This window comes from Pyricularia grisea (genome assembly GCF_004355905.1).
Source record: "Pyricularia grisea strain NI907 chromosome Unknown Pyricularia_grisea_NI907_Scaffold_8, whole genome shotgun sequence".
NCBI classification, from domain to species: domain Eukaryota; kingdom Fungi; phylum Ascomycota; class Sordariomycetes; order Magnaporthales; family Pyriculariaceae; genus Pyricularia; species Pyricularia grisea.
In genome coordinates this window covers 1,535,381-1,812,980 of record NW_022156721.1, presented here as the reverse complement: position 1 = coordinate 1,812,980, position 277,600 = coordinate 1,535,381, and the positions used below count along the sequence as shown (strand labels likewise).

Below are 277,600 nucleotides of genomic sequence, written 5' to 3'. Positions count from 1 at the left end.
CAGCCTGGCTACACGCAATGGCCTGCACTACGCTAAACAGCGCCGTACCCAACGTGGAGATGCCTTCTTCCTGCAAGATCTTGGCTGCGTTGAGTCCCGGCCCTGTGCTGGGAATTTTGATGCAGAATCGGTCACGTGGAACACCGGCGCGTGTGAACTCGGCGCCATATAGCCGGGCGTGGGCGAGGGTGGCAGCCATGTCGTATGCCTTTGCCGGTGAGGTTTGGAGGAGCACGCGGCCACTGATGAGGTCTAGGTTCTTTTTGCACATGAGGACTGCCTGGCGAGTGAATTTGGGTGGTTAGACTGGCTATATGGGGTTTTTGGTGTTTGAAGGCTGGTTTGCTCACGATCCTGGTGTAAATGGCCAGCCACTCTGATCCCTTCATCTCTGTGGCGACTTGGACGATAAGATCCTTGTTGGATTCCTGTGCAAGTGCGACATCCACGAAGGCTTGGTTGCTGGTTTGATCGTGGGGCTTGATGGGCATGGAGCGGATGAAGTCGGCGTCCATGTCGTCGACGTCGACATCAACTAGTTGACACGCAGTAGGTCAGCAAACTTCAAGTGCTACGGAGAATCAATACAACTTTCGGGATATTTAGCGACTTACGCATCTCTTCTAGCCTTTCGAGGCATGACTTTGCCGTCGCTGTCGCCATCATCTTGGGGTTTCACGCTCGTGTCGTTCGTTGGTGAAAGAAGAAAGGAAGCAGGTGAATACCTCGAAAACAATCAAAGCCGACACTCTACGAGAGCTGTCACAAAAACAAGTTCCACTATGATCTTGTGAACAAAGAAAAAAAATGTTATGTAGGTCGGAGATCCGTGAGGGGGCTGACATTTCGAGGGCGGGGGCGAAGCGCGAAGGCGGAATGCCCCTTTCGGGAAGCTGCGGGGTGTGCACCGTTGTCTAGAATTCCTTAGCTGCCCCGACATCGGAAACATCGAGTACCGTCGCCGAGAAGTTTGTGGTTGGGTGCTGTGGCAAAACGATGCAAGATAACCGCCTGGAAGACAGCGTTCCGGTAATTGTGGTAAAAACAAAAAAAAAAAAAAAAAAAAAAAAAAAAAACAGTGCACAAATTTGCCAAGAACCGTCAAGAAATTCTCAGTTTTTGTATTTCTGGTTGTTTTGATGTACAACGAGTAGTGCTAGCGCTTTAACAGAATATGAGAATCGTAAAAGTGCAAAAGGGGTGCACAGGGTCAGATGAAATACATTAATACGTCGCCCGAAAGAACAACTGATTGACTGTGTGGCCAACTTGTAGCGGTCGCCATTGTTGGTTTGAGCGTAGCCCTCGTCCTCGCGAGAGTATTCCTTGGCGAGTAACTCAGATAACTGCGAACGATGCAAAGCGATGTAACCAAAGTTGCCTTGTGGCTTAAGACAGGTTGGAACATTGAAGAAATAGAAGTGGACGCATAGCATTCGTCAAACTCTTTTACTTCTGGATAAGCAACTACTTTGTCACTTTTCCCATAGCAAGTCCCATTTGGTGATGGAAGCAAGTAGCCGCATTGAGGGGACAAGATATATTGAATCAAAAGAGGAATAACCGGCCGAGGTAAAACAATGACTGTAAATCTCTGGATTTTATTACTCTTCTCAATGCCTTGACTGCACGGCTTTGTTCTTTGTTGGCGACTGGTCAGCGTATATGCCTACCTGAATAACATTTGAACAAGCTCAAGACCCATGTACTCACTCCATTGTTCGATTGACTGACCAATTCGGAGCGAGGGAGGTAATGCTCCCGACAGAGCGCCACTAAAGATATTCCGGCAAAGGGATATGCCCTAAGGCGACATCTGCATGCCGTTGTGTCACTTATTGATCAGCCCGAGGCGGATCCTGACAGGCGTTTTGGGTAGTACCCGGTAAGGCCGCTGTCCATCACTATCGATGTCACCATGGACACTCTGAAAGACATTCTAGACTCGGCCAAAAAACGCTCAAAAGCAACTCGTCGAGGGGGATTTGGACCGTTACGCCATAATAACCAACATCGACGTGGCCAGTGGCGTGTTCACCGCCGGGCCTGCCATACCGCGCCTCGAAGCCCTGCCAGCGACGCCCATGCAGCTGCAGCACACCAGACTGGAAGCACGCATAGCGCTCGTCTGCAGTCGGGTTTTCCCATGGAAAACTGGCGGATGGCGTGGGATCCATTTTCGGTGGTCGATCGGCGGGCGAAGGAGCAACACACCGTGATGATGAGGGCATGGGATGGTGAGCATAGCCCGGTGCCGACAGCATTGGATTTCATGCAACGTGGCAGATATGGGCTGTTGAATTACACAAAAATTGCCCTCTCTGGCCCCCAAGGGCCCACACTGCTATTGACCCACACATTCAGGCTGCGATCAGGCTGGGTTCAGTTGTGATCAATCTCGTTCAATTACGATCAATCAATTAACCCAAAAGGGCCTAAAACTGTGGCGGTACGATAAAGATTTCTTTAGTGATGCAACTTTTGGCGAAAGAACACTTTTGGTCCAACAAGGCCCGAAATGGGACTTTTAGGTCCACAAATTTACCAAACCAAGGCCCAAATCAATTCCCGCGCCATTTGAAATAAAACCCAATTTCCGTCCTAAGCCCAATTTTATTCCTTCTCGTTTCCGAATGTTTTCCCAGTTTTACATCTCTCACACAAAGAAACAACCAAACTTTTTCGCCACTTATATTTTACACCCGTCTCTTTTCTACAGCCTGCCCAAGGCAAATGCCTTATTTTACGTATATCTGAGATAACATCCATCAAAATGGGTAAAAAAAGGACGGCGGAAGACAGAAAAAAACAAACTAAGAAAAACGGCTTCAACTTCGACGATAAAAACGTTAACGATAAACCTGTCCCACGATTTGTTCTGGAATATACCGAAAAAATGTGCAATATACAGGTAAAGCTTTAGCAGGAATAAATCACATTTTCGTCGCCTATAAGCAGCAATCGCTGACATTTTAAAGGTACCAACAAAAATGCCCGGATACCAATCATAGCGATTTGAAAATTTTGAAGAGATTTGCCGAATTTATAGCCAGCTGTACTTCGGGGATTCTTAACCCGGAAGGCAAAACTACTATTTAGACTGTACGCAATCACTTCCGTCGCTTTATATCAGGCTGGAATCGCAACAACCCTAAATTATTAATTACGAAAGATCATACAAATTCCATTACCAATGTAAATCTCCGAATCTTTTATTACTGGGTAAAACATTTATATTTATTTAAAACAGTATATTAAAGGGCCGCTAAAAAAAAAGATCGGGTTATCAGACTTTAAAAGACCGAAAACGTACATAACAATCGAAAATTTTATATATATGGAAAGACAGCTTTGGCAGAGTAATGGGCATAAATACGTTTACGATAGATATCGTATTTTGATTAATACCAAACTAAAATGTCATATGTTTACTTCAGCTAGAGTGGGTAAGATAAGTGAGAGTTTTAATCGAACGGGCACTGGGAATGGGCTGTTTTATAAAATGCGTAAATACCATGCCCACCCGCTCCAAATGCAAGCTAACATTTATACGCCCAACAATATACGGAAATGTTAGTCGTATGGAAGAATGGAAAGCCAAAGCTGCGTTACAGTCTTAAACGGGAGTTTGCGAAAGGGATGCACGATAAGGAAGATCAACGGTAAGTAAACTATACTCCATAAAAACAGTACGGCGATTCTTTTCTCCTCAAAATTACTGGGGTATGCCACAATTATTCTCCTAATCATGAAATTATTAAAAAACAAACCAACGCATATTTTATATAAACATTTACCCGGCCAGCCTTTCATTTTAAGCCCGATCGTCTTTCTGCTGGCCATATTCCTCGCACGAGGAGCTTTCAAAAGTTATAATAATATTCAACAGATTTTGGACGTGAAACCACCATCTGATTAAAGATATTGGGTTTTGGATTGGGCAGATCATATTAAAAATCTCCCAGTGTTTCCAACAATAACTGCAAAGGGTATAACCCAGAAGATTTAAACGGCTGGTACGTTTACCAATTAGATCAGGGGTCTATTAATACGTACAAAAATGGAACGACCCGTAACACCATATGGAATCCGCCGAAAATGCCTAATCCAAACTACAAATAAAAATTTCGGCTTTTAGTTTTACAATGCTTTGCTAACAAAACCCTAAATAACGGTTACTCCAAAAATAAATTAATAAAGTTTGCTGCCCATACAAACCAAATAACATTAACCAGGGACTATTTAAGCTCCATTACGCATGTGGATGGTTAAGGAAGTTTTTTTAAGATGCCCCTGCGGAGCGATCAAGCCGAAAACTTCCGTTTAATAACTGTCAAAAGAAATCCAAATCTTTTTTTCTCTTTGCCTGTAAAGGTATAAGATGAATTAAAACAGCGACCTAATTATATTATCATTTCCGAGCAGCTTAAAAATTTAGCTTCCAAAACGGATGTTTAAAACAAAAAAGACAAAAACCGACTTATTTTACGCAAACGCAAATTTAAAAAAGCGGAGCTGGACAAAGTTCGCAATTCCCAATCCCGGGTACACCCAAAAAATCGCGAAAAGCTAAAAAGGCATTATATAAACTAAAACCGTTCCCGGTTTGGGCGCCTGAGACATATAATGCTGGAACGCAGACGTCTTTCTAACGCACTATTTCAAATAGCTAATTTAAAAAGCGAGATTAGAATTTCGGCCATAAAAGATCTTTATGGTCTTTTAAAAAACGATTGCCAAATTGCGTATCAGCCATTTCTGCGGCCAATTAATGGCAAATGCCCCAGAAAGGAATACAACGTCGAAATCGACTCGTAAATAAAAATAAAATTCGATCCGATTAAAATGCTACTTACGTATTTATTTATTAAGATTAATGCCGATAATAAATGGGATCATATTTTCAAATGCGTTAAAGCATAGCAACAAAAAAAGCACAAATTCGTTAAATTTTGCTTTATATGCAATCAAATAGTCGGAAAATCCGAACGATGGGAAATTCATTGTTAGGAATACGTTAGGAAATGTGAAATCCGTACACGATATAACTTCGTAAAATTCCGCCGAGCCATCGCCTACGCTGGTAACTGTATAATATGCCTACATAACGAACAACTGCCTGCTGTAAAACGGCTTTACGGGTTCATAAAACAGTCGAGCTGGAAAAAACACATTCACGAATGTTTCTTTTCTTACATAAACAAATTTGGTTCCCAAACGGAGCTCCATTATCCAAATCCTTTTTACTTAATAAAGTACGACTTAACAAAGGACTTATAGTATCACCTACAGGACGCCCACAGCTATCCCTCTCCAAAAGCTAATTGCCGGTTAAAAACTGAAAAGGATCCATTTATGAGGGATTATGCGGCGCCAAATCCTTACCAGCCAAAACGTCGTCGAATTCGTAAAATTAACACCGATATAATTAAGGAAAACCCTTTTAAAACTTAATTTAAAACGATTTGCACCACGCCGTCTACTCTTAACATTCTTTCAACAAATTGCGATTTTTTTAATGCGAGCACCCCTATACCCCCAATTTCCGAAAATAATTCACATTACGCGGTAAATATATCGAATTAAACCCCAATTATTCCTTCGATATAAACTAATTTGCATCCAACAAAAAGGCAAAACAAAAATTTCTGTAACTGGAAACAAACGCCCTTACTACTTTCGCAAAGTTTAATAGTATTTTTGGGAATTTCAAAATTGTCAATACCGGATTAAATATTAACTCCATCACTTTTATGGAAGAAATAGGGTACTCGTCAAACAATAATAGTATATCGTACCTCGATCCTTTTTCAAATTTTAAGATTTGCGAGCCTGTTAAGATTTTCGGATTCGCTGTAGAATTGGCGGATCCAGATCTTTTTGGGGTGACGACGAGCCATAACCTATTTCCAGATAAGGTACTTTTGCAAACAAAGAGCCAGCCAATTGCAATCGATGAAGAACAAGACATATGGGAGGCCGAGAAACTGCTTGCAAAACGTCGTTGTGGCCGGGAGATTCAATATCTTGTCAAGTGGAAAGGTTTCCCAGATGATGACAATACTTGGGAACCAACGAAGAACATTTTTGACAAGCATCTCATCAAGAGCTTCAGATTGCCGCGCCAGGACCAAAAAGGCTTTCGAAAACCAAGGCAACGGAATGGGTGAAACGACTAATACAGCGCTCGCGAGGAACTGAGTTGTTCGGGAGCTTCAATCCAAATGTGATAGCTGAGCTTTTTTGGGAGCAATCTCAACCATGGGCTAAGTTCGCCGAGTCCCACATCGACCTCGTTAGCTACATTTGCGAGCAGTTTTATGATGTTCTCCTCAAGAAGAGGGGAGCTAAGGATGTTGCTTCTCGAATATGGTGAGTATGCCGCAAAGTTCTTGCTCGATTTCTGAATATCAATGCGCTAATGCGCCTGAACTAGGTCTTTCAAGGTCAGGGAGCGTCTTGAACAGCGCAAAGTGAAAGCCCGAGAGGAGTTGAGGATGTTGATCGAGGACTTGAAAGGCTTTCCTATCAACTACAACCACTACTATACGGACAACCTCCACAGGACCGGTGAAGATAAGCTACGAACGCGGCTTAATGCTATGAATCCTGCCCTACTTGAACATCGCTCCAGCATAAACTGCAGCCGAGGCGCACATTACGACAAATTCGATTTAGAATTAATCATTGGGACTTTATCCAAAGCCACCAGGGAGTTTAATGTCGATATGGAGAAATTTAGCTGCGAGGAGGCCCTGGACTGTTTGCACGCGATTTACAAGGTATTTTTTTCCTCCATATTTACTCGTAATGGTTTTAAAAAATATGCGAATTATAAGAAACTGTTGCTGAATTTTGCGACGTAAAAAGGTCCAGCTGAAGGTTTTTGTTGCCAACGTTATTAATTAGGTAATCGAGCGCCACATGTTTCGCGATTTTAAACACGTTTTTTCCCTTTTAGTCGTGGCAATTATAAACGATACCGAAATTAAGTCCGTTGCCTTCGAGAGTTCTGTAATATATCACCAGCGTAAATTTTTGGTAAACCGCATATCAAAGTTTGAAGAGAGCCGTATCATTTTTCGAAATGCGGTGGGAATATTGTAAATTATTTTAGGTTGGAAACGTTATTTTTATTTTCCTTTGCCGCAAAATGAGAAGCTTGGTTGGATTGTGAGATAGTCCGAGCTTTGAATTGGAGATACAGATGGTATTTGGCTTGTATTTTTTTTTTTTTTTTTTTTTTTTTTTTTTTTTTTTTTGAATGTGCCTATTAAAATCCCATTTTACGTTTATACCTCACCTTTCCCTGTTTATGCCAATTACCAAAAAGCTGGAAAAAAAGTCGGATTAGTTATTGGACCGTTTTAACCACTTTAAATAGCATTTTTGGAGAGCCCGAGTAAGCGCCTAGCAGATGGTTATGTATACGTATGTGTTTAAACATGGCCAAAAGCTCCCAGTTTCCGTGCTAAGGGCTTTGGGCGTTAGTAACGAAATGCAGCCCGACAATTTGCGGTATTATATTGGTTTAAAGGATGCATTTACAATTGGTTAACGTAGGCTTTGTATCGAAAAGTAGGCAATCGCATGCCTGCTGTTTTGGCAGAAGGCCTTTATTTTTGTTTGCGCGGTTTGTTGCCCAATCGCAGGGTTAATTTTGCCAATAATTTTATCGGGGGTTTTCCGTCCCGCCCACCTTTTTGGCAACCTAAACAAAGCTTTTCTTCTCGACGCTGCTTACTAAACAAAACGCCAGACACCCCTTCGTAGTGTTTTTATAACTTTACGAAAATGGTATTGTATAGATTTGCCACCCGTAATTTAAGTGTTATTACGCAGCCCTTTTATAAAGGAATTTATCCGATTGGTTGGTTATATCGCATAAACGCAGCCCAACCAACTGGCCTGCTTTTTGTAATGTTGTGTTAATCCGTTTATAATTTGCGCTGCCAAAGTGGGGTTACGAATGCCCAAAAAATTATTTACGCTATTACAAAATTAGCCAATCGGGTTGCGTATTTGCTTACCGCCGCGAAAAACCGATGGAGGGCTCCTGCATTTGGCCATTCGACAATTGTAGTAAATACCTATCAAAAAAGTTTGCACTACCCGAGTGATGATATAATTAAAGGCGCGTTTTTATTTTAACCGAAACCGAAAAATAATAAGCGGTAATACCCTAAAAGACTGCGGGCCTTCCTTTTATCAGCTTACGCTAAAATTCAGAAAATAAGGGAGAAGATCGATGCAAATATATCCCAATTAAATGCCGGAATATTATCCAAAATTATCCTTTCATTAGGCTCCGTGGAGGTGAAGGCCAATAGGAACAAACTCGCTATAAAATTTACCTTTTAAAGCCGGCAGAAGGCGAGGGTTAGTAGATTTAACCAATTATATGCCCCGAAAATGGTAACCTGTTGGGGTAGGGGAAATTACGACGGCGAGCCCATATTTCCAAATACCCTGTAATTTAATTTGTTAGAGGTGCCCAGGCAATGTAGCGTTTTTTACTATTGGTACTTCCCCGGTATATCCTGGAATTAGGGCACAATTTTATTTGAAAGGTTTCCCAGTGTAGCTGTTTATTATGCAGGAGGTCCTCCATATAAGAGGCTAGGAAAAGCGCTCCACTTACCAGTATGCCTGTTTGTCAGGCATGTTGGGAGCCTACAGTTGGTGCTAAGAATTTGCCACAGTGCCATGCGGGAGGCCTGCTGCTGTCCTATTGGTATATCCTACAAATAAAAGCTCGGCGGTTATCGCTTGTAAAAATTACGAACGAGCATTCGGATTGCAAAACGCCCTTTACAGGCACAGCCAGGAGTGGATGCACAATTTAATTTGCATAAAAAAATAGCTAAATGCGGGGTAAATCTTTGTTTGGCGGTAATTAGGCGATGGTAGCGAATGTTTCTGTTGTGATAGTTAACGGTTACCAATCGGATACGAACAAAAGGCTTTCTGTATGGTGAAAAAAGTGTGAGACGGTCCGCCCATAAGCCCCTTTTATCGCAATAAGACGCCGAACCCCGCAGTTTGTCGCTTTAGGCCCTTAAATCGGATTGCGCTCTTGTTCCAAGCCGCGGATATGGAGGGCTTCCTGCATAGCTGAAAAAACTCAGGCCTGCGTGGTTGTTTGGTTGAGCGAATGATTAACATTATGGAGATTGTGTGCGGCATTAGGCAACTTTATGTACATTTTTTACTGATATTATTCGTGGATTACTTAATAGGGCTCTGTCCCACGGGTTAACCTGGCTTATTACCAATATATTTGCGGGTAAATTGATGAAAGGAGTAATTATTAATGGAAAATGCAAATAAGAAATAACATACTTACCGGTTAATTGGAACGCCATTGTACCAAAGGATGGAATGGGTATCGCGAAAAACTTCCTCAGTTTAAATATTCCGCTCCCCATCGCTGCCGTTGTTACTGACAATTTTTTAACCACCTGAGGCGACGTGACAAACTTTGCAGGTTTTCTTTTTGGCCCAAGAAATAATCACACGGCATAAATTATGAAGCTAAGCATGAGCAAGCATAAATTACAACTTAGAAGATATCCTTCGCATTTCAATTGTATTTTTTTTGCGATATTCCAAAAGGTATGTCCATCGCATTATTGGTGACTATGTGAGTACCTTCCTACTATCGGAAATAAGGTAATGTGAGGCAGTTTTGTTTTAAACAAAACCATTTGGAGACCTGAAAGGTTTTTAATAACCCACAAACCAGCGCCAAAATTATTAGAATATCCGTAATAGCTCCAACACCGCTTTACCTAACATTTGATTGCTTTTTGCACCTTTGAGCTATTCTGTAATTATTCCGGTATTTAAGGAGGGCCCCTAATTTTCCACAAATTCAAATCGAATAGGCAGCTCCATGGTTAATAACAATGATAAAAACGTTCCAGTAATCGTTAAGGAGGGCCTTGCAGTAAAATCCATGTGAACCAATTTCCGAACGCCAAATCTAATTTCCAGGTCGCGGAGAACCGTTTTTTCCAAATGACGATTAAAGTCCCAAAGCAGGGTTTTATGCTTCTTTCGTACCGAAGACGAGTATGGAGCTGGTATCCAAGTCGGATAAAGCTTTTGATAACTGGCTAATACCCTAATCGCTAGTGGGTGCCGGGATAAGAAATTGTAACAGAAAAAGCAAACTTTCTTGCTTGTGCCCATAAATAAAAGGCGTGGTGTAAGGTTTGGGTGATGATCGTAGAAGGTGAGAAGCTGCATTTCTGCATGGACTGTGAGATTAAGACGGCACGTTTTGCGAAATCGAGCCTTCGGATCATCCGTAAGCCAAGTCTGGCCAAGTTTTTCGACGAATGATCCAGGGTCTGTTTTAGTCAGCTTTTTAAACGTTGTCTTGAGGGCCGTAATGTCGTTCCCCAAAAAAAAGCGCTGTTATCCTGAAATTTCCACAGCCTTAACGTAAATGGATGTAAAAATATCAAGCTATTTGGTGGCGAGTTTAACTATAGCTTTCGTTGCTGAATGGTATCGCGCGAGCTTGTATATGTGTTTGATCCACAGGGGCATCTCTTCCTTTTCGGAATAAAACAATAATTTTATCCGCTCTAAATATTTCCATCGCGTTTGGGCCGCCCATATCATATACGGAATAAACTGAACAGGCATTGTATTAAAGTTTAGTGATATTATAGAGGAAAAGGTGGCAATCTACTGCTAAAAATCTGCTTTTTCGCCGTTATCCAGGTACGTTTCGTCCGTCCTTAAAGCAGAGATTTTTCGTCGGACAGTAGCGTGGATTTTTGGATCATGAAACTGCTCCAAAAGGGACCAAATCTTGTTACCAGTTAACTTAATAATCTTGAGCAAGATCTCAAATTCCCCGTCCTTTACTGACTTTTCTACAAACATGTTAATATTAGCGGTTTATGAGCCACAAAATACTTGTGATTGTTCACCTTTTGAAGCGACAGCGGTCAAATCATGGAGAATTAGCTGAAGCTGGTCGACAAAGTCGGGAGGAACGCCAAAATTCCGCGCGAGACGTAACACGTTCCCATTCGGATGGCCTTGTTCCAAACAAACTGCTGAGGCTATATCTCCTCCTACTCTTAAAGTAAAGTATATAAGGGCAAATGAATCTAAGAATTTTTTCCGAAGCTTTTCAAGTCTTTAGTTGCTGTTATGCGGATGTAAATCCAGACTGTGTACTGTTGGCTGGCCTCGTACATAATCGATCAAATATAGCAGGCATGTAATAATAATAAAGCGTTTGTAGGCAACGCCAATGAACCAATACGCTCCCGACATACTTTATATTGTCGGTGGGTTTTGTAAAGGCTTCGCCGCTCTGTTGTCTATGAATCTTGTGCTTTTAGTGACAGGCTTGACTATACGAAACCTTTTGTGACAGCCTCGAAATTTAGGATTCTACTAAATGCAAGTTGGGGGAAACAGAACCTAAAAGGTCTTAAAAGTGCAGAATAAGCGTTGTACGTCGACACGCAGGAGGCCGGACACCTTTAATTGGACGACGATGGACACCTTGGGTATCCAATTTACCTGCACGCTACAGTTAGTGCTTGCACATATAATTAACTAATGCACCTAAAGCAAGGCGTATTCTGAAAATAGAAGTAGTCGATCCAATAATCCCATTGGACAAGCAGAAATGCATGCATAATATATGTATGCCCCTTAAGCACTTACATACGTTATGTACCTGGCCCCAAGAGTTTGATGGTTAATCGTTCCGCAACTATAATTAGGGAACCACCATATTGAGGAATCGGCAAATCTCATCTAACCTTAATTTAAAGCTAATTAGTATATACTCCGCTATTTTAACACCTAGACGACGGGTTATAGCTACGGAGCTTTCCCCCACCCCACATTGCTTCGAAATGTTGAACCACTTTTCATACTATGGCCTTTAAATTTGGGACAGAATTCCGCATAGGAGCCGAAGACCCTCCCCTCTGGGAAAATGAAGATTAGAACGAGGGCATATTTTAAAGTTATGGTTGGAAAGGAAAATATCAGGTTTTGCCCAATATTGAATCTTTTCAAAAGCCGATTCCAGCGCCGTCGTTTACCGACAGCACTTGGGGCATTGACCCAGCAGTACTTGACCGAAAGAATTCCTCCGCACCATACCAAGAGGCTTGAGCCGTTGGTGAATTGCAACGATTTGATTAAAATCCCATGGCCTCTGATAAACAATCGGTGCAAACGGTACCGGAGAATGACGAATCTAGGTCTACTGAAAGGTATTGTTGACAGCCTGGTGAAACTGGACAACTGTCTTTGTTGACCTTATTTACAAGTTTTTCTAATCGTTTGCCCCTGCCAGAAATGCCCCTGATTAATAGCCAAAAAAGTAAAGAACTCGGCTTCGTTGCAATTGGAAGGATTGTGGATATAACGCCGCGTTTCTAAGTGAGTTGGAGTAAGTTTAGTTTAAGCTAGTTCCTGTGACTTTCTCATTTAAAATGATTATTGTTACCCACCTGACTTATTTGCCTGTTGTATAGGACGCATGTTCGCCAACATCAAAAATGTCCGAAAGGGGATTGCTCGTGGGAAGGGGCGGAAGATGAGAAAGAAAAGAAACGTCACGTTTGGGAGATTCACGAGAAATGGGCGGCTCAAAACAACTACTCTAGTATTGGGGGACAGTGCCCTACATGTGGCGCGAAATTTAGGCGACAGGACTATGTAATTCGACATTAACGAAGAAAACACGGCGGATGAAGAGAACTTTTGATTAACCAGATTATAATTTACGCTGCCAGCTCGACACTGTTTGGAGCAAATGTTACGTTTGTCTCCGCGAATTCTAATGTTAGATATGTCCTGTGGCTCTTATCGATTGAATGACTCAAATTTGGGGCAATGACTACAGCTATTAGCGACTGAAATGTGTGATATGTGTGGCTCATGGGCCGGGGAAGTTATTAGGCGTATCTGTTTCATGTATGTAGTTACTGTGCTGTTGGTGATTAAAGGAAGAGGCTGGCTCCACGGTCTGTTGAATGGAGGAGGCTTACGATCCAGAAGAGGCGCAAGTTCGATGGATGTTTGCGAACAGATAAGATTGTGGTAAGGACATAGAGAGGGAATTAATCGATGCTTCGGCAGTTTGCCTATGGGCGAAGATTGACCCCGCACGTTGCTACCCTTTCTATTCCTAAAAATTCCGCGCCCGCTCTTGGCTGCACATGTAGAGGATTGGCCTTCTGCATTTCAAATACTTTTTTATAATCGTATAAATGACGACAGCCGAGCTAATGTTTATAGGATATAGCGGTAGGAGAACAGCAGGCCTCCCGCATAACACTAGCAATTCCTAAGCATCCAACCGTAGGCTCTCGACATAAATTGTGTACGCAGAGCAACTACTTTCTAATTCGTTTTGCAAAATGCAACATAACGTTCTGAAAGTGCGTCAATACCCTATTAGATGTGGTTACTCGGACCAATTACTAACCTCCAACCCTTAAATGCAGCTCTTTTCTTCTTCTGGTTTCTTTATTTGTCTTCATGCGCGCTTTGTTATACTGCAGCGTACATATAGATTAACCACTCAAAACATTTTTACCCCCACTATCGTCCAATCATAGGTGCCCGGCCTCCGACATGGCTGTGCAGATTTCCAGGTCAATCTACACCTCTGTATGAAGCGGTATTCGAAGCGGGATGTGCGTAATTGCTCCCGCCCAACTCGAAAACACTGTAAATCGGGCAACGTACAAGTCAGACAACTACACGCTAGAAACCCTCAATGCGATCGGACCAGAAAGCTTCAAAATGCTGCAATATTACTGGCTCACGATCTAACAAGGAGCTACGAGGAACACTGGTAGTTGAAAGACCAAGTAAATTACAATTATCTTTGGGTCTCATAACTAATTCGTGAATCTTGCTGTCGTTCCGCAGAGAAAAATTAGCCTTAATCAACCTATTACACGGCATTCCAATGGAAAGCGCTCAAATCTCTGGAGCATCTACCCTTTCGGTGCTTGACAAACCCACACAATATCGAAACGTCATTTTCGGGTTGCAGACCATATAGCCAACTAACGCCAAAACGTCACTTTGTAAAACAGCCATCGGCTGGTCAGGCATAGCCTTTTCATTATCTTAAACCAGTAAAAAAGCTATATAAGGGATATTCCTCGTAGGCTAACGTTTTTTCAATTATGCAGGAGGCCCTCCATTTTTGTAGTTTAAAACAAGGACAAAAGCGCAATCCAATTCGTGGGCCTGGCGCGGCAAATTGCAGGGGCCAATGTCGCAAAATAACGATTGATTAATGTCACAATCTGCCCGACGATTTAACAGATAGGTCAATAAACCAAAATATTCAACAATACCTGCGATTGAGAATACTTCGTTCAGTCCCAGTTACAAGGCTATTACCCAAACCTAACAACTAGGCCTTTAGGGCGGGCCAGGCATCCGCGACCACACCACGTTTCGCAGCGCAAAATAATAATATCATCAAGGCCCTTGGCCCTAGCTTCGCCGTATTTGAAAGCGATGCTGTCGATGAAGAAATGGAAGGCATATCGAAGAAAAGGTTAGTTCAGTTTTACCGTAAACAACCCATTCCCATCAGATTTTGTCAGCTAAAATGGTCCAGCGCCGCTACATCCAACCAATTCCGCTTCTTCATTGGACCGGAAAAACGTGAATATATTATATATTTTTACCTCGTTGTTGAGCAGTTTGCTGTTTTAAGGATTATGGTGCATGGGGAGTTTAAAGAAGCAAAAGATGGATTAGTCACGTGGGACGATATTGATGAGAGGACCTTTTTGAGCTTTTGGCACCACGTCTATACCGGAGATTACGATGACCCAGAACCGGTTGTTGAAGCGGAGGCAGATGTTGACGCTGGCTCCATCGAAGATAAAGGTGTTACGGAAGTGGATGATCCCAACGACCACTCGATCCAAGCCACAACTGCTGAGGAGCCTGGGCTTAAGTTTTAACCTGTGGAAGGTGCAACTGCGGAACCCGGAGCCCCTCCAGAGTCAATCTAGGGACATGCGCCAGAGAAGAAGGATACCGAAGCGGGACATGCTATGGAACGACTTTTAAAATTCCTGGCGTATCGACATGTCCAAATACGTTAAGGATAGGACACGCAGCATTGGGAGTGGGCTAATAAATCATACAGCCATATTTATCCATCACTGCCGGGTCTACGTTCTGGCAGACCGCTACGCCGTCACGCGACTAATGGATCCTTCTTTCAACAAACTTCACCACGCTCTCGTAGGGTACGATTTATCCGAATCAAAACTAAACTGTATCGTGGAACTGTTGCGATAGTGCTATACAAACGCGGTGCCGGAAAAGCTTAGGCAGCTGGTGGCGCACTATGCTTCCTGCAATGCTAAGATGCTGTGGGAAAGTAAAAAGTTTCAGGAGCTTCTTAAGGACTACGGTAATTTGGGGAGGGCTATTATAGGATCTCTATTGCTAAAACTGGATTAAATTTCAAGTTTCTCACCGCGTTAAGACCAACAGATTCTGGAAACGTGTTTTACAAAGGCAAAGGTTTATCTGCTGTTAATAGGCCTTTCGTAATGTCGATCGATTAACAGAACGTTATTATACGAATATAAAGATATTCATTGTGCATGTTCTATAAACTGTCTAGAAGTGAGCTTCTGAACGTCCTTCCGTCTTATACCCGCAATTGGGCGGGTGGGTCACGTGCAATTGGCCTGTGGGGCATTGCACGTGGATTATCGCTCTATTGTTAATATTGACCGCAATTCCCTCTATTCCAACATTTATCCTCCTTGACTGTATGTGACGACCCGCAGGCAAAGACCATTTCGCATAAGTTTATACACGAGTAACTATGGCGGGCGGCTGGTAAATATGCACAATATACCAACCCCTAAAATATTATAGTCCAGTTTCCGCCTTTAAACCTTAATATTAGTATTGCATAATTATTGCCCATTAATCTTAATTATTACTTTCTCCTAAAATCTCTGTTTATCCCCACGGTTAATCGAGCCAATACAAGCCCGTCGCCGTCTTTATTCCCGATTAGGCCTTATACCCACATTCGTTTCTCAATTAATAGGTATGGACTTCGATTCGTTAGCGGGACGGGCTGGGGCTATATCTCCTATATAATTAGGGCTGGCATAAAAATAAAAAATCATTAAATCGAATTAAATCACGGTTTTAATAACTTGGTCCGAAATTAGTTTTAATTGGTAAAATAACTTAATCAAATCAATACCATAATTATATTTTAATTACAGTAGATTTGCGCTCCGCTGCGTAACGAATTAGTAACGTCGCATTATACTTTCAATAAAAACATTTTACCACTCGACTTGCTTTTACTTGGGGGCTATACGTTGTGGGCCCCCTCAAAAAGGGGGTTGCAAAATCATAATTTTCGACAAAATCGTAAGCCAAATAGTGCAATAACGGAATAACGCGCCAACCCGTTAACAAAAATGGAGTATATTTTACTATTGTAAACAATAATTATTGTAATAATTTAGTTAAAAAAAATTGGTAAAAGATATTATAAATTATTTTGTATGGAGAATTTAATTTTTATAATTATTTGAAAAAATACTTTTTTTAAATAAAATCCAAAATTTATATAGGAAATATTGTAAATATTATAGTAGAAAAAATATAGAAATCGTAGTAAAATTTAATATTTAAAATAATAAATAATGCATTTTACAATTTATTTTTAACTAAATTGGTACGGCCGTTATTATTAAAAGAATTAAAATATACTCCATTTTCGTTAATGGGTTGGCGCGCCATTACATATTATGTACTATCTGGCCCACGATTTTGTCGAAAATCATGATTTTGCAACCCCCTTTTTAAGGGGGCCCATAACGTATAGCCCCCAAATATATAGGAACGTATAACCGATATTAGCACCACGGTCTTATACAGGGTTTAATATAATATAAAAATAAAAAAATAACGAACTTGTACATTAGCGAGCTGAAAATATCAAATTTAATTTCCATAATGTACCGTTTAATTCCATCGCAATAAAACGTTTGTAAAAACCCTAACACAAATTAGGTAATTTTCTAATTTACTACCAAATAAGGTTTTGTTAAATTTATTTCGGAACTTATTAGTGCCTTATTTACAATCTGCCTAAAATCACCTGGTTCTATTTTTACAATTAAAACAGGCCTAGCCTCGCGTTAAACAAATCGGAACGTCGTGGGACATTATATTCCGAATCGAAAGGCGATAAGGTTTACAAATCCCTATAAAATCATATCCTAAAAAACTAATTTAACCAAATATATATAAATCGTCCATTGCTAAACGTTTTTTTTAAACTTTGGATTTATTTATCACCATCTTTATCTTTCGCTTTTATTTACATCAGTCTTCCATCCAATAGGTAATAAAACAATCTACCGGCCAAAGCCAATTCATTCTTCGCCAATTTCTAATTCATTAACCCGGGACACCCAAAAACACAATTAAACCAACATCCATAATACAATTTTTCATTTTTTGCGTTATTACTTTGGCTTTTATACCCGTAACTTTTGCTTAGGGTATAAGCTGTAACGTGGAAATTTTAAACCAGAACCAGGTTTCGGTTGGTAATAATTACGCCCGTATAAATTCGGTTACCAATATAAACGATAATTAGGGTCGCCGCTAAGGCGTCGATACCAATTCCAATTGCGGTTTTTCAACCATACAAACCCTATCTAACGGCTGGAACCTCACTTATAATAGCTTTTGCAACGTTTAAATCATTTGCAGTTCGGAAGGTTTTATTAATACGGAAAGGGATTTTACGGCTACAAAAAAAACCAACTAGCGGTAACAAGCTAAAAGAAAAAATTCGTAGCCCCAGGCGGACGCTGCAAAAAAAAAAAACGGCATAAATTTGTTGGAATAATAATAACAGTCGTATTTGGACTGGGATTCCTAATTGGATAAATGGATACGATTTTGGTGCCTTACTTGTAAAAACTAATGGATTTCGCAAAACCTTTACCTTATATTTAAAAAAGGGTAAAAATAATTTTAAATTATATTTAAAAAATAAACAAAAATAATTAAATATAGGAATTCGCATCATTTGATTATCTTTATCTTAAACCCTACGTACAAATAAACGATACCTATAAATATGGTTGGAATATACAATTTACTGCCCAAAAGGGTAACGGAAAGCTCCTCTCGAACCGACTTGCATAATTAAAACGAACACATTTGGTTATAATTGGCTAATTAGGGCTTTTAATAGCTGATTATTCTATTCGGTCACGATTGTTAAATTACTGCCTCGTCGTCGACGCATTTACCATTTACAAATACCAAAGCTCTGCGGACGTGATCGAACGCGTTGGCTCCGCGTTAACCGGCAATACGTCCGGGAAGTTAAACAGAGCCAAAATAACGCGGGTATTATTAATAATATATTACAGGAATTTCCAAAATTAAATATTAGCAGCGTTGCTGTTCCGGATTTTAATTTTCGGGGTATACGGTTTAAAGGGCTTTTAAAATACCGATAGTCCGACTTGCTATATATCTCTAATTATACTTCCTATAAATAAAAACTGGAAATTATAGTAAAATTAATCTACTAACGCTACCCAATTACTTATTTATATAAACTGTTGGAATTGGGATTTATACGTTCAATTTATTAATTAAATAATAAGTCACGGGTTTGGCCGCACGGGCCAATTATACGTAACTTACTTATTTAAGTGATGGTATAAGACGAAAAAAGGCATTTAAAAGCTTTTTTTTAAACTGTTAGATAGAAAATGCATAATATACCTACGTTATTTTATAATAACGTTTATTAATCGATCAATATAACGAAAAGCCTATTAATATAAGCTATATTTATAACCGTTATTTCGCCCATATTTCTTTTTAAATTTTAATTTTTTTCTCGGTATGCCGTTTATGGCTTATTTTCTTCCCGGTCGGCGGCCGTCAAATACGGCTTAAAAAACCCCCATTAATCCAACTCGTAACCATCGACGACGGGATTAACGGTATAGCCGGCAGGCAGGCCATCCATAGTAAAATTTCCGCAATTAGTATTAACTTTAAAGGTAACGTTATAACCATTAACGTTAATTACCTTTTCGGTACCTTTTTTTAACTTTAAAAAAGCATGATACTGGCCCGGACCGCTAATTATATAATTGCAATGTTTTAACGCCGAAGCGCCTCGAAATAAGGCGAAAGAAAAAAAAACAAAAACAGGGGCGCGCATTTTAAAGGCCTGGTACGTTTTTATTTGAAAAAAGTATAACTTTGGAAAAAACGAAAAGAAAATCAAAAGCTGGGCGAAAATTTTAAAAATTCGGTGATAATGGTAGGTTTTTTTAATAAGAAAGAAATTCCTATGGCCCTCGTTAACGCTTTTATATGCAAAATTTACGAAAATTTAAAGCGGGGTTTATTATTTGAAAAAGAATATATATATATATATATATATATATTAACATCCTTACAGTCTACTATGTAAGCTTTTTAAATATAGGTGTTACAACCCCATTCGCCAAAAACAAGTTATATTCGAACATGTACGAAAATAATAATATTACCGTTTTATATACTATATTTAATGTAAGTAGCTTTAATTACCTCCGGCATCCGCCTTTATAAAGTATTTATCCTTGGTTAAAATTGGGTAATAGAAATAATAGGGGTTAAACATAGTACGAACTCGACTGGGTTTAATATTATAATTGGGTTGTGTTTGTTTAAACTATTTATATACACCTGCGGCTATTCTATTATTATATTAATGGCATGATTTGTGGCACCACTCCCCGGTGGCTAATAATAACATTTTAGAATACATGGACGGGAATTATTTTAACCAGTCCGCCTATAATATAATATCAGACGAAAAGTTTATCCCCTGCTACCGTACATATATACGTGGGCCTCCCCCATTTAATTATTTATTGGAATTATTAAATATTTCAACTATCCTTTCCCTTAAAACTTTGACCAAAATAGGCGAAATATAAGGCCTATACCATTGGAACATTGTATAAAGGGAAAAATTTTACCCTCACTATTATAATAGTAAAATATAATAATATTACGAAATTATTTTTCCCGCATTTTTGTTTGGGATAAAATTAAAGCACACCACCCAAACACCAATATTAACAATAATGGCGGCAAAATTGGCGTTTTTACCGGCCCGGTTAACGGAAATATTTCCCTAAATTACTTTTACCTTCCCCTCGTATAAATTGGCCTTACGACCAAAATTAAAATAATCGCTAAACGAATTAATTAAAAGCTTTATATCGTCAAAAATTCGGACGTGGCGGTAACTAAGAAAGGATTTAATAGTAACATTAACAATTTTAAAAAACGAGGTACAATAATAATCCAAAAATAAATTGCAATTACTTGCAATTAAATGTAGGTAACAAAACAACCTAACAGGTATAATATTAATACAGGCGGTTACCTAAAAACAAAGGGAAGTAAAATAATTATTTGTACGCAGGGCACCATTATCTGGAAATAACATTAAAACTTCCAGTAATTTGCCCTTACCTTTACAGCCCACTATATATCGCAAAAAAACAACAAAGGATAAGGCAATAAACCGCATAGCTCGTATGGGCGACCGTTTAGGCTTATTATTTATTCAGGGTCTGGAACCTTTTATTATTATAATATTTTCTTTCGCAATTTTTAAAAACATTACCAAATTTCCTCCTAACGCAATAGGGCTACCCAAAATCATCCCGCAACACCTTCCCCAATTCTAACCATAAATTCCCATATCGTAATTCTCGCCTTCGCCCACCCCGATACTGGTATAATCCCAAAATTGGGACTTTCCAACGTTAACCCTACAAATCTTTCTAATATATAACACCATACGCCGAAATGGCTAACCACCAATCGCCCATCCTCCCGGAAAGTGCCGGCGTAATTATTTTAGCTTTGGTATTACGGGAAATAATATGGCGTAATACCTACTATTGGGTAACGACGACGATAAGGATATCCAGCGCCTCCTCTCCGCAACCTTATATTGGAAGCCCGTTAAGCGTATTTAAAAGCCGCGGGCCGTAATAATGGTACTTTCGGCCTTTATCGCACGTAAAACATTACCAGATAAAGGAAATTATTTTGGTTGAGAGTACGGCCGAAATAACATTCTGGCGAACGTAGCACGTCGAAACAATAATAAAAGCAACGAAATTATTTATTAAAACGGGAAAAATCGCCTCGGAAACCAAATCTATAAACTATATTATTGCGTATTTTAACAGGCGAAAATGGGAAACGTCCCGGAAATAGTAAAAATTATTACGCAGGAAATTTCCCGAAATGGGCACCGATTAATTTACATTTAAATGTAAAAAGGCTCGTAATCTAAATTATTTCAATACAAAGGGCAATTAAAACAGCCCGTCCCTATTTTTCACCACTTAAAACTCCAAATCTCACTTTTCCCCGATATTATGGGTATCCTAGCTGGAATTTCTAAGGTTACCGGCGCTATTTGGCCCCACCGCTTCGCTACGTATATTTTGGGCTACTTCCTAAAAACTTATCCATCCTTCTCCCTTAATACTTATACGCCCGCTGTTAAATGGTTGCCTCGGCCGGCGGTAATAAATATATCGTCTTAATCCTTCGCGGCGATATTACGGCCACTTACGTTGTCCATACCGCCAACGTCCGGTCGCCACACCTATATTTATCTTAGGGGTATCGCCGCCGCCGGCCGCTTTCATATATCGGTCCAGGTCGGTGGTACCAATATACCACGCGCCGGGGCCTGGCCTCCCCATTTCGACAAAAATAACAATAATAACAAAAATCCAAAAGGCCTTGCGTATTCCTTTTACCGCGAATATAAGCTCGACTACTTGGTACAATAGCCATTTTCGCCCCGGTAAAGGCGGCGAACTCATATTCGGTAACGAAGATCCGATTATCCCCGGCCGCGCCACAAACATTACGTAAAATACCCGATATTGGATAATGCCGCAGCCCCTAACCACGGTTCGGCGTTTTAATTGCCAGGCGCACTGGCGAATTATTTTGGGTTCGACGGCTGCGGCGCCGAACGGGATATTATTCGATTCGCGCAGGAAAAAAAACGACGATACCCTTTTTTTGCTTAAACGGTTTCCAAAATCCATAATTTTTACGGAAAAGCGCTTGGTTAAGGCGAAAAGTCTAAACGTAATTAACATTATATTAAAAAAAGGTAGGCTGCTAATATCTGCCGATTAAACTAGCGAAAATAGCGTGAAAGTTAAGCCTATTTTGGATCCTATATAGTTAAAATTACTTTTTAATTTAATATATTTACGATAAAATTACATTATAGTTGCGTACAAGTTTACACTTTAATAACTTTCAAATAAAATGCGACATATTTATTTATTTTAAAAAAATAAATACAAAGCCACAATTTCCATCTCTTCCAACCCCATAAACCATGGCAATCCCATCTGGCTAACTCATCAATCCCTGGCAATCGGAAATGAGATTCATCGTCGACTCGCGCACTGTCCTCGAGTAAAAAATGTGCAATTGCTCGCCACTCTAGCCAATTCGGCGATAAAACTGCAACAGCATTTTCCAGGAATTAAATAGCTGGAAGTTTTCTGGCCAACCATATAATTGGTTTTCTGCCTTAGCTCGCAAAAACAGCGAAAAAAAACCCGGTCGGGGGCGTGCCTGGGCGACTACCAACCGTGACTAGCTCCACCTCACGTAACAAGGCGCCAGGGTAAGTTTGCTATTTGCTCGCTTAGGCGCGTGTACGCGATTGGCATTGCGTACCTTTCTTCTTCCTTTACACTTAGCTTTAGATTTTCGAATATAATCGCCCCTATATTGCAGCCTTGTCTCTTTGGGATCGCTTTCGTGACAGATGGAAAGCGCGTTTGGCAAAATTGGCGCGTGGGGCGTCGCGTCATTTGCAATACTTACATAGTCCCCGCGGGTACCCGCGAACCTATCCATTTATGCGCAATTCTAACTAAAATAGTTATGGGGCCAAAGGTCTATCTATATACATAACGTGGTTCATCAGGACCCGGGCCATATCAGGACCCGGGCCACTTTTTCGGTCGGTCCAACTCCCAGCTTTAATTGCAACGCCAACATTACTTATTTTACCTCAATACAATCGGAAATAAATATATCAGACATTCCTGCATCCTCCTGACAAATACGCGCATTATGTCCTGTATTGCCGCAATTGCCACACCGTCGTTTAGTCACCGGTCGCGCACTTTTCCCCTCCCCATTTTTATCTTTTTCCTCCTGTACCGGATTATTCGCATTTTTTAACTGTACCAAATTTTGAACCTCCTGTACAGCAAATGTCTTTCTTTCGCGAATACGTGTTTTTTGGCCCTCCGTCGCTTGTTAAGCGCTTCGTTGGCCTTCCGAAGGTTGCGGACCTCTACTGATAAAAACGTAATTTGGTGCGCCATTCCGTCCATACCTTTTGCCAATTGCTTTACTGCTTTAAAAATTGGAGTGGGAGAGCTGCTTTACTAACGATTAATTCGAGATTTAATAAGCGTAAATTGACAAACGGCTTCTGTCGGGTTGTAAGGCGTTTGGGAAACCCAGGGGTCGGTATTGGGGAAAATAAGCTTTTTGGGTGACGGCGTCCGTAATTTTACATCCAGTTTGGATATAACCGTTTCCTGGTTATAAGGCATAAGTCCAGCCCCTCGAAAACCCCCGGCCATATTTTCTTTCGTTATAGATTTTTTGTAGGCCGCTGCAAAGGCCAAAAAAAACTTGATTTTGCTAATATTGTTAATATGGGCCCGGATAAAACCATTGATTTCTTGACCGTACGCCCGTTTAAGGACGCTAAACACTCCGACGTCAAATGGTTAAGTTAGGTGAAATAAATGAGCAGGTAAACAAAGTGGAACAATGTTATAATGTTTGCAATAGCCCTCGAATTCACGGGATTGGTGACTGCCGTGCCCATCGAGTAATAACATCCGATATACGCCTTTTGTCCGTGATTTTGTATGTTTGTCGAAATGCTAAATCCAATCGAGGCCTGTTTTGTTATTTGTCCATCCATTGGGGGTAGTTTTTATACGCCAAAATGCTGGAAAACCGCCTTTTGTATACCAATTCGCGAAATGATGGACGTTTTTAACGATAAAATATAAAGGCACATCGTAACCGTCGCCATTAATGCAGCAGATTGCAATTGCCCATTTTCGATTACCGGGTTGTATTTTTTTGCCTTTTCCGCGTTTTTCGGACCCAATCACGACCATATGCCCGCAAATTTATCCCATTATAAAACCGGTTTCGTCGAAATTATAAATGTCGCAATCCTGGATACTATATTTGGCTTTTATATTGGCCACCAAACATGAAAAACGCGTTTTTGATTTTGCACGTCGTTGGACAAAGCGATTTACCCAACAAATCCCGATTGGTCGCGCGTCCCGCGTAGCGAGGAGATGGTCGGCCATTGCGGCCATATCGGTAATCTAAGGCGGAAATTTTCGGGAATCCAGGTCCAATAAATATTAGATAATTGCTTTTTTTTCGCTTTCCGTCAATTTTTGAGCATTGGGTCGACGGTCGGCCAAAAACTGTACCCCGTTTATTTTGGTTTGGAGCGTTAATCGGGGCATATTATAAAAAAGTGCAACCGTCCTAATGCTTGTTTTTTTATTCGATCGAAATTCATCCAGCGCTAGAATAATTTGCGTTTTACGATTTGATATTTCTCCGTTTAATTGCGTTAACTCAGAAAACCTGAAGGCCCACCCCATTGAGAAGACTTTAGCTGTTTTAATGTTTGCAAATAGGCCTTCCACCTCCACTTCCACCGAATTCGGTGATCAAATAGACGGCGCCATCATCCTCGAAATGAGAGATAATCTTTGGAACCGAAGTTTTATTTAAAGCGTGTTATAGATGCTTGGCTGTAGGGATGTAAAGTGTCTCAAAGAATATGAACTTCTAAACTTTTCTAATGTTAATGCTATATGGACATTCCGCTGACTTTATATCGGCCGGTTCTCTGTCCGTATATATCCAAGAGTAGGTGCGATTAGCGGAGGGCCGAGCAGCGTGGCATGAGGCGTCATTTCGTGTCGGCTCACCGGTCTGGGCAGACTATATGCTGGGTTGCATTTTGCACTTGCCGTTTTGTTGATGAAAGTTCCTTACAATCGTCCGTGTAAACTCAGCCCCGCAGACTGGGCAGGTTGCCTTCGTGGCTTGACCTGACTTTTCTCGCTGGTGCCTCAAAAGGTTGCTAAATGTTGAAAATCTGCGACCGTTGCATTCATGCTCCCAAAAATCCGGTTCGGACCGGTTTCTCACCACTCGGACATTGGGTGCTGTGCGGGACAACGACGAATAAATAAGAGGTGGGAAATCCATCCCGTGCAACGAACTTCTTCGGGAGGGCGCTGCAAAGTTACGACAAACTGTAACCCAGTTCCCATGCCCCAGCGCCGCAATGCCTTTGAAAGTAACCCAACACTTTCACAGCCGTGTTGGCGAACCATGGCAAATAAAGACAACCACCAACGCCCTAAACTGGCTTGAGCGGTTCCAAGTGTTTGTCTCCGGCCTTGCCGAGATTAAATTGCTGTTTCCGTTTTTTTCATGCAGAGACTGCGACCCCAGGACGAAATTTCCGCCACCCGTCCCTTTCTTAAACTGTTGTGCGGAGTATTTCCGGACTTTGACTCATTGCAGCGCAGTTCTTGGTTGCCTTGAAATTCTATATACGAATGAGGAAATTCATAAATGTGTTGCGTGTTGGGCATGAAAGATAATGTTTCAGCTCCTAGGTTTTTATTGCGCACCTACTCCGAAAACCGTGTCTAATACATCTTCTCTTTCAAAACAGTCACCAAAATTCAAAATTGACAGTACAAACTTATTTCAAGGTAACGTTGATTAAATTGCCATGGGCCGACGGCAAAACTACAATACCAGTACCAACAGCAATGGCTCGCACACTCAGATGTTTAAGGAGCATAACATCGCGGCCAAAGCTGTCGACAGGTACCAGCTGATAACTGCTCTGAACAGGCAGCATGGGAGGAATGGAGATGTCATCGCGGTTAGTCAACTCTTGCGAGCATGACGCCAGCGGTGGAACCTTGTTGGCTCGGATGATTTATCGAATGACGGCGAACCTGCCGACTCTCGCCAGGGCGGCAGTGAGGAAAATGTAATGAAAAATTGACCTGACACACAAAACAGATGCAAAGAAACGAGTACAAAATCAGCACAGCAACAGGAAACAAACTTACAGGGGTATGAACGTCACCAGCGGTCCTTTGCCTTTCCATCACCAATCCCTCGAACTTGATGACATTTTATCTACTTTTAATGGCTGACAATGGTTGCAGAGTGACCTTGCGAGATGCTTCCCTCGGAGGTTTTGATAAAGACAGTCATGTCGTTCAAAATGGGAAGAATAAAAGCCCACGGCGAGGCCGTGGCTTTTCGAATCTGACCGTGCATATGTGTTCAGGGTAGATAGTGGTTTTGCTTACGAAAACGGTCGCATCCTCCCAACGGCCAGGTCCATTTTTGAATAAAGATATGGGGCTGCATGCAATGACAATTGCCTGAATATTCAGGCCTTTGACCGATGATTAAACCCATCGACACGCAAATTGTGAATATCAGAAAACTAACCCAGATAAACGCCACCTTTGATCCGCTGAAACCGAGTGGCTTGGGCTCTAAAACTCCAGCGTTGGCGACAAAGAGGTGCACAAAGCCCGTCTCAGCAGTAATGCGTGCGGCGGTGGCGACGAACTGGTTCTTTTGCGGCATGTCGACCTGCAAAATAGTTGTGACCCTGGTAACGGCGTGGGCAGGTTCAAACGAAGCAGCGCTTTGTTTGAGTTTGCCAAACCGGCGGCCAAGAAGGTAAAAGCGCGCGTTGCCATCAAGGGCCATGGTCAGGGCGATAGGGCGACCTATACCACTCCCAGCGCCCGTAATGATGGCGACCAGGCCGGAAACATTGAAAAGGGTACGATGGCAAAAGGTGGCTGGATCTACGGCCCTTGGTTGTATGACTGCCATTTGAACAGGTAAAATGCAAGTATACTGGATAACAGCTGTAATATTCACATTGTTCTGAGTATGATAGCAGTTTAGGTTTAGTTCACCCTGTTGGAAGCCTGGTAGTTGAAGCGTCCGTAATATAAATATAAGTTTATGAACTGAGGATTTAAATCAGCTTAAGTACCAAATTTGGCCCGGATGTGACATATTTGTGCATTCCCCAAAATGGAACTGCCTACCAATTTTTGGGACAGCCACGGGCGGCTGTCACCAAGAACGTGTTTTGGTCCACAAATCCCATATTTTGGGCATTCCCAAATCTCGTTGCACTTGAGACCATCCTCCTCTTTCGTAGTACTATAGAACCACAAGAAACACTAACGCAGAAGCATCGTCGAAATTGGCCACCGATGGAAAGTTTGGTATAGGTCACGCGCCCAATTGATCGTGGCAAGTACTCTATTGGCTACGCTCTCCCCCACTCCATATAACGCTCCTTGGTTGACAGACCGCTCGCGAGGGTCAGCTCGAACTCCTGCTGCGCCCCTGGCTGCTTAGGCTTGAGTTTCATCCTGTACGGCCATTTCTCAATAATTGTGTGACGGTCTTTCATTTCCGCCCCAACGAATTCTGCCAGTTCCCGAAGTTTGAATTTTTCCTTGAAGCTAATGATAGGTTAGATATGACGAAGCAGCATTCGTCAGTGTACCTCATACTTACCGGCCGAAGTACTGCTCATACCCAATGACGAGATCCCGAGCGGAGACGAATTTGATAAGGCCAGGGTCGTACTTGCCGATCGGTGGCTTAGTTGGCGGAAGGTATTCGACCAATACTTTGGATGAATGGCTGCTCATCGCGGTTTCCATACGGTCTTGTTCAGTCATGTTCTCATCAACGGCGTTCATGAACAGCGTGATAAGTGTTGCGTGTGGGTTCACTGCCGGCTCCTGGAGCATCGGCGCCATGATTCCGACTGTGAGATGTGGCCCGAGGTAACCGCAGTCCGATATGTTTGCAACCTGGGCCAGTCGTGTCAGTATAGTTCCCCAAGCCAGCTGCAACAAGATCTCGTAATAATCATACCTCTATTCGACTGAAGGATTTCCCTGCCCCAATGTAGCCTTCGAGATCACGGGCATTGACTTGCAGGAGTTGAAAAACAGCGGTGAGACTTGACAGACGGCGAAGAAACGAGGCCAGTACACTTTGTACGTGGCAGAATAGTTTTCCATATATATCTGCGGTTGCAGGCCCGCTAGGAGTGGCATGGATATCTCTCCAGAGCCACCCGTTGAAAGGATCGGCATTGTCCCGCAGAGGCCAAGTGTCATCCGTCTGGAACAGGGTCCTACGAAAGTCAGTATTACAGTACTCTCAAACGGACTGGGCAGCACTTACGGGTTAGGCTCGACAAACTCCTCGCGCATTAGCCCAAATGGTAGGAGTATTCCGTCCTCCCAGAACCGATGCTTAGCAATTCGATGAGACTGTGTGTGAAATAACAAGTTCCTGTGACGATAATCCTTCCTGGACTCGGCAAGGGTTACTGCTCGGCGTATCCGCTGGGCGCCTTTGTTGTCCAAGCCAAATGGTACATCCAAATACGATAGCAGACGACTCCACGCTGATTGCTCCAGCACAAGCCTCAAGGAGTGCTGCCCAAACCTCCACGTCTTTCCTTGGATGCTCCCGGGCTTCTTTTGCTCAATCTTTTTGCAAACGTCCTGGATGAGTGGGCGGATCTTCTTTTGCAGAATTTCCAGGTGATGTTTGCGGATAAGAGCAGAGTACCATATATGTATAATGCAGTCGACTGCATCGTCTACTTGGTCAACGACAAACGCAATAAGAAGCATGATTGCATTGCGAGCCACAATGTCAAGATCGAGGTCGTTTAGAGTAACATCAACAGTATGGCAGTAGCTGGCGGGGATCTGAGCGATGGTTTTCACGACGTTCCGGAGATCGCCAGATGCTAGGATTACAAAGGAAGAACAAACTTGTTAGTTTAACTGAGTGAGGGTGGTGGCAAATGAACCGCAAACATACCGGCGAATAAAAGGTTCAGTTGTTCATTGTAGTCTACTCCCTCGTTGGATTCAAGGTTCAAGACATCAAAGGCAGGCGTGTTGCCCCAGAGGTACTTTTTCCCCCCAAAATCTTGCCCCATATCATCTCCTATAAATGCGGGTTGTCGGTTCTCAGAAACCCAGTCGGGCTGCCATGTTTTCTTGCCCAGATATGACTTGCAGTCGGGCTTGTGAAACGCCCAGTGAGATCTCTGGCAGGCTGGCCCACAGTACTAAGTTACTCCCAGTGTTAAGTTGTTCCTTGTTAATATGACCAAAGATGTTTTCAACCTACCGAAATCAATAAGCAACCCTTGCAGGTAAAATTGCCTTCTTTGTGACAGGGTGTATTATCGACGGCCCACGCAGCACAAATAGATTTTGGTATTGACATATTGAATCTTTCCCCGAGATTCTGCAACGAAAATAAGAGGCGAAGTTCAATCAGTCGCCGGGGACAAGTTGGGGATATTGGCATGGACGGCAGCCGCCTAATATAATGTTCAGGCGCCCATTGTAATCCAAATCACGTGAATTGCATGCGAGGGCAGGCCACTACAGACATAGAGTTCTCCTATTCACGTATTTATCATCTGGCCTTTACCGTTCCAATGAGCCTAGCAAACAATGCATTCGCTCTACGGTAATGGTACGTTCGCTGGTCTATGGGTATGGCACACCAATTGATAGTTGTCTGAATTTCAAATGGCCAGCACATGTGTGTGGAGTCTACTGCAAGGAAAATTATCGTCAGCACATGCAGGACTACCCCGCTTTCTTCCCGTGCATGAAGAATGGAGAACGTACTCAGTAAAGCGCCAATGCAGCCACAAGCGGCCAAGACTGTCAGTTGCTTTGAAGGCACGCCTTTTCCATGGTTATTGCCAAGGGGTTAAGATCGAACAGGCCTGTCGCGTAAGGATAGACAAGGCAAGTAGGCTTGATTGTCTAAGGCTGTGAACGCCTGACAGGGGGTAATTTTCCATTTAGCCACATGGTTTCCAGTTCCGTAGTGACCCCAATCTGGACTTGCTTTCGCGAGGGGAAAATGTCGGGTGACGTATGCAAATGCGACTAACCAAATGGTCCAGAGAACTATGGGGGGGATACATGGTTGCAGTTGCTGCCAACACTACCATTCTGCATTAGTAGATGTTCGGTACAAGGGCTGGAAAATAATACGAAATGGGTTCCTAATTCAGCAATGCAGCCTTCCTGCGCAGCGCTGTTGGTATTTTAGGTTTTATTAGCCTAAAGACGCGAATAAGCACACCAACATTACCACAGGTGCGCCCAGGTTCCAGGTCGAGGTATGACCCATAGTATCCCTAATGCCCGGGTGGCTTAGATCAATCTGCAGTCGAAGCCTTATAAGTAAACTTCGGTGCGTGAGCCCAAATGCTTCCCCAGCTCTCATTTGCATCAGGTATCACATAGGAAGCGCTCCTTATTGGCCCCAAACAAGGGTCGCTTTACACTGCCTTTAGTGCAAACCTGCCACACACCTTAATGTATTGTCTGATCACATTTTTTCCAAACTGGAGGAGGAATTACTCTATAGGCCAAAGGTTTTCCGGGGAATATTGGGAGTTTACTCCTGGAAATAGTACCCGAGCCTCCTACCACTTCTATCCTAATCCCAGTTCCCCTCTGCATTCTCGAACCCCTCCATGCTACTGTTTTCTCAAAAACAGGCCCCTGGAAGACACCGCCCTCATCCGTCACCTTCAATTGACACTTATATCAACTCCCATTTAGCAATTTCTGGATGGCATCATGGAAGCTCGAAAAAATAAGAACCCAGCGCCCATGCTCAACTTTACCGCTACTCACAACGTTGGGAGTAACCCCAGAATAGTTTTACACTTGGGCTACCCCGGGGGTTTGATCCTGCAACTGTTGCTGCGCACAGATTTCACTCTGTCAAGTCACTTTCGAATTCTTTTGCGTCATCTTTATCATCCCCGTCGTCATTATTACAGTCATTGTCTTCCGTTGATTACACAAATGCAAAATGGTGACAGTGGAAGTGAAGTGTATGGATTGGAGCAATCCGATCTAAGCGACAGACTGCGGGGTCTCAACATCGCATGCTGACAAGTGGGTGTTTTGGGAAAGGAGGTAAAAGGTGGGGCAAGCATCCGCGGCACAACGTTGGCAGCGAAAAATCAGACGAAGAGCAAGCAGTTCAACAGTAACGTTAACGCTAAAATTCTTAGCCAACCACTGTGTGCGGCATGGAGATAGTACCTGACACATTATTCGTCCTCAACCCAAGCGAAACCGAGCCTTTGACACAAGCGGCAAGATTACAACAGCAATGCACATGTGAAACATTCTTCAAAAGGCTATCATCCGCCCCGGGGTAATAATTCGCTGAGCATTGTGCTGAACAGCGTCGAAGCGCATAAACCGGCAACTCTCGCTTTCCAAATGGTTGATAATCGCAGCAAGGGTTGGAGACTCTTTATTGCAGTGGCGATTAGGACAGTGGTAAATATCCTGCCGGTGCTTTGGTGACTCGAGATGTTGGTTTAATGATTCGAGCTTCTTGAAGCTTCGGTGGCAAAAGTAGCAATCAAACCCGTTGGAATCGGCGTTCCAAGCCTTCTGTGTGGCCTCGTAGGTATCAGTGTCTTGCCACTTAAGAAGCTTGTTGGTAAGGATGCTGTTGGGATCACGGCGTTGGATTTCATCGTGGAGCTTTGCTCGGTCAATGGGGGCGTTTAGGCAGGATCCGCGCTCCAGGTGATGGATCAACCCTGTTGCGTTGGTACGCCTCGTCTTGCAGAAAGGGCAGGCTAGATCCGCTTTGCGATGACTGCTACCATTAAGGTGCTATATGCGGTAGTTAGTCCAACTGCTTTGCCCTCAATATTTGTGGTACGTACATTTTTTATGCTATTCTCGTCTTGGAAATACCGATCATGAAGATCACAGTAGAAGTGCTTGCTAATCTCGTGGTCGCGGAGGTTTTCTTCTTTAGAGAACGCATCGGAACAATCATCACATTCGTACTCCGACTCATCCGACTCAGCCCAATGATCTAGGGCGTCCATGTGCTGATTCACAGCTTGCTGTGTTGCGAAATAGCGATCACAATCGTTGCATTCGAACTGCGGTTGTTCGTGGCCCGTAGCGTTCATATGCTGCTCGCGGGAGTGCCAGCCTGCGGGAAACTCGCGCCAACACGTGCCACAAGTGAAGGTCATTGTGTCGATCACAGAACTCAAAGCACTGCCGTAGCACTTAAGAGCGGTTCGATTCCTAAGATTTTTTGGACAAGAAAATTAAAAAATAAGGGTTAGATTGATTGGTGATTAGAGGTTTTATGTGAGCAATCGCATGTCGAAGGTAGCAATGAGCTGCCAAAGCAAGTTGGCGGCAGGCGAGGTTGTATGGGCAGGATGATAAATCACGTTACTCCGGTTGGGGCATGAATCGGACTGGTATTGAACTTCTAGGGCTAGGCTGCCGGCTAATGGCCTGCCAACACAAGGCGAATTTGTGATAGTAACGGAATTCTTGACAGCACTTGACATGGCCCTACAATGCCCACTCTGGCAATATAGGGCTACAAACGAACAGTCTTTCGGAATAATTCTTAGTATGAAATTTAGTTCTACTTTAATCACAAGTCTCTTGTTTGGCAATTTTTGTCAACCTTGCGCAAGCCAAAATCGTCTCATAGCTGAATCACACACGTTGTGCCAAGCAACCATTCGTCATAATTTCCACTGCCAAGGGGGAGTTGCGAATGACACCCCAATCACTTACTATTCCCCAGTAAAAAACGCTAACTACGCCAATTAACGCTGCAAGGCCAGCCAATCGGATTGTGCACTTTCTCCCCGCCCGCCTATGGAGGGCTCCTAAATGCCTGTCAAAGCTTGCACCTCCACAGAACTGACAACGTGATTTGGTACTCCGTCAAGATAGCCCTGCATACAATCCCACTCTTTGAGCCACTTATCCCAGTTAGAAGGTCGTCCATCACGAGGCCCCTCTATCACCCGCGGCACGCTACTATGTACGGCAAAATGCGGGGTCCAGCGTCGCATGGTGATGCGTGGCGAAATAAAGCGGAGGCTGACTATCTATCCATGAGGGTTGCATAATGAACCATTTTCTCTCCTCGAAACGCAGGTCATGGAATGAAGGGGCGCAAAGCAGACCTCATAGACCTGATATCCCACACACACATGGAATTGATAGCATTTTATGTATGGTTGAACTAGGAACTCACTTCGTATCAATTTCTAGCCCTGGTTCTGGACGTCTATGAGTCTACACTTGGCGCAGCCAAAGTAGTGTTGCAGATTACAGGCAGGACACACAAGTTGAGAGGATTAGATTACAGAGACTGCCAATTCCAAGCCGGATGCCTGAAGTTGTCTGTCAGCTTGCTCCGGATGATTTCCGGCAGCCGGCCGTGCGACTGTGGCTTCTTCGTCCCACCCGTCGAGATTTATGGGTCCAATCCACATATGAACCAACAAAATCGTTCTTTAAATTTGCCTAGCTAGATCACCACCTTCTTACCCCGCGCTGCATGTTATTATACTTCCATTCCCCCGCGAATCGCTTGTATCGACTTGATTAAAGCTCAATGTTCCCGCCTTACTTACTCCTGAAAGTAACCAACCGCGGAGAGTTTGAGTAATTGATACTGTACACCCTGCACCGCATCGCCGAATTTACGTCGAACGAAAATGTGTGATCCACCAAGTAGTAGTAATAGTAGTATTATTTAACGCCGGGCTCGGCCCGGCTTGTTAGCCGGCCGTTAGCAACCTCCCGAGGGGTATCTCGGCGCGCATTCTATCTCCTTTATTTACACAGGGGGAAAGCAAGGAGGGCAGAGGCGGGTCGTGCCTGACCGGGTTCGGGCCCGGTCCTGTTTAGGGGGGTTAGTTCACTAACGCGACCCCGTACCTAAGGTGCACGGAGGGCTCGTCTGACGGTTTGTGCCGTAAAATATGGGTAAAAAGGCAATAAATCTATTCTTCGTCTAAATTCGAATCGCTTACAATCGGTATTCCTAAGCGTAAAATGCGTTCGTGGCGCGCGGGGCGCTGGCGGGCCGCTTTGGAACGGGCGTTAAAATAATTGGTGGCTATCGAAAACGCCTTAAAGCTTTTCGGTTACCCGGAATTTGTTTGGAAGAATTTGCGGCGTTAGGCGCGGTTTGGCGGCCCGACCGGCCGGTCGTTATTAAACTACGGCCAGTTTTTCCATACCGCCCGCAAATGGCGGTAATATACCGGGTATTTAGGGAAGGTCCGTTTCCAATACCAGGCATACGAAATGTTTGCATCCTGGTAATTAAAACGGTTATAGTAGGTTTTAAAATCGCCGTAGCCGGTCCTTATGGCCAAATAATGGCCCAATAGGGGTTTTGGCAAACGCAATTTTTCGGGCTCCTTTTTCGGTATATATTGGAATTTCTATTCCTTATATACGGGGGACCGTTTACAAAGTTTTTTACGCTACCAATTCTTTTTTATATTCGAAAAAATGGTTTTAAAGACCGTACCGGTACCGTTATACGTGGTTTACTAAATTTTCGGGTTTGGGTCCGGCGGTCCGGCGGAACCGGTTTTGGCCAATTCGTTAGCCCGGTCGTTTCCCGGGATTCCCTGGTGCCCAGGGCATTAACGGACCCGAACCTCGGTGCCCTGTTTTCGAAGTAAATCGATAAAATTATGGAATTTCAAAAAAGCCCATTGGGATAAACGCGGCGCGTCGCTTTTAAAACCCCAAATAACCGAAGTGCTGTCCACACAAATCCAGATGCGGGCGCCTGGCTGGGCCCTAGCTACCGCCTATAGCCCTTTTAGGGCGTTAATCGCCTCGGCGTCGAAAATATGGCTTTCCGGCGTAATAGATACGGATTCTGCGGCAAATTCCAGGCCCGCCCTAAAAACGGCCCATCCGTACCCTATTTGGACGCAGTTATTTTCGTATTTTTCCGAACCATCCGTATATACCACGATATCGTCAAGTGATACCATGTCCAGCCATTCCATAAAGCGGCGGGCCGCTTCCTTTTTTGGGACTCCTCCGGTGGGGTCAATGCGAGAATGCGGGGCATTGCGAGGTGCGCGCAACTCTAATCTCCGGATCCGCGGGAGGAGTTGTGCAGCCGTTTGCAGGGTCGTGGCCGGCTGGCCTGGGTTACGGGCACGAGGTATTTCACGCAAGCGGCTGACAAGGGGGTGCCCCTTGTCCGCGAGCCTCAGTCGGGCGCCGTATTTTAGGCGGGTGTGGGCCAGCGCGACGCGGGCCGAGGGTAATCCTGCGTCCCTGAGAACAGTGGACGAGGGGGTGGTTTTATACGCCGGGAGGATGGCCCGTGCCGCTAAGACCAGCGTTTTATTCAGTGCTTTAAGGAGTCCTCTTTGTTTGTGCGCTGGGTTGTACCATGCCTCGGCTGCGTAGGTGGCCGAGGAGCCCACGCATGCCACCGCTGCCTTGCGAAGTGCAGCCGCAGGCGGTCCGTATCTTACTGCCCCAAAGCCTTTGAGGTGGGCAGCGACTGCCATTGCTTTGGCAGCTCTTTCGACCACGTGGCGGCGCCCGTCAAGCCGCCGGCTGAACCAAAAACCAAGCCAACGTATGCCCGGGTAACGTTCGGCCCCGGAGGCGCTTTGTCCGCGTCGACCGCCCGGTAATGGGACCGGGGTAACCGTTCTACCATTAATCCGGATTTCAGGGTTGCGACCGTGCCTTTTCTTAGTGATATGAATTACCTCTGTCTTTTCCGCTGCAAAATGGATCTACTTTTCCGCCGCAATTTCGTGCATATCCCGGAATTTATTTTCCAGCCAACGTACGTTCTCCTCCAACGACGGTGACGATTTCTATGTAAGTACGTCGTTTGCGTATGCCAGCCGCCATTTCGCACCATTTTTAACGAGGTACGCCAAATATAGCATGTACAGGATCGGGGAAAGGGGAGACCCTTGCGGGGTGCCATACCCAAGCCGTTTAAAGCCCGTGGTCGTGCCCTCCAGCCGGACTCGGGCCTGGCGGTCGCCTAAAAAATTAATCACGAACCTAAGGAGCATTTTACTAAACCCGAAGCTCCGCATTTTCCGTATTAATCGCCCATGGAGAAGGGCGTCGAAGGCGCCTTGGACGTCGCATGCGACAAGGGTAATTTCCTCCCCGCGAGCTAAAGCCTGCTCGATATCGTGGGCGAGGGCACAAACCAGATCCGTCGCCGATCGCTTGGGTAGGGCACCGCCGTGGGTGCAGCTAAGGAGCCCGTTGTCGTGTATGGCCCAAGCTATACGGCGTGCAACGAGCCTTTCGAGGCCTTTTCCGATACAGGAAAGGAGGGCTATAAGCCGCCAACATCGAACGCTGCTCCGGTCTTTTTTCCCCGTTTTCGGTAGCATCGCGACTTCGACCTTCTTCCAAGGCGCTGGGAAATGCCCGAGTTCCAGGCAACGTTGGTAAAGCCTGCGCACCGGCTCAGCCAACGAAGCCCATCCGGCTTTCAATAGCCGGACGGTAATTCCGTCGATGCCCGGGGACGTGCTCGTAACCCCAATGCAGGAGCGCTCCTCCTCTTCCGCACTAACCTGGGTGTCCCAAGGGATTTTAGCCTCGTCCGCCGACCAGGCCTCCAAGGGGTCTCCCTGCAGGTCATCCTCCGCCGAAAATAGGCCAAGCACCTCCCGTTGCAGTGCTTCCGCTAAGCACCTCCCGTTGCAGTGCTTCCGCTTTTGCTAAGGGCTCGCTCACTTGCTCGCCGTTAATAACCAGCGGCGGGGACCGGAGGCGTGGCCCGGCTCCCAGCCAGCCCACCATGTTCCACAAATCCTTATCGTCGCGCAGTTGGTCAATCCAGTGCCTCCAATACTCCCGCTTCGCGGCCCGCACCCCTTTCGTATAAGCTTTCTCCTCGGCAGAGGCGTCTGCCCTATTTACAGCGCTCCGTTTAACCCGCTGAAATTCGGCACAGAGCCGCTGGCAGTTTTCGGTCCACCAGGGAGCCGAGCTGCCCCTTTTTCCCGCCGGCGTACCCACGACCCACGTCACTTGCTCCCATAAAGTTGTAAATTCAGCTACCCACGCGTCCAATACGTAGCCATCGACCGCGGATCCCGGGTCCGGCATGTCTTGCATGCCAAAAGCAAGTAGCTCCGCGAACTTTGGTAGCCGGTCGTCCCTAACCGAAACGTTAACCGCCTTTGGGCGCGGGGCGCCGCGCGTCCGCAACGTGGTATAAAAAAATTCGTGGTCGGAACCTATATAAAGACTGCTATCAACCACACTTATTGTGCTGGGAAGGTTAGAAAAAACCATATCCAGCAAACCCCCGTCGCGGTGGGTGGGTACGCCGATATTTCCTGTAAAATGCATGCCCTGGGCTTGCGCCCATGCCGTCAGTTAATCCCCTCCGCGTGCGTTTGTGCGGCCTGGCTGGTATGCAGCAGCCGCTACGTTAAAATCGCCGCCTAGCACCGTGGGTCCATTTGGCACGGTATTACATACCATTTCCAACGCGGCCTTAATACCCGGAGCCCTATATACGTTAACAAACAATATTCCGTTAATATCGAGCCAAAGTACTTCCCGCGTATTTTGGCCCTGCGGTAACCGTCGTTGTGCGGCCCCTAGGGCGGCCCCCTTTTTAACGTAGGTAAGCACCCGGGGCCGGAACCCAGTCATGGCTTCGTAAATGCTGGCGTGCCATTCGTCCACTGGCGCAAAAACATCATAACCCGGGTGCGTTTGTGTAATCGTCTTTAGCCCGCACCATAGCTCTTGGACGTTAACCAGGTCCACTTCTCTCTGGTGGCATAACTCCAACAGGCTCAAATGCACACCCGTCCTTTTGCCTACGTTGGCCCAAACTACGTCGAAACTTTCCCGTTACATAATACCGAACAAATATTTCGTTATATTAATCGATGGGTTGCTTCCAAATCTATCACATTAGCGGGGCAAGGTTCGGCAGCCGCTGCGTCCTCCTCCATTTCGGCTGCCCAAACGATTTCGTCGTGCACGCGTTCCTGTTCAACCTGCAGAAAATTGCGGATATCCGCCCCTGCCGCCTCGCATAGCCGCGCTCTTTTATTTAAAATACTCGATCGGGAATTCGAAGTTTGCAAATGCTGCGATAAAATACTTAGGACCGGAATTACAGGTACTGGCTCTCGGCGGGCCGCCTTAGCCCGGTCGTTAATAATTGCGGCACGGTTAGCACGTCCAATTTTACGAATCCCCTTTAATTTACGCTGTAAAAATCGTTCAAACTTCCCATTTACCACCAAAGGTCGGGCAGGGCAATTCTTATATCCGGATGGGAAATAGCCGTGGCAATTAACGCATTTGGGGGCTACCTTGCACGGCTCTTCCTTTATCGCATATTTTGCTTCACCACATATACCGCAACGCGCTTACCGTACGCAGCGACGTATTTCGCAATATCCCTGGCAACCATCGTAGTAATATGTAATTTTGCGTAACTTTTCAACCTTCCGCGCACGTTTCGACACTCCAAAAAGCTAAAAAAGCTTTACGGGTTAAAGGCAAGACACTATCCGCGTACCCTCAGCCGTATACGGGTCGTAACCATATTTGGAAATATGCCAATTAACTGGCTGCTAGCCTACTGCCACGGTAATCTCCTCCTGGATTACATCATATACGTCCTTTCTTCCGTCCAGGCAATTAAACGTTCGGGGCACTCCAAAAACGGCGTATATATGCCAAATTGTCGGGACAGTAACTTCCCGCGCGTCCAATACGTCCATAATGGCCTTAACTACGTTAGGGTTAAGGAGTTTTTGCCGTGTTTCCTCAGAGGCCACCGTAACACTCCAGCCCGTAGGGGTACGTTTGGCGTTTGGGATTTCACTATGTGGCACCGAGACCAATTCGGCCAATTTGGTGGTTACCGCGTATAGCTCCCTTGTCACCATCCGCAATTTGTCATTTACGCGGATCAGGATGCGGTTGGACTACTATTCTATCCAACGCTTCGGGGCTCGGGAGCGGTCCCGGCCCGATTGGGAGGGAGCTGCGGAGCTGTCAGGTGCATTGCCGGGCGTCGTACGTATCGGGTACGAACGCGTGGCCGGGGTTAAAATTCGCGTTAGGGCCGCCGCTGGTGGCGTGGCGGCTCGCTCGGCCCATGTGACCGATTTGTTAGTGGGCGTAAGACCTCTTCGAGCCAGCTGCCGACTGTTTCCACGTTTTCCAACTTCTGCTGCAGTATTTTGATGACCAAGGCCGGGAGGCTGGAGTACCTTCCGCGGCCGGCCGGCTCAGGCGCGTTAGCGGTGCGCGTATCGAAAGATACGTATTCCGACTCGGCCTGGCCCGGCGGCAAAACCTGCGGCGTACTCTGCGGGCGCGCGCGGCGGTTTGAGACCTCTGGTGAGGCCATGACGACCGGCGCCCGGAGGGCGAAAATTCTTCAGCTGTTAAGCTTATTGGTGTGTTTGGGTGTGAATCGCTAACAAAGGTGGGTCTGACCCATGAATGGTGGAGGATGCTTGGTATTGTACACTATGGTAGTAAACTGGGGAAGTGGGGTAGACCAGGATATGTAGTTGGTTTGGTTTCCTGGCTCCCCGAACGGGGCCATCTCGGGATCTGCCCGGTTATATGGGAGAAGGCGGACCCTTTTTTTTACCCTTCTTTTTTTTTTTGTGTAAATTACTAAATAAATAGTGTGCCAGAGTTCGACATTGTCCTAAAGGAAGAAAGCTATATAACCAAAACCAGATGGCTACCGAAAAAAAATTGAGCATATAGGGAATTCGGACGGTTGGTAGGTTAAGAAACCGCAGTTGGTATTTTAGGTTTAAATACCTGGCTTTTTTAGCCCCAAATTCAAAATAATAAAATATATTAAGGCTTCGTGTATCTGTTTAAAAACATTTTAAAGCGGCCTACATCTATGTTTCATTGCATTTAATTTGTGCCACACAAAACGCAAAAATCACACCACAATTCAATACTAAAATAAAAAAAATTCTAAAAAAACCCTGGGATTATAACCACATATTTGGGTAAATAAAACCCATTTTGTTTTATTTCGATAATACTTTACGTTACGTTTAATAGTTTAAATACCGATATTATCGTATAATTATTAAATTATACGTTTATTTACAGCTAATATTTTTAGCAAAAATAATTTACGGGATAAACCAAACAAATTTTATAATTTCGCCGTAATAAAAATATATTATATAATAAATATTATAATATCCAAAAATGGGGGCCACGTAGGAGGTTTTAAGATTAATTTTCTCGCGGGATTAATCAAATATCGGGCTAAAATGGTTCGATAGGTTTTTCCCGAATATGTAAAATTACCTAAAATCCAGTTAAAATGTATTATTTTTTGGGCCCTTAATAATTTGCGATACGAACGATTAAGGATCCAATAATTAACTGGGTATTAATATAATAACGAAATATAATAATTTCGCCGTTAAACATGCCTATATTTGGTTCGCACACCACGGCTAAATCGTTTCTAATATATATAATATTTAAGGTTTAATTAGGGGCTTAATTTAGGTTATTTATTTTCCCTAAACTATTTTACTCGTTTATTTTATTAAAATATAAAAAAAAAGCTTCGTATAACAACGATTTATTTCGTAATTTTTTGTATGTTTAACCAGCAAAACCCCGGAAAAATAAAATAAATACCCAATATTAACCCTATTCGCTAAATAATTAACCATAACGAAAACCTAATAAAGGAAATATAAGAATTGGGATAAAAACTTATATACGTCGGGACGAATATTTCGAAATGGATCCGGCCGAATCCGTCTTAAAGCTAAAAAGGGTAAGCGAAATCGTCGTATCCAACCAGTGGGCTGCTACGGGGCCTACCAGATTTTGCAGCTATTTATATATTTATACGGTTATTTTTTCTATTAGCTTTCCGGAATTAATAATTATTGGGTGGAAAAAAGGACCCAACGATCGGTAGATTCGGCGTTTACGTAAGCTATTTCCGTTAACGTGGCGTTCGTTTCGTCCTAGCGGAATCCTTATTTATTACGACGATTTATACGTCGTAATAATATTTCGAAAATTCGATCGATACCGAAAAATCGGTTCTGGGGATAGCCAGGCGCCCGGATTTGGATTTATATAAATAATACCTCGGTTATTTGGGGTTTTAAAGGCGACGCGCCGCGTTCGTTCCAATGGGCCTTTTTAAAATTCCATAACCTTATCGATTTATTCCGAAAATAAAATAGCAAAATTCGGGTCCGTTAATGCCCTGGGTACCAGGGAATTCCGGGAAACGACCGGGTTAACGCGTTGGCCAAGGCCGGTTCCGCCGGACCGCCAAACCCAAATCCAAAAGCTTAGCAAACCATATATAACGGTGCCGGTACGGTTTTTAAAACCATTTTTTCGAATATAGAAAATAATTGGTAACGTTAAAAACTTTGTAAACGGTCCCCCGAATTTAGGAAATGGAAATTTTAATATATACCGAAAAAGGAGCCCGAAAAATTACGTTTGCCAAAACCCCTATTGGCCCATTATTTGGCTATAAAGACCGGCCATAGTAATTTTAAAGCCTATTATAACCGTTTTAATTACTAGGTTATAAATATTTCGTATACCTGGTATTGGAAGCGGACCTCCCCTAAATACCCGGTATATTTCCGTTATTCGCGGGCGGTGTGGGAAAATTGGCCGTGGTTTAATAACGACCGGTCGGTCGGGCCGCCAAACCGCGCCCAACGCCGCAAATTTTTCCAAATAAGTTTCGGGTAACCGAAAGGTTTTTAGGCGTTTTCGATAGCCACCAATTATTTTAACGCCCGCCCCAAAACGGCCCGCCAACGCCCCGCGCGCTACGAACGCATTTTACGCTTAGGAATACCGGTCGTAAACGATTTAAATTCGGACGAAAAATAAATTTATTGCTTTTTAACCCATATTTTACGGTATAAACCGTTAAATAAACCTTCCGTACATTTTAAAATACGGTATCGCGTTAGTAAATTAACCCTTTAAACAGGACCGGGCCCGAACCCGGTTAGGTAATTTTTTTTTAATATCGCTATAAACCAATTCCAAAATAAAATTTTCGTCGATAGGTGCTAATAAATTAATTCCCGTGCTATATTTACCCTAGCCGTAATAAATATCCCCGGAATTATATTAACCCCAACCATAAAACCAAATATATTAACGATAGGAATATAGTATTTTAAATACGAAAATAATATTAATTACAGGTCCTATAGTATCGGTAATTTAATATATACAATACCAAAATATAGCATACAACGTCCGAATGGTAAGCCAGCCCAAATTACAATATTAAAAATATAAATATAACGGTCGCAAAATTTTAATATTTAGCAACCTTTTAAAATACCAACGAAAAAAATTAGGTCAAGCCTCGAAAATAATTTACCCAAAATGCGGAATTAAATTTATACGAATAAAGGTAAAAAACTTTTCCAAATAAATTAAAATACCCAGAAAATTCCAGCTAAAATCTAAAGGCTTAGGATAAGTTAAAATATTTGGCCAAAATGTAAACCCAAAATGATTTTTGCTACCAATAGGAAAATTAATCCTATATTATTTGGCAGTTTTTAACCTGCTAATTATTCGCTTTAAACTTTATTATAATTTTACCCCAGTTATTAAACCCCTTATTAAAACGTTTATATATTTTAATTTATTGTACGCCACTTTCGAAACAAATACCGATATTTTAATCGTAATATTAGTTTGCCATAATATTTTGGTTACTATCGAAATTAAAGCGATTTCGGATCTTTATTTTAAAAATATTATTGCCCAGCTTACGAAAAATTAAATCCTTTGTACCGCCCCCCGGGTTAATTTTAATTGCAATATTAGGGATAAAACCAACGCCTTACTAATAAATAAATTAATTATTTGTAAAAATACCTGGATAGATAAAGGTTAGATTTGGGGTTTAATCTTTACAGATTTCGTCTACGTTTTTAATCGGGTCGATTAACCCCATTAATTTCCAATTAACCCGATTTTTTTTTATTCGTACACCTGCCCCATCCGGCCAATTATAACGTTCCCATTAATTAACCCGATTTGGTTAAATTTACCATAAAAGTAAAAGGTTTATTCACCTACAAAAATTTTTAAATTACGTAATTAATCGGATTAAATTTCCCTATATAATTTTACCAGTTTAATCAACCATTCACACTAGTATAAATTGCGTATCTATTAAATAACCCAATTTCCAATCCATTCCACTAACGCGTAAAAGCCAGGTATGGTAAAATAATAATTGCAGAAAAAATAAATAATTGCTTTTATTAATTATAATTAATTGGCTATTAACGGCTATTAGTAATATATTAACCCCTTTTACCAAACATCGTTTCCAAAATGCTATTGCTCGGCGACCTAATATTAGTTAAATTACGTTTACCAAATAAACCCGTCCGCATATCTTTGCTCCCTCGTTACAAAATATAAACGCGTTATTTTCGGTAAAATAATCGGTATAATAATTAAAAATATTACCCCGATAACACCCCTAAAACAGGTAATTAATCGCAAAACGTCCAGTTTTCCCCATTTAGGCCTATCGTTCGTCTAATTCGCGAATATCCCCGGATTGGAAAACCCAGGGCTTGGGCCTAAGGCGGCTTTTGTTTGGAATTAATTGGAAGCGATTACTATATAATGCAAATATGCCTATAGCTTAGACTGCGGATAAATTTGGGCGACCTGGGTGCTAGGGATACTGCTTTATTTATGCCTCGACCTTGAACCGGGGCGAAGATGTGCTAATATTGGTGTGGTTACTGGTGCAATTGCTGTTTTAATTTTGCCCCCCCACTCTATTATTTTGGGCATGGTAGCGCCCGTTTAATTGGAACCCCACCCGCGCCTTTGCGGTTGCCGGGACACAGCGTAGAAGTGTAGGCGTGGGCTTCCAAGCTCACTCGTTAGGTAGCAGCTTTGGTAGCCGACTTATGTTTGCAATTTTACGGACCGTGTTATTAAAGAAAACGCGATAAAGTGGCGCGACGGGACCAACCCACTGTCGAAACCAAAGTCGGTCGGTCATTCAGCCTCTAGATTCTAGTATGCTGGACGATAAAGCCCCGCGCAAATTCGGGAGTCTAAGCCCTGACACTCAACATGAATCTTTCCAAGGTAAGCAACCACGGCGAATGAACTGGCGCGGATGAAAATAGTGATTAACGGCATACAGACGCTCCGACTGGCTCAATGGCGTCCGACTCTCATATCACAATCGCATTCGACGATCCGAACTGCTCGCAACCAACCGAGACTACCCCCGAGACGGTCACGGCCGTACCTGTGAATAGACCGATTGATAAAGCTGCTGAACATGCAGCTGTAGCGCTCGGTGCTTCTGCAAACCCCTCGACGCAAGCTGGCAGCTCGAAAGACGACGCTATCGATATTACAGACGACGAGAGCAAACTGCACACGCCAGCTCGATTCGTCCACGAAGGTCAGATCGTTTGCGCAGCGAATCAAGTCTCTACGCCGCCCGCTCAGCCAACCATCCTGGCCACCACGGAGGATTACAACGACGAACTCGATACTATTGAAAACTGGACGATCGACCGCAAACAGTGCATTGTTACGTTCGCGATGAAACGAACAGATGGAAGCAAGCGGTTGGTGCCTGAGTGCATAGTTCAAGCCCAAAATCAAAATAAGGTCCTGGCCTTTTGGGGAAAGTTCGAACAGCCACGAGAGACCACAACTAAATGCAGCACATACCGAATTTTCAAAATACTGGACCACGACTTTAAAGGCAAAATTATACGGGTACGAGTACAATGGGTTGGATACCTGGAAGAGCTTGCCACCTGGGAAAATGCGTCGAAATTGTTAAGCACCCTTGATAAGGATAGGGTAAAGGAATATCTAGAAAAAGTTCCAGTAGGGCCTAATATATCACGTATCCGCGAACTATTGGATAAACATTCGAAAACTGGAGTAACGCCTTCCAAACGCAGATCGTCTACGGCGAACCCGCCATCCAAGCGGCCCCGGGCTAAACCCACAAAAGCTGCAGGAAAAAAAGTAAGCACTGCTGTAAAATCTTCCTCCCATGCAATCCGCTAACAAATCTAGTCTCAAACTGGTCCAGCATCGATAAAGCACAGTCGTCCTCCGAAAAAGCCACCTGTAACTCCAACTTCAGCACCGGCTTCATCTCCGTCTCCGGCCCCGGGTCCAGGTTCAACTGGAATAGTGGCATATGACTTGCGCCCCAAGGACAAGATCATGGGCGGCCTTTCAGATTCTGACCTTTATCCACTGCAGCCCGGCGTATCTGGTAAGCAAGCATGGCTTACTGGCAGGATCATCACATCCTTCCTAAAGAACCTGGCCCTCCTCTGCGACATGGCGACTTTCGAAGTCGTAGAGCCCGGGTCATCTGACCGTTTGCTATCGAAAGACATTCGCAAATTTGCCGAGACCAACGGCGCCATGGTTGCCATCTGCTTTAACAGCCATTGGGTTTTGGTCATGATCTGGCCCTCGCGCCGTAAAGTCGGGATCTGGGACTCACTTCGGTCAAACAAGTCGGACAAGCCAACTGAGCCAGATAGGCCAATAATAAAGTACGTTGGATTTAACATCCAACGACTTTTGGGCATCGATCCACCAACATTTGAGCCCTCCGCCTCAGCCACTGCTTCCGGCTGGAAAATAAAGTGGGAGCCATGCCCACAGCAGCAATCTAACTTTGACTGTAGGATCTCCGTCCTGGTTGCAGCGCGCTTTTATGCAACCGGCCACGAAATGCCTTCTTCTTTGGCTTATAACCTGTAGCGGCGGCTACTGTTGGCCATCGCTTCAGGAAATGTGTTCTCGCTGCCGAAGATGGAGGAACTACCCGAATCCCTCCGCTCGCTGCCTGCAAAACCCGATATCAAACTAATTAAAACTCATATTCAGGGGCTACAAGATTTTCAAGCCCGCCAAATCGCTCGAGCATCCATTATCGAAGCCCTTCCCACCGCAATTTCTGTTATAAAAAGTCTAAAAGCCCAGGTGGCGGAAAAGTACATGCAGACGCGTTTTGTCGATTTTGAGGATTTGTATTTTAGACTCCATAACATCAGTCTCGATATTTACTCACAAAAGTTGGACGTGCCTTCCGATTTTCGATAGGCCCACCTTTGTATTATAGCAGCGTGTTTGCATGGTTAACAAAGCAATGTTTTCCTAATTCGATCGAGGCTTATTTAACGTTAGCACGCCCTTTATCCTTGGCAAAATCTGTTTCCACACAATTTATACGATCTTTACTTTTATAACTTTCTTCCCTACACAATTTAATTAAAACTTGCCTAGCACAAACTTAATAACCAAAGTGTTTGTTTGCTTGGGCGGCCGCCTGGCGCGGATATTAGCGATGAAGGGGTTTTTGCGGCGCATGTTGCGCGTTACGTCGATTGCGGAGTTGCAAGGACGACGCGACTTTTAATTCGACATGGATGGGCATATTAAAGTAGCAATTTATCGATAATAACAAAAAGATCGGGGCTGATTTGGGCTAAGGGCGAGGGCTGTGAGGGTGATTGACCCCATGCGCCGGCGCCTTCGAAGGCGGGTGGATGTTGCCAATTCTCCGGGTGCTAGCAGGGGTTGGCGGTTGAGGGAGTGCGAAACAAGCTTTAGATACAACCAAACCTGGAAATATCCCATTCCCTAACTTCACTTTTTTTTATCAGCGCAGAAATGGAGCTGTAGGATTTAAGTCTGCTAAGGAATGCGGTCCGTTGTCCCCAATTCTAATGTTGCCTTGCGTACCTCGTCGCTTTCGCTGGACCCGCAATTTCCCGCCCCAGGCCGGCCAATAGGGTTACGTATTTGCTCCAAGCCGAAAAAGTGGAAGGCCTTTTGCATAATTGAAAAAACGTAACCCTACGAGAAATAGCTCCTTCGTTGGTTAAAGATAAGGGAAAGTAATTGGCCTAAAGGAACGTATCATTCCGCACGTATAAGGCCAAAACACCATTGGATATCGGCTTAAAGCCGAAGAGCCAATATTGATCGTGGCTATAATGCGTGGCGGCGAGCCCATGGCTAGGGGCTTGTATTAAACTTTTTTTCTGGCGATGTTTGCATTCGCCAAATACCCGTATAAATTTGCTACGAAAGACGTTGTGAATATGGAAAACATTTTGTTAATCGATTCAGTTATTAACATAGGTAAAAGTATGATTAATTTCGTCGAGTATATCCGAGCTATGAACTTTAAAGCCAAAATTCTGCTCGTTGCAGGTGTAGTTTAGGCTGGTGCGATCGAGTTTGAGGTGGATGGAATTTCTGAAGGGGGTAGCCTTCGGCGGAAATTAGGGTGGCATGGAAACGTGGGCATTGTGGCGTTGCGGGTATCTGAAAACAAGTACACTGGTGTAAAGGGTATTAATACAGGGAACCGATTGTTCAATACCACGTATTGGCATTGAGAGGGTATTGGGGAAGCTGTTGCTTTTCAATTTTACAGCATTGATTGTAATTGGTATGCAGCTTGGAAAAGATGCATATCATACAATTTTAGTTTGCGTTTCCAAGTTCTTCGCATGTTTAAGTGGGGAATAATATGTGTAGGCTGCGGTGAACGCCTGACAATGTTTGCACCTTCACAGAACAGACAGCATGGTTTGGGAGGCTGACAATATAGCCCTGCAAATAAAATAAAGCCATTCTGAGCCATTTATCCCAGGCGGAAGGGGTCCATTACGTCCATTATTTCGGCGCGCCTATTTACGGGGCGGCGAATTGCGGGCGCCAGCAGGGCATGGCGCATGGCGATACGTGGCGAAATAATGCGGAGGTTACTCCGCAGTTTGCCGCCCAGGTCCTTAGAAAAAATGCGGGGACAAAATTAAATTAATCGCGGGAAAATACTTCACTTTTTGCGATTATTTCACCACGAAAAAAATATACAGCATAGCAAAAAGTCGGTTATCAGGACAAATTTGTTTTGGCTTTATTTTGGAGCTTGTTTTAAGAAAATAAAACCCAAGCTGATAAAGTTATGGCGTATTAAATGGGCAACGTTTTAAAGGAATGGTCGTGATTTGGCCTGTTGGCGGTTAATTTAATTTTGTTCCCCATTTGGTAGTTTAGCATGCAGCTACAGACCAGTATTCGAAATGTAGGAGGCCCTTTACGGGTGTCGATTAGTTTAGGATTGTGGGATTTGCCAGAGTTTTGGAAATAACACGTTTGATAGGCATAGTGATTTTACACAAATCGGGTGTAAAGTCCTTTTTTTTGCACCAGCTGGCCATACCCATTTGCTTAGGCAATTTTGCAGGTGCTGCCTTGACAGGAATATTGATTGGTGAGTTGCCAGGACATCGCAGGCAAACACAGCCAATATAACTAATTGCGAATAACCTGGTTCCACAAATCGAGAGGAACTTTAAATCGAAGTGAGTACGGCATTTAGTATTTAACAATTAGACCAGAAGTATGCGAAATAACTCGGTAACAGAATTTGTGGATCCGTATATCCTCCACATAATGCCTCACTAACGTAATTATAGCGTTTGGTCATTAGCAGCCCTCAACCCCACCCCCTAGTCTTGACCGCCATAAGCAGTTCAAAAACCAAATCAAACTGGCTAACAACATCCTGGTACTTAAACCGATCTAACAACTCATTACGTCGCTTTATAATATCAATTACGATGTCGCGCAGGAGCCTGTCGCTGCGGACCGACGTTCGGTAAACCTCCTGCACCGCCTCGAAGAAGTTTGGGTGGTTCCATTGCTTTTCGGCCTCGGCGCGAAACTTGCCCGCCGCTAGGACCTTGAGGTTACCGATTTGCAAGTACTCGGCCAAGGCGTAGACGTGGCAGTGCGTGAGGAGGAAGGTTTTGTCAAGCAGCGATTCGGCAAGGCTGATGGGCTCCGAGTCAGGGTTTTCGGTTGATGGTCCCGCTGGCTCGTCCATGGCGATTGACTTGCCCTTTTTCTTTTTCTTTTTCTTTTTGTCCTTTCTGGGCACGAGACGCTCTTCCAAGGGATTATGAACTTCGGGCTCTGCTGGAGGATCCTCGCGTTCGGCTGTAATATCGTCAGTCTCGGCAATTGCAGCGGCAGGAAACTCGAAATTCGTAGGTTTTTTCTTGATTTCGAATCCCCAGGCTGGGATTTTGTGCAAAGGCTCATAATCCGTCAGATAGAAGAAGTCGATTACAAGCTTGACCGCATCTGTGTTGTGATCGGACAGGTCTATGCAGGATGTGCGGTTTTCCTGGACAGTAGGTCAGTTTCAAACCTTGTCGAATTCTTATTCCGTGCATGCGTACCGTGCACTTACCTGCATGTCTGCTTTGAAACTAATTTCGAAGTATTTCGAGCGCGGGCACATAATCGCTTTGTGGACATGATAGGTATCGTGGCCGCAGACGATAGTTATGTCGGAGTAGTTTCCACTGATGCGAAGGCTTGAATGGTAAAGTCGCTGTTAGCTCGTTTTACGATTTGATGCTATCGTTGTGCTGACGCACCTTTTCAGTGAATCCCTTAAGGCCTGTTCTGGCGATGTATCCATTTTGGGCGTGGTTTATGCGTCCGTTAGAGTTGTGAGTATTGTTGGCCATTTGACCTTGTTAAAGACAAGTTTGAGAGCCGGTCGAGGACTTATTGGAAAACTGCGGTTGCCAAAATACAGCCATGTACCCTCCTTATTACCGGGTTAGGTGGCAGCGTTGGCCTATAAGCGTCGCACTGAACACATGCAGGCATTTGTTAGTGCGTGCAGCAAAATCTACGAAACCATTAGCATTGCGAAGCGGTTGCTGGGGAGTATATTATGGTCAAATTAAAAGTATAAGGACCCAGATTCTTGCCCGGCCGCAAAAAGTCCAATTGTTATCACGCGACGTCGACCCCGCTATTTGCCGCCCTAGCCCGCGAATCGGATTGCACTCTTGCTCCATGCCACAAAATGAAGGGCCTTCTGCATAATTGAGCAAATTTGTTTGTCTGATAGGTTGCATATGCTGCCTACTATTTGGTGTGTACGTTGGACGTTTTGCACTTTGGGGGTGGGGTGGTGGGGTTAAAGTGGCTTAAATTTTAAAAGAATTAGGTCGGAGAAAGTGCCCATTGCGTGACCTTTTTTTTTATTGCCTTAATTATTCCAAAATAGCGCGCGTCGTGTTGGGCCTTGATGCGGAGTCCAACGGAACCAGGTTTCTTTTGACGCTTTTGAGCGTTGTTTTGCCTTTTGCAGCCGCCTTTTCAGCCCTTGACATCTCCCGCCAGACGCTATTCCTGTAAAAAATAGACAAAAAGCGCAATATGGCGATAACCTTTCCAGATGTCGCATACGGGCGTTAGCCAAGGCTGGTGGAGCTGCTTGATCCGGGAAAATATTAACGTTGCGTACCCCCTGTTCGGCACCCCCCCTGTTCGGCACCCTGAAAATCTAACAACGAAATGCCTACTTTTATAAGCTGATTTAAATATAAAATTATCAACGGACAAAAATACAATCGTTTTCACGCTTCTCCGGTTCATTAACCTCTTCTTCATCAGCTAAAGGTTCCAAATTTTCTATATCCTTTTCCTGCAATCCAATAATGTTCTGTTTGTTAACCAAAAGCTCGTTTGGATCCGGAACCACCCTCCTCCTTTTAACCGGCCGTATTGCCTCCAATTGTGCTTCCAATAAGCTGATTTTTTGCTGGGCGCTAGCCAAAAGGGTATCTTTAGCTTCGAAGCTTTTTTGGACTTTTGCAAATAAAAGACGTAAAGTAGCGTTGGTTTTGTTGGATTGGGAAAGTTTTTGCAGTTGAAATCGGACATCTCGGGTCGTTTTAGGGGTTTTCCAAATAAGTAAAGACGGGTCGTTAATTTTTTGGGCTGGGCTTTCCGGTGTTTTATCCCTTTGCAAACCGTTGTTTTTATCTTTTATAACGTTGGCATTGCTATTTTCTAACAAAAAAGGGCTTAAAAGTGGTTTAACCAAGTTTACCGGCCATAACCCCGTTGTACGCCAACCAGATTGAATGGTTTTTGCTATAAATGCTTTTAATCTGGCTTTTCGATAACAAAGTAGGAAATTTCGTTTTCCAATAATTGTTAAACAGCAAAATTGGCTAACAAATCCAAGTTGACGTCGATAAGCTTCTTTTAACGGCCCAAAAACCGATAGATCCAATGGTTGGAGAACGTGTAACGAATAAGGGGGTAAATATAGGAGTTAAATATTGTTTTGCAAGCAAAGAAGCATAAATTCGTCCGTTATATGTGATCCATGGCCATCCAAAACTAATAACCGCTTTTCAGGGGTTAAAGGTTGGGTATACGGAATAAACACTTTTTTTAACCATTCGATAGCCGTTTCGTTATTTGTCCACCCGTTTTCGGTTGCGTGAAATTTCCAATTATCGAAAAGGCTTAAATCCGTCGGAAACCATTGTTGTTGTACGTTTTTTCCCTTAAATATAACAAGGGGAGGGAGGGCAACGCCCGTAGCCGATATACATTCGATTATAGTCGTCCAACCCCGCGTTCCGGGCTCTTTCCGTTGCAACGGCCGGATCCCGTTAAGCCCTAATACCAGGCCGTTAGATCCTTTACCTTCCATTATACCGGTTTCGTCCATATTCCAACGGTTTTCCGGTTTAATAGCGTTAATAACCGGGTTCGTAATATAAAACCACCAAGATTTAATTACCTCCGTAGTAGCGCCATTAACCCGGGCGTTATCTATTCGACGGGGCCTTTGGGTCTTAAGGATTGGATAACGAGCCAAAAAACGAGTTATCCAACGTTTTCCAAGGCCTTTTGTCTCTCCGGCGGCTTGAAAAATTCGTTCGGCAAAAAAGCGTAATTCTTGATGCGTTGGCGGAAGCCCTAAAGCTGTTTGGGTAAGTACCCAATCAGCCAAATGCTTTTCCTATTCCGTAAAAAGCCTTTGAAAAGGGCTTTGTGCTTTTTTATAAGCTTGAGAACCTTTAAGTCGACTTTGAAGTGTAGACCTAGGTATTCCCCATTTTCGGGAGGTTTTTGCAATTGGATTGCCATTATTGACGTCGTTAATTGCAGATATAAGCTGTTTTTCAGTATATTGCTTCATTGGAAAATGGAGAATCAAGATTAGAAAAAAGTAAATCCAAAAGTGAAAGATTCATCGAGATATTTATAATAGAAGTTGGAGGATAAAAATAAAAGTGTTGTTATTTTTGGGTGCCGAACAGGGGGGGTGCCGAACAGGGGGTACGCAACGTTACCCTGTCCTCGAAGCGCTCTCTTCGCACCTTACCATGGTCGACTTTTTGGCATTGTGCCGGTTATGCAAAGGCATTTATGGGCTCCAAACCTGTATCCTGAGGAAGATCACCAACATCGATATCGGCCTAAAGGCTTTCGTGGATGACCCTATCATGCTTCGATCCCTACTTGGGAACTGCAACGCATTGGTGTCAGGGCCATTCGCACTTAACTTTTTTGAGCTGGGCCGTCAGAGCGTCCGATATTTAGATGTGTTTGTACAAAATGGCGATGATGCCGATCGGTTTACGAGGTATATTGAAGAAACTGAGGAATATTAGAATGAAAGCTTGGGTGGTGATACGGTAAGAAGACAGGAACCCATATGTTTGTTAAACGCTTATTATCTTTGCACCAGGGGACTTAATCACGCCATATCTATGGCACCAATAGACGGCTAGACCTGAAGATCCGGATTAGTCGAACGAGCGGGTGTCCTGTGCGAACAATTCTTACGACTTCGAGCATAACGGCATGTGTCAATTTTATTACGTGGAACAAGGCATACTCGATGTTTCCCCGATAAACCCTTATCAATTATTAATTTTACCCACTAAGACCTATAGATGATTAATTCGGCTCAATTTTGAGGGAGTTTTTTTATTAAGGTTGGACAAATCGGGATATTATATGGGCCGATATTCCTAACGTTACCAAAATCGATAACCTTCGGCGCGTTGGTAATAACCGTACATTGGTAATCCCATTGGAAATTAATACCGTTTAATAGCTATCGAAACCAGATTTCGTGATTAAATATATTTAATTTCGTATTTTTAACCAAAATATACGTTAGCCGGGAATTTTCCCAAACGAGATCCGGCCATCGTTCCCAATTAGGTAAACTATTTAGAATCTGGGTATAAAGGGTATTTTTTTAACAATTAGGGCGGATAAATTCGAATCGCCCGTTTTACGTTATAAATATTATATTGCCAGCTGTAATTGGAATAATTATATGGGTTTAAAATTACAACGTTGGGCCTGGTTTAAATTGTATAAAATGGAGCCGGAAAGCCGTTTATCGCGTTTTAATTTCTTAAGTGCAACGCCTTTTTTATCCGATTTATATACGTTTAAAAAACCGCGAAGTTGGGATTACGCCGACGATTAAATATTAAAATGGTATAAAATAACGGAATTAAATATAGAATAGGTTTCGTTATAAATATTAGATGGGAAGGTTATAGGTTTTATGTAACAAAGTATTAAAAATACCGATAATTTCGATTATTGCGCCTGTATAATAGCCATAACCCCTTTCCGTTTGGGGCTACGTTTCCGGCTTTTGCCAAATATTATATATATATTAATAAACTTTCGTAGGGTTGCCAAACAGCCGAAAAAAAGTTGAAATTTTTAAAGAAGTTTAACAGAGCATTTAGGAATTTGTATAATATTATTTGCCGCCTGGATATCGTTTTTTGTTAAAGGAGGGTTGTAGAGTTTTATTTTGCGGCTCGCCAATTGGCAAATCCATATAAATTAAACCTCCGCCATCCTATCGACCGAATAACGTTTAATTTTATTTTTTATTTGCGGCTTATTATTGATATTACGTAAGTTTAATATTTTAAATAACCTTACAATATTTATATAAATACGATTAAACATATGCCATTATAAGGAACCCCATTTTTTCTGTTAAAAATAGAACCTAAGCCAATAAATCCTTTAAAATAAATGGTGGAAAATCTAACAAATATAAAATTAAACAAGGTGCGAAAGATATGGCTATTACGATAGTAGTATTTATAAAAATGGTATCGCAGACGCAGCAACATTTATACCAAAATTCCAACATTTACAAACGTTACAAAATTCCATTTTTAATAAGTTCGGAAAAAGCCCATACGAGGATTAGACTTTTGAGAACTTTTTGAGCCATTTCTTTCAATATTGCAATGCCTAAAGAAAAAAAGCCTACACCTATGATTAAGGATGCGGCCTCTCGCATACAGTCTGCCAACGTAAGCAACTGCTTAATGCTTCAAACTTGGTTTGTATTTTATTTTTTCACACATCCGACAGGGCTGATTTGGGACTTCTTTTGGTTTATTTGTAGGATAAACATTATAACGAGACTGGTAATAGGAGCGGTTTTGCGGCCCGTGCCCAGTCCGCAGCTAACAAAAACGCCAATGTTGCTGCCTCCAGCAACAATAATACACAAACCAAGGGAATAAAAAAATAGGCCTTACCGTCCGCCAAATTAGCTGTTAATGGTATTTGCTGCGCTCGGGGGAGTTTAATTTGAAGATGGCAGTATTCGGCTTATATATACGGGGCTGCAATTGTGAAGGGGATGTATGTGTAATTTTTAAGATTTAGTGCCACGTTCGAATATAAAGTTAATTTCTATCCGCCATTAGTAATAAATTACCAATGGTAGTGTATTCGTACAATCGGTTTTTAACTAAAATACGTTGAAACATTTCTATAAGCAGTTTATAGCATTGGCCAAAACGCCTCGTCTAGACCGGAAAGCCCAATCCAAAAAATTAATAACCTGTTTTCATTTGGAAAACCCCTAAAACGACCCGATATATTCGATTTTAATTGCAAAAAAATTCCCAATCCGAAAAAAGCAGCACCACGTCCCGGCTTTTGTTTGCAAAAATCCGAAAAGTATTAAAGTTAAGGATACCCTTTTGGCTAAAGCGTAACAAAAAGTCCGCTTGTTGGAAGTACAATTGGAGCAATACGGCCGGGGAAAAGGAAGAGGCCAATCTCGGATCCAAACGAGCTTTTAGTTAGCAAAGAAACGTTTATGAATCACAGAAAGAGAATAGGGATGGTTTGGAGATTTTAGATGATAAAAAAGAGGCTAACGAATAGGAAAGCCTGAAAACGACGGTATTGTTATGCGTTAATAGTTTTATATTCAAATCGCTTTGCAAAATACGAAATTTGGTTTTTAAATGTTTGGAATGGCCAATAGGGGATACCCGACGTTAAACCATATTAGTCTCTTTCCTTTAGCGGTTAAGGCCAAATGTTTGGTCGTAAGCTTTAAAAGCTTTGCACTCTGCTAATTCAGTCCCGCGTACTACTATGGTGGTATAGGTAAAAATCTATCCCCCTATACAATATCCGCTGGTGTGGCCTTTGCCGACTTTGGCGATAGTTTTAAACAAAAAATAATTTAGATGTTTGGTGCTTCCTATGAATAGTTAAATTAATAAAGGCCTACGTAGACACATACGGTAACAGGATGTGGTTATTTTCGCCTAATACCAAAATAAAAAGTGCACATTAATCAGTTTAATCTTAACAATATGGACCCCACAAATGCCCTTGCCAAATTACCATAATCCTCCACAAACTTTTAAAATTCCTTAATTTTTTATAAAGTTTCCACGTTACAGGAAATATAATATACCACCAACCGTTTTAACCTTTCGGGGACCAATTTTGTATAATAAAATCGTACCATTACCACAATATCGTTAAAATTCGATTTAGGTATTTTAAACTTAACCAAAACTTGGTAAAACTTTTGCAATAATATATCCATTAGTCGACCGATCCTATAGCGATCTGCCAAAACATACATTCGGCCATGGTAAATAAGGGTATTAACGCCCGGCCCGCCTTCTATATCAAATTTATTTTTTTTGGTAAAAACGGAAAAGTCCATACGCTATAACCGTACAAAATCATCCTATAGCATTTTTTTATTTGTTCTTTTTTTTATGCCTGTATACGGTATTTCCTTTTTAATAGCAGTATCCTTATACCATTAATGGGGTTTCTTTTTTTTACAATATTTGTACTTTTTGTAACAATTGTTGGATGTTTTGTTGGACGACGCGATAAAGCCCCAACTGTTAATTTTAAAAGGCTTGATTAACCTTTTTTGGTTTGGTTCCAGGATTTTAGGTTTAAATTACTTAGGTCGGCTGCATACGCCAAATTAAGCGTTAAACCTGTTTGTTTTGGTATAATTGGTTATAGGTCCTAATTCAGGCGGAAGGAACTGCTTTGGAATTTTATAGTCCCCGTTATAAACGAATTGCCAAAAGTTAACGAAAATTTGCTCGTTTACGTCATCCCATTCGACCGAACGTTTAATTACTTTTTTAAATTTTCCTTTTACCAATGCCTTTAAAATAGAAAATTATTCTGAAATAAGGTAGAAATATATAGTGAAATTTTGTTTTTTTGGGCCGACGATAAAGCGGAATAGAGTAAATATGGCGATATTAAATTGTTTTTACGATTAGTTTGGGCAAAAAAACCTATATATTTAGTTGACTTACCTTTTCTTCGAAATATTTTCCATACCGCTCCAAAATTTCAAACCCTGGATGGACAAAAAAAAACGTGTTAGATTTTGGAAAAAAAAGGCTTTAATATTGCTCGGTCGTGGAATATGTACCTGCTTATTTAATAATCGACACGTAGCAATATTTATAACGTTTATAGTCGATAGTTTCCCGGGTAAGATTAAAAAGCTTATTTTTAAACATAACGTTGCGTACCCCCTGTTCGGCACCCCCCCTGTTCGGCACCCAAAAATAACAACACTTTTATTTTTATCCTCCAACTTCTATTATAAATATCTCGATGAATCTTTCACTTTTGGATTTACTTTTTTCTAATCTTGATTCTCCATTTTCCAATGAAGCAATATACTGAAAAACAGCTTATATCTGCAATTAACGACGTCAATAATGGCAATCCAATTGCAAAAACCTCCCGAAAATGGGGAATACCTAGGTTTACATTTCAAAGTCGACTTAAAGGTTCTCAAGCTTATAAAAAAGCACAAAGCCCTTTTTAAAGGCTTTCTACGGAACAGGAAAAGCATTTGGCTGATTGGGTATTTACCCAAACAGTTTTAGGGCTTCCGCCAACGCATCAAGAATTACGCTTTTTTGCCGAACGAATTCTTTAAGCCGCCGGAGAGATAAAAGGCCTTGGAAAACGTTGGATAACTCGTTTTTTGGCTCGTTATCCAATCCTTAAGACCCAAAGGCCCCGTCGAATAGATAACGCCCGGGTTAATGGCGCTACTACGGAGGTAATTAAATCTTGGTGGCTTTATATTACGAACCCGGTTATTAACGCTATTAAACCGGAAAACCGTTGGAATATGGACGAAACCGGTATAATGGAAGGTAAAGGATTTAACGGCCTGGTATTAGGGCTTAACGGGATCCGGCCGTTGCAACGGAAAGAGCCCGGAACGCGGGGTTGGACGACTATAATCGAATGTATATCGGCTACGGGCGTTGCCCTCCCTCCCCTTGTTATATTTAAGGGAAAAAACGTACAATAACAATGGTTTCCGACGGATTTAAGCCTTTTCGATAATTGGAAATTTCACGCAACCGAAAACGGGTGGACAAATAACGAAACGGCTATCGAATGGTTAAAAAAAGTGTTTATTCCGTATACCCAACCTTTAACCTCTGAAAAGCGGTTATTAGTTTTGGATGGCCATGGATCATATATAACGGACGAATTTATGCTTTTTTGCTTGCAAAACAATATTTAACTCCTATATTTACCCCCTCATTCGTCACACGTTCTCCAACCATTGGATCTATCGGTTTTTGGGCCGTTAAAAGAAGCTTATCGACGTCAACTTGGATTTGTTAGCCAATTTTGCTGTTCAACAATTATTGGAAAACGAAATTTCCTACTTTGTTATCGAAAAGCCAGATTAAAAGCATTTATAGCAAAAACCATTTAATCTGGTTGGCGTACAACGGGGTTATGGCCGGTAAACTTGGTTAAACCACTTTTAAGCCCTTTTTTGTTAGAAAATAGCAATGCCAACGTTATAAAAGATAAAAACAACGGTTTGCAAAGGGATAAAACATCGGAAAGCCCAGCCCAAAAAATTAACGACCCGTCTTTACTTATTTGGAAAACCCCTAAAACGACCCGAGATGTCCGATTTCAACTGTAAAAACTTTCCCAATCCAACAAAACCAACGCTACTTCACGTTTTTTATTTGCAAAAGTCCAAAAAAGCTTCGAAGCTAAAGATACCTTTTTGGCTAGCGCCCAGCAAAAAATCAGTTTATTGGAAGTACAACTGGAGGCAATACGGCCGGTTAAAAGGAGGAGGGTGGTTCCGGATCCAAACGAGCTTTTGGTTAACAAACAGAACATTATTGGATTGCAGGAAAAGGATATAGAAAATTTGGAACCTTTAGCTGATGAAGAAGAGGTTAATGAACCGGAGAAGCGTGAAAACGATTGTATTTTTGTCCGTTGATAATTTTATATTTAAATCAGCTTATAAAAGTAGGCATTTCGTTGTTAGATTTTCAGGGTGCCGAACAGGGGGGGTGCCGAACAGGGGGTACGCAACGTTACTAATATACTATTACAAATATATTTTTAATTTTAAACGGTATTACCATTAAATTATAGTAAAATTAAAATTAGCCGGAATATCGGTAAACCTATATTATCCCTATTAAAAATACCCCGAATTTATTAATATTTGATTTGTTTCTTTTTTTTATATGCCAAATTTAATTCCGAGGTACTAATTTGGTATACCTAATATAGGGAATTGTACAAGGCTAGATTAAAAGTTTAATTAATTGTTAAAATTTATTAATATATATATCGGTATTTGGCAGAACGCATTTTTAAATAATGGGCTAGCCAATCGCATTATTTGAATAATTGAAAGTTTTTCTAATTTGTGTGTTTAAGTTTAAGATATTCCGTATTTCCCCCCAATTGCGATTATAAAGCATGTGGTCTTTTTTTGCAAGTCGTAAAGTTACTCCATTACGATAAAAAAATTATCTAAAGCTATCGTTTTTGTTTTTTTTCCTTTTGTTATATTTTAAAGCAAAACGCAATAATGGATTTTGTTTCGCTTTCGTTAGGCGTCCAACTAATACTGGAAGATTTGGACGCCCTAAATTCCGGAATAAAGGGAAAAGGCCGGGAAAACGATAGGCTTTCTAATATTACTATAACTACGGAACTTTTTAAAAAGGAATTTACAACGCAAATAATTTTTACGTCCGATCGAACTATATACGAAGGTATTGTTAAAGCCGTAACCAAAAATATTAATATTATTAGGTACCTTTACCCAAAATAGGTATAGCGGAATATTTAATTCGACGACGAATTCGTCGATAAACTGAGGCTTTTTTACGTTACCGACCGAAAAAAGCCAAAGAAAAATAACCAAGACCAGGACCCCGAGTTCCCCGAGGGGGAATCTTTTTTATAAGGCGTTCGCCGCGTTGTTAAACGACGCCCAAAGAGGAATTGCACCGGTTGCGGCGACGAATTTGATTTTATTAATATAACGCGCTATTCCTGCTCCCATAAACTCTTAATAAATCGTTATATCCCCCACGCTACTGCCAACAGCGCATCCCCCTAGATAAAAATCGCATTTTTCTAACCCCGGACCTGGTAGGCCGGTTTAAGGCCAAAAATATGGAGCTGGAAATATTTAATAAAGTGTACTGGCACGATCCAAAATATTCCACGTTCGTGCCGCCACGGTTTGTTAATAAGGTTAAAAACACGGTTGTTTGTATTAAATGCAGTAAAAAAACCTGTACGATATGCAAGGGGGCGGAATATGCCGGGGATTGCCCCAGGATTCCGGCGTCCAACAGGTGCTAGAATTTACGGTTTAAAGAGGGCTGGCAGCGGTGCTATAATTGTTTCCGTATCGTCGAATTTGGAGTTGGCTGCTATTATATAAGTAAGCTATTTCCACTTCCTTCGATGTGATTTTTCTTCGCAGATTAACTAACTAATGCATTGTTACGCACAGCATGTCGTTGCCGAATACAATTTTGCTATTTTTGCGGTGAGCGGTAGAAGATTTGCACAACTCTCTGGGAACTGTTGGGGTCCTCCCATCACGTTGAATTAAATTTTACTGTCCGACTGTATACCTTGTGCCTTGCAGGGCCCAAATAATCCGCTTCCCTGGTTGATTTCAGTTTTCGTGCCGGCTTGTCCGGCGTGGTTAGTTGAGAATGTAGTACTACGTTCGCCAAACGTATCATATCTTGCTCTAACCAACCAATAGGACCAATACCCAAATTTAGTCGGGTTTTAGCCAAAATTAGCCCTAAGCTGTGATAAATTGAATTTTATACTTCGTCACTTTGCCAGCATGTTTTGTATTAGGTGCTTTCCTGGTCGATTCGTTATGGAGCCTTCCCTGCATACCTGGTTGGGTAGCTTAACTGCTCACCTGTTTACTGCAAAATAGCTTCACGTGCTTGAAATTGCTGTCGGCATAATAAAGACCAAGTACCCTTCCTTCAAAATTGCGCCATCGCCGCAAAGGATATATCCAAACCTTGATTATTTTAACGATATGCAGATTGTAATAGCCTGTTTTGCGCAACAGCCATTAAAGTTTACGGAAATAGTTGTTCCTGTTTTGTACGAATATCTGAGCTCAGATGCAGCTATAAATTCAAAATGTTTTAAAATTATGTTGAGTTTTTATTATATTTTTTACCTAACGAATATTTTATTAAAAATCCTCGAGGCAAATATCCCAATTTAAGCGTGCCAGAGTTTATTAGATAAAAGCGCATTAACGATACGATATTATAGCCTTTTTTTAAAGCTAATGAACACGCCCTTACTATAATATATCCAAATGCAATCCACTAACTTTCATAAAATGACCACGCAGTTCCTAATAAAGTTCTAGGCTCTGCGAAAACGCTCCGAAGGCGCTCACTCCCCCTCATAAAGCTACAGCCTCAGGCGGTAAAGCCAGAAAGCTCTGGCTGGATGGTTTTACATGCCATGCAACGAATCCTGGCTGGTTAACCAATTGTGGATTTTTTAAACCTTACAGCACCAACCCGGGAAACAGCGCTAACTCGTTTCAAATGTAAGGTTCTGGCAGCGACCCAAGTTAGGACACTAAAGCCAACCGAAAAAGATTTCGCGAACTTGATATATGACGTTGATCGAATAGAGCTTTTTAACAATGCTATGTACGCCATGGATAACATATTCGTAACTAATCACAATTACAACTCTCCAAATGTTATTGAACCAGTCAGCGGCCACATGGTTAACAATACCCTTTTAGTGGCACAAGATGTTTCAGAAGATCGCCATGGCGCTTTGGCTGTACAAAATGTTTCGGAAATTCTTTAAGATTTTTCTTTGTCCTGCTCCAGCCAAAACGCTCCAGAAATTCGACCTAGTTGCCGCAGGTCGCGCCGACCGGCTTAAATATTGGACTACAAAAAAGTTATTCTGAAAAACATTAGCAAAGCCGTGCAATGTTATCGATCTACACATATAAACACTAATATAAGCGTCCCATTCCTGTAGTCTATATTGGAAAGGGATCCGTTTTAATCTAAATTCCTTCGGCGATATATTTTAATATTGTTTTACATAAAAATAAGTCAACTTAACGATACTGGCGTTAAAAGGGAACTGGTAAAAACTGGGAATGGGAAATTTTGCATCAGGAACAACAATTCTATACGCAGGATAAGAAAAAAACAAGAAGAAGGGAAAGCATGGTCTAATTTATGCGACTTGAAGAGTTACTGGGGTCTAGAAAGGTATATACTTTTGTCTGCTGTGCCCGAAGACATTCAAAAAGCGCCAATACGAGAGATAACCGAGGGGATTTAATCGTAAAACTTAGTATTGCTATAAAGCCTAAACGACGCCAGACGGCTTTGCGCCGCATTGCTGGGGGAAAAACTACCCAATTGTCTTTTAATCGATAATTATAGCTACAAAGAAAGTCAATTTAGCAATCACAACATCAAATTATCGTTCAAGGCGTTTTTAAATTTGGACCCAAATCAGCCAATACAAATCCCTAAGTTCTAAAGGGAACCCTCCCCTTATATTCTTCCAAGGTTTTGGCCCAGAATGGAGCTTTTTAAATTTAATAAACCATTATTCCTTATCTTTGGAATAGTCGTACAAAATGACGAACAGGGCTGTTTATGAACCTTTGAAGACTTGGCTTTTGATTATATCTGCGGTAGAAGCAGAAGTGGATCGGCTGTTGTTGCAAATCTTGACATTATTAAAGAGTTCGCTCGTTCTCGTTGCCAGCGATTGGCGATAACGGTGCTAATATGTTTGCTAATATTATTAACGGGGAACGGGAATTGATACGGGTGGTTACTAGGCTAGCAAGCGTAATGGCTGGTTTGTTTTTAACAGGTAAATAAAAAGAATGGAGATCTTTCGACCAAAGAAATATGACCACGATTGTTAATGCCTGCATTCGTGGCAAATATAATAACAATCGTTCTTCGGCCTTTAAGGAAATGATATGACAGTTGCCTCTATTTGCGTGTGCGTAAGTAACCAAACGGCTAATAATTCTCCATGTTACGGTAAAGTATATTGTAATTCTAGCACAGTAACTAGTTCGAGGCGCAACAAACCTTTAATATTGCTTATAATTTTCCAAACGAGGATTATGGTAATAACAGTTTGCGCAATGTTAACTCTCGGGCAGGCTTATTGGCAATGGGGCTTGTGTGTCCAAACGATAGATTTGGCCTTCGGGGGTAATCTGGCGAATATGGGTTTTGGATATAGTGCCTAAAGTTGCATTCAAAACCTGATTTTGTGTTGCCGCAGCTTTATCCATACGTAAGATACTCAGAACAGCACCTTCCTGGCCTGGCATCCTTATAATATTGGCTGTTTACGGTTAAATATGCCCAACACTCGGCTGTGTTTGCACCCATTATACTTATCCCAACTGGATGTTATTAATAACTTATTTTCTTCGCTGTTTATGCTATTCTGGATATTACCCTTGCTAGCCCACCCATCCCAGTCTTGGGTCATTCTAATTTAGTCAATCGTACTTACCATTATTCAACCATTGGGCATTTCCTCCAGGTTATTGTAAGTAGGGAATACTATTTAAATTGGGTGCATCTGCTCACCAAAAAGGCTATATTATTAAAATCTATTAACTTGTGGTGTATATCGTGGTACCATTATTTGTCTTGGTTTACCGCGGGCCCACTGTTATAAATTCGTTCTCTTTTACCGTTTTTTCAAACCTTCCAACGTCCCCAACGTCACTTTCCGACAGCGAAATTTCATTTTTTATAGCAGAATTTTCGACTCTGCCCGCTCTTTTGCTGCCCTCACCTATAGAGCATTCGACTTTCGGTTAGCTATACTTACAAATATACCGGCGTTCGCTCCGAATTTAAAACATACGTGCAGCATAAAAAAAGGAAAAGAAACGGTAGACCAAGAAGGTTAAGCCTCTATAATTACGCCTTATATACCTTCATCCCTATCCACCATCCTTTACAATACGCTTTTTAATTACCGCCGCGGCCTGTATAATAGTTACCACGAACGTCCAACCAAAAATATAATCGCTATTAGGCTACGAAGCGACGGCCACGATAACGGCTATTCGTTATTTATCCCCCGGGCCGTACCGTATACTAAAACCTGCACAATATCTCCTGTAGGTCCGTTTTTGGTATGCTGGCAAGCAGTGCCTTGCCAGTATATATCGCCCTGGACATGGTATGGAGTGATATTCACCCGGATTCCATCGTCCACGGTCTTTACTAAATTAGGTCCTGTCGTGCAAAGTGGTAAAATCTGCGGCGCCAAATTTACAAACTCGCACCCAGGCAGTGTTGATTTGATCGCATGCAACAGCCTTAGGCTAGGTCTTGTAACTTGTAGATTTTAAACCAGGCTTTGTATCGCCCTGTTTCTGCTATTGCTGCAAAGGTGGGGCCGAACCTTGTCCATCTGTTCAAAGACCCAATTACTACTTTTGCTATCAAAACGGATTGGGTTTTTAATGGTCTGTTTTAGGAATTTCGACGTTAAATTCGGTTAGATTTCCCAATAGAACTTTTGGTACAGGATCGAAAATTTCCCAAGTGCATATATGTATCCACGGCATGTAAGCCTTCGCGCCTAATTTCAGGATTTCCGGGCTTGTACAAGCTTAGCGGCCACGTTTAATCCAGGGTTGTTACTTAGGGTCGGGCGCCTTCTAAAAGTTATCTGTTATACACCACGCCCTTCTCACTTTCCCTACAGTTTGTCAATCCTACTAGTACCAAACGCCCGCGCCATTCCTCAATTATGTAAGGTTAGGGTACCGTGCTTGTCATTCAGCTTGATGGGGGCGTGTGGTGTAGGCGACTTTTAGCTATCTTGGGGTGGCTAAGCATTTTGGTGACAGAAGAATCCGCCACCGCAACTACTATGCCGGGCAAGGACTGCTCGAATTGCGCCACTGGATTGGGTACTGTAACTTTTGGCCACTATTTTGTATATAAGGCAGATGCCAAACCACCTTTTAAGGATATATATCATCTTACTTATTGGGCGCGGTGAGATAAAAGAATGCCTGTGGGGAAATATCCGGACTTTTGCTCATATCAATATATCATTCTTCAGGAGGCGAGGCCGTGGGAGGTTGACGTGATAACAATGCTTTTGTGATAGGGCAGGCTGCCTAATTTCAGTGGTGAAAAGAAGCTCCCCACTTGCGAAGTCACCTTCAAATTTCAATTCAAATAGCGTAGGGATTCCTAATGTCGCGAGTGCTTTTTTTTTTTTTTTTTTTTTTTTTTTTTTTTTTTTTTTGGGGTGGGGGGTTGTTATTGTATGAGAATTGTCTGGACCAATTTCGAAAATACCCTGGATTTCCAAAATTTTATACCGTTTGGGGGCCGAACAATGGACAGGATTCAGTGGAAATAGCTTTATACTAGGATATTTATTTCCAATTTTTCGGCTATGCCCGTTTCCCTTTGCCCCTTTTTCCTTTTTTTTATATTTTTGCGCGAACAAAAACGTTTGAGTATTATTTACCTCTTTCTTTTTGCCTTTTTGAGTATTTTGTTACTGTCGTTTACGTTTTTTTTTTAATTATTAATAATAGTAATTAGAAATTTGTTATATTTATTAAAGTTACGTAGACCGTAAATTAGAATAAACGTAATCGATAAAGCTGTTGGAGGGATTGTAATGGAATTAATTAGGGCGGCGCCACCGGATGCCATATATAGGGACCAAAAACGGCAACGTAATTTCGGGGAGGCCGGAAATTGATATTTGGGAATATATCCGGCCTTTTTTTGGAATTGTTTGAGCCTAATTAGACGCAAGAGCTATTAGTAAGCTGCAGGCGAGGACGCCGTATAGTTGGTGTGGTTGTATGGGGCGTTACCGTTGTAATTTTAATTTAGACTTTTCTTTACCTTTTTCGATTAAAATAAGCTGTAGGAATTAAATTAAACCAAGCTATATAGCTGTTAAATTATTTTGATTTATTCCACCTTAGCGTCAAACGGTAGTGCAACACATTTTGCCATAGCAGGGAAAGTCTCGTGTGCATTGGCTGAGTTTACGCGCAGGAGCTCGAGTATGGGGGTCGGAAAGAGCCGATGTATGTTGCCGTTGTACAGGTTCTCAGGGGCTTATTTTGGCGGGACATTTAGTGTAATTTCAGAGAGGCTAACAAAGCTAAACTAAGTTAAACTATAAAATTCTTAAAGTCGAGATTGCACCTGATTTATTCCCGTTTTTTTTTGCTGTTCTTTCTGGCAATTCGCCCAGCATGTCACCAAATACACAGCTTCAATCTGTGGCGGCTTTTATGCCGCAGTCTTCCTCTATCCTTTTCGGGTCCAGAATCGAACCATGGTTCACAGAATCATTGAGACGCATTAAACCCAATGAGCCGCTCAATAGCGTTGCTGAGCATCAAACATGCCTTAGCAAAGTTTTGTCATTACCAAACACCATTTGGATCCTGGTATCCCTGATGCGAAAAGGCCCAAATTTCGAATCGAATCCCGAGTTTTATCTTATTAATATCGAGGCAAATGTTGTTTTTGTCGATATCCCATGCGATGAAATTATATTTAAGCTGACTTCGAATATAATAGACGCCCTGATTAAGTATTATCAGGACGTCTATTGTGTTGACGCCGAGGAGAAAAAATAGCACAAGAGGCTGCGCGAGGATTTCATTGAAGCTATTAACCGTTACATTTTCCGCATGCCTGCTGTTGTGCTTGATGGGTTGGAAAAGGATGGTGCTGGCGAGCCACTTTGTGGGCAAAGCCGAAATGTCAAAACCAGGATTTTGAATCTTATGGAACGCCTGTCACCCTCGCCCTTTAAAGAGGTCGAGCCCATTTCGGAATTGCCCTCACTGTCCACAGCCGCATCTTCTGCTGATTTATATCCAAAGCCTCCCATGAATAAGGTGGTCGGGTGGCAACCTGATTTGGATCCAATTCAAGCCCTCTCCCCATCCCAAGTCAATTGCGACCCTTTTTCGATATCCTTCTACAGAGTCCCACCAATCTCTGCCTTCCCACCAATACCAAGTCAGCCGGCTTCTACTGCTTCTAACTTCGGTCATATTCCTGCTGCTCCGAAATACGAACCAGCTCCAGATTCAACGCATCTGGATCCGACGCCAAGAGGAGTAAGCGAATCTCCTTATCATTCTCGTCTGTTTGCAGCTCCGACATGCAATCCGGGAGGCCAACCTTGGCTAGCAGATCTTTTTGCTGAGTCTACTCGCCATGATGGTTCTGTCAGAGACAGATTTGCTGGAGATCATCACATATCCGGTCGCCAATCGGGCATTTCCGTTCACAGTCATAGCGAGAGCTTCAACAACAGCCATACTAGCAGCGGCATTGACGGCTTCTCCAGTAGAGGGATCCCTAGAGCTATTGGGAATCAGAGGACCTCGGTGTACATGCAGCGGACGTCGCCTGGGTACTCTGAGCAAAGATCTCAAATGAGCGAGCAAGTTTTATCTTTTATTTTATTTCCTCTCCCATATGACATTTATCTGACTCCGTTTACATAGGCTATGCAAGCTTTTTAAGAAAGTTAAAGATATGGAACGGCGCCTTGCCAACCTCGAAGCATTAATTTCATATACCCGACACAAGCCGAACTGTGGACAGGATTGTGGCTGTCCCTCACAGGTCGAATGGGCTGTTTTAAAAATCGCGAATTGTCCATTTTGAGACGAAGCTAGGAATAAAAACAAGAACTTGCAGCAGAATTCAACAGGGAATGGACGTGGCCAGCAGGGCGAGTCGAAAGCGACGGAAGGTTGAGCAGCAACAGCCCGAAAGCCCATCGGAGGACGAAAGATTTGATGATTATTAAAACACCCAAGTTACATCTAGTAAACTATATGCCTTTTTATTTGATTGGATGAGAATTAAATAAAATTGAGCGAGCATTAGCGAGCAGTACCAAATGGTAATAAGACTCCCAAGTGTTGGGAGCTATGCCATTGCGGTTTGTGAAACGACGATTAATTACCGGATCTGCTTCGACAGCGTTTTCAATGTATCTCCCGTCTTGACACTATCGAGACATTTTTTGGGGACCTTGCGCCTTCCATATCGCATCTTTGCCTTGCGAACCACCCTGAACAGGCACCTAGCCAGTACCAGAAGGCGAACGAGGCAAACGGATGGCAAAGAAGGTTAGGTAGTATTAGTCAGTAAGTCACGTGTGTAAGCACGTGACGTTAAGAATAAGGAGACGAATTTTCAACAGATTCTGCTATCACGTAGATAGGGATTGGATAGAATACGGTTAATTTGTTATATTATTTTTACCGATCGTAGCGATTATACGATTCTATTAACAACCTTTTTACTTATTTGGAAAACCCCTTATACGACCCGAGATATTCGATTTTAACTGCAAAAAATTTCCCAATCCGACAAAATAACGCCACGTCCCGGCTTTTGTTTGGCATCGTATTAAATTTGAACCTGCCGACTTAATATGCCGCTAAACAGATTTAATTAGTGGTGCGTTAAGCTAATAGTAATTTTGGAATATGTTTCTTTTTTTACAAATAAATATTCCCGTGGTACGGGAATTTTCAGGCACGACCAAAATAGGAAATTAAGGATTTTAGGTTTGAAATTAATTAGTTAATAGTATGATATTTCGAAATACGTTTACAGGCCCTAATATGCGAATGGGCTTTTTTACTGCGGTTATCGTTTTGCTTATATTTATAAAAAACAGGTAGACTTTAGGGCTTCGCCACAATATCCGTTACGCCACATTTTGCGGAATTAATAATAAAGGTAACCGTTATAAAATTATATACCGCAGTTTGTAAAAATATTAAAATGAAGCAACTACCTTTTGTTCGCATTCGTATATCCGTCGGTGCCGGATATTTCCTTATTTTTAACATCCATTATTGCGGCGCTTTCCTCGCTTTTTTTTTATTTTCCACGGTATTAAGGTAAAAAGTTGTTCGGCCCAATATAAAATTATAAACCGCCCTTAAAAAATAAACCGCCCATTTCGAATTTATTAACGTTACGTACCCCACCCCTCCCACCCCCAAACTAATTGGCAATTATAAAAATCGGATATTAAAAAACGTTATTTTTAATCCGATTTAAATATAAAAGCTAATTTTCGTAACCCATTAGGTTTTTTATTGTTAATTTTCCTTTTACATTTCCAAATATATTTTAATTAATATATTTACCTAATCTTTAAAATTTTTGGATTTTTCCATATCCCATTAAAAAGCAGTTTCGTTACGTTAGAATATTTTATAATTACAATTTCTTTAAAACTCGAGGATTGGAAAGGCCTGCTTTTAGCGGTTGCCTGGTTAAAAAAATACGAAAAACCGGGGTGGGTTTTACAGCCATTCCGGGCCCGACCTTTAGCTGACTAGGACGCGAACGCCGGGCTTTTTGTATTATTTAATATATTTCTCGGAATCTTTTAAAAATCCGCGCAATTGTTAATTTTTAATTATTAAGCATTAAATTAAACGAAAAAATTATCGTTATTGGCCAAACCGCGTAATCGATTCGGTAATAAACGGTCGTTCCGGATAAGAAATATTAAAAAACGTGGTTATAATGTTGGAATTTAACGATAAAGGTAAAGTGGAAGTTAAATTCCTTTAAGACCTTATGGGTAGTAAGGCTATATGGGTCGTTACAGGCGATTATTGGTTATCGACATTGCCGCGGCGTTATTGGATGTGGAAAGGCTGTTTAGGGGCGTAATTGTCGAATAGTGGATCGTAAAGGTATGCCGGCCTTTCCGGAATTAGGTCCGATATGGCCCGCCTAAACGCCGGAAACGGGTTTATATTTTTAAAAATAGGGGAAATAATGTTTATCGCCGTTGGAAACGTTTCGGATAATACAGATAAGGTCGATTTGGCTATCGTAGCCGATAAAACGGGCCTGAGGATCGTATTAACGGATGGCAAAGGTGCAAAGGTAACCTTTATAGTTTAAATAATATAAATCTAGGCAATGGATCGCCCAACGAAATTTCCGGATGGTCGCCTTCCGTTTTTATTAATCGTAAATGGTTTTAAAGGTCGTTTATCTGCCGTAGCAAGTCTGGGATTAGATTTAAATTTTAACGATTTTCGATTTTTTTTAAATGTTTGTTCGCTTAATTCCTTTTGGGTTTGTTTATCCGTTTTTTAATTCTGGTCTAATTTTTTTTGCTTATTTGCCCAGTTAAACTTTTTAAATTGCGAACGTATAACCGATTAAACTTCGGGTATGGGCTCCAATAGGCTAATGGGATTCCGTTTAACAGAACGGATTAAAAAACCATTATTATAATTAATATTATTCCTGGCGTCGGTTGGGAAATAATCGACGGTAGAACGACCCGATTTTAATGGTTCTATAGGTAAGTCGGCCGTGGAAGCCGCCTTTTTTAAATTTGGATAAATGGGGGTTATTTACAGCGGTGGAAGGTTTCCAATCGGTTAGAGTTGCTGTTTTTTTTGGCTTTTGTTCGTCAATATAGCCCCGGGAACCTATCGCGGTTTTGGGTTTGGGTAGCGATTCGCAAAGCCTTTCGAAAGGCTTAATATTTGTGGCTAAGCCTAACCTTCGCGAAAAAGACGACGGTATAAATTTGTAAGAAAAGGCCCTACCTTTTTTAACCGAAAATTTGTCGGTAAATTATTACGTATTAATTAAAAACCAATTTTAAATTATAATTGGTTGGGCTTTTTTTTTAAAATAAATTTTTAGGAAAAAATAAAAAAAAAAAAAAAAGCAATTAAATAAATATAAAATAACGCAGGTATATCGAACTTTAATGCCGTCCGCTCGTATGCCAGGTAAAGTTTGTCGATATTATTAAACAAAACCGAACCGTACGTTCGATTTTTATAGCGGAAAAGAATAAAAATTTCCCCAAATTGGCCGAATTAATTTTTTGTAACCTTTCGCAAATCGGATTTTACGGGTAATAAAAGTGCTTTGCGAAGCTGTTTACCCCATTTTGGGGCCAATTTAAAAAACGGTTTGGGTATTTTATCCGTAATTATAATAGGGGATCGTATTATAACTTTAAGACGTAAAAAAGAACGGAACTTTCGGTCCGATAAAAATCGTTTCGGCGAATATTTAAAACCAATAACCTTTAACAGCGGTTTACTTATATAGTATTTTACAGATTACGATTTCGACGTTTGTCGAAAATTGGGATTATTAAATCCTAGCCTCGACTTTATTGGAAAAATTCGAAATACGGGAAGGTATGTTTTATTTATATCGTTATTATCGATCGCGTTTTCGGAAAGCTAATTAAATAATAATTTAGGGAAGTTTCGAAAGTCGAGAAACGGTGGCGAAAAGTCGCTTTTATTTTTTAGGATCGACCTTTTAGGCGACGGCCTTTTCAAAAACGGCGGTAATTGTATACGGGCTTTTGGTTTTTTGGTTTTGGCAAATCGCTTATTTTTTTAAAGGAAACGGACGGGAATCGAAATTTGACGTTTATCGCAGGCAATAATTATATAAAATAAAACCGAGGTATTAACATTTGAAATTGGCGATACGATTGGTAAAATTCCAGGCGAATGGGTATTATTTTCCGAATAATTTATATTAATATTGGGGAATATTTGTACGGTATTTATTAACCAAAGGTTATAAAAATGTAATAATTTTAAATTTATATATATTTTGGTTATATTATATTATTATTGGGGGCAACCACGGTTAATTGGTTAAAGATATTTTGCCAAACCTTGGTTTGTATATTAAAGGCTCTTATTTGGTGTTTTATACCAAAAATTGTTTTTTTTTCGAATGTAAATAATTAATTAGGCTAATATTAGTTATTAATACGATAAAATATATTAAATAAAAATAATAAAAACGTGAAAATAATGGATAAAATTTATTTCCTGGATTAAAACGTTATTTATAATATTATTACTTTATAGGGGGCACCAGATAGGAAATTAAAATTAATGGGATAAATGGGTTCCAATTACGATTTTTATTAGAGCAAAATATAATACGTTTGGCGAACGTAATATTATATTTTTAATTAATTACGCCGGATAAGCCCGCCCGAAGCCTAAAATTAACCAGGGGAACGGATTATTTGGGCCTTATAAAATACGAGGTATATAATCGGATAATAAAATTTAATTTAAGGTAATAGGAGGACCCTAGCAGTTTTCAAAAAGTTGGTCGTATATAAAAAAATTACGGCCATTAGATCCATTTTCAAATGGTTATTTTTTTAACGTTACCACTTAGGATTTAATTATTTTCCTTTTATATTTATATTGTAAATTACCTAATTTTAATAAAGGTTTCCAATTTCGGAAAAATACGTTTAGGCGTGATTATATTAAAAACAACGTATCCGATTAGTTAATTTACAAAATAATCCCCAGGATTTGCTAATTCTGATCGTGGAGAAACAATTAAAACAAATTCCCAAAAATACCATTTTCCTTTTTTTGGGCAACGTGGGATAGGCAACTAGGTTTATTACCCGTAGCTAGTTAGTTATCCGTGAAATGGGGAAGGTTCGCCACCGTTACCTGCGGATTATTTTTATAGCCCAACAAATACCCTTGTATTTTGGCAATTAAAAAATTTTTCGTCGTTATTCGACGGGCGAAATTTTGGGTTAAGTTTTTAAAGTCGATATAAGTGGATTTATCGTCCATTAATTAACAGGTTTGCTGGTTAATATTATTTTTAATTTCGAAAAATAAAAATAAATTTAATTAAAATTGATATATTTTTATAAATATTAATTTGGCCGAATCCGAATCTATATACCCGAAAAAGATTTTTTTATTAACCTTTCCATTCCGAATTAAAGTTTTATTTAGCTTTTTAATATTGTTAATAGTTATAATGATGATACGGCCTTTTGGGCTTGTTACGTTATCCAGCGAATTTAATAGCCCAAAAAGCGAATAGGCGGACCGCCTGCCAAACGCGCCTGGAATTCCATTTTCGCTACCGCTCTTATTTTCCGAATTTAAATGGGAAGTATATCGCCGCTATAGCCCAACAATATTAATATCTTCCAGCAAAACGATATAATTTGGCGGTAATTTTGTAAAAAACGTTGTTAATTCGTTATTATGGCGGACGTTTGGGATATATAATATATAAACGTCGAAATTAAATTCATTTGCTAACGTTAAATTAAAAAAAGTTTTGCCGGTTTTTGGAAATTTATATAGGAAATATCCTCGTCGGTAGGGTATTTTACGGTCGTGGTAATACTTTTTGGTGCTTGCGCGCAAATAATTTTTAATGTTATTAATAAGCTGTTTTTTTGTATCGTTTTTTAAATAAACCGTATTGAGTAACTTTTTAGCCTTTAAAAGAGTTATATCCCAATTTGCGCGACCGTTTAAAGTACGATTTTGTCGTATATGGACAGTTATAAAGCTTTTGCGTTATTTGTCTTTAAATTCGCAATAATAGCGCAAAAATTTGTCGATGGGATTTAAATACCAATTTAGGCATAAAATAACCAATGGTTTTTTCCTATCCGGAGGATTGGTATATTTGTCTGGCGTCCTGCCAAAAGGTTTAGCAGATATGCGACGAATAATTAGTAGTCTACCATTATGGCGGACTAATTTAATTTTAAACGTGGAAGTGTATTCGATCTGGCAATTATTGGCTTTGTAATCGTCCTTTATAATTCTTTGAGTATTTCGAATAATAATAGCACTCGCATACGCGGTGGCTTGCTTTTGAGCCTTTTAAAAAAATAATATGGTAATAAAAGCTTTTTTGCCCCTTAGCCATTTATTTTGTTATTTTTTATATTATCCACCCTTATCGCCCGTAGGCCCCTATATTGGAAATAGGAACAATTGCTTTAATAATACGTTAATTGCGTCGAAAAATCGGCTATGCCACTTATCCTTAAACTGCTTAAAAATAAACCTGCACCTATATTACCATTTTTTGGATTTATAAAGGATAAAGTATTAATAACGCCAAATTTATATATCGCGGAACTAATACCGAAATTATATTTTCTAAACCGTATATTTCCACTATACCCGTCTCCGGCGGAAAGTCCCCTGGATAAACTATTTCGGAAAGGAGCCCAAAAATATTTGGCGAATTTGCTTAAAATGGGCATAAATCCGCAAATAATAAAAAAATTGGTTTCGAAAATATTGGATAAATAAATGTAAAATAGGGGCTTTTATTTATAATAAAAATTGATTAAAAAACAAAAAATTTACGACCAAACGTTTGTAGGCCCTGCATCCCAGAAAATGTCCGTTAATATTAACAACGCAGGTAAAAATTATAACCGGATAACCGAAATAATAACGGTAAAATTAGCAATGTTTAAAATAAACAAAACGCCGAGTTTTTGGGCCCAACGTATTTTAAACGGAAAAATAATCGGGATTGGGAATATAAACAAAATACAATCCGAAATAATGTTCGAAATTGCGATCGCCATATATAGGACCGTTACATTAAAATAATAACCCGTATTTAATAATTCTGGCATCCAAAAAAACCTAATGGATCTGCAACCAAATAGGAGCATATTTGCGATAATAATCGTATAAAGGCTAATTGCGTAAATTGTAGCCCAAATTATGCGGTGAAACCATGGTATCGGCGCAATTTTCCGGTAAAACAACAATATCGATATTTTGGTAAAACCGTTGCAAAAAATAAAGGAGGGCGTAGCAATATATAAGACCTATATTAAGCCGAACTGTTAGGAATATAAGGGAGGAGTAGGCAAAAAGGTTAAAACCTACAATCATGCTGGATTCGAATACTTCGATTGGTATTTCCCATATATAATAGTATAAGCCGCTAATAACGATTAAATGTATTTGTAATAACTATATTACTATAGAAAAAATCTATTTATTTATTAAAATGGATAACCAGGTAATAGTTAAATAAAATATACCAATAACGAAAGGCGAAATAAAACTATATACCCACGTAATGTATATAAACCAATTTTTAATATAAATGGCTTTAACGAAATAAATTTTGGTAAACATACGTTGGCAAAGCGCGATAAACGCCAGAAACCTAACGATCCCGAAGACGAGGAAGTGCGCCAGCGCATTCTGTTTTGCCGGGTTTTTGAGATCGGGGGTATAATCTTTGGGAGGTAGGGCGAAAACGGTAATTCCGTTTACCTTAGGAAAAACTGTCGAAAAGTTTGCAAACATGGTTTGGTTTAGTGTTGATTTTGGAAAGCTATAATTATTTGGGGTTTCCTCGAAAAAAAGCAGCGTATCGAGACGAATGAACGAAAACGGAAGTATAAGTTATATAATGGATTGCTGTTGGCTAATCTTTGCCAAATAACCTAAAAAACGTTGCAATGTGGTACGGTTCCATTATCGTCAATATAACGTTCATAACCCCTTTCCATTTAACTCTTTTTCCCTCTTTTACATGTGCTGTTAAAGTTTACACAACTTTATATTCGTGCTAATTAGTATCTGCGCATTAGTTATTATCAATTTTATAATAACGCGGTGTTAAACATGCTGCGTTTTCGAATGTAGTCTTTCCAAGTCTTTCCTATTTTTGTCGTACATTAATTTTCAGGAGATCCAATGTTTGACGATTATATAATAACCGTCGTGAAGTATTTTACATAAGCAGCCCCACCGCCCTTATTTACAATAAAGGGATTAACCACCGTATACGACCGGATTTAATTTAATTCTTACCGGGCTATTAATCCCTGTTAACTACAGTAAATCCTAGCTAATAACCCGTAAACTAAACGAACAATTTCGGGTAATCGGAATATCTCGGCCATTATATGGATTAATAGCGAACCAAATCCCCTGTTTACGTGGATCGCAAAGGGTCGTGTGCAACCATAAAAGGCGAGCTCCCCGGTTTTTGATTAACTAACAATAACCTTATTCGCCACCTGTTTAACCCGCTCCTTTCCATTTTACACGATTTTCATCAGTTATATTACCATCGGGCACATCCGTTATATATACCCAGGTTACGGTATTGGCCGCATACGCCGCTATACTCATCCCCGCAATTTTAGCGGCTTATATGGTCCTTCCTAATATTACTCCATCTGTGGCCAACAACTCCATACAAATGCTAAATTACATTAAAAAAAAGCCCTATATACGACGTAATAACTTTTTAAAACATTGGTTTAAAATTTATACGCCCATTGGTTAATTAACCATCCGGCTATTAATAACTTGCAAATATTGTAAATTTTTTTACGTGTTATTTGGTTTAATTTATTGGACCTAAAAAATCCCACAAACAATAATCGCCTTTCTGACTTTTAAATTTGGCATTATTAGCTATTCCCAAATCCAGGTATTCGGGCAAATCCTTCCATAAAACGCGGGCGAGGATAATCCGGCCTTAAATAAATTAACCTCTTTCGACGGCATTGCCTCGTTTATATATCCAAATACCTCGGTCCTTTTGGACATGTTCGCTTACCCGTACTATACCGCGGTAATTGCCAATAACGAAACCAAATTCATCGACAAAAAAGCCCACAATGGCGGTTAGGTGGCTGTATACGTCGCCGAGGTAATTCCTGTCGTCGGTTATAGCAAAAACGATACTGCTATGGCGGTGGACATTTGGATAGGGGATAAAGCCACCCGGGAAAAGTACCAGGCGCTATTTGACGAATACGATAAACGACATTTTGGTTAAAAATTTTCTTTAGTTATTGAATGGGCAGTTATATATATGGTAGAAAGGGGAAATAAGTTCCGTTACTTCGTTTTTTAATCGGTTAGGGTTTAAATATTAATTTTTTTGGGTATAGCATCCAAACCGATAGACGAAGGTCCTATTCCCGTTATGTTTAATTGGTTTGACAAAATTTGCAGCCTAATATCCCAATGCCAAAAAAAAGACCATTTTTGGAAATTGTAAAAGTTTTAAAGAATTACGCAATTAAATTTCCGATTATTATATTAAATATAACGGAATATACTGGATGTTTTGGTTAATTAATCGTTTGCAGCTTTGAACGTCCTATTTGCTTTAAAAGTATAACAGTTACAAATTTAGCACTAAGAAGCTTATTAAACTTTGATTGTGGTACTTTTCGTTATATCCAATAGAATAAGAGCCCTATTAGGAAAACATCCGTTTTTAGCAAAAGGACCGCTATATCCTCGCTTTTTCGCCACTTTAATTTCCTTGTATTGGTTTGGTTTTTGTTAAAAATTTGGAAAACCGAAACTGATTTTTTTATATAGGATTAATCCTTTTACGACGATTGTTTCTGCTGAACGGGAATATGTAACGGAAAGTGGGCACCCATACTGGCCAACTTTTGGGTTTGGCGAGTGGGGGTGGGGCAACCCAAAAGCAGTTCGCGAAACGTCAGAATAATAAAGTCCCGACCTACGTTACTACCCTACGAAAGTATAGCGGTTTTTTATCAAGTACAGGGGTGTAATCCTGCCGAACAAAAGGGATGTGACCACACCGGGTTTAATGAATTAAGCTGCAACGTCCATGCTACTCGGATGTGATATGTATGGCAAATTTCCAAAAATGCTGTGTTGCCTGAATATTTTTGGCCGTATTTTATAACCTAAATGGGAAGGAAGATTAGACCTTGGTTACCGCCTTGGCCGGATGCAGACATTATTATTATGAGGGGCAGACTTCGTATTGCGAAATTTAGAATTCTTAAGCCATTATGGTGGTTGCTGGTGGGGCTATCTGCTATTTGCATCGCACAGCTTTATTATCCTATTACGTCGTCCAGTGGAAGACGTTGCCCAAACCACCCATAGTTCCGAGAGAATATAATTAATGGGCTGGGTATTATTAAGCCAGAAATACAGCTTGTTTATCGTAGTCGCCATATACGGTTTGTTTTATATTGCCGCAAAATGTTCGCAATTAAAAAAACTTACTTGCTCGGCAATTATCGCGCTAAGGATACCCGGTGGAATTATCGATGGATTCCCTATTTACTTTTATTATTAATATGCGTTGGCTATAATCCTATCCTATTTTTCCTGCATTTGGAAAATAATTTATTTGCTGCCATTTCCTTCCCCCTGGACCTCCTTTAAGAACGTTTATAGAACTTTATAAAGCCCATTTTAAATACCGTTACAAACGAAACGTTAAAAAGAACGAACGACCGTTTAATAAAACGATTAATCCGCAAATCCGATTTATTTGCTATTATCGGAAAAACTATATTAAAAGTTAAATCGGCTTTTATTACCTTCGTTAAAATCCTTAGTTAAATAGGTTTTCCGCTATACCTAATAGCCTTTTCCTCGATCGGATTAACCGGGGTTTTAACATTGGGCACGTTTTGCCTTTTTGGTCCAATTTCAAAAGATGTACAAAAGCTCAAATTTTCAAAAGACGATAATATGTAAATATTTTATTTTTCGGCATTTGAACTTTAAATTAATTAATGTTTTTACAGTGAACGTTTGGCGCCCAAAACCATGGAAGACGGATAGCTTTATACGGAATCCCTGCAAAAACTCGAACGGACGGTAACTTTGTAGAAATTATTTATTTATATTATGGTTATTTTTGCTTGGTATTTTTTAGGTGTAAAAAAAGTGGATATCGCAATCTTCGCCAAATTAGCACATTAAATTAGTTTTATTAATAATAATTTTTAGAAAATAAACCAGATTTATCAAAAGTCCGTTCGTATTATATAAGAGATATTAATTTAAGGCGGTGTTTTTATCTGTTTTATTTTTACATACGCGAATATTGCGATTCGCAGGCGTTTGCGGGGAATAGATATCGAAATTCAATAGGCCAGTAATTTACTATATATTGGAAACGCCTTAGGCCAGCGCCAGCCGTTAATGGGCAAAATAAAATATCAATAATCGATACATATATATATAGCATCGTATGCCCATCCGAGCTGCCAAACATTGGTAATATTAATCCGTTTTATACGCAACTGTTAAACCTTTTAGCCAGGATTAGTAACGAGTTTTAGGCTTGTTTTAGCTCCTTTATTGGGTATATGAAATATTTACCCATTATACCTTTACGTTTCCACTTTTTTACGCCTTTATTTACGAACCTTGCTTGCACCGTTGCTAAAGGTAAAGATTAAAGGCGGAAGACATTAGCGTTTTCCAAACAATTGTAGGCTAAAAATAAGGCTATAAAAAAAGAACCACCATCCTTTCCAAATACATGCAACTCGATCGTTTATAGGGGTTCCAATAAATATTTCAACTTTATATTACACTCTCCTTGCCCTTTTATAAGTTTATTTGGGTTAACGTGGGTATATATCCCAAAAAAACCAGCCTTAAAAAACACCATCCCTTTCCATTTTGCATCTTATCGCTAAAAATACATATTACTGTACAGTATAACGTATATTTATCGATCTGCCGCCCTTATAAGAATTTTTTCGTTATTCAATTTAATTATTTTAAGGCAATTTTTATCCTAAAACGACCGAATCGTATATTTTTTGGTTTTAATTTTTCCTTTCCATTTAACGGTATATTTTGGCTATTATATATACCTACCAATATATATATTGGATAGATTTTCGCCCGTTTATTTATTTTTTTCGCCTTTAAGCAATATTTCCATCCGGGAAATTATAATTAACCAATAATACCCCCTATAAATGGACTATAGTTGCGGTTATAAAAAGACCATTGTTGCGGAATGGTATAACCGGTATAAAAACAAGTTTTAATCGCATATTCGATATCGGCCAAAAATATTATACTACACCAAAAACGATCAAATTTATTGTAAATTACCTGATTAACGCCTGTTTGCTTTAGTAGACCTTTGCGTTTGTAACAACCACTAATATGTACGAGTTATTTAAACTAATTTTAACTTTATAATTTATTGTTATAAACAGTTAAACCCAAGGCCTATTCCATGGATACCTTTGCGCGAGCAACAAACAAAAAAGTAAAGCCTACCTCTCCCTTTCAGCAAGGGCATAATAATACAATATAGTAAAAATAAGGAGATTATAATGAATAATACAATATTATGGCATGTTTGTACCAACGAACGCCCCATTTGCAAAGTACGGTTAGCAAGGAGCTAAAGCATTTCAAAACCCGCCTATGGGGGCCCGAAACCTTATTTGAAAAGCCCGTGGGCCAACAGCCCACGAGCCCGCGGTTTCTTTCACTGTGGAGTTTGTATTTATTGAGCTAAAGTCAATGTTAAGATATATGCCCCACAACGTGCAAATAAGACGGGGGCCCGTAAATTACGGTATTTTTTGGCCTATGGGCCCCCGTGGGCGCCCGCGACGGGTTTTGGAATGCCTTACCAGTAAAGGAGTCCTATTTACGGCATATTATACGCACCATATTATTAATTATATTCTTTCAAAACTGGAAGTAGCTTCGTCAGCGTTTTCCGCGAAACGACGTAATCGGATAATAAAACTACGCGATACAAATAGCGTTCCGGCAGCGATCCCCAGCCTTTACTATATTAGCTTGAAAATTTTAGATTTAAAGAAATACGAAGTCTGCCATTGCGGATATTAATCCGGTGCACGGCGGTAGCCAAGGTTGGATTTTGACTATTTGGGTCGTTGAATGCGACCATGGTGGGATGGGTGCCAAGGATATCGACGTATCGTAATATGGTGGGAAAAATGCCGCCTTACCAGGCATACCATATCCGAATAGTTCGGAAACTGCAATTTAGTTTATCAAACCCGGTGTGATCATATTATTTTGGTTGCGTGGGGTAGGATGATTGTACAAACCGGGGCAACGCACTGGGTTCAATTAGTAATTGATTAACTTACTAACATATCGCATAAAAATAGATTTGTCGACTTAACACCCCATATTTGGGCTTCCAATTTTCAAGTTTTGGCTAATAACCGTGTAATTTGTTTGCTGTTGGGCCAAGTTTGTTAATAAGGTGGATTTAATTAACCGTAACCTTTCGCAGGTTCCCCAATGTATACCCACCCGGAATGCGGGGGTGGCCGGAATATAGGGGTAATAACTTAACAATAATAATTGCGGAATAGAGGGGTGGCGATTTCACTTTCTAAAAATCTCTACAGCCCTACGCACCTTTTTAAAATATCTGCGGCCCCATGCACCTTTTTAAAATATCTGCAGCCCCATGCTCCTTTTCCAAATATCTGCAGCCTCGTGCTCCTTTTCAAAATATCTGCGGCCCCACGCACCTTTTTAAAATATTTGCAGCCCTACGCACCTTTTTAAAATATTTGCAGCCCCGTGCTCCTTTTTAAAATATTTACGGCCCCGTGTTTATTTTCCAAATATTTGCAGCCCCGTATTTTTTTTTAAAATATCTGCAGCCCCACGCTCTTTTTTAAAATATCTGCAGCTTTACGCACTTTTTTAAAATATCTGCAGCCCCACGCACCTTTTTAAAATATTTGCGGCCCCACGTTTATTTTCCAAATATCTGCGGCCCCATGCACCTTTTTAAAATATTTGCAGCCCTACGCATTTTTTTTAAAATATTTGCAGCCCCGTGCTCCTTTTTAAAATATTTGCGGCCCCACGTACCTTTTCCAAATATCTGCAGCCCCACGCACTTTTTCCAAATATCTGCAGTTTTACGCACCTTTTTAAAATATTTGCGGCCCTATGCACCTTTTTAAAATATCTGTAGCCCTATGTTTCTTTTCCAAATATTTGCAGCCCCGTGCTTTTTTTTAAAATATCTGTAGCCTTACGCTCCTTTTTAAAATATTTGCGGCCCCGTGCTCCTTTTTAAAATATTTGCGGCCCCGTGCTTATTTTCCAAATATTTGCAACCCCACGCACCTTTTCCAAATATTTGCAACTTTACGCACCTTTTTAAAATATCTGCGGCCCCATGCATTTTTTTAAAATATTTGCAGCCCTATATTCCTTTTCCAAATATCTGTAGCCCCGTACTCCTTTTTAAAATATTTGCAGCCCTACGCTTTTTTTTAAAATATTTGCGGCCCCGTGCTCCTTTTTAAAATATTTGCGGCCCCGTGTTTATTTTCCAAATATCTGCAGCCCCGTGCTCCTTTTTAAAATATCTGCAGCCTTACGCATTTTTTAAAAATATCTGCAGCCCTACGCAACTTTTTTCCACTCTCTGCGATATCATCTTTTTTGGTCTTTCCTGTGGTTAATAACAATATACAATATGATAAGTTTGTGGACGAATCGGAAATGCAGTTGCAGGACGCGGCTAGGAATGTGGCGTTAGTAAAGGCAATAAGGAAGCTCGGCAAACAGTACCGCGAAGCCATTATCAATGTCCATATTTGGACGAATTTAAGATATTGCGAGAAGAGCCTTAAAAATTTCCATTTTATGCAATTTTTAAGGCTAGTTTAGTTTTGTGGCGAAAGAGAAGCGAAAGAATTTGCGAAAGGTTTTATTCCGCCATATATACTTAATAAAATAGGTGCGGAAATACCTGTAATCCAAGGCAAACCTGAGGATTTAAAATTTGATTTTTTTTGGTCCTGTTACAAACGGTTACAATTGAATGGCTGTTCGTTTTGTAATTATTTTTTTTACCACGGTATGTATTTATTTTGCCCACTTCTTTATCTCTTTTTTGATTTTTCTTTTTAAAAAAAGAATTAAAGAGATTAAATAAAATTAAAGCGATATTTATTTATATACCAAAATTTGGTAGCCACATGTATCCGTCTTTTTACGCAGCCGGACTAGCATTTACGACATCAGAAAATAAGGTTTACCTTATAGTTTATTAGTGTATACTAAAGTAAAAACAGTTAAATAATACGGAAACGGGCCCCCGTTCTTTGAAACGAAAATAGACAAGCTTCGATTTAGGGACAGGTAAAGCTAAGGCAAATGGCAGTTTTTTACCATATAAAACTTTTTTAGGTAAGAATTACCCAATAGGTTATCCCACCGCAATAGTTAAACCCGTTTTAACATTCTCATACCTTTCGGCAGCCCGATTAATTATCCCTATTTCTCCCATCGGTTAACAGGCAATACTTGTTTCCCCAATTTCGCAGCCAAGGCTAACGCTCACATTGACCAAATGTTTTGAACCACGGGCTGTATTAACGTATTACCGGATCGATATTTCGAAACTTTGCCATAATAATACACCGTATCAATTTTTTGTTCCACCATACCGGGCGCAGGATATACCGAATCCCACCAATCACAATCCTAACGACGCCAATATTCCCAAATATTATTACATTGGCTCTGTTTGGGATATTTATTAGGAGCAATTGCGAAAATTCGAAAATTTGTAACCTAAATTTCAAAATATATTGCGGTTGCTCGTTTTCGTTGGAAGCTGGGCTCCCGAAATCCTTTTTACTGGGATTGGCAAATAATAGGGTAGTAACGGCGAATTAAAATTTTTGGTTAAAGAAATACCTATATTACAAAAGGTTAAGTTGAACCTGAAATTTTTAAAGCAGAAAACCTGCGTTTTATTAGCAGTGGAAGGCCAAACAATATATTTGGTAAACCCTATCGTTTTTAAATCCGTGGAAGCGTATATACCTAATAAAGCCGAATGGAAACGCCGAACTATCGACATTATCCTTCGTATATTCCCAACAAATTATTATATGGAGCCTATAAAATAAATTGGGGAAACAAATCGACGCTATGGAAATAACCACATTTAATCAACTTTTTAATTAATTAATAATATCCAGTTTTACCCAAATCGTTCGCGCCATAACACCTTGCTTTAACCGGGTTTTCTGCTATTTTTTTAAAAGCACCACCACCGAATATCCAAAACGTCTCGTTCGAATTTGCCGGGCTGCGTCCTTATTCCGCGATTCCGTATGGAAGATTTTTTTAACGAGGATCGCATCTTAGGTTGTAACCTTTTTTAAAAATAACCAACTTGCCGTGGAAATAGGTTTTCGGCAAATCTCTTTATCGAAATCGATATATAAGGAATATTCTTCTGTGGGTCTGGACGCTGGTATTAAAAATCTGGATATCCGGTGTACGTATGGGAACGCCATTTTCGGTAAGGCCTTATTATTAGAGGCCAGGGTACGTTTTTTTAATTGTAAGGGATACCAGTCGGTCGAAGAAACCCTTTTTAAATTCCGTTTTTTTACAGGGATCTCGACGTTGGAAAAATATATATTTGTCGAATCCGAATTGTTTTTAACGATAAGTCTACGCCACGAGGGTAAATTTAAAAAGGCTGGCGAACGTTTTTTTGGTTTGTTTAACAAAGTTTATCCCAATAATCTTAAAATTTTTTTAATTTGGAACGAAATCCAGTACGAGCTAGGATTTATTTCCCAAGCTACCAATTTCCTAGTTTCCGAATATTTATTTTTTCGATTTAATCCGTTCTCCTCCGGCGGGAAACGATATTTTTTGGTAATTGTAAATACTTACCTTATAGAAATATTGTGGGAAAAATATAAAAATATGACGGTTAACTTTCGCTTTTTTTCGGCGGCAGAGTTAATTTTCTCGAACTTTCGCGACTTGCCTTGTTTAAATATATTAACTAATTACTTACTTTTCGCTGTATTTTCAGGATTTGGCATGATAAATTTGATGCGGTTAGAGTGGGTTGCGGTATTGTCCTATTGGGAAAAAGCAGTTAACGTCGCTAATTAGTGGTTACGTAATTATAAATCTGCGCGGATAATTATTTTGTACGCCCAAAGCGAAATTTATTTTCGTTTGGGGGATACCAAGGTATACAATTTCGCCACAAAGTCGGGTTAACTTTTTCTGGAGCATGGCCGATATTACCAATTTGTTGGTTATGGATCCATTTGGTTGGACGTACTAGGAAATTATGCCTAGAAATACGGACGACTAAGGATGGTACCGATATTCGATTAAAACATTTCCGCTAGTTAAAAGGAATAGGGCGTGGATAGATTAAATTTGGAAATTAACCCGGGATTAAATTTTTAAATATATAATGTAATTTATTTGTTATAAATTTTTTTTAATATATAAAGTTAACAGCGAAAATTTAAATTAACTGCTTTTTTTTTACGAATTACAAGATAGATGTTCGTGACATTATAGCCGTATTCCATTTCCTCCCGAGGTCCCATTATAACTGGTAAATTTGTTTAGTTTTAATTTAACCCCCGTTATTAGTACCGGTAAGGCCGACGATACCAAATCGGTATATCCAGTAATTAGCATATATAAGCCCAAATCGTTAATGGGGCTGCAATTTTCCAGAGCATCTTCAACAGATTCGGCGAAAGAGACAACAGGAGATCCATATATCTCCTCCCACACGCCCATCGTCTCGCTAGCACGCTACTTCCCAAAAAGCACTAAACCGTTAATTGGATGTTTATAACTGGTAAGGATAATTTTATTGAAGGCAAATTTAAATTTATAACAGTGGTTAGCAATTGCTCGCGCGACCGTAAAAACGTCACGATGTGTGGAATCATAACCGAAAATTAAAATCCTAGTAGGCTGTCGAGGTTTAAAAGGAGTGGGTAAGGCGACGGACGCGTAGTATTGCATTTGGGTTATAAACCAATCAAACGATACAAGTATATTTAGAAAGTTGGCAGGGGAATTAAGATAAAACCGTATTTTGGTTCCAGGATTTTCGACCATTTGGAAACGATTTGGCCAATCGTAAATGTGGACGGCACCGATAATATCTTCGTTTAAAAACCGGCTATTCAAACAAAACTTTAGGTATGCGTCGGCTAATTTAATTGCTAGGGCAAAATTGTTGCGCACCGGTTTTAGAAAGAGCTCCGGCCTATCCGTATTAGGAATACGAAAGGGACGGTCGTTAATAAAGATAAATAGGCAGCCGACCAGATTCGATTTTTTTTCCAGCTATTCGCGTACTTTAAATATTTGAAGGACGGAAAATACCAGGTAACCGGGCTTTATAATGCCCGCCTTATTCCGGGCAATTTCTGGGATTGTGCGGCCAAATTTGGGGGTATGGTCGAACCCGATAGTATTAAAGCCGCAGACAACCGTATCGTCCCAACAATTGGTCGAATCCCACCGGCCGCCGATATTAATTTCGTAAATGCCGACTTTGGTCCCGATATGGTTAAAAATATCCACCGAAAGGAGTGTGAACAGTTAAAAATATTTGGGCATTTTCTCCTCATCCCCGTTCGCGTTTTGGAATAACGTGTTCCATATATGAAAGAACCGTTCAGCAAAAATTGCTTCGGAAACTGGTACGAAGTCAGTTCGAATACGTTTTCGCTCGTTTGTAAAGTGCGGCGACGTAAATAATCCGATTTTTCCTGGAATGCCATTTGACCGGAAATGCGATTTTAACAAAGCGTCGGTCCAGGTACAGGTATTACCTTTGCCTTTCGTCCCGGTTACGTGTATAAAATTAAAACGTTTTTACAAAAAAGTGAACGGATGTTAGGCAATTTAATTTTAGAAGTCGAGTTCGTCGTACGCATATCGAGCTGTAGTATTTGTAGGAACCGTTTTATTCCCGCATTATTCGGCCGCCTTTCCCGCATTTGGCGGGGTGAAAAGCTGGCATTATATTTCGTTTGCAGAAGTTTGCGGCGAAAGATGAGGAGACGAATAGCATCTTTGTAATATATTGAGGAAAAGGTAGTATCGGGGTTCGATAGTGGGTACGGGACGTTAATTTTGTTTGTTAATAAATAATGGTGGGTGGTTTTATTCGTTGTAGAAAATTAAGGAAGTTAGCAAAGTAACACGACTGGGAAAGATTTCGAAGGCCTAGGCGCCCTAAGCATTAATAAAAAGATGCATGGTAAATAGAGTACCTATTGCATTAGGCCAAATTAAAGGAAGTTTGCTTTGTTAAATTATTATTTATACAAACTGGGCATTATATTGGAAGCTTAATCAAATCACGGATTATCTATCGGACCGTATATACAAAATATGATACGATAGCGAGAAAGTAGGATTATAGATGCAATTTTGGATACGTTTAATTGTCGATTTAATTGGGTATCGGTTAGCGTCCTAAATAAGTGGGTAGGCTTTTAATTAGCGTTAAAAATAGGTATCGAATCCATTAGTTAACGTAATAAAAAACAAAGTTTGAATCCCCCGGGGCGCTATATTTGGTTAAAAAAAAGAACGTTCTGCAATAAACTAGTAAATAAACGCCTAAATTATATTTTTTTAACCACGCTGGATAAATTCCTTTGTTGACAGGGAAACAGATCTTCGGCAGCGAATAACGGAAAAGCCCGATTCGACGGTGCAATTACATTAACGAATAACCCATTCCAAACGTGCCGAACGTAATCCGTACCCCTTATACTGGGCAAACAACTTTCTGTATAAAGATACGATTTGGAGGCCTCGATTTAATAATTCCTAAACAGCTTTCCTATAATTGCCGAATTGACCCATACCTCCGCAAATTATAGAATTAATTGTAAGCGAGAAGCGGAAACGAGAAAACAACGATGGCAAATTAGACATGTCAAAATTTGCAAAAAGTATAACGCGCCGTTTCCTAATTTCGACTCCGATTATATTAGTTAGGTAGTTGGGGAAATTTTGCTGGGGAAATGGTTTTTTAAACCAGCGACCGAAATACGGGGTTATAACTCTTACGTTATACTGGCAATGGATCTTTTAAAATATCTTTTTTGCAATTAAAGGCAATATCTATATGTTGCATTAAAATATCGTTAAAAACGAAGGCCTCCGTTAATAATTAATACCAGTAATTTCGGTAAATATAGCCTGCAACATACCCCCCAGCCCGCTGGCGGTACCATTTTTTATTACTACCTTTTGGTGCGGTAGCGGGATGCATTTGTGCAATTCCAGTGGATCCAATTGGGTGGACAAATCCAATCCTATTTCATTATTTGTATTTTTTTACAAATATACCATATGCCTGCCCGTGGACTTGCTTACGAAGCTCGTTTTTAGGGGTGTTTTTTTTAGGCTAGCAATTTTCAAGGGAAATTACAAGTTTTCCCTTCCCAGGATTCGAACCCAGGCGCAATTAATCGAATCTCGGTAAGGTACTTCCTTCCCGGGCTTATAACTGTCTAAAAATACCGTCAAAAACGTAGGCCTCCGTCAATGACTAATGCCAGTAATTTCGGTAAATATAGCCTGTAACACTATGCAACCCCATCGTTCCTTCGATGATTCCCTGTAATAATAATAGTGGTGCACTTTTATATTTAACTTGCCCATCCTGGCCGCACTCTGGTGTTAATATGCGATTAATTTATTGCATAATACGGCGCAATCCGGTATATCGCTGTATAGGCGAGCAGTAATACCGGGTAAAATGCTGCCCCTCATCGCTAACCATTTCATTTGGGATAATGTGGTTAACGTTATGGGCAATTGCGTTAAAGATATTTTAATTACTAGCATGTTACCGATTATAAAAAGACCTTAGCCCTACTTTGGGGATAAATAAAGGAGAAGAGGAATCGATTGTAAGGCAGGCGTTGTTTGAATAGCTAACGCCACCACGCGAGCCAATAGTGCGCGTAAAACCGGTATTTACGCGTTTTACAATTACCACGTACCGTATCGTGGCAGTTAGCACAGGTTTTACAGGGGAACGCGGATAAACCTATATCGTTGCCAAGCTTGCGTACCCTTTTATCGATTTACAGTTGGATACAGGTATAAGGAAGTATTTAAAAGACCGTCGGACCAGGAATTGGGCAGCCCCTGTTAATATTATCCCCGGATTTTAGCCAGATAGGTATTTAGTCGTTTCCACACACCCTGCGAGGACCAGGTTCGAGTTTTTCAGCAATTTCGCGAATTTGGTGGATTATACCGTATTGGGAATGCTTTTTTACAAACCCAGATTACATTGCTTTTAAACATGGTTTAAACGCCAATCGTAAAATATGCATTTTTCTTATAAATATATATTAATCTGGCTAGCGGCCATACGACGATAATTACGCCAGGAATCGACCAATTATCCCCTATTTGGTAATTAATGGTTTAATTACCGAATATTACTGTATAATTAGTATCGTTCCCAAAATAACATACTTTACACACCCCATTTTTAAATTTTTAAGACTTTGCGTTGCTATTATTTTTATATAACGTATTCCATTGTAATATAGAGCTTTACGATATCGATTTCCGTTTCGGAATGGTCTCGACAGCCACAAAATATCGAATCCCCAGCTATATTCCTTAAAAGTTCAAACAACTATCCTCGTAAGATGGCCTACTATCTTTTACCAGGCATTCGGTTTTTACCTTAATTACCGGCGCATCCTGGAATGACTCCGTATCGTCCCAGTTTCCAACCACACCAGCCACGATACCTGGACGGCCAAAAGCAGGCCAATTTCGATAACGGCCAACCCGGATTCGTATTACGCAAACAAAATTACCCGTCTCCTTTCCTAATACAAAACGTCCATATTTAATTGCCGTATAAGCAACTTTCGACTTATAACATATATTTAACACCGTATACGGTTAAACAATACAGCCCCAATAAAAGCTCGTCTATAGCGGCTAACGGGCAACGTTTCAAGCATTAGCGCGCGTCCGTGGTATGTTTTTCCGGTTTAAATGCCCATTTCGCCAAATAAGTAACTAACAAGTGGTGGCTCATAGGCTTGTAAGCGATGCCGAGATCGTAAGGCCAGGTGTAATAAATAGAAACCATGCAAAAACTGCAAAGAGAAAAACGAAACTTACAACTACAAAAAGCCAATGGTTAAACAGTACGAGTTAAATATTTATCACCGTTTTTATTTGCACAATTACAGGGCTAACTTGACCCTCCTTTAGGGTTTAGACAGACCTTCTCGAAACGGTGGCCAACATAAATACGAGTTTTACCGATATAAAATCGTTAATTTCAGGGGTCGATTCGCGTTTTAATATTCGTTTTACATATTTTAAAGAAACGATAAAAAATATAATCGTTATTATCCAATCCGGCGCCGCGTAACCTACGTTTTTGTTTATAAAAACGGAACCAAAAGCAAATTGGAATATTAAAAAACCAATCGCGGTTTTTATTTTCGACGACGATAAATTTAATATCCCATTTAAATCCCCGGTACCTACCGAAAAACCTGCAATTCCAAAAAACCATACGATAGGAACCGGTAATTTGCTTATATGGCCGCCCATTTAAAAATTCGTTGGGGACCTTTTGGTGGAATATAGGATTAAATACCCAAAAATTTACCCACTTTTTATCGAAAAAAACAGGGGTTTGCTACATTTATATAACCGAGGGGAAAAGAATAAAAATAGTAGTAAGGTACCCAACGATTTTGGACTTTTTCCGTCCGTATATTCCAAAAACGTAGCATTATCGCCTCCATATAATAATTGGGGCTATATAAATATTACGGAAACCGTATTTTATTTAAAATTTAATTATAATTATATATGGAAATTTGTTAACAACTATAAAAAAAATATACAAAATATATATTCCATTATTTTATCCCAAAATTTGGACGCCCTGGTTAAAAAATTTTTCGGAAACCTTTTTAACGTTTACGTTACCAAATCCGCCAGGTTTATACCAATCGCAAGGTTTACCGCAAAAAACGAAATTATGGGTAAAAAACGAAAACGAAAGGATATAAACGACGGTTCGGGACCCAAAATCGTATATTAAAAACGTCCCACGTTATTTCGCGACATTTAAACTGCTGTAATTTTTTGTATTTTTACCCTAGGCGAGATTTGTTTATATAAAAAACGTATTCCCGATATCGTTCTAACGCATGGCGAAATACAAAGTTAAGGTTCCTCCAATTTTTAACCTTACCCTTTTTAAAATTCCTCGGCCTTTAGGAATAATATACCATTATTCCCGGTCCAAAGGACGCCGCTTTTAATAATTTAATACCCGACAAACGGTAGGCGAATTTTTTTTTCTAATTTTACATCAAAACCTATAAAAAAAAATATAAATGTAATTCCGGGCCTATAATACCTAGCCAATATTACCGATATTATAAGCAATTAAATGGCGGGAAAATCGGTATAGCACGTATACGCCAATATTTTGGCTGGTCTTTACTACGGCCAACTAAACAAGGTTATGGATAGTTACTGGTATATCTATAATACCTATATTAAAGCCTAACATCTTTTCAGGAAGTAAATCCTTCCTTTACCTTCTCTTCCAGGAATTGGCTGGAATTAGTCGCTAACCTGCTTTTATAAAACCATTTTTCTCGTTTTATTATTACTAATAACTAAATATAAAATATTAAAAACACCCAATATTATCTCATATATTGGATATATATACAATTTAAATAGTTTGTGGTTTTTTTTTCTTTTTTTTTTGCCAATATTAACCAAAATTGCAACGATATTATTACCGAATTAAATTTACAATAGTCGGGTATTAGCAAATACGAACAGCGTATACCAACCCCTAATTTGGGACATATAATCGAATATAGGATCGACGAACGTATCGCCTATGGTTATTAAACGCAAATATAGCTACGGAAAATATTTAATAAGGCGTACATATTGCTATATGGGCCCAAATTTTAAAAAAAAAAAACACATTCTAATCAAATTAATGGAAGTTTTACATTCGAATTTGACAAAAAATAAAAATCTTTGGTAGTTAAAATTTTATAGCTATAATTCCCAAATTCCGGCCGATAATATCTTCGACGTTAGACTGCGAGCCAAATATTGGGGTGCCAGGAATATTATTTGCCGGCCTATTATCAAATTTATATTAATGCGAAATTATCAAAAAATGCAAAAATGGCTCGACATAACCGATCCCTTAAATAAGCTCCTCGATCCCAACGATAAAACTATTTTTACACTAGCAAAAACGGGCATTAATACGTTTATTCATAATACCAAAACCTTTTACAATCTTATTAAAAAGCGGTATATTATCACCAATATCTTTAATACCGCTTAGGCGTAAATTTTGGGGAATCGTGCTTTTTTTTCTCCTTTTCCCATATTAACATTTATTTTTTAATACATTTTAATTAATGGGGCAACCTAATTACCCTGGCCGCGGTTTATAAAAACCAGGACCTTTTACATTTTATTAACCCTAATAAATTTAAAAACCTTTTCGATAAAACGATACAATTCCTAAAAATTATTTCGTATCGATTAAACGTTTTCGAAATTAACGGGAAAATCCTCGTTAGTTTAAGGGATTTTTTTTTTTCCCAGGCTTTCCCGACCCGAAACGCTTCCGACTATTAACCCAAACCCGCCCTACAATCCAATAGCCCAATCCGTTTTTTATCCCTATCGATAAATCCTATATACAAAAATCCATTCGGTCCTCCGTTAGGGAATATACACTTTAATAACAATTTTTTAAATCGTAAAAGGTAAAAAAATTATCCTTTATTTAACATTCGTATTTATTAAAATCCTAAAACGCCTCCTTAATTATATCGTTAGTAGGTTTAAAAAGGATTGGCCTTATATATTTATACCTCCTTATCACCAATAATACCTTAAATTTTTAAATACTATTATTACGAACCTTTTCAGCAAATTAAATGGTTAGCTTTTTATTTTTTTACTTTCGCATTAACAATATAGGTTTTTCTAGGAAAATATCCTCGTACGTGGTTTTAGTAACGGGAAAACGTATTTTAACGTCCAATACGTACTAAATAACCGGTCGAAATTTTTTTATATCGGCATTATACGTAATTTAACGTCCCTTTTTAACGCCGTCCTCTAACGTTCCAATTTGGACGATTTGGTAAACGAATTATAAATATCTTTTATAACGCTAATCTTTTATCGATAGGGTTTCAAACGTCCTTTTATTTTTTTTTATATTTTTATTAACGTTGAAATGGTCGGCCGGGAAGGTTATTTCCGCCCATACAAACTTTCGTATTACCCAATTTTCGGGTAACGGTTTTTGCTCGATTATACGGGGAAATTTGCTCGTTTCGTATTTTTTGGGAATTTTAAAACCCGCTGCAAAAAAATTTAAATATAAACTAAATAAATATTAAAAAAAAAAAATTTCGAAATATAATATCGCTAATAATTTAACTTTAACCCCGCCTGGGCCCTTTAAAATGGCTATTTAATGTAAAAATATAAATCTAACGTTAAAATAAAAAAATATGTTTAAATCCCCCAGCCGTAAAAAAACAATTGTATTTGTATTTTCCACAAATTGGAAAATTTTTTTAAAACGTTTGGAAAAATCGACCATATTACTTTTAACCTCCGAGGCGGTAGCAACTAAAACATTTTTATCATTAATATTGGACGGTTTTTACATTTTTAAAACTTTTTAGGATTTAGCCGAAACCGGTTCGTCCCTAATTACGATTTTCGGCAAAAAACTATTTTTGGTCGAAACGTTAAATACTTTTATAAAAACGTTAATAAATAGGCCATAATCCAAAAATGCACAAAAATTTATTACCGCAATTTAATATTCTATTTCCAACTAGCGGCGTACGCCTTTGGCCACGGCCAGGTCGAAATTCGAAAAGAATTTATTACGCGCAATTTCGAAATCTTCGGCGCCGTTACCGGTAAAAAAAATCCCGTAATATTTAACCAACGTACAATTAACGGCGTACAGCTAACCGTATATACCAGTTATAATAGGTTCGAAAAAGGTAAAAATTAAATACCTAACGTTATTAAAAGGAATGGGTATATACAAACTTTTGGCGTAGTAAAAAAATTTTACTAAAATATTAAATTTCGCCAAAATTGCTAAATGGTAATATAAGCGTCCAATAATGGGCGTTTTATCGCTAGCTCGCAAATATTAACCGCGAAAAACAATTATCCAAACCTCCCTGTCGCGAACGTCGTTATTTTCGATAGCCATTTTAAATTTACGCAATACCAATTAGGCGGGCAATTTTTTAAAAAAACAAAATATAAAAAGGGGCATATTCACCTATATCGTAAAAAATCTCCCAAACATTTTATCCAAATATATTTAAAAACTGGTACAATTTTATACAAAAATACCATTATAAAATACGAAAAATAAATAAATATAAACATATATTTAAATAAATATGGTAAACGGTACCTTAACAATTCCAAATTTCAAATAAAATAAAAAGTTAATTTCGCCTGCCTCGTATAAAAAAAAAAAAAAAAAAAAAAAAAAAAAAAAAAAGAAAGAGCACCAATTTTTACTCCATCATAGAACATAAATCCATTTTTCGGGCGACCTAGGTGGCTAACCTACCTACATAAAAAAAAAAAAAAAAAAAAAAAAAAACCGTAACGAAATTTTCATAAAATTTTACAAACTATAAATACCGTATCGCCATATACGCGCCGGTATTATATATTTGGTAATAAATTGTCGTAACGTTGGGTTTGCCGAAGGATGTTACGAGGAGAAAAAAAAGTCGAAATGCTTATATAATAACGTCCTATATAAGGTAATAAAAGCCTACTATTGGTCGGTATTAAATTTGGGAAAAACCGAATCGTTATTAAACGAATTTTATATATTATCGACCTTTATATATTTATTTTCGACCATAATAAAATTAAATTATAATAAAATTAATACGATATAAATTTTAAATGGCAGCCTCCCTCCAAATAAACCATTCGAATATAAGCAGTAAAACTTTTTATTATACGGACCCTTTTCCGGCAAATAAATAGGTAGGCGGGAGGCCGCCCGTATTTTGTATTTTGGTCCACGCCGGGGCCGAGATTTACCCAATATATATACTTTTTACCTTAGCCACCAACTGCTTTTAACCTATAAAACGCATTTTTGGCTATTTTACCAATTCGTTAATTTTTTCGACTTTACCGGTGGCGTCGTTAACCCCGCTACCTTCCTTTAAACCCGAAACGCGCCGGCTTTATTAGCCCGATGGTCCAATACGCGTATTGTTTATTATTCCGCGTAATTAAATGGTAAAAATTCCCACCCCCGTTTGTAAATTTATTATTCCCGGGGTTCTATTTTATTAACGTAATTTGCGCGCCCGGGGCATGGGTTCGAAACTATTATTAGGGTTTATAACCGGTTTTTTTGTTATTTTTTAATATGCGGTTATTATCGTTATTTGGGTAATTGAAAGGGTACCTTTGGGATTTAACGACGCGTTTTTCCTATTGGTTAACAAAATTGGTTTTTATAAAAAAAACCATTTTTACTTTTTAATTTTCGGTTTATCTAGACCAGCGTCGCGGTCCGCGTTTGGGGTAAAAGAATTTTTTAATTTTAATACTCCAACTCCCCGCCTAAGGAATCCAATATATTGAGGAAAATATTAATTGAATGTCCGTTTATTGCCAGCCGGTTACGGGCATTAATTAATTTAATTATTCGGCATATTTCCTTACCCTAATATTTTGGGGAAAAAAAATTAAACAAAAAATAATTTACGGTTTACGTTATTAAAATAAAAGACGCAAACAAACGATAATAATCATTGGGCTTTATATGTTAATTATATACCGCATAATTTTGCCTTTGGCTTTTTAAAAGTTAGTCGGTTGCTTTTTTTTTGCGGATTATACGAACGAACCAATAAATTACGGCTTAAATATATGCAGTTTTCGGGCAAACCGAACCGATAAAATAATCCATACCGTAAAATAATTTTAATTTATCTATCGTAGTTAACGGGCGGTTTAACGTTACCCAAAAAATATAAAGCGTTTTGGGCTTTCCTTTACCTAGTTTTTGGGAAATTGCAAATAAATTCTGGTATAATATATGTAAGAATAAATGGAAAAAGCCGCTAGTTTTAAAAAAACAAATTATAACAATTAAATACCGAACTATATTTACAATTAAATAATTTACCTGAAAATAATACAGGCGACTTCTTCCGGAAAACTAACTTAAATCCATTACCAAACACCTTATTGCAGTTTTTTATTATATTCCAAATGGAAGTTAACGATAAAAGTTAAATTAATTTGTCCATTTCCAAATTTGGCCGGGCCAAAAGGCTGCTATACTTCCATATTAAACCGGCTTTTAGCGACAGAAAGGCTAATTAAACCACTAGGGTAACAAACATTAATATTTATTTACCCCTATATACGGAATACTATCCGGTTTTCCGTTAAACTATACCTCATTCCAATCCCATTCGGTAGCGGTAATATTTATTACATTCGGTTATTTTACATAAAAATCGGGCGTACGTTATTTAAAATTACAATCGGTTTCGAAATAGGCCTATTTAATTTTTATCGAAACGATTGGTCGGTTACAATTAAAAAATAAGGTACATTTATTAACCGGTACGAAATTATAATATAACGTATTAAAACCTTATTTTAAAATCCCTACGGATTAGGGGTAAATTTAATATTAACTTTTTTACGGGAACCTTTTAACCGGTTCGTTCCTATTGGCCTTTATTTTTACGGAGCATTCCGGCATTTAATTTGGATATATTCCTTTCGATTTTCGCCTTTTTTATTTTGCAAATACGGTATAGGTTAATAAAAAAAAATTATATAATATTTAGGGGTATTTTCTTTTGGTACATTTTTACATTAAATAAATGGGCGAAAAAACCTGTTTTAATAATACGCCGCAAAAATATAACCAGTTTTAACGCAATTTATACCCCAACGCCGTAGTACCTTTTACAGGAATTTAACCCTTGCACAACCGTATTGGTAAACCATAATAAACAAAGGCAACCACCAATAATTTAATCTGGCCCGAACGGCTTTAAAACCCGGTCTTAACTTTCGCGGCTAATTGGTCCCAAAAAGATCTTAGGGAAAGGCCGGACGCGTTTCCGAATATTTGTATTCGGTTTTCCCGAAATTACGTTGCCGTTTTTGGTTTTTTTTATATAAAAAGTGCGAACCAAAAATAAAATTTTTATTTTCAATTATTATTCCCAATAATTTGGGCGTAATTTTTAGAAAGGTTAACTTATTTAGCGTATTTTTTTTTGGTTGCCTGGTTTTTGGAATAATATTTAAAAATTGGAAAATTTATAAATACGTTACAGGTTGGAAATAACAAAAAATATTTAAAATCCCAGGCATTTAATTATTGCAATTTAATTTATATTATCCCAACCGCTTTTTCCCCGTAATAACCATTATTAGGCTTATATTTAATTTAATTAAAATTCTTTTATTAGCAGTTTTGCGAAGTTGGGAACTATATCCTAGCCCGATAAATTGCAACAAAACCTTTTGCCCGCCAATATAAAACCATATTTCTTTAAAAAAATATATATTTCGTAAACAGCTTTAATACCAATTAATACTTTAAAACGCATAACCCTGCCATTAACGCGGCGTAAACCAACCAATAATAAATATTAATTTTTCCAAACCTATCGCAAATCTATTTAACGCTATTATTAAAAATGTTAAATAATATAGCGGAAGCACCCGTTTCCGTAAATACCGCGAATAAAACTTTTCAAAAGACTACCGCACCAAAAAAAAACGTAAAACGCCTAATTAATTATTATTCGACTTAATACCCAATAAGATAGGCTTAAAATCCGTATCTAACCCTAAAAATACAATTATCGATACGCAAATATTGGAAATAAAACAAATTTCGCAAATTTGGGAAACGATATTTGCGAAAATAACCTCGCAACAACTTAATTTCCATTATAATTTAATGGCAAAGTTTTAGCTACAACGTTAAAAAAAACGCGCAAAAGCTGGGTAAAAGCTGGCGTACGAGGGTATAAAACAGCAATTGCAAAAAAAAACCCTAAAAATAATCGAATTACAGAAAAAGCTCGATATTAAAGAGTCATCCCAAATTGTAAATATCCAAACGGTGGCTCGGAACGGCAATACGGTTTAAAATTGTGGGGTTAGCCATAAAAGAAACATACAAACAAACGCAGCCACCCAACCACATTCGCAAAACGGCATACGCAATTTTAAATTATTATACCCGTAACAAATAGCCGTCGGGGATAATATAAATAAAACCTACAAATTTATAAATGTCGGATAGCTAACTAATAAGATCTGGATTAATATAATTTATTTACCTCTTTATTACAATAATATCCAATAAAAGTTATCCGCTATTTGCGAAATTTATTTGCCCTGTATTTTTACCATCCGCAATCTCCTAAACGGTCTTTAATTTATATAATGTCTATTTTAAATAACCATAAATTAGGCGCCTTATTCCCCTCGTTCGTAATATATATTTTCTGTAAATTTTGGGGATGTTAGCCACGGCTTATTCGCCTCCCGGTTATATATATTATTGGCTTTTCGCCTTGGCCATTATTACGACCAAAAGTTGGGCCCAGGAAGACCAGGTGGGTTACACTCTTCCTAATAATAAAATATTATTTCGATATTTTTACAAAACGTGATTTTATTACCTTTCTTATTTATGGGCTATGGCAACAGGCAATAAGAAATTTATATCAATCTCCTAAATTTTTATGGATCGTATATAATATTATCCCCTGGCTTCCATAATATTAAAATAAATATAATCCTAAAAAATTATAATAACAATTTCTAATAATAAACCACCCATATCGAATCCATATTACGTTTTATATCGGCCCATCCCACTATATTCGTCTTATTAATTATCGTTACCGGTTTAAATATCTTTTATTATTTCCATATACAGAATTCGTTTCCTTTTTAAATGCCCAGGCAACGTCGGACCAGGAAATAAAAAAACTATAAATAACCAAACCACCTGCATATATTTATTTACTTTTCTAAAAAAAAAAAAAAACGAAAAATCCAATATTTAATAAAAAAAAATAAATCCCTATTGGAAAATATACGGTATAGCCCGTTTACCGCGCTATTCCGTACAAATAACTCCCCCAATCGTAGTTCGGACCGGGAACCGCACCCTAAGGATCGACGCGGTCGAAAACATATACGTAGTCCTTAATTACGGCGGGCAGAAAACGGCCGTACCAAAAACCTTTTCGATTTTACCCATAGCGCCAATTTGTAATGCCGTCGGTTGGATATTATTACTAATTCGATTAACCGGCGGCAAAGGCTCCTCGTTATCCAAGGGCGCCAGCAGTAAAAAAGAAAAACATTTATTTTACCTTATATACGTTCGTTATCGGGTAATATAAAACCAACCCCTAACCCCTATATTACGGGGCTGGTTATTTTTAAATATATTAAGGTTATTAATGGAAACGCCTTAGTAAATAGTATTATATTCCTCCCCCTCCCCTTTTTTTTCCTACAATTTTTTAATAAAAAGGCTATTTTTTTTCCCTTACAGAAACCCGCAAACGGATACTGGTACTATTTTTTAATTTGCAAACGTTAACGATATTTTAATATAACCAATTTAGGAAGGGAAATCCATTTTAATCGTATACGTTATATTATCGGCATAATTTACCTTAATATTTCTAACTAACGAATGACGCCAAACCTTATTATTTGCGTATACGAGGCTTTTTTACCAAGTAAATAAATTTTGCTAAAATTACGGTTATTAATTTAACAAAATAATACCTTTAAAAGGAATCCAACCTTTATACAATCGTTTTGGCGAACCACGCCAAGCAAAGGTACCAACGACCTAATTTGGTTTAAGCGGCTCCATAACCCGAATTACCGTTTTAATAATATAGGTGGCCAAAAGAATCGTAACATTTATTCCAAATCGAATATAACCCGTAAAACAAATCGGAATTAAAACCATTATATAAAATTTGGTTAAAAATTTAATTTATATTTCCGGTACCTGTATTGGCCTTACTATAATTTTTTTTAAATGGGAAAATTAACCCCAAAATGGGGCACGATAGGCTTATCACCAAAAATAAAAGCTTTGATTGGTTTGTTTCGTATTTTAAAACGATAAACGGCCCCTTAAATTCGAACAAAATAACCGAAATAATATAAAATAAAATTTGGCAATTGCTTTACGCCTAATTTCGCGTTTATTTATTTTAATTATATCGAAACGTTAAATATAAATAACTGTCCAATACGATAATTTAATAAAGGAAATATGGGATAAAAATATAAACCGGGATCGGAACCGCGAAAAAAAAACATATTGGCAGAATACTAATAATCAAATAAAAACAATAATTCTGGATTATTTTGGTAACATTTCAAACAAATTCGTTTACTTGGCAAAAACATCGTTATAATCCCTTTAAAAAATGTTAAAAATATATTAGTAAACGCACGCTAGGGAAGGGATATCCGCCGTTCCCGTTATTAATACCCACGTTTGCTATTTAACAGCAAATCGATCAAAAATAAAAACAAATGGTGGTACAAAATTAAAAATATAAAACCAGGGCCAAAAATAGGGGTTTGGAAAAGATAATAAATAAAATTAGGCCGATTACACCGAAAAAACTCTCCATCGCCATTCGTCATTATTTACAATTAAAAATATTAACAAATAGTAGTTAAGGTTAAGGTTAATCCCTACAAACTGCCGTTTGGGACAATTGTAGCCTATACTGGGCGGGGTCGAAATAAAATCCCGATAAATTTAAACCGGACCCGTTTTTATTGGTAACCGACCTTAAACGGCCCGCTTTAACGCCGGGAAAGGGTTCGTATTTTTTAAATTTTTTAAATACCGTCGTTAATCGGCTTCGGAATATATTATATGGAATTCCATATTTAATAAAAGCTTTCCAAATTAATTGGCCGGCCACGATAGCTTTAAACGTTATATTAATATTAAATTTAAAATACCATTTTATTTTTAATTAAAAAATCCAAATCCAAAATATAGGGTTAAACGCGAAAAATTGGTTAAATAACGCATTAATTCTAATTGGGTTAATTGGGATAAAATGGTAGTTGGAACTAATCGGTAAAGGGGTCGCGATTTACCTTTTAAGCCTTTCGCCATCAAACTCGTATTTTAACAAAAACAAAACAAAACGTCGAAAACAAATTTTACAACAAAAAAAGCCTGGAACAATTTCGCAATATCCAAAAATTAATCGAAGAATTTAAATTTTTCAAAATAATATTACCCCTTTAACAAATACCCAAAACCGATATAAAAGTAAAACTTATATGAAATTCCATAGTTTATCGTCCTATTCCTGCCTATACCTTAAAAATATTAACTAACATTAATATATTTTCTAATTGCATATAATTTTAAAATATAGGCCAATTAAAATGGATACCGTTAAAAGGGATTTTAAATATTAACTGGTAAAAACGTACCTAGTAATACCAACAAAATAATTAACGTTACAATCCTATAACCAACCGGCGATAAAATATAACCAAAATAGGCTTTTCGTTTAAATTAAACAGGCATTTTTATAATAACTTTAACTACGTATTGGCAAAGGGACCTTATTTTTAAAAATGAAATTTATAATGCCTAAAAAACGGAGGGTAAAATACCAAAAAACCAAACCGGGAACGGCTATTTGTAAATCCAATAGGCGTACATATTCGGTATACCGCTTCTTTTGGCCAAAAATTTCTCAATATAAGGCTAACCGTTCGAAACTGCACAATAACGGGGGCAATAGATAAAAAATCCTAACCAAGGATTTTTAAACAATTTTATTATTAATACTATCCATAAACCTCGTTTACGCGTATGGATTAAGCTTAAAACGAATAAATTATACGTTTCGTTATACCTTACGTCTATCTATCTCCTAAATACATTTGCAATCTATTCCAAATATAAAATAGCCCTATCCAAAAAACTTTTTCCCATTACCGTTATATTATCCTAAAATTTAGGCAAACGAAAGGCGTTTTTAGGTAACGCAATACTTAAACCATGGTTTAAAGCCTTAAATTTGCCAGGTCCGTATAATTTATTAATAGGGGGTACCGTACCTTTAAATATATCTAATTTATAATCGATTAAGCTTTAAAACATATACTATAGGCCGTATTTTATATTAACCTAGCCCCGGCTGGTTATTTCGTGGTTATAGTAACGAGGTTTGCAAAAAACAGCTTTTAATTAAAGGTATAAATAATTTTATTAAAACATCGGGTATATGGACGTTACCCACATTACCATATCGTTTTTTTTAAGGATTTGCTTATAATAATCTAAAAAATACTTGGTTTCAAATTAACTACAATTTTAATTTTGGCCGCATAATATTAATAATTCGAACCTTTTTATCTTTAAAATTTTACCATATTTACAATTTCCAATTTTTAACTTTCAATTTATTTGTCCTATTATATTATAATCTTTAATTGGGATATATTAACACTTACGAACTTAATTAACGTGATTCATCAGTACCCGACGCATATCAGTACCCGACGCATTTTTCCTCCACTATACCATTCCGAACTCCAATTGCAACGCCAACATTGTTTATATTACCCCAATACAATCGGAGCTATATACATCTGACATTTCTTCATTCTCCTGACAGGTGCGTGCATTGTATCCTATTTTGCCGCAATTGCCACAACGCCGTTTAATCGCCAGTCGTGCATTATTTCCAACCCTATTTTCACCTTCTTCCTCCTGTATCGGATCATCCGTATTGTTTAATTGCAATAAGCGTTGGACATCTTGTACAGTAGATACTTTTCCTTCGCGGACACGTGTTTTTTTAGCCCTGCGTCGTTTGCTAAGTGCTTCGTTGGCCTTCCGAAGGCTGCGGACCTCTGCTAACAAAAATATAATTTGGTACGCCATTCCGTCCATACCTTTTGCCAATTGCTTTACAGCTTCAAAAATAGGCGTTGGAAAGCTGTTTTGATGACGATTAATTTGAATTTTAACAAACGTTAATTAAAAAACGGCTTTTATCGGGTTGTAAGACGTTTAAAAGACCTAAAATTCGGTGGTAGGAAAAGTAAACTTTTTGGGTGAAAGCGTTCGTAATTTAATATCCAGTTTGGAAATTACAATTTCCGGATCAAAGGGGATAATTCCAACTTTTCGAAAACCCCCAACTATGTTTTCTTTTATTATAAACTTTTTATAGGCCGCTGCAAAAGCCAAAAAAAAGTCGATTTTGCTAATATTGGTAATATAGGCCCGGATAAAATCGTTGATTTTTTAACCGTATACCCGTTTTAGGACATTAAATATTCCGACATTAAGTGGCTGAGTTAGGTAAAATGAATAAGCAGGCAGGCAAAACGGAATAATGTTATAATTTTTGCAATAGCTTTCAAATTCCGGCGATTGGTAGCTGCTATGCCTATCGAGTACCAACATCCGATATGCGCCTTTTATCCGCGATTTTGTATAATTATCGAAATGTTAAATCCATTTTAAACCTATTTCGTTATTTGTCCATCCATTTTGGCTAGTTTTTATACGCCAGGATGCTGGAAGACCGCTTTTTGTATACCAATTCGCGAGATGGTAGACGCCTTTAACGATGAGAAATGGGGGCATATTGTAGCCGTCGCCACTAATGCAGCAGATTGCAGTCGCCCATTTTCGATTGCCAGGCTGTACTTTTTTGCTTTTTCCGCGTCTTTTAGACCCAGTTACAACCATATGGCCGCATATTTGGCCCATTATAAAGCCGGTTTCGTCGAAATTGTAAATGTCGCAATCTTGGATGCCATATTTGGCTTTTATATTGGCCACCAATCGAAACCACGCGTTTAACGCGTTAGGATTTTCGCAAAGGGCCCTTTGGAAATTATAAGCGCGAGAAAAACGCGTCTTTAATTCTGTACGTCGTTTGACGAAGCGATAGGCCCATTGCTTGCCGACCGGTTGCGCGGCCCGCGCAGCAAGGATATAATCGGCCATTGCAGCCATATCGGCGATTTAAAGCGGAAACCCTCGGGAATCCAGGTCCAATATATATCGGACAATCACCTCCTTTTCGCTTTCCGTCAAATTCTGAGCACCAGGCCGACGGTCGGCTAAAGAAACGCGACCTTTCATTCTGTAACGGAATGTTAATTCGGGCACATTGTACGCTTTTGCAGCCGCTCGGCAACTTAGTTTTGGGTTTAATCGAATGGCTTCAATCGCCAAAATAATTCTTGATTTATTGGTAGTAGTTGGCATTTTATCTTGTGGAAAAAACGCGTGGTAAATTTAAGAGTGGTGTGGTGGAGGAAAAGTGCGTCGGGTACTGATATGCGTCGGGTACTGATGAATCACGTTAACGGAACCGTTGCGGCGGAAACTGTACTGGTAAACCTCGCTCAAAAATTTACATTAAAAATAAATTTTCCCTTTTTATTAGGGCTGCTATTATTAACTAACGCCATATTACATCTAATCGAACATATAAAACGTATATTCTATAATATTTATTGGATTATAATACCTCTTTTTACGGTATTAACGTTTATACCAACCGAGGATCGCCTATATATAAACGTTATTAATTATTTTAACAGCGAAAATTTGGCCAAAAAAAAAACCGGTACCCTGGTAACGCGCATAAAAACTACCGATCGTTGCATAATTCCCTTTTGGCACTAAAAAACTACGAAAAACGATTCTTATAATTGCCAAATTATATATATTTCCAAATTTGGAACAAAATTCTTTTACCACGACGGTAAACCTTTATTCCTCCGTTTTAAATTTGCGAAACCTTTTGGTCCCCAAAATAATAAAAAGCCAAATGCGAATAAAAAACTGTTAAAAATTCTTTACCTAGGTTGGTTTCGAAACCTAATCGACAAATTCCTCCGCCATTATTATAAATTTAAATAAAAATAACGCAAAAGTTTAATTACTATTTATATTTACCGGGGTAATAATTTCGGCAGCCGGGTATTTTAAGATATAACGATTGTAAAACCTCAAAAATTACTAAATACGGTATATTTGGACGAAGGCGAAAAAAACCGGCTCGTCGAAAATATTCGAAAATATCTGCGCCCGCAAACCAGGAATTTTTACAAAAATCGCGGAATACCCTACCGACGAAAATATTTCCTATATAAACCTTCTAATACGGGTAAATCTTCCTTTAGCCTAATTTTAGCAAATACATTTAATTTCGACGTTTATATATTAAAAATTCCGAATTTCCGTAATAATATAAAATTAAAAACGCTATTTACACAATTACTACAACGTTATATCGTTTTATTGGAAAATATTAATACCATCGGCCTTTAACGTCGACGCGCCCTATCAAATTCAAATTTAAAAAATAAAAACGATAACGAAAATAAATATTTAAATTCGATTAAAAAACGGTCCGGTTATTTATTTTTTAGGCTATTAAACTTGCTGGACGGGGTAATAAGCCCAAAAAGGCGCATTTTTATTATAACCACCAACGCCATTAAAAAATTAAATACAACGTTATTTCGAAACGGAAAAATTAATAAAAAAATTTACCTTGGGAATATGGATAAAAAATCTGCCAAATTAATATTTAAAACCATATATTAATTCCAATCGGAAACATTCCCCTCCGTCCAAATTAATAATAACACCAAACAATAATCGTATCAATCGTATTAATCGGCAAACGTTAAATCCAAACACGTCGATTTTAACAACCTAACGCAAAATTTTACCAGTTAAATACCAATAAATAATTTTTTACACGCCAAAATACAAAAGTACTTTTTATTTTACAAAAAGAATCCGCAAAAAACGGTAACGAACTTTAACCAATTTTTTATAACCAACTAACCAACCAACCATACCACAGGCAATAACCCCAATAGCCCATCCCAAACAAAAAATAAAAATATCCTTGGCTGGCTATTTCGCAAAAACGAAATTTAGCATATTATATAAACCATTCCTCGATATATATACGGTTTACAAAACAGCAAATATACCGACACAATTATAATATATTATTAACGAAAATAGCAATAACGTTATTACCACTATCGTTCGACGGCAAACTATAAACGGCAAAGGAAACCCCGGGTATGTAACAAACACGTTAACCAATCGAAAATAGCCCCAGCAATTTTTAGGCAGGCTTTGGCAAAAATTCGACATTACAGGCCGGTTATTATATTTACCAAACCCTAACGGCGATTTATTTTCTACGCGACGTACGGTACGCGTAGGTAATAATAGTTTTATATTATTTGCGTAATATACGAAAAGGTAAATTACGTATATAACCACGCGATTCCAAAATATAGCAAAATATAAATTCATATAATCTTGTAAATAATTACAATTAATTGGTATTTTTATATATAAAAATACCGATTTTGTTTATTATATTATTTGAATCGCGATTATATAATTCCTATTTAAAATACCCGCGGCCGATAGCCCGGATGCAATAATATCTTATTCCGGCTCATATCGATCCCACCAGGGCCATTGTACGACCAATTTACATTCCAGATTCGCACCAGTTTTGGATTTGTAATGTTCGTGCATTTTATTTTTTCGCCCGCGAACCTACCCGCATTCCGTATATCGACACCCGTCCCGTTACGCCGGCCGTAATAACGGAATATTTGGATACGTTAACGGGGGGAATACGAATTCGCCTACCCTGTATCGACCAGCAGGGGGCCCTTTTATCGAGGGTATTTTTTAACGCTTGCCCGATTTTAAATAAGCAAGGCAGGACGGGAACTAATCGAAGTTTGGGTCCCAAAAACAGGTCACTCGCCCAAGCTTTCGGGTGGCAATATATTACAAACCCAGTTATTAACGTTATAAAGCGGAATGCGGCCGTTGCAACGAAAAGAGCCCGGAACACGGGGTTGGACGAGTATAATTAAATGCATATCGGCTACGGGGGTCGCTCTTCCTCCACTCGTTATATTTAAAAGAAAAAACGTAAAAAAACAATGGTTTCTAACGGATTTAAAGCTTTTCGATAATTGGCATCTTCGCGCCACCGAAAACGGTTGGCCAAATAACGAAACCGCGATCGAATGGCTAAAAAGATGTTTATTCCGCATACCCAACCCGGCACCCCCGAAAAAAGATTATTAGTTTTAGACGGCCATGGATTACACGTTACGGACGACTTTATGTTTTTTGCGTCCAAAATAATATTCAACTTCTATATTTAACCCCTCGTTCGTCACAAGTTATTCAACCATTGGATTTATCGGTTTTTGGGCCGTTAAAAGAGACTTATCCACGTCAACTTGGATTTGTTAGCCAATTTTGCTGTTCAACGGCTATTGGAAAAGGAACCTTTTACTTTGCTATCGAAAAGCCAGGTTAAAAGCATTTATAACAAAAATTATCCAATCTGGGTGGGGTACGACGGGGTTATGGCCGGTGAACTTGGCCAAACCGCTTTTAAGCCCTTTTTTATTAGAAAATAGCAACGCCAACGTCGAAAAAGGTAAAAATAACGGTTTGCTTAGGGAAAAAACACCGGAAAGCCCCATCCAAAAAAATTAACGACCCGTCTTCAGTTATTTGGAAAACCCCTAAAACGACCCTAGATATTCGACTTCAACTACAGGAAATTTCCCGGTCCGAAAAAAGTAACGCCATTTTACGGCTTTTGTTTGCAAAAGTCCAAAAAAGCTTTGAAACCAAGGATATTTTATTGGCTGAAGCCCAGCAAAAAATGAGTTTGTTAAAAGCCAAACTGGAAACGGTACGGCCGGTTAAAAAGATAAGGGTAATTCCGGACCCCACGAGCTTTTGGTCAACAAAAAAAAACGTTTTTAAAGCACAGGAAAATAATAGGGATTGTTTAGAAGATTGGAACGATGTAGAAAAGGTTAGCGAACCGGTAGAGACTGACAATGATTGTATTATTGTGCGTTGATAGTTTTACATTTAAATCGTTTTATAAAAGGGGTATTTCGTCGTTACATTTTTCAAGGGGGCGGGACTTAGGGGGGTCGGAGATGTGGGACCCAACGTTGTAAAGTGGCCTCAATGTCTCAAAGTCGTAGACGGTAAGGTTGCCCTTCGTATCGGCCCCGGCCCCGATTCTACCGTCGGGCGAAGATGATAAAACGAGCTCGTTTGCAAATGGTACTTTGCTAATGGCAAATCCTATGCTGGTTTCGTATAGAATCAAATCGCCGTTATTGTGGGTTGCAGCAATACGATTTGCGTCGATGGCTAAGCTAAAGGCGAAAGCTCTCTCTGTAGAACCGCCAACCCTTGGCTTAACACCGTAACTCCTGAATCCCACCAAAGCCACAGCTAGGAGGGTGGTGTCTCAATCATAAAAGGTCACCCCAATATATATGGAGGAAACTGCCAATCTCTTCGCCCCGTTTAATATCCCATAATCTCACTCTCGCCGCTCCGGCAGTAGCCAGAATTTACCCGTCTCCCGAAATCGTCAAGCGCCAGATGAGCTCCCCATGTCGGACAGTGTTACCTTCCTGGAAGACCAGATGATCGTATAAAGAACAGGTTACCCGAACTTGATCGTCACAGTAGTTTTGGGAACACCCCATTTTCGGGCTGCTACGCGGATACTCGACCCCTGCTCCACTTCGGCGATAGTTTGGAAAATATCGTTTTCGGAACGACGTTTTATGGATGCAAATATATTAATTAAAGAAAAAAGCATGGTTTCAAATACAAAATTGGGATTGAAAGATGCGAATGCGTCTATCGCGTTAACAACGCGGTATAAAGATTCGGGTAGCCAGAATGCGGGGGTGTTAATTTTAAATCCTTAAATTACATCCCTTACGCCGCCACTTTTCTCATTCCCTTAACCATCAACTCCCGCGTCGTTAATGATATAGTTTAAAATAATCTGCTTCATCGCATTATAATAATATAAAACTTTGAACCAGTTCGGGCACTCCGTTACTAATTTAAAATCGAGGTAAGTGAATAAATTACGTACTAATATGTATAATTTTTTTTTTTATGCAAGCTTACTCGTGGACAGGACGAATAAAAAAACATAATATATTTATATATGCAAGCTTACTCGCGGATGGGACGAATAAAAAACTTATACAATAAGGGGTTGGCTAATTTATAAGCATACATAGGAAAGATTCTTATTATGGTCCCGGGTGATAAAATCTTCACAGCTCCCAATTACTTTAAGGGTTTTTGTTTCGTTCTTTTATTTTTTATGTTCAGAATTACAATTAAGCTTGGAAAATCTCCTTTTAAAATTAAAAACTTTCAAAACGAAATGCAACAACATCATCCTCCCTTTTGCTTTGGTCTTTTTTTCGACCACTGTAACCGCCGGTGGCGGGTGGACTAACAAACAATTTTACAACGACAAAGGCGAAAGAGAGGGCTCAATTTCAATTAGGAAGGGCTCGGAAGGCGATTTTAACTATGGCCCCAGTTATCCTGGAGGGCCCGATAGGATGGTACGGGTTCATGAAAACAACGGTAACGTCCGCGGGATGCCCCCGGGATATTCTCTAGGCCCTGATCATCAGGAAGATAAAAGCGATCGTCAGTATTATAACAGGCACGGATATCATGTTGGTGATGGACCCGCCGAATACGGAAATCACGGAGGCGGGCAATGGGGCGACGGATATTATGGACCGCCAGGCGAGTTTACACATGAGCACCGTGAACAGCGAGAAGAGGGCTGCAATATTATGTAACGAGTTATTGTTAGTCGAATTAGTGTTAGTCGAATTAGTGTTAGTCGAATTAGTATTAGTCGAATTAGTGTTAGGTGTGAGGGATCACGCCCCCAGACCCACCCTTAAAAGGTTCTCCAACGTATGCCTGGCCGTGACAGGAACCACCTTTTCCTTTTCGCTGGCCGTATTGCTTCTAATTTGGCTTCTGATAAGCTAAACTGTTGCTGAGTTTCAGCCAAAAGGATATCTTTGGCCTCGAAGCTTGTTTGGACTTTCGCAAATTGTTGGAATAATAATAACTTTTACACTTGAAGGGATATCCCGACATGGAGTAACGCGTGCGTGCCCATGGATGCCTTAAAAGCAAGGCATTCAGGGGCCGCGCGAATCCCTTTTTGTTCCAAAACAGACTGCAAATAGTTTCCTTTGTTATTTCTGGGAGGTAGACAGGAATAATTGAATATGGCGATTCACATTACTTCTTTGTTTCAACCCGAATAAAGACAGGGCTTTGTTTCACTTTGTTCTTACTTTAAGCTATTTTACTCGGTTGTTTCACTGGAAACGGAGTGGAGAGGTGTAATATACAAAACAGTTAAACCCAATAAACAAATAACCGAAACAAAACATAGCACCAAAATTCTAAAGAGAGAAAAGGAAAAATAATAAACCAGTTTTGAAATGCAATGAAAACCATACAGCAGATAGAGTAAAAAATAAATAAAGCAAATAACAAATAATAAATAACTTACTCAAAAACTTTTTAAATCCAATTACTAAATTGATTCACCTTGTATTTACCTTGGAGTGGTAGTTTACTGTGAGGATCAAGCCCCCGAATCTAACCTCGGAATCACCACTCGACCTACCAGCCACGCCGCTGGTAAGCACAACCACGCTGAGCCAGGGGTCCACTAACCCCTGATTTGAACGCGTCTCTTCAGCACGTCGTTGATTGCAATTCTTCTCTTCTCTTCACTTTAAACTCTTCGTTAATAGCGCCTAATGCACAGAGGTTCTCCAATGTATGCCTGGCCATGACAGCAAATGCATTTTTAATGGCTAATGTTGCTCAACATGGTGGTTGATTATAACTGCCGATTTTTATGTAGTTGATATGTGGAAATGCTGCCGTTGCGAATTCTGATATTTGTTGTTTTTGTTTTGACAAGGGACAAATACAAATGAGATTTAAACGGGGCTTAAATTATATATAAGAATTTCATTTATTATCAAGTCGACCCGCCCTTTAATGGTCACCCCCCTTCACGGATACCCTGTCCACCCACACCCTCGTTTCGAAATTACGAACACGTTGCTAAATGTTTCAATCAATTTTAACCCTACAACGTCGCCGTTAGGCTTATTTTAAAACCATTCACAGGATGGAGCAATATTCGGAATCAAATTTACTCCAAACCGTTCGGGTCGTCCTCGACAAGGGCTCAATTGTAACAGCCGCCCAACAGAAAAATATCCTAACCATTATATTTCGGAGAAAACTCCAAATCCACCCATCCCGTTCCCAATATAACGCTTTACGCCAAAACTTCAATCAAACCCAAGAATCGATGTCATTTAAATGGTGTTTACGTCAAGAGACATTGGGCTACCCTCAACGCATAAAGAGATTGGAGAAATCGGGAACCGGATTCTGCTTGCTTCTGGAAATATTTCAACTGTTGGAGAACATTGGACTGATTGATTTTGGCCCGGAACCCTGTATTATAATTACAAAAAGCTAAGCCCATGATCAAGTACGTGTAAATGGTGCAACTACAGCTACAATTAACCAATGTCTTCAATATCTCAACGTTGCTTTGGTTCAGACTCTTAAACCCGAAAATATATAACTAGAGGATGGTTCACTGGAATTCCTTCCCGTTCCACTAATTAACTGACTGTAAAACAACTGCAGGAAGGATAAGAAGTGGCTTTGATTGACGACTTTTGTGAGAAATGCACGATTGAATCATTGTCAGCTTTTCTTCGTTCTTCCTGAATTTCTTTTCTCCTCGCTGATAATAACACACAGACGTCTTCCCCGCCTTTAAAAGAAATTATGGCGAGCAATTAGCTAATGGTGTCTGGGAAGTCATGGCCGTACGGCAGTTAGGACTGAGTGATATATGTTGGCAATCGTGCCGAGGCAATTAATCTGCAGCCCGGCTCTAGAGGCTAATTTCAGGGGCCTTGCAGGATGCAAACATAGGCGAGCTGATCGCCCTACTCATTAACGGCTGGTTCTCAAAAAGTTTGGTTAGCGACGGAATATCATTGGCTGCCTGGTACTCATCAATGCTTGTACTGGTATATTCTTCACTGCGCAAAATGAATATCGGCCTTTTCCGCACACACGCTATCTCGGTGAAGATCGCTGCTATCAACAGTTTCGCTTTGGTCCTCACGTAGAGCCCTCTCTGCTTCAGCAAGATCCATTTCTGACATAGGATCGTCGTCTGTCTCGATGCTGATTTCAATATCGTGTGTAACAAGGACACCGCCATGTTCGGGGCTGGCTGGTTCCGGCTCTTGGTCGTCATCTACTAGCGACTGTCCGCTCCTCCGTGTCATATCGTTCATGTTTCTTTGATGCTTTGACCGCCGACCGGCGGACACGAAACTAACCACTCCATATTTAGCCCTCCTTGAAACCCCCGAGGATGCACCTGACCGAGACTCATACGAAGACCCACGAAGACCCTTGATATTGACTCGTCCAAGGATTCCGCGCAGCTGACCGCCTAGGTTTCCACTGCACACCTCATCCTCACCAACATCACAGCCTCTTAGGGACCTCGGCGGTGTAATTCGCAGGAGTTTCAACGGCCAGTTTCTCTGCACGAGAAGGTGAATTTCCGGGACGCAGACGCAAATGATCAGGGCGGAAACTTCGACTTCGGACCAAAGCATTGCACCCACGAGGTCATCTGTGGGAAGCATGAGCTCGTGCTCGTGTCTCGCTTTTTAAAGTATACAAACGGGCATGACTTACAAGTTGGGTCTGATGATTTGATTCTCGGTACAAGTTGCACGCGTATGATTGAGGCAACACAGACTCTTACAAATTCGTCAGCAGACCATCACACAACTTTTAAAAGAAACGTACTAACCCAAGGCCTAGGCATAAAAGTAAAAGGATGATTATTTTCTTTGACAGAGCCATTCGTACTTGGTACAACGCTGTCATCGGCTGTACAAATAGCATGAGATCACTAAAAAGTTTCAGGGCAAACTAGCATTCACCTCATTAGCCGTCATTCTGTCTATTAATCTTTGATGCTTATTTGATTGCTCACCGAAGCATAGTAAAATTTACTGGTATCCAGGCATTGGCCAGGCGATTCAGGTAGGAATATCTTGGCCCTTGGAATACACATCAACTGGGCCACGACAGTTTCGACGATTCCTTGGACGAGGAGGAACACCAGTATTCCAATATTCAACCCCTTGTAGGCTTTTTGGGGGAAAATGCGTATGAAATAAATCGCGAATGCCATCTTGGAAAAGACGAAGCTCCATATATATGTGTCGAGGGTTGGATATGCGTACTGAGACTAAGTGAGTGTCTGCATGCCTAGCGAGGCGATTGCATTTGATTCATTTCGCAAACCAACAATGTGACTAGGTTTCACAAGTTTACTAACCAAAAGGTATCGATTCAGGGTATCCGGATTGACGTCCCTGAAATGCGTACCAAACCCTACAGTGGTCACTATGTGATTCGGTGTTGTCAGCAACGTTGGCCATGGAGCGACAGATAGAAATGAAACATACGGAAAAAATTGCTACTCACTCAATGACACAGAAGCTACCAGAAGCGACATGCTCAACTGCAATGAAACCGCTTATAGTCAGTCGATACACCCAGAGCATAATGTGCTGGCAAGCCGTTAACTGACAAATGACGCGATCGTCAATGCTGAGAAACTCCCAAATTTGTTAGCCTTCCACTCGAAAATCATTCCCTTGGTATTTTGATATCACTCGTCCTTGTTCCACTCACCATCATCCAGCCTAAACGTTCTCAAGGTGACCAGATTCGTCCAAACCCGACCGGCCACTGCCATGGTAGTCACGATTGCCAGGGAGATATTGACCCCTTTAACGAATGGCACCTTGCTATCGTCTGCCGCACCGCTCGCCATTGTAGTTTTCCCTTGGCTAGCGGTTGTATCTCTAGGTAATGATGGTGCCCATCCACGCTACTGCTAGCGACGACATCTTGTCCTTTTAACAAAAGCGTATACCCGTGCCGTCCGGATGGCATGCATATAAAGATAACTAACTTTAGTGGAACAATAGGATAGCATTCACACTTATGCATGTTTGCTTACCCATCTAGTGCTAGTGGAAGCTTAGCGCTCGGCTCAAGATTCGAAGCAGCCATGCCACACTCTGCCGAGCATGGCCGCTTTTTCTTTTCTTCCGAACTTTCAGGTGGCGAAAACTCACCCCTCTTCTTCCCATTCCATTTTAGGGACATGCAGTTCCCTGGCCATCACACTTAGGCCTGAAACTTGGTACCCACAACAATGCGATCTTATAAGATAGGCGCGTGGTTTATTCCCCCCAGCATGGTAGATTATCATGTGTTCGGCCGAACGATTTAGTTTGTTCTCAAACGGCCGTATGCTCCACAATCATCTGCAGACCAAAACAGGTATTTGTTGATGTTTCATATCCACCCTGCTTTCGTTCGCTATAATACGTCTACTTTACTTCGCACATCAAATCTCATAACAGCAGAATTTTGTATTCCCGCGGCAACGTCCAAGGGGTATGTAATGATGAGGATCCATGAAGAGATAAATTCCGGATAACGAGTAGGTAAAGCGTGCAAAAGGCGGAGAGGAAAAGATTCCAAAGCATTCCACAGGCGGATCAGGCACAAATGTGATGGTCTCCACGAAAACTGAGCATTTGATAGTTTGGGGTGCAGGGATTCTCGTTATCCGGCACGTTCAGCCCGGGTTTAGTTTAGCATAGCACCAGATAGAGATGGGTTTTATGGCACCTGGTATGAAATAGCTAACACTGCTTTATTAACACCTGATCCTGTCTGGGTGTTGACTTACCCCCGGCAAGCCTACGAAATATATTGGAATGTCGAGCTTCAGCAGATGGTCGCCGACCGTTCCAGAACACTGTTGGGGAGTATATGTCAACCCTGCAACATAAAAGGATTAAACCCGTCTATTACACTACTGGGGTATCATGTATTGCAGCCGACGAATCGCGCTGTTTCGCATGCTGCGATAGGAAAGTATAAACATTTTTCTGGGCCGGAAAACATTGCCCAAACGCCTGATCTGGTGTCTCGGGTGAAAATCTCTGGGAGGTTTTATGGTATCGGCCCGCGTCGGAACCGCGTCCTGTGGTAGATTAGTGGATATAACCTTGTCAAACTCCTGGAAACTAAGCCTAGGTTTGTGATAGGTGATTGACTGTGGCTCCATCAGAGTTTTCACTGCGATTTTGGCCTGGAGAGATTGTTTGGTAGAGGTGTGCGAGGGACATGCCATAAGAAGTACATCCCGGCTTTTCTAGATCAGGATGGGCGTACGAGGAGTCAGGGGAACAAAAATCACTCTGTCCTCTTCATGTTCTACAGAAATATCCAATACTCCGTATGGCTTTTCTCAAGGGCGGTTTTGTACAGATTCAATCCGCCTGAGCAGGGTTAAAGTGCAAAACATTTTACTGGTTAGAACTCCGAATACCATCTCTATCAGCCCGATCTCATCGCAGAATGCCCTGCTAGTCTGACCTTGGTCACCTGGTCTCCCTATCGACTTGATGGATTCTGCCCTCTCTGCCTTCCATCTTCGTTTGTTGGGTACGAACTGCACCAATGGAGACCGAGGTGGCTCCATCAGTAGTGCTCTTTCGAAGTCGATCATCATAACACCGTTGACCTCCGTATTAAAAAGCATGTTTGCCCCTAATATATCCTTGTATGCGACTCCCAGTTAATGAATTGCGAGCAACGACTGCATCGCCTTCCTTTTAAACTGTCCCTGCTCACCATCGACCACCCCTGTCATATTAAATTCACATTCGGCCCACAACAAAAATGTTATTTGTATTATATAAACTTGGTAACTATAGTAGTATACCCTGTATATTAACATGAGGTCGACGATTCCAAGGAAAACGGGCATATATATACCTTACATAGGTTGCAAACGTTCGTAAACCGTCGCCTCGAGCTTAAAATTTTTGATAAATGCCTTAACCGTGCCTTTGCTAATAAAAATGTAACCGAATTTAAACGGGTTTGTTTTAAACAATACGCCGCGTAAACCTCCCTGCCCTAACGGCGTAATCCCGTCGTTTAAAAATCGTTTCAACTGCTCGAAAATACATCGAGGAATTTAGTATGATTTATTGGATGGCGGATATAGCTGCCGATCGGGCCACGATCGTGGTCTTATGACGAGTTAGGTTTCCTGTTATGTAGTGCCATATTTGAGAAACACAATCGCCTCACCCGTCGTCAAAAGCCCATACTCAAATCCCTTTTCAATCATGTAGTGGTACGTTTGCATAATGGCGGCTGCAATCAGCCTCTCGGCGTAATACTGGAAACGTGCGTCTAAGTCCACCGACGTCGGGATAATCTTCCGGTTAACCACTTCCTTGTATATATTCATCGGGCGTAGACCAAAACGGAGGTGCGGCGGTTAGCTTATGGGGCGGCCTATACTCGGAGATGTAAATCATTATGCGTCTTTCCGAACCCGCATTATTGGACCGGTAAACGCAAATCTAATCGGGTCGTAGCCGGTTAAGATCCAAACTATAGTTCGGAATAACCGGTGGTGTCAATAGGGTAACGCGGCAAACGACATCCTCTGCAAAATCGCTAATGGCATATGGATAATTCTCGAAAATAATTCCGTTTCCCAACTCGAACGCGCTCCTAACGCCTTCCATCTATTTAAACTAATTTATAATCGCCTTAACCGGATCCTCGACACTATTGTACAAAAATAACTAAAACGTCTTCTCGTCTAATATACTGCGCACTAAAATGCTTTTTCCTAACCAGAAAGGAAGGCTCGATTCTCGAAAACACGGCTATCGGTAGGAACGCTGTCGTAAATTGTACCGAATACTATTCTCTACTGCTAAATAAAATCGGACCATAGCTGGATATATGTGGGAAACCATTTGTTTCGCGGGTTGGTAATAGGTCCCTTCGAGGTCAATTTCCGGTTCCGTTCAATATTAAAATTGGAAAAAACCAAAAAATGGCAGGCAGCGATGTACTCGTCGAATGTAGTGGGTTGGGTTTATTGTTCCAACGCTTCCGCGCGTTGCTATTCCCTCTCGGCGCGTCGTCGCTCCTCCTATCGTTCCTTCTCTGCTTCCTCCGCGCGTTTCTCTGCCTCTCGCAGCCGCCTTTGCAGCTCTTCCATACTCGTTAATTCATTCATGACGCGTGGGGGCATAAGTTGTGGTGCGGCTATGATTCGGACGTTCGTGTCGCAACACAAACGTCCGTGATTGAGGCCTGATCGGAGTGGAGTTGTATTTCGTACGCACGTTGCGAGGGGTAACCTGACTGAAACGCTCAAACTAACCAATCGTCCGATGCACGGACCTACACGCTCGGCGTAAAGGGCCCGCCAACATGTGTTGCAAATTTGTAAAACTTGTCTCTCCTGACAGATTCTGCTCATCAGCACACGTCCTTCGAACGACGAGAGTTCAGACAAGGATCTTTCATTGAATTCACTGATGGACGTCGGTATGGCTCAATAGCCCCAGCTATATTCATAGGTCAACAAGCTATTGCTTTTGATCCAAACAGCCTATTTTTAGGTCACAACAGCAACGCAACAGCAACGTAATAATATCCTCTGCATGCATGCACATCTTGTAAATATAAGCCCTATATCGACTACGGTAAAATCCAAAACAAGCCTGGCAACTACAGCCTACAGTGCAAGATTTGATTGATTTCTGTTCCGCGGTGTCTTAGTCGGCGGGGTATGAACCCGGCCCACGTTGTGGATCCCTGGCATTGAGGGGCTCGCTGGGACGGCATCGTTGGCTTCGTCTTCACCGCCGTCCATGGTCAAAGTTCTCAAACGACGGTATGACGTGAACCCAGAGCGACTTCTCAAGGACGCAAAAAAGGTAGGAACACATGGCCAACTAGGCTCGTTCCTGCTGGCATCCAAATTAAATCAAATAACGCAGCAGCAGATAAATGTGCATGGTACAACCTCCATGTCTCCACCCCCGATCCGTTTCGTAAGTAGATGGATGACAAGCCCCACTACCCCGCCCCCGAAACCGATGGTGACCCATCGCTTAATCGGAGCGCCAAAAGTACGCTCTGGTCCCACAGCCTATCCCACTGTTCTGCTGCCCAAAGGCCCTCTAGTCAAAACCGGCTTCCTATCCCCTACGTTCCGTCCCCGAAGTTAGTCTGGCCTTGTCTCATAGTTTCTTCAAAAGTTTTCGACCTAACACTTCTTCACAGTGAAACCATTTATTCCAATGGCTGAATTAGGAGTAGCTACCGGAATTTTGACCCTGGCTACATTTGCCTTTAATTCTGGTGGCAAACTTTACAAGACGATTCAAGAGTTCAGATCCCACCTCCCACAAGTTGATCAACTCCTTGCAGAGCTTTCGGGTCTAAATTCAGTTCTAAAGGACCTCTCAGAAACAAGCGATCTTCGTCTTGAAGTGGACCTCACTGCTCTCGAACTCACACTCAATCAGTGCAAACAATCATGTGAGGCTGCGGAAGTTGAACTCCGCACATTCTGCTCACGCTCTAGCGCCAGCCGGACAAGCCTCCGCGACTGGACCAGGCTCAAATTCAGTGGCGATGGGATCGAAGGCTTTCGTCAGCAGTTACTTCGATACACCTCTACCGTCAGCGTCGCACTAAGCTTCGCCAATCTGTCAGTATTCCGCTACCCTTCCGCTAACCTGGCTAACAAGAGTGCATCCACAGCCGCGCATCTGTCAATAGCACTCAAGCCATTCATGCCTGTCGAGACTTAATTGCGACTACAACCGTCAATCTAGAGGCTCATCTCGATCAAATCCAGCAGAAGCTTGAGGATTTGGCTGAACGCAACACCACTGGTCTGACCCCTGACGCGGCCATCCGTCAACGAATGGAACAAGAGCAAAGTAGCACGGAGAAGGGTATCGCATTTTGCGCATCGCTTTCCCAAGAAATCGAAAAGATTCAGCTCGATTTCTTCAGGGGCCGCAGAAGTTCCCCAAACATCCAAGGCAGTGGTTCAACCTCAGAAATGCTCGTCAGCGAAGGACTTGATGGCTGTATGAATCATATGCGTGCCACGCTCGAACAGCTTAAAAAGCATAGAAAGGGGATTATCGACGGTATGGGCACCGATTCAACAACGGCAACATCAGATCAGGAGACCTCACTCGACAACCTCCAAACCCAAGCTCGTACTCTGAAGCAATGCCTAAACTTTTGCTCTAATGTTGACGCGGCTTTAGAGTCACGAGTAAGCAACATTGAAAATGTGGCGAAAGGCGACGACACAATCCAGTTCATGGTCTCTACAGATGGTAAACCGATAAACGGCAAGAACCAAGGCGATGGGATGAGGCTGAAGCAAGCTGGTGGTCATTTTAGCGAAGAATCCTTACAGCAGCTGTCTGGAGACTTCAAAGCTATCAGCCTTCACCAAACTGGCCTCCAGAACACAGCGTCTCTCCATGAAAATAGGGTTGCTACAGCTGCGCAAAAGTCTTCGTTCGACAACCGCCATGGGCCTGGCTTTAAGCTCGCCAAACAGCCCGTCCCGGCTGCTACGGCTGGCCAGGCTGACGTTTGAGGAGCGCCAAAAATACCGGAACTGCCTCGATCATGTCGATTCTTTGGCTGCATCCTTGATGGGAAGAAACAAAATAGGCCCATCTTTGGATTCGATGGAACCATGCCGCATTGCACAACGCGAGCTGCTGCAAACCGTCGGAACCAGACCCTATGTTTATGGTTAGTATTAATACCTGCATGACGGAACACCAGCCGGTCGTATGGGGGGTGATTCACAGAAAGATGCTTAGGATCGTTCATTTAGCTGATCAGTTCAGTGATTTTAGTTAGCAGAGGCATTAATTTATATCCATCACAATCGCTAAATCCATCATTTTGCCTGCAGTTGCGAATCGCACTGCTGCAATCAGCCTGTCACAAACACCAATGGCCTGCGAAGACGCGCTTGAAGCAAATTCTTAAATTTCCTTTGATGTAGTCGAAGGTTCAGAAGGGACCCATATTCAATTGCGGGTAGATGGAAGCTAGATTTTTGTCATGGCAGCCGTTGTAACCACAGCCTTGCAACATTAGGCCGTCCCCTGGGTTGCAGGTTTGAGCAACGGCCTGTATATTTTCGTACCCATACTGCCTTCGATGCCTCTTCACTTGAAGATAAATCCGCACTGTCGAAGATCTCGAGAGTCCACTCAAGCTCAGGCAGGGCATCTGCAATCTGTGGTCCTTCTTCCTTGAGTGCATCCTGCCGACAGCAGGCATCAGAAGGTTGTGACAACGTTAAGCATTTCGAAGACGCGACCCCGAGACCTCGTACGGTACGAGCACCAGCCCTACCACCTGCGTTTCCAGTCCTTCAGGGCCACCCTTTCAACAGTCCTTCGCCGTCCAGAACAAGCGGTAAAGCGACACTGTCGATAAGAGGACGCTATCTAGTCCAAGTCCGACCAGAAAGGCTGCAAGTCCTGTCAAGAGGCCCGTTGATTTTTTGTTTCTGGGAAAGGCTGTGCATTTGTATCAGAAAGAAGAAAATTCCGCCCAGCGTACAATACTGGCACATTCGCATCATCAACGTGAGCCGGGACAATCAAGAGTATTTGCCTGATGCAAATGTGATTCCCCAATGGTTTACTCGAGAGCGGAGGGAAAGCATCCGGCTCGTGCACCGAAGCCTGCCTATCAGGGCGCAGACTGCGGATGAATCTTGGTGACCTTGAACACAGGGTCGATCACTGATTGAGAGCAGGCATACACACAATGGCGCCTTGCGTTGCCACCAACACCAAGCAGATCCACGCAGTCTCGACGGGGTGACAATCGTTCTCACCGATGAACCTGTACTCCATAACAATGGTGCACCGCTTCATGTCGCCCGCGTGGCCGCAAGAGCTCAAGCAGCACCTGGCGGATGTCAGCTCTTCATTGCTGATGCTTGAAAAGGCGTTGGCCGACGGTGGGGAGGACGCTGGCATCATGAGTCAGCTGTCCCACTTGCGAAGCTAAGCGCTTATCGATTATCGATTCAACCTCCAACGCGTCACTACCGACGCGCCACAATGCTGGGCCCCCAGATCCTGAATCAAATCGATCGTGTTTCGTCCGTGCACGGCACCCACTTGACCAATCACACCGCCCCCATCGATCAGTTCGACTCGGACTGTTCGTGGCAGAATGGTAAGGAGAAACAGTTGGTCGTATTTCATGCTCATTTTTCCCAATCTAAAATAACAAAACACGCTCAAGTTGAGGAGGGAATCCAAATTCTTGCAAACGACTATTTTGGATCGCTTTGCCCTGCCGATTCTTTCAGCTTTAATATGGGATCCGGCTTCGGTGATGAAATATCCTCACTGTTGATAGGCCTTTATTGATCGATCGGTCAACTGAACGCTGTAATAACGGAAAAATTGGTTAAAGATTCTGTCTCAGCTATCTAGAAACGAGCATTCCAACGACTTTCTATGTTATACCCGCAATTGGTCCGTGAGTCACGTGCAGCTCCACTTGTGACTCATCGCTCAATTGATGATTTGAACCCATAAATCCTTTATTCCGACACGCACTATGACCTATCGCCGGCATGATCTTAATTGGTGGTATGGTTCTGCCGTCCCTGAGAACTGCTGGTGCTGGCAGACATGGCTCCGCGTGTTGTGGTTTACCTGTGTAATAACCTTCCGTCTCCTCAAGAGGGTCCAGATCACTCATCTGGTCAAACTCCTGGCCCTCGATCGCTACTATTCTCATTCCCGAATGTCGTTCGTCATATAAATGTGACTTTGCGTTTCCGTAATTAAGGTCATGCCATAATTCGCTGGGCTCGGACCTCGATGGTACGTAGTCGATACTCTGGCTGGCTCTGTTTTTCATATCACGGATGCTGCTGGCTTCGAGGTTCGACTGCATCCCTGATTGAAGATTCATGGGCTGCCGCGGTCCGTACCTCGACCAGAACTGCGGCGGCGCGAGGTGCCGCTTGGGTATGGGCCGGCCCTCGGCGGCCTCGGTCGTAGTCGCCGTGGGCCCCTTGTGATGATGCTCGCTGCTGCTGCTGCTCTTGTCCTCGGCGTTGGTCTGGCTCGGGCAGGTGCCGACCTCAGTCATGCCCCCGTCACCGCTGCAGCTGGTAGAGCGGCCGTACCGCACTCGCCTGTTGAAGAAGAAGCGCGATGCCCCAAACGACGACTTGCTGTAGCGGTCTGCTCGGTCCGAGTTCAGCTTGCAGCCGGGCATCAGCAGCCGGTTGAGCCACGGGATGCGGTGAATCGTCTGGCGGAGCGTCGGAAGGCAGGAGCATACTATCAGGGCGCTCAGCTCGGACATGGACCATAGCAGTGGCTCGGCAAGAAGTACTGGGGAAAGATGGATGTTAGCCCTGACTTCTGATTGGGTCATTAAGGGGGATGTGGGATGAAAAAAACTAACACATTCCGTCATTGATTGTGGGTTTTGTGGCTTCGACGAGCCTCTTGACGGACAGTATACAGAGACTGCTTTAAACAGTTAATTCTCGTTACGGCCATACTACAACTTTTGAAATATTTAGAGGTTAAACTAACAAAAGGCCTAGGGACAGCATGAAGCTGAGGCCGATCTTCTTGGAGACCGAGATCAGCTGCAGTCCCCAAATAAAAGGCATAGGCTGAAGGAAGAGAATCCAATCTGTGCAGATATTGGATACAAACTATGAGAGGCACAGGTAGCAAACTGGTCAGCAACAATTATCAAACACCTCAAACCGCAAAAACGTCGGGTATCCGACCGCAAAGGGAAGAGAGAAAAAAGGAAAAAGAGAACCAACTTACGCCCACCCACCACATAATTTCTATGTTGATGCAGCTGCCTTTGATTTTTGGGTCCCAAGCCTTTGCCACTGGCTGGCACTAAAAGACATTAACCAAGGTCTCCTCGATGGCTTGGCAAAAAATGTAGAATATAAGGCACTTGTTCAGAATTTGAACATATCGGTTTGGGATCAAGCGTAGATACAGCACGGCAAAGGAGCACTTTGCAAGGGCGCAGCCGAAGCTGAAGCAGATGGAGCAGACGGTCATGAGCTTGAGGTATATGGCGTAATGCTCGGCGCTCACTTCGCTGGCTTTCCTTCCGAGCCCAACAAAAGTCGAGGCCATGACCAAGCTGCAGAGACCTGCATTGAAAATCTTGTTTTTATTTGACATATTGTTAGCCTCAGATTTTTCTCCCTGATCCGTGAAACTTTTTTTGGACGTTTTCGGGCGGAGGCTTCACTCACCCAACTGAAGACAATAAGCACTGGAAAAGACAGACAACAGAGCGCCGATGTCAGCATAGGGCTTTCCATCACGATTTCTAAAAATCCAAACAAAAAAGAATCCAAGGCGAAAACAAGCCAGCCGCACTAACCGTCATCGGCACGTAGTCCAGTCAAGGTAAGCCGTGTCCATGTTCTCGATCCCACCAGCAGGGCGGTCACGGCCAGCAGCGAGGCCGGGGCCGCGTAAAGGGAAGGTCTTAGCTCTCCAGAGTTGTTCATGATGACCTCTTTCTGTCATGCCGGCTTTTGCCTTCTGGGCTTCCTTCCCATCCTCCAGCTCAGGTTGGTATCTTTCTCTTGTTTCTTTTTCCTCCTCCAGTCTTGTATGTTTCTGGTGAATTTTGCCGGTGTTTCGTGGTCTTCATTTTTTGTTTTTCTGTTTCCTTGCCAGTTTTCCCACTCGCTTCGTCCTGTGTCGTTTTGCTCCCCTTCCCCTTTTTCAGGATCGCAAAAAGTCGCAGTGAGCTTGTTTGACAAGCTCTGTCACAGCACCTTTCTGCTTTGGAAAGAAGAATGAAATCTAGCGAAAGGGTCCAGTTTATTACTTGGATATGTGGCAAACATAAAATAAGAGAAATATAAAAAACAAGTTAACGCCAACTTGGTCTATGCTTGCGGCGTGGTGCGACGATGACGGACGGAGAAATCACGGTTCTGGCCCATGCGGAGGATGAGGGTGATGAAAAAGGGGGGCTCAATAAAGTGGGAACGGCTCTTGTCGTGAGCCGGTGTCTTCGCTCAAAAAGGCAAACCCGGGGGGTCGGGGGTACCAGTTAGTTAGTATGAGAGAAATTTTGGGGTGGCTACAGCTTAACGCAGTTACGAACCTAAATTGGCGGAAAAGATTGAGTGCATGAAAGAGAAAAAAGTTGAAATGGAATGAATCCTAATTGATTTAAGCTTTTCAGGGGTAATTGAGTCGTATTATACACTATGGTTGTAAACTGGGGGAAGTGGGGTAGACGAGGACATGTAGTTGGTTTGGTTTCTGGCTCCCCGAATGGGGCCATCTCGGGATCTGCCCGGTTGTGTGGGAGAAGGCGGACCCTTTTTTTACCTTTTTTTTTTCTTGTGTAAATTACTGAACAAATAATGTGCCAAAGTTCGACATTGTCCCAAAGGAAAGCTACACAACCAAAACCAAATGGCTACCGAAAAAAGATTAAATATATAGGGAATTCGGACGGTTGGTAGGTTAAAAAACCGCAACTAGTATTTTGGGTTTAAACACGTGGCTTCTCTAACCCCAAATTCAAAATATTAAAACATATTAAAGCCTCGTATATCTGTTTAACAGCATTTTGAAACGGCCTACATTTATATTTTATTACATTCAATTTATACCACACAAAACGCAAAAATCACGCCACGACTCAATACTAAAATAAATTTTTTTTTAAAAAAACCCTAGAATTATAACCACACATTTGGGCAAATAAACCTACTTCGTCTTATCTCAATAATACTTTACGTTACGTTTAACAGTTTAAATACCGATATTATCGCATAATTATTAAATTATACGCTTATTTACAACTGGCATTTTTAGCAAAAATAATTTACGGGATAAACCAAACAAATTCCATAATTTCGCCGTAATAAAAACATATTATATAATAAATATTATAATGTCCAAAAATGGGGGCTACGTGGGAGGTTTTAAAATTAATTTTCTCGCGGGGTTAGTCAAACATCGGGCTAAAATAATTCGATAGGTTTTTCCCGAATATACAAAACTACCTAAAATCCAATTAAAATATATTATCTTTTGGGCCCTTAATAACTTGCGATACAAACAACTAAGGATCCAATAATTAACTAAATGCTAATATAATAACGAAATATAATAACTTCGCCGTTAAACATACGTATACCTGGTTCGCATACCACGGCTAAATCGCTTTTAATATATATAACATTTAGGGTTTAATTAGGGGCTTAATTTAGGTTATTTATTTTCCCTAAACTATTTTACTCGTTTATTTTATTAAAATATAAAAAAAAAGCTTCGTATAACAACGATTTATTTCGTAATTTTTTGTATGTTTAACCAGCAAAACCCCGGAAAAATAAAATAAATACCCAATATTAACCCTATTCGCTAAATAATTAACCATAACGAAAACCTAATAAAGGAAATATAAGAATTGGGATAAAAACTTATATACGTCGGGACGAATATTTCGAAATGGATCCGGCCGAATCCGTCTTAAAGCTAAAAAGGGTAAGCGAAATCGTCGTATCCAACCAGTGGGCTGCTACGGGGCCTACCAGATTTTGCAGCTATTTATATATTTATACGGTTATTTTTTCTATTAGCTTTCCGGAATTAATAATTATTGGGTGGAAAAAAGGACCCAACGATCGGTAGATTCGGCGTTTACGTAAGCTATTTCCGTTAACGTGGCGTTCGCTTCGTCCTAACGGAATCTTTATTTATTACGACGATTTGTACGTCGTAATAATACTTCGAAAATTCGATCGATACCGAAAAATCGGTTTTAAGGACAGCCAAACGCCCGGATCTGGATTTATATGGACATTATTTCGGTTATTTGGGGTCTTAAAAACGACGCGCCGCATTCGTCCCAATAAGCTTTCCTGGAATTCTATAACCTTGTCGATTTATTCCGAAAATAAAATACCGAAATTCGGGTCCGTTAATGCCCTAAATACCAGGAAATCCCGGGAAACGATCGGGCTAACGCTTTGGCCAAAACCGGTTCCGCCGGACCGCCGGACCCAAACCCGAAAGCTTAATAAACCATATATAACGGTATCGGCACGATTTTTAAAACCATTCTTTTAAATATAAGGAAAAATTAATAATGTAAAAAATTTTGTAAACGGTCCCCCGTATATAGGGAATGGAAATTCCAATACATACCGAAAAAAAAGCCCGAAAAATTACGTTTACCAAAACCCTTATTAGGCCATTATTTGGCCATAAAGACCGGCCATAATTATTTTAAAACCTATAATAACCGTTTTAATTACCAAATTGCAAATATTTCGTATGCCTGGTATTGGAAACGGACCTCCCCTAAACACCCGGTACATTACCGCTATTCGCGGGCGGTATGGAAAAACTGGCCGTAATTTAATAACGACCGGCCGGTCGGGCCGCCAAACCGCGCCCAACGCCGTAAATTCTTCCAAACAAATTTCGGGCAACCGAAAAACTTTTAAACGTTTTCGATAACTACCAATTATTCCAACGCCTTCCCCAAAGCGGCCCGCCAGCGCCCCGCGCGTTATAAACGTATTTTACGCCTAAAAATACCGATCGTAAACAATTCGAGTTCGGACGAAAAATAAATTTATTGTTTTTTAACCCATATTTCACGGTATAAACCGTTAAATAAACCTTCCGTGCACTTTAAGGCACGGTATTGCGTTAGTAAACTAACCCCTTAAACAGGACCGGGCCCGAACCCGGTTAGGTAATTTCTTTTTAATATTACCATAAACCAATTCCAAAATAAAATCTTCGTCGATAAGTGCCAATAAATTAACTCCCGTGTTATGCTTACCCTGGCCGTAATAAACACCCCCGGAATTACATTAACCCCAACCATAAAACCAAATGTATTAACGATAAAAATATAATATTTTAAATACGAAAACGATATTAACTATAAATCCCATAATATCGGTAATTCAATATATATAATACTAAAATATAGTATATAACGTTTAAATGGTAAATTAGCCCAAACTGCAATATTGGGAACATAGATGTAACGGTCGTAAAATTTCAATATTTAACAACCTTTTAAAACACCAGCGAAAAAAATCAGGTTAAATCTCGAAAGCAACCTGCCCAAAATACGGAATTAAATTCACACGAACAAAAGCAAAAAACCTTTCCAAATAAATTAAAATACCCAAAAAGTTCCAATTAAGGTCTAAAGGCTTAAAATAGGCTAAAACATTTGGCCAAAATACAGACCCAAAATAATTTTTGCTACCAATAGGGAAATTAATCCTATATTACTTGGCAACTTTCAACCTGCTAATCATTCGCCTTGGACTTTATCATAACTTCACCCCAATTATTAAACCCCTTACTAAAACGTTCATATACTTCAATCCATTATACGCCACCTTCGAAACAAATACCGATATTTTAATCGTAATATTAATTTACCATAATATTTTGGCCACTATCGAAATTAAAACGACTTCGGATCCTTATTTTGAAAATATTACTACCCAGCTTACGAAAGACCAAATCTTCTGTACCGCCCCCCGGGTTAATTTCAATTGCAACATTAGGGATAAAACCAACGCTTTACTAATAAATAAATTAATTATTTGTAAAAACACCTGGACAAATAAAAATTAGGTTTAGGGCCTAATCCTTACAGATTTCGCCTACGTTTTTAATCGGGTCGATTAACCCCACTAATTCCCAATTAACCCGATTTTTTTTTATTCGTATACTTGCCCCATCCGGCCAATTATAACGTTCCTATTAATTAACCCGATTTGGTTAAATCTACCATAAAAATAAAGGGCTTATTTACCCACAAACACTTCCAAATTACGTAATTAATTGGCTTAAATCTTTCCATATAACCTTACCAGTTAAATTAACCATCCACATTAATATAAATTACGTATCTATTTAACAACCCAATTTCCAATTTACTGCATTACCGCGTAAAAACCAGGTATAGCAAAATAACAATTGTAAAAAAAATAAATAGTTACTTTTGCTAATTATAATTAATTGGCTACTAACGGCTATTAAAAATATATTAATTCCCTTCGCCAAACATCGTTTCCAAAATGCTACCGCTCGGCAACCTAATATTGGTTAAATTACGTTTACCAAATAAACCCGTCCGCATATTTTTACTCCTTCGTTATAAAATATAATCGCGTCATTTTCGGTAAAATAACCGGTATAATAATTAAAAATATTACCCCGGTAACACCCCTAAAACAGGCACAATTAATCGCAAAACGTCCAATTTTCCCCATTCAGGCCCATCGTTCGTCTCATTCGCGAATATCCCCGGATTGGAAAACCCAGGGTTTGGGCCTAAAGCAGCCCTTATCTGAAATTAATCGGAAACGATTATTATATAATGCAAATATATTTATAGCTTAAATTGCAAATAAATCTGGGCGACCTGGATACTAGGAATACTGCTTTATTCATGCCTCGACCTGGGCGAAAATGTGCTGATATTGGTGTGGTTACTGGTGCAATTGCTGTCTTAATTTTGCCCCCCCCACTCTATTTACTATCTTGGGCATGGTAGCGCCCGTTCAACTGGAACCCCACCCGCGCCTTTGCGGTTGCCGGGCATAGCTTCGGGACACAGCGTAAAAGTGTAAGCGTGGGCTTCCAAGCTCACTCGTCAGGTAGCAGCTTTGGCAGCCGACTTATACTTGCAATTTTACGGACCGTATTATTAAAGAAAACGCGATAAAGTGGCGCGACGGGACCAACCCACTGTCGAAACCAAAGTGGGTCGGTCATGTATATGGGCACCCGCGCCTTTTCGATCAGCAGCTGAGCCACTTCGGAATGCCCTTCCTGAGAGGCCAAATGCAGATCTGTGGTCCCCGTGTTATTTTTTTTTCATTTGCTATGACAATGCGACCCTAGCATGGGATCAATCCTTCTATGCCCACATCCAACGCACTCTGACCGACCATCCTGAAGATACCGCTCCATGTTTGCCGCCACCCCTTTTCCATCTCAAAGTGTGCCTGAAAAACCCCTCGAGCCCTGACCCTGCTATATGCCCAGTCTATGTTGTCTTATTCTCTCCTTTCTTTCAGTTTTGAACCATTCCTGATACCATATTGGCATTTGATCGTCGGCGTAATCCCAACTTGGAGACATCGGAAAGCCATCAGGAATAGATAAGTTGTAAGAAAGTGGCCTCGCGTTTGGATTGCTGAAATTGTCCGGACGAATTTCCGGTGCCAATTTGGAAACCTCAAGCCAGACCCAACGTTGTAACCTGAGCGAAATATACTCGTTCCATTCGTTGCTAGCAGTGCTGTATTCGTAACGAATTGCGGGCGATTTCAACTTGTTCGCCTGAATGGATAGAAATTGGGTTCTCCGTGGCTCTGCGGGAAATAATCCCTGATTTGCGAACGGATTTATCCCTGAACCCGGATCTTGACTGGTTACAGAAAATTGAAGATGTTCAATTACAAAATCTGGCTTTGATTGCAATCGAAGAGTGCCGGTATCCAGTGGAAGAATTAAAGTCAAAGCATCTCCAACACGCCGAAGACCGTCGATCCTGGGAACGTTGTGAAAGTCTGGCCACAAAATATCGCGGGTTGTCCAGCCTTGATCAGAAAGCTCTTTTAAGCTTGAGCCTAGATGATCATCAACAGTTCCTATCATATAAAACTGGTGATCCTTGATGGTTTGTCGGGGGAAAATCGAGTATACTTTGTTCCATGTAATGAAGTTGACATATGCGGTTGTGCTCGAGGTAGTGAGAATCAAGCGTGCCGGGCACCCGCTCGTTGAAGTGATCCGGATTTTGATGCCTGACCGCGCGGTGCTGCGATATATATGGCGCATCTAAGTCTGCTGAGGCTCCTTTAGCAAATATTGAAACAAACGTAGGCTTTTGTCCTCTTACCATGCCAACATCCAGACTATCATTCTGGTAGTTTTCGTTTTCTTCAATATACCTCGTGAGCCGATCGCTGTCAACACCATTTTGCACAAACACATCCAGGCATTGTACTTTGGGATGGCCAAACTCAAAAAGATTGAGAGCAAACGCTCCTGACACCAATGCGTTGCATTTCCCAAGTTGGTATCGAAGCATCGTAGGGTCATCCAAGAAAGCCTTCAGGTGGAAATTGAAATTGGCGATGCTCTTCAGGATACAGGGTTTGAGCCGGTAGAACTCTTTGCATACGCAGAACAACGCTACAAAGTCGGCTAGGGTCAGATATAAGGAGAAGACTTTAAGGATTGGATAGTTCTTTCCCGGGTCAAGCAGCGTTGCCAATTTTGGCTGGCTCTGGTGCACATCCAGAATAGTTGCCGTCATATTGTTGAATTAAGTCAATGTTTTAAAAGAATCGCTTTTGTCAGGAGAATTGTAAATAGCAGAAAGTGTCTCTTATTTCAGCGCGGGGCTAGGCTGCAAACGGTGATTTTATATTGTTGGGGCCCATCAGGTGGGGGCCAACATTAATGCATCGTTAAGAGCATGCTTATCCTAAATTGTCGGCAATTTGGACTGGTGGGCTTTCGCTCCCCCACCCGCCTATGCTGGTCTGTCTCGTGGGCGTTAACGGATCTGTCATGCAGCCAGATTATCTCCAACCAAAAAACAAATCAGGGCATCCTCTCTTTCCTGGCCACTCTCCAACATAAAAATATACACAGCATGTTGCTACCCCCTGATCTACCCTCCAGTCGCGAATGGCAGCCGCAGCCACCCTGTGCAAAGGCGAACGCGTCTTGGCATGCATGTAAAGGATCACTAGATTTCACGGCGGGGTATGGAGCGTAGATCTGGGGTTTAATAGGTAATTAATAACCTCTAATATTTGCGTGGGTATCTATGGATTAGCAAAAAACCAGCGTCGCTGCCAACTCGTTCTTGTGCTTTGGTTGCTCCGCCACCAACTTTTCCCCCAATTTGACAGCCTCTTGCAGGAACGAAATCAGAATCTGCGGCGAGAAGCTGTCTTGATTGTTGTGCAGGGAATCTACTATCGCCTCCGTAGGTAGGAGGAAATGCTTCAAGTAATCGCGCAGATAAGCCAGGGCGAGAAACTTGTTGGCGTTGTTTATCGTGATTGGGCATTGTAAGCGGGGTAATCTACTTTTTTGGATGTTCAGACGGGCGGATTCGCTGGTTGCATGAGCCAATGGGTACCGTACTGCTGTTTAAAAGAAGGCGTAGGTATACCTCGCGACCTGGGCATTTGCCTAACAGGACGCAAAGGTACCCAGACTTTGCATGCGGTAAAACTTCTTCATGTAGCCTTTCGGGCGTCGGCATGACTGACGACCGCGGTGATGATAATTTGGGTCCTGGCAGTTTTGGGAACTAGGTTTGCATTTCTGGATACTCCTTCCAAGCCGCATCATTTCCCAGCCATTGTACCGAACATCTGCTATTGCAGAAAGTTAGTGTTGGCAGCAACTACACACATGTATTTCCCCATGTTCTCAGAGGCATTTTTATTAAGTCGCATTGGCATACGTCACCCGACATTTCCCCTCGCGAAAGCAACCCCTTTCAGCCGTTCACAGCCTTAGACAATCAAGCCTGCTTGCCTCGTCTATCCTTGCGCGCCAGGCCTGTTGCCCAACGGTGTGTGTCTTTAAAACAATTGACAACCTTGACCGCTTGTGGCTAAATTGGCGCTTTACTGTAAGAGCTATTCCTCGTAGGATTATGTTCTTTCAGTTATGCGGGAGGCCCTCCATCTTCGTGGCTTGAAGCAAGAGCGGAATCCAATTTATGGAGCTGGAGCGGCAAGTTGCGGGATCCAGGGTTGCGTCGTGGCGATTCGACCTCTCAGAGCGGGGCACGACCCCAACACTGCTGGATTCTGGGCCGTGCCTCCCAGGTTAATCCTTTAGCTAAACCTCTTTTCTGGGTGTTCTATCTTGCGTTGACGAGCTCACCTGGACTGGAGGGGCCGCGGTGGCGATGGTGACGAGCAGCAGGATGGCAATGACGTCTGCGCCGACAGCTTGGTAAGCTAGTGTTTAGGACAACTAATGCCAAAACTGGATGTACCTTTCGTTACAGCCCCGTTGGATTTGGAAGGTCTTTTTGAACAAAGTGCGCCGAGACAGCAAGGCACACGGGCAGGATGAGCGGTTAAAGGCTTTTCTTCACTGGTATCTATCTCTTCTTATTGATTCAATAAGATAAGTAGAGTTTTCAACACCTGTTGTTTGTGCACATCCAGACGACCAGGAGAAACACCTGTCAGCAGTCGTTGCTTGAATGTTTCCTGCCGCTTAACAAAACCAGCCTACGCCTCCATCCGATCGAACATAGATTTATTTCTACATCGAACTTGTTTCAAATCATTTGTATATGTAAATATTGATGGCTGTCCCAAAAATTAGTGTGCAACTGGCTGCTGTGAGAATCAGGCCCCCAGACCTACCCTCAGGATCACCACTCCACCCCGACAGCCACGCCGCTGGCAGGCACAGCCACGCTAAGCCCAGGACAGTGCCAAGGGGTCCACTATCCCGGATTTGAACGCGTTTCTCTAACGCGCCGTTAATCGTGATTTCTCTCTCCCTTCAGTTTGGAATCTTCGTTAATACTGCCTGATACACTTCGGTTCTCCAATGTATGCCTAGCCGTGACAGCTAGCTGCTTATCTACACTGACCGTTTTCGAGTTTTGCTTGCGTAACCCTTGGCACTCAGCCAAGCACCTTATGCTTGAGATGCAGACGGTTGTTAAAGCCCCGCACTTTCCGCACCACAACCAAGCCAAGTTTAATGCCACAGGATTATGAAAATGCTGACATTGCAGCCTGCTGAATGGTTCCTGTAACCACTAGGGCGATTACGTATAGAGTTTTTTTCTATATGCTACACTGGTGCCATCACTGTTTTGCTCTCCTGTCTGTCCTTATTGCTACGGGAAATTGGTTGCTCTAGCGCTGCAGGTGGAAGTGAGCCAGCAGTTTTTCCATTGCCTCTTTCTGGCCTTTACCACCTCCGCGGGTGCCAGTCACCTACTCGAACAGTGAATTCTCCATGAGAAAAATCGTATCACGCTCCCAGAGCCTCAATGATGAGTGACGACGACAAGAATCAATCGCTTCTCCAGCTGAGCCGGCGCCATGGCGCGTCTATCGTAACGCAGCTCGTCCATATAGGTAGTCGATGCAACCAGCAAAAGCACCTCAAAGCTCGCTCTTTTATCCGCAGCCTCCAATGCCTCAAACCAATCAACTCAGAGCTGTGTCGCCGATCGATCGACGCCTTCAGCGAGCGGCGATATGTCGCGCTTTCCTACACGTGGGCTCCATCAAAGTACGAGAATCCGAGTCGCCCGGAAGTAGGGTGGTACCCCGTCGAGACATGGGACAAGAAGGGTATCGAACGCTCATCGGTTCGGAAATGCGTTCTCAACCGCGCCCTTCGCTACATGCGCCACTTCGATGTTGAGTTTCTTTGGATCGATGCCCATTGCATCCGTCAAGACACTTGCAGCGTCGATGATTGTGTCCGGCACTACAGCTGCGTTGAGAAACGTGACTCTTTAAAAGCCATGGACTTAGTCTACCACCTTAGCGAGCACCCGGTGGCGCTCCTGGGCCGGCCGCTGAGGTCAGGATTTGAGTTGCACCTCCTTGCACGGGTTCTCGAGGGAGATTTTCTTGCCGGCGACTCCGAACCTCGGCTATCAACTAATGATATTGTCTTGGCAAGGAAGGCACTGTCACTTCTTGGCGAGATTACTCAGGACAGCTGGTGGTGGCGGGCATGGACTTTTCAAGAGAACTACCGCGGTGCGAAGCGGATGCGGCTGTTGATCTGCCATGATAGGTCCCTGGAGTTGGAAAAGCGAAGGCACCCTGTATTCGGCGAAATACCCGGGGAGCTATGCATCTCGTCCGTCAACTTCTCAAAGCAAGCAACGCGACTTTGTTTGGCGCTCCGTGCGGTAACATGGCTAGCGCCGTTGGACATCGAGCATATTGATCGCGTAATTCGGGCTGCTGGTAGATACTCACTGACGGTACGGAGTTCCGACTCCATGACGCCGACAATATTTGCCGATGTCGAGGCGCGCGGACTGTCGAAACCATGGGATCGACTAGAAATCGTGGCCAACTGTTGCCGGTACCCAATAAGGCTGGACGGCGGAGTCCTAAGCCGGCAAAATTGCAGTCCTAGTCTATCAGTTCTGGCGATGTCTCTTCTAAACGGCGAGATTCTCAAAAATGACAATCATGTGGTACCATCAGCAGCGGGGCTTACAGCATCGGAGTTTCTCAACAGTATGATGTTCCGGGAATTCAAGGCGCCTGGAGAGGATACTCGACCGCTTACATTTAACAACTGGTGCCGGCTCATCAACGTGAGGTTGACAACCGATGGCATTGCTACGAGCGGCCATATATGGAGACTGGGTCGCATTATCGATACTGCAGAGTTCCCAAGGGTGCTGCCGTGGATCGATGAACCAGAAGGTCGTTTGACATTGCTCCAGCGGAAGTCCCTGCTGCGGCTTGTCTGTCATCTTCACAGATTACGACACCATCGGCTAGCCAACCGGATTAACAATTACCTAGCTGTCGATTCCCGCGCAGGGGAATCGTTTACTGGCTTTACCGACTTGTTTCTTTATCGCATGGCCACGGAGCTGGCCAAGGCAATTCTAGCGCGCCGGAAACTGAGGCTAGGAAGCATCTGGGATCAAGGGAGGTCGGCGCCGTACCGTGGCATTTTTGTATGGTTAGAAAAAGAAACAAATGAGCCATGTCCGCTGCCCCTGGCTTTCGTCTTTACATCGGTGAGCGCGTCGTTGATTGTAATTTCTCTCTTCTCTTCAGTTTAGAATTTTCGTTAATAGCGCCTAATACACTGAGGTTCTCCAATGTACGCCTGGCCGTGACAGCAAAGGCCAATGATGTGTTTTCCCAAGGGCTTGTTGATTTATGCGCAGCCGTCTGCCGCATACTTTCAAGTTTTTGTTAGTCTCCTTTTTTGAACCTTTACCAGGTTTGAGCAAGCGGTTCATATGAGAATGAGGTGGGTTCCAGGCCCGGTTGTCTCATTATCTGTCATTCTCGAATCTCAAATCATCCATAAATGTCTTATATTCTCACACGTATCCATTGCCGTTTGCGTCCCCCAATCCGGACTATCAAGATCTACCTATTTATTCAAGGTGCAAATAGTCTACAATTAATTATGTTTAATTATAATTTGGACTCCTGAATCTTCTTAGTGGCTTCGAGAACAATGGAAACTTATATCTTTTTTTGCCAGACTTTGTTAGCATTAAGCACAAGGAAGTGCGGCTAAACTGGCGGGAAGTTAGGGACAAAAGTGGAGAAGTGAAGGGCCTCCTGAAATTTAAAAATTCAAATCCCAAATTCAAACTTTTTTCAAGGGATTTGTATCGGCAATACCGAAATCGCTTTAGCCAGATTAGGTTTTTCTAATAAAAGATGACATGATCATTGCTTTCAATAAAAGACGGTATAATTATGCAAAACGAATTTATTTAAATTATTAGAAATCTGGAAGTAAATAATAACCAGGGCATTGAAAGGACTTGGGCAAACGCGATTCAATTCCTCCCGGGCAAAAAATCAAATGTGCAGGTTGATTACCCTGCACCGCCCATACGTTTGCCATTTGCCAAGAAAGCGATCCCAAAGAGACAAGGGTACAATATAGGGGCGACTCTATTCGAAGGATCTAAAGCTAAGTGTAAGAAAGAAGGAAGGCACGCAGTCCCAGTCGCGTACACGCGCCTAAGCGAACAAACAACAAACGAACCCTGGCGCCTTGTCACGTGGGGTGGAGCTGGTCACGGTTGGCAGTCGTCCAGGCATACCATTCCGTAACGGAGGGTCTGACCAAAGTTCAATAGTCGTTCTTATTCCGACATACCTAAATCTTTACTTGCGATAAAGTCTCAACCGTACGGAAAATCCAGGCTTAAGCTTGTTTTCAATAAGCTCAAGAGCACATGTATTTTTGTCGGTTTTGACAATCACCGATCCATATGTCCAATCTTCCAATGTTACGGTTTCGCCGGGTGCAGTAAATTTCGAATCCGTAAGCCTTACGCCATATTGCACAACTTCGATCCCACATTCGAGACATAATGCGACCATAGCTTGAAAAGTCACCCCTATGACGGGTGAGAGAATTGTGGCAAACTTCATAGTAAATTCGTTGTAAAAAGGTAGGAACAAAAACATGACAAGGAAAACCGCTTTTAAAAAAAACTTTTGGGATCACTATACTGAAAATGACAAAGAGACAGGTAATGATATTTGTATTTACACGGTCGGAAGAAAATTTTGATGACCAGCTTATAAGTCACATAATGTTATAAGCGATTTAATCAGTGCTAATAATAAACAAAATGCGCGTATTTAAATTAAAATGCATTTGTTATAAGGATCAGGCCCGCAGCCCCCCATCGACTGTAAGGCCGTAATAACCGCCAGGGTAGAAATAGCAAAAGGCTGTTTTTTTGGCATTTGTCAACGAAGATTCTACTGCGAGAAGGGTGAAGGGAAGCAAACAAAGTTGCGAAGATTGACGCGACGCGAACAAAGATAATGCACTTGTGGGTCGGGGTCGGTGGCCAGGGTTGGGCTGGTGCTCTTTGGGTCTGAATATCACAATCTCTCTCTCTTTCTCTTCTGTCCAGTAAGGAATATTCTCAAATGGCGCCACGGCACGGAAGCCAGTCTTTTGGTGTTTATTGACCAAGATCTTGATGTTGTTTTTTTCTTTACTTTCAGAGTAAAATATTCGTCGATAGGTGCCAATACTTTGGCTTTCGCGCTATTTTTAACCTGGCCGTAACACCAATGGGCTACGTTCTATGATATGTTTACCCTGGCTGTAATAGTTATAATGCGGTGGCTTTGCCATGCATTTTTAATTGCGTTTAAGCTATATTAAGCCCACGATTATATACATACCCCTGAATGAACATGCTGGTGAAAATTTAGTGTAATTCAGATAAATTGGAAATTTATAGTTTGACTATAATTAGGATATAAACCAGTTCAACGACATATTTGGTGGGGCTTTTTAATTTACGTGTAGATGCAGGAATTCGAATACCTCCCCCAGTATAGACCCACTGGCACATTTATTCAAGGGTAGGTATGTATTATGGACCTGGATTGTCTTTTTCCATTCGGGGTTTACTTGGTTCGATAATACCTCACGTGGTTCGCCGCCCTTAGCAAACAATGCCAACGGCGCTGATTAAAATGGTGCCAGCGATGACGGTAACGGTTAGTAATGCGACATGGTCGGGGATTATGGTAGTAATTGATAGGCATTTTTCATATCTTACAATTTTGTTCCTCATTTCGTTTTTAGTCCGATTGTGTTCTGTTACTCCAAAAGCGTTTTTTGAATAGCATGTCTGGTACATTATTATAAAACAGAGGCAAATGTTTCTTTTAAAACATGGTAGCTAAATAAATACAGTGAATTACCACACCGTCACGCAAATAATCCCAAGAAGACGAGGCTTCAATATAGGAGTGATTTTATTTGAAGATCTAAAACTAAATGTAAAGGGAGAAAGGCACCCAATACAAACGGGATATTAAAATAGTGCATGAATGTTTTAATTTGATATAAATGATTAGGAAATAATAAAAGAATATTATGTAGCGGTGCCGGGAACCCCTTACCCCGTTAACAGTTAAGACAGTGTTTTAAACCTTGTAAATGCCTCCGATTTTGGCGATGGTTTTTTTATTAAAACCATAAACTTATCATTTAGTAAGTATTTCAAGCTCCCGCGGATTATAAGTTTGGTAAAAAGCCGACGTAAACATACACGATGGCAAGTGAGCTTTTTGTTGCGTGGTCTCGTGGTATATTTTTGAGCATGAATATATATGCAGAAAAACATTTTATTAAATAATGCCATAACAGTGCCAGCAAATTAAAACTTTAATCAACCGTTAAACTGTAAAACTGTTATTGAACTACTTTTACTTTTTTAAACATGCATGGGTATCGGTGGCTGAATATTAAATCCACCCTCCTCCATCAGCTCTTCCAGTTCTAATTATAATAAAACATACAACAATCTCTTTCAGCCTCCTGTGTTACAACTAACGCGATGCATATCCTAAAGAACATTCCAATCACCCTTTTAGCGGTTTTTGGTTTTATACCTTTAATTTCTGCCGAGGATAAATGCAAACGCGTCGTCGAAGAGCCTGGTGGAGAAGGGCCAGGTTGTTCACTTCACCCGTACACAACCTTTTGCTATAAAAAGCCTAGGAAATACTACGTTTGTTGCATAGATCGAGAATCTTGCGAGCAATATGAATGGATTTAAATGGTGGAAATTGAAGGTTTTCGGCCCATGCCTTATTTGAAACACTGTCGGTTACGAGCAGTTTAATTTAAATAAAACGCTGCATTTCCTTTAAACAGTTATTTCTGAAAAATATCACATATCGGTTTTGTTAAGAGTGGCCAATGTTTTAAAACCCTTAATTCCGAAATTAGACGCACGGCCGATTAACCTTTAAAATGCGGCTGTAGGATGCTTTTAATTATTTTTTAAACAGCGCCTTATTAATATAACGTTGCGTACTGCCTGTTCGGCACCCTGCAAATCCAATAATTATTGGTAAAGGATAGGGTGCCCATAGCCCTAATTAACGGGGTTGTAAGCCAACGAAACAATTGTATTATTTGCTTCCTATTCTGTTAATTAAAGCGGTAAATATTACAAAATAGGGTTATTTATTTAAGGGTTATAATATTTAATCAATATTAAATATATTAAAATCCTTTTTGGGAGTGGAAGTTTAAATGTTTAGCCTCCAAATCGAGTTATAACTAACCTGTAATATTGCAGGTAAGTTATTTAATTTTAAAGCGGGTTCCAAATGCAAAAACCTTTAAAAGTTTAACGTTAGGTAATTTGGAAAAATAAAAATATCGTACAATTTTAACGCATAATAGCGTTTTATTAAGCGTGCCATCCATTAAAAGTTTACTTAAAGCTCCTAATATATATATTATAGCCTTTAAATAATTATAAATTTTAAAGTGACTAATAATATGTCGTATTTTTCTCAAGCCAATATAATAACGCGGGCTTTATTCACGTGGATTTCCGGTAAATAAGCCGCATGTATTTAAAGTGCAAAAGTATGGTATATTAATGCATTAAAAAACTGTACAAAAGAATCCTTTAGTGATGCCTATTGCACCCCATAATTTACATGCGCATAAAACTTATATTTATTCAAGGTTTATAATGTACAGTCGGTCAAAAAAAAATAAACCAGTGGCGAGCTTATAGTGATAAACAGTGCAAGAACTGGTTCCAACGGAGGAGAAATATTTATTTTCCCCTAAATATTACCCACAATATCACCTGGATCGAAGGGTATTAAAATACTTTGCATAATAAAGTTTTATACTGTTTCCCAGGGGACCTACTTGCATTTTAATTCTCCTTTTTGTTATTACGGCTAACCGTGCCATATTATACTAATAATAGTATAAATAGGGATATATTAATAATATAAAAGCATTTTAAATTTATTAATAGTATTTAACCATACATTATAATTTATACTGTCTTGTTTATTTTTAAACTCAGGTTTTAATATGTTAAACAAATACTTACATGATATATTATATTTTGCAAGGGTATATTAACTTTTCGGCCGACTTAAACGATTAAGCGAGCACGTATTTGCAAAAAAATATGTACATATATATTAGTGTGGTTAACGCACATTTTCCACTACCTTATAAAACCAACAACACAACACCTTTTTATTTATTCGCTCTACCGCATGACTTTTATTATATTTGCAATTAAATGTGGTTTGCTCATTAAAATTATAACCTGTGCACTTTTTTATTAGTTGGAATCCACATTTTTAACCCTATAAAATGCAGCTTTATAAACGCACCGCTATTTATACCCTTCTGGCTACTGCAGCCTGGACTTTTGCAGTTTATGCAAAGTGTGTAACGGAATCCGGCGTTAACACGAGGCAGTGTATATTCGATCCGTACACTTATGAGTGCTATAAAAAGGGAACAACTTATTATATATGTTGTGAATCAAAAGCGGATTGTGAAAACTATCAATGGGTATAAACAATTATCGGGCAATCTTAGGTTTTTGTCCAATATATATAATAGCCAAGAGTGGGCACCCTAAATTTTATTTACAAAAGCAAAATTTCCTTTAAAGCGACCTGTGCGAAGGTGATCCCAAACAGTCGAGTTTATAGCACAGGGCGACTTAATACAATAATTAAAAACTAAATATAAAATAGAAAAAACAAGTGGAAAAATAAAACCGGAAAAAAGAAAAAAGAAAAAAGAAAAAAGAAAAAAGTATTAGTGGGTTTGGGTTAAAATAATAAAGGGTTATAATATAAAAGGAATAAATATAAAAATAAAACAAAACAAATAAAACAACAAATAAAACAAAACAAATAAAACAAAACAAATAAAACAAAACAAATAAAACAAAACAAATAAAACAAAACAAATAAAACAAAACAAATAAAACAAAACAAATAAAACAAAACAAATCCAATATATTACCTATTACGTACGAGGCCGGTCTTTAATAATCGAAAATGCTGCTGTCGTTCTAGACCGTAATAAAATTAACGAAATCGACGTATCCAACCAATGGGCTGCAACAGGATCTATTAATTTTTGGAGCTGTTTATAAGCCTGTGTTGTATCCTTTTCCATAAGGCCTCCGGCGCTTATTATAATTGGGTGGAAAAAAGGGTCCAAAAATTGGTATTTCCGTCGTTTGTTATTTATTGCGTCGGTTAACGTGGTTAACGGGTTTATATTCCCGGAATCCTTATTAATTGCAACGATTTGCACGTCGTAATAATATTTGGATACGCCGTTAATAACGGTAAAATCCGCCCTAAGACCGTTTTGGCCGGTACGGGTCCCGGAGCGAATAGGGGTTGTAAAAAGGTTTCCGGTATTAGTGTGGCCGTTGGGGCTGGGGGTGGGATTTTCGGTGTTTTCGGGTCCGTTATTTCCGTTATTTTCGTTATTTAAATCGGGTTCGATTTCGACATTTAATTCGGGCCGACTTTTTAACGAATTAACAAAGCTTTTATTTATTTGGTCGTGGCGGGCCGTATATTTGCGTACGGCCCTGGGCGCCAGGGAAGGCCCAACACGAACGGCTTTTTCTTCCCGCAGAGACGGAACAGTGAAAGTGCGTATTCACTACATTTGATGGTAGGTAACTAGGTTAGATAGTTAGAGTAGTTAGGCAAGTAGGTAGGGATAGCCTCGTCTGCGCCGCCGTCGCGGAGCTTTATATATGAGGGTGAGTTTGCGTAACAGTTAAGGTACTTGACCATCTCCATCTGTTTTGTTCCCGTGTGGAATCCGAGAGTGACTGTTAACTACTGAAAGTGGCTGTGGCTGCTTGATAAGAACGGCCGTTGCTTTCTCTCACAGCACTACTGTGCTCTTACGTCACGCTGACAGGAACTAAATACGTCGTCTACCCCAGGTTCGTTATAATCGGCGAAAGGCATGTCGGTGTTAGCTTTGGACAGCACGGCGTAGTCCTGGATGGAGCTACCTGCAAGATGTTAGATCTCTCCGGGGCTATATTAACGAGCAGCTCAATATACGGGATCCTGTTTTAACGTCAGGTGATGCCAACTACGTTGTTCAATACAGCGCGATACAATTAATCCGCCCCAACAACTCGTCAGACCAGGAGGTAAGGAATGGTATTCCAGACAGATCCTTGATAATATCTTGGGGCAAAATAAGGTTATAGCCTCGCTTGCAGAGGATTCCTGGTCCTGTTTCATTTTCCTGCTTTTGTAAGGATCCGCAGTTTAACGTTGTCCACCGAGCCCTCTCCTTTTTTCTGCACATGTTTACGTGTGCATATTTTCAGGTATCCGAATGATGCCAGATCCGCGGAATGCAAATCCCACCACGCCAGTCGTCAAAAAAGGGATAAACGTTACGTTGGTACGTTTCTAAACGGTTTATATTCCTTTGTCATGTTTCTTTTCCATGGAAGTTTGGATAATATTAGTTTCCCATGCCATCATCCTATTGACAGGTCAAAAACCTCCCGACGAGCTCCGCGGAGCCTTGAAATCATTTACCAGTCGCAAAACAGGCCGAACCGCCGACTCACTCTGAATGTGTTCACGTGGTAAATAATAAAGTCGAAAACCTTTCAAAAACAGCTTGGTACTATATCGATATCTGGCCAAGCTGGCCTGCACCTACTAGTCAGGTGGTTGCGCTGCAGCCAGCAGGCAAGCCAGCAAAAAAGCCAAACAGCTCTGGCGGCATCGTCAGCGGTCTTCAATTCTGCCCTAGAAGGCACGGCCGCCCTGGAAGGGGTCATGAAGGCCACCCCTGGGATTCGCTGCCTCCTGCGCCGACGACGAGGACCACACATAATGCTCTCGGAAATGTGCGCAACGTCACCAAAGTCGATGCTGGGAGGAAAAGCGACAGGCCGATGGAGAGGATCATCTACGCCGTCGCCTCGGACAGCATCTGGGGCCGTAATGCCCAGATCACTCGCAGTCGACACCTGGACCGGCGGGTATGGGGCGTTGCCGTATTGGTGACGGATGTGGCACGCAGGCGGCGAGCAGCTGGTCCTTGGGGAATGCGACGTAGTGCGGGAGAAACTTCTTGCTATTGTCTGGCCATGGTCTACATCGTCTCCAAACACCGCGTCGAGTTTTAAGTGTCTTTGGGCAATTTACCGCAGCGAGCAAAGTTATTAAAGCGCCTTTCTAACCTATTGACAGTCGCGAGCGTGCTTAAACCTGCTTTACCGCAAGCCGCGTATGGGATTGATGCAGTTCTTGCAGTCTTTTGCTTTTTGTTCGTCTAACGCACCCCCTCTAGGAGAATAAGCCTGTCAAACGTCAAGGTACCGAATTTCAGGCAGGTTATTGTGGAAATGTTTGCAAGGTAGTAAAAGTCGCGCCCTGCCCACTCGAGCAAAAGGGGCTTAGGGCATACATCTCCTTACCAGGAAAATTGGCAGAAGGTAGCTTATCGGAGTTTCTACCACGTACTATGGTGCAAGCTTCGCTCGTTTTGGACTTAAAGCGGCAACGTGTGGTATCAGTTTCCTTGGCTGCAAAAAAATTTGCTACCCAAAATTAACCCCAGATGATCATCGGCGGTGACACAAAAGGCTTTGTTGCAGCATGCCTGCTGAGGCAAAAAAGACTACGACCCCCCCTTTTTTTGCCATATCCCGTGGCCAATTGCTGGTCAGCTGTCACTTTGAGCCTGGAGTGCCACCATTTGGGTGGGTTTACCCCGGGACATGGCGCACAATGGGACGGGATGCTGCGACACCCACCTAGTCGAGTTTCTAAGCAAGCCAGCTCTTTGGTTTGCAAGGCACTGCAAGGCAGTCACGATTCTTTTGGTACGTAGTAAATATGTAACCGTGCTAGGCGTGGATAGAGGCCAAGGGCGAAAAGGCTAAGTCTTTATCCTTTGCGATAAACGAAACACTTTCCTTTTTTCAAGTGGGAGATTGAACCCAAAAGTGGAACGGTTGTATTGGTAGTGTTACTTCATGGGTGTAGTTGGGATATCACGAGGCGGGAACCTTGATTAAGAGCCTTTGCGAGCCTTGCGCTACGCCAAACGCAAGTGATCCCCTGCACAATGTCTGACTGAACGTACGTCAATATCACGGTTGTAAAAGTGGTTCCCTCGCCGCCTTCCGGTCCTGCTCTCAAGATTTGGAGCACAACATGGACAGGCTTTGTCGCCGACCTGACCGAGAAAAGCAGTTGCAAAGGAAAACAATGAGCCACCCCCGCGAATATGACGATGCTACCCACGTTTTGCGCGTGTGGTTTAAGGGTCCCGATCGGGAGTGAGCCCTGCCGTCCGCGGCCGCAATATCAAAACGCCACAAAGTCGGGCTGCACGCCATCATGCACGATCAGCTTAGTCGACGAGGCAAAAGGCCCGCATTTGTCGATGCTGCAAAGTTCGGAAAGGGAAGGTTACAAGATTTTGTGGTATCATCGCAACTCGACCCAGCAAAAGCGCTCGCCTTCTTCATCCCACAGCCGGAAAAAAAAGAAAAAAAAAAACTACAAGTTAACGTACAACCTAGCCAGACGTGGCATATTAAGCCGTATTCTTGTTTCTGCTTAGCCTTGTGTGCAATGGCGTTTCTTCTAAACTTGCAAAGGGCCGCTTCAAACTTCACACTTTGTAACATGGGATTTCTATTGCTGCTTAACGCTGGCCAGTTTCAAAACGCCCCGTGTAACTAGCCGATACATCTTGGCTTGCCATTACAACCGCTCAATGACATTCCGCCATCTGCCTCCACTGGCTTGTGTATGTCGACCGCGAAAAACAAGTAGCGGGAAGGGGCGCTTTGGCTGCCGGCTTTTATTGTCAGCAAACAAGCAGTAGGCCACGGTCGTCGTAATGGGAACCCGTGGTCCTTGGGCCTGCGGCTTCTCACCGAGTTCCTCCTTGCTGGTTGCTAGTGGGGCTCCTCCGCTGTTTACGCACAACACCCTGCTTTTGCATAAACTGCGAATAGGCTATTGCCGCGCAGGAGGACCGCCCAAAGACCCTGATATACAAGCAAAAAGTCTCCTCAAAAGCAGCAAGGCCACCAAGTTCCGCAAGAACAAGGAAATTAGTAATTATCTCCAAAGCGCATGCGCCCCAGTACCCCGATAAACCTTACACCATCAGGCGCGGAATGGTTAGCTGTTTGCCCACCTAAAACCATGGCACAATATGCGGCTGGAAAACGTAACGTCGGTTTCTTAGGATGGATAAATAGGAGGCCTAAAATCTAGGGGACGGTCAAAAACGGTGACACGACTAAGATTTTGCATGGGTCACTGTTTGGAACTAAGCACAAGCCGAAACAAGACGATATCATTATTTGGTCGGAGCATCCTTCTGGCCGGATTCGAATGTTTTTATTAAGTTTTAACTCTCCCGCAGGTTTGTTAACATCTTTTGGATCGGATTGCTGCCATGTTTTTTGGGTTAAAGTTTGCAACCTTTATCTCTATGGTTTGTTATAGGGATTTATAAAAGCCAAAGTTTGGCATTAGTTGATGCCTCGGGCTGCTACATCCATTTACTAAACACTCGAGGACTGCCTAGTGCCCCACCATAGACCAGCGATATGGGAGGATGACGCTGGGCATTTTTAAAGGGCCAACCAAGTTAAATAAGGTAGGAAACGCCCAACCACCAATCTCCTATCACTGCTGCATTTGCGGCGTTTTGCTTAAGATAATTTAGAATGGAAGGGACGAGATTCCCCTGCTTTAAAGCGGCTAAAATCGTTCCTGCCTATTAAAATACCTAAATACCTTATTTATTATCCACTTCGCCTGCGACAGAAATACCTGGAACAGCGTTACCCTGCACGGGCAGGCATCGCCTGCACTCTTTTGTTACTCTTTCGCCTGAGCACGCTATTCGGAGAAAGAATTTGCGAAAATGATCAACACCCATAGCATTTACGACTAATCGCCCAGCACTTGAATTTGAGTTGAATACACTACCTATACTCCGGGTTAAAGTGTTTATTTACTAATCAACTTTTGCCTCTGCTTTTTCGATATCTCCTGACAGCACAGGACGTGCTTGAGCTGCATTATCTGGAGGAGAAAGGGTATGACGAGGAAGATGCGCTTATACGACCAGCTAAGGTGATATCAACTTGTAAAACGTATTTGAAGTCAGGATGCCAATCCACAACCTCTAACTGTATTTGAATTAAAGTAGCAGCTTATTGGATATATGATGACAATCTTCCTACTGTGCAAAGGCGGGTTAAGGATGAGCACGCGTGCAAACATGGCGGTTTGGGCAGTTGGTGCTAGTTGAGCTTTGCTTTCTGCATTGATTGTACTGAGTACGATTATGACAGCTAAGGTAGGTATAAGTATATATTAAAAACAGTTGAAGGCCTTTTTGTGGCTGTGGAGGCAGCGAAAGTTTGCGGCTGTGTGAAATGCCGGTTGGCGTTATGGCAATTACAACTGAGGGTATAAGGTTGGCCGATTTGGAAGTTGCACGGTGGAGTATTCGCGAGCCCTTTCTGGGAGGAAAATATAATTAATTCGTTTTAACACACGTGGTTTATCAACAGGAACCTCCCTGGTTAGAATTTATATACCTGGTAGGCACTAACCCACTTAGGTGGGTATTTGTAGAAATAGGTCATAATAATTTTAAAAAATATAGTTGCAGGAATATGTGTTGTAATAAGTCAAATGCTGGAGAGCTTTATTCCTTAATCGCTAATTCTGCGCTTTTAATCATGAAACGCCAACATTTATTTATTTCAACAGTGGTTTCCTCCCTTAAGATTCCAGTGCGGTATTATTTTAACCTTATTTGTGGGTGTGGAAGCTTTTTCACCAGGACGTTATTGTCCTTACAGCTCTAGCCGCAGTTGCAAATGTAGTTTTGGGCCCCGCCGAGGAGTTTTGCTTCCATTGGCGATACTACCATAAGCCGAGGCAAATTGTGTTATTGTTGATAAGCCCGGCGGTAAGCGCTTCCGCGGCACAATGAACGTGTTTGAAGATGTGGGAGAGAGGATTTGTGATGGGTTGTGAGCGATATCAGGGGCCGGTGAGGCACGGACGCTTTTTAGGGCTGTTGGCGTCGACGTTTTCCTTATTAAAGTCGGCCATTTCCTTACTTGTTTATTTGACCGACAGACGAGCTTTTTGTCGACGAAGACGGCGGGCATGACTTTTTGTTCCGCCCGCCACCCGGGCTGCTTGGGATGGCGGTGTGCCGTGAGCGGGAGAAAGCTGTGTCTTGTAATTGTTTATATGACAAGCGAACTCCTTATCGACAATGGCAGCGGACACGGAGGGTTTTATATGATTTTGACAAAGTCGGGTTTGCCACTAGCACCCATTCCTCAACAGCCTTATCGCACGACCTCAGCTGGGAGGACTGTGGTAAATGGAGTCGCGGATGCTGGGGCTTTTGCAAATGGCGTGGTCCTTGTTAAAAAGGGGATTTGTCATCGCCAGCCCGGGTCCCGACGTCTAGGGAGTTGTAGATGCAGTGTTTCACTCACTTACCGAGATGCAGTCTCGCCTCTAGATTCAGGTTTAAGCTCGGGGTGAGGGTAAAGCTTCAGTGCCCGATTTGACCCCTTATTTGGCGTGTTCGTAATAGTGAAAAACATGCTCGCGCAACCTCGAAAGAGAGCTTTTCCGATAACACGAGCGTATTGTCGCACTCGAAAAGGAGAGGATCTTGAAAATAACTTACAAAATCGTAGGTTTGTGTTGGGTTGTCGTTGCTTGTGCTGGATCGTTTAAGGGACGGTGTACGTATGACCTGGCTAAAAACTGAATCTTCGAAAGATGTTATGATATGGCCTTCGTCCCCTTGTACACCGGTCCCTCTTTCCTTTACGCGAAAACTCATCATGCAGGCAGGAGTTTTTGCGGCCTGTCCCGAGGTATCTTACGAGTTAAACCCTTGGGTCGGGCAATTGCCGTCGTCAAAAACCAAGGAAGTGGCGGGAATGTCAACGAGAAAGAGCGCCATTCGCGCCAAAAAAAGAGAAAAAAAAAACCAAACAAAGCAATGGCTTTATGCTGCTTGTTGCTCAGTGTTTTATGTCATTGGCGTCGGCCAACACCCCTCGCCCATACTTTTCTCTTGGGCCAGTGACACAGTCGACTATGTTGAGGCATCTGGTGAAAGGGTGGAAAGAAGGTGGATTCTAAGTGGCAAGCGTCGTGCTACTCCAGGGCGCGCATCTGCCTACTAAATCTTTGGGGAATATTACCGCCTAAAAACAGTAGAGTCACGCAGCACGGGCTTTCAAATAATAGCACGGGATGGTAAAGCCTGGGCCTGGAACAGTGGCGGGAATTAGGAGTGTTAACGACCAGGTTGCCAAGGCGGAGCGAGAGCGGTTTAAAAATTTGCGATATTGCCCAACGGCTCAAACCTGATACGGCCAAATATGCGGCAATAAGAAATAACCACATTGGTACTCTGCTCATCAACACACTAACCAGGACTCGGCTCCACAAACAGTCGCAGCATTCGCTTTATCGGCGCTTTCCGTAAACGGAAGTCTCGTCACAAGCGAACGCAATTGGGGGCAAGGCCGTATTTACCATCAACCCGAGTCATATAACGCTTTTCAGTCCATGGAAGTAGGAAATAGTGATTCTTCGCGATAATCAAAGCTGAACTATCGAGCGGCCATTTTCGGCTATCCAGCAGCACCTCTCTCCATTTGCAAATCGAGATAACGGGTGTCTACACTGGGCTTTTTTCGGTGAAATTTTCATTCAAGTATCCAAACAGGGCTCCAAAAAGCCGGTCAGATTTATAATCGCTAGAACTAAAGAAAAATCAACGAATGCATAACCTGGTCAAATATCATATCGTTTGTAATCCTGTTTACACCAAATAGGGGAGAATGGTCACTTTAAGGAAAGGGTGCCGCAGAATAATCTGCTGCAAAACTCGTATCGGACGGACGTGCGATCGATCTTTCATGGGTCGTATACTGCCAAACCTCCCACCACCGGCCCGTTTTAGACACCCGCCTGGCAAAGCTCCTCAAGTTAATGTACTTGGCACTAACACCTATTCTGAACTCAAAACACGGAGATTAATTCAACGGGTGCCATTGGCAGTTGGACTATTCACCAACCCCCCCTTGAGCTGCCCAAATTGGCTGGTCAACAATCTTCAAACGTATGGCTACCTGTCACCAGACAGCAAACATTACTGTACACTGCACCGATCTGAGCCATCATCAAACGGTTTGGCCACGAGCACTACCATATATATGCCGACGAGAATACGATGACGGTGGAAAAGATTTATCACCAAATCAGGCAAATGACCAAACTTTTTTGCCCCTTATATAATTATTTCAAGGAGGATTTTGCTGGTATCTACGGGCATATTAAAGACACGATATTATGAACTGTCTCATGTGTTAGCCCAACCAAACTGCATCTTCACGTTACGAAATGGGCGCGTACTCCAGGGAGGCTTTCAAAGATTTAAAAAGGTGGACGCTGCTGGTCAAAGTCGGAAAGAGACACGCGAAACGCACAAAGGCTGCCTCCAAAAGACGGGTTCGTTCAAAGCGCCGGGGCGGCATTCGCCGGCCACGGCGCTGGCCATCCTTGCCATTTATCAAGCTTTCCAGCCTGAGGAACAGCGGCAACCCGGACAATTATTGGTCATTGCATTTGGTTGCCAATTGCGTGTGGGTGGACGTGCGGCCTTACCACGTATTGGCGATGAACCTGTGGCTAGTTGCGGCTTACAGTGACTGGTGTGGCCAACGCACAGTCAGATTATAGTGGATCACAGTAGAATAGATAGGTGTGAGGAACGCAAAGCGCGAATCCAGCTCCATTGTCGATGAAAGGGCCGTGAAGCGACCGGGTTGGATTAGTCCTTTTCGTTCAGGTGCAGCTTGAGGGAATTAACACCCTATTATCATCTCGACGTTCCGCTCCCACTTTCTAAGTATCCTTCAACGAGCGCGATGCTTCATAAAGGCAACCAGGAACAATGACGTGCACTTTGATGGTTTGCAGCACGAGGGGTTGCGGAAGTAAACCCTGTCCCAAAGGCTGCGGTCCGGGCCATGATAGACAGCCCTCTGCGTCTCCTGAGCAGTCGTCGGCTACCATGGCTCGCGGTCAATGTCAAACACGCGCTGCTGAGCTTTTTTGGTGCCTGCGCCGTTGGCGGCCGGAGAAGCTGGGAGTGTAGACTTGGCGCCGGGGGCAAGCTCGACCCGGGTGTGGGCAGCGCTGGCTTCCGTCCCGGTATGCCGGAGAGTTTTCTGGAGCCTCCCTTGGTCCTCAGGGGTGCATGTATAGTCTGCATTATCGCCGACTCGTAAATGCTCACAAAGGGGCTTTCGCGAATCAGGGGTTATTAAGCCCAGCATATAGTACAAGCCCCACTCCAACAAGGCTTGCCCGAATGGACGCAGACGCCGATGTCAGGAGTTTCGCTCTAGAAAACCCCCTGGGTATGTTGTAACTTTGGACATTGTGGCCGCGTAAGCCCACCTTCCACCGGCTTGCCGTCGTTCCAAATATTATATCAGTTACAGGCTACATTTCCTTTCGTTTACGCTTTATAGGTGATAGTGTTATTTTGGGGTCATGGGCATCATTAAAGTCAGAGACCTTGGCCTTCCTCGGCCCAGCGCTTGTCTAAAACAGCCTCCGGACATTTGTGCCCCTCTTCACAAGATTATTTCGGGCTTTGATTCTGTCGATCCAAGTATACACCACATAAGTAACTACTATATAATCATTGACAAAAAGCCCAACGATCAGCAGTGGACCAAGCAGGGATTTACAGGCCGCTTTGAGGCACTAATTGACAATATGCAGGGGCTCCAATCTGTGACAATGCCCAATTGGTTGGTATTTAGATTCTGGTTCAGCGCCTGCTCCCAAAATCTCCTTGTCCCAAGTGACTAAACGCTCGACAGGGGCACCGGAGATTTAATGTTGCCATGACCGCCACCACCGAGCGTTGCTGCTTCTCCTGCCGCGCCCTCATGATCCGCGGTCCGATGGCCTCAAGCACTGACGACCGCCTTCCCCCGAAGACACGCACAGTACCGAGAAAAGCATGCTGACCCAGGGCACGCCTGAGGACTTTGGCCTTTCCCAGAAGGCGATGTAGGTTCGCTGAAACTGGGCCGAGTGCAGTCTGGGTGCGCGCAGAAAGTATTCACAAAATCATATGACAGGTTGGGACGATGGTATATGTTGTACAGGCAATAACATGGTTGGTATGACAACCCAAATATTTATATGTATACGGCAAGATGCGAGCCACCCACTTGTTGTGATCATCTCCGATCCTGGTAGCATGGGGGTCTATCTTTCGAAAAGGGCATAAAACGCCTGGCAAATAGGCAGGCTTGGCCTATTAATTTGTTCCCTTGTTTCTTTCAATTCCCTCCAATATCCTCCCCATTCGGCTCAGTGAAAGCTTATCCAATTTATAGACGAACTAAGGTTATCAACTGCAGCAGCAACAAAAAGACGAGGCCCGCTTTCTCCATGGACATAATGGAAAAAGGGAACAGCCGGTTGGTTGATTTGCTCCGGAATAATGTTCATTTATTCTCCGCAAGACTCAAAAATATTGGTGCGTAGATTTTAAGAGGATGAATTGGGGTATCATTCCGGTGTTCAACTGGGTTGGAATCCTTTCCAAAAGGTGTGGTTGTTTTGGGGTGTCCAGCTGTATAACTCGCCCGACAGATATTCCATACAGAAGGTTTGATAAACTTCTATTAGCCAGATTCGGGCCAGCGAGGCTTGATTGTAAAGTAAATTGGGGCTCCACGACACAGGTAGCCTGTGCAGAGGGAGAAAGTCCCTAGTCGCTATATCACGCTTCTCTGGTTCCTGAAGGCATTAAAGCGCAAGGTGCTCACGCGTGGCCTTTTGGGTCAAAAAGGCATGGCCGCCGTCGCTGATTAAATACGCCACAAGGCTGCAAACATTGACAGTAGCCATGTTCCGGGCCCTGGGTATCCGGAAAATCGCCAGGAGTTAACATACGCAACTTAAAAAAAACGTTAATACGGGACGCAGTTTGGACATACCCAACGAGAAGCCATAATTTTTAACTGCTTTAGCGAAGTAGGGCATACTATTTTCGTAAGCTCCAGAAGCTGCAGTCCCTTAAACGGAACTTTTATATCCAATGCTTTAGCCAGGCTTCACCTTGGTATAGGATGAATTGGGCCATCCTAATACGCAATTAATTGTTTTTCAGCAGGGCTCGTGCCCAATGATTTTGCACAGCTCAAATACAGTGTTCGTATAATCGTTAGCATTAAAATATATTTTTAAACCTTTATTTACTGTGTTTTGTATATAAAGTCTATTGTAAGGGTATGTGTAGTAATTGCGTATATGTTGTATATGTTTAAAAAGTAAAGATGTAGCAGAGTTCGATTAATGTAACTTAATAACTACCCAATTCTTCGCTAGAAACCAGATTCAGCGCAGACTTCTGCAGTCCTCTGATAGACAGCAAAGAGTACTAAACTGTCGGCATAATTCATTCGCGGTCAGAACCAATACCGGACACCATTTCACAAATGACAGTAATTAGCTCGCCATTGGCTTTTAGACCTCCAGGCCTGAACGCAATCCACAAAGTCATGCGGTCCCAGATGCCCATCCCGCGGCTGACACGCGTAGACTCTTTCCGATATCATGTAACTAGCAAATCCAAAACAACCAAGCAAGGAAAGCGCCTTCTCTATATTTTGGCCACCTTTTACCAACACATTTTGTCCGACGATGTGGACAAACCCACCAAATCCGGTGGCTCGCCAGTCCCTAGCGGAAATAAGTAATGCAACTCCTTCCATCCACTTGTCAAAAAGTAGAGGTTTGATGCCAGAAGTACCAAAGGTTATTATCAGCACATCGTCCTTAACGCTCGCCATAATGTTTGGTTGGGATTTCGTTTCGGAAAATAGTTAAGTTAGCATTATGATCCCAAGCAGCAGCGAGGCTATGTAGCCGCAAGTCCTTAGAATAAGTCTTAAAACACCCAACCGAAAGTTCTTATGATCGGCTGCTTGTTATCCAAGCTGCCCTTACAAATATAAGCGCTCGGAACGTAAGCCGTTTAAGTATCACCAAAGTTGATAACTGTCGGGCAAAGTTTTCAATTGCCCCTCCTCCCGTAATGCCTTAGGTTCGGCGCATGCAAAAAAGGTAACAAATTAGAATCCAAAGGTACGGCGTGAATATGCCTTTTATAATCAACTTTGTGGACCTCCGATCACTACTTAGCTCTACATTCAGCGTGCGTTAAAAGTTGGACACAATTGACGCTTGTTTCAGGTGAAGTCTACAGACTTCGAATGTTACGGAGTGGCGTGCCTGGGCGACTGCCAACCGTGACTAGCTCCACCTCACGTGACAAGGCGCCAGGGTGAGTTTGTTATTTGCTCGCTTAGGCGCGTGTACGCGATTGGCACTGCGTGCCTTTCTTCTTCCTTTACACTTAGCTTTAGATCTTCGAATAGAATCGCCCCTATATTGCAGCCTTGTCTCTTTGGGATCGCTTTCGTGACATCGAAACGGTTGAGCCGAAAAGTTGGCTAAGCCATTGAAACGAAAACCTATTATTGAACCCCATAAGTTCAAAAAAAGAAAGAAACAAGAAGAAAAAAGAAAAACTCACTGTTAATTTGGAATTTCGTTAACATAATGGCCAAGTTCTGGGTTAGCCAATTTTGGAACGTCCGAAACTAGGACTTCAAAGAACAAAACTTGGATGACGGAGTGGCCGAAATTGGGCCAAGCTTTCCCGGTTTCTGGTTGGGGTAATTTTACCCGAGGGACCAAAAATGGGCCTGGCGACTGCGCCACACGCTCAGGCAGCACTCACCCTTCGCTTAGCCTTGGTAACATCAGTTCAGGTAAGATTCAGCCTTGGTACCATCGGTTCAGGCAAGATTCACCCTTCGGTCAGTCTTGGCAATAGCAGTTCAGGATTATAGACAAGAATGGAAATTCAAGAGGGCAATTCATGCGTATGACAATGTGATGGTATATAACCCGGAAAGTACGCGAGCAAGACAGAAATAATCTCACCGAACGGCTCTGAAACAAGCCATGATGGATCGTTTGCCATGCGTGGCGGGTGGGTGACTGTGAAGGAGAGATGAGGGGGTGGGCAAGAGATATTCTCAATGATTGAGAAAATAATCAAACAAGGTGGGCTCAAAGCTTCTTCTGCCGTCCAGATATTTTCATAGTCTTTCCCTGCTGTCGAACCTTCTTGCTTGGAGGCTCCGCCAGCGCGTCTTGCTCGCCTTTGACCACATCGCAACCCTTGCACTTCAAGAACAACTTCGTAAGGCCGAGAGGCGAGAATAGACACACGGCTTTCAAACAATACGTGGCTCGGAAAACCTCCACCTTGAACACATAGCCGTGGGCGCCATTTCCGACCAGTTTGAGAAACTTGATACTGGGGCGCTTTCCCCTTTGGTCAGGAGAGGATTTATCTAGCTTGGGGCCGGTAGAAGTGGAAAGCGCTTGCATGGTACATGCTGATCGATTATTGGGAAGGATATGTTGGAAGAAATCTAGGCCTGGCGAAAATGATTGAATTATTAGACCCAGTTGGTATTATAGAACTTACTTTTCTTCGCCCACTACCGGTGCGTGAATCTGGATTTGCAAGTTGAAAGCGGCTTCAGGAAAGCAGAAAGAGAATAGAAAATAAAAGATCGAGGAGGCAAAACAGCGTTTAATGAATTGGGACTGTTGACGGGAGTTTGAAAAAAAAAATAAAAAAAAATTACAAGCCGTTGGTATATTACTATTTCCGGCGAACTGAGATTGCTGTTTTCGGAATAATGGCAAGCACAGCCGCTAAACCGAGGCCGTTTTTGTGTTTAGCGCCAAAAACTCCCTGTTTTCGGTAACCCGATTGATCGAATTTTTAACTTTCTGTAAGAGATTTTAGATCGACAGTTTTTCGGATGTCATATTAAACAACAGGAAAAATGCGGCAGTTTTCATCAAGAACGCAGCATTCCAAGCGCGTGACCCTTTTCGCCTCTATTTTTGTGTAAGGGCCTTTGGACCTTTTGTTTTCCCCAAGCCTGCTTTGAGTTTTTTTCACTTTTTCAAATCAACACCTAAAAAAACCACACAAACGCTTATTTAAGCTCGGCTATTTAGTTTTAACTGATTATATCTCTCATTTGAATTCCTCCATGTACCGGATAGGTTTTCCGACTGAATGTCCTTTTTCCCCCTTGTGGGTTTTTTATCATCTTGCTAAACCATAATGCTGTCAAGCCGAAATAAAACCTTTTCAATAAACCGTACACCTATCAGAATCCCGTCCTCATCGCGCATGCTTTCCTCCTCTCCAAATCCTCATTGTTGCTGTCTAGGCATGTCAAACAAGTAACTACAAGGGCAGTGTAGATGTTGCCCGTTCGTGCCGGCTCTTTGTTTGTATTTCTCGTCTGATGCTTTGCATATACTAAGAAGACCATGACGGAAGTATTTGGATTTTCCCGTAGGTTTCAATTTTCTATTAGTGTCTGTTCATGATTATATGCATTTGCGTATGCATTACTTATCGATAATAGACAGGGGGGTTGGTTCCTATGAAAGGGTCTATCTTCCTTGTACAACCCTACTGTGTAACATTTACCACTTCAATTAACAGAATAGGGAGCAATCAATGCAATTGCTTCGTTTGTTCACAAGCCGGTCAATTGGGGCTATGGGCACCCTATCCTCTACCAACAATTAGTTCTAATTTTCACTTCGAATCCTGCGAAACTTCCCCCGGTGGTAGGTTTAGCAGGCGAGGCTCCCGTCGTTGTTGCTTATGCAAGCGTCTATTCCCAACAGTCAGTAATGTTTAACGTTGCTTTATGGTCCAACAGGGTACCCAGGGAACGCAAAATATTCCGTGATTGACAAAACTTACCCAAGTCGACTGTTTGCGTAACGTTGTCCTTCTTATCGTCTGGGCAGTCACATATCATGGCCTGCTGGCCTTGCATGGAGCATCCGCACCCGGAAATACTAAAGTAAAAATGAACTATTAGTACAAGTACATAATTTCTCGCACTCTTCCAAACGTGGCAAGGGCAGCTTACCCTCCAGCGCCGCATCCCATCTTGCCATTAATGGCAAAGAAGCAGCGGTTAAGATCGAGTTTGGAAGTGGGCGAGCCACTCGCTAACATGGGTGAGACCCTCAAGCTTGGTCCTGCCGCAGCTGCTGGCGAAACCGGCGGTTTGGACGCCAGCGACGGCGAAGAAAAGGGCTGTGATGGTGGAGAGTTGCATGGTGGTGACTTGGATGAGATTGAGTTGATGATTAAGGTACACAAACGGAAAAAAATAAAAGTTTGAGAGTCTGGTATCAAGTTCAGTATGAAGTTGAAAATGCTGGACCAGCCCGCTCGGTATTAGGATATGAGATGCACGAGAAAGAGAAACGCGTCTGCCGATGAATACAATGGTTTTCCACGGCAGCAGCGTCCGATAATTATATCACCGACGGATGCGTACATCTGCACCTATCTTTCCCTCTCGTTAACTAGATCGTCAATGTTGGACCGAGCTCCCCGAAACCTCGCGTGGCCTTAAACAAAACGAAAGGTTTCTATTTAGACTTTGGCACGTCTTGGCGCTCGGCACGCAAAACCCACCCACAGCCATGTCACGGGTGAGAGTCCAAGTGGATTTTATGTATTTGGGGAAAGGGTAGAGTAAAGATAATTAGATTCCCAGTGCATGGCACAGGTCAAATAGAAAATGTATTTTCAACTATGTGACTAGAGGTGGGATCGCTTTAGGTACGGCCTTCCAGAGTGTCATATCTGAAACCGCATGCTAAACCGGCGGGCCAGGGAAATAACTCCACGTATCTCCTCCAGGGGCAAGCCAAGCATTCTTAGTCACAACGCTTCAAACTTTGTCAAGAAATGGATTATATATATATCGAGATTCACGTAACCTACCGTTATCGGTTATTATCGACGGCCTGCATAAATGGTCAACTGCATGCGCCAAGTAATTGGGAATTTTCAAATATCTTATCGTCAGAATTAATAATGTCTAACAAAAAACAGTTAACAGTTCTTTTTTTGTAAATATTAATGAGTAGGTTGTTAAATGAATAAAAGTTTCCATTTGAAGAGTAGCATTTATTTGCAATATATCATTGGAGTAAATTTTTAACCCCGTAATTTTAACTTGTGTTAATAGGATTCGGTGATCGACCGATCTGTAGAACAACCTGTATTACCTGCGTGCATGTATGCGTAAGCGTAGATAACGTGTAGGTCAGGTAGGTTATAGTATTTAAGGCGGTTGCCTCTGATCTGAACCCCTTATAAAGAGATTCGTCGATCACGTGACTGAACACCCAATGCACTGGAAAGCATGGCGTTGGTCAGCGCACATATCCATCCCACTTTACCACTCGCGTGGGCTCAACAGCTAATTAACTGATCTAACCTGTATGATACTTTGTTTTTAAATGCAAAATGACTTAAGCATCGAAATGAAAACAGCTAAATTCTCCGCATTATCATATTCTAAAAATAAAATGCTCTTCGCTTTTACATTCCAGAAATAAAATGTAAAACTCGTATAATTACTGCCTATGTTTCATACTATATTTACCGGGGCTTTAAATCGATTATGCGAATATATCACCACGATTCCAGGCCAAAAAAACGAATCGCCCCACCTCCCCCGTTACCGTAGGCACATGCGTGGGCCGTCACCAATTTATTTATCCGAGGGAATTTAAAGTGCCTGCCGCATAGTTACTTTATTTCTTGCCAAAATCGGGAACACCCACACGGATTACAGCGTTGTGTTAACTGGTTAGGGATAGGGATTTCTGCCCCTCCCATTATTATAATCTCTTGTACCATACAAATATATGTAAATATAGAAAACAATCCGAAGTAATTACTGGATTTATTATAAAAGTTATACCCTCCTCTTCTTTGCTTTCTCTTTTTTTTTTGTTTATTTCTGTCCCAGCTTATTTTAAGGCCTGACTATCAAACAGATATTTTTGGCTAACCAGCTGACACTCTGGGCCCACTCAGTGGTTACATTAACTAAACACGTTCTACCCACCATATTTTAGCACATATTTGTCCCGCCCTATGGCAAATTTTAATAAACAAAACCTAATCAATACCATGATTTTACGCCATGGATATTATGTTTTTTTAATAGAAAAACCAAAATAAAACCGAACAAATAACCAACATGATATAATATAACGAAGAGACGTAAATGAACGGACGTAGATCATGCGTCAAGGTTGTAAGCGTGGTTAAAAACGGCCCGATTTCCATTTAAAAAAGGAGGTACCCAATGCGGACGGGGGCTGTGTAAGTAACAAAAACGGAGTAAAATGTCCGCTGGTTAGCCAAAAATGTCTTTTATGTAGTCCACCCCTTATTTTAAAACGTTCACCTTTCCCCTCTGCTTCCGCTTTTACTATTGTTTTGTGTGCATCAAATATTTGTTCATCTTATCTTATCGGACACAATGAATTTCAAGTCGTTCATCACTTTGTTCTTTATTGGCGCCACCATGGGTGCCGCAATCCCTTCGACCGACGGATCGGCCGCGTCCCACTTGGAACGCCGCGATACTACCTGCCACAGAAATTGCATTAACAGTTTTTACCGCCGCTACTTCTTTGGTAATCCATTGGTCAACTATTGCACCAGATTTTGCGCAGCAAAGGGCAGGCCGGGGTCGGGTCGTTAGTTAAATCGGGGGATTTATTCAACATCCATTTGAATACTCTTCCATTACGAATGAATGGAATACTTAACGACACAATCCGCAATCGAAAAAAATATATTCACCAACATCCAGAGCACGGATTACAAAACTGTTCAATTCACCACCTTTACCACAACTTCCACCAACACAGCTTTCACCCCTAAAAGGTCTTCCATTAGTCCATTACAACCTGCATTACTACAATTGGCACAACCATTGGCACAACCATAACCACGATTGATTGGAAACGATAATAGTTGTACACGTCTTGATATACATGCATATCGCTGTAATCGCAAATAAATAAATTAATGAACATATTCCTGTACATACGTATCGTTACAATCAAATAGTGTATAATAATGCAAATGGCAGTCGTAAAAACTGTGGTGGTAACGCCTATAGTAGTCAAAATTTATAATGGTGAAAACTATGGTGCTAAAGGTTGTATGAAGTATCCCTCCTCTCCCTTTCGACCTAATTTCTCGCCTTATTTTCAGTCTTTCAGATATAATAACAGGAAGGACTTTGTCGAAACCGCCCACATTTTGCCCTTTTGACATTTCTCCTTCCGGTTAGTCCCTATATATTTTCTTGCCTGGAATATTGACATTCTCGCGAACCAGTCTACACTGGTGTTAGGAGATCCGGTTATAGTTATTGCATATAATTTATATAAAAGGGGTTTAAATACAACATTTTCCCAACGGGAAAAACTCATATTATCAGCTTGAGCTCTGTTTCATGGTCGGAAAAAGCTAACTCCGGACACAGCTCGCTCTATTGTATCCTTTCACTTAAAACAGTAAATGCAGACGAACCCTGCGATGTAGACAAGGCTGCCAAAGACTTCTTGACCCGTACTAATGCGAATAGAGATAGTTGCTACGCCAGAGCCGGCGCACTGGTAGGAGGTGCAATCAATGGTCTCGTATACGGTCTATGTGGGACCTCAATTAGGGTTCTACATACACTGTCGCCCCTGCCCATTGGGTCTTGAGGTCGACAAGATTCACCTCGCCCGAATAATCCATAGGGGCAACGTTCCATTAATTGAGAATGCTGGCAGAGTTGACTTTAAAACGTAAAAGCAGGCAATGCTCATTTACCGCATGCCGAAAATCCCAAGCATGGGCTATCTGAACTTCATCCTGCAAACCAGAAGCCCCAGGAATGCCACAAAGCACTCACCAGCGACATTCCCCGTGTTCCCTGTAGTTTCTCAGCCAAAAGAATTCCATTGCGTTAAGTATTTTGCCTTATAAAAAACCTCCAAAAATATCACCTTTGCCATAGTTGCGATTGCATCAGGCAATTCGGGGTCAATTGGGGTTAGAGACAATGCGAAGTAAAATTAGTGCATGATCATGGGATGAACCAGACGGTGGAAGTGGGTCACGTGTGAACCGACATTATAAAACTTAAATGTAACGTCGAATAAATCTGAAAGTTGCAGGATAGCAACGTTACCTTTGCAAAAGAGAATGGTGGGAGGCCAATCATAAATCTAAAAGGCGGACAGAAAGAATGCGGCGTCGATTGAGGAGCAGTCGCGGTAGTCGGTCAACCAATGAGCTAGAAGAACGTGTTGGGCACGGTACTTGCAAGGATTCAATCGCGAAGTGAATGGCTGGCGACCGTGACCCCAGATGGGCGCGGTTGACCACGGTGGCGGCAGGACGGTCGGTGAAAGAGGTCGGGGGGTTATTTGGCATGGTTACAACTCGTGGAGGTATACTCGATAAGAAAAGTCTGCCAGGCCTTCACTCCCGGCAGAATTTGAGTCTTGCGTGTGCTGCGCACCACCCGTAAGCCCGTGGACTGGTGTTTCATTGACGAATTGAGTACTTCCATGGCGCCGCCTTGAGGCTTGCCCGAAATGGCCGTGGCCGCAAAACTGTTCGGTCTGGAACAAAGGCCGGACGTCAGTTGGAGGGTCAGGTCAGTTGGCGGTCAGAAAAAATACGACGAGATGATAGCTAAATAATTCGACAAGCAATTAATTTTCCGAGGCAATCTCCTAGTATGTATTTTTAGAGGCTTGGTTTTCACCCCAGCGCAGTCGCAACAAACAAATATAAAATCCCCGCCCCGAAAACAACTTATCCGAAACAAACTCCAGAATGCAGATCATGCCTTGTCGCTCAATAGAGCGCTCTTCTTGGCCAGGTTGGCCGCCAACACCCTCATGGGCACATTCGCCATGAGATCAAACACAGACACTTCCACCACGACCTCCTTTGACACCCAGTTTCGCACCTCGACCGCGACCAAACTGTCCACTCCATATGCGCTCAGCGGGCGACCAGCATCGATATCCGCCTCGGGCATCATCATCAGCTTGGCCAAACGCTGCACCAACGCCCGGGTGATTAAATCCACCGCCGCCTCTTCATCGCCCGGCCCACATCGTCCCAGCTCTTCCCTCAAGGAGATACCACCACCCGACCCTGCCGCCGCCCCAGCCGCGCCCACATTGCGTAGCGCCGCGAACCGACCATCCCGGATCCAGTACCAAGCATCGTCGTGCTCGCGGTACGGCAGGCCGCACATGACCTGGCCGGGCGACGCCTCGACGTCCTCCTCCATGCTCGTGGCCAGCAGGCCGTGCAGGTCCGAGCTGCGCATCACCTTCAACCCCATGGCCTTGACGTGGTCGACGTACTCGTCGTGCTCGGCCACGAACCCGACGCTGAGCAGGTAGCCAATGTCGACTGTCGTGGCCCGCCGGCCCAGCCCGCGCCGGTGCGCCGCCATGTAGTCTTGGAAGATGTTGCCGCAGCCGTAGTTGCCCTGCCCGCGGTGGCCCATGACGCCGGCGAGCGACGAAAGCATGACGAAGAAGTCCATGTCGGCCGGCAGCTGCTCGTGGAGGTTCCACGTGCCGTGCACCTTGGGCCCCACCGTCGTGCGGATGTGGTCGGCCGTCATGCTGTCGAAGAGCGTGTCTTGTAGGACCATGGCGCCTGTGACGCAGCCGCGGACCTTGGGGAGATGCTTGATCGCGTCCAGCACAGCGGAGAGCGCATTCTTGTCGCCAACGTCGCAGTCGAAGGCGTGGATCTTGGTGTCGTACGTCGTCTCCAGTCCGGCGGAGAACTCCCTATTTTCGGCGCTGCTAGCAGCTGACCTGGAGAGGAAGACTAGGTGCTTTGCACCCTTCTCGGCCAGCCACCTTCCAATCTCCCTACAGATTCCACCCAGCCCGGCCACCACGTACGTGGCGTCGGCGACGATGGGCACCTTGGGAGTGCGCGGTATCGCGGGGACCACGTCGGACTCGTCAACACACAGGACGACCTTGCCGGTGTGCCTGCCGGTCTGCATGTAGCGGAACGCCTTCTCGACGTCGGCCATGGTGAAGCGCTGCAGCGGGTGGACGGGACGCACGCCGCCGTCGTGGATGAGGGCTGCCGTCTCGCGCCACAGGGCCACGGCGCGCGGGGTGGGGTTGTTTTCAAAGTCGAGCAGGTTCACGCCGATGTAGCTCTTGTTGTCGAGGAACGGCTGCATGTCGAGTCCCGTGTTGGCAAAGAGGTCCGCCTTGCCGATCTCGAGGAACCGGCCAAACTTGGCCAGGCTGTGCCAGGAAAGACGCAGGGCCTCGCCGGCCAGAGAGTTGAGGACCACGTCCACGCCCTGCTGGTCCGTGGCGCGCATCACCCCTTTGTAGAAGCTCGTGTCGCGGCTGCTGAAGATGTGGTCGGCCGGGATGCCGTACTGGTCCATGATGAGCTGCTTCTTTTCTTCGGAACCGACCGTCGCAAATATCTCGGCGCCGATGCTCTGCGCGATTTGGATGGCTGCCTGTCCGACGCCTCCGGCGGCGGCATGAATCAGGACCCGCTCCCCTTGGACCAAGTTTCCAGCCGTGACAAGGGCATAGTATGCCGTGAGGAAAATGAGCGGCATCGAAGCTGCTTCTTCAAAAGTCATGGTCTCGGGGATGGGGATTGCGCCCTTGGCGGGGAAGCGGACAAAGGTAGCAAACGTATCGCACGACGCCGTCATGACCTTATCGCCAGGCTTGAGATCTTTCACCCCCGCGCCGACCCTCGTCACAACACCAGAGACGTCAACTCCAAGTTTGTACTCGGCGAGATTGCCCAACGCGACCAACACATCCTTGAAGTTGAGCCCAACAGCCTTGACCTGGATCTCGACCCAGTCGTCCGGCACCGACGTGTGGTACGTCTCGTCCTCGACCCAGCGGAATGTGTCAAGAAGCCCGGGCGTTTTGATGGTGAGCTTGAGCGGGCGGCCGCATCCGACAAAGGACACGGGCTCCGGGTCTCCCTTGTTCTCGTACTTGCGCAGCGACGCATCCACGGCCGGCAGACGCTCCACACGCGGAACGAAGATGTGGCCGTGGCGAGCGGCGAACTCTCCGTCAGCTGTCTCGCCGCGGCTGTGCTCCAGTGCGACCTTCAGCACCGCCTCGCAGGCCTGGGGTGTGTTTATATTGCCTGCAGTCTCCAGGTCAAGCGTCGCGAGGAGCACGCCGGCGTTTTCGTTGCGGATGGCCCTCGCAAGGCCGACCATGAGCGATTTTAGCGGCTCTGGTGTGTCCATGGCCGCACCCCCGGTGACCCAGAGAGTACCTGCCGAGCCGAGGATGACGTCCCGCAGACGGGTCCAGTTCTCGTCTGTCAGGTCGACGAGGATGGGGGATTCCCACTCTGCCAAACAGATGCAGTACTGTCCTTGTACGGCCTCCTTGGTGACGTCTTCCCAAGCCATTATGGTGCACATGTTACCCGCAGCTTTGACGGTGTCAACGATGGCTTGCGCCAGCTTCTGCGATTCGGCAAATTCCGGCGTCACGACAACAAACTCTTGGGCAGCAGGAACCCTCTTCGTCACCGGCTTGGTGGAAATGATCAGAGAAACAGGCTCCAGCGAATCCTCGCGATCACCCCGGACGTCCATATCCACGCCAGAGAACCCAGCCTTGGCCAACGCCGTCTCCCACTCAGGGACGTCCAACAGCGGGCCGCCGTGCCTGCCATCATCCTCACCCAGCCACCAACCAGGCAGCGGGCCCATGATGAAGCCGCTGAAGATGCGCTTGATGGTGACCTCGGACAGCACCAACCGACCGCCAGGCTTCAGCAGCGCCCTGCAGTGCGCCAGCGTCTCCTGGATGCTCTTTGTTGCGTGCAGCACGTTGGCGCACACTATCAGATCAAAGCTCTCCGGAGCGAACCCCTGACCCAGCGGGTCGTTTTCGATGTTGCAGGTGCCGAACTCCATGACCGACGCATCCGTCTGGAACCGATCGGCCGCCTTGGCGAGGAAGCCCGGCGAGATGTCGGAGAAGAAGTACCGGGCCGCCTTTGAGGTGCCGTCAGCGTTGCGCAGCCGCTCGAGCACGTGGTAGGTGGTACCTCCGGTGCCGGCGCCGATTTCCAAAATGTGCAGGCCGGGAGACTTGTCGGCGATCAGGCCCACGTACTCAGCCACGTTGGTGTTGAAGGACGTGCCGAACGCGCCGCGGTAAAACGTGTACAGCAGGTCGCCCTCTGTCATGACCTGCAGCGGCTCCACCTCGCGGCGGAAGATGGCGGGGAGGCTGATGCCGATCCGCTCCACCATTTGGACTGTGATGTCGCCGCTGGGAGAGTGCACGATGGCTTCCTTGCAGCGCTGCAGCTCGGCTTCGATCTCGGCGGGATCCTTTGGCAGGGATGGAAACGCTGCGACTGTGTCGTGCATCCATTCGACGTAGAGCTTCCAGAAACCAGTGGTCGGGATGTGGCGTCGACCTTCCTCCGTCTCGAACCACTCCAGACAGCGGGCGATGTACACGAGACAGACAAACTCGAGCTTGTCCAGGACGGTGTCGTCATCCTTGCTCTTGAGAGTTCGCTGGTAGACCAGCTCTTTGATCTGTGCGGGGGACAACAGGTCGACATCCTCGTGCCAGTTCTGCCCGAAGCAGCCAGCGCGGGACTCCTTGGCGTTCTCGTCAGAACCGTTGCCACCGATGGAGGCGAGGCCCAGGCCTTCCATGATGATGAGGGGCTCGTCGAGCTCTTCACCACACACGGTGATTGCAGACTTCCATGTAGTGTAACTCAGCTTGCGCGCTGAGCAGTGGCCCTGGAGCTTCGTGCCAGCCTCTGTGGGGATCTTGGCCGAGATGAAGATTCGATCAAAGGAAAAGGGCACCACTGCCTCGGAAAGCGACTCCTCCTCTCCGGCAATGCAGGGGAAAAGCAAGTGAAGCACCGAGTCGAACGTCGCCGGATGAACGACAAAGGGATACTCAAAGCCCTTGGGCATCACCTTCTTAGTGTCGGGGATTCCAATAACTCCATAACTGTTGGAATCGGGCCCGGCATACAACTCGGTCATATTCCGGAAGGTCGGCCCATAGACCATGCCAATGGCCTCAACTCGGTCGTACAAGAAGCTCCTGGCCGGCCTCTGGCAAGTCGCCTTGGCGACCTCAAACTCCTTCCCCCTTGCACTGTACTCCCGCTCTAGCTCGACCTGCATAGCAGGGGTCACGGACGACTTGTAAGTCAGCGAAACCAGACCCCTGGCGTGAACCGTCCACTGCTCCGTCTCCTCGGACCACGAAGACACGGCAAACTCGTACAGCGCATTGGAAGGCTCGGCCTTTGTGCCTGTCCGACGGGCGTGCAACTGCGTCATGACCTCGACGCCGGCCTCGTTGTCCGGGACGCGCAGCGCCGTGCTGATGTTGACGTCGCGGAGCTCGTAACCCATAATCTCCTCGTTGGCGTCGGCGACCGCCTTGGCCGCCTCGACGGCCATGACCACCATGCCCACGCCCGGGTACAGCACGTCGCCCTGGACGCGGTGCTCCCTGATCCAGGGGTTCTCGGTGCACCGCAGGAAGTTGCGAAAGGTCGGGTCCGGCACTCCCGGCACGCGGTAGCCGAGCAGGTCGGTGCGCGGCGACTCCCGCAGCCGGTACTGCCGGCTCAGGTGCGACTCCTCCCAGAAGGACTTGGTGTGGTTCCAGCGGTACGGCGGCAGGTCGACCAGCATCTTGGCGTCCGAGGGGGCTGTGCCGTTGACGCGGTCCACGTCGATGACGCAGCCCTTGGTCCACAGCTCGCCCGCCGCCTGCAGCGCCGTGTCGACGGCGTCGAACTTCCTCCGCAGCACGCCGACGTACGAGAGGTCGCTCAGGCGGTCCTCGGCCTTGAACACGTCCAGCAGGTAGCTCCGCAGCGCAGAGTGCGGGCCGACCTCGACGAAAACGCTAGCGAAGGCGTTGCGATCCATCCGGGTTTTGCTCGAGCTGTGGTGGAGGAGCGAGCGTGCGGCGGCGGTGAAGTTGACGGGGGACACGAGGTTGTCGACCCAGTATGAAGGCTTCATGTCGCCGGCGCCGACCAGCTCGCCCGTCACGGACGAGAACATTGGCGGGCCGTTCTTGGCCTGCAGGTGTGGGATGCCGGCCAGTGTATGCTCGTACTTCTCCCTCGCGGCCTCCATGTGGAAGGAGTGGTACGCGACGTCCATGGGCAGCTTCGTGCAGATGACCTCGTCGGCCTTGAGAAGGTCATGCAACTCGTTGATGGCGGCCTTGTCGCCCGAGATGGTGCAGGCCCTGGGGCTGTTCATGCACGCCACGACGGCTCTGCCCTGCGTGAGCTTGCCCAACCGCGCCTGCATCTGCTCGGCTGGTGCGTTGACTGCCAGCATGCCACCGCTGCGCGACACGGTGGCCGAGACCTGCCCGCGCAGCCATGCGATCTTAATGGCGGACTCGTGCGACAAGAAGCCCGCCGTGTAGGCTGCGGCAATTTCACCGCTAGAGTGGCCCACCACCGCGACGGGCTCGACGGCCCAGGACCGGAGCAGGTCGACCAGTGCGATCTGCAGCGCCGTGCAGATGGGCTGGCTGTACTCGGTCAGCCGGAGCTTCGTGTCATCCTCGCCGCGCGACATCTCCTCGCCCAAGCTCCAGGGGCAGCCGAGGGAGGTGAGGACCTTCTGGGAGACGCTCATGCTGTCACGCCACGTCCTGTACACAGACAGACCCCTACCCATGGCGTGCCACTGGGCGCCCTGGCCGGTGAAGGCAAAGGCTACCCTGGGCACCGAGGCGTTAGAGGAACGCACGGCAGGAGGCATGATATCCCAGCTGTCTGAGACGCTGTCAAGGTCACGAGCGATGGCGAAAGATTTCCAAGGGAATGTGGTGCGCTTGGAGTTGAGGGTGTATGCGAGATCCCCGAGGTCGGTGTGGGGTTTGCCAGAGAGGTAAGACTTGATGGACTCGACGTTGCGCTTGACACCGTCTTGATCGTTGGATGAAACCACGAGGATCTTGGGCGTGGACTTCTCTAACGTTTGCTGGCAATGTTTGCCATTAGCATGGCCATTTGATTTGGCTTTCAGGTTGCCATTGTTGGCGTTTGTCTCGCTATCGCTGCCACTGCTTGCATCGCTGTCACTACTCTCCTCGCCCAAAATGGCATTGGGAGCAGTAAAGTGTCGCCCGCTCTGGCCAGTACGACTAAAGTACGAAGCTGCATCCTCGAGGATCACTGTTGAAAAGAAAAAAAAGGTTAGTATATTTTGTCTCGAGTGTGGTTGCAACAGGAAAACTTACCATGCGCATTCGCTCCACCAAACCCAAACGAGTTCACACTAGCCCTCCTGGGCCCAGAACAAGGCCACACCATCGTCTCCACCGGTATCTTGACGTTCCTCGGCAGCCTGATCTGGTCATTCAGCTTTTCGAACCACAGGTTCCTCGGAATCAAGCCCCTCTCGACCGCCAACGCCGCTTTTATCACGCCAGCGACGCCCGCCGCGCCCTCGAGGTGACCAATGTTGGTCTTGACCGACCCGACGTACAGATCCGCCTGTCTCCTACCCTCAGCGCCGATTGTACGAATGATGGCCTTGGCCTCGAGCGGATCACCGGCCTGCGTGCCCGTGCCGTGCGCCTCGACGTACCCCGTGTCGGCGGGGTCGACGCCCGCCATGGCGTACGCGTCGCGGATCAGCTCCTGCTGCGCCTCGCTGTTGGGCAGCGAGATGCCCGGGGTGTAGCCGTCCTCGTTGGTGGCGGAGGCGAGCACCACGGCGCGGACCGTGTCGCCGTCCCGCAGCGCCGCCGACAGTGGCTTCAGCACCAGGACGCCGATGCCCTCGCCGCGCGCGAAGCCGTCCGCCGACGCGTCCCACATCTTGCTCCGGCCCTCGGGCGACAGGATCTTGGCCGCGCCCAGGAGGATCGACATGTCCGGGCCGAACATGAGGTTTGCCCCGGCGATGACCGACATGGTGGCCTCGCCGGTGCGTAGGGATTGGCAGCCCAGGTGGAAGGCGGTGAGGGATGAGGAGCAGGCCGTGTCGACCGTGAGGCTGGGGCCTTTGAGGTCGTAGAACCATGAGAGGCGGTTCGACGCCAGTGAGGCGGAGGTTCCTGTGGCGTGGTAGATGGATGGGCCTGCGTTGTCGCGGGCCTGAAGTGAGGGGAAGTCTGCCGTGAATGTTCCGACATAGACTGAGGTTTTGGTGCCTGCGACGTCTTCCAGTCTCATACCAGCTGTATGGTAGATTAATTTTTCAGGTTAGCACTCTATTTCGGGGTGCTTTTCTTTTGTCTAGATTGTAATGCCTACCATTCTCAAAACCTTCATACGTAGCCTCCAACAACATGCGGTGTGTGGGATCCATGGCTTTGGCCTCTTTTGGCGTGACTGAAAAGAAAGGTGCGTCAAAGACTTTGAAGTCTTGCTCTAGAAAGTGAGCCTGACGCTGCTGTATGCTCCCCAGACGGTCTCCGTCTGGGTGGTAGAAGCCGTCGACGTTGTACCTGTCCTTGGGGATGTCTCGGCGTGCTGACCGGCCATCCAGCAGCATCTGCCAGAAGCGCTCCGTGTCGGAGCCATCACCAGGCCCCCGGAGTGAAATTCCAACAATGGCGATGGGTTCATTGGGCTGTGCTTGTGTCTGATGCGGAGCTAAGCTGGCTTCCGAGCTGCTCAATGGCGAGCTGCCCCCAGGGCTCAGAGGGGGTGAGTTGGAGAGGAAAGGCATGTTGAGTGGTGATTTTATTAGGGTAGGTCTGTATTCTGGCCTAGGCTCTCTGCGTCCAGCAAAAGAAGTAAGAAGTAATGGCTGGATAGGTGTGTATGTTCTGTATATATTCAGTACCGAAGTAGACACCTTATGTAAGCGTATATTGGAGTATTCTTGTGTGTATATATGAGACGGTATTTGTGGTTGGGCGATTATTAAGATTGTCAAAGTTCAACTTAACTAGACATGGGCCGAGACGGGCATGCAACCTTCCGAAATTTATACATCTGCCATCTGAACCAAGATCAAACACAACGGGACCCAACCATGTCTACAGATGGATCTATTCGCTAGTAACTGGAAGTCTTCTAAGCAAAATCAACACGTGTTGCTAGTATTTGCACCGAGCAATCCATCCCAGAGCCCACGTCTTGCATCCATTGAACCCCAAACATGATTCGGATGCAGTTTCCTCTGGAATCTCGAGCCCGCCACTCGGCAGTAGACCTGCTCCGCAATTCTTTCCAAGGTACCGTGACGTCGGAGTCGTGCCCGGGCCCATCGCACAGGTATCCGGGGGGTGTTTTATCGGTCAGCGGTAGGTTGTTTTTGAGCACGTGGGCTATGCTGTGGCCCTTGGAAACTGCATTTCCTATCCCAACTTTTAGAAATGACTGCGCCACTCTAGCGGTAGCAGTTGCCCATCCTGGTAATACTTGCGCGGTTATCACCCATAACTTCTTTTCCAGGGTTCTCATGGGGTTGATTTGTTGGAAACCCTTCCCCTGCACGGGATGTGGAAACCGTGCGTGCATGTCAGATACTGCCGCCCCTCGTGCATCTAAAATTTAGGGAAAGAAAAATAAGGACCAAGTAATACGGAAATCCATATTTGATAACAACTACAGACTAAAATCAAGCGTCCCATCCTCCAAAAATACCCACTCTACCTACCCTCCACCTCGTCCCCATCAATTATGGGCTGATACCACCTGAAGAAATTGCCAGGGTCGTACCGCACCTTCAGCCCCCGCAGCTTCTCTAGCCTCCACGACTCATAACCGTACAACGCTCCAGGCGGGTCCCGCATTGTGGACGTAGTGTTTCCGTAGTTGACATACTGATGGAGCTCTCCATATCCAGACGTCTCCACGAACCTCTTCTTCCACATGTCCAGGTGCGCTTCGAAGGCCTTGCGATCCTCGAGCTTGAATGGGGTGGCCATCATCATTCTGCTGATGTTAGCAGCCAAACCGGAGTCGGCCTTGTTCGTAGGATGTCATATGAGAAGAAGATGTCACTGTAAAAACTCACAAGAAATGGTCCGAAGACTGCCGCCACGGAAACGCAGTAGCGTCGTCGGCAATCTCCCTGACCCTGTGGTGTGGCAGACATTCAAACATGGCCCCAAAAGTCCCCTTGCCCACCCACTGGAGGTTCATCTCCTTGACCGACTTGAAGAACTCGCGTGTGGTGGCCAGATCGAAGCGACGCACGCACGCAGCGCTCATCATCTTGTACGGCGCAGCGCTCCACACTTCTGGCATGCTCAGGAAGCGGTTGTAGCCCTTGTACGTCTTCCAGGGGAGCTCGTCCCAGGTCGTGGTGATTTTTCCAGAGTGGATTGCGGGATTGATGGCCTCGAATTTAGCGATCCATGGATCTGCAAGGGCTTCTGCTCCGGACCAGACTAGGTTGACGAGTATAGTATGCTGTGTCTTGATTAGTTTTGAATTTTGTGTCTTGGTGTTGCAAGCACAATGCCCACAGCCACGCAAACCCGTATCCTAACCAAGCTTACCTGCTTCTCGGGCGTGCTCTGCCTCATCCAAAGCACAAAAATAGCCAGGTCAGCCGGCATGATATCCGTCACCTCATTGAGCAGCCCAAAGACTTCATCGCACTGCTCCAACTCGTACTCCAGATCCCACGTATAATGAACCCCACAATTTGCCTGTGGGTGGACGCGGAATGTCGCCTCGACTGCAATTCCAAAATTGTGCCCGGCGCCCCTGATCGCCCAGAACAGGTCTGGGTTGAGCTCCTCTGAAGCAGTGATTATCGAGCCGTCCGCCAGAATCATGCGCACCGAGATCATGTTGTCGTGTAGAAACCCGTATTTCCCCTGGAGACGGCCCAGGCCTGCGCCGAGAGCGACGCCCATTATGCCTGTGGTTGGGCAGGAACCAACGTCTGTTGTTGGTGCCATCTGATTTAGTCTGTTGCTATCTCGAGTCATAAGGACGGGTGGGATTCAACCTGACTTACTGACTTCCATCTGATGCTTGTGCAGAAATTTGACAAAGTCGTCCGTGAGGACGCCGCCAGCGGCTGTAACCGTCCGGGACTCCTCGTCAAAGCTCATCTGGTTCAGAGATCGGAGGTCGATTAACATGCCATCCTGAAGATGTCGCATCGTTGAAGTCACGCAGTGGTGGCCGGCTCGCGGCGCGAGAGGAATGTTGTGTTTGGCTGCATACTTGACGGCCTCTGCAATGTCCGCCTCGCAGCCGGGAAGGACCGCAACACTGTACGTCTGCAACCCGTTATTTTGGTATTCTCATGTCAGCCTATGGAAACGGAAGTAGACCATCACTGCAATCTCTTCGTCTTACCGGTCGCTCATAATCCGTGAATCTCAGATTCGCCTTCTCAAAATCAGCCGACCCCGGAAAACACAGACGGCCTGCAGATGAAAGATGCGATGCCAGTTCTTGGTGTTGTTGCTCCATGTTCGGTCTCTACCTTGGCACTTTGGCTGATTCTCAAGCAAGAGCGTGTCGCCAACCACCAGAGAAGGTTGTCTCCCTTGATTTCCCGTCATCGCGCCACTGGGCAAACCGCAGCAACGAGGTCGTTGCATCAGGGTTACCGATATCCTAGGTGGACCTTCCCACGGGGCCTGCATGTCCCTGAAAAGTCCCACCAGCACCCCTGAACTCCACACACCAAGCTCCCGCCTTGGCTTCGACCAGTCTTGGCTATTCCCCTTGGCACGTGGGGTTGCATGCGTTAAAGTTGACAACCCCTGCACGGTAAATGTCGAACCAGTGCATATTGAAAGATGTCTACCCCCCACCTACCAAACTAACATGATTTTGTTGGCGGCAGGGACCGGGTCTGCAATATCACAAGTCATGAGAGGTGGCAACGCTTCACCAAACCTGACCTTTTATTGGAATGTCCAGACCATATTCTTGGAACCGATATAAGTTAATCTATGCGTTTTGAAAGGCCTTGGCGAACGCAACACCACGTGGGGTGCTGGGTCGGAAGACGATAAGCTTCCTGAATGGCAATAGCCAGCCAGGACTTGACACACGTCGGGACTTATAACAGCACATAGCGAACTAAGAAGGTCCACGAAGCAAGGCTGACTCGCCTCACATTCCCTGCAGGATAGCGCTTGTGGATTTCCAAGGTCAGAAAAGCGGTAGAGGCCTGACAGAACAGTCAATCAAACCAATATACATGATATCTAGACAAATCAATGTAGCGTCTCCATAAATCCTCCCTAGTTAGCTAACCTGAGTCGGCAAGCCACCCCCGCATGCCTATCTTCCGGGCTGCCAGGCGAGCAAGTAATTCCGAAATTATGCCAATCCCTCTCCGGGTCGACATACAAACCCTCCACTGCGTCAAACTCCTGCAACATCCTGACCACCACAAACCCAGCCTCGGTGAGCGCAAACTGCTGCCCTATGCAGATTCTAGGCCCGCCGTTGAAGGGCACGTAGTGGAAAACCCCAGGCCTGTGCTTCGCCCACCTCTCGGGCACAAAGTCGTCCACATCCTCCCCCCACAGATCCCTGCGCCGGTGCAAAACATGAGTGCTGAAGTTGACCTCGGTCCCCGCCGGCACGAACACCGGCTGCGTGCCGTCGGCACCCCCGCCCGTTGGAAGCGTCGTGTCGCGCCTGGCCCGACGGCTGTTGAGCGGCACCACCGAGTGCCGCCGCAGCGTCTCGCTCAGCACGTGCTGCAGGTACGTGCAGCTCTTGAGCCTCTCGAACGTGACCTGCCCTCCCGTCGGACCAAAGTGCTCCAGCACCACCTCCCGCAGCCGGGCAAAGACGCGCGGGTGCCGGATCAGCGAGTAGAAGACCCACCCCACCAGCGCCGCCGTCGTGTCCGTCCCTGCCGCCATCAGGCCTAGAACCTGTTCCCTGACCTCGGCGCGGTCTGCGCACCGCGCGCGTAATTTCTGCAGGAACTCGAATCTCTTGCTTCCGAGATGATGATGATGTTGCTGCTGCTGTTTGCCATTTTGCTTCATCGCTTCGTCGGCCTTTTCCATGGCCGCGTCGACAAACGCGTGCATCGCGTCCGCGCACCGCCGCAGCTCCCGGTTGCCGTAGAGAAAATACAGTCCGCGCAGGGCGAACCGCACCCGCAGGAGCGGCGCGATCTGCTCCAACGCCCAGAGGAGATCCGGCTGCGCGGTGCCGTTGAGCCTGGCGTCCAACGCACCGGCGTCGCTGCCCAGGAAGGCTTCTGATGCCGAGTCGAGCGTGAAGCTGGGGAGCAAGGCGGCCAGGCTCGTGGTTGCGGTCCAGAGACGGTCCTCCGGGTCTTTACGCAGCCCTCCTGGAGCTTGTTTAATGCAGCGCAGGAGCTTTTGGAAATTGCCCTCGAGCAGCTCCACATTCGAGACGTTGTCCCTTGCAAAGAGCGGACGCATGGTTTCCCTTGCGCCATGCCAGGCCGGCCCGTCGACTGCAAAGATGCTCCGCCCCAGTAGGATCTTGAGGTTGGTGGTGCGGGCGTTGCCCATGCAAAAGTCGTCAAACTGCGTGGCCAGCAGGGCTTGAACGTTGCGCGGCTCCGCAGTGATGATGTTGGACGTCCCCAGCACGCTGATGCGCCAGGTGTGGCGGCCCATGGCGGCGAAGCGCGACGCGACGTAGTCGGGCATCTGCTGGTTCTTGTCCGCTTGCAGGCCGCGGAGGACAGTGTCGATGCCGAGTGGCCATCTCGAGGGCTCTTTTGGTACGCTCCCGCAGTTGAGTCTGCGGGCTGCGATGTGATTTTGCAGAGGGCGAACGATGAGGGAGTTTAGGAGCTTGTAGATGAGCAACAGTGTTATGAGTGAGATTAGCAACACTATGCTGTTGAGTTGAAATGGGATGATATATTTCAGTTCCATTTTACTTTGTGATGACAAGGTCGTCATTTGCAAATAATTCTCCCCAATATACCGAACTGCTGGACATGTTTCAATAGCTCATTCCAGGACCGCATCATGTTTCCAACACGAGAATATACCGACAAGATATTCCGATACCGCCCGGAACATTCCATGTCGCCGAGCTTGGCTGTTGTTGGAGACTTGCAAAGGCAATCGAAGCCATTCTGGGTTGATTCTCAACGTGCCCAATATAAAAGATCTGGTTGGCTGATTGAGCCATGGAGATTAAATCAGGGTTGTTGATCGATCATGCAAGTCCGGGGTAGCATGTCAAGGGGTTTTTATACTGTTTGTTGTCCGACGTTGCACTCGGCTATTAGATATCTATGGGGCCTCAAAGCCTGGCAGATTCTAAACTATGGTTGCATTAGATGTCCTCTCTAGTCGCCTTTTACCCACATAGACATGAACTTGGGGCACCGAGTCAAGCTCACTGACGGCAGTGGATGAGTAGTGGACTTCTTATTGATTGGAGTGGAAGCGACGAAACAAACGACTACAGGTGCCGCTCAGGGAGATGTCTCAAGCCATCTTACGCTCCTGTCCTGGCTCGTCCAACGGAAGAGTCGCTTTTGCCTTGAGCCAACATCCTTCTTGGTTTTACATTCCACACCATCTTTCAAGTAACTGTCTCTTTGCGTCTCTCATCAGAGGCTCATCATGAGTGCCACGTTCAATATGGATCCAACTAGTATAGATGCTCTTCTGGTGAACTTGCCGCCATTTACTTGGTCAAACGGACTTCGTGGGGTCAGCATCGCTGTATGTATCTCAACGCCTTCCTCGAGCACTTAACTCCCTCCATCCCTTTCACGTACTTACTGAAGATGTGCTATTATAGCTACTCGTTTACTTTCTCATCCTCAAACCCTTCTACAATGTCTACCTCCACCCACTCTCCTCCTACCCAGGCCCCAAGCTCTGGGCCATCTCCCGCATCCCATGGCACTACACGAACATGCAGGGCCGCATCAGCTGGCGCATCCGCGAGATGCACGACAAGTACGGCCCCGTGGTGCGGATTGCGCCCGATGAGCTCTCGTACACTTCCTCGACGGCCTGGCGCAAGATCTACGCGCAGCGCACGCCAGAGTTCATGAAGGCGCTTGATGGCCGCGGAATCGCGCCTACCAGCATCGGCGGCCGCAGGAGTCTGATGACGGAGACGCAGGAGAACCACCTGAGGCTGAGAAAGGCCATCAACCCGGCTTTCTCCGAGAGGGCCCTTCGTGAGCAGGAGCATTACTTGCAGAGCCACTCGGACAACTTTGTCAAGGTTTTGACTGAGAGGTCCGCCAAGGGCCCGGTGGATATGACGACGTGGTACAACTTGCTCGCGTTTGACATTGTGTCTGGTAAAGATTTCCCCCATGGCTGTCTTGCCTGTTGCTAATAGCTACAAGGAGCTAACACCATCTCCCCGGTACAGACCTTGCATTCGGCGAACCAGCCGGCTTCCTCAACAATGCAGACCAGCCCTGGATCCAAGTGATACTCAACCGCGCCAAGGCCATCAGCTGGTACCAGCTCGCGGTGTGGTACGGTTTCTTCCCGCTGCTCGAGTACATCACGCCGCGGTACGTGACCGAGGCCCGCAAGAACCACATCCGCCTGACCGAGGCCAAGCTGGAGCGACGCATGGCGGCCACGAACCCAGGCCGGGACTTCATGTCCTTCATCCTGGAAAACGACAACGAGGCCGTCAACAAGCTGTCCAAGGTCGAGCTCATCATGCTGAGCAGCAACTTCATCGTCGCCGGCAGCGGCACCTCGGCCGGCGGCATGAGCGGCCTCACGTACCTCTTGCTCCGCAACCCGGACAAGCTGGAGCGGCTGAGGAGCGAGATCCGCTCGGCGTTCAAGCGCAACGAGGACATCACCATGGTCGCCACGGCAAAGTGCAAGTACCTCAACGCCTGCCTGGACGAGGGCATGCGGCTGTACCCGCCGACGCCAGGGTCGCTGCCGCGGATCGTGCCGGGCAACGGCCAGGAGATCGACGGGCGTTGGGTCAAGGGTGGGATGGGCGTCGCCGTCAACCAGCTGTCTGCCGGACACTCTGAGCTCAACTTTAAGCGGGCGAGGGAGTTTCACCCGGAGAGGTGGTTGGATCTCGAACCCGGGTCCGAGTTTGAGAATGACGACAGGGCGGCTTCGCAGCCGTTCTCGGCAGGGCAGAGGGTTTGCATTGGACGATCGTAAGTTTGTGGGGGAAACTTGGAATTCTACATCAGGTCATTACACTAACCGTTCTATCTTCCACGCGCAGAATGGCCTACGCGGAAATGCGATTAACCATGGCCAAGTTCATCTTCCACTTTGATATGGAGTTGGCCAACCCGGAGCTGGACTGGTGGAACAAGCAAGGCACGTATCTGGTATGGGAGAAAATTCCGTTGATGATTCAGCTCCATCGTAGGACTTGAATTGATTACTCTTGACATCAGTTGCAAGACTATTTCAAGTCAACGAACGACGTTTGTCGCTGAAAGAGGTCTGGTAAGAGCCGCATTCAGGTTCATTCTGATTAGGAGGGTGGGCAAATTTTGCTTACTAGATTCACTTGTGCGAGCTCATGGATTAAAATAGCATCTTGGTAATTCATGTCCTGACGCCACTGGTGCTGTGTACATGGAAACGGTCAAGAAGCATAACTGCCCTGTCCAAATACAGTGGGCATTGGCAGCGGAGTCCCGAGCCACAAGAATAGTCGCTTGTGCGATGTTGTTGTGAGCATTCCCGATGGCAGCCTATGTGCAGGAGTTGTCCAATACAATTAAGGGAGGGATACGGAGGGGAATGTTGTAGTGTCCTCCCACTATGGGACCGGCAACATGAACAACAGCAATCACTTGGCGAAAGGAGATATCACCATTAAACTTCAATTGAGATTTGCCAAAGGGCTCGGTTTTGTTGGAGATTGACAATTGACTGTCTCTGGACTTCACATTCCAAATGTGTTTTGATATGTAGGTGGGTAACGTGTAAGCACATGGTATTTCAGAGCTATTTATTCCTTCGGGCATAAGGAGCCGGAAATTTGGGAAGACACAAGGAAGTCTGCTGTGACTAAACTTCAGCTTGTAGCTCTTTCCATTCTCTCGGCCATCACTGAACAGTTACGCTACCAAAAGAACGACACCAGATATGGGAGTTGCAGTAAATGCCAAGTACCCTTCGCGGCCCTGCGCACAGGGTATTCACCAAGGGACACCCGCGGAAACATCTGGTTCTGTAATCCTTTGTACCCCAGAACCTTCTGCCTTTGGCATGCTCAAGACCGGCGAAGTGACGCGCATCAGACAGGAGGACGCGCAGATAATGGAGCAAGGTATTATTATAAACGACAGGCAATCACCGGTGGCGTAGGAGCATGTGCCTACCTAGGTACCTTGGCCTACGCCCTGCCGGGATGCCTGGGGCTGAGCGCATCCCCCCTGCACGCTCAGGCGCGCGGTACTCGAGCTGAAGGTGTCGAGGCGCGAGTGATTTCTATATTCGGAATTGTGCCTCGGGAATTTATGGCACGCCTGATGGAGAGGCAGGCAGCCCGCTACAGAAGCAACTTCAGGCTCAACGTTCAGGAATGAAAACGCAGCTGGCAGCTGAAGATATAATCCGTGTTGTGTTCTTATAGGTTTGCAGCTGCCCTAGAGGCAAGAACCTGATACTGTGTCAAGTAATTCCAGGGCCTTCAGCGCTGGGCTTTTCCCAAGGGCTGGCGGGAGGAGGCGCAATTTGGTCCATGGTCCAGGCTGGCGCCCCTGGGTTGGTGATCCGAATAGGACTGCCTATGGTGATTGAATAAGGCAGCAACAATCCACAGAGAGAGAATTCTTGTATAAGTAGAAGTCGATTTACTCCCAAATTTGCCTTTCTATCTTCATCCTCAACTCCTCAGAGCAACATCAACTCGACCCAAGCCAGCCTAGCCCACTCCACTCATTTTTCCAGCCTCATGTCTCGCTTCATCCAGGTCATCATTGCTGCCGGCCTCGCCGGTGGTTTTGTCACTTCCGCTGCCACTGCCCCCAAGTGTAATGCCGACAACTGCGCCAGAGCCGTCACCGGCACTGCTCTCGTGGCCAAGCCTTCCATCGGGGTCCGCATGGCCGATTGTAGTGCCGCCGTCGAGGTTACCACTACCCCTGCGGCTAAGTAAGCTATTTCTTCACATTTGCTTTGGCCGCGAGTTTCGATATTAACACAGGATATCGTTCAGGACTACTACTGTGACGGCCACTACCGTCACTGTGCCGCCTGGCGAGGCAACGTTGACCGTTATGCGGGACAAGAGGGAAGTAGCCACGCTACCGACTTATGCCTCGGCCTGCAGCAACCTCGCCCGTTTCAGCAGTGCCTGCGCTTGTTGGCCCGCTATCTCGACGCGCACCGTCGAAGCGGCTACGCCCACCGTAACAATTACCGCAACCGCTACAGTTACGAAATCCCCGGAGCCTACCTCAAACTGCGATTCCCAACGCTGCATGACTTACGATCAGACCTGCGGCAACAGATTCTGCTATTGCTTCGAGATCGACGGCAAGCCCAGGAGCGTTTGCTCTGAACCGTCGGACCCCTGGTGTGCCGACAAGCAGGGGTGCAATCTCAGCTCAGAGTGCGCCGAGGGCGAGGTCTGCATTACCAATTCTTGCTGCGGTGGCAACGGACATCCTGGCAAGACGGGCACTTGCTCCGTTGTCGATTCCTCTGTGTGCCCGAATCCCGGTGCGCCTATCAAGCTCTTCCGCCGCGCACGACGGGTGCAACCCCGCCAGGAGTCCAAGGAGGACCTTTTGAGGATCGGTGGCTGCGTGGACTTGGTTTGCAGTAACGCCTCCGGCTCAAAGTAAAAAGCTTGACCAGTGTGGTTCGGTTGTCTGCAATTCGATTCTCCCATCACCCTTCAATGACCTATTCGAGGACCTCTTCTGTAAGAGTGCCCGATCAGCCAGCACAAGCCAGTGTTAGGGCGAAAGGGAGAGGCAGGAAAATCGGCTTTATGGAGCAAGGTGAACTGAAATTGAGGGTCGGCCGGTAGTTTGCATGAAATAGTGCTTGAATTCCTGTTGCGTTCGTTTGGTTGTTTGGAAATTTGGGTAAATTTGCGGCAGTTCAAGGCAAGTTGGGCCGGATTTAACGACGAGCCCTAAAGACGGAAATTTTGTGCGTTTAAATCCGTCGCGGATATTTTTCTATCATATCCTGTATGTTTTATTTCATAGGATTGCGAATTGCATGTGAATAATGTGGAGTGGGAACCCCCAAAGTTCCAGCTATAGTACCTAAGAGCTCTTAAGCCACTGCTGCGGTATTGCCATATTGTTGATTGTGACTAGCAAGTAGCAACTGGTATAAACAAAACAAACACAGAAAGAAGGGCGCTGAACGCAAAGTTTTTCACGCAAAGTTTTTTAATTTTTCATGTAGTAGCTATAACGGAACAATACCGTACGTTAATTCCTTGCACATATGTAGTTTGTGTCAACACCTAATGTATACAATAGCAGAAACATGAGCTTGTATTGGACGGAAAGTTGACATTCTTACCCAAGGTTTGAGTAAGTTAGCTAGCTTTGATATTGAGTCGAGTGACACCAACTGAGTGTATATCGGAAGAGAAAGCCAGGTTAGATATAGGCTTTGTGGCTAATTAATGCTGTATCTTGCTGTGGAATAGCAATTATACTGAAAAGTAGTTCCGTGAAAAGGTCAATATGAATCATTTCATACTCGCGATAAGCAACTCACATTCTCTTATTACAAGCCGGGTCTTGTGGAACTGCCATATATTACGCCCTTACGTGCTTCAAAAAGCCAAGGAGCCAAGTTAATCTCCTGCATTGGTTCCGAACCGGTACAAAAGCCGTCGGTGTTTGAACTCCTGGTAAGACCCCCTCAGTTTCTTGTTCTCAACCCTTCCCACCTTTTCGCCACTTTTGCCACGTTGCTGACCTTCGACTCCAATGGAGGGCCATATCGGTGTCGATCTTTTGTCAGTTACTGTAACAAATGAGCGAAAACGCGAAGATCATGTGCACATTGATCATGCTTCTCTTAAGTCATCCTGGTCTCTATACAGCCCTACACAGGGCTACCCTGGGCACTCGGTGCCGTGCGATTTAAGACAAAGATGACCTAACATCCGGTCCGCTGATAGCCTTATCAAATGGGGGCGTACCTCTGGAGTGCTCGAGGGGTGCAGACAGTCTAGAAGTGTCTTGTCGAGAGCAGAGATCTCCACTCACCACTATGGGTACGCTTCTACTATGAACTGAAGCCCGAGGGATGCATACTCGACCTTCTTTCCCAAAAATCAGAGATTCAAAGAGATTTCCTCTTTGTAACGAAGCCACGGCCCGAGCTCAGGGTGCCGTCTACTGTACGGTCATCTCGGCCGATCAGCATAGGACGGGGTGTGCGGGCTAATCAGGCGCATCGTCCCAGCTGCGCGACGTCTTCTTGCGCGGGCTGGTTGAATGGCAGATGTTTGTGGAGCGACCAAGATCCTGTTTGGTGGCCCTTCCGCCGTACCCAGGGCGCTGCGGGAAGGCGACCCACTGGTTAAATTTACGGAAAGAGGCGGTGTCTAAGATTATGAGCTGGCGGGTCGGTGTTGCGCTGAAGCCGTCTCGCTAATGGTTGGCCACAGGGACGAGAACGAGTGTCGAAAATATGGGGAGAAAAGGCCTGTTTGGATCTAGGTCAAGTTTGAGACAAAGCTTGTATGCAGTAGAGGAAAGACTCGTGCACGAAAATGTAAAATTATTTTCTTTTTCCCTTGGATAAAAACGGTTACATCCAAGAACCAATCCTTCTATTGGCGAGATTATCCAGTGCGTTGTGTCAAAAGGTATATCCATAATAGTGGCTACCTCTTGGCTAGCCATCTTTCCCTCTCGCCATCATGCCCTACGAAATGGGCACGTGGTAGAGCACTACCGAGTCCGGAGGGGACGGTAGCATGCTGTCGACTTAAGTAGTATTACCTTTTAGCTTGAGTAGCCCTGGAAGTGTAGCCGTGGACAGGGGATCCCATGCTCGCTGGAGATATGCTCTGTTTGTCTGTGGGGTCGGTTTACTTTTGAGCCACCCGAACGTGAGGTATGCAGATAAAGATGCAATTGATCCCCGTTCAAGTGATGCACATTCTTCTCCTTGATAGCCCATATCAACTATTACCTGGTAGACTAATAGCTTTATGTTCCTGTGATGGCTGAAAAAATATCAACCAGTAGCGATGACCAGCCCATCAAGCCAGTGCAGATCCTATCCATGGGCCTGATCAGAACAGGTAAGTACCTTACCTTTCACTCAAAAAACGGACCGCACCGCCCACATGACGCAGCCTCCCTAATCACAAGATCAACCCCTCTGCAGGTTCTGCGTCGATCACCCAAGCCCTCACAACGCTGGGCTACAAAAACGTGCACCACGGCATCTCGGCGATCGCCGACCGGGAAAAATTCGCCCTCTTCTCCGCGGCCGCCGACGCGCACTTTTCCACGCTACCCACCTACACCGGCAAGGCCTTTTCGCGCGCCGACTGGGACGCCCTCTTTGGCGACTGCGAGGCCGTGACCGACATGGGATCCTTCTTTGCGCCGCACCTGATCGCCGCCTACCCGGACGCCAAGGTCATCCTGGTCGAGCGCGACGTCGATCGCTGGTTCGAGAGCACGGACCAGGCCATCTTCCAGACCACATGGGACTGGCGGAGTTTTTTCGTTGCGGATTTGCTAGGTCGGATGATGGGGTTGAGGGGGCATTTGACCATCCGCAAGGTGATGTTGGGATTCTTCGAGGCGAGAAATGTGAGAGAGGTGAGGGCGCATGCAAAGGAGAGATATCTAAGGCATATCGCTGAGGTGAAGGCTGCGGTGGCGCCCGAGAGGTTGCTCGTGTTTGACTTGAAGGACGGCTGGGAGCCACTGTGTGAGTTTCTTGGGAAAGATGTACCAGACGTGCCGTTTCCTGTGAAAAACGAGCGAAAGGAACACGTGGAGAGGGTCAGGAGAAAGCAAAAGGCGTTTGTGGGTGTCGTTCTGGGCAAGTTTGCTAGGTCGGCAATCCCGTGGGCTCTCGGTGTTGGAGCTTTTGCCATATGTTATGCCTGCTTGGACATGGGAAAGAAAGAGTTGGTTTCCAGGGCAGCCGCTGGTGCTCTGAGGATCAGCAGGATATGATTTATGATAGTGGTGGCTTTTCCGATCTGTCAAGCCATTGAGGATTCGTCATCATACCTATTCTAGCCTGTCAATATGATGTTCAAACAATGCGTTAGTGATTTGATTTTGGCTATGCTCACTCGTATTTGCTTGTCTGGTTGGCCTTGGACCACATGGTCAGTCACATTCTTGTTGTCTGCTCCCGTTGGCATTGACAAAACTCGATTCAAACTCTCAACGATAATATTCAGGAGCTCGCGAGGCTAGTCAACCATTGAGCCCAGACACCTTCGTCTTGATGGCCAATACGAAAGTCAACAAGACGATGTGGGAGGCTGCACGGGCAAAGAGAATTTTCCGCAGGATAAAAGAGACAAAGTTTGTCCAAGAGCTAGAATTTACCGACGGAATGTGGGAAATCCTTTGCGAGAATTGTGATGAGAGGAGTGTAGGACACAATTCTAAACATAAGCTTCCAGGTCCAGACATATTGCCACTGTTGGTAGTGCTCCTCTACCAAGACTCGAGACACCGTGTAACAGACTGCAGGTTCCTACTATGGATGTTTACCTACCCAACTTAAGAAAGGAATTGAGGCTCAGGGTTCTTCTGTCAAAGCGTAATCTCACCTTGCCAAGGCGTAACACATTTAGGCTCGTATTTTGATAGCCAGCGCTAATTGCAAGCCTAGTGCTGTATGTTCCAGGCGTCGGCAGGTCGTGCCTACGTTTCCGCGGGCCTAGTACGGATGCCAAGCTCGAAATAGGTTCAGGCTAAGGGAACAAGAGATCCAAACAATCCATCGAAACAACAGAAGGAAACGGCGGGATTCCATGGCGTTGTTAACCCCAGGGGGAAATGAGAATTATCGACCGCGCCAAGCATGGACCACGCACCGTCGATTTCCTGAGTATAAGCTAGCAATCTTTCATGTGGGATGTGTTTGTTGCTGATTTTAGCCAGTGACGACGACTATCCGGTGATTACACGGATTCAACAGCTCATCCAAGCGATGGGACAGGGGCGTTGACATGTTGACACGGACCATTCTTCACGTACAGAGACACCTGCCATCCAACTGTTTTTTTCATGGGAGATTGACGGGGAAAATTCTTTAGTCTCTGTTTTTGTCCTAGGCTCTCGCACGTTCGAAACAATCCGGTTGTTATCATATGGGAATGAGGATTCGTGGCCGATTTGTTTTCATGCACCGGGTCTGTTTCTCTAATCCATAGTTCAGGAAACAAGCAGCAAAATTAGAAGCCATAGTTCAGGAAACAAGCAGCAAAATTAGAAGCCGCTCTAGCAGGCTTCTAGAGGGATTCTTTACATTATTATGTATATAAACCTCATTCGATCTGCCCAAGATTCAACTTACATTCTTTCATCACCATCCTCAGCCATTCATTTGTCAGGGTAGTAGACTAACAACAAACAGGCCAACTCCAGTCGCTCATCAGCAGCAACATTCTTTTCTATTCAACTCGTCGCTCCTTTTTTTTGTTCAAAACACTTCAAACTTTGATCTATCCAACTGACAGCAATCATGCTTCGCAACGTCTGTCTCCTCGTCCTTCTCGGTCTTGCCCCGGCCCTGATTGCCGCTAGCCCGGTGCCTGACTACGGTTATGGCAGCTATGGCGGCGGTGAAGGAGGTGGTGGCTCTGTCAGCACGGGCGGCCCCGGCGGTCCTGGAGGTGGTGCGGGTGGTGCGGGTGGTTCCAAGGGACCTGGTGGTCCTGGGGGCCAGGGAGGTCCCGGCGGCCCCGGTGGTCCTGGTGGTCCGGCTGGCCCAGGTGGTTCAACTGGGCCCGGAGGCCCAAGTGCCTCGGGTGGTCCCAAAGGCCCTGGGGGTCCCGGAGGTCCCGGAGGTCAAGGGGGTTCTACCCCACCTGGCAGCAACGGTGGCGCAGTCAACTGTGACTACCCATCCAACCGTAACAACGCTGCTTGCACTGGCAAGGACACCAACCCTGGCGGCCCAATGATTCCAGTTGGAGGTTCAGGCTCAGTTAACTGTGACTACCCATCCAACCGCAACAACCCTGCTTGCACTACCACCACCACCACCACTGGCGGTGACAGCTCAGTCTGTGGTACGTATCTACTCAATCACTGTCTCTTGCGAAATCCTATAGTAAAATTAGAACATGCAAAGGATCAAGGCAGCTAACTTACAAACTCCAACCAGGCGACTACAACCCTTGCACCAACATGGCCTCGGGACCGGGCCAGGCCGGCCCCAACGCCGTTTGCGTCAACTGCGACTACCCCAGCAACGCGGGCAACATGGCCTGCAAGAGCAACACGGGCTTCCAGGCCAACTGCAACCTGTCACAGTTTGCTAACCTCAGCATCTGCGGCGGTTCGTGTTCTAGCAACACCACTCCCACACCTACCCCGTCGAACGACAGCCCCCCGGTCGAGACCGAGACACCCTACTCTGAGGCCCCAACCCCGGTCCCAACCCCGGTCGCTAGCGAAAACGTCCCGGCTGCCACTGCCACCCCCACCCCCATTCCCACGGACTACGCTCCTGCGACTGGCACTGACAGCGACTATGCTCCTGCTCCTACTAGCAGCGACTACTCTTCCTCGACCGACGATAGTGGAGACTACTCGGTCTCAGACGAGTACAGCCAGTAAAACAGAACAAGGACAGGAATATGCGGAATAGGGTGCGACCATCTATCTAGTGTGGCACCCACAAACCGCTGCCAAAGAAAATGTACTATGTACTATGCATGTACTATAGTTTGATATGAAACAAAAAATGAATGGAATTCTTTGGTTTTACTTCTTTTCAATTCTGCCAGTCTTATGCATGGTCAATCATGATGAACCGGGTGGTGGGCTTCATGGACAGGACGCGCGGACTTTCTTTCAACCATAAAACTATAAATGGCACGACGTCGGTTAGGTTACCAGAGTACTACAGTGGCGGAGGTCGTCACGAGTCACGAATCGCGAGGTTGCAATCAGGGTGGCATGAACCGACGCCCTAGGTAATTCTCCCAAATCCACAATAGGGGGTTTCGCAAGGCTCATGTTCAGGGAGTATGCCTAACGCGAGGTAGTACGCAACCTTCATCGGACTGTCATGTCCTTCGCTTAACCGTCGTTTGCGCGTAGATCGCAATCCGGAATTTCCGAACGATGTCATTCGACCCCCAACACTATTGAGGTTTAACAAATTCACCGACCGAACACTACCTTATCTTGGGTTTCCGAACGTCGTAGATCCACTTTTTAAAACAACACAAAGAACAGAAAGAAGATAAAAAGACAAGAGCTTGGCATTTGCGACGTCGAAGTTTTGTTCCATTCCGCCCTCAGGTATCCCCCCACCCACGTCATTCTTTCCATCACCCCAAACAAAAGCTGCTGTTTCGTTTCCTCAGCCTGCGCGCTAAGGGGCATCCTTAATCAATCACCATGCCTTCCTTCACGCAGACCTTTGCCCTGCTCACCACTCTGGGCGCTGCTGCCGTTTCCGGCGGTTCTGTCGTCGTCAAGCGCGAGCCATCCACCAAGAACGGTCCCGTGTCCGACTACTACACCCGCGTCAAGTATGGGATTCCCATCCCGCCTCAGCTGTCGGCTATTGTCAAGCGCGCCGGGATCGACACATCCTCCAAGCTGCGCAAGAGGCAACTGCTAGAAGAGCTGCAAGGGCAACACCAGGTGCAAGCTCAATCAGAACGGCAACAAAATAGCAGCATCTCTGCCATCCCCAGGAGGAACGACACGGAGTGGGTGAACAAGGTCGAGATTGGCACCCCGGCTCAGGCCCTGACCTTCCAGATCGACACGGGTTCGTCAGAGCTTTGGGTGTATGCCGACCCGAACCCCACCGCCACGGCCGCCAACCGTAGCACTTACAGCTCCTCGAAAAGCACCTCCGCATCCCTCATCCCCAACGTAGCTTGGAACAAAAGCTACTCCGGAGGGGAGGGAGTTTCCGGCAGCGCAGTCTACTACGACGTCGTCCGCGTTGGTGACATCGTCGCCCAGTCGCAGGCCGTGCTCCCTGCGACCCAAGCGTCTGCATCACTCGTAGAATCTCCATACGACGGCATCCTGGGTCTCAGCCTAGCCAACTACACTTCGGTGTTGTCGAGCAACGGGACATCTGTCCCTGAGGCTGATGCGCCGACCAGCTTCTTCATGACGGTCAAATCGTCACTCAAGGCGCCGCTTTTCGGCGTGGACCTGAAGCAGAACGAAGAGAGCTACTTTGACTTTGGCATTGTGCCCATGAACCGCTACCGCGGCAAGGTCGGCTGGGCACCCGTGCTTCGCGACCTTTCTAACGGTGCGAGGTTCAGAAATTGGAATATGACGGCATCAGGATACGCGATCGGCAACGCAACGGCTTCCAACCTTACAACGGCGTACATGACCGGCGTCGTCGACACGGGAACCACCTTGATGTACCTCGACCAGCCCATTGTGCAAGAATATTACAGCAACATCGCCGGGTCCAGGTACGACGCCAACCTGACCGCATGGCTTTTCCCTTGCAACCAAAAAAAACCGCTTCCCGATTTCTCCTTTGGTGTCGGGGACGCCCCTGACGTCACCCTCATCACCGTTCCGGGCAGATATTTCAACTGGTCGGTCCATGATAACGTCACCTGGGAGTGTTACGGTGGTCTTCAAGAGGCGTATGACTACAAAGGTGGCAAGCTTTCACTGTTTGGTTCTGTGGCGATGAAGGCCGCCTATATCATTTTTGAGGACAATCGCCCGGCCTCGGAGCCTAGGATTGGCTGGGCTGCCAAGGATCTCAAATTCTAAGTGCCCAAAGAAACGGGACTCCGCTTAATACGTAGCTGTAATGAACAAAAGAAAATGTGTGAAGAGGCCAGGGTCAGCTAACTACCTAGGTAGGTAGGTATCTCGGTCGCATGACAGGAAGTAGCTTTTATCTTTCAAAGAAACAAAAAGAAAAAAAAATAAAAAGAAAAAATCACAGTCAATATCGTGGCTCTCCGAAATCCTATCGTCGTGTCGCTCTATCCTGAAGCTGATCTCTGCATGGTCTGGCAGATTGCCCTTCCTTCCAGGTAGTAGTATCTCTTGTATCCTCAAGAGTCACCGTGACTAGCACCCTCACCATCCCATCCACCCATTCCAGTATCTCTGGAGATTCCAAGCCTCCAAGATCGATTGTTTCCTGTGGAAGACTATCCAAGTGGCTGACTAGGCTGGTTTTGTGACGCAACTGGGCCTCAGTTTCATCAAGTCCATCTGTTCCCTGGGTTGCGCACTAGCCACGGAAGGGTGGTTATTGCAGCCAAAAGAAGGTACTCGGGAATTTGACGGCCTCCGATCAGTTGCTGGGCAGACTTTAATACGTTTAGACCTCCGAAGTGCAGCTTTTAAAACTCATACAAGCATTTATTGGAATCTTTGCATTGGATCTGAACTATCTTTTTTCCAGTTCTAAAATAACTATTTACATGATTGAAAATGGCATTGTGAAGCTATGCATTTGCTGATTAACGTTGCGTACCCCCTGACCGACACCCCCCCGACCGACACCCCCCCGACCGACACCCAACAACGAACAATAACGAAAGAACCCCTTTATAACCGGATTTAAATATAAAACTATCAACGCACAACACTCCAATCATTTTCAAGCTCTCCCGGTTTATCAGCCTTTTCTCCATTATTTAAAATACTTAATTTTTCCCTATTGTTTTTCTGTAATCTACAAATAATTTTTTTGCTAACTAAAAACTCGTTTGGATCCGAGACCACTTTTCTTTCTGCCGGTTATATTACCTCCAATTAGGTTTTTAATAAGTTAATTTTTTATTGGGCTTTAACCATTAAGGATTTTGCAAATAAATAACAACGGGTCTTTGATTGTTTAAATTGGATTTTCCAGTATTTTATTTTTTGCAAATTGTTATTTTTAATAATAAAGGTTTTCAAACGGTTTAATTAAATTTACCGGTCATAATACCGTCGTACGCCACGCAAATTTGATAATATATATTATAAATATTTTTACCTGGCTTTTGGATAAAAAAATAAAACTTCCTTTTTCCAATAACCGTTCAACAGCAAAATTGGCTAATAAATTCAAATTAACGTTTATAATTTTTTAACGGTTTAAAAACCGGTAAGTCCGATAATTAAAAAACATGCAACGAATCAAGGGGTAGTCTCAGTGCTCAGACTAGACCCCCCTGCGTTGCAGGGTGGACCGGGCGCTCCATGTACCTTTCAGCCACACGGCTTTTCGACCAATTAAATTGGGCGAAAAGATCGCGCCCGTTCTAATCTGAGGACATATTGTCGATTTTCGTCGCAAGCGACAGAATGATACAGTATACGCACTGTGTATACACTGTGTATGCACTGTATAAGCAACGGCGATACAGTTAAAACACTGTGTATTTATTTATTAATAAATATTTAATTAAATAAAAATGGTAAAAATAGAATAAAAATATCGTTATAAAGCTTGGAATTAAGGCTTTTTAATGGTCAAAACCTTATATTTATATACGTTATATAAAAATTAAGATAAAATTAAATAATAATATTATTATTTTTAACGCCCTATTTAAAAATTTATATATAAATAATAATATATATAAACTTTTTATTTATATAAAATAATTAGTATAATTATAATAGCCCCCACGTATAATTTACTTTTCCAAATTATCGTTCGTTAATTTTTTATTTATATAAATATACGTTAAATTTAACATTTTATATAAATATTTAATAATTAATATATTTATTAATAAAAGGTTTTATAAGAAAGAAATTCGATATAATAAAGTTTTCATATAATTATATATAATAATATAGTAACGTATATTTTTTTATTTAGATTAAAATAAATATAAAATAAAATTTAAAAATATGTAAATTTTATTAAATTTATATATAAAATATACAATTTAAACAATATTAAAAATTTTTTTGAACGTGGACGTTTGTTTATACCGGTTATATAATCGTTGAAATTTTGGTGTTAATATCGTTAAAATTGGTAAAAATATAAACCCGTTTCGATTACAAAATTTATTAAAAATATTTAATATTTTACCTATTCGATTATTTAACACCTTATATTACGTAATATATTAATAAAAATTTATATATATAATATATACGTATATATAACCCTTTACGTACAAGAATTTTTAAATTATATTTAAAAATAAAAATATAATTAAAAAAAATCAAAAAATTTCAATTTTTTTTAAAAACCCAACCTCCATTTGCGAATTAAGGCCACCCATATCCCAATTCGACCAATATAACGATTAAAAATATAAATTTAATCGTTATTAATTATTTTGCTAATTATTATATCCAACGTACAAACCGTATATTTTTACGATTTTTATTTAATTAATTATAACGGAGTGTCGGTCGCCGAAATGCCGAAATTACCTCCATTTGCGACGAAAATAAACAAGTTGTCCTTAGACCTAAACCAGAGTGATCTTTGGTTGGACCCACAGGTACAAGCAAAGCCACCAATTGAGCCACGGCTCAATTAGTGGAGCTCGCGTTTAGGGATAAGCCCTGAGACTACCTTAGACCTGAACCGCTGTGATCTTTGTGTTTGGACCCACAGGTACAAAGTAAAGCCACCAATTAAGCCACAGCTCAATTGGGATCGCGCCGTTCAGGGATGAGCCCTGAGACTAATCAAGGGGTAAATATAAAAATTAAATATCATTTTAAAAGATTAAAAAATATAAAATCGTCCGTAATTTGAAATTCGTAATCGTCGAAAATTAATAATTGTTTTTAAAGGTTAAATGTTGGATATACGGAATAAATATTTTTTTAACCATTTAATAACCGTTCTATTATTTCTCCACCCGTTTTTAATTAATACAAAATTACCAATTATCAAAAACATTTAAATCCGTTAAAACCATTATTATCATACGTTTTTTCCTTTAAATACAAAGAAAAAAGTAAAATAATTCCCATAACCGATATATATTCGATTATATTTATCCAACTCCGCGTTTCGGGCTTTTTTAATCATAACGGTCGAATTCCGTTTAAACTTAATACGAAACCATCAAAATTTTTATTTTCCATTATATTAATCTTATCCATGTTCTAACAATTTTCGGATTTGAAAATAACAATAAAGGATATTATAATATAAAATCACCAAAATATAATTATTTTCGTAATAACGCTGTTAACTCGGGCGCTTTTTATTCGACGGGGTTTTTAAATTTAAAAAATTAAATAACGAATGAAAAATCGGATTATCCAATGTTTTCCAAAACCTTTTATTTTTTCGGCAGTTTAAAAAATCCGTTTGGTAAAAAAACGTAATTTTTGGTGCGTTGGTGGAAAATTTAAAACGGTTTGTGCAAATATTTGATCGCTTAAATATTTTCCTATTTTTCTTTAAAAATTTTCAAAAAGGTTTTTGGGCTTATTTATATAATTATATACCATTAATACGTTCGTAAAATATTTTTAGGAATTTCCCATTTTCGGGAGGTTTTAGTAATTGGTTCGCCATTATTAACATTATTAATGGCTAAAATAAACTGGTTTTCGGTATATTGTTACGACCAGACAATTGGGCCGGAACTAGGAAGGCCAGGTGGGGTTACACCCCTCCTGACGATAACAGATCAAGAAAACAGCGACCGGTAGGAAACAGGATTACATAAGGACTTAGTTACGTGACATTACGTGACCACTAAGGTATGATTTGGGGTAATTTGTAAAATTTCGATTAGGAATCACAGATCAAACAGATCAAGGGAGATTACGTTTAGGATATTGACTATATAAAACACGCTTATTACCATGTAAATAGAATTTAGCCTGAAATTGTTTAGCAGCAATTAACTTGTATCCAATTTACTACCTACCCAGGAATCGATTATAATTTTACCCCAGTTATTAGGAATTCCAATTACCCAATTTAGACGTTCAATTGTTTTAACCCACTGTATTTTACCATAAGAACAGGTTACCCGATATTTTAATCGTAATATTTTAATTATTCCTATTTAATATTTTGCTTTAAAATATACCGAGCAGTACCGCCGAAATAATATTTTCCAATAGGACCACCCCTTAAACCCCCTTTACCACCAACGTTCCGGCCAACGCTGACGCTTTACGTTAGATGGTCGCGACGTTCTAAGCCGAAAATCGACAATTTTAAGAACGAATGACCGAATAAATTAACCGAACTAATAAAAATAGTATTAAATATCCTTTACCTACCCCTTTTAATGGCACCCCAGGTACCTTTTAGGGATTTTTTATTGGAACCCGGGCCTACCTCCACTTCAACGAGGATAATTTCGATAGCGATATAGATAAGGTTGCTTACGCAATCTCGTTTTTAAAAAACGACGCGTTCGCTTGATTCGAACCTATTTTGCGAGATTATTTGGACCATAACGAAAAGAAGAACCGTAAGGTTAAAATTAACCGTATTTTCGACGATTACGAGAATTTCGAAAAATGTTTTAAGGGAGTATTCGGTAACCCAAACGAGGAACGTACGGCTAAACGTAAACTGGTACGCTTTACCCAGACCAAATCGGTATTAAAATATGCCAGTAAATTCCGACAAATTACCGCCAAATTACTATGGGGCCCCGAAGCCCTAACGGTACGTTTTTATGCAGAATTTAAAAAAAAAGTTAAAAACGAGTTTGTTAAGGAAAAACGACCCGATACCTTAACCGAATACGTAAAATTAACAATTAAAATTAATAACCGATTTTACGAAAGAAAGTTGGAACGGCGCGAAGGCCGTAGCGTATGGGGATCAGTTTTGCGATAAACCAATACCGGACGCAAATATTAATACCCCAAACCGCTTCGCCAGCATAATACCGCGTACGGAACGTATAACGGACCTATGGATTTTAACGCGATACAATATAAAAAACTTCGCAAAAATCCCAAAAATGGCAAATATTTTAAATATGATAAAATAGGACATATCGCAAAAAATTGTCCTGGAAATTAGAATAATACCCCCGGTTTTACTATCGATTTTAAAGGCAAACCCGAAAAGCTACGAGGGTTTAACGCTACCAGTTACCAATAGATACAACCTAACCAATATAATTTAATAAGCTGGACCACCTATTACGACGACAATTGTATAATTTACAACAATTCCAAAATGGACGTAGAATGGTACCCTTAAAAGCTACGAGGCACCCGAATATTAATAGTAGAAAACCGAATATTTATAGGAATAAGACCACCAATTAATTTATATTAACAAAATACCACCCTACCCAAGCTTACCGATTCGAACTTTTCGGAGGACTTAAATACGGAATTATTGGAATAAACCCACCGTATTAGAATAACCAACTAATTTTTAATCGAAAAATTTTCTAATAACGCCTTAAGCGAAGAATTAAGCGACGAAAAAAAAATAATTCCAAACTGTTACAGCGCGGAAAAAGTTAACGATCCTTACAAATATAGCAAAAAACAAATCGATTTATACCGAGACGACCAATTAATTTAATTTCCAGGATATAATTTAATGCAACAAAAATAAAACCTTTTAAAAAACCCGGACCCCACGTTTGGAAACCACCCGATATTCGATATTAAATACCCAAAATACCTTTAAACCTTTTGGGCCGAATGTTTCCGAAACAATTGTGAAATCCATATAAGCAAAAAGATTTACCATAACTTCTTCCCTCGACGACGACTGATTACCGGAATTAACGAAATCTATACGATTTAGGAATTACCTAATTGGGAAATTAAAATTAGGCTTCGAGACGAGCCAGTAGTAATTTTTACGCCAAGCAACGAATACCCTATGGCATGCTGTAATCAAGCAGGTCCCCCATGGTACGAATATATACGCAATATATACAAAGTCCATATATTAACCAAGGTATAGGATTGGCACGTACGAAAATAACGATACCAAATACCCGTTCCTATAACCAAGATCGTATGGGATTCGAAAATAAAAAATAAACAAACGCCTACGAACGCGTATAAAACGCCTATACCAAGGAAGCACTCCTTCGACGGAATAATAATAAGAAATAGCCTTACACCCAAAAATAAAAGAAATAAGGACCCACGACGCGAATCCAGCAAACTAAAAAACTAAGGTAACCAGACGGTATAGGGTACCGGAAGGCGAAAATAATAAAAACGGAACAAAAAACCCTGAACGTTACGCGAAATACGACAGCAAAATACGAACATATATTTTTCAATATACAATTCGGTGGAAAACCCATACGAGCATTTTTCGACAGTGGAGTATAAAGTAATTATATATTATATTACCAAAGGTCGTGGCGGAACGACGGATATTTTGGTAACAAAAAAAAAAACCATACCAATTGCAAACCGTAAAAGGAAAAGCAGTTTTATACGGGAACGGTACCATCGAAACAGAGACCGTATACCTTTGGATGGAAAATTATAGACGAAAGGAACGAATTACTTTAAATATTACGGAAATAGGGGATAAGGATATAATTTTAGGAATTTCTTGGTTTAGGAAAAATAACCCTAGGATAAATTGGACAACCGGCCAAATCTCATGGAAAAAGTATTTAAATATTAAACAATTTCCAGTCTGAAAAGGTTTATATAGGAAGCGTAGGGTACGGAGGAACCAAATAAAATAAATGGCGTACTTACAGGGAGGATGATTAACCCCGAAGCCAATATCGGAAAAAAGGCGACTATCTATAAACTAAAACCGATCCAGTTATACAATACTAATTACGGACGAACCAGCCAAAAACGGTAAAATTCCAGAAGAATACCAGATGTATATCCGATTATTTAGCCCAAAATTCGAAACAAGATTACCCGAATACAGTCCATTCGACCACGAAATACCATTAAAAAAAGGAACCCAACCAAAATTCCACAAAATATATGGTCTAAACCCGATACAAATGGAGATATTAAACGAATATTTCGAAAAAAAACCTTAAAAAAGGATATATTAGACCATCGACGTTACCAGTAGGATACCCAATCCTCTTCGTACCAAAAAAAAACGGAAAATTACGATTATGCGTGGATTACAAACAATTAAACGATATTACCATAAAAAATTATTATCCATTCCCGCTAATCGGAGAATTTCGAAGTATATTTTATTAAACGAAATGGTTTACGATATTAAATTTTAAGGGAGCATACAATTTAATCCGTATAAAGGAAGGCGAAAAATGGAAAACCGCGTTTCGTACCAGGCGAGGATATTACGAATATTTGGTAATGCCTTTCGGATTTACCAACGCCCCAGCAACCTTCCAAACCATAATTAACCATATTTTCCGGAAATGCTTAAATATTTTCGTCGTTATTTACCTGGACGATATTTTCGTTTTTTCCAAAACGTTGGAGGAATATAAGCAATACGTTCGTACGGTTTTACAAAAGTTATAAAACGCCAAATTTTTAATTAAGCCCGACAAATGTATTTTTTACAGTAAATAAATTAATTTCTTAAAATATACCATCGTTTCTGGAAAAATTAGGATAAAAAAATCGAAAATCTAAACAATAAAGGAATAGTTTTAACCGCAAAATGTAAAAGACGTTCGAACTTTCCTCGGATTCGTAAACTTTTACAGGAAATTTATTAAGGGATACGGCGCGATTGCCACCCTATTGACCAATATAACCAAAAAGGATTTAGAATTTCAGTGGACGGAATAAATATAACAGGCCTTCGAACAATTACGAGACGTAATGGCACGAAAACCGATTTTTAAAATACCAGACCCAACGAAATTTTTCGAAGTCGAAACCGACGTATCCGATTACGTAATCGGAAGACAATTTAGCTAACGAAATAAAGAAGGAAAATTGCACCCTTGCGCCTTTTTTTCCCAAAAGCTATACGGGCTAGAATTTAACTACCAAATTTACGATAAAGAATTTATAACTATTATTCGAATATTCGAAAAATGGAAACTACAATTATCCGGAATTAAATACGAAATGTTAGTTTATACGGATTATAAAAACCTAACCCATTTTACCATTAGCAAAATGTTGAACAAACGACAAATCCGATGGTTAAAATTCCTATTAAAATTCCATTTTAGGATCGTATACCGGAAAAGAATAGAAAACGGCAGGGCCGATGCCCTTAACCGGAAGCCAAACCACGAAAACACAATACCAGAGGAAATACGCGTTATCCTTACGATAAACGAAAACGGAAACCTTTTACCAGTACACCGAAATCTTATAACGATAAATACAACGATTACACCCGAAAAAATACGGAAAATTTACGAAAGTAAAGCACACGGACATTAAAGAATTTCCAAAACATGGAAACGGTTAAAACAGCATTATAATTTTAAAGGAATACGATAAAAAGTACGAAAAACCATTAAAGATTGCAAACTTTGCGCCAAAAATAAATTAGTAAAATATAAACCCTATAGGTTATTACAACCATTATCAGCCCCTGACAAAGTTTAATAAACTATTATAATGGATTTTATCGTTAAATTACCACCTTCGGAAGAACTATTTACTAAGACCAAATACGATAGTATATTAGTTATAATAGACAAATTTACTAAATATGCCTATTTCCTACCCTATAAAAAAAGCAGCAACGCTGAAAAAATCGCCTATATATTTTTACGAATAATTGTTAACAATTACGGATTACCAAAAAATATTATTACCGATAAAAACAAGCTTTTCATATTAAAATTCTGGAAATTATTAATAGAATAGCTAGGAACCAATTATAAGCTATTAACAGCATTTTACCCCCAGACGGACGGATAAATAAAACGAGCCAATTAGATATTCGAACAATACTTAAGATATTACGTAAACCACAAGCAAAACGATTGGGTACGGTTATTACCTACAGTACAATTCGCCTACAACAATTTAAAGAACGAAAATATTAAAACAACCCCGTTTTATGCCAATTATGGGTTTAATCCTACCGTATATGGAAAACCCAAAACAACCATTACGGTACCGCGAACCGACAAACAAGTAAACGAATTACGATAATTATATAAAAAATTCCAATAGGAATTAAAATTCGTACGAAAAAAAATAATAAAATACGCCAACCAATATCGGATAAAGGGACCATCCTTTAAAGAAGGAAATAACGTTTACCTTATTCGACGCAACATTAAAATACAGCGACCAAACAGCAAATTTAATTTTAAAAAATTTGGACCTTTTAAAATTAATAAAAAAATTAACGATACCAATTACAGACTGTTATTACCAAATACTATAAAAATCCACCCGACATTTTATATATTACTATTGGAACCAATACCACACGGTACCAACACACAAAAAACGATCGAGGTCGACGTACAAAAAACTTACGAAATAAAACGAATATTAAACCACAAACGCAATTACGGAAAAACGGAATATTTTGTTAAATGGAAAAATTACGGATACGAAAAAAATATTTGGGAACTTTTTAGCCATTTTCAGGATTACCAGAAACCGTTCCGCCAATATTACCAGGAATTGGATTTGCGAGCAAATTAGCTAAAAAAAAAAGGAAAACCTAAGAAAATACTACCTACCATTTCCAAAAAATAAGGACCGATTAGGATTCGAAACCATACTACGAAACGAGCTTGCGAAAAAAACAATTAGCATATACTACAAATTAGAATATACGAATAAAACAATTTACCAATAGGATACCGCGCGAAAACATCCATTTCGTCCAATAAAAAAGGATTTAAAGGACCTATTAGAAAAAACGAATCCCAAACAAAATTAAAATCCGGAAAAAGCGATTTCAGGGACATTTTAGGAAGAATTTCGGTTAATCGCCGCCGTTCTTCCCGCTTTGCCTCCTTACGTTCCACGCAATCCAATTTTTCCAAATCGTTAATTCCGCGAAATATAGTTCGTATTATTTTTTCAAACCACAATTTTTTTTATTTTCGCAAACGAAACAATTTCGCCTGCTGCGTATGGATTTGCTTTTCGAACGTTTCAACTTCCGCGTCCAATTTTAAATATTAACGACCGATATGCCGGATTTAAATAGCGGATAAACCCAATATATTATACCCGAAATGGTTGGAACGGATACATTCCACGCAACGAACCGAATTTTGGGGAGATACCTGATAAAACGTTATATTTTTGGTATAATAAGGATTACAGGAAGGCATTTTAACAATATTAGTCGATAATAAGGAAAAAAGGAGGGCGTGGCGACGTTTTGTCAACGAGCGATTGAATTTCGATTTAATTATGCGATTAAATATGGCGTAAAAAAGTTAATAAGGAAGGAACCAGGAACGAATAATAAAGATTAAGGGAATATAAACTATTTAAGGCCAAAGGGATTTGGCTAAAAGAAAGGAGATTTAATATTACGACCAGATAATTGGGCCGGAATTAGGAAGGCCAGGTAGGGTTACACCCCTTCTAACGATAACAGATTAAAAAAATAACGACCGGTAGAAAATAGGATTATATAAGGATTTAATTACGTAATATTACGTAATTACCAAGGTATAATTTGGGGTGATTTGTAAAACCTCGATTAGGAATTACAGATCAAACAGATTAAGGGAAATTACGTTTAGGATATTAACTATATAAAATACGTTTATTACCATGTAAATAGAATTTAGCTTGAGATTGCTTAGCAGCAATCAACTTGTATCCAATTTACTACCTACCCAGGAATCGATTATAACTTCACCCCAGTCATTAGGAATCCCAGTTACCCAGTTTAGACGTTTAGTTGCTTTAACCCACTGTACTTTACCATAAGAACAGGTTACCCGATACCTTGATCGTAACATATATTATTTTATTGGAAAGTAAGGAAATAAAATTAGAAGAAAGAGAGTTTAAAAATGAAGAATTTATCGAAATATTTATAAAATAATACGAATGGTAAAAATAATAACGTGTTTATTTTTGGATGTCGGTCGGGGGGGTGTCGGTCAGGGGGTATGCAACGTTATCTGGTCAGCTGGTCATAGACCTTGTCTAAGCGTAGTGATCTGGGTTTTGAAACAAATAACTAGTGAGAACCGATGTATCTAATCATCTCTGTCTATCCTATAAGTACACAGGCAAACAATCTGCAATTCGTTCTAATACAAAAGAAATGGGGTTGTGTGGATTCTTGGGTATCTACCCAGCTGGGGATCCCAACCCAAGTGCGATAATCACTAATATTCCAGCATAATTAAGGATTCTTTCTTAACATATATTCATACCCAGCATCCTTGGTTCTGTAAAGACTGTCCATACGATTCTTATGATCATACGTGGCGTGATAATTGTGGCCACGATGGGCCCGCCTGTGATGACTTTCAAATTCAGGCCAGGAATTTAGGTATTGCTGACAAGCCAAGCAATGCACAGGTGGCCGATCTTCAGGTGTCTTTGGTGTCCAGCTGAGAGTAGCATCAAGAACCTTGGCATCATACGTGACGTGAAACTTCTTGCCTCGATGCGCCACCTTGTGATGGTCCAGAAATTCAGACCAGCGGTTGGAAGTCATCGAACAAGCCAAGCATCTTATTGGTGGCAGACCTTTGGCTGTCTTTGGTGCCAACCGATCGACTTCAGTGCTCTGCGCGCCGAGAGATCCGGGCTGGCCAAGGGCCTGGAGTTGACCGGTTTCATGCGCTTGGTTGGCAGCGGAGTTGACCGTGGTGGGGGCAGCAAAGGCACAAACGGCCAGCAGGGCCAGGACCTTGACAATATTGAAAGTCCGCATTTCGGAAACAGGAAATGGTCTCCAATAAGAAAAGGTTGGTTAACGCAGAAATTAACAGAATTTTCAAAGATATAGCGACATTAGAGAATATAATATAAAGGAACATCACGCAAAAGTAAACGGGGAGTGAGTTTGTAAATTAGTCGGAGCGAAGGCATTATATATGTTTTTATGATTCCATGCTGTACCTGCTTATTTGGGTCCTTGATCTGCTTCGCCAGCATCACCGGGGCCTACCTCGTCGTATACTATTAATACGCGATTAACGAATAGGGATGCATCGAAAAGTGTTGCTCTTCAATTCGCTGCACTGTCTATCCACAAATCATGCATTCAAATTGAGTCGATCTTGGATCTTGTAAATAGGTTATTTTTGAGTCGGGATCGCCATTTTTCTCATTGTCGGGGTGGAACTGGGCTGGCTACGGGCCTGGGGTCGACCTTTTTATCACAACTTTGAAGGGCGGCAACGTGAACTAGGGCGGGAAGGGCTCAAGTAACGACGGTCAGTGGGCCCAGGAGCTGAGCAATCCTGAAAAAACTTGATTAGGAAAGCAGACCAGAAGGCCTTTGTACAGGCAAAGTTAAGCAATAATCGTGGGCCTATTTGCGAAATGGAAGTAAATTTGAATGACAAAAGAGCAGACAAAATGTGTTTGTTATGATGTTATCTAACTTGTAAGGGGAACGCCCATAATTCAGCTATACGTTTATATCCTTGTTAGGCATGGGGTCCTACCACTCCTTTCTATAATTTGATTTATTTCTGATCAGCTTGATTCAAGCACTGGGCTCTTCCGTAGTACTATCCTGATTCGTACAGCAAATCCTCGGTGTCTGCACTGGGCAATAAACTTTGCTGCGTTGGTACAGTGCTATAAATACTCCATCGACATTGCCGACATTAGACACCATAGTATTCCTGTAATTACAACCTTGTACCAAAAACTATCAAGTTGATGATTCGTGTCAGTAACTCCCGCCTTGAAATATTACTAAGGGTATTCATCAGAACAACTTCTACGAGGAATATCGACACGCAAATTTCCGTTCGAGGAGGCGTCCCTAAACTTGACCTGAACCGCACTGAACTGCCCTAAACTGTCACCTAATTGCAGTGACAGACCCTAAGCTGATTTAAACTAGTTTAAAATTTACGTCAAATAACACAAAATGGCGCTAGTTTCCCTTGTAAACTATATCGTCTGACATCTGAAATAGTCGTAGCACAGTCAATTGAGCTTCGAGAAGCTTGAAATGTGTTTTTAGTCAAAGGGATTATTCCGAAACGCAAAACTCTCCCCCCGCCTCAGTATCTGTGGAGAGTTCTCCTATTGTTACGGTGTATGATGGAGTAGCCCAATGACCTGGTTACAAAGGGGAGTAGACAACCGTACTCGTCTCCGTACCAGGGATATACTATCCAGTTATAATCGTTATCATTTTGACTGGGTATGGATATTTCAGCGCAGGACTCCGCGAAATCACCGCAGGTATATCCACTTTACAATACAAATAACGAATGGTACGTACACAATTGTGAGCCACAAACCCTAAAAGCCACACAGGCTTCCCAAGTGCCAACGTGCCCGTCCCCCTGTCCGTCGGTCGCAAGGTAATCATTTACATGATTCTTTGCATTTCTCTAATTACGACAGACATATATATTGAGAAAAGTATAGACGAATATACTGTAATTAAATCGGGATATAGAGCTTCTTAAGTCGAATTCCTGTGCGGCTGTGTTAATCACAATTAAAATAATGCAAAAAAATGGTGCAAAAATTGCCCATCGGAAGCCTGTGCGGCTTTGACTGGCGTGATGTACTGGTAATTAGTTGCACTATAATGTGGATATACCTGCAGTGATATAGCGGAATCCTGCGCTGAAATAACAACACCCCATTTATTTTGCAGTTTCGTAGACACAACCAGCCCGGCGCATCGGAGTTCCAAATCCTACACTGGGTGATGGTATGGTTTTTTAAGATATTTGGCCGAAATTGGGCTTGGCCGGTTTTGTTCATGGATTTCTTCTGTTATTGTTCTTCCTATCTTTCCTATCACTATAGAGAGTATATAAAGCGGCATCCACGGCTTAAACGTTTTGCTGTGTCTTACAGTCAACTGCAATTAGAGTCTCAGGTGAAATTATGCGACCAATAGCTGGTCCAAATTTTACTCGGCCACCAATTGTGGCCCTTGGAGATGCAAGCTTGCGTTTCCTGGCGACTCTATTGGGTGTCATTATTCTGAATATCAATTGGTCGACTTCTAGGTTTTGGATAACCACTAAGTAACGCCAGATGCTAAGTAACATGGTTGGTATCCTAAGCACCCCCCTGCTGACCAATTGTTATTCCATGCAGCACGTGCAGTCCCTCCCACCCTCCTACATGCATTCTTGGCGATAAAATCCAATCAAAGCAACCTCAGACATCCCCTTCTCCCCCTAGCTTTTACACCGGAAGGCAGTGCTGATGCATAGCCCCCGCCTTTCAGAGTTTCCCCTCCATGGTCGCCCATTTTAATGGTTTCTGTTCTCATCCATCCTCCGGAATCCGTCACTTTCATCGCTTCAAATTTTGCTGCTCGAGTAAGGATATCACCTCGTATCTATCCATGTGCATAAGTTTCATCAGGCCTCAGTCCGAACGAGCTCTACAATGTCTACGACTGGAGATGCATCTCACGAAAATGGCAACAACTCTAGCCAACACGCTGATTCTGAACGGAACGACAACTCCTCTCTGCTCTTCCCAACCCCGCCTCTGGACACTGTGAACACACCTAACCCCGAACGAGCCTCAGGCTTTACTGATGCCAGTCTTTGGTCCGCAGATCACCTCACATCGTCGGAGAATCCCCCTTTGACACAACCTACGGCTGCTAGGAACAAGCATGTCCAGCTTGGCCGTGATGGTGAGATTCAAGAAAACCCCTTACCTGGACTTGCCTGTCCGTTTTACAAGTACGATCCGATAAAGTTCGGCTCAAGATACAGTTGCTCAAATGGGAGCTGGCCGGCTGTGCATCGAGTGAAGTAAGCATCCCGGATTTCGCCCGTCGTGGTTTCTTGTGCACACTCTTACATTAAACGCGCACAGGGAACACATATACAGAGTGCACTGCTCTGAACAGTGCATGCGATGCTTGGAGCCGTTTCGAACTGAAGAGGAGTTGATGAAGCACTACAACCCTAAAGAGATGTGCATCGAACGACTCCACGGGAATGTAATGATTTCATAAATCCCCATACCAATAGGGAATTGAAGAAGAGACACTATCCAGCACCAGGTCAAAATATTTCTGAATTCCGATTGGAATCATGGTTCCGAATGTGGGACATTATATTTCCAGGCCAGGCGAGGCCGGCCACCGCGAGTAAGTATCTAATCAACTGCTTCCAAACAATTCCCAAAGAGAAAACGCGAATCGTAGCGAATAGAAATAAAATTAAACTTCGCGCGACATGGATAATCACGGCTTACAAATCTCCAACCTTTTCATTCAGCATTGGATGATCTACCTCCGCTGGAGACTACAAGAGCCTCACGACCGCTCGGACGCAAGCCTGTGACAGAGGACAGGCTACCAAAAGACCCTTCTAGAGTTCGCGCAGACTCACCACACGCCATCATCGAAGGAAGCTCTACCGGCCGCACGAAGTCGAGTCCCGCGCGAGAGATTGATCCCTCCTGGTTCGGAATTCCATATTCCATGTTGGCTCCACCTACAGCTCCCACTACATTTGGCGCAGATTCGGGCTATGCCTCACTCGGAGGGAAACTTACTCTCCACGAGAAGATGAGCCTCATGAGAGAGACCGATATAGGGTTTGAGGCAGCCCAAGATATTGCGTTGGCAGACGAACTGGAAGATGATATACAGACTCAGTTCTCCCAAACGTCAAGCTTCTGGCGACATCCGGGGATGGAAAGCTACATATCCACCTTCGCCAAGGAATTGACTGACCTGTTTACTTCTCCTTATATCTTGGAAGGTCACGGTCAAGTTTTACAAGCTCTTCCAGAGGTATTGAAGTCGTTTGCTGTGAGAATTGGACATGAGAGAGGTGACCGCATCGGCAAGGAGGTTATGATGACCATTTATAAGTTCAGACAGTAAGTGATCGCAGCAAGATTTAGCGCAGGCTTTCCAGACAAGATGCCATTATCTGTTTGACTGTGACCCCGAAAATCGCCTATGATATCCTACTTACTTTTAAACAACTAGCGATATTGTTGCGGAACTTCGACAAAACCTTGGGCAAATGAATCGAGAAGAGTTTGAATGCAGAGATGCCGATGTCCTGTCAAATTCGGCCTCCGAGTCTGAGGACGAAATCATTCGCACCCCCAAAGCCCCGGGGATGACTCTAAAAGAAAAGATGTATCTGTTCGATAAGGAAAATAATCACGCGAAGGGGACCGAAGATGATTGGGCTGAGTCGAACGAAATCCCAATTCATTACGACATGCTTATCAACTCTACAGCTTACCAATGGTTACAAACATCCGTGCAGTTATTAGAGAAACTCGAAATTCCTGGACCCGCAGCAGATAACGGCCGGATCGGTGACCAGATTTTCCAAACCATACGCCGTGCGACTAAAATCAGCCGCCACCGTGTGCAGGAGTGTGAAATAAATATACTCATGCATTGGGATCCAATAGGATTCTGTGAAGAACAATTGTACGACAAGAACATCAAAGATGCAATTGCAAATGCTGTTACCCTTACGGGGTACGGCGATTGCGTTCAAGCAATGACGACTGCGGAATACCTTCAACAAACCTGGCCGCAGACTGGACTAGGAGTTTTGGCTGTCCTCCAAAATGCGGTTTCTGATTTCCTCACTACGTTCCATCCACCCAAAGCGTATTTGTCATACCAAGGAGGCTGGGCGACAGCAACATTGTCGGGTGGAACAAACTTGTCGCTCCGTATTGGAAGTTCTCGGTGCACTGAGGCCTGTATAAGAGGCAACGCATTCGCAGTAGCCGAGCTGGCGGAACAGTTGACATGGATAGGAGCTGCGCTTCAATCGTCCTCTCATGATTATCTGCCAGCACACAGCTATGCTAAGCTTGTCCGCATGCCATCGTTTGATGAAGGGGAAACAGATAATGATAGCATCCGGCGGTCTTTCGATCTTTCCTACGAGACCGTGGCCATCCAAGATATTGAGGATAGCAAGCCTGACGCCATCTCATCTCACGGCAGCTGTTGGCGAGGAATGTTCAGGAACCCTGTAATCGCCACAGGCTTTCCTATCCCCCGTCGGCCACCCGGCATCACCAAAAACAGTGGGATGGAAATGTCTTTGGGGCTCGTGGCGCTGCTCACAAACTGCCGACAGGTAGTTCCCTTTTCCGGGACTACTTTCCTTAAAGGGTTTTCTGCGATGTTGGCAGCCGTCAAGATCGTCGGCGACACGGTACTTTGGCACCTATGTTACGACCCAAAAGGCAAATATCTATCATACGAGGATTCTCGTATTGATCGTTCTAAGGTGCATGAGGACTCGCCACAAATTCCCCTTACTGTTATACAGCACAAACATGATATTGTTGGCTGGACAGACAAAGTTCAAAACCTGGCAGGCAAGTTCCGTATCCCCTTATTGTATACTGATTGGGGAAGGCATACTAAAGTCTGGAGTCTTTGTAGGTTCTCGCGTCGCCAATTACGAAATCAAACGCACCCGTCTTCCTCCTCCCGACTCTTCATGCATTTTTGAAAAAATCAATATTGTCGGCTCCTTCGTTCCATTCATCACCCCGGAAGCCACGGTTGCGGTTGGCGTAAAAGACAAACCGCTTCATTTTGGATTCAACGGTCCCAACTCCAATTATACAGGGTTGTTAACAGCCTTGGAAACACAAAACTTCGTCTTGTATGATACCGCGGAAAGACGAGCATGGCTTGTCAATGGCCTCAGCACAGTGTTGCATCTGCTTCGAACCTACCTACTTTTTTTATCTGATAGCCGCGGGGCACGCTTCTTCAACAAAAACATCAAAAACATCGCAGAGCAAATAGAGGAGGCTCAGGATCCTACCGTAGCCTACACAGGGGTAGTGGCAGCATGGGCCGTACTTGCTAATGAAAAGAATCAGAATCTTGCCCTTTTCTCCAACTCGACCAAACGCTCGGAAGAAAAAACCACAACCCTGAGTGCGATGTCCCAGGTTAGTGTTACTGTAATTAAGGAAACAGATTCAAACTTCATCCTCGGCGAGCGTGTGGAGCAGCTCGCTCTTCTTTTATTACAGATTGTGGCATACCACAAAGATCGTCACGTCCAATCAGGGATCCGTTTCCGGCCCAAAAAAGGGCTGCGGCATCAACTCGAAGGATTTGAGTGAGTCTGATTCGGGGGTATTAATCTTGGTTTATGTTACCAGTCTAATCATTTCCAACGCAGCTTCCGGGATGTTGCAACTAAACAAGACACCATAAGCCCCAAGGTTGCGACTTTGAAATGCAGGGGATGGACCGACTTTGCCAATACCATTCATGCAGTGCCTCTTTTTGGCGTCGGATTTGGCGAGCTGTTGAAGCCAGTGACAACAGAGGGCTCGGCGGCGTGCTGCATCTCAACCAAGTCCGTCCCTGCAGGAAGTGACTTTCTCGCTGCCTACGGAGCTGATCTCCACGCTCTTAGGAAGGAATTGGAGATGGAACCGCAGGAAAATCCATGGGAGATTGCAGTAGACACATATTGGCATTCGCCAGAGGGCGTGGCTTTCACCTCTTGTGTTTGCAAAAATCAAACGACACAAATGCATGCAAACCAGCGCACCGCAATCACATCAGGAATAATCAAGGGGATGGACGTTGCTATCAACGGTCTCTTCCGTCGCCGGGCAAACAACCCTGCCGACCGAGCACAAGTCCTCCTGCCGGCCACCTTCAAGCGTTTGTTCACTCCAGGTCTGACAAGTCCATCTCACATTGTGCTCACCGGCGCAGTCATCTTTGGGCATAGTTGGAAGTTTCCACTCCGATGGGAACGCCAAAGGGACTCCCCACCAAATTATGGCGAGCCAGACTTCGCCGATGAGGATGATGGCCTGGAGATAGCAGCCACTCTGGTGGACAGAGGGATCGGGGCGGGCGTCAGCTCTTCTTCGAGCGCCGACTTATTGTCTCCCGACGGTAGCAGCATCGGAGGCAACGCGAGCTCTTCTCCCTCGTCAGCGCCCACCTCACTGTACTCAATGAAACAAAATCCAATTTTTTCCGTGGATGGGAATTCGTATCCTTCGAGTACGATTTCATCGGCTGGTCAAAGAGCCGACCCGGTATCGTCGCCGAAGCGATCGCTTGGTGAGTCTCAGACAGGAGACGCGGAAAACGAGGTTGCCGACTCTCGGAAACTTCGGCGGGTCAGCCGCGGACTTGGACGAAAAGATCCAGATGCGCCGGAGTCCGAATGAAAAGGTATGTTTCCTATTGTCCTGTGGTTTTTTGCGGCGGACTTTATTGGCCATTCAAGCCATGTGGTTGCATGATCGACACGGGAGCTGTTACAAAAGGGTTGGGGGTTATCGTCATGAAGATTAACAGCATTCCTTGAGTACGACTCTCATAGGCAGTCTTGATAGAGCTTTATATCGTATTCGCAATAACACCGACCCGCAATGTTACTTAGTGTATGCTGAGGTGGTGATATCACGGAAATCAGTAGACTTTCGCAGGCGCAGTTTACCCCTCACACATGAAAAACCTCAGCTCGTAGTAACCACATGCTTCGTAGAAAAAGTTACAACTTTTGCCAGCATCATCTTTGACTATGCCGGTCGGGCAGATTGATTCACAAAATAGAACTATACCATGGTCTTGTTGTATTCAAGAGGGTAGTGTCTCAAATACTAAAGTGGCTATCTACTTTACATTTACGAATCACCGGCTCCACAATTTCATCAGACTCTTGTTCTCTCAACTACACCTACCGACTAAGATGGTTCAAGCCAGGTATCATAATAACACGTACCAAGAATGCGCGAAAGATGGCTCACATATCGCGCATGTATCCAGAACTTCATCAAAGCATCCTTCAGGTTGTGCCTGAAAATATGACCATCATGTGGGTAATTAGCCAGCGCGAGCGAGCTTAATTTAGGAAATAACTGATCACAAACGTTATAGGACTTTTTACGTGCCACAACCGGAGACGCCTTAGCAAAGGGTAGTCAAGCAAGACAATGGGTATGTGGATCCGGCAGTTCCGCAGCGGGCGCTACAATATTACAGTTTACAACCAAGGGTGCGATTTGTATGGTTGGCTCGGCGAGCTAACTCTTGACCAAGGCTCCTACATGAAAAAAGGGCAGCATACTGGCCCAAGAGGTGGGGGGACGTGCCAACGGAGCCACCTTAATACCGAGACGAAAAGGGTCCTCCACACAAACCAACCCTTTGCAAAAGATGCAGGAGGGGTTTGTGCCGGATGGGTAGACGCCACACTACGACTTGATACGGACATAGGCTTCTGTTGCAGTTTATCAGACTGTGCAATAGTTGCTCGCCTCGCAAAGCTGTCAATGTGAAAGCTTGAGTTTGGTCAAACCAAATGCAAGCCTGGCTATGGCTGCAACTAAAATAGAGCGGCCAGGTGGGGCATATTACGTGGAAGATGCCTGTGATGCAGCGGCGAATCCCCCTATTAGCAACCATATTATTAACACAAACCCGAAAATCCCATTTGTAAATATGCCTCGAATTAAAAGAAAAGTATTTTTACTAATATCGTTTGACAATACGTAATAACCACCGGTTTTAACCTGCGTTATTTGCTCGGTAAAAAGATCCTATATAATAATATAGGTATATACCGCCGCCCTAAATGTTTCGTTTTGGCGAATGACGGGCAAAGTAGCCAAACCAATACCGCAGATGTTTTGGGCGATTGCGCATATAAATAAAAGTTAACCATTATTTCCCAAAATTCGAATAAAAGGGAAAATCTCAGCCGATACAAATTGATCTGGTTAATTAATTTTGATATCGTTTTGGCGATAAAAGGCAAGACTTACCGGATAATATTTAACATTGGGTGGACAAATAACCATTTTCCAGAGCTAAAGGCAACAGGTTTTTGCTTTCCCCGTGGTGTAAATCAATTTAAATTAGTATCAAAGTTTTTATTACTTTTATCCACAATGTCCCGCGCCGAGGAGTTATAAAATTTAATTATAAGAATAAACTACCCTGATATTTTAATTGTAATAAACGCGCACCGATAAAGCCAACTAGAATTGCCCAAGTAAAAGGTGACCTAACCCCACCTGATGTTAAAAGAATATAATCTATAATAAAACACGGTTATTAACACATAAATAAATTTAATTTAGGATTGTTCAACAGTAATAAATATACTATTTAGCTAAGAATTAATTATAACTTTACCGCAGTTATTACAAAATACGCAACTACCAAATTACGCGTTCAATTTCTTTAACCCACTATACTTTATTATAAAAACAGATTACCCCGAGGTTGTAATTGTAACACTGTGGGTCCAATTAAAAATTATTTTGGTTTAAATTTGAAGACAAGTTGTCGATTTTCGTCGCTTATAGCGGGATTTTAATTAAATAAGAAAGGCCTGTTAATAAATGGTTTTTTATTTTTACGACGGGAACATGAATTATTAACGACGTTGGAAAGTAAACACTATTTGGTTACCGTTATAAGCGGCGCAAACCGAAAAAGGTTGTAAATTAAAGCCATTCTTACTTCTTTGGCCAATTTAACTGGTCGAAAAACCATATAATTGAAAAACTTGTAACAAGTTCGGTTTATTTTTGCAGAATAGAGGAGGTTTTATTTAAACATCAAAATTATAATTTATAATTTTAATAACAAAACTCTTCAAGATACCAGCAGCAACAAATTGCGCCCAAACAGCGCTCAAAAAAACCCTCCCTGTTTTCCAAAGAGCGCGGACGATTACGGAAACCAATAAAAGTTAGTTTATAATAACCGATAAATTTCAGGAAAACTTCGTAATTTACCGAATAATTTGGCAGGATGTTTATTTGTATTCCTGGACTTTTTGGGATTATAAATTTCTTTGCGCAGCTTTCTTTTCTGCCTTTCACGGCAACTGTCCCTCTTTTCCTTTGGGCATATATCACAGCCCTCCAATGACTCATCAATAACAGGACATTTCGTTTTATCGCAGGTTGAAAGGCAAGCGGTTCCACCTATATCTTTAGGGCATGCCTGGAAACTAGATGCGGTAAGCTTGGCACCATTGGCATTTCCATAATAACTACCGGCGCTAATTGCACCGGGGGCCAAAAGGGCGACAACGAGTGTAAATGTAAAACGCATTTTTGAAAGGTAAATGGGTGAAATAAATAGTGATTAGCGTGGTTTGGATATTTGTGGAGCTCAACGAAATATAAACGAGCGAACGTATTCTGTAATGATTGGGATTTTTCCAAAAGTAAATGAAAGGAGGGAAATATCAATGGTATTTATAAGGGTTTGATTTTCAACTTTTTTTCCTCCATTTTACATTTGCATTACAAGTTTCGATAATCTCCATTTAAATTTATTGTAGAATTTTATTTAGCTTTTGGTACTTATTAAATATTAACGGCTCTCCTATATATAATATACCCAAATAAAATCTGTTTCAACAAAAATATACCAGCGATATTATGCAAAGCCCGCGGCACGCGTACGCAGATTTTAATTGTGCAAAGCGTCTCCTTTCGAACGGTGAACTGCATAGGTTGGGGGAGGCTGGCCTAGCAACCGACCTGACCTTACTTTTTGCTAACAAATTTTAATCGCATTGAATAAATGTCGAGGTAAGCCATGGACGAATTTCGGGCGAGCCTTATAAATAATAAAAATAGTTGCGATTTGAGGTTAACGCACAGGACTTAAAAATTTTTAATCCTTTTTGGTGCGCTATAATCCTATCCCTTTATCACCGCAGGAGGGACACACACATTTTCACGGCCAGGGTAAACGCAACACCGAAACTAATGTATATATTATTTGTTAGTTTGTCAGCTGAATAAATTATATTCGCCGGTATGTGGCCTTTGAGCTTTAAAGCCAACTTCTAATCCTCCTAACCGGTGAGGTACTTGGCTATGTTTAGTCGACAATTTTAATAAGAAAATAATGCTAAGTAGAAATATTGTAAGTGCGGTATGCAGCAAAATGCAATTCCTAAACTCACTATGTGGTTAAAATGGGGCCGCATCTGCTTTTCCCAGTAAATGGGATAAAAGGGCTAATTAAAAGTGGTAATATTTAAATTAAATTCTCCCGCGCTCCTAAAGTGGACGGAGCTATTCCCAACTATAAAAACCGGGGTATATAAATAACGTGGAGCTTTAAAACATTGATTATATGGGGACCGGGATTATATGTGGACCCTAGTTATTTTTCCAAGTTTATATTACTTGTTTTACTTTAATGTAATTAGTATTATACATAAATGTTGCTTGATCCCCCCAACAGTTGCGCTAAATACATCCTTCGTAGCCACAATCATTGTCACGGCCAGGTATACATGGGAGATTTATTAATATACTAGGCATTATTAACCAATATTTTAAACTGGAAAGAGGAGAGAAATTATAATTGACGGCGCGTTATAGAGACGCGTTTAAATCCGGGATTAGTGGACCCCTTGTCCGTCCCCTGACTCGGCGTGGCGATGCCTGCCAGCGGCGAGGCTGGTGGAACCGAGTCGTAATTTTAAGGGCAGGTTAGAGGGCCTAATCCTTACAGAGGGGATAAAGGCCTGCTTAACAGCCTATATATAACGTACCGTATTTTTACCACACCGGCATGCTTTACGTGCAGTTGCGGCTTGCCTGGCGCTAATAAATACAAATAATCGAACAAACCACATGGTATGAAAACAAAATTAAACGTGAAGGGAAACTCCGCAAAGTTTGTTCAGTTTACATAATTTCGAGCCGATAAATTGAACCCAAGAGTATGTTTAAACCTCTTGTTACCTTTTGGTATGATAGTACGAAATCATTAGTATAATAGTAAAATATTAATTTAAGTTAAGTATTTAACCACAACTTTCACTTTTTATTATAATAGGAATTCGGTTCCCCCGAAACCAAATCGAGGATTATATTTTAATAAGCTGTCGGTATAATCGAAGACCCATAAACAAACAGCCAAACGTTAAAGGTTGGGCCTATTAACTTTAGAGATTATGTTTTGAATTTAAAATTAGCATTAAAATCCACTTTATACAAATATTACGAATCTAGCCAGCAAAAATTAGTAGCGTTCGGCGTTAAAATATTTAAAATTACTATCCTTTTAACTTACCTACCCACCAACAATTACACATTTTGTGTCGAAGTTATTTCCTTTTCACGTTCAGTTTTAACTGTTATTTAACTCCTAATTTTCCTCAATCCAAAAACTAAACCTTTCGAACGTTTACGTTTTCACTCTGCTCGCGACTGGAGTCTTTACAGCCGCCAAAACCTATACCGATCATGTCACGCTGCCGTTTGCGGTGAGTCGCGCCTATCGCGCCGCCAGTATGGTTGTTCCATGAGAGACCAAATGTCGCATATTAATTGATAAACAAGAAACAGTTCACTAAGTTTGTATAATTCGTAACATTTATTCACATTATACTACTGCCGTTTGACACTCGGGAGGTGCAGATGGATAGGGAGCGGCTGTGTTAATGATTAATAATTTTCCACATCAATTATAAATTTTAAGATAATTCTCGAAAATTATTCGGTTTTTTAGGTTGAACGCGATTCCTTATTTCTAAATCGACCCGATCGTGTGTGGTTCGTGTTTATGACCCACCTGACCACATTAATACACAATATTCGAAAACTGCTATCATTTGCCGAGCCCCCCTTCGGGAGGAATGAACATTCTTATCAATCGTCCCGAAGAAGGGAATCTTTTTGTGCATAAAACCGCCTCCTTTAACTCGGGTGATCGCGATGCCATCAGAGTTTGGAAAAAGTGGATTTCATTGGGGTTAACAAGGTGCTGCTTCTTCCCAGGATAGTCGTTATGTTGTTTTTAACATTAGAAGTTATGCCTGGAGTGGTGAAAGTTGCTAAACTTTCCGTCGAATTCCATTTGGCGTAAAGACCGTATGGGAGCATTTTCGTCAAGTTAACCTTATATGAACAGAGTTGGTTCTCTGCTGCTTTGTATTTAACCTCGATGCAGTCCATACATTTTTCAGACGATGTCAGATTGGATAACACCCGTGACATTATCCATACCTAAACCCAGCTTTAACCTTGCCGGTCACTCCAAAGGGGCGAACGTAGGGCTGGAAAAGCTAGGGTATGGAAATACCATAATTACGAAATAACCGATGTGAGTGGTTTAGTGGATGAAGTGCCCTTTTGGCAGTATGGAAATTGCCCACGGCATTTATGACATTATCTGGGGCGCTGCGTTGTATCACCTCGTATTTTACCTAGGTGTATTGGCCGTGGTTCCAAAAAGAAAAAAAGAAAGAAAAAACATATTGCGGTTGGCAAATATACCTGGGTTATGAAAAATCATATTATTGCAGTAACAGAAACATCATCGTTTCCAAGTTTTGTGAAAATAGTTCGTACGGCAAGCCCATATCAATTATATGTTGCTTTACTTGCCAGTGGATTCTTTCCTTGTCTTTCACCACCATTCGCACATACTTGTCTAGTGAAGTTTGCGTAAATGCACCCTTAATGATCATTTTTTAGTGCTTGCGCATTGGTGGGACTAATCTGTTTGGGCATTTCCAAATCGCGAAAGTATTTCCTCCAGAATGGATGTAACATATGATTTGGCCGTTGGCCACAGCTAGCGAAGTCACATTGTGCGAAAAAAATTCCGCCAACCTAGATTTAACAATATAATGTCTCGTGGATAGCTCGTAGTTACGCCAAAGAAAGAATCTCGTAACAGCTTTTAGGATGACATTGCTATATTTTGTGCATGCTATGCCACCGCCAAACATGAGAATGGAAACCTTTGTTTTCGGAGTAGTGTTTCGGTATTCTCGAGTGAGGATTTCAATTTCTCTGATATAGATAGTATACTCGTTCTTTTATTCTTGTCCCTCAATGTACCTCGCGGTGCAGCAAATGCAAGTTTTACAGTGCTGAGATGATGACCCGGAGAAGATCCACTAGGAATATTTGTAATTGCAAGCAGTCTTATTGCCCAGTGCAGACAAGAGCTCCGACCCTGCAGGAAAGCAGGAACCTTTCGCGTTACTCCTTGGAGCGTAGCAGCGAGGACTTCACTTTTATTACTGGTAAAACATTACTCAGAAAGAGCGGCAGGGCTGGTTAAAGGTTTACATTTCAGACGCACTAGCAAGACATACTATGGCGTTCGCAACTAAGAACTAATTTCTGGGATCCGTACCCCCAGAGTTAAACCCTCAAGCGAAAAACACAACTCTCAATCCTGCAGTTTTCCCCTTTAAATTTCAAGCTAACAGGTCTAGAAATAAAGAAGAGAAAAGAGAACATACTTGCATAGCAATTAGCTCGGGGACTGAATTCCGAAAAAACAAAAGAAATAAAAGAAAACATAATTTCTCATCATGCCATGTCGTCAATATAAAAGCAAAACCAAACAAAGATAAAAGGAAAATGAGAAAAAGAAAAGGGAGAAAAAAAGAAAAAAAAGGAGAAATAAAGAAACGGGAAAATCAAAGGCAAAAGGAAAACAAAGAAAAGGAGAAATAAAGAAACAGGAAAATCAAAGGCTAATGGAAAACAAAGAAAAGGAGAAAACAAAGAAAGGGGGAAACAAGACAAAAGGAAAAGACAAGAAAAGGAAAAGACAAGAAAAGGAAAAGACAAGAAAAGGAAAAGACAAGACAAGAAAAGGAAAACAAAGAAACAATACATTAAGTGTAGGCCTGTGCACCCTTTGCAATTGATTAGATGCCAAGACCAGTCGACGAAAGGGGTCCAAGTTCCCGTCCGAGGTTTCCTCGACCCGACAAGTAGGGTAGAAGCTCCATGTTGACTGGCGCGAAGGCAGGAAGACTTGAGGAAAAGGTTAGGCTGCGGCCCGGATCAGAGCATAGGCGGGCGACTGCCTGTGCGTGCGGACACTCTTGCCTATCTTTTTCCTAGGGCGGAAGGGCTGTTGGATTTGCACGTCGGCGGCAGACAAGGGTTGACCCTCCGAAACGAGCGTGCCCACAGATCCAGGATGGACAGTTTTTGTGTTGAACATCTTTCGGGGCGCTGCTTTGATGCCGCGGCCCCTTTCCTCGGGCTGAGGGTAATACACGAGCCTTGAATTCTGTTTGAACCTATTGCTCAGAAGGCCATACTTATCCTCGTCTATGGTGGGCAGACCACCACCATTCGAGTTCCGCGCAGGTCGTCTCAGGCGGTTCTCTCTTCCAGGGTAGCCCTCGTTAACCATGAGAGCTGGGACCACGCCTGTCTTGCCAGTTCTGGATTGGGTCTTGATGGCATTGAAGCCGTGAGTCCCGCCCGACTGTGGCTGCTGCAGCAGTTGTTGTTGTTGTTGTTGTTGCTGCGGCGGCTGCTGCTGCTGCTCGCCCGATTCCTCTCCACGGGCCTTGAGACTGGCTTCTCCCTCGATGCTGACGGCGGCCATGGCGAGTGCGTGGGAGCTGAAGGCCGCGACGGCGCCGAGCTGGAAGATCTTGGCGAAAAGCATTATTTTAGTTATTGATTGTCTGTTGAACTTTTTTCTATGCCCTAAAACGAAGTAAAACTGAGATCAAAGGTAAAATGAAGGTTGTCAAGACGGACGACTAAAGGAATTGAGATAAAGACTTTTAACGGGAAGAGACACTAATGTGAATGAGAAAAAGCCAAAAACAAAGGAAATCGATGAAAAAGGAGAGAAAAGAATTAAGGAAAGGAAGGACTAGGCAGAATTAATCAGTTGTAAACCGGATGGGGAGAAGAAGATGAAGAAACATTCTTGGATGGGGATGAGGCACCCCTTTTATGTATACCTGGAAATGGCTTTTTGGAAGCCATTAACGACGGTAAACTTGTAAGCTCTAGGCTCGTACCATGTTATTTTTGGTAGAGCGCGAAAGACTCAGTTTTCCTCTCTCTCAAAATTAGCTGTTGCCATATTGATCTCAATCTACCTGCCAAATGAATTTTTGAGTAGGTGTGGTTTAATCAGTAAATCATGGCAGAGATGGCATGAATCGGGTATTCTCTCCATTTAGAAGCAAAATTTGGTATAAAAAGCTCGTGACTGGTGCCGATCTCTCGTATCGACACATGACTGGTCAGGAAGGCCGCTGTACCCAGCGCGCGTCATGCTGAAGATTTTTTTTTTCTGTCGACCAGCAGATTGTTTGTTCCAATTACGGCTCACCCTTGTGCGTGCTTTCCATATTTTAAGCAACTTTAATACTAGCATAGGGCTGTCAGTGAACCGTGAAATATACCAATCGGATATTTTCGAATGACAAAGAGGTGGATATTATAAGCATACCTGGAAGCCGAACTTTGCTCATAATTTACAGTGTGCTATGCAGGTGGAGCTAATGCCTTCCAAGTTCTAGAACTAGAACGAGGTCTAGATGTTCATTTTGAGAATGCACAAATATGGAAAAAGCTTTTACGCCAAGGGAGAACACTGACCATTTCCAAAACATCGCTATTAATCTAAATCCCAGACTGACGGTTCCAGCTGAGGCAATTCCCATCATATAAAAAATAAAAATAAAAAAAAAAGTCCCCTCAAAGTCGCACCATGGTAAGTAAGCATCAGCATTGATGATTAATTATTCGCAGGGGGGTGTTCTCCGCGTGTACACTTTTAGAAGTGTTGGTAGGTGCTGGAGTGCCTGTGCGGTCAGCAAACTTTTCTACCTTGTCATGTTCTTGATACCAGGAAGACCTTGTAAACATACACGATTGAATTCTTATCTGCCCCACAATCTATTATCGTGTCATCGATCTTCAGGAGAGGAAGCTAAGCCATGCGACGTCCGATCTAGTGACTCCTGTAGCAGCGGCCCCCAATGTCGTCCCAATGCACCGCTAACTGTCATGTACATTTCTCACATCGATTTTCACATTCCTTTTTTTGGCGCTAAAGCGATTCAGGCCATCGACCAATGCTACTCTCAAATCGTGAATCCTCCCCTCTCGATCTTCTTTCTCTTCCCCCAAATAATCTCTCAAGGCAACCCTTCCACATCAGCAGCTGTTTGCAGCCCATTGACCTGCTTGAGGCCTTCGATCGGCTTCAGCCACCCGACGCGCCCCTCGACAAACTGCTCCAGCTGCGGCCGCAGCTTCGTCTCGTGCAGGTGGAAGTCGTCGACTTGACCCAGGCGCAAAAAGTACTTGCCCGGAAACCCGCTGCTCGCGCGGTACATGAGTGAGCCGCAGTTGCCGCAGAAGTAGTTGGTCATGGAGTTGCCTGTGGTGATGGTACGCGATTGTGTCCTGCGAGGTGTACTTCCCGATCAGTCAATTGCGCTTTTATGATGCAAAAATGGGTGGAGTCAAAACAGACAATAGGGTGAAAGGCCAAAAGGCACTTGCTTACCATTGCTTCAATGCCTCACGGCCCCGGATGTGCCGTAGGTAGGGGTCTACTATTGTGAAGTTGGACGCGAACATGGTTGCGGTGACTTTGCGGCAGTCAAGGCAGTGGCAGACAAATCGAGGTCCAAGTCCTGGTTTCGAGGTGGGCTATGAATGATGACCGCGGGCAGGTCAGTCTACCCTGGTTCAATTGACTGCACAGATGATCGAGAAGGAAACCAAAGAAGAGGGATGGGATATGCTCACAAATGCCAATTGAACAGTGCCGCAGTAGCAAGTCGCTGTCGCTTCGTCTTCCTTTGAGTAGCCACCAGTGGCATGACCAACTACGGGAATGTAGGGCTGAGATAAGTCGCTCTGTGATGCAGCCATGGTATCTGGTTCTAGATTGGAGCGGTTTTGCTAACAATGATATGTCAATCCAAGTTTCGCCTATGCTTTTTTTTTCTCCTGATTCGACACAGATAGGTAAGGTATAGACCAGGAGGGACCTTTTCTCTATTTATATCAAGGACATGAGCGCAGTATATTTATTGTCGAGTCGCACTTGCTGATGACGGGTGTTCTATTTCCCTGGGCGCATACCTACTATACGCAGATGGCTAGGCGATTAATCATCAAATATTGGTCAACTCAGGCGGGGTAATGTTATCCCTTGGGTAGGTAATAAGGGTCTCCGAACCATGACGTATGTAAGCTTACCTTACTGGCTTCATCCGAAACGAACGACAACAATGCTCACTGCAGCGAAACTACGCAGTGAAACGTAAAGTTCCGCCGATTGACAGGAAAATTGAAGTTCCTCTGCCACTATCCACAGCAATGGGATCTCTGCGTTCGTGCGAGTGATTGGCTTCAGACCGATAAAGCCGCTTGGTCGTTGATTGGAAGTCCGCAAGTAATTCTGAGCGACTCATGATGCCACTCTAGGCTGGCTAGTGCAGTGAAGGAAATTTGTGCGTTCATGAAACGTGAATTTCAGTTTGTTAGTAACGTTTCAGAGGTTGTTTCCCACTAACCGCAAGGGCAACATCTGAGCTACAATTGGCTATGTCGCTACAAGAGTATACTTTAATCTTCAGGAAGATTCCGGCGCAACAATTGTGTATGTGGACGTTGAGTTGGCATTCAGAGGCAAGTATTGAGTAGGATGTCTGTCGCGTCTATCAGCCCAAGATCCGATGAGCCGGCAGATAATAAGCAGTATGGGGTCCGGTCTCAGAAAGTAGGCAGGAAGACAGACAGGTGGGTTGGCGGTATCAACTTTGATACTTTCCATTCAAAAGGTGAACACCTCATCTCAAAACAAGCATGGCCTCTGCGCAGCACAGATGTCGTGAGTCTCAGCCAAGGTTGTATGCAGCTCCTAGGAGCCTTGAAGGTTGTAAATCTCGTCTTGGTAGAGGTTTCCTTAACTTTCAGAAATGCATGGAAGCCTTGACCGTTATCTTGACAAGCTCTCAGAGCATAGCAGCAGTTTGGTTACCCGAAGCATCAGCAAAGATGGTTCAAATTTTTCGAGTTTCTTTCGGAGTCGCTGGGAAGGCAGCCTAGTTCCAATCCTCTTCCTTGTGGCATTCAGCAGCGGGGCATCGTCGGGTAGGGACAACGTCGATCGAAACTGATACCGACGCCGTTATCAAGTGAATCCTTTCAGGGCTGCCGTGGGCCGAGCAATCTGTAGCTTAAGCTGGTCGCAATCGTCTCTCGGGAACCTTTTACATCTTGCCACTAAGCTGGCATGAGTGAGGGGTGAGATCACTCTGCTGCAGACGTTAGCTTCTGATCATGACACCTGCGCCTACCTCGTCGACACGGAGTGCGTGAGTCTTCAGCTTTCTTACCTGCAGACAGGCGAAACAGTCTACGAAGTTTTTCATCGATACGATTCTAGTCTACAATGTACTCGTTGGGTACAGTCTAATCCGTAGAATGAGGCAGATCGATGCTGATGGTGGGATGTGCAATGTCGAAAGGGCCTACGAATAACGGCTGCCAATGAACAGTGCTCTAAAAGACAAATTAATCTCCAACCTGCATGAAATGTAATCAGGGAATCATAGCTCAAATGGGCTCATAGAAGTGGACTTGCTGTTGAGTGTCGTGTATGGAAGTCATCTTGGTAATGGTGACCTGACAGGGCGGAAATACCTGAGAAGCAAACGACCACCATTTCTCCTCTCCTACCCTCAACCCAAGAAACAATATCTGAGCTTTTTCTATGCCTTCCTCTCTCTCTCACTCTCATACAAACGCGTCGACACGTGACAGGGCGACTTGCAGCCCCGCCCGTTGTGCGTGTACTGGTAGGAATGCCTCCCATCAACTGCCACAAGTCCCGTTCCTTTTATCACGTTGTTTTGTTTGTATTCCAAGTGATCTTATCCTCTGGTATATCCTTTCTTTGAACCTTCTCTTCTCTGCCGCTGGCACAGGAGTCAATCAAAGCTTCCCGTTTTCGCGCCCAAGAAGACTCAGGCCTATCCTTCTCGTTCTTTACGTACAAATCCAGGCTATCAGCAATCCTTCTACAGTACACTGCAGCCTCGCCAGGCCCAGCCAGGAACTTGGCTCACAGATCACATTTCCCGCCCACGACCTGGTTTCGCATATTTGGCATGCTTGTCTAAAAATGACTTGAATCATCAAAGGTATGCTTGAACCTTTGTGATGGACAGTTCAATTTTACCCTCAATGTTATCGCCCAGATTTACTTGGGCTAATGCATCTTTACACGGATGATTGTATCAGATATCGGTCAGAATTTCAAATCACAAAATGCAACATCTAGATGACCAGTCCGATGGACTTCTCCACGACTTGATTCAGGATCGAGAATTCAAGGCTGCTCTGGCCAGTAAAAAGACCATTGCTAGCCTGCCTCAGGAATTGGTTGCCGAGATCGTCAGCTACTTGACCCACGATGCTACCCACGGTGCTTCCATCCTCTGCAACAAGAGAACATTGCAGTATCGAGACCACGTCGAGCACAGGAGCAGGATGTATACGCTCTGTTTGACGTCGAAGCCTTTTCTTGCAGCAGCACGTCGCCAACTTTATAAGACAGCGGTCTTTGCAGCTGACAACGAACCAACAACCGAGGGAATCGACGAAAAGCCAGGACAGAAAAGCATGGTGCTCTTCTTCCGGACACTTTTAGAGAACCCATGCCTTCGTCCTCTTGTCCAGTCCGTGTTTTCGGGCTGCGACCTGACAGCCAGAGCCTTTGGTAGAGAAAACGTGAACGGTGATAAAGTGTTCGATTTCTGGGTTGACAAGAGCCTTGATATGAGAATCGCTAGTCGCCAAGACCACAGGATCTTGTCGACACTTAACTTGACTACGCCGGAGAACGATTTCCAAATGCCCTCTACGTACCCGTGCCCTCTACAAAAGTACATAAAAACGACCGGGACTCCCGGCTCAGTTTATCTCGGCATTTTGATGTTGAGCCAACAAATAACCGCGATCGGGTTCCCAGTGACCTGTGCACACTTACAGTCTGATGGGCTCGTTGGAAGGGTGCTTGAAAATTGTTCAACACCGAAGGTAGTATTGGACCAGATACTAATGCGTCCAGAAATAGCCCAGGGCTTTCTGAAAAATCTGGAACAAGTCCAAGTCATGGATGGGCACAAGCATGACATTGAAAACGGCTCCACTATCCAAGAACCGATTGGGAGTTACAACTTGTTTGTAACAAAACTAGTCAATTACACCAGGGTGCGAGCTTTGGCCGTTGGATGGAACTGGTTCCGTGGACCCTTGCCTTCTTCCATCAAAAAGCTTGATGTCACTGACACGACAATGCAAGCCCGAGATATACAACAGATTGCATCCTGCACCCATGTGGAAGAGCTGGGTCTGATCTTGGTACGAATGTCAAACTTCCCGGCAGGAGCTGGGCATGACTTAATCAACAACAATCTTGCACCGCTGGCTGCGACACTGAGATCTCTGGAGATAGACTTGTGCTTTAACTTAAAGCCCCGCACCGAACGAACTGCCCTGGGAGCGCCCCGCAGAGTTCACTGCCTTGGAAACTTCCAGCAGCTGACCAGACTGGCCATTACCGCGCGGGCCCTGTTCGGCCCCAGCTTCCTCCTGGAGCCGGACGACTTTCCAGGGTTTCTTCCCAGGAGCCTCGAACATCTCGATATCCGAAACTTCAAGGAATCTGTCAGACGCCGCGATGGCGTCAACCAGTGGCTGCACGACCTCCTGGTCTCAGTGGCCGAGGCTTCGGGCAATCAACTACCTCATTTGGAGAGCGTGGAGATAGAGGCAGCGCAGCTTTCAAGGCGCTCGCTCGTATTCGTGAGGCTGAACAGACTCCGACGGAACTTTAACCGCAACTCGGTGCGTATGACGACCTATTAAATTGAATCAGAACTCGAGACTCGTGGCTCGAATAAAGCATCTTTGGCGGTTACAACTACTCGCCTTAGAGACGAAGCTTTCATGTACCACTTTGTGCGACTAGTGTATCCCATTTCCAGACATCCCCCATCACCTGCTGGTATATTCTGGGCAGACCCTTGGGGCCTAGGACGGACTACCACTTTTTGCGATGCTGGAGTAATCTCATTTGGCTGGGTTTTTTCCTTGTTTGACGTTTGGGGTATAGAGATTGGTTCGATGATTGATGCCCAGGACAAGTCTTTTTCAGACGACTGTTATGTTATGAATGACTAATGATGTATTATACCCCGGCTGCTTTTCATGTACGTTCTTACTTTATTGGAAACGCCTTCACCCCTGATCATAGCTAGTGTGGTCGTTGCAGGCCTCGTCCTTTTTCTCGTGGGTGGTGACCCAAGAAATCACAACTTTGTTTCTACACATCTACGCTTTTTGACAAGTTCTTAGTTCCATATCATGTTGACCATCGACGTATGAAGTAGTTGTCAATGTACCAGATTCGGTGACTCGTTACAATAATGTTTTCTCTGCCTTCCACGCGTCTTCCTCCAGGGCATTAGACTCTTTAAACCCATTTTCATGAGCTCCTAATTCTTATGCGCCTTCTCCTCACTTATTCCGTTACGGATCAACTCGCAAGTTTCTCATTAAGCTCTTAAATTTCTTCTGAATAACTGGGCTGGGGCTGTTCTCAAGTGGTGTCCTGACTTTGGTGTTGTTGCCATCGAATCCGTCAATAGAGAGGCGCAAGAGCTATGTTCAAATAAATCACCTCATGGTTTTCTTTGCTCCTTTTTTAGCTTCAACTCTGCGTCGAGCCGTCTAAGTGAACGACCAACCTCCGGGTCGGTCGCTGTGGAAACGCGGTCAGAGGCCATGTGAATTATGCGGGAGACTTACACTGGCACGGGGTCCCGGAAGAAAGACTCGACATCTGTGGCCAATCATGATTGGTATCACTCTGTGCGGTGGTTCCCGTCGAGGTCGTAGTCTTGGCCTGTCTGTTTAAATGTTGTTGTATTGGTATAAGGAATGACTGATCATAATCATGATTTTATCATGAAGCCAAACAAGAAACTGTATAATTCCAGAGTGGACTGCTCCGACACTGCTTGTTCACAATCAGGCAATGCATGGGCTACTGCGCGACCCTCGAAAGTTTAACTTTATGGGGGACCACACATGCTTGGTCGGATCGCCCATGATGTCTTCTTTCCCAGTTCAAGCGGCATAGTCAAGCGCAGGTCAACAATCGTAATTTCTAGATAACATGAATACAATTAGGAAAGTCATGTGGTAAGTGGTCCACGCAGGGGGTAATCATGTCGAGTGTGGACTGATTTACTAGATCGGAATCCTGCGTAGGCATGGGAGAAATTTCACAAGGTAGGTACCTAGGTAACTACCTACTTACCTTATTTCACTATATGCGGCCTACATACCCAGCCACACGATATGCGACTGCATTGACATGATGCTGCGCTTCACATGAAAACACTAATGAGGGAAGGTGGACAGCGTAAACCCGCAAACTACTTCACCGGGATGCACTTGCTGCATCAGAATAGAACTTTCAAATCACCACGGTAACATTCACTGTATATAAAGGACCATCCCTTCTGCCTTTTGTCTTCGATCAGTAATGCTGTCACATCCCCCAAAAGGTTCTCTTACGATTCAATATCTGCGATTATCCTTAGACACAGTATTATACAGCACATAGACGAGTGCACAAGACACAAGCAGTGTAATTTGCCAGCGACAAGCGGTCAAGATGGAAAGCAAGCAAGGAAGCCAGTCTCCTCGGCCTCCTAACCAGCTCCGACGCTCCAGGCGCTTAAAACTCCAAGCCACCGCTCAACCTCTCCAATCTCCCCGAGCCCCTCCCCGGTATCGAAAAGACCACGTCAAGGATTCAGAGGACAAGAGCACCCAGCAACCAGACTGGCTTACCCCGGGTGGCCAGCAGCGCATCCGGCGCCAGCAGAGGCGTCGAAACTCCAACATCTTCGCTGTCAACAAGATCCTGGAGGACCAGCCGAGGGCCAAGCATTCGGCCCCTTATACCTTGGCGTCCTTCCAGGACTCTACACCTTCTGTCGGTCTGGCCGGTGACCAGCCACACGTCAAGATGTCTATGTGCGTGGGAGATAGCCTCCATGCCGCACAACTTCTGGGTGCGGAGCGCGTTGGCTTCTCGGGCGCTGCCGGCACGACACAGGCGGCTACGTGCCGTGTTGGCGTTCTCAACATGGCTCCCCTGGATGGTGGCCTGCGGACCTTGGGTGGATGCGACCTAGAGGAGCGAGGGGGTTCTGAAAGGCAGCCCATGACCGACCACCAGTCCTTGATGGAGAGGACCACACTCTACCACGGACTCAAAGACCTCGACGAGTGGGACTTTCGCGAGCCGGATAATTTCACGGTTCAGGAGAACATTCTCGTGTTTGCGGATTCCGAGGACAACTTCGGCCTGGGCGACAACCAAAACAAGCCGAAGATGCTGCCGGTCGGTGACCACTTTTACATCGAGGTCGTGACCGCAGCCATGTTTCGCACCCAGCGCCTCGAGGTTGTGGATAGTGCGTCCGGGCAGCTTTCTAGGTTCGTTTGGAGGAACGGGCTGGAGGATGCTGTGTTCTTCTGGGGCCAGTCAGGGGATGACTCGGAATCCGATTTATCGGGCCACCGAATGGCCCTCTTCCCCACCTACCAGGACTACTGGGAGGCACTGACGGTCAGGATGCGGACGATCCTGCGTCTGTTTCGACGACAGGGCGTCAACAAGATTGTGTTGGGGGCTTGGGGAGTGGATGGTTTGGGTCATCACATGAGCGACGTTGTCGATGCCTGGAAGTTTGTTATCCTGGGAGAGGCGCCGCCCGTGTACATGAAGGGGGTGAAGGCCGAGGAGGTCCCGGCCGCTGAGGGTTGGGATGGACTCGAGGTGGTCTTTGCAATAAAGGAAAGGGAAGTTGCCGACGAGTTTCGGGGCTGGTATGTAGGAAAACTTGATACCCTGGAATAAAGGAGTACCGATGTCTTTGTAGCAGGTAGACATAATGGAAGGATGAGAAGTCGCACTGATTGCTCACCTATCTCATGCCCCCGCCGTAGCCAAGGGTACGCTAGGTCCACTGATAAGTTGACAAGATCTACATACTGCAGACGGTGCCTACTCGTAGTAGGTTCAAGAGCCAAGGCCTAGTAAGCTATGTATGCATTCTTGGCAGTGTGTCTCTAGCAAACGAATCAAAAGTATGTATTTGTGTTTATCGGAATGGGTAGGGCCCGGAAGGGGAATCGATGTGGACATGTCGCGTCGATGGAGGCGCGAGATCTTGCTGCCACGAGGCGTGACACCGTCCCAATGAGGAGAATCTTGTCGGAAAAGGAAAGAGATGGTCGATCCGCACGGGCACAATGTACCGGTACTGTATTACAAATAGCAAGACTTCTATGGCGCCTTTTTGATGCGACAAAATGTGAACCAGCAGTTTCGGTAGTTGACAGCGGATACTAACTTTGGGCATCCCAAACAAACACTGCAGCAGCTCGATCGCGATTGTCGATATTTGTTTCTCCCCTGTGACCGGAATTGAGGCGGGGGTACCATATAGACTACACTAGTCTACTCCATCCTTACGTGGATGAATGAATGTTGACAACATGTGTGCATGGAGCAACAAAAGTCATCAACTGAAGCCCCACCATGAGCCGCCGGTTTCGACAATCTAGTGGGGTTGCCTTCAGTACCTGGGCTTGCTGGGGTCTACGCAACCAATCATCGCTCCGGGATTCACAAGCGATCGGGGGCGCTTGGCGACTTGACATCTTGATGACGTCCCCGACTTGGACGAAATTTGTTTTCGAACTGCTACCATTTCTTTGAGCGCTCCTGGCATCAAGAAACAAGCAACTTGACAACCGCATAGTGATGCAACATTTGGGCAATTTTTACTCATGCTTCCTCTCCGCATTCGGAATACCAATCAATGTATTTCCTGGTAGATTGTCGTTCAACTTGCAGCTGCAGCGACTGCAGCTTAGAAAAGCCAAATATGCTCCACTTTATATCGCATGCTGTTCTCCATCGCTGCTTCCCGATACGGCAACAATAACCTGCCAAGCGTCAAATCCAACATCGTTGACGTCGATGATTTCTGTCAAAGAAGGTACGACCTGTGGAACGATTGCTCCGTAACGTGAATTGTCCGCGCAATTCATGCATTTCTACCTTTTTGGTGTGGCGGGAAGACTCGGCCCCAATGATTCTTCAACACTGAATTGAAGCGTAGCACATCTGCTCTGCCCCATCTTGTCGATCATATTAAGGAAGCTGTGTCACTCACTGCCTCTCTCACTTTCCTCTCACATCTTCCTTCTTGCTATTTTTCACCATAACACCTAATCCGAGGCACTGATCAAAAACATACCTCTTTTTGATCTTACCTCACACACATACAAAGGGTTAGTTGACTTGACCGCAGAACGGCAACAAAATGGCGTCTCTAAAAGATATCGGAGACACCCTCAGCAAGGGCAAGTCATACGTCATGCATTCACAGGGCGACAAGATTTCCGACCTCGCGAGGAATACGGTGACCCCAGACGACAAGGGAAGACAGACTACAGACGCCGGTGTCAGGATCACCAACCCTGATGACTGGCTGCGCGTCACCAGCAACGACCAAATAGGCCCTTCGTTGCTTGAGGACCAGATCGCTCGTGAGAAAATCCACAGGTTCGATCATGAGCGCATCCCCGAGAGAGTGGTGCACGCCCGCGGCACTGCTGCACACGGAAAGTTCACTTTGCACAAGAGCATCGAGCATTTGACCACAGCCGGCGTGCTCACAGACACATCGCGTGAGACACCCGTCTTCTTGCGCTTCTCCACCGTTTTGGGCAGCCGAGGAAGCGCCGATACGGTCCGTGATGTTCGCGGTTTCGCCGTCAAGTTCTACACGCCCGAAGGCAACTGGGACATTGTCGGAAACAACATCCCAGTCTTCTTCATTCAGGACTCGATGAAGTTTCCTGATGTCATCCACGCCGGCAAGCCCGAGCCAGACAACGAGGTCCCGCAAGCCCAGTCTGCACACAACAACTTCTGGGACTTTATGTACCAGCACTCTGAGGCCACCCACATGTTCATGTGGGCCATGTCGGACCGCACCATCCCTAGGTCGTACCGCATGATGCAAGGTTTTGGTGTCAATACCTACACTCTCATCAACGCCAAGGGAGAGCGACACTTTGTCAAGTTCCACTTCACCCCGGAGCTTGGTGTGCACAGCTTGGTCTGGGACGAGGCCCTTAAGCTTGCCGGTCAGGACCCTGACTTCCACCGCAAGGACCTGATGGAGGCCATCGCAAACGGTGCCTTCCCACGCTGGAAGTTTGGTGTTCAGGTTCTTCCCGAGTCGCGCGAGCACGAGTTTGACTTTGACATCCTCGATGCCACCAAGGTTTGGCCGGAGGACCTGATCCCCGTCGACTACATCGGAACGCTCGAGCTCAACCGCAACATCGACGAGTTCTTCCCGGAGACGGAGCAGGTTGCCTACTGCACTAGCCACGTCGTGCCTGGCATCGGCTTTTCGGACGACCCGCTGCTGCAGGGTCGCAACTTCAGCTATTTCGATACGCAGATTTCGCGTCTTGGCATCAACTGGGAGGAGCTGCCCATCAACAGGCCAGTCTGCCCAGTTCTCAGCTTCAACCGTGACGGCCAGAGCCGCCACACCATCACCAAGGGCAAGGTCAACTATTGGCCTAACCGGTTCGGTGTGAATCCGCCAGCCGATGGTGTGAAGGAGGGCGGATATGTCGAGCACGCCTCCAAGATCCAGGGTATCAAGGCACGCACCAAGAGTGCCAAGTTCCTCGACCACATCTCGCAGGCGCAGCTTTTCTTCAACAGCATGTCAGATGTCGAGAAGCGCCACATGCTGGCCGCCTTCTCCTTTGAGCTTGACCACTGCGAGGAGGAGGTTGTGTACAACAACCTTGTCTCCCGCCTCACTGAGATTGACATCGGTCTCGCACAGCAGGTAGCCGAGATGGTCGGTGCTCAAATCCCGGACAAGGCGACCAAGGAAAACAAGGGTATCAAGGCCAAGGGCTTGAGCCAGTTTGATTTCTTGCCCGAGAATCCCACCGTCGCTTCACGTAAGGTTGCCATCCTGATCGCCGACGGCTATGACTCGGTTCAGTTGCGCGCTGTCAAGGCCGCCCTCACAGCTGCTCAAGCTATTCCGCTGGTGATCGCGCCCCGACGTTCGCCCATCTACGCTGCTGGCGAGACCAAGGGCTCCAGCGGTGCCGGCCTCAAGCCGGACCACCACCTCGAGGGCTTCCGAAGCACCATGGTCGACGCCGTTTATGTGCCCGGTGGTGCTGAGTCAGTCAAGACGTTGTCAAAGAACGGACGTGCCTTGCATTACATTCGCGAGGCATTTGGTCATTTGAAGGCCATTGGAGCATCGGGCGAGGGTGTGGATCTCGTCAAGTTGGCTGTGACGCTTCCAGAAGTCACTGTTTCGAGCGCAGACGTGATGGAGTCTTACGGTGTGGTCACTGTCAGGAACGTCCAAGCTGACAGCTTGAAGGAGGTTGTTGACCTGGCAAAGGGTGGAAAGGACTTTTTGGATCAGTTCTTCCACAGCATTGCTATGCACAGGAACTGGGCACGAGAGGCGGATGGATTGAACTCCCAGGTGGCGTACTAAGCGGAGCAAAAGATGAAGTTTTTTTGTCACGATGTAACGATCAATTGTGTTCTAAGTTTTGGTGCCTTCCCAGGCATGGATATTTCGAATTGAAATTGCGTCCCTTCGAGGACAATTTGAGCCAACACTCATGTTCTTCAGACTAGTGAAGTTGGGACAATGTGATCCGGTCTTCCTCCTATTTGGAAGCCATTAGGCATACCGTCTCCCAAGCTTGCATTTTACCTTGTCAAGTGCTTGACAGTGACAGTACCGTAATTACATGTAGCCCTGGATTTCTCATGACCCTCGTTCAAAGTAGACGGGTCAAAGTAAGTCGTATGGGAGCAACCCTATAGTAAGGCCGCAGACAACAGCTCAATTGCATACCGCAGTTCCTCATTGGGCATATATACCCGTGTGACCTGCCTTTGTTTGGATGAGCTCAAGTCTGGCATCTTGCAGATTATTGATTTACGGAGTATAATTCTTTTCGTCACCCCTCAAAATACGCCTTATAGTAGCAGTAGCATCTTTGTCTCAGCTTGCCCGGAGAGAACCGAATAAAGATCGCTTACAATAGGCCACGGGATTGGCGATTAAGTTACAATATTTTTCTTTTCCTGTGTTGCTCAGGTGACCTTGATGGGAGTTCGCACCCTAGTAGTACTTTGGCGGGAATTTGAGTTCGTTAAAATCACCGTATACCAAGGGCTTGCCTGGGGGTTGAGGGGTTGTAGTAGTAGTAGTAGTAGTATTATTTAACGCCGGGCTCGGCCCGGCTTGTTAGCCGGCCGTTAGCAACCTCCCGAGGGGTATCTCGGCGCGCGTTCTATCTTCTTTATTTACACAGGGGGAAAACAAGGAGGGCAGAGGCGGATCGTGCCTGACCGGGTTCGGGCCCGGTCCTGCTTAGGGGGTTAGTTCACTGACGCGACCCCGTGCCTAAGGTGTACGGAGGGTTCGTCTGACGGCTTGTGCCGTGAGGTGTGGGTGAAAAGGCAATAAATCTATTCCTCGTCAGAGTTCGAGTCGCTTACGATCGGTGTCCCTAGGCGTAAAGTGCGTTCGTGGCGCGCGGGGCGCTGGCGGGCCGCTCTGGGGCGGGCGCTGAAATAGTTGGTGGCTATCGAAAACGCCTCAAAGCTTTTCGGTTGCCCGAGGCTTGTCTGGAAGAATTTGCGGCGTTGGGCGCGGTCTGGCGGCCCGACCGGCCGGTCGTTGTCAGGCCACGGCCAGTTTCTCCACACCGCCCGCGAAAAGCGGCAGTGCACCGGGTGTTCAGGGGAGGTCCGCTTCCAGCACCAGGCACACGAGGTGTTTGCATCCTGGTGGTTGAAACGGTCATGGTAGGCTTTGAAATCGCCGTGGCCGGTCCTCATGGCCAAATAATGGCCCAGTAGGGGTCTTGGCAAACGCAGTTCCTCGGGCTCCTTTCTTGGTGTGTATTGGAATTTCCATTCCCTATATGCGGGGGACCGTTCACAGAGTTCTTTACGCCACCAGTCCTTTTCTATATTCGAAAGGATGGCTCTAAGGACCGTGCCGGCACCGCTATACGTGGTTTGCTGAGCCCTCGGGTCTGGGTCCGGCGGTCCGGCGGAGCCGGCCTTGGCCAGCTCGTCAGCCCGGTCGTTTCCCGGGATTCCCTGGTGCCCAGGGCACCAACGGACCCGAACCTCGGTACCTTGTTTTCGAAATAAATCGACAAGATTATGGAATTCCAAAAAGGCCCATTGGGACGAACGCGGCGCGTCGCCTCTAAGACCCCAAATAACCGAGGTGCTGTCCACACCAATCCAGATCCGGGCGCCTGGCTGGGCCCTGGCTGCCGCCTGTAGCCCTCTTAGGGCGCCAATCGCCTCGGCGTCGAAAACGTGGCTTTCCGGCGTAATAGATGCGGAGCCTGCGGCAAATTCCAGGCCCGCCCTAAAAGCGGCCCATCCGTACCCTATTTGGACGCAGTTATTTTCGTGTTTTTCCGAACCGTCCGTATATACCACGATATCGTCAGGTGATACCATGTCCAGCCATTCCATAAAGCGGCGGGCCGCTTCCTCTTTTGGGACTCCTCCGGTGGGGTTAGTGCGAGAATCCGGGGCATTGCGAGGTGCGCGCAACTCTAGTCTCCGGATCCGCGGGAGAAGTTGTGCAGCCGTTTGCAGGGTCGTGGCCGAATGGCCCGAGTTGCGGGCACGAGGTGTTTCACGCAGGCGGCTGACAAGGGGGTGCCCCTTGTCCGCGAGCCTTAGTCGGGCGCCGTATTTCAGGCGGGTGTAGGCCAGCGCGACGCGGGCCGAGGGTAATCCTGCGTCCCTGAGAACAGTGGACGAGGGGGTGGTTTTATACGCCGGGAGGATTGCCCGTGCCGCTAAAACCAGCGGTTTGTTCAGTGCTTTGAGGAGTCCTCTTTGCTTATGCGCTGGGTTGTACCATGCCTCGGCTGCGTAGGTGGCCGATGAACCCACGCATGCCACCGCTGCCTTGCGAAGTGCAGCCGCAGGCGGTCCGTATTTTACTGCCCCAAAGCTTTTGAGGTGAGCAGCGACCGCCATTGCTTTGGCAGCCCTTTCGGCCACGTGGCGGCGCCCGTCTAGCCGTCGGCTGAACCAAAAGCCAAGCCAACGCATGCCCGGGTAACGCTCGGCCCCGGAGGCGCTTTGTCCGCGTCGACCGCCCGGTAGTTGGACCGGGGTAACCGTTCTACCATTAATCCGGATTTCCGGGTTGCGACCGTGCCTTTTCTTAGTGATATGGATCACCTCTGTCTTTTCCGCTGCAAAATGGATTTTCTCTTCCGCCGCAATTTCGTGCATATCCCGGAGTTTATCTTCCAGCCAACGTACGTTCTCCTCCAACGAGGGTGACGATTTCCATGTAAGCACGTCGTCTGCGTATGCCAGCCGCCACTTCGCACCGTTTTTGACGAGGTACGCCAAATATAGCATATATAGGATCGGGGAAAGGGGAGACCCTTGCGGGGTGCCGCACCCAAGCCGCCTAAAGCCCGTGGTCGTACCCTCCAGCCGGACTCGGGCCTGGCGGCCGCTTAAAAAGTTAATCACGAACCTGAGGAGCATTTTACTAAACCCGAGGCTCCGCATTTTCCGTATTAATCGCCCATGGAGGAGGGCGTCGAAGGCGCCTTGGACGTCGCATGCGACAAGGGTAACTTCCTCCCCGCGAGCTAAAGCCTGCTCGATATCGTGGGCGAGGGCACAAACCAGATCCGTCGCCGATCGCTTGGGTAGGGCACCGCCGTGGGTGCAGCTAAGGAGCCCGTTGTCGTGTATGGCCCAAGCTATCCGGCGTGCAACGAGCCTTTCGAGGCCTTTTCCGATGCAGGAGAGGAGGGCTATAGGCCGCCAGGATCGAACGCTGCTCCGGTCTTTCTTCCCCGTTTTCGGTAGCATCGCGACCTCGGCCTTCTTCCAAGGCGCTGGGAAATGTCCGAGTTCCAGGCAACGTTGGTAGAGCCTGCGCACCGGCTCGGCCAACGAAGCCCATCCGGCTTTTAGTAGCCGGACGGTCGTTCCGTCGATGCCCGGGGACGTGCTCGTAACCCCAATGCAGGAGCGCTCCGCCTCTTCCGCACTCACCTGGGTGTCCCAAGGGATTTTAGCCTCGTCCGCCGACCAGGCCTCCAAGGGGTCTCCCTGCAGGTCATCCTCCGCCGAAAATCGGCCAAGCACCTCCCGCTGCAGTGCTTCCGCTTTTGCTAAGGGCTCGCTCACTTGCTCGCCGTTAATAACCAGCGGCGGGGACCGGAGGCGTGGTCCGGCTCCCAGCCAGCCCACCATGTTCCACAAATCCTTATCGTCGCGCAGTTGGTCAATCCGGTGCCTCCAGTAATCCCGCTTCGCGGCCCGCACCCCTTTCGTGTAAGCTTTCTCCTCGGCAGAGGCGTCTGCCCTATTTACAGCGCTCCGTTTAACCCGCTGGAATTCGACCCAGAGCCGCTGGCAGTTTTCGGTCCACCAAGGAGCCGAGCTGCCCCTTTTTCCCGCCGGCGTACCCACGACCCACGTCACTTGCTCCCATAAAGTTGTAAATTCAGCTACCCACGCGTCCAATGCGTAGCCATCGGCCGCGGATCCCGGGTCCGGCATATCTTGCATGCCAAAAGCAAGTAGCTCCGCGAACTTTGGTAGCCGGTCGTCCCTAACTGAGACGTTGACCGCCTCCGGGCGGGGGGCGCCGCGCGTCCGCAGCGTGGTATAAAGAGATTCGTGGTCGGAGCCTGTGTAAAGACTGCTGTCAACCACAGTTACCGTGCTGGGGAGGTTGGAAAAAACCATATCCAGTAAACCCCCGTCGCGGTGGGTGGGCACGCCGATATTTCCTGTAAAATGCATGCCCTGGGCTTGCGCCCATGCCGTCAGTTGATCCCCTCCGCGTGCGTCTGTGCGGCCTGGCTGGTATGCAGCAGCCGCTACGTTAAAATCGCCGCCTATCACCGTGGGTCCATTTGGCACGGTATTGCATACCATTTCCAGCGCGGCCTCAATACCCGGAGCCCTATATACATTAATAAACAATATTCCGTTAATTTCGAGCCAAAGTACGTCCCGCGTATTTTGGCCCTGCGGTAACCGTCGTTGTGCGGCCCCTAGGGCTGCCCCCTTCTTGACGTAGGTGAGCACCCGGGGCCGGAACCCAGTCATGGCTTCGTAAGTGCTCGCGTGCCATTCGTCCACTGGCGCAAAAACATCATAGCCCGGGTGCGTTTGTGTAGTCGTCTTTAGCCCGCACCATGGCTCTTGGACGTTAACCAGGTCCACTTCTCTCTGGTGGCATAACTCCAACAGGCTCAGATGCACACCCATCCTTTTGCCTACGTTGGCCCAAACTACGTCGAGGCGTTCCCGCTGCATGTTGCCGAGCGAATATTTCGTCATATCAATCGATGGGTTGCTTCCAAGTCTATCACATCAGCGGGGCAAGGTTCGGCAGCCGCTGCGTCCTCCTCCATTTCGGCTGCCCAAACGATTTCTTCGTGCACGCGTTCCTGTTCGGCCTGCAGGAAGTTGCGGATGTCCGCCCCTGCCGCCTCGCATGGCCGCGCTCTTTTGTTTGAGATGCTCGATCGGGAGCTCGAGGTTTGCGAATGCTGCGATGAGGTGCTTAGGACCGGGATTGCAGGTGCTGGCTCTCGGCGGGCCGCCTCAGCCCGGTCGTTGATAATCGCGGCACGGTTGGCACGTCCGATTCTGCGGATCCCCTTTAGTTTACGCTGTGAAGGTCGTTCAAGCTTCCCATTTACCACCAAAGGTCGGGCAGGGCAGTTCTCATGTCCGGATGGGAAATGGCCGTGGCAGTTAACGCATTTGGGGGCTGCTTTGCACGGCTCTTCCTCTGTCGCATGTTTTGCTTCACCACATATGCCGCAACGCGCTTGCCGTACGCAGCGACGTATTTCGCAATATCCCTGGCAGCCATCGTGGTGGTGTGTAATTTTGCGTGACTTTTCAACCTTCCGCGCACGTTTCGACACTCCAAAAAGCTGAAAAGGCTTTACGGGTTGAAGGAAAGACACTATCCACGTGCCCTCAGCCGTATGCGGGTCGTATCCATGCTTGGAAATGTGCCAGTTGACTGGCTGCTGGCCTGCTGCCACGGTAATCTCCTCCTGGATTACATCATGTACGTCCTTTCTTCCGTCCAGGCAATTGAGCGTTCGGGGCACTCCAGAGACGGCGTATGTGTGCCAGGTTGTCGGGACAGTGACTTCCCGCGCGTCCAATGCGTCCATAATGGCCTTGACTGCGTTGGGGTTGAGGAGTTTTTGCCGTGTTTCCTCAGAGGCCACCGTAACACCCCAGCCCGTGGGGGTACGTTTGGCGTTTGGGATTTCACTGTGTGGCACCGAGACCAATTCGGCCAATTTGGTGGTTACCGCGTATGGCTCCCTCGTCACCATCCGCAATTTGTCATTTACGCGGATCAGGATCCGGTTGGCCGGCTGTTCTGTCAAACGTTTCGGGGCTTGGGGGCGGTCCCGGCCCGATTGGGAGGGAGCTGCGGAGCTGTCAGGTGCATTGCCGGGCGTCGTACGTATCGGGTACGAGCGCGTGGCCGGGGTTAAAATTCGCGTTGGGGCCGCCGCTGGTGGCGTGGCGGCTCGCTCGGCCCATGTGACCGATTTGTTAGTGGGCGTGCCTTTGCCTTTGGAGGCCGACGACGCCGTGCCCGTCCTTGTAATTAAGATGCTGCGCCTTTCGCTGGAACTGGTCGGCGAACGCGACGGGGAGCGCGAACGCTCTTTTTCAGGGAGGGTGCGACTGAGGAACCAGCCGCTGATCACATCATCAAGTTCGAGAACAATTCTCCTAAGCGCGGCGTCCTCCGGGGCCTGTAAGCTTTCGAGCTTGGCTGCAAAAACCTCTTCGAGCCAGCTGCCGACTGTTTCCACGTTTTCCAGCTCCTGCTGCAGTGTTTTGATGGCCAGGGCCGGGAGGCTGGAGTACCTTCCGCGGCCGGCCGGCTCAGGCGCATTAGCGGTGCGCGTGTCGAGAGATACGTGTTCCGACTCGGCCTGGCCCGGCGGCAAAGCCTGCGGCGTGCTCTGCGGGCGCGCGCGGCGGTTTGAGACCTCTGGTGAGGCCATGACGACCGGCGCCCGGAGGGCGAAAATTCTTCAGCTGTTAAGCTTATTGGTGTGTTTGGGTGTGAATCGCTAACAAAGGTGGGTCTGACCCATGAATGGTGGAGGATGCTTGGGTTGAGGGGTTGGACGCGTTTATTTTTTTATTTTTTTATTTTTTTTTTCATTTTTCTTTTCAGTGACATGAGCCTTTGACCAAATCTGAAAACTCTAGGCGGCTGCGGTGTAGAATATGCATGAGCCACGGTAGTAACTCTATGGAAAGGAGCATCTAGGAGGCCGTGGGGTATGAAATAACATATAAAGTCTTAACTACAGTCTGTCGCTTTGCTACGTGAAAGAAACTCTCAAGCTTTACAGGTCGCCCCGCGCTGTTGTCTCTAGCCCTCTCTACATCATCGTGACTTTAAAACATTTTCCACATAATCAAAGGGAAAAGTCCATGCTGCACACTCTGTTGATCCGTTCACGACGGCCATGGCGGCCGGTCGGGTCATGGGTCGACCAGACTCTTGACTTGCACGTCACGGCGACAGTCTAGACCCGCTTCCTCCAGGAGCGGTAATATATATACGGCGCTCAAGGAGGGAGGCGTTGTCACCATGTGACTGGGCGGCGTGCGAATCGACGGACCAGGACGCGCTTCCCCGGCATGATGCTCAAACCTCACCACGGACCTGTCAAAGTACCGCAGCCCACGGTTCGACGGGGAGCTGGCCGCCGCAATGTCTGCGTCGATAGCATCTCCATCCAGACCGCGCACGACTACCCAAGATGGGATGACGAGGGCGCCCTTCTCCACTACGCACCCATCGGATTCCGGCACGCCTACTCGGGACCTGCAATCCGGCTGTCTGTACTGGAGATGCCCGGGAGTAACATTACTTATTTGTGGAATCGGATGTCGGATAGGTACCTGGTGGAGAGGCTTATGTTGTTTTGCTTTCGAGGATAAGGCTAAGCTGGGTACTGCTCGAGGATTGTTCCCACTTATCGATGGTATTTAAGGTGCAGGGGTTGTAGTAGGTAGAGTTTGTAGAAGCTGTAACAATGAATAGTGAGAGTTAATTCGATCCTCTGCATCTTGATTGTAAATTGTGAAATTTTGTGGGACGTGACGTGCGACTTGATGGCGGAGCAAAGCCTATGTCTGAGTGACTCCTGCTCTAGAACTAAAATGTGGATCATATCGTATCGTAGTAATTGAGTATTCATGAGAGCGAGGACTACCCAGTCGTTCTTGACCTCTTGTCGCGGAACCATCACAGGGCTCTTCTGATAGAGGAACCTTTGTGAACGAGGACTTGAGTCTCCGCAAAGAGGAAGAAAAAAAAGAAGAAGAAGAAGAAGAAGGACCATCGCAAGCTTCCCCTGCTGTGATTCGCGCATGAGTTCGGTGACTGACAAGAGAGGCCGCCCGAGACCAGAGCAGTGGAAGACATCTTTATGTCTCCATTTTCCAGTAAATGGGAAGAAAACTTTCCTCTTTGTGCAAGTGAAGTAATTCCACAATTGGACTGGGTTATATGAACGAGGGTAAACCAACGGAACTACATTCTGTGAAAGGATGAAATTTGTATTACAAGATTCTTTTGACGTACTGCATGCCTATCATGATGAAGTTTAAGTGGGAAGATTGTCGTGACAGGACTCGGCTGCATTTTCAGTCATCGATCCTTGTTCAAGAGGTCCATCGTGGTTTTGACTTTGACCCAAGCTCATCGAAATACTGTGAATCTGGGGGCTTCGGCCCAATTTCTGAGTGGTTACCAGTAGTAGTGGTGAATAGCAACAAGGAAAGCCCCGCCTACAAGAAACCCCGTAGACGAACTCCCCTCCCCGAAGCTTGCTTGTGCAGTGGACTCCCCCCCATTTATGTACGCTGGTATTTTGTTCCCCATCGGCTGGGTTCATATCTCATCCATGTACTCGGACATCTGGAGGCGCAGGACAAGAACGGACCGCTTCACCATCCCATTCCTCTTTCTATGGCCACCATTTGCAACGAATTACCAAAGTTAGAAAATACAGACTTGGTGCCATCACGGTACTCAATTGACATGTTCCAGTCCCCAGGTAACAAGTCAAGTGTAAGCGAGAGCGACTGCATCATCATGGGTTCATCACGGCTCACAACTATGATCTAAAGCATCACCAAGGAATCCACTCTAATGGATAGCAAGCAGCGTTTCCAGAGGCCCACTCCAGATACCTTACCTACTATACAAAAACTGCTTACGTATCGAACTTTGTCATTAACGGGCTTGAAGCGCCCTCATGAAACCCTGCGTCTCGTCGCCCTGCTTTACCTTGGCGATGGGCGTCGAGTAGAGATCGTCTTCATCACCTCCTTCCTGCTCCAGGGTGCGTCGCACATAGTGCTGTGCGACCCTAAGCCACGACGCCTTCTCCGCCTTGCTTGCCCCGCGACCTTCCCAGATCCAGATCTCGCGGCCTTCGTCGTCGAGCAGGAAGACGTCGTTGCCGTCCAGGTCCCGCGGCGACAGGGGCTCTCCGTCCTTGACCAGCGTAAACTCCAGTCTCCCGGACGCGTCGCTAAGGCGCCAGAGACGACGGGGCCTCCGCCGCTGCTGCGTCTGTTGCGACGACTCCTCTCCCGACCGGGTCCCAACCGGCCTGGCGCACTTGAACTCGTGGCTGGGCCCGTACTCGTCCTTGCCGCCGAGCATCGACACGACGACGCTGTGGCGCGACTCGGTCTGCGATAGCACCTCGACCTCGACGTGCTTGGCCAGCGTCATGTCGTGCACGACCTGCGCGGCCTTGGCCTTTTCCATGGGCGAGCAGGCGCGGCCCTGCCAGACCCAGATCTTGCTGCCCGTGTCGAGCACAAAGACGTCCTTGTCGTCGAGGCTGGCGGCGCTGGCCTCGACCTCGTGCACGACGATCGAGTCGCGTCCGGCCTTGCCGCCGGGGAGCTTGAAGACGCGCAGCAGCGTGACGTAGTCTTGTTTTTCTTCGGGGTCCTCCTCGACGCGCCGGAATCCTGACTCGACGCCTCCCGACAGGATCTTGATTCGCGGGAAGAGGGCCACAAACTCGTCAGACATGCACTTTTGCAGCTCGCGGTGCTGGGTGGCGCGCCCGCGCAGGAACTCGTCCAGCTCCACCGTCTTGTAGGCGGCGGTGCCGGCCTCGTCCTGGGTGGTGTAGCGGCCGAGCCAGAAGAAGATCTCGTGGCCGAGCTTGTTCTGTTCCTGCTCGCTGTCGGCAGCCTCCTCCTGCTGCTGCTGCTGCTGCTGCTGCTGGGCATCCTGGTTTTCCTTGCCTACCTTCCACGAGTGCAGGACAATGTAGCTGTCTCCGTCGTAGAACTGGCCGTAACGGTCGCGCGGCCAGGGCACGACCTCAAAGCGCTCGATACGCCAGACCAGCAGTCCCGGCTCTATGCCGACGCGGCCATCGTTCCAGGCCGGTTCCGTCTGCGCCGACTGGTACTTGACGCGGTGGTCGAGGGCGCTGCCGATCAGCTCGACATTGCTGTCCTTGATGTCATACTCCTTGAGGTGAACGAGACCCTTGTTAGGTGGCATTATTTTTTGTTTCGTTTTTTTGTGGCTCTGCGTATTTCTTTTTACCGGTACCGCTTGGGCAAAAGTCCTAAGCGAACGATACCAGGGGTTGCAAATGTATCCGATGACCTTTGGGGTTTGTTTCCGATTAGGGAATCTCCAAGTCGGGGGTTTGTCTATTTTAGATATCTATTCTTTGGTTGTTCTTTGTAGGGGATGCCCCAGAATTGTTGATCTCAATCTGAGAGAGGGATTGGTTAAGCAATCAAAGGTGCAGAAAGACCTTGGTTGTTGAGTTTGGTTCGTCATCGGCACGTTGAGGCCTCTAGGTCAGCCGTGCGGGGAAGAGGGGCCAAGCTGGTTGAACCACGCGCTGCTGTGGATCGGATTTCATGTTTCGAAACGAAGCGTTCTCTTGCCGCACCGACTTGGCAACCAGTACCAGCGTTGACGAAAAACCAGGGTTCTATCCAATCATGAGCCGGAACCCAACTAATTTTGCGACTTTCGGGGAGAGCGATTTAGCGCTGTAGTTTTTTTTTTTGTTTGTGTTGGTTTTGCTTTCTTGTTTTACACTGGTTGCCTCCTCCATGCTGAAAAAAATGCCGCTGGACTTGCGAGGTATCAGGTGCCGAGGTATCCTGGAATTGATTGTCAATTGCTTCATCGCTTTGATGCACCGATGCAGCAAGGTAGTCAGTCCACTAGCAATAATCCACTATTCCACCTCGACGTATCCCACGCGTGACAATTGTATTGTCTGTTGAGGAATTTCTTGCATACCCTCAGTTGCTCCGTGTTCAGTGGAATGTGGAATACAACAAAAAAATTTCAGTCATCACAAACCGTCCTGAAGCAGTTCTTACGGAGCCTTCCCCGCCGCCCTAACAGACCCTGCGGCTGAACCTGTCGCCTTGCTTTTATGGGGCTCCCCCGCTGAAAATGGGACTGCACGACGGTTGGTCAATAGGTTCGGTTCGTGTCAAAAATCTGTCAGTCTCAGGTTTGGTGGGTTTGGGTTGAATAACAGTTTTTTTACGATATTTTGTCTGTCACCCAGACGCTGTTTGGTTTGGTTACATTGGGGCAATGACTTGTGTTCGTATCGCAAAGGTAACCATCTGATCCTACCCTACAATGCTTATCATACGGTATTTACTGTCATATGGTCCAAGAATGAGATGCATTACAGACGAATCCCCAGGACATACCTGGTTGCGATTAGGTGCGTACAGCTCGGAGGACTCCGAGAAGAACAGCTACCAGTTTTTGTTACAAAATGCCCCGTATAACTAATCCACGACCTGAAGAACTGACAAGAAACCTGCTTGTAAGAAGCAAAAATGTCAAAAAAAAAACCATGCGCCCGGTATCAGCACGAGGCGTTCCTACTTTAGTTCATAGGTGCATTTCTCGCATCTTTAACCACAAAAAAAGTACACGACCCACCGTAGACCCTTACCGCAACATCTCCGACCCCCCAAAAAATACCACCAACCAGCCCCTGTCGATCGCCCGTCAGAGACCCCTGCTCGGCAGCGCGACTATCAAACGTGACGAGAAAAGGGAGCTTTTCCACTTTTAGGATGGGATGCACACTGCCGCAAGTCGTCCCCAAACATTTTTCATCGGTTGCGAAATGCCGTTCCCGTCCACCCGGTGAGCCCGGATTTTATTTTTTATTTTTTTTTATTCTTGATGACCTTGTATTTTGCTTTTTTTATCCTTTTCAGCCTCTTTCTCACCTCATGGTATCACCCTGTCTATTCACCCACTTTTTCCAATTCTTCTTTTCTCTACCGCTGGACCAAATAATGATCGGCTAGGGACGTTGACCTTCTTCTTTTTTTTTTTTCATTCATCCGGTTGATCTTGGGACCATTCGATTCTTTTATTCCACCTTTTCTTTTTTTTCCTTCTCTTTTTTCCTTGTTCTCTTTTCTTGACGTTTTTGCGGGGAACCTTTTCTTGGCTTTTGCTTGGTGTGTACCGCCAATACCAAAGGCCCAAGTTAGGGATTCAATATTAACGTTCCCTTCTCAGACTTCTTTTCCCTTTTCTTTCTCACATATCAAGAAACCACTGGCGGGTACGGCTTGGTCTTTAGAAAATTAACATTCTTGATTCATTTAATTTCTATTGTATCAATTCGTTCCATCCGTTGGTCTTCATTTTTATGGCCAGTCCATAACCATCCCTTTTTTTTCAACTCATCTTTTCTTTCTGGCACCTGGTCTGTCCGGACATTTTTCATTCTCAACTTCATTTCATCCCATCACCTCTTTTCCTTTGTCTCCTTGTTTGAGACCTTTTATTACAAATTACAATGGCTGGCCTTTTGAACGGAGTGTCAGACGCGGTCGGAGGCGTGTCACAACCTCTCCTCGGGCAGGAGAAGGCTGGCAACAAGAACCAGGCCTCTTCGGCCTCTCCGACCTCTTCCACCTCGCCCTCGCACTCAGCCACGGCGCCGAAAGACAATGAAAACGCCGCCGAGGGAACTGGCCTCGTTCAGGTGTCGATACCGAACCTGCTCCCTACTTCGCTGCTGAACGGCGGCAACACCCGGAGCACCGCAGTCCCCACGAGCCTCGCCAAGAGCACCGCTAGGAGCAGCAGCAGCACCACCGCGGTGCCTTCTTCCGCGGCGGCGCCCACATCTGCTGCCGCGACGAACGCGCCCACGTCGGCCGCGCCGACTTCCGATCCAGCGTCGACAGCAGATCCCGCGACGACTCCAGATTCGGATCCGACCACGATCCCGACAACGATGACACCGCTCCCTACGACGCTCGAGACCATCGCCACGTCGCTGCCCTCGACCACCGCCGTGCCCAGCCTCGCTCAGGGCCTGGGCGCGGCGTCTTCTGCGGTCCCGAGTGCGGCGCAGAGCCAGTCCGGAGGCGGCTTCGTCATGGACCCGTCCAAGAACCCGGTCATGATGGCGCTGGTGATCGCCGTGCCGATCGGGTTGGCGCTCATCATCGGAACCACGGCGCTGCTGTTCAAGAAGGGCTACTTGGGCAGCGGGCGGCGCAAGGGCAGGGTTATCCAGGATGAGATCGAGCACGAGGCGTGGCAAAAGGTACACGCGCAGAAGTTTGGTCCTTCGGCCAACTACTAAGGCTCGGGGCTCCTCCTCCCCCAACCCACCATCACCTGAGGTGTTTGGTTTTGAGCGGTTGGAATTTGTTTGGAAAGATACGAAAAGAAAAACCAAGAACAAAAAAAAAAAGCAGAGAAAAAAGTTTTTACAAAGGGTGGATTACGCATGCTTTTCAGTTGGAGCAAATCTGATGTGTTTAGCATGCAAGATCGAACCTACAAAGCTACTATCGAAGATTTTTTCTCTCCGCATTAAAAAAAAACCCCCCACCAAAAACACCAGTCACAATTTTGAATAACTGAGACGAATTAGAGCAAACTTTCTGGAAACTATTGAGGAGGCTTCAGATCTTTTGAAGAAGACGGGGGAAGAAAGCCATGCAACAAAGCAAGCGCAGCGAGCGAGCGAGCAAAGCGACGCATTTATGACATTGTTTTACTTACATACCTATACCTATATCATCACGCATTTTCGCACCTAAACTTTAAATCGTTTCCTTTTGTCATTCTTCACCTTTTTTGGGGTACTCTGCGGTCGTTTTCTTATTTGGGATTGATTTTTTTTTTCTTTTCTTTTTTGTCAGGGACATGGGGCTTGTAACAATAGATACCAAACGTCGAGCATCACCTGCCGACCTCACACATTCGTTTTCTTTTTTTCTGCATTAACACTCTGAGGCACCTAATTGGTCGCAACCTGTCCTTTCAGAAGATAATATCATGTTTTTATTATGACCATAACTGCTTACACTATCTCGTTCATGCACCGGGTTATCTTAACAGCTCCCCACGTTGAGGGATCCAGGAATGAATGAATGAATGACAACTGGCTGTCCTCCACATCAGTCGTGGGTACGAGTCATGTTGTGGATGGGATGACGTTGGAAAATGGGGCCATAAAAATCCCATTCTCATTTGTACGTGGTATGCCCGTCCTGCTGGCGCTTAATGTGCTATTATAGACGAGGTTTGGGGGGATAATGCCCGTTCACATGGGCAATCAATCGGTTCTTTCATCGTTCAGACGGATGATTTACTCTCTGCAACTTTGGAATTATGCGAAGTTCTACCGGCATTGAACCGCCGGATCCCATAAATATGACGTGAGGTTTTAAATGTTGCTTCTGCCTTCAAAATACATTCGGTACAAGACAGGCAAGTCAGGCAAACAAAATGTAAAGACAGTCACCGTCATGGGAGGTCAACTCGCTGAGTGAGCACTGCGAACAAGTCCAAAGCGGTCGCCCACCCAATCTATTTTTAGAGCTCCGCCACAACCCTCAACATGTTCCCGGCACATGGTGCCCTGCCAAGCCTGCCACTGCCACGAAGCTCCAATGCTCAGTCTTGCCAAGCCTGCGTTGCGGTGCGAGACGATGCCACAGTTTATTGGGAGCGGCAACACCAGCCCTGTTGAGGCGCAACACGTCAGCTGGATGAGGTGGGTATTCATTTTGCCATTTAACTGCGTATTTGCATCTACCTTGTTTATGCATCGTATCGGTTTTTTTCCGTACTATATGTACCTTAGGTTTGTTGTAAATTGGCAGAATTGAATTGAATGCCCGCTTCGGTCATCAACAGGCTCGAGAATTAAGACTCAGCCTGTCGGGATGTGGGCTTGCAGTTGAATTTATTCGAGGAAGTCTTGCGACAGGAGAATTCTAAGTGGTACGTATAGAGAGTAAACAAGTCCCAATTGCTGCATGTGGTTGGTTGGTAGCCGATTGATTTGCCCAGGCGACTTTCCAAGGCAGTGGGAAGCTGGGCTGTGCTGGCTGGCCACGAATCGATCTCTTTAAAACACCCCCATTCCGATCCACCCCACAGCCCACGCACGCGTCCGTCTCCTCTGCATTCCTTGTTTGGAACTTGGCTTGTGGGCATGACAATCCGGTGCTTCTTTCCTTAGTGTGCTGTAAACTCTTCCGTGTTTTGTTTCTTCTTTATTCTTTCTTTTTCGCTTCCCTTTACCGTCTTACCCTTTTTCGACCCCAACCTCGGTTCTTCATCTTGGGTTGTCAAGTATACACGCGTTTGGCAACCAACTGTCGCCTACCTACAACCTACGATCGCTTTTTTTCCGACGTTCGTTCCGACCTTGTTGATTCCTTGGCAAACAGAGCCTTACGAGAAAAAAAAACCACGACGAAGCATACGACACGAAGAACTACGATACAAGAGGAGGGGAATTGGGGCACGCACACAAACAAAAGAATCGAACACACAAGCTCACCATGGCACCAACACCCGAAACCCTCGCTTCAACCGTGAAGCTAGCCCGGTCCGCCGCGCTCGCCGCCGCGCCCCTCGCAGCCCGGCACCTGATGGCGGAAACCTCATCTGCTCTACACAAGCGAGAGCGCGCTCCGGGCTCGCTCTCCGTGACCGACACGCAAAAGGTCACCCTGGGCGTCATCGCGGCTTACACGGTTGCGATCGCGATCCTGTGGAACGTCCCGTTCCTGCGCTGGTCGCTGTGGCCGTTCAAGATGCTGGTGATTGCGTTCCACGAGTTCGGGCACGCCTCGACGGCCTGCTGCACCGGCGGCCGGGTCGAGAGTATCAAGCTTGACCCGCGCGAGGGCGGCGTCACCATGATGCGCGGCGGCATCTCGGCCATCACCCTGCCGGCCGGATACCTGGGCAGCTCGCTCATCGGGGCGCTGCTCATCTTTTGCGGCTTCGATATCATCGCCAGCAAGGTCGTCAGCTTTGTTTTGGCCGTGTGCTTCCTGTTGACGCTTTGGTGGGGCAAGAGGGATTGGCTGACCATCTTTACGGTCCTGCTGGCGGTTGGGTTGCTGGTTGCTTGTTGGTTTATTGCGCACGCCCAGGCTTTGAGGTTCTTTGTCTTGTTCATTGGCGTCATGTCGTCCTTGTACAGTGTTTGGGATATTGTGAGTTTTTTTCTTCTTTTTTTTTCTCTCCGTCTAAGCATTTTTCTCCGCCAAAGTTCGAACTTCCAATTCATCTCCAATCGAGGGTTTCCTTAGCTGACTCTTATGACCATTGTCACTAGTGCGACGATCTTATTCTCCGCAAAGTCAACGAGTCCGACGCGAGCCAGTTCGCCAAGCGCTACGGCGGTTCGAGCCAGTGCTGGGGCGTCATCTGGTCCATCATTTCGCTTGCTTTTATGGCTGCCGGCATAGTGGCTGGCATTGCAGCATTCCCGGATTCGTTCGCCGAACAGAATGAAAAGTCACAGAGGTTCCTGCCCACGAGGTAAATAGGACATGGGAGTATGACATGCATGCGAATCGAGCTGTTATGAAGAAGCGAGAAAATATGTATGGACCCTCTCTGCCTGGCTTGCAGGCAATTACAGCTTGCACTTGCGATTTTGTCGCAATGTTGAATAGGACCGTTCGTGTAGGATATGATGAGTTGATCGGTTATCTGAGGGCCTCGGATTGAGCCTTGTTTGATGACAGAAGGACATGGCAGTTTCCATGAGATGCAGAAAAACTCCCGACTGGAGGTCACTGGAGAGTTGCAGAAATGCAGCAGTTTCTTTAGTTGAAGCTCGTTTAAGGGAAGACTAACGTTTAGATTATATACCCAATAAACCATATTATAACTGTTGTCTTTTCACCGACAGCGAGCCCAGAGAATCGGCCGTCAGTTTCAACAATGTTGGTAAAGACAGACAACTGTTTGCAAAACATAGTTGGTGTCAGGATAGAATAAAATAATTGGCAACAGCAGACTCAACTCTAGTCCACCTCTCCCCCAAAACCCCTCACACCAGTCTCGGACACATAACAACTTGTGATCTTACAGCAATTCCTTCCCAAACGCCCTAAGAATAAAAAAATAAAAACATCTAGCTGCTATACAACGGCAGCCTTGGTGGATGTTTCCGACCGCGCTCCAGGTGCCTGACCTCGGTCTCGGCCGTGTCGACCCATATCGTGGCCTCGAGGATCATTCGGTAGGTTTCTGACCGGCGATACTCGGACAGGTCCCAGCGGCCACCGGCGGCGCCCTTGACGGGCTCTAGGCCCTCGAGCCCCCTGGACGCGGGCCAGCAAAAAGTGCGACCGGGGACGATGCGGCCGACGGCGGGGCCGTTGTGCACCTCGATGGCGCAGGGGGCGTGCGAGTACATGCTCGTCTTGTAGCGCTGCAGCAGGCGGAAGCGCTCCATGGTGTGGCAGACCCAGACCTTGCCGTGCACGACGTCGGTGTCGTGGCTGCCGGGAATGACGGTCGGGTGCCCGCCGTGGCAGGTCGTGGTCATCATGGTGGCGCCATCCCCGCCCCACCTCATCAGCTTGAAGCCAGAGATGCTGGCGTCGGTCAGCACGGGTGGGCCCGGGAGGCGGGCAAAGTAGGCGAGGACGTGGGGGTCGGCAAGAGTGCCGTATAGGAAGACGTTGATGGGCAGGCGGATTTGGTTATTGTTGTTGTTATTGTTGCTGCTGCTGGTTGTGTTGCCGCTGCCTCCGTCGTGCTGCTGCCTCTTGGTGGCTGGTGGCATGATGCTGCCGTTATCGTCTGTGTCAGCGTCGTAGTCGTTATCTTGGTCGTTTTCGTTGTCGTTACACTCTGTTCCGACGGTGGATTGGGGCGGAGAGATGAGTGCAGATGAGGTGGCCGACGTGAAAGAGGGATTATATGTTGGGGAGGCGATCCCAAAGACGATGGACGGGCTCAGAGGACCGGTGGGCAGGTTGAAGGCGGCGTCGTCGGGTATATCACTGGGTTGGCCCTCACCCGTGATGTTGGAGTCCGAATCTGCCATGATTAATGTTTGAGCTGGCCTATGTATTTGTTTTATCTGTTCAGGCTCCCTTGTTCTCCGGTAGTTGCCGCCCTATTCTATGGCTTGACGTGTAATAGGGATGAGAGGCGGCGAATGTGCGTAAGAGGCTGAAACACTGCAAAAATACGGGCTTAGGAACTACATCCCGTAGCGTCCACCGCAGCAGAAATTATTAAAAAATTAAGGGTGTCACATCTTGCACATAACTTCAAGCAAAAAATGTGACAAAGACGGTTTAACTTGGTTGCAGAGTCATTCTGGTCTTTTTTACCCCCTTCATTCACAGTGCCGATGTCTTGTGATGCTTCGGAGGCGGACTTTTTCAGCCCTGGTCTATCCCCCCCAGATTGTACTATTAAACCGTTTCGCGGCAGCAACCAAATCACCTGAAGTTGGGATGGTTTAACTCCCGAGTCAAAAATACTACCACCTACTATACGGGACCAGTAAGACTTGGAGGCCGGGATGCCTCGATGGACGATACGGGATGCCTCGATGGATGATACACACGTGGTTATTACATCGATCAAGCCTGGGTAGCTTGATGGGCACATCTACGCATTACGTGATACAAAGTACGTAGTCGTGGGCTCAGCCAAGAAAAGGGTGGCAATGAGGTCAGAGCCAAATCGTGGGGGGAACTCAGGGATGGGGGCAAGGCTGAATTGAGAGACATCAGGGTCTAATCTACAGATACGTACGGTACATTGCATTCGTTTATAGTGGATTGAAGGATTGCCATAAATCGATCGACTGAGGGGAAGCTATACTACTGGGTAAACACTATCTAGTCCTAGGTTAGTCTCTTTTTGGTATGTGGTCTCTGGCATACTCTAGGCTAGAACTAAACTAGACCGGGTCTAGAGTATATGTTCGGATCCAGTGGCGGGCGTACTGATCAGTGATTTGATACTGTTGTAAGGGGTGCCAGCCTTGCCAGCCCAAAAGGAGGGTCGGATGTAGCCGTAGAAGCGAAGCTCCGAACACATTAATAATATTACATTAAAGTTCGTTTACATAATCGATCCAGAAGCCTATATGACAACTGTCTAAGGCAGGTATCATGTAACTGTCCGCATCATGTTGCTTGGGTGGTTTTCGGTATCCCCTGACTTTTTGATGTTTGTCCCAGAATTGGCCAAATGTTATCATTCAAGCCGAATCCAGTTCAGTTTTCACACAAAGAGATATCACAAAAACCGCATACAGAATCATCGGCCTCTTGGATTGCGGAGATGGCTACCCTAATGATGATGCTGCCTTGGTCCGTCCAACTGCCGGGAATTCTTCCGCCGGATTTTCTTCCGCAATTGATTCTCTAGACTAATTATTAATTGGAAAGAGAAAAGATTAAAATCAGGCCAGCAGTGACCAAAAGAGATTGGTTGATTGGAACAGCGGGCGGGAACATGATAAGACGTGGGAGAGAGTCCAAGTTCGGCCGAATCTTGTCTGCACTTTAAAAAGTAGTGCTACAGACAGTCACATACAGAGTAGGTTACCAAAAGAAAAGTGATCTCAAATGTTTGGGGTTGAAATGCAGAGCGTCATCTGTGCGCTGTGGGGATGGACCATCATCCCACTAGCAGGGGTGTTTGGAAAGTGGACACCGGCATCACCTTGACAGCCCCTGATTGGCTACAATTCCCTCCCTCCTTTAGCGTTTGTTACTATTGTAGCAAGCGGAAAAAGTGTCCCTTGATTGAGGGTGCCCAGGAAAAGGAGAGCGCGACGTGAAGTTCAACCGCACATGTTACCCTGATCGTCAGCCAGCAAAAGACCATACGCTCCTTTTTTTTTTTTTTTGACTCGACGCAAAACCCGTTTTCTCAACGACACTCCTTAGCCTCGAAATCGCACCTTTACCTCTGTCGATCGATAACAAAAGTCTCCCAACCAAGCCACGATGACGCGCGCTCAGCAGACCATCTCAATCTTCCTCCTCGCGACTTCGGTGCGTTTCGAACTTGCCCACCCCTTCCAACCCACGACACGATCCGACGAACGAGAGACAGCCCGTCGACCTACATACCCTTTGATCACCCGCGACCCTTTATCGTAGAGCTAACCTGTAAAAAAAACGTCCAATACAGCTCTATCTCTGCCTCTACCTGCAGCTCGTCCCGCTGCCCGACGTCATCCAGACTGAGATTATCCCCGTGGTATGTTGGGTGGTTACTCTTTTGCCCCCCNCCCCCCCTCCATCAATCATTGCGCACAACACCGAAGGACTAACCCTTGTGACTCAAAGCTTCCCTTCTGGGTTCTGGTCTCGTTCGGCGCCCTTCTTCTGGGTCGCCTCGGCTGGGGCGTCCTGACCTTTAACGATACGCCCGAGGCGCACAAGGAGTTGCTTGTTGAGATTGAGGAGGCCAAGAAGGACTTGAGGAGGCTCGGTGTCACTGTTGACTAGAGAGCTGGCGAGACTGTTGAGGCAAAGAAGGATCAAGACGGTGCAATATGATACCTTGGGTCGACTTCGTGGTCTTATTGGGTTAATGAGACTCTCCAGTCGGTGGTTGTAGGAGAGGAGATAGAGCTCATCCGGTGTCTGCATTTAACCACATGGTATTTCTCATGTCTAATGACCAACTAGACCCCGGGTAGATCATGGAACAAGACTGAGCATAACTATATGCACGGCAGATGATATACGTACAAACTACAGGGAAAGAAGTGCTTACAGTTGGAGAAACTTGACTTGGCGCACGTGTGTTTTCATCACACCGATTTACCAGGTTCAATTGCCAGGGGTCAAGGTTCTTTGGGCATGATAATGAAGACCGATTCCAACGGCCGCTTATGAATTTTACAAAAGTGCAACATGGGTATCAAATCAAGCACCATCTCCAGCCAATAACGCCACCACAGCCCTCACAGCCGAGATCGGATCACCATCTCCCTCCACCAACTTTCTGAACAAATCCGGAATGCCGTATAGCTTTCCACGGTCATCAGATTTGCGCCCTGGTGCCCAGAAATGAGAAGGTTAGCCATGTTTAGATGCAATATATAAATAAGAGCAAGGAATAGGGCCGATGGATAAGGACAAAAAAAAAAAAAACTCACATTTACCAGGGACGCCAGTCAACAATTCCACCTCGCTCTCCGCCTCCCCAGTCCAATCGAACCGTATGCGCCACTGTATCCTCAACGAGAACGCCTCATCTGTGTCGCCACCAATCGCAACGGGCACGCCAATCTCCATGGCGGTCCGCCCCATATGCGGTAGCAACTCGGCGCGCGACAGCAGATCAGACCTCTTCCCTAGCGAGTCGCCGCTGTCGTCATCGTCATCACCACCGTCCCCATCGCCATCCTGCTGCTGTTCATCGCCATCTCCATCATTGCGACCCCCCTGACTCCTCCCATACACCCCGCCCTTCTTTCCGCCCTTCTTCCGCCTCCTCGACCGCGCCATCGCAACCGCAGCAGCCATGGCGTCCTTGCTCGCGAGCTCCGACTCGAGCACGCGCCAGAAGCGCGCCCGCCGCGTCGCGACGCGCACCCACTCGCCCATGGCCCACGCCAACACGCAGATGTTGTTGTGCCGCGCGCGGCCCGTCTCCGCCGCCGTCCTTACCGCTGTCGTTGCGGCAATCACGGTAGCCAGCTCCGGGGCCGCTGCCGGGTCCAGCCGCGGGACGGAGAGGGAGTGAACGCGATGAGTGGCTGCGTTGACCGTCATGGAGATCTGCGCCGAAAAGAGCCCCGGCGGCGTGGTAGACGAGGCCGAGATGGTGTGCTGCTGCAGGAGCGGGTCGGATGTAGACTGTCGGGGGAGGATGGCGATGGTGGAGGTGAAGGCGAGTGGGGTAAAGACTTGCAGGAAGGGGAGTTCGTCCTCTGCGGTCATTGGTATTGGATGATGGGATGTGGGTAGGGGTGGTTCGTCCTTTTGTTGGGATTCGGGAGCGAAGAGACTAGGTAGTTGGCTAGAGTCGGCATTGCCGAAGGGGAGAAACGACATTGGGTTCATGGCTATCTCGAGCCAGTTCGCATCGCTTGCCGATACGCCTTCTCCGCTGCTTACACCATGATCCTTCGGGAGTAGATGTCGTCGCAGAACATCGGCAGTGGCATTCTTGACCACGGCATCCACGTTAGCCTGTCCATTCTGCGCCTGGGTGAGCACTTCTACATCAGCTTCGAGCCGCGCAACCTCGGCTAGTAGTTCATCACGCTCTCTCTTCTTCTGCGCCTCGGCTAGAGTGTCCTCGATGCCGCGCATGGCGCGCCTGCGTGCCCCTTCTTCTCTCGAGTCTGCCGCATCCGCCGCTGCGGGTGCCTGTTCTGAACCAGCACTGCCGACATTGCCACCAGAAAGCAAATGCTTGCCTTGTTGCGCCTTGGTCTTGGTCGGCAAGTCCCAAGCCTGGTCCTGCTGATCGTCAAAAGTCTGCGTCGGCGGGGCGGCCTTGGGCTTCACCGGCGACGAGCTCTTGATTCGCTCGGCCAGCGCCCGGCTCCTACGAGGGCGCTGCGACGGCGTATTGTGAATGCCCGACGGCGGCGTGCTGAGTATTGGGTCTGGGGGACCAGGAGGCTGCGGCAGTTCCGGCTCGGGTTGTTCAGGGCGTGGGAAGGATCGTCGTAGAGTCCGTCCCTGGAACGGGTTGAGTTCTTCCGGCTCTTGAGCGGTACGCGGCGCAAGTGTGCGGACTGGCGAGCGTCTAGGCTTGGCGAACAGACCTCCTGGCGCATTTGGCTCCTGTGCTGCGTCGCCAGTTGCCGTTCCGGATTCGGGTCCGGACTGGACTGTCGCTGACGGTCCGGCGGCGGCATCAGCTCGAGGTGGGGGTTGCTGCGACGCGCCTGGGTTCGCCCGCGCTGGTGACTTGCCACGGCCGGCAGGCTGCCTTCGTCCTAGGACATCCGGGTTGTGACGCGCCAAACTTGCCCTCGTGGGTGATGCGAATGATGGACGCTCGGGGGATCTGGGCGGCGCTGCGGGACGAGGATCAGGTGGGGTGTTGGTGGTGGTTGTGTGGTGGTCGCGTGGGTTGCCATCGGGGCCATTGTTTTGGTTGCTATTGTTTACTGCGACAGACTGCTCTGGCGACAATTTGCGCCGCTTCGGAGCCGATGTCTCCATTGATAAGTCGGGAAAATGCTTTTATTTATTCATGTTGGCTGGGACATGAGCCATTTGGAGAGACGCATTTACTATGCGATAACGAGAGAAATGTTGTTCGTGGGGCACTTTCGTGCCTGTCTGTTGTTGTCCCGTCACCCATTGAGTTGATCTCCACGTCCGTGTCTGGGCAATCCGACGCGTCTTGAACGGGTGGGTCGATTCAAGTCAATTGGACCCACAAGAGCTTTTTGAGGTCACCGCCAATCGAATGGAGTTCTGGTTTCTGTTTTCGCTCTTTAAAGTTGCGAAAAGGTTGAAATCTGGCAGGCCATTACAGTTATCATCAGTTGTAGGCGTGTTTTTTTTTAATACTGGAGCCATGTAGCGGTGTCATTGAGAGGAAGTTGCTCTTCGAAATGTGATCTTTGCGATATTTTTAATGCCAAATTAACCAACTGCATTTGCTTCCTCTAGAACTAGTCCAGAAATAGTGGTAAAGATTCCAAGTCACGTGCTTCAATCACCCCAACTTCGGCGGAGCTCGGCTCGAACTTGCTTTCAAAATCCAGTCGCAAAATGACGTAAAACCGAAAAGACAGCCATTCAAGTTATGCAGACCATGACCAACCAAAGTTAGACGCGCCATACGGATCCTGAATATAGGGACTGCAGGCCTGCCAGTTGATGGTACTCACAGCCCTTGCCAAATATTCCCAACAACACCTAAAATAAACCCAGATGCCAATGCTACAAAGGTAGCATCATATTTGTGAAGCCAAAACGACAATGGCTTCCTTGTTAAAAAGTACTGTCCCTAGGGCAGCAAGCCCCTTGAGGCTGCCAATAAAACAACCCCTAACTTGCCTCCGGCTGCCGTTACCGCCCAAGAGGAACCAGTCAACTACTTCCCGGAGCTCAGCCTCAGAAACCCAGGCTATGCCCTTAGGGCGATACTACGACATTCTCCTCACCGACCCTCCGCCATACAGACATCTCAACCCTTTGAGGCCGCCGTCATCCGCGGCCCAAGAACCCAAGGAGCCAGGGGAGAGCACCACCTCCGCCAAATCAGCAGAAACCCCGGCCCCTTCGCCATCTCCGACGCCAGCGCCGCCACCTACAGACGCTGCCGAGAAGGCGCGCATCGTGTTTGGCTCGGCGCTCGCCGGCCCTGCCGCGCGTGCCGAGCGCCTGAGGCAGATGCGCGAGAAGGGCAAGATGGTGGCCGGCGTCCTGGTGCCGCCCAAGCCCGAGGAGCCGGACCACTGCTGCATGAGCGGCTGCGTCAATTGCGTCTGGGACGCTTTCCGTGAGGAAATGGAGGAGTGGGTGACTGCCAACGCCGAGGCAGAGAGGCGGCTGGCTGCTGCTGCCTCTGCTTCAAGCTCCCCCGCTCCCAGCAAAGCCCCCGCGAAGAAGCCCTCTCCCAGTCCCAGTCAGGCTACCGTCGTCAGTATGGATGATGATGGTGGCGGTTCCGAGACTAATTGGAATGTTGGAGAGGCAAAGCCAGACGGTGTCAAGATTTCCAAGGATTTATGGAGCGATGATCTCTATCGGGATATTCCAGTAGGTATCAGGGAATTTATGAAGCAGGAGAAAAAGCTAAAGGAGAAGCACAAGCGTGAGGGCACAACTGGTGGCTGAACCTAATTCATCGTGTATATACTGGCCTTGATGACCCTATCTTGTTCCGACTTCGAGCCAAATACCAACATGGAACCCTTTCTGCAAGTGCCACTCGCAGGCTAACAGGAGAACATGCTAGCACAAGTATGATTCTGGTGCTGCAAAAGATAAAAAGCCGCCACCAAGCGCTGCAAAGCCGGAGACAGCCTCCTTTTGCAAGGCTGAAGCAATTATTACTTCCCGTTTGGCCGGCAGTTCCCAGGCTACGTCGAAATGGTGTCACTCGAACCACTTGCTATTTTGTCGCCTTAGTTTGCATTGCGTTCGTAAATATCTCGTGATATATACCAAAGCAGTAATATTTACTCCTTCGTCTGCAGGCTTGCTAGCCTGTCGTGCTCATTAATGTCGGCGGCCTCCCACGGATAGCAGATCCACACGTCCTCGACGGTCCTCGCGGCCATGTACTTTCCGTTCTCCAACATCTCGTGGGGCAGGGTGCCCTTCTTGTTCTTGTTCTTGTTCTGCAAGACAAAGCCGCACCGCATGAAATCAGCTCCGCCCATGCATAACGCAAAACACCAACCGCCGCTAACTCTTGAACAACACCAGAAAAAAAAAAAAAAAAAACTCACATGCAATACAAAGATCTGAAACTCGGTCTTGGGTCCCTCGTAGCCGGCCTTGACCCTGGCGGCCTCGACGTCCTTCTCGAGCTCCTTGACGGCGTACTCGAGCGTGGTGCGCGTGTCATCGACCTCGTCGACGATGAGGATGCGCTTGCCGAGCAGGTTGCTCATCTCGCCGAGGCTGCTGAGGTCGAGCCACTGCGTGCGCGTGACTTTTGTGCCCGGCGCCTCCTCAACCGAGTCGCTCGACAGCTGCTCGTATAGCGACAGGCCGATGGCCTGGATGGGGATGTTGGGGTTGCCGGGTTTCTTGAGGAAGGAACGCAGGATCCGCGCGGGAACGTAGCCGCCGCCGCCGATGGCGATCATCAGCTGAGGCTGGAAGTCGGAGAGGATCTGGGGAGCCGACTCCTGGCAGAGCTTGTGTACCTATAGGCGAGGGTGGAAGAGAATTAGCTTTTTTTTTGTGAACCTGCCCGCGGCTAGTATTGTAGTTGTGGCAGGTCGAAAGGGTCGGCAAGCTGGTGTTGCGATGCTTCTGACTGTTGGTGACATCGGTCGGCAACATGCAGCCTTAGATGTTGGCACCCGCTCGGGGTGATACCAACGAGAAACACGGCTGGGCCGAGGCGGCGTCGCGCTTGCGCGTTATCCCATGCAGCAGCGCATGGTTACCTAGGTAGACAAGGGAGAGCAAAGGACGCAAGGGATGCAAGATTTGATCTGCTAGTTAAGGAACTTACATCATTGTACGTGACGTAAAGTTTTTGAACCATTGTGTAAGTTGTTATGCTTTTCTTTTGGGAGAATGCTTGCTTTGGGTGGATATGGAGAACTACTTAAAGATGGTAAAAAGCAATCGCTCCACGTACAAAAAGGAAAAATTAAAGCTGCGGGAATCCCGGCGCAAGAGAACAAGAAAAAAAAAAACAATAAAAAATTCCCCTCACAGATGGAGAAAAAAAAAAAAAAAAATAAACAATGAAATTTTTCTCTTGGGCGACATCCAAATTCGAGACTGACCCCTCACCCCGCCATGCGATGGGGTTCGTCATAGCTAGACGTGGTGGGGGTGAGCCTGGGGAACCCCTGCCAAGACCACGCATTGATGCTACACATAAAGCGACTTTTCCATCTGCCAAAACTCCATATTTACAATATCATGACTTTTTACGTAGTAGATCCAGGCAAACTGATCGGTGATCTTGCCAGTAAACAGTGACAGTGGAGCCTGATTATCTGCTTCCCAGTTGACCATCCGACAATGTTGCGATCAGGCACCAAAAGATGCAGGTCATCTCGTTTGGGGCGCGCTGACATTCTCACCATCAGATTGTGGAAAGCCCAGTCTTAAAAAAAGCTCAGGTGACCCTGGACCAATACTCAGCCAGAAAGGGCTTTTAATTTTGTCTCAGTCATTCTTGTGCTTTGTACGGAATACAAGCGATATATCAACTTCAGACTGCATTCTTTGGAGTCGCCGCCTTCGAGTAAGCCACCGGCAACTTACCTCTGCCAAGGGTATATATGTTAAGGCTTCCCATCATGTGATCTGAGATAAGTTCATACTAACCCAAAGATTCGAATAATATGTAATCATTATGACTATGTGCTCGGGCTCTCGACTTCGCGTTTGCCGTCTATCTATCAAACTGATGCAAAATGTGCAACGCCCGCTTCATGAAAAGGAAAGTGGGAAACTCAGAAAAACCCTAGAACCGATTAAAAGAATGAAAGAAATGAGGAGTTGTCTCTGACAACTCTGCCCGGTAGCTCCTCTAAAACCCCGCAACGACGCTCAAGCCCGCACTTATGGGGACGCCTCTTAGACAGTGGCACCGCCCTGGCTGGACGGTCTGGACAAGTTCTTTGCCGCCAACCTCTCGTTCCTCTTTGCCTCCTTCCTGGCTGCTCGGCTCTGCCTCCTGACCTCGATGGCCTTCTTGCACTCGCCGAATATGGACGCCAGAATCCACAGCACCGACATGACGCCGGCCACGGCCGCGTAGGCCGTCCTCGCCTGGTCCGATGCCCGCGCCACCAGCAGGCCCAGGCCACCGTTGACGATGCCCAGGGCGATCATGAGCCGACCGTTCCACAGGTGCAGGTGCGACCATATCTGTCGGCGACCCAGCTTCTTGTACTGGGCATGGTGCATGAAACCCAGACCGGGCTGGGCAAGGACGCCGACGAATACAACAATACCAATTATGGGATGATAGTTAATATTTGGGTCGGTCAACTGAGCAAATTTTCATCGAGTCTTGGTTAGCGAAAAGCCCAAAATTATCCTCTCGTTCGCCAACCTTGTCGGTTAGACTAGGGATGAACCTAGTGTAGACGGGGACAAAGGAGGGAAGAAAAAAGCTCACCAGGGAACCACCGTTGAATGGGAATCGAATATTGGCCAACATCCAGAACCCTATGCCGGCACCGACTATGTAAAGTATCGAGGCGATGATTTGGGTCGCGACATGTGCCAGGAACGAGAATCGGCCCGGGATGACGCGGATGAAGATGGACCCGAGCGGGAAGAGGATGACAAAGGCGACCGAGGCGACCCAGCCGTGCACCATGCGCAGGTACATGGCGCGATTGACGTCGAAACCGAGAAAGTTGTTGAAGCCATTCTGGCCATTGTTGCCGAACCCTTGCCCGTTGCCGCCGAAGCCGTTACCGTTCCCGTTTCCGTTCCCGCTACCATTCCCGTTTCCGTTTCCGCTGCCGGCGCCGGTGCCTCCTGTCCCGCTACCCGACCCTGATCCCGTGCCGCCGTTGTTGTTGCCTCCATTATTGCCATTGTTGCTGCCGGGGAACTGGAACTGAGGGCTAGCTAGTGCTAATGTGGCTGGCGCGGGGGACGATGTTAGTACCAACAAGTTACTTTTTAGTGGGTGGTCTGTTGCAAGGCCGGTTTTGTACTCACCGAAGCAGACGCATAAGGCCGCCTGTTGTATTAATATCCTCGAATTTTTGATTGCCATTTTTTCAGGGTTTCTTTTTGTTTCAAGTCACTTTTTTCTTTCTTTCTGAAAATTCGACTTGGATAACTTTACTATGTGTGTGTGTTGTGATGAGAAACAAAAATAAAATAAAAAAGAACATGAAAGCGCTGGGGTTTCCCATAAAAAAAGTAGGGGTAAGACGAGTATATGAACCCGGACCCCCCAACAGTCCCCGACGCCGCCTCAACCAAGCATGCATGATGCAAGGGATGCAAGGCGTCTTCTCTTGCATCATGAGTTCGCAGGTAACTCCATACTGATTTGTTTCCTTGTGTCATGGTATATTATCAGGACTAAAAAAAAAAAAAAAAGAAAAAACCCCCTCTTCAATGTGCAAGGTTTATTTTTGCCCTCAGAATGCGAGGAGACGTAAGCGTGGTGTGGGCGTCGGCGACCGAGTATATCGGACGAAAAAATCGGTGTCATTGTTCGCAGTTCATTGTTGGAATACACCGAGCCTTGGTAATCCCTGGATGATTGACGAAGCCTTTTCGTGTCCGGGTGTAACTATTTAAACAATCTGACCCAGGAGAAAAAAAAACACCCCTTCGTCTGAACATCAGAGAAAGCCGCCCAACGTACAATCGAGGGCTCGAGAGCGTTGGGACTTTTGCCTCCCTGAAGTGGACGAATAAGCGCGGAAAAATAAAAAAAGACATAAAAATTTGAAAGTGATCTTGTCCATTGACTTTTGCTTTGGTCAAGGATTCTCTCGTCATTGTACGTATCACACGATGATCAACACCACGAACATTGGCTGTTTTTATTGTCGTTGTTGTAATGCAAAACTCAGCTGGACGTCTTGGCGGACTAGCCTTGGCAAGCCTTAATTACCAACCGTGACTTGTAGGACAAGCACAGATAACAGACCCCTCGCGCCAAGCAAGGCAATTGGCAAGCCATGTCCGGGGTGTATTTTGCTTCGTCCGCCGCTACGGTGAAAAAGCACGTTGGCTGACTGCTGACAGTCGGTGCTCTAGAGCCCCGATGTCCGATCGGAGAGGGTGTTATAGTGATGACGCAGGCTGCAGTATGACTAGGCTGGGACTCATCCTGTAACGCAAGGGTTCAATGGTGTTACCGTACGGTTGGGCCCTGCTGTGCTTGATTGGCTTTGGGGACTTTTTCTCTTCTTATTTGGTTCTTAGTGCGACACTTTACCTCATTTAGTTCAATTTAACCTCTCGTGCTTCGGCGAAGAGATAGCATTTGAGATATGTTGTGCGATTCAGTGGTTATTGAATGGCTTTGAACTATTGGACGGGAAGGCAGGACCAGGAACAGTCAAAATGCTGTGCCGTATCGACTTTTGTAGTGATGCAGATCAGCTGAAGACGAGGGATTTGATTGACCTGGCCAAAGTCACGTGCTAACCACCAGCGGCAGGACAGACGAGGTTCATCCCACGTGACCCCTAAGAGCTCGACCTTGCATGTCACCTCGGATGATTCCTCTTGCTGTTCACGCGATCATCTTACATTGCATGAACAACCAATCCCAAGGCAGTTAGGAAAATTTACTTCCAAGCTGGGACGTTGTCATCAAATTGGTAATCGTTACTACGAGAGTAGATATGGTAAGGTACGTACCTACCTTGAGTACATGTCCGAAGTGGGCTCACCAAATCCCCATTGACCCTGAATTTCACCTGTTCCTATGGGCCACGGGACGAGATTCGCATTTGCTACCAATAAAAATAAAAGTCACATATCGGACTTTTATTCGATCTAGGCAATTGTGGATCTAGACAGATAAGAATGTTTTTTCTTCTTCTTTTTCGTTGGAGAATGTCCATGTTTTACAATGCTGCTTCCAGATGCACACTGGGCAAGATCCTCATCTCTTGGTTCCAGACTCTGGCGCCGATTTTCACTTGAGATCGCAAATACTTGGGGTTGATGGAACAAAGTTTTGAACCAGCACCAGGCTGCACATTCTTTGGCCACATATGCATCCTTAAACGTTGTTTCGATTCTTTGCCGGTTCTTGTCTAGCTGATTCTTAGCGTGCAATATGTCCATTCACTGCGAAACTGGCGAAAGTCACCAAAAATTACCAAAACAAATTCCCGACTCGGCATTTTGAACAGCGTATAGCTTTACACACAGAACAGGTGTTAACAATTTGAAAATACCATCGTATTTATCGTGTACAATTACTTGTCGCCGAAAACTTTATAACAAGGCCCGTGATTAGTTGCGGTAGCTGTTTGCAGTACCTTTTTTCTTTTTTTTTTTTTTTTTTGTCGCCCACTTGGGGTAAAATCATCTCTAGATGTTCCTGGACCCCTGAGTGGCGTTTAATGTTTAAACTACTGAGAACATTTTGCCTGGAGACAGCCGGACACAGCTCAGCCACCTAAGGCTCGGATACATCAAAACAGTCGATCTGGGCTCTGGCGTGGCCGAAGGCGTTAAAGAATGAATTCAGCTGCGCAGGGCTAAGGCGATCCGCATGTTGAGTTGAGCCGTTCTGCAAGTCATAAGTTGTAAATCATGGGGGTTCAAGGTATTTTCCAAAAGCTGCCAAACAATCTCTTGTATCTTTTCGTCCCATACAAATGAAGCCCACAAAGTACGTCTCAAGTCGACTATCACAACCTTATGTACCTATTTCACCTTCACGCTTTTTGCTTTTCTACTTGCCGTCCGGGAGGTAAGGGTAACTAACTTTGCGTGGCTTTTTAATTTCTGACGGCAGGGAATGGGGACTGCAAAATATGGTCAGCTCATGTGCAAGGCGTTCTAGTGCAATGCATGAGCGCGTGTACCTGTGTAAGTAATATCTGGGTCTCGCTCTAAACCGGCAGTTCTGACTTCCGAATCTGCTTCCTGGACGGCAACAAAAGCGAGTCTGCCGTGTCATTCCTGTACTGTACAGGCTCACTCAACTTGGCGAGTCTTTAATTGGGTAGATGAACATACAGATTTCTTACATTGTAAGGGTTTTTCACATCATGTTCTGGCTACAAATTCAATATCCATTTAGTTGTTTTACATACGAGGAATCTAGACCTATGATCAACATAGAAAGGCAAGAAAAGAACTCATCTAGCTGTACCTAGGTAAGAGAATCTGTAGGTCTTTTGTTGTGGTTTTAGCCCAAAGAAGTATAATGGAAACCTTTAAGCCCACAACCTTAGTGATGCCTACAACTTCTCATGTATTCTAATGCTTTCCCATTTGTGGTATTATTTTACCAACAGCAAACTTCTCTTATAACGGCTTTCATCACTCTAGACTGGCACGTACACTTTAAACCCATTATCAAGGCAAACCGGCGTCTCGATTTGTGTTTACGTGGCGATTTGGTCCTCGTAGTGCAGAAGGTTATGCGTAATAGCAAAATCGACAATCTGTCCAACGATGCCGATAATAACCCCCATGCCACAAAGATTTTTATCGGCTCACCCTTCGGTTTTACATCACCAATCTTCGAATAAATGCTTTATGGAGGTTTTGCAAAAAAGAAAAAACTCCGAAATTGGATAATCGATGTGGAATGTTGGCACCTATCGGTTTTCACCTATTGTTTGGATTTTATTACTGTGCTTTCGGAAGCTGATTTGGTTTTTAATTTGTTATAGTAACGTTAGAAGAAAACCGTCAAATGAATCCATTGTAATTTAACAGCTCCCCTTAGATTTGTAGGGCTATGGTGTGTTTTGGGTGCGTCGATTTGACCAAATCCCGGTGGATAGTTAGCTAACAGAGAGCCCATTACATAAATCCCATCGGGGAGCGGAGGATGTGGGCGGTATTGGATGTCAAGTTGGCCATGTTGGGATTGCTCCGATGCGTCGACTAAGGCCTGCCAAAGCCCGAAAAGCTTGGGGGCCCGGCCCGGCCCATTAACCCATGGGACTAGGATGGGGGCCCGTAAAAGCCCATAGGTTTTTTTGGCGGGTTAATGGGGGCCCGCGGGCTCGCGGGTTTGGCCCGAATTGGGTAATCCGCGGGTTTTATACAAATTTAAAATTTACGAAAAAATTATTAGAAAAAATAAAATATTTGTATATTTAATTAAATAAAATAACGTAAATTTTAAAAAATTATAACCATTTTTTATAATTATTTTATATTATATTAAATTATTAAATTAAAATAAAACGTATTATTATTTTTTTTAAATATAATAATAAATTAATTTTTTTTTTATTTTGGTTGGATTTGGCGTTATCGCCAAAAAATTTTTCGTTATCGTTAAAAAATTTTTTAACGATATAAAAGGTAAAATTAAATAATTTAAACGGCGAAATATTTAATTTGTTTTTTTTTTGGACCGGAAATAAATTTTTAACCGAAAATTTAAAATTAGGTTTGGAAATTTTTTCCGGGGCAATACGTTATTTAATAATAAAAATTTTATTATTTATTTTTCCGCCTATTTGCGGGCGTTACGTAATAAAAAATTATAATAATTTTTAACTAAAAGGTTTATTTATATTAAAACGGGCGGTTCGTTTTTTTTTTTTTTGGATTTGGGGCTATTTATTGTGAGGATCAGGCCCCTAGACCTACCCTCAGAATCACGACTCGGCTCCACACCGAGCCAGGGATCGGACAAGGATCCACTACCTCCGGATTTAAGCGCGTCTCTTGAGCGCGTCGTCGATTGTAATTTCTCTCTTCTCTTCAGTTTAGAATTTTCGTCGATAGCGCCTAATACACTGAGGTTCTCCAATGTATGCCTGGCCGTGACATAATTCTAAACTCACTATGATTTGCTGGTGAAGCAATTAAAATATATCGTTCAATCCCTTCATTCAATCGTTCACCACGTCGGCTGTGCACGACGGTAAACTAGGCCACAGAAGACACCATTCGCGAAATCAATGTCGCCGCGTAAGAATTACGGCCCACCGATTCGCCAATCCCAACGCGTGACAAACGCAAACTCAGCAAAGCCAGATAATTTGGCTTCAGGCACTGCTACTCCCAACACCGAAGGTTCGGATCAAAACGGAGAGATTACATTTGCCCCAGTGAGCCCAGAGCCAGTAGAGCCCGCTCCTACCAGCGCCAACACAGAGCCTGAAGAGCCCGTTGAGCCCCAATCCGACACAGAGCAAGATCAGCCAGTCGACAGCATCGAAGTTGACGGATCGTACGAGTACGAGTCAGTTTCTGAGCACCCAGGAGAGGCGCGAAGCCCTCCCCACCAACCTTCTGCCAAAACGTCAGACGGCAGGAACGAAATTCCGAAATCTCCAAGCAGAGCGCCCTCGCCTGCCGCCCAAATGAGAAGCGAAATGGCAGACGAAAGCGAAAGCACAACCGGCCAGGCTACCATCACTCAATCACAGCTGCAAGATCTTTTGGCCACCATTGCCCAACTTAAAGACCAGCTTGCCACCCGGAGTAACAATGCCACCCGTCAAACCCGCGGTATTACGCCTTTGAACAGCGCCTTTGGAGGGGCTGAGTTTAAGCCCCATGGTATCGCTGCCCGGACAGCATTTGAGCCTTACGGAAGTAACCAAAATGCTAAAAACCCTGCCTACGACAGGACGGCACGTAAAGCCGGCATCGACCCCGGCATGTTTGATGGTGATAAGGATCGTTTTGATAAATGGATCACCAAAATCGCAGATAAATTTGTAGAGGACGACGAAACTTATAAAACAGAAAGAAGCCGCATGGCGGTGATCAATTCCCTCACTGAAGGGCTTGCCAACGACCTTATCCAAGGCCGCTATGAATCCACCATTATGCCTTTCAGCAGCGCGGCCGAAATGGTCGCGACCCTAGCCGCTGTTTACCACGATGACAATCAAGCCTCCAAAGCCCGTGAGGAGCTTCGTCACCTGAAGTTTAGTCTGTCGGACAAGTCAACAGACATCCACCAGTTTATTGGCAAGGTTAACAGCCTAGCCGATAAAGCCAACATTGCCAAAACGGAACGCAAGTTGGTTCTCTATGAGCACATTCCTGCCAACCTGAACCCCCAGCTTCTCAGCCTATCCAAAGACCCAAATATCTCGTACGAGACCTTTGCCGGAGAAGTTGCGAACTCGGCGCTGGCCCAACAACGCGCTTGGGAGGAGCTCCGCGAGAACCGCAAAAAGAGGGAAGAGCGCCGTGAGCGTTCAGCCAGCGCCGAACGCAAACAGCGTCGACACGAGAATCGCCGGCACAGCCAGGAAGCCAAGAACCAAACCCGCACACAGACCATTGACGCCCCGAAGTCGCCCAGCAGAGAAAACGCCAAATTGGTCACTGAGGGTAGATGCTTCCTTTGCAAAGAAGCCGGGCACCTGGCACGCAATTGCCCCGAAAAGGCCGCTCACATCGCCGCCGTTCTCGCCCTTCAACACGAAGGCGATCGAGAAGCTGGTGAACGATCCGGCCACAGCTCATCTTCGTCGGATTCGGAAAACTGCTAAGGCTGCCGGAAGTCTCCTCGGCAGTCTGCATGCCTCAGATAGCCAAAATCGATAGATCACCCAAATTAAACACCTTCCTTGCTCCCATTCAATTGCAAGACAAAGGTCGTGGTCTCAACGCCCAAGCTCTCTGTGACACCGGAGCAGATGTGTACTTATCCATTCGACCGAGCCTCGCGAAAAAGGTCGCCCAACGTTTAGAGCTACCTATCAAAAAGCTCCCCAAACCTTTGGACTTTGGAGATTTTAACGGGAAGGTTACCGCAAGAGCCACCGAATACCTTCGGCTCGCTTTGCAAATCGACGGACGACAATTCCCACGGCAGAAATTTATCCTCCTCGAGACGGCACACGATGTGTTTATCGGACAAGAATGGTGGACGAAGCATCGAGTAGGCTTATTCCCAGCTACCCGCAGCTTCGTTTGGCCCAACGACCTGCCCGCCATGGCCCAATACTCACCCGCAATCGTTGTACAACGTTCAAATCCGCCTCTGGACCTCGAGGCCCAAGCTGACGCAGTCCGCCGGGACCGCAAGATGGAACAAGAAGACCGTCGCATCCAGGTCCGCAAGATACTTCAAGGCCCTAAACGCCAACACGGAAACCAGGCTCAGATCGCAGAAATTAGCGCCTTTCCGACTATCCCAAAGACCGTTTCCAACAAAGCCCTGCCAGCAAATATTTGTGCCCTTCTTAACGACCCACGTCAAGATCGATGGAAGCGATCCCCGTTACCCACGGAGCCTATACCGCTGGTACCAGTAAACGATACGCCTACAACCAGCCTCAATGCGGTATCAGCCCTGCAATGGAACAAGACTCACGATGGACATCCCATTCCATTCCCTGCAGAGGAAGACCCGGAGCACATCGCGCAAGTACGAGCCAAGTTGCCCAAAGCACTTGCCCACCTTGAGGGCTTCTTTTCCAAAAAGGCGTCGACGATTCTCCCGCCTAGCCGACCCGGTTTCGACGTGGTTTTGGAACTCGAGAAACCTTTGGAGGGGAGGCCAGCCCGTTATTCGACCCCTTTCGCGATGATGGAGTTGGAAAAAGAAACCATCGACGAACTTCTGAGGATCGATTTCATTGAACGGACCATGGAGGAGACCGCAGCTTCAACTTTGTTCGTTCCTAAACCGCAATCGAAGGAGCAACGTTTTTGTGTGGATTACAGATGGGTAAACAAATTCATCAAAGGACGACAAGTACTTGCCCCCGACGTGGCCGGGACGTTGAGCAAATGTGGAAAAGCCCGGAGGATGACCAAGATCGACATTATTCGAGCTTTTAACAGATTGCTAATGGATCCGAAGTCACGGTATTTAACGGCGTTCAAAACGCGACAAGGCACATTTCAGTGGAAGGTCCTACCCTTTGGACTGAAGGTCGGACCCGCCTGGTTCCAAGCTTTTATCAACGCTCAGCTTAATGAACTGCTGGACGCTTTCGCGAGCGCCTACGCAGACGACGTGTTAATTTATACCGAGGATAAATCGGAGCAAGTCCACTTTGAGCAAACCGAGGAGGTTATTTACAGGTTGCACAAAGCCGGACTCCAAGGCGATATCAAAAAGTCAAGTTTCGGCGTTTTCGAAATCGAGTACCTGGGTTTACTTCTAGAGATCGGTAAAGGTATCCGCATCGACCCCAAAAAGGTCGAAGCCATCACCAGCTGGCAATGGGACGATGTCACCTCCGTTTCCGCAGTACGATCCTTCCTAGGCTTATGCAATTTCGTTCGGACGTTCTGCCATCACGCCAGCGAACAAGCAGAACCTCTGACCCGATTATTGAAAAAGGGAGTCCCGTTCGAAAGAGGCCCCGAGCAGAAATCTGCCTTTGAAGCGCTGAAACAGCTGGTGATCACCGCCCCCGTGATGAGTTTCTTCAAACCCGGTATGCCTGTTAGGATGGACACCGACGCCAGTGGCAGGGCCACCGCCGGTGTCGTGTGGCAGCAACAGGACGATGGCAGCTGGAAGCCAATCGGCTATTCGTCCAAAACCATGTCCCCTGCTGAACAAAACTATCCGATCCAGGACCAGGAGCTATTGGCTGTGATTAATACGCTAAAGGACTTCGAACCAGCCCTGTTGGGTACCAAGTTCTGTGTTTTCACCGATCACCAGGCCCTAATTTATTGGTCGACCAAGAAACTTTTGTCCGCTCGCCAGATACGATGGGCTGACTACCTGGCCAACTTCGACCTCACCTTTAAATACCGTCCCGGCAAGGATAATGTGGCAGCCGATGCCCTTTCGCGCAAAACCATCGACAACCCTACGGTTAAAGCCCGAGCTGTGTTAGACCGCACCATTGCACTAATTCCTCCAGAAAAGATCGACTCCCGACCCGGCGAACCTCTTCCAACCATTAGCAGCTTGGAACCCTCCGCACCGCAAGGAGTTGACCTGGTGGCCCTTATCCTGGAAGAGAACCTAAAACAGAACCTAGGTCGCCATGATAATCTGTTAACGGTACCCGAGACTACCCAGGATGGCAAGATTTTCTTAAGAACGGCTCTCATCCGCGAAGCTCATGAGCCCAAGATCTTCGGCCATGGAGGCCAGAACAAAACCCTGAGCCGCCTGAAAAGAGATTACTGGTGGCCCGACCGAAATCGAGACGTCAAACGCTACATCAAAAATTGTCGCGAATGTCAGCGCAACAAGGTACGACATGACAAGACGCCTGGGCTGCTGCACCCACTGGAGATCCCTAGACGGTGTTGGCAGCACGTGGTGGTGGACGGCAAAACTATGCCCAAGGATAAAGAAGGCTACGATTACGTCTGGGTCTTCATCTGCCGACTGACCAAACTTTTGGCCACCCTACCGGGAAAAAAGACAGACACCGCGGAAACCTTGGCCATGCGGTATTATCAGACTGTGTACCGTTGGAAAGGCGTCCCCGACTTATGGCTTTCCGACAACGCCGGACCGTTTATATCCGAGTTCCTAAACACTTTAAACGAGTTGACAGGAACAAAGCATAAACATGGAAGCGCCCGCCACCCTCAAAGTCAGGGCAGCGTCGAAATTACCAACGCTGAATTGGATCAGAAAATGCGCTTTTATGTAGACAAATACCAAACGAACTGGCGACGGCATATTCCCGCTTTCGACTTCGGCCACAACTCGTCCGTTCACGCCTCTATCGGCATGGCACCGATCGAAGCAGAAACAGGAGCTCGCCCTAGAGACCCGCTCTCTCTACCTTTACCCGAAGAAGACCTGGAGACCGGTCAGCAACAAAAGGCGCTGGAAATGGTCCGCCAAGCCCGGCAAGCCCAGGAACTGGCCCGCAACAATGGACTCGGAGCGCAGATAGAGCAACAGAGGCAGGCTAATAAGAAGCGGCGACCGGTCGACTTTACGGTGGGAGATGCGGTTTACGTTAGCAAAAAGGGTTTTTCCACCGAAGCTCCTACGACCAAGTTGGACTCGCAAAATGCAGGACCATGGACGATTCTCGAGGAAAAGGGCCACAGCTTCATTCTCGACACCCCTGCCTGGTATAAAGGTAGTAAGCTGTTCCACGCCAGCCGACTGCGCAAGGCAGGAACGGATCCATTACCTCAGCAGTATCAAAAGCCGGAACCACCGGTCGAAATTAACGGAGAACCGGAGTGGGAGGTGGAGCAAGTGTTGGCCTCACGTCTATTCGGACGAAAGAAGACGTTGCAATATCAGGTATCGTGGGTCGGACTCGACCCTGATGAGACATGGTATGAGGCCCGCGACTTGAAAAATTCACCAGTACTGCTGGATACCTTTCACAGGGAGTACCCGGACGCAGCAGGACCTCCGGTAAATTTGCAACAGTGGATCAGGAGCGCAGCAGAGGATGTTTTTGCGGAGGACGGACCCGAGGACAATGTTGCCGAGCACGATGCGAAAAAGACACGAGAGCGGAGGAAGGCCCCGAGGAGACACACGTGACAAACTCAAGACTCTGACCGCCTACGTCGATCAGGCCTTAGAGGGGGGTAATGTGAGGATCAGGCCCCTAGACCTACCCTCAGAATCACGACTCGGCTCCACACCGAGCCAGGGATCGGACAAGGATCCACTACCTCCGGATTTAAGCGCGTCTCTTGAGCGCGTCGTCGATTGTAATTTCTCTCTTCTCTTCAGTTTAGAATTTTCGTCGATAGCGCCTAATACACTGAGGTTCTCCAATGTATGCCTGGCCGTGACATTTATAACGGGTATAACGTTATAAAATATAAATTTAAATTACATATTAACGTACGGGTACGTCCAATTATTTATAATATTAAAAATAAATTTAACGAAGTTTATATTTTTAATTTGGATAATAATACGGCGAACGTATATAACGTAAAAATTAAAAATTATTTTGTATTAAAATGGTTATAATAAATGGTTATAACGTAAAAAAATAAAAAAATTTACCAATAAAAAAATTAGTAAAAAACATTTTAATAATTTTTTATAAAACCGCGATAATAAACGTAAAAGATTTGCAATTAAATAAATATTCGTAGGTAATTTTTCGGACCAAACGTTAAAAAGGTATTTTGGGGATAATTAAATCGAAAATTCGCTGCATTTTTCGAATTTCCCGCAAAATAATAGTTAAAATAAAATTAAATAAATAAATTAAATATATAATAAAAAAATAAAAATATATTACCGGGTTTAAAACGTATATTTTTGCGTTTTTTGGCGATATTTTTTTTATCCGCGGTTTTAAAAGGTATTTTGGGCGTTTTACCCGTATAAAATTTGCGTATTATTTTTATTTTAAAAATTTTGCGAAACGTTTTAACGAAAATAAAATATAAAAAGGAAAATATTATAATTAATTAAAATTAAATAATAAAATAATTATAAAAAATAACTACCAAATAAACGATTTAAATCGGTAATAATTGGGGTTGGATAAATAATCGGGTAAAAAACCGAAAATTATTACGCGATTACCAAAAAAAAAAGTGAAAATTGTAAAAGGACGAGGTTAAATCCGATTAAAATTAACGTAAAAAATTTTTTAGGTAATAACGTTTTTTTAATTAAATAAAATGCGGGGTGGGTATGGAGTTAACCCAATTAGGAAAATACCGCCTGTAAAAAAATTTCCGAATTTTGGAATTTAATTGCAATAATAAAAATTTTAAATTTTTACAAATTTTATAATTTTACAATTCGATCGCGGTTTTGCTTTATATTGGAAAAACCACCATTTGTAAAAATAAATATCGTTAATAAATATGGGTAAAAATTTATATTTTTTACAATAATTTTAATTATAATTACAAATTAACCAAAAATAGCACCTAAACGTAAAATAAATAACGATATTGGTCGCAAAGCCCAAAATTTACGAAACCGCAACAAAAAATTTAAAAAATAAACAAATAATGGCGATAAAATTAAATTGTTCGTAAATCGCGCGCGTAAGCAATTTAATATAATATTATCGCGGTAAAAATCGAAATTGCGCGTTAATTATAAATATATAACGTCGATTAAATTTAAATAAAAATAAATGGAAAATAAATTTAAAACAAAATTTATTGCCAAAAAATAAATAATTATCCCATATAATTATTTAAAATAATAAAATTATAATAACCATTTTCTATAATTATTTAAAAAACGTTAAAATTAATATTAAAAAAATTTACAGTTTAAATTTGGTTTGAAAATACGTACCCCCGCCCCAATTAATAACGAATATTGGGAAAACGTGGACAATTTTAACGATTTGGAAGACGTTTTCGAAACTTTTTTTCAAATCCCCATTAAAAAGGCTAAAAAAATAATACCTAAATAGGAAAAAATGGTCGCTGTTTTATTATTATAATAGGCCAATTATTAAAATAAGGCAAATAAATTCGTCCGCCAAATTTTTTACAATTTTTTTAAAGGCGTTTCGTTTATTAATATTATAAAAATTGGTAAAATAATACGCCAAATTCGCCACAAAATCACCTATTTTAATAATATATTAACTGTTACGACCAGATAGTTGGGCCGGTACCAGAGAGGCCAGGTGGGGTCACACCCCTCCTAACGACACTCGCCCAGAAAAAATACCGACCGGCAGAACAACGATTACCTAAGGGCAAGGCCACGAGATCTCACGTAACCTCACGTGACGGCCAAGGGAATGGATCTTTATAATTTATAAAATCTCAGTTAAAAATCACAAATCAAACAAATCAAAAGAAATCACACTTGGAATATAATTTATATAAATCACGCTTATTACCATATAAATAGATTCGATTTTAGGATTGTTTAGTAGTAATCAAACTCTAGTTAACCTTAATATTTATTTAAAAACGATTATAACTTCACCCCCAATTATTAAAAACCCCAGTTACCCAGTCAAACGCTTAATTGTTTTAACCCACTGTACTTTACCATAAGAACAGGTTACCCCGATACCTTAATCGTAACATTTTAATTGCTTCTATTTAATACCTTACCTTAAAATATACCGAATAATACCGCCGAAACAATATCTTCCAACAAAACCACCTTTTAAACCCCCTTTATTACCAACGTTCCGGCCAGCGTTAACGCCTTGCGTCAAATGGTTGCGACGCTTTAAACCGAAAATCGACAACTTTAGGAACGAATAACCGAATAAATTAATCGAGCTAATAGGAATTATATTAAATACCTTTTACTATTATTATACGATAGTACCACAAGTACCCTACAGGGATTTCTTACGGGAACCCGGGCATACCTTTACTTTAACGAAAACAATTTCGATAGCGATACAGATAAGGTTACCTACGTAGCCTTGTTTTTAAAAGGCGACGCGTTCGCCTGGTTCGAACCAACCTTGCGAGACTATTTGGACCATAATAAAGAAAAGAACCGTAAGGCTGAAACCAACCGCATTTTCGACGATTATAACAATTTCGAAAAATGCCTTAGGGGAATATTCGGCAACCCAGACGAGGAACGTACGGTTGAGCGTAAACTGGTACGCCTTACCCAGATTAAATCGGTATTTAAATATGCCAGTAAATTTCGACAAATTACCGCCAAGCTACCATGGGGTAAGGAGGCCTTAATGGCACGTTTTTATGCGGGATTTAAAAAAAAGGTTAAAGACGAATTGGTTAAAGAAGAACGACCCGATATACTAGCAGAGTATATGGAGCTAGCGGTTAAAATCGACAACCGACTGTACGAACGAAAATTGGAACGACGCGAAGGACGCAGCGTATAGGGCCCAACCTTGCGATAAGCCAATATAGGACGCAAATACCAATACCCTAAGCCGTTTCGCTAATATAATACCGCGTACGGCATATATAGCGGACCTATGGACCTAAACGCAATTTAGTACCGATAATTTCGCAAAAACCCCAAAAGTGGTAAATATTTTAAATGTAATAAACCAAGACATATTGCGCGAAACTGTCCCGAGGCCTATAACGGCACTTTAGGATTTGCCACGGATTTTAGGGGTAAAGCCGAAAAACCACGAGGATTTAATGCCACCAACCATAACCAGATACAGCCTAACTAACACAGTATAATAAGCTGGACCACCTGCTATAACGACAATTGTATAACCTACAATAGTTCCAAAATCGACGCAGGTTGGTACCCGTAAAAACCCCGAGGTATTCGAACCCTAGCGGTAGGAAATCGAATACCTATTAGGATAAGGTAACCAATTAACTTATACCGACAAAACGCCAAATTACCCGAACTTACAAATTCGGACGCCTCAGGAAAATCGGATACGGAACCATTGGGACAAACCCACCGCATTAAAATAATAAATCAACCATTAACCGAAGAATTAAATAACGATATTAAAAAAGGTTTTAGCGATGAAAAAGACGTAACCCCAAGTATATATAGTGCAGCAGGGGCCAACGACCCGTATAAATACGAAAAAAAACAAATCGATTTATACCGAAACGACCAATTAATATAGTTCCCAGGTTATACCTTAGTCCAACAGAAACAGGACCTTACAGGACATATAGCACCGATATTTGGAAACCACCCCAAATTGAACACCGCACACCCGGAATACACCCATATCTTTTGGGCTAAATGTTTCCGAGACAATTGCGGAATTTATTTAAACAAAAAAATCTACCACAACTTCTTCCTATAACGACGATTAGTAACCGGAATCTACGAAATCTATACAATCCAGAAATTGCCCAGTTGGAAAATTAAAATTAAACTCCGAAAAAAACCAGCGGTCATCTTCACACCTAACGACGAATACCCCATAGCGTGCTGCCACCAGCCCAATTTCCCATAGTACGAATATATTCGCAATGTATGTAAGGTCCACATGCTAGCCAAAACCCAAGATTGGCATAAACGAAAGCAACGATACCAGGTACCTGCACCCATAACCAAGGTCGTATGGGACCCGCAAATAAGAGACAAGCAGGCACCCACGAACGTACGCAGGATACCAGCGCCAGCAAAATACCCATTTAACCAGGTTAAGGTGAAAAGCAACCACGCGCCCCGAGATAAAAAAACCAAGGACCCACAGCGCGAATCCAGTAAGTTAAAAAATTAGGACAGCCAAACGGTATAGGGCACCGGACGGCGAAAAAAGGAACGGAAATAAAAACCCTAAACGTTACGCAAAATACGGTAGTAAAATACGAACACATATTTTTCAACATACGATTTAATAGTAAACCTATACGAACATTTTTCGATAATGGAATATAAAATAATTATATATCCCTAAAGATCGTAAAGGAACGACGGATATTTTGGCAATAAAAAAAAGAACCATACCAGTTATAAACCGTAAAAGGAAAGGCAGTTTTATACGGGAACGGTACTATCGAAATAAAGACCGTACATTTTTGGATGGAAAGCTACGGACGAAAGGAACGAATCACTTTGGATATTACGGAAATAGGGGATAAAAATATGATTTTAGGAATCCCCTGGTTTAAAAAAAGCAACCCCAGGATAGATTGGATAACCGGCCAAATTTAATAGGAAAAGCACCTAATTATTAAACGACCTCCAGCCTGGAAAGGTTTACATAGGAAGCGTAGGGTACGGAAGAACTAAACGAAACAAATGGCGTACCTATAGGGAGGACGACCAACCCCGGAGCCAATATCGGAAAAAAAGCGACTATCCACAGACCAAAACCGATCCAATCGCACAATACCAAACGCAGACGGACAGACCGGAAACGGCAAAATCCCAGAAGAATACCAGACTTATACCCGACTATTTAGCCCAGAGCTCGAAACAGGACTACCCGAACATAGCCCATTCGACCACGAAATACCATTAAAAAAAGGAACCCAACCGAAATTCCACAAGATATACGGTCTAAATCCAACACAAATGGAAACACTAGACGAATACCTCGCAAAAAATCTTAAAAAAGGGTACATCAGACCATCGACGTCACCAATAGGATACCCAATCCTTTTCGTACCAAAAAAAAACGGAAAATTACGACTATACGTGGATTACAAACAATTAAACGACATTACCATAAAAAATTGCTACCCGCTCCCGCTAATAGAAAAACTTCGAAATATGCTTTACCAAACGAAATGGTTTACGACATTAGACTTTAAAGGAGCATACAATTTGATCCGCATAAAGGAAGGCGAAGAATGGAAAACCGCGTTTCGTACCAGGCGAGGATATTACGAATAACGTTGCGTACCCCCTGTTCGGCACCCCCCCTGTTCGGCACCCAAAAATAACAACACTTTTATTTTTATCCTCCAACTTCTATTATAAATATCTCGATGAATCTTTCACTTTTGGATTTACTTTTTTCTAATCTTGATTCTCCATTTTCCAATGAAGCAATATACTGAAAAACAGCTTATATCTGCAATTAACGACGTCAATAATGGCAATCCAATTGCAAAAACCTCCCGAAAATGGGGAATACCTAGGTCTACACTTCAAAGTCGACTTAAAGGTTCTCAAGCTTATAAAAAAGCACAAAGCCCTTTTCAAAGGCTTTCTACGGAACAGGAAAAGCATTTGGCTGATTGGGTACTTACCCAAACAGCTTTAGGGCTTCCGCCAACGCATCAAGAATTACGCTTTTTTGCCGAACGAATTCTTCAAGCCGCCGGAGAGACAAAAGGCCTTGGAAAACGTTGGATAACTCGTTTTTTGGCTCGTTATCCAATCCTTAAGACCCAAAGGCCCCGTCGAATAGATAACGCCCGGGTTAATGGCGCTACTACGGAGGTAATTAAATCTTGGTGGCTTTATATTACGAACCCGGTTATTAACGCTATTAAACCGGAAAACCGTTGGAATATGGACGAAACCGGTATAATGGAAGGTAAAGGATCTAACGGCCTGGTATTAGGGCTTAACGGGATCCGGCCGTTGCAACGGAAAGAGCCCGGAACGCGGGGTTGGACGACTATAATCGAATGTATATCGGCTACGGGCGTTGCCCTCCCTCCCCTTGTTATATTTAAGGGAAAAAACGTACAACAACAATGGTTTCCGACGGATTTAAGCCTTTTCGATAATTGGAAATTTCACGCAACCGAAAACGGGTGGACAAATAACGAAACGGCTATCGAATGGTTAAAAAAAGTGTTTATTCCGTATACCCAACCTTTAACCCCTGAAAAGCGGTTATTAGTTTTGGATGGCCATGGATCACATATAACGGACGAATTTATGCTTCTTTGCTTGCAAAACAATATTCAACTCCTATATTTACCCCCTCATTCGTCACACGTTCTCCAACCATTGGATCTATCGGTTTTTGGGCCGTTAAAAGAAGCTTATCGACGTCAACTTGGATTTGTTAGCCAATTTTGCTGTTCAACAATTATTGGAAAACGAAATTTCCTACTTTGTTATCGAAAAGCCAGATTAAAAGCATTTATAGCAAAAACCATTCAATCTGGTTGGCGTACAACGGGGTTATGGCCGGTAAACTTGGTTAAACCACTTTTAAGCCCTTTTTTGTTAGAAAATAGCAATGCCAACGTTATAAAAGATAAAAACAACGGTTTGCAAAGGGATAAAACACCGGAAAGCCCAGCCCAAAAAATTAACGACCCGTCTTTACTTATTTGGAAAACCCCTAAAACGACCCGAGATGTCCGATTTCAACTGCAAAAACTTTCCCAATCCAACAAAACCAACGCTACTTCACGTCTTTTATTTGCAAAAGTCCAAAAAAGCTTCGAAGCTAAAGATACCCTTTTGGCTAGCGCCCAGCAAAAAATCAGCTTATTGGAAGCACAACTGGAGGCAATACGGCCGGTTAAAAGGAGGAGGGTGGTTCCGGATCCAAACGAGCTTTTGGTTAACAAACAGAACATTATTGGATTGCAGGAAAAGGATATAGAAAATTTGGAACCTTTAGCTGATGAAGAAGAGGTTAATGAACCGGAGAAGCGTGAAAACGATTGTATTTTTGTCCGTTGATAATTTTATATTTAAATCAGCTTATAAAAGTAGGCATTTCGTTGTTAGATTTTCAGGGTGCCGAACAGGGGGGGTGCCGAACAGGGGGTACGCAACGTTACCTAGTAATGCCCTTCGGCCTTACCAACGCCCCGGCAACCTTCCAAACCATAATTAACCACGTTTTCCGGGAATACCTAGACATTTTCGTCGTTATTTACCTAAACGATATCCTCGTTTTTTCCAAAACGTTAGAGGAATATAAGGAATACGTCCATACAGTTTTACAAAAGCTACAAGACGCCAAGCTTTTAATTAAGCCCGACAAATGCATTTTTTACAGCAAACAAGTTAATTTCCTAGGATATACCATCGCTTCTGGAAAGATTAGGATGGAAAAATCGAAAATCCAAACAGTAAAGGAATGGCTTTAACCACAGAACGTAAAGGACGTTCGAGCCTTCCTCGGATTCGTAAACTTTTACAGAAGATTTATTAAAGGATATAATACGATCGCCACCCCATTTACCAATATGATAAAAAAAGACCTAAAGTTCCGGTGGACGGAATAAGTATAACAGACATTCGAAAAGCTACGAGACGCAGTAGTTAAGGAACCCATCCTAAGGATACCAGACCCAACGTAACCTTTCGAAATCGAAACCAACGTATCGGACTATGCGATCGGAGGACAACTCGGACAGCGAAACGAAAAAGGACGGTTACACCTTTATGCCTTCTTTTCTCAGAAATTGCACGGACCAGAATTAAACTACCAAATCCATAACAAAAAACTTATGGCCATTATTCGAGCATTCGAAAAATGGAAACCACAATTATCTGGAATTAAGTACGAAGTATTAGTTTATACGGACCATAAGAACCTAACCCACTTTACCATTAGCAAAATGTTAAACAAACGATAAATCAAATGGTTAGAATTCCTATTAAAATTCCATTTTAAAATCATCTACCGAAAAGGAACAGAAAACGGCAGGGCTGACGCCCTTAGCCGGAAACCAGACCACGAAAATACAATACCAAAGGAAACGCGGGTTATCCTTACGACAAACGAAAACGGAAACCTTCTACCAGCGCACCGAAGCCTGATAATAACAAACACGGTGATTACGCCAGAAGAAATACGGAAAATCCACGGAAACAAAGCCCACGGATACCAAGGAATTTCCAAAATATGGAAACGGCTAAAACAACACCATAACTTCCAAAAAACACGACAAAAAGTACGAAAAGCCATCAAAGATTGCGAACTTTATACCAAGAGCAAGTCCGCAAAACATAAACCCTACGGATTATTGCAACCTTTACCAGCCCCCAGTAAGGCCTGGCAGACTATTACAATGGATTTTATCGTTAAATTACCATTTTCGGAAGAACCATTTACAAAAACGAAATATGACAGCATACTAATTATAGTGGATAAATTTATTAAATACGCCTATTTCCTACCATATAAAAAAAGTAGCAACGCCGAGAAAATCGCCTACACATTCCTACGAATAATTGTTAGCAATTACGGATTTCCAAAAAGCATTGTCACGGATAAAGACAAGCTTTTTACATTAAGATTCTGGAAATCTCTGATGGAATAACTCGGAACAAACTATAAGCTATTAACAGCGTTCTATCCCCAAACAGACGGACAAACAGAACGAGCCAATTAGACACTAGAACAGTACCTGAGGTACTATGTAAACCACAAGCAAAATAATTGGGTACGATTATTACCTACAACATAATTCGCCTATAACAGCTTAAAAAACGAAAATACCAAAACAACCCCATTCTATACCAACTATAGATTTAACCCTACAACGTATGGAGAACCAAAAACCACGATTACGGTACCGCGAGCCGATAAACAAGCGAGCGAGTTACGATAACTACACGAAAAATTCCAGCAGGAATTAAAGTTTGTACGAGAAAAAATAATAAAATACGCCAATCAGTATCGGATAAAGGGACTATTTTTCGAGGAGGGAGATAGCGTTTACCTCATTCGACGCAATATTAAAACATAAAGACCTAATAATAAGTTCGATTTTAAAAAGCTTGGACCTTTTAAAATTAGTAAGAAAATTAGCGATACCAACTACAGATTATTATTACCAAATACCATAAAAATTTACCCCATATTTCACGTATTATTACTGGAGCCGGCACCATACGGCACTAGCATACAAAAAACGATCGAGATCGACGCAAAACAAACCTACGACGTTAAACGAATATTCGACCACAGACGAAACTACGGTAAAACAGAGTACCTTATTAAATGGGAAAACTATGGGCATAAAGAAAACATTTGGAAACCCTTTAACCACCTCCAGGATTGCCAGGAACCGCTCCGCCAATATTATTAGGAGTTAAATCTGCGAATAAATTAGCTAAAAAAAAGAGGACGACCTAAGAAAGCACCACCTACCATTCCTAGAAATTAAGGACCGACCAGGACTCGAAACCATACCATTAAACGAATTTACAAAAAAACTATTAATATACAATATAAAACAGGAAATACCAGGAAATAATTGACCAACGGAATATTGCGCAAGAACATTTATCTTATCCAACAACGAAAAATTTAAAAGACCCATCGGGAAAATCGAATCCCAAATAAAATTGGAATCCGGAAAAAGCGATTTCAGGGACATTTTAGGAAAGATTTCGGCCGATCGCCGACGTTCTTCCTATTCTGCCTCCTTACGTTCCACCCGATCCAATTCCTCCAAATTATTAATTCCGCGAAATATAGCTCGCATTATTTTTTTAAACCACAATTTTTTTTGTTTCCGTAAACGAAATAGTTTTAATTGTTTTTTTTAAATCCTTTGCTGCTCCGCCAAAATATCCTTTTCCAAAGCTTCGATTTCCGTATCCAGTTTCGAATGCTGCCGACCGATATTGCGCAATTGGGCGTTAGATACCCCCAATACGTCGCAATTAGACCGATTGACACGAAAGCATTCAATACAACGAAAAAAGTCTTGCGGCGAGATAACGCAACGCACCATACCGCGCGACTTACAATAAAAACAAAAAGGCATATCCACGGAACAAGGAAAGAAAGACGCAAAAAAAGCGTAGCGACGTTCCGTCGACGAGCGACCAAATTTTAATTTAACGACGCGATTAGATATGGCGCAAAAAAAAAAAAAATTAGCAAAAAAAGAACGAAACCAAAAATAAGGATTAGGGGAGTACAGACTATTTAAAGGCCAAAGGGATTTGGCCAAAAGAGAGGAAACCTGATATTACGACCAAATAGTTGGGCCGGTACCAAAGAGGCCAGGTGGGGTCACACCCCTCCTAACGACATTCGCCCAAAAGAAATACCGACCGGTAGAATAACGATTACCTAAGGGCAAGGCCACGAGATCTTACGTAACCTCACGTAACGGCCAAGGGAATGGATCTCTATAATCTGTAGAATCTTAGTTAAAAATCACAAATCAAACAGATTAAAAGAGATTATATTTGGAATATAGTTTATATAAGTTACGTTTATTACCATGTAGATAGATTCGATTTTAGGATTGCTTAGCAGCAATCAAACTTTAGTTAACCTTAATATTTACTTGAGAACGATTATAATTTTACCCCCAGTTATTGAGAACCCCAGTTACCCAGTTAAACGTTCAGTTGCTTTAACCCACTGTACTTTACTATAAGAACAGGTTACCCCGATACCTTGATCGTAACATTAACGTTTTTCCAAAAAAAAATGGCTAAATTGGTAAATAATTAATAATTATATAAAATGGTTATTGTTTTTTTTAATTAACAATATTAAATAATACGTAATTCCGTTTATTATATTATATATCGGTATTAGTATTTTTTGGCTGCGTATTTGGTTACTAAAATGCATTATTGGGCAAAAAATATTGCGGTTTACAATTATAATATAAGCCAAATATACCAAATATTCGAAGATAAAATAAAATAAATATTCCCCAAATTGAAAATTATAATACCAAATTTAATAATTATAATATAAAACGGTTTATTTTACGTTTATTTAATTTTTTACCCTTGTTAAAGGAATTTTATTGCGCGTTTTTATTTATTATAACGTATCCAAATTTTTAATTGTAAATTATATTTATATTATAAATACCGCCAAATTCCGCGCGCAAAAATTATATAAAATATTTAGTCGCAAAGCCTTTATACGCCGTATTTGGGCCAAACAAACGTTTTATAAAATATATATAAATATATTTAATAAATTAATTGGAATAATTTACCGAATGGTTATTTAGAAAAATGCCCAAAAATGGGTTATATTTCCATTTATTACCGCCGATTAGGTTAAAATACCCAATTTTGGCGAGGTAATAAATAAGGAAATAAAAAGGTTATAAATATTGGTTATAAAACCTGTTTATAATAAAATGCCTAAAAAATTTAAAAGAGATTTTTTGCCTATAATGTAAAATTATACCTAAATACGGTTATAATAAATAATTACGGGATTTTTTTATATTTTAAAATTAAAATATGGAAAATTAAATTATAATAATTATTAAAATTAATATAATACAATTTTAACGGTAAAAAGGGTTTTTATTTTCCAACCCCTTTTAAAATTAGTAAAAAAAATTAAAATTAAAAGTTTTTCTTATTTATAATTTTACGTTAAATAAATTAATATATTTTAACCAATTTAAACAAATAAAATAAATAAAACGAATATAATTTAAATAAATAGGGAAATATATAGGTAAATAAATATAAAAGTAGGTAAATATTATTTATTAAAATTTTATTTTATACCCTATTATTTGTAAAATAAATCGGATAA

At 44.3% G+C, this 277,600-nt stretch overlaps 68 protein-coding genes across 68 annotated transcripts in view; 38 read left to right on the top strand and 30 right to left on the bottom strand.

Annotated features, from left to right (window-relative positions):
• The window catches only part of PgNI_12189 (uncharacterized protein), a 1,781-nt gene extending 985 nt beyond the window's left edge, over window positions 1-796 (bottom strand). The window contains exons 1-3 of the mRNA XM_031132144.1: window positions 615-796; window positions 351-535; window positions 1-280 (exon numbers count right to left, since the gene is read on the bottom strand). The exon at window positions 1-280 is cut by the window's left edge and continues 30 nt beyond it. Coding sequence (XP_030977291.1) covers window positions 1-280; window positions 351-535; window positions 615-666 — 517 coding nt within the window. The 5' untranslated portion in view covers window positions 667-796. The remainder of the gene's footprint in view (window positions 281-350; window positions 536-614) is intronic.
• A 1,117-nt stretch (window positions 797-1,913) lies between these two features.
• PgNI_12188 (uncharacterized protein) lies at window positions 1,914-2,264 on the bottom strand (the record flags this gene model as incomplete). Its single annotated transcript, XM_031132143.1, has 1 exon — window positions 1,914-2,264. The coding sequence occupies one exon, from the start codon at window positions 2,262-2,264 to the stop codon at window positions 1,914-1,916; it is 351 nt and encodes a 116-aa protein (XP_030977292.1).
• A 509-nt stretch (window positions 2,265-2,773) lies between these two features.
• PgNI_12187 (uncharacterized protein) lies at window positions 2,774-4,122 on the top strand (the record flags this gene model as incomplete). Its single annotated transcript, XM_031132142.1, has 5 exons — window positions 2,774-2,911; window positions 3,100-3,195; window positions 3,251-3,446; window positions 3,578-3,662; window positions 3,966-4,122. 5 exons carry the CDS (start codon window positions 2,774-2,776, stop codon window positions 4,120-4,122), a joined length of 672 nt encoding a protein of 223 aa, XP_030977289.1.
• Window positions 4,123-4,626: 504 nt separating this feature from the next.
• PgNI_12186 (uncharacterized protein) lies at window positions 4,627-5,454 on the top strand (the record flags this gene model as incomplete). Its single annotated transcript, XM_031132141.1, has 2 exons — window positions 4,627-4,814; window positions 5,304-5,454. 2 exons carry the CDS (start codon window positions 4,627-4,629, stop codon window positions 5,452-5,454), a joined length of 339 nt encoding a protein of 112 aa, XP_030977290.1.
• Window positions 5,455-5,518: 64 nt separating this feature from the next.
• PgNI_12185 (uncharacterized protein) lies at window positions 5,519-7,107 on the top strand (the record flags this gene model as incomplete). Its single annotated transcript, XM_031132140.1, has 5 exons — window positions 5,519-5,568; window positions 5,696-5,885; window positions 6,185-6,372; window positions 6,437-6,782; window positions 6,910-7,107. 5 exons carry the CDS (start codon window positions 5,519-5,521, stop codon window positions 7,105-7,107), a joined length of 972 nt encoding a protein of 323 aa, XP_030977287.1.
• Window positions 7,108-10,704: 3,597 nt separating this feature from the next.
• Window positions 10,705-11,219, bottom strand: PgNI_12184 (uncharacterized protein; the record flags this gene model as incomplete). Its single annotated transcript, XM_031132139.1, has 3 exons — window positions 10,705-10,889; window positions 10,947-11,158; window positions 11,200-11,219. 3 exons carry the CDS (start codon window positions 11,217-11,219, stop codon window positions 10,705-10,707), a joined length of 417 nt encoding a protein of 138 aa, XP_030977288.1.
• Window positions 11,220-11,974: 755 nt separating this feature from the next.
• Window positions 11,975-12,709, top strand: PgNI_12183 (uncharacterized protein; the record flags this gene model as incomplete). Its single annotated transcript, XM_031132138.1, has 3 exons — window positions 11,975-12,222; window positions 12,374-12,426; window positions 12,522-12,709. The coding sequence occupies 3 exons, from the start codon at window positions 11,975-11,977 to the stop codon at window positions 12,707-12,709; spliced, it is 489 nt and encodes a 162-aa protein (XP_030977285.1).
• Window positions 12,710-14,546: 1,837 nt separating this feature from the next.
• PgNI_12182 (uncharacterized protein) lies at window positions 14,547-14,984 on the top strand (the record flags this gene model as incomplete). Its single annotated transcript, XM_031132137.1, has 2 exons — window positions 14,547-14,569; window positions 14,609-14,984. The coding sequence occupies 2 exons, from the start codon at window positions 14,547-14,549 to the stop codon at window positions 14,982-14,984; spliced, it is 399 nt and encodes a 132-aa protein (XP_030977286.1).
• A 10,982-nt stretch (window positions 14,985-25,966) lies between these two features.
• On the top strand, window positions 25,967-26,248 carry PgNI_12181 (uncharacterized protein; the record flags this gene model as incomplete). Its single annotated transcript, XM_031132136.1, has 2 exons — window positions 25,967-26,122; window positions 26,153-26,248. 2 exons carry the CDS (start codon window positions 25,967-25,969, stop codon window positions 26,246-26,248), a joined length of 252 nt encoding a protein of 83 aa, XP_030977283.1.
• A 143-nt stretch (window positions 26,249-26,391) lies between these two features.
• Window positions 26,392-27,102, bottom strand: PgNI_12180 (uncharacterized protein; the record flags this gene model as incomplete). Its single annotated transcript, XM_031132135.1, has 2 exons — window positions 26,392-26,517; window positions 26,707-27,102. The coding sequence occupies 2 exons, from the start codon at window positions 27,100-27,102 to the stop codon at window positions 26,392-26,394; spliced, it is 522 nt and encodes a 173-aa protein (XP_030977284.1).
• A 448-nt stretch (window positions 27,103-27,550) lies between these two features.
• On the bottom strand, window positions 27,551-29,257 carry PgNI_12179 (uncharacterized protein; the record flags this gene model as incomplete). Its single annotated transcript, XM_031132134.1, has 5 exons — window positions 27,551-27,749; window positions 27,805-28,106; window positions 28,171-28,435; window positions 28,486-29,062; window positions 29,137-29,257. 5 exons carry the CDS (start codon window positions 29,255-29,257, stop codon window positions 27,551-27,553), a joined length of 1,464 nt encoding a protein of 487 aa, XP_030977085.1.
• Window positions 29,258-31,496: 2,239 nt separating this feature from the next.
• Window positions 31,497-32,368, bottom strand: PgNI_12178 (uncharacterized protein; the record flags this gene model as incomplete). The annotated part of the gene is made up of 2 exons (XM_031132133.1): window positions 31,497-31,994; window positions 32,048-32,368. The coding sequence occupies 2 exons, from the start codon at window positions 32,366-32,368 to the stop codon at window positions 31,497-31,499; spliced, it is 819 nt and encodes a 272-aa protein (XP_030977063.1).
• An 11,769-nt stretch (window positions 32,369-44,137) lies between these two features.
• Window positions 44,138-46,279, top strand: PgNI_12177 (uncharacterized protein). Its single transcript, XM_031132132.1, has 3 exons — window positions 44,138-44,330; window positions 44,389-45,236; window positions 45,288-46,279. The coding sequence occupies exons 1-3, from the start codon at window positions 44,261-44,263 to the stop codon at window positions 45,990-45,992; spliced, it is 1,623 nt and encodes a 540-aa protein (XP_030977093.1). The 5' UTR covers window positions 44,138-44,260; the 3' UTR covers window positions 45,993-46,279.
• A 649-nt stretch (window positions 46,280-46,928) lies between these two features.
• On the bottom strand, window positions 46,929-47,072 carry PgNI_12176 (uncharacterized protein; the record flags this gene model as incomplete). Its single annotated transcript, XM_031132131.1, has 1 exon — window positions 46,929-47,072. One exon carries the CDS (start codon window positions 47,070-47,072, stop codon window positions 46,929-46,931), a length of 144 nt encoding a protein of 47 aa, XP_030977092.1.
• Window positions 47,073-48,744: 1,672 nt separating this feature from the next.
• On the bottom strand, window positions 48,745-49,737 carry PgNI_12175 (uncharacterized protein; the record flags this gene model as incomplete). Its single annotated transcript, XM_031132130.1, has 3 exons — window positions 48,745-49,437; window positions 49,504-49,630; window positions 49,694-49,737. 3 exons carry the CDS (start codon window positions 49,735-49,737, stop codon window positions 48,745-48,747), a joined length of 864 nt encoding a protein of 287 aa, XP_030977091.1.
• A 6,075-nt stretch (window positions 49,738-55,812) lies between these two features.
• PgNI_12174 (uncharacterized protein) lies at window positions 55,813-56,772 on the bottom strand (the record flags this gene model as incomplete). Its single annotated transcript, XM_031132129.1, has 2 exons — window positions 56,729-56,772; window positions 55,813-56,109 (listed from the first exon to the last, which is right to left on the bottom strand). Exon 2 carries the CDS (start codon window positions 56,104-56,106, stop codon window positions 55,813-55,815), a length of 294 nt encoding a protein of 97 aa, XP_030977090.1. The 5' UTR covers window positions 56,107-56,109; window positions 56,729-56,772.
• Window positions 56,773-59,301: 2,529 nt separating this feature from the next.
• Window positions 59,302-59,593, top strand: PgNI_12173 (uncharacterized protein; the record flags this gene model as incomplete). Its single annotated transcript, XM_031132128.1, is given in 2 exon segments — window positions 59,302-59,528; window positions 59,548-59,593. 2 exon segments carry the CDS (start codon window positions 59,302-59,304, stop codon window positions 59,591-59,593), a joined length of 273 nt encoding a protein of 90 aa, XP_030977089.1.
• Window positions 59,594-59,894: 301 nt separating this feature from the next.
• Window positions 59,895-60,168, top strand: PgNI_12172 (uncharacterized protein; the record flags this gene model as incomplete). Its single annotated transcript, XM_031132127.1, has 2 exons — window positions 59,895-59,962; window positions 60,033-60,168. The coding sequence occupies 2 exons, from the start codon at window positions 59,895-59,897 to the stop codon at window positions 60,166-60,168; spliced, it is 204 nt and encodes a 67-aa protein (XP_030977088.1).
• Window positions 60,169-60,222: 54 nt separating this feature from the next.
• PgNI_12171 (uncharacterized protein) lies at window positions 60,223-62,090 on the top strand (the record flags this gene model as incomplete). The annotated part of the gene is given in 6 exon segments (XM_031132126.1): window positions 60,223-60,276; window positions 60,688-60,922; window positions 61,123-61,257; window positions 61,291-61,511; window positions 61,531-61,694; window positions 61,856-62,090. 6 exon segments carry the CDS (start codon window positions 60,223-60,225, stop codon window positions 62,088-62,090), a joined length of 1,044 nt encoding a protein of 347 aa, XP_030977087.1.
• Window positions 62,091-64,679: 2,589 nt separating this feature from the next.
• PgNI_12170 (uncharacterized protein) lies at window positions 64,680-64,811 on the top strand (the record flags this gene model as incomplete). Its single annotated transcript, XM_031132125.1, has 1 exon — window positions 64,680-64,811. One exon carries the CDS (start codon window positions 64,680-64,682, stop codon window positions 64,809-64,811), a length of 132 nt encoding a protein of 43 aa, XP_030977086.1.
• Window positions 64,812-66,039: 1,228 nt separating this feature from the next.
• PgNI_12169 (uncharacterized protein) lies at window positions 66,040-66,429 on the top strand (the record flags this gene model as incomplete). The annotated part of the gene is made up of 1 exon (XM_031132124.1): window positions 66,040-66,429. One exon carries the CDS (start codon window positions 66,040-66,042, stop codon window positions 66,427-66,429), a length of 390 nt encoding a protein of 129 aa, XP_030977265.1.
• A 54-nt stretch (window positions 66,430-66,483) lies between these two features.
• PgNI_12168 (uncharacterized protein) lies at window positions 66,484-67,619 on the top strand (the record flags this gene model as incomplete). Its single annotated transcript, XM_031132123.1, has 3 exons — window positions 66,484-67,217; window positions 67,312-67,444; window positions 67,521-67,619. 3 exons carry the CDS (start codon window positions 66,484-66,486, stop codon window positions 67,617-67,619), a joined length of 966 nt encoding a protein of 321 aa, XP_030977094.1.
• A 1,861-nt stretch (window positions 67,620-69,480) lies between these two features.
• On the bottom strand, window positions 69,481-70,762 carry PgNI_12167 (uncharacterized protein; the record flags this gene model as incomplete). Its single annotated transcript, XM_031132122.1, has 4 exons — window positions 69,481-69,738; window positions 70,021-70,182; window positions 70,217-70,406; window positions 70,758-70,762. 4 exons carry the CDS (start codon window positions 70,760-70,762, stop codon window positions 69,481-69,483), a joined length of 615 nt encoding a protein of 204 aa, XP_030977266.1.
• An 11,189-nt stretch (window positions 70,763-81,951) lies between these two features.
• PgNI_12166 (uncharacterized protein) lies at window positions 81,952-82,997 on the top strand (the record flags this gene model as incomplete). Its single annotated transcript, XM_031132121.1, has 2 exons — window positions 81,952-82,113; window positions 82,752-82,997. 2 exons carry the CDS (start codon window positions 81,952-81,954, stop codon window positions 82,995-82,997), a joined length of 408 nt encoding a protein of 135 aa, XP_030977267.1.
• A 299-nt stretch (window positions 82,998-83,296) lies between these two features.
• PgNI_12165 (uncharacterized protein) lies at window positions 83,297-84,378 on the top strand (the record flags this gene model as incomplete). The annotated part of the gene is made up of 4 exons (XM_031132120.1): window positions 83,297-83,328; window positions 83,442-83,574; window positions 83,611-83,793; window positions 83,815-84,378. The coding sequence occupies 4 exons, from the start codon at window positions 83,297-83,299 to the stop codon at window positions 84,376-84,378; spliced, it is 912 nt and encodes a 303-aa protein (XP_030977268.1).
• A 417-nt stretch (window positions 84,379-84,795) lies between these two features.
• On the bottom strand, window positions 84,796-87,195 carry PgNI_12164 (uncharacterized protein; the record flags this gene model as incomplete). Its single annotated transcript, XM_031132119.1, is given in 6 exon segments — window positions 84,796-85,044; window positions 85,063-85,587; window positions 85,600-85,796; window positions 85,968-86,084; window positions 86,180-86,320; window positions 87,126-87,195. The coding sequence occupies 6 exon segments, from the start codon at window positions 87,193-87,195 to the stop codon at window positions 84,796-84,798; spliced, it is 1,299 nt and encodes a 432-aa protein (XP_030977269.1).
• Window positions 87,196-108,693: 21,498 nt separating this feature from the next.
• PgNI_12163 (uncharacterized protein) lies at window positions 108,694-109,140 on the top strand (the record flags this gene model as incomplete). The annotated part of the gene is made up of 1 exon (XM_031132118.1): window positions 108,694-109,140. A coding segment is annotated over one exon (447 nt), but the record flags the coding sequence as incomplete, so codon positions are not given.
• A 2,301-nt stretch (window positions 109,141-111,441) lies between these two features.
• PgNI_12162 (uncharacterized protein) lies at window positions 111,442-113,609 on the bottom strand (the record flags this gene model as incomplete). Its single annotated transcript, XM_031132117.1, has 5 exons — window positions 113,578-113,609; window positions 113,412-113,469; window positions 113,129-113,346; window positions 112,442-112,579; window positions 111,442-112,085 (listed from the first exon to the last, which is right to left on the bottom strand). Exons 3-5 carry the CDS (start codon window positions 113,268-113,270, stop codon window positions 111,442-111,444), a joined length of 924 nt encoding a protein of 307 aa, XP_030977095.1. The 5' UTR covers window positions 113,271-113,346; window positions 113,412-113,469; window positions 113,578-113,609.
• A 2,238-nt stretch (window positions 113,610-115,847) lies between these two features.
• On the bottom strand, window positions 115,848-116,564 carry PgNI_12161 (uncharacterized protein; the record flags this gene model as incomplete). The annotated part of the gene is given in 4 exon segments (XM_031132116.1): window positions 115,848-115,924; window positions 116,174-116,242; window positions 116,398-116,529; window positions 116,549-116,564. 4 exon segments carry the CDS (start codon window positions 116,562-116,564, stop codon window positions 115,848-115,850), a joined length of 294 nt encoding a protein of 97 aa, XP_030977271.1.
• A 370-nt stretch (window positions 116,565-116,934) lies between these two features.
• Window positions 116,935-120,993, top strand: PgNI_12159 (uncharacterized protein). Its single transcript, XM_031132114.1, has 4 exons — window positions 116,935-117,559; window positions 117,620-118,049; window positions 118,103-119,125; window positions 119,224-120,993. The coding sequence occupies exons 1-3, from the start codon at window positions 117,205-117,207 to the stop codon at window positions 118,962-118,964; spliced, it is 1,647 nt and encodes a 548-aa protein (XP_030977084.1). The 5' UTR covers window positions 116,935-117,204; the 3' UTR covers window positions 118,965-119,125; window positions 119,224-120,993.
• PgNI_12160 (uncharacterized protein) lies at window positions 120,083-120,375 on the bottom strand (the record flags this gene model as incomplete). Its single annotated transcript, XM_031132115.1, has 2 exons — window positions 120,083-120,135; window positions 120,156-120,375. 2 exons carry the CDS (start codon window positions 120,373-120,375, stop codon window positions 120,083-120,085), a joined length of 273 nt encoding a protein of 90 aa, XP_030977272.1.
• Window positions 120,418-122,918, bottom strand: PgNI_12158 (uncharacterized protein; the record flags this gene model as incomplete). Its single annotated transcript, XM_031132113.1, is given in 7 exon segments — window positions 120,418-120,560; window positions 121,042-121,755; window positions 121,829-121,893; window positions 121,963-122,087; window positions 122,209-122,286; window positions 122,302-122,552; window positions 122,789-122,918. The coding sequence occupies 7 exon segments, from the start codon at window positions 122,916-122,918 to the stop codon at window positions 120,418-120,420; spliced, it is 1,506 nt and encodes a 501-aa protein (XP_030977083.1).
• Window positions 122,919-129,064: 6,146 nt separating this feature from the next.
• PgNI_12157 (uncharacterized protein) lies at window positions 129,065-129,517 on the bottom strand (the record flags this gene model as incomplete). Its single annotated transcript, XM_031132112.1, has 2 exons — window positions 129,065-129,244; window positions 129,326-129,517. 2 exons carry the CDS (start codon window positions 129,515-129,517, stop codon window positions 129,065-129,067), a joined length of 372 nt encoding a protein of 123 aa, XP_030977327.1.
• Window positions 129,518-131,173: 1,656 nt separating this feature from the next.
• PgNI_12156 (uncharacterized protein) lies at window positions 131,174-131,287 on the top strand (the record flags this gene model as incomplete). The annotated part of the gene is made up of 1 exon (XM_031132111.1): window positions 131,174-131,287. One exon carries the CDS (start codon window positions 131,174-131,176, stop codon window positions 131,285-131,287), a length of 114 nt encoding a protein of 37 aa, XP_030977077.1.
• Window positions 131,288-132,478: 1,191 nt separating this feature from the next.
• Window positions 132,479-134,251, top strand: PgNI_12155 (uncharacterized protein; the record flags this gene model as incomplete). Its single annotated transcript, XM_031132110.1, has 1 exon — window positions 132,479-134,251. The coding sequence occupies one exon, from the start codon at window positions 132,479-132,481 to the stop codon at window positions 134,249-134,251; it is 1,773 nt and encodes a 590-aa protein (XP_030977079.1).
• Window positions 134,252-139,332: 5,081 nt separating this feature from the next.
• Window positions 139,333-139,542, top strand: PgNI_12154 (uncharacterized protein; the record flags this gene model as incomplete). Its single annotated transcript, XM_031132109.1, has 1 exon — window positions 139,333-139,542. One exon carries the CDS (start codon window positions 139,333-139,335, stop codon window positions 139,540-139,542), a length of 210 nt encoding a protein of 69 aa, XP_030977078.1.
• Window positions 139,543-140,001: 459 nt separating this feature from the next.
• On the bottom strand, window positions 140,002-140,595 carry PgNI_12153 (uncharacterized protein; the record flags this gene model as incomplete). The annotated part of the gene is made up of 1 exon (XM_031132108.1): window positions 140,002-140,595. A coding segment is annotated over one exon (594 nt), but the record flags the coding sequence as incomplete, so codon positions are not given.
• A 762-nt stretch (window positions 140,596-141,357) lies between these two features.
• On the top strand, window positions 141,358-142,162 carry PgNI_12152 (uncharacterized protein; the record flags this gene model as incomplete). The annotated part of the gene is made up of 2 exons (XM_031132107.1): window positions 141,358-141,423; window positions 141,698-142,162. The coding sequence occupies 2 exons, from the start codon at window positions 141,358-141,360 to the stop codon at window positions 142,160-142,162; spliced, it is 531 nt and encodes a 176-aa protein (XP_030977080.1).
• Window positions 142,163-145,873: 3,711 nt separating this feature from the next.
• PgNI_12151 (uncharacterized protein) lies at window positions 145,874-146,889 on the bottom strand (the record flags this gene model as incomplete). Its single annotated transcript, XM_031132106.1, has 4 exons — window positions 145,874-146,258; window positions 146,342-146,406; window positions 146,538-146,555; window positions 146,731-146,889. The coding sequence occupies 4 exons, from the start codon at window positions 146,887-146,889 to the stop codon at window positions 145,874-145,876; spliced, it is 627 nt and encodes a 208-aa protein (XP_030977232.1).
• A 1,574-nt stretch (window positions 146,890-148,463) lies between these two features.
• PgNI_12150 (uncharacterized protein) lies at window positions 148,464-148,802 on the top strand (the record flags this gene model as incomplete). The annotated part of the gene is made up of 1 exon (XM_031132105.1): window positions 148,464-148,802. One exon carries the CDS (start codon window positions 148,464-148,466, stop codon window positions 148,800-148,802), a length of 339 nt encoding a protein of 112 aa, XP_030977082.1.
• A 2,746-nt stretch (window positions 148,803-151,548) lies between these two features.
• On the bottom strand, window positions 151,549-151,942 carry PgNI_12149 (uncharacterized protein; the record flags this gene model as incomplete). Its single annotated transcript, XM_031132104.1, has 2 exons — window positions 151,549-151,694; window positions 151,810-151,942. 2 exons carry the CDS (start codon window positions 151,940-151,942, stop codon window positions 151,549-151,551), a joined length of 279 nt encoding a protein of 92 aa, XP_030977260.1.
• A 2,890-nt stretch (window positions 151,943-154,832) lies between these two features.
• PgNI_12148 (uncharacterized protein) lies at window positions 154,833-155,329 on the bottom strand (the record flags this gene model as incomplete). The annotated part of the gene is made up of 4 exons (XM_031132103.1): window positions 154,833-154,873; window positions 154,966-155,063; window positions 155,138-155,157; window positions 155,225-155,329. 4 exons carry the CDS (start codon window positions 155,327-155,329, stop codon window positions 154,833-154,835), a joined length of 264 nt encoding a protein of 87 aa, XP_030977261.1.
• On the top strand, window positions 155,225-155,496 carry PgNI_12147 (uncharacterized protein; the record flags this gene model as incomplete). Its single annotated transcript, XM_031132102.1, has 2 exons — window positions 155,225-155,365; window positions 155,416-155,496. 2 exons carry the CDS (start codon window positions 155,225-155,227, stop codon window positions 155,494-155,496), a joined length of 222 nt encoding a protein of 73 aa, XP_030977256.1.
• Window positions 155,497-157,546: 2,050 nt separating this feature from the next.
• PgNI_12146 (uncharacterized protein) lies at window positions 157,547-158,094 on the top strand. The gene has a single exon (XM_031132101.1). It carries the CDS (start codon window positions 157,562-157,564, stop codon window positions 157,784-157,786), a length of 225 nt encoding a protein of 74 aa, XP_030977055.1. The 5' UTR covers window positions 157,547-157,561; the 3' UTR covers window positions 157,787-158,094.
• Window positions 158,095-159,934: 1,840 nt separating this feature from the next.
• PgNI_12145 (uncharacterized protein) lies at window positions 159,935-167,839 on the bottom strand (the record flags this gene model as incomplete). The annotated part of the gene is made up of 3 exons (XM_031132100.1): window positions 159,935-166,335; window positions 166,401-167,345; window positions 167,422-167,839. The coding sequence occupies 3 exons, from the start codon at window positions 167,837-167,839 to the stop codon at window positions 159,935-159,937; spliced, it is 7,764 nt and encodes a 2,587-aa protein (XP_030977254.1).
• Window positions 167,840-168,767: 928 nt separating this feature from the next.
• PgNI_12144 (uncharacterized protein) lies at window positions 168,768-170,553 on the bottom strand (the record flags this gene model as incomplete). Its single annotated transcript, XM_031132099.1, has 5 exons — window positions 168,768-169,053; window positions 169,136-169,533; window positions 169,623-170,014; window positions 170,090-170,357; window positions 170,437-170,553. The coding sequence occupies 5 exons, from the start codon at window positions 170,551-170,553 to the stop codon at window positions 168,768-168,770; spliced, it is 1,461 nt and encodes a 486-aa protein (XP_030977255.1).
• A 782-nt stretch (window positions 170,554-171,335) lies between these two features.
• On the bottom strand, window positions 171,336-172,967 carry PgNI_12143 (uncharacterized protein; the record flags this gene model as incomplete). The annotated part of the gene is made up of 1 exon (XM_031132098.1): window positions 171,336-172,967. The coding sequence occupies one exon, from the start codon at window positions 172,965-172,967 to the stop codon at window positions 171,336-171,338; it is 1,632 nt and encodes a 543-aa protein (XP_030977258.1).
• Window positions 172,968-173,669: 702 nt separating this feature from the next.
• Window positions 173,670-175,435, top strand: PgNI_12142 (uncharacterized protein; the record flags this gene model as incomplete). The annotated part of the gene is made up of 4 exons (XM_031132097.1): window positions 173,670-173,771; window positions 173,851-174,364; window positions 174,439-175,207; window positions 175,279-175,435. The coding sequence occupies 4 exons, from the start codon at window positions 173,670-173,672 to the stop codon at window positions 175,433-175,435; spliced, it is 1,542 nt and encodes a 513-aa protein (XP_030977259.1).
• A 1,532-nt stretch (window positions 175,436-176,967) lies between these two features.
• On the top strand, window positions 176,968-177,862 carry PgNI_12141 (uncharacterized protein; the record flags this gene model as incomplete). The annotated part of the gene is made up of 2 exons (XM_031132096.1): window positions 176,968-177,167; window positions 177,220-177,862. The coding sequence occupies 2 exons, from the start codon at window positions 176,968-176,970 to the stop codon at window positions 177,860-177,862; spliced, it is 843 nt and encodes a 280-aa protein (XP_030977056.1).
• A 2,359-nt stretch (window positions 177,863-180,221) lies between these two features.
• PgNI_12140 (uncharacterized protein) lies at window positions 180,222-181,195 on the top strand (the record flags this gene model as incomplete). The annotated part of the gene is made up of 2 exons (XM_031132095.1): window positions 180,222-180,303; window positions 180,390-181,195. The coding sequence occupies 2 exons, from the start codon at window positions 180,222-180,224 to the stop codon at window positions 181,193-181,195; spliced, it is 888 nt and encodes a 295-aa protein (XP_030977257.1).
• A 1,528-nt stretch (window positions 181,196-182,723) lies between these two features.
• On the top strand, window positions 182,724-183,823 carry PgNI_12139 (uncharacterized protein; the record flags this gene model as incomplete). The annotated part of the gene is made up of 3 exons (XM_031132094.1): window positions 182,724-182,877; window positions 182,932-183,273; window positions 183,369-183,823. The coding sequence occupies 3 exons, from the start codon at window positions 182,724-182,726 to the stop codon at window positions 183,821-183,823; spliced, it is 951 nt and encodes a 316-aa protein (XP_030977067.1).
• A 789-nt stretch (window positions 183,824-184,612) lies between these two features.
• On the top strand, window positions 184,613-185,977 carry PgNI_12138 (uncharacterized protein; the record flags this gene model as incomplete). The annotated part of the gene is made up of 1 exon (XM_031132093.1): window positions 184,613-185,977. The coding sequence occupies one exon, from the start codon at window positions 184,613-184,615 to the stop codon at window positions 185,975-185,977; it is 1,365 nt and encodes a 454-aa protein (XP_030977066.1).
• A 14,436-nt stretch (window positions 185,978-200,413) lies between these two features.
• On the top strand, window positions 200,414-205,802 carry PgNI_12137 (uncharacterized protein). The gene is made up of 6 exons (XM_031132092.1): window positions 200,414-200,979; window positions 201,044-201,320; window positions 201,451-202,060; window positions 202,173-203,551; window positions 203,610-204,303; window positions 204,367-205,802. Exons 2-6 carry the CDS (start codon window positions 201,275-201,277, stop codon window positions 205,379-205,381), a joined length of 3,744 nt encoding a protein of 1,247 aa, XP_030977069.1. The 5' UTR covers window positions 200,414-200,979; window positions 201,044-201,274; the 3' UTR covers window positions 205,382-205,802.
• Window positions 205,803-205,954: 152 nt separating this feature from the next.
• Window positions 205,955-206,243, top strand: PgNI_12136 (uncharacterized protein; the record flags this gene model as incomplete). The annotated part of the gene is made up of 2 exons (XM_031132091.1): window positions 205,955-206,035; window positions 206,094-206,243. 2 exons carry the CDS (start codon window positions 205,955-205,957, stop codon window positions 206,241-206,243), a joined length of 231 nt encoding a protein of 76 aa, XP_030977068.1.
• Window positions 206,244-212,990: 6,747 nt separating this feature from the next.
• PgNI_12135 (uncharacterized protein) lies at window positions 212,991-213,626 on the bottom strand (the record flags this gene model as incomplete). The annotated part of the gene is made up of 1 exon (XM_031132090.1): window positions 212,991-213,626. The coding sequence occupies one exon, from the start codon at window positions 213,624-213,626 to the stop codon at window positions 212,991-212,993; it is 636 nt and encodes a 211-aa protein (XP_030977250.1).
• A 1,263-nt stretch (window positions 213,627-214,889) lies between these two features.
• Window positions 214,890-215,936, bottom strand: PgNI_12134 (uncharacterized protein). The gene is made up of 3 exons (XM_031132089.1): window positions 215,738-215,936; window positions 215,493-215,638; window positions 214,890-215,389 (listed from the first exon to the last, which is right to left on the bottom strand). Exons 1-3 carry the CDS (start codon window positions 215,861-215,863, stop codon window positions 215,119-215,121), a joined length of 543 nt encoding a protein of 180 aa, XP_030977249.1. The 5' UTR covers window positions 215,864-215,936; the 3' UTR covers window positions 214,890-215,118.
• A 2,333-nt stretch (window positions 215,937-218,269) lies between these two features.
• Window positions 218,270-219,871, top strand: PgNI_12133 (uncharacterized protein; the record flags this gene model as incomplete). Its single annotated transcript, XM_031132088.1, has 1 exon — window positions 218,270-219,871. The coding sequence occupies one exon, from the start codon at window positions 218,270-218,272 to the stop codon at window positions 219,869-219,871; it is 1,602 nt and encodes a 533-aa protein (XP_030977072.1).
• Window positions 219,872-221,687: 1,816 nt separating this feature from the next.
• PgNI_12132 (uncharacterized protein) lies at window positions 221,688-222,941 on the top strand (the record flags this gene model as incomplete). Its single annotated transcript, XM_031132087.1, has 1 exon — window positions 221,688-222,941. The coding sequence occupies one exon, from the start codon at window positions 221,688-221,690 to the stop codon at window positions 222,939-222,941; it is 1,254 nt and encodes a 417-aa protein (XP_030977251.1).
• A 1,474-nt stretch (window positions 222,942-224,415) lies between these two features.
• PgNI_12131 (uncharacterized protein) lies at window positions 224,416-226,647 on the top strand (the record flags this gene model as incomplete). The annotated part of the gene is made up of 1 exon (XM_031132086.1): window positions 224,416-226,647. One exon carries the CDS (start codon window positions 224,416-224,418, stop codon window positions 226,645-226,647), a length of 2,232 nt encoding a protein of 743 aa, XP_030977071.1.
• An 8,838-nt stretch (window positions 226,648-235,485) lies between these two features.
• PgNI_12130 (uncharacterized protein) lies at window positions 235,486-236,784 on the bottom strand (the record flags this gene model as incomplete). Its single annotated transcript, XM_031132085.1, has 1 exon — window positions 235,486-236,784. The coding sequence occupies one exon, from the start codon at window positions 236,782-236,784 to the stop codon at window positions 235,486-235,488; it is 1,299 nt and encodes a 432-aa protein (XP_030977070.1).
• Window positions 236,785-239,089: 2,305 nt separating this feature from the next.
• On the top strand, window positions 239,090-239,887 carry PgNI_12129 (uncharacterized protein; the record flags this gene model as incomplete). The annotated part of the gene is made up of 1 exon (XM_031132084.1): window positions 239,090-239,887. One exon carries the CDS (start codon window positions 239,090-239,092, stop codon window positions 239,885-239,887), a length of 798 nt encoding a protein of 265 aa, XP_030977295.1.
• Window positions 239,888-241,721: 1,834 nt separating this feature from the next.
• On the top strand, window positions 241,722-243,457 carry PgNI_12128 (uncharacterized protein). Its single transcript, XM_031132083.1, has 2 exons — window positions 241,722-242,768; window positions 242,891-243,457. The coding sequence occupies exons 1-2, from the start codon at window positions 242,106-242,108 to the stop codon at window positions 243,098-243,100; spliced, it is 873 nt and encodes a 290-aa protein (XP_030977296.1). The 5' UTR covers window positions 241,722-242,105; the 3' UTR covers window positions 243,101-243,457.
• A 240-nt stretch (window positions 243,458-243,697) lies between these two features.
• On the bottom strand, window positions 243,698-244,618 carry PgNI_12127 (uncharacterized protein; the record flags this gene model as incomplete). Its single annotated transcript, XM_031132082.1, has 1 exon — window positions 243,698-244,618. One exon carries the CDS (start codon window positions 244,616-244,618, stop codon window positions 243,698-243,700), a length of 921 nt encoding a protein of 306 aa, XP_030977245.1.
• Window positions 244,619-246,377: 1,759 nt separating this feature from the next.
• PgNI_12126 (uncharacterized protein) lies at window positions 246,378-247,421 on the top strand. Its single transcript, XM_031132081.1, has 3 exons — window positions 246,378-246,593; window positions 246,733-246,801; window positions 246,891-247,421. Exons 1-3 carry the CDS (start codon window positions 246,546-246,548, stop codon window positions 247,050-247,052), a joined length of 279 nt encoding a protein of 92 aa, XP_030977294.1. The 5' UTR covers window positions 246,378-246,545; the 3' UTR covers window positions 247,053-247,421.
• An 11-nt stretch (window positions 247,422-247,432) lies between these two features.
• Window positions 247,433-249,734, bottom strand: PgNI_12125 (uncharacterized protein; the record flags this gene model as incomplete). The annotated part of the gene is made up of 2 exons (XM_031132080.1): window positions 247,433-247,606; window positions 247,709-249,734. 2 exons carry the CDS (start codon window positions 249,732-249,734, stop codon window positions 247,476-247,478), a joined length of 2,157 nt encoding a protein of 718 aa, XP_030977246.1. The 3' UTR covers window positions 247,433-247,475.
• Window positions 249,735-250,502: 768 nt separating this feature from the next.
• PgNI_12124 (uncharacterized protein) lies at window positions 250,503-251,363 on the top strand (the record flags this gene model as incomplete). Its single annotated transcript, XM_031132079.1, has 1 exon — window positions 250,503-251,363. The coding sequence occupies one exon, from the start codon at window positions 250,503-250,505 to the stop codon at window positions 251,361-251,363; it is 861 nt and encodes a 286-aa protein (XP_030977247.1).
• PgNI_12123 (uncharacterized protein) lies at window positions 250,865-252,911 on the bottom strand. The gene is made up of 3 exons (XM_031132078.1): window positions 252,718-252,911; window positions 251,981-252,403; window positions 250,865-251,869 (listed from the first exon to the last, which is right to left on the bottom strand). Exons 1-3 carry the CDS (start codon window positions 252,748-252,750, stop codon window positions 251,708-251,710), a joined length of 618 nt encoding a protein of 205 aa, XP_030977242.1. The 5' UTR covers window positions 252,751-252,911; the 3' UTR covers window positions 250,865-251,707.
• Window positions 252,912-253,577: 666 nt separating this feature from the next.
• PgNI_12122 (uncharacterized protein) lies at window positions 253,578-255,040 on the bottom strand. The gene is made up of 3 exons (XM_031132077.1): window positions 254,901-255,040; window positions 254,347-254,822; window positions 253,578-254,216 (listed from the first exon to the last, which is right to left on the bottom strand). Exons 1-3 carry the CDS (start codon window positions 254,956-254,958, stop codon window positions 253,800-253,802), a joined length of 951 nt encoding a protein of 316 aa, XP_030977243.1. The 5' UTR covers window positions 254,959-255,040; the 3' UTR covers window positions 253,578-253,799.
• Window positions 255,041-277,600: the final 22,560 nt, after the last annotated feature.

Bases quoted from the DNA above. Each gene is read 5' to 3' on its own strand.
- PgNI_12177 (XM_031132132.1), top strand. From the start codon at position 44,261: ATGCTGGACGATAAAGCCCCGCGCAAATTCGGGAGTCTAAGCCCTGAC. The intron at 44,331-44,388 runs GTAAGCAACCAC...AACGGCATACAG, and splicing joins TCAACATGAATCTTTCCAAG to ACGCTCCGACTGGCTCAATG. The intron at 45,237-45,287 runs GTAAGCACTGCT...TAACAAATCTAG, and splicing joins CAAAAGCTGCAGGAAAAAAA to TCTCAAACTGGTCCAGCATC.
- PgNI_12159 (XM_031132114.1), top strand. From the start codon at position 117,205: ATGGTCAAAGTTCTCAAACGACGGTATGACGTGAACCCAGAGCGACTT. The intron at 117,560-117,619 runs GTTAGTCTGGCC...ACTTCTTCACAG, and splicing joins CCCTACGTTCCGTCCCCGAA to TGAAACCATTTATTCCAATG. The intron at 118,050-118,102 runs GTCAGTATTCCG...GTGCATCCACAG, and splicing joins GCACTAAGCTTCGCCAATCT to CCGCGCATCTGTCAATAGCA.
- PgNI_12146 (XM_031132101.1), top strand. From the start codon at position 157,562: ATGAATTTCAAGTCGTTCATCACTTTGTTCTTTATTGGCGCCACCATG.
- PgNI_12137 (XM_031132092.1), top strand. From the start codon at position 201,275: ATGTGGGACATTATATTTCCAGGCCAGGCGAGGCCGGCCACCGCGA. The intron at 201,321-201,450 runs GTAAGTATCTAA...CTTTTCATTCAG, and splicing joins GGCGAGGCCGGCCACCGCGA to CATTGGATGATCTACCTCCG. The intron at 203,552-203,609 runs GTATCCCCTTAT...GAGTCTTTGTAG, and splicing joins AAACCTGGCAGGCAAGTTCC to GTTCTCGCGTCGCCAATTAC.
- PgNI_12134 (XM_031132089.1), bottom strand. From the start codon at position 215,863: ATGGCTGCATCACAGAGCGACTTATCTCAGCCCTACATTCCCGTAGTT. The intron at 215,639-215,737 runs GTGAGCATATCC...CATCATTCATAG, and splicing joins GCACTGTTCAATTGGCATTT to CCCACCTCGAAACCAGGACT. The intron at 215,390-215,492 runs GTAAGCAAGTGC...TACACCTCGCAG, and splicing joins CGTGAGGCATTGAAGCAATG to GACACAATCGCGTACCATCA.
- PgNI_12128 (XM_031132083.1), top strand. From the start codon at position 242,106: ATGGCACCAACACCCGAAACCCTCGCTTCAACCGTGAAGCTAGCCCGG. The intron at 242,769-242,890 runs GTGAGTTTTTTT...CATTGTCACTAG, and splicing joins TGTACAGTGTTTGGGATATT to TGCGACGATCTTATTCTCCG.
- PgNI_12126 (XM_031132081.1), top strand. From the start codon at position 246,546: ATGACGCGCGCTCAGCAGACCATCTCAATCTTCCTCCTCGCGACTTCG. The intron at 246,594-246,732 runs GTGCGTTTCGAA...CGTCCAATACAG, and splicing joins TCTTCCTCCTCGCGACTTCG to CTCTATCTCTGCCTCTACCT. The intron at 246,802-246,890 runs GTATGTTGGGTG...TGTGACTCAAAG, and splicing joins AGACTGAGATTATCCCCGTG to CTTCCCTTCTGGGTTCTGGT.
- PgNI_12123 (XM_031132078.1), bottom strand. From the start codon at position 252,750: ATGGTTCAAAAACTTTACGTCACGTACAATGAT. The intron at 252,404-252,717 runs GTAAGTTCCTTA...CCTCGCCTATAG, and splicing joins TTTACGTCACGTACAATGAT to GTACACAAGCTCTGCCAGGA. The intron at 251,870-251,980 runs GTGAGTTTTTTT...TTTGTCTTGCAG, and splicing joins TTCAGATCTTTGTATTGCAT to AACAAGAACAAGAACAAGAA.
- PgNI_12122 (XM_031132077.1), bottom strand. From the start codon at position 254,958: ATGGCAATCAAAAATTCGAGGATATTAATACAACAGGCGGCCTTATGC. The intron at 254,823-254,900 runs GTGAGTACAAAA...CCCCCGCGCCAG, and splicing joins GGCCTTATGCGTCTGCTTCG to CCACATTAGCACTAGCTAGC. The intron at 254,217-254,346 runs GTGAGCTTTTTT...AAATTTGCTCAG, and splicing joins CATTCAACGGTGGTTCCCTG to TTGACCGACCCAAATATTAA.